At 43.4% G+C, this 288358-nt stretch overlaps 1 protein-coding gene, 1 long non-coding RNA gene and 2 pseudogenes across 6 annotated transcripts; 3 read left to right on the top strand and 1 right to left on the bottom strand.

Annotated features, from left to right (window-relative positions):
* Positions 1 to 54981: 54981 nt before the first annotated feature.
* LOC146763086 (uncharacterized) lies at positions 54982 to 65248 on the top strand. Its single transcript, XR_014952652.1, has 2 exons — positions 54982 to 55287; positions 62155 to 65248. It is a non-coding gene; the product is annotated as an uncharacterized LOC146763086 (long non-coding RNA).
* Positions 65249 to 71668: 6420 nt separating this feature from the next.
* On the top strand, positions 71669 to 223345 carry LOC146763083 (SMAD family member 2-like). 5 transcript variants are annotated; one of them, XM_085571252.1, is made up of 13 exons: positions 71669 to 71722; positions 75124 to 75168; positions 79618 to 79862; positions 83042 to 83336; positions 127082 to 127171; positions 128311 to 128504; positions 128998 to 129132; positions 132162 to 132236; positions 133919 to 133972; positions 141658 to 141870; positions 143991 to 144128; positions 144289 to 144433; positions 221472 to 223345. In XM_085571252.1, exons 4-13 carry the CDS (start codon positions 83101 to 83103, stop codon positions 221593 to 221595), a joined length of 1404 nt encoding a protein of 467 aa, XP_085427378.1. In that variant the 5' UTR covers positions 71669 to 71722; positions 75124 to 75168; positions 79618 to 79862; positions 83042 to 83100; the 3' UTR covers positions 221596 to 223345. The 5 variants fall into 5 exon arrangements, with proteins under 5 accessions (XP_085427378.1, XP_085427377.1, XP_085427376.1 ...); XM_085571251.1 differs by lacking the exon at positions 79618 to 79862; XM_085571250.1 differs by lacking the exons at positions 75124 to 75168; positions 79618 to 79862.
* On the top strand, positions 105293 to 107643 carry LOC146763085 (uncharacterized; annotated as a pseudogene).
* LOC146763084 (uncharacterized) lies at positions 138928 to 140901 on the bottom strand (annotated as a pseudogene).
* Positions 223346 to 288358: the final 65013 nt, after the last annotated feature.

Here is a 288358-nt window from a genome sequence, read left to right as displayed (position 1 = left end):
AGGGAATAAGGAAGGCTGTCCCTCGTGGACAGAATGTACAAAAGGCATTCAAGGAACAACAAAAGAAGGATGAAGATCCAACTGAGTGGTTAGAGAGGCTGAGAAAAGCCTTTCAGTTATATTCAGGAGTGGACCCTAACACTCCTGAAGGAGAGACACTGTTGAAAGTTCATTTTGTGGTAAACTCATGGGTGGATATTCGAAAGAAGTTGGAAAAGTTAGAAGGGTGGCAAGCAAGGGAGCTGGATGAGTTACTGCAGGAGGCTCAGAAGGTTTATGTTAGGAGGGAGGATGAGAACTACAAGAAGCAGTCTAAGATTATGTTAGCAGCTGTAAGGGAAGGACAGAGGCAATCTCCCCAAAGAAGGGGTGGTGGTCACCCAGGAGGTTTGAGGGGAGCTGGTCGACAGGTGCATGAAGGAAGACAAGATGGAGGAGATAGGATTGTTTGCTTTTACTGTGGGAAAAAGGGACATATGAAGAGGGAATGCCGACAAAGGATGGTTGATGAAGAGCAGTTTAAGGAAGATTAGGGGTGTCAGGGGCTCTATCTACTAGGGACAAGAGAAAAAACAGAGCCCCTGGTAAAATTAAATATAGGTCCCCAGCATCAAGAATATGAGTTCCTTGTGGACTCAGGGGTGGAAAGATTGACTGTCCGGACCCTTCCCCAAGGGTGCAAGATTTCATCTGAAATAATACAGGTAATCGGGGCCAAAGGGAAACCCTTTGGAGTAACTGTAATCAAGGATGTACTCTTAGAAAGTAACTCCAAATTAGGAATTGGGTCGTTTTTATTAGTACCAGAAGCAGATTATAATTTACTGGGAAGGGATTTAATGACTGAATTAGAAATAGGGATAGAGATTAATAAGGGAGAACTGACAGTAAAATTGTGTCCTCTCCGGGCTGAGGATGAGAAAAAGATTAATCCAGAGGTTTGGTACACCCCTGATAGTGTAGGAAAATTAAGTATTGAACCCTTTGAAGTAACTATTAGGAACCCGGAGATACCTGTCAGAATTAGGCAATATCCTATATCTAAGGAGGGGAGGCAAGGACTGAAACCAGAAATAGAAAGGCTTTAAAAAAAAAAAAAAAAAAAAAAGACTTTTAGAACCATGTATGTCCCCTTTAAATACCCCCATTTTACAATGGATCGAAAATTTTAGTAGAAAAGTTAAATTTTTATATGAAAAATTAACTAATGATTGGTTATTGAAATGGAGCACCAATGATGAAGATCAATTAGAAGCATTAAAAACTGAACTAGTCAATGCTCCAGTCCTTAGCATTGCAGATTTGAAGAGATCATTTTACTTATTTATTAATGTAAATGAGGGAGTAGCATATAGTGTATTAGCTCAGGATTGGGCTGGAAAAAACAAACAAACAAAAAAAACCAAAACCAAAAACCTGTGGCATACCTCTCTCCAAACTCCTAGATCCTGTTAGCTGGGGGTGGCCCACATGCTTACAGGCAATAGTGGCCGCTGCTCTCCTCGTAGAGGAAGCTGGGAAGATAACTGTCCTGGGTTGTAAGATAAGCTTGTATTCTATTTGCCATCTGTTGAAGGCAAACCTGTTGAACAGGTTTTGCTATCTCTCCCAAAGACAATGTTTTGCCCCGTAGAGGCAATGGTTTGTTTATACACTATTGACTGACTCACTGCCAGGCTGGTAAATGTAACACCATCCTATTGTGAGGGGTCCCACCCAGAGGGGGAAGCCAAGCACTCTATTATTGTATAAAGGGGTAGCTTTTGGGGAGAGAGGCAGCTGGCTCTCTCTCTTCGCGGGATTCCCAGAGAAGCAGCTCTCTTCGGCGGCACTCGCAGCGAAGCAGCCGGAGCGCGCTGAGGCGACGGCGGCGGAGCTCGGAGGCAACCCCGGCGCAGAGGAAGATCGGCCCCACTGCCACCAGATCTTCAGAGGAAAACTATACCCTTTTAAAGATCACCACTGCATCTGCAATTCATCAACTACTGCAAGGGGAGCAATTGTCCCAGCAGGACTGCTACTGGCACCCCGAATTCTCAGGTTCTGGACTTTTTCACTGGTTTTGTTTGTACCGATTGCATTTGCCTTTTTAAATTGTTGTCTAGTTTTCTCCTAGTAAAGAATTGTTACTCCCATTCCCATATCTTTGCCTGAGAGCCTTTTGATTTAAAACTCCTAGTAATTCAGAGGGAGGGGGTTTACCTTCTCCATTGCACAGGAGGCTTTAGCCCTCCTTCGCAGATTCCTGTCTCGAACCTAGACAATAACCTTTGGAAGTGAGCTAAAAATCTTATCTCCCTATAACATTCATGGAGTTGTGCAACAGAAGGCCGACAAATAGATAACGGATTCCAGATTCCTAAAGTATGAAGGCGTCCTAGTCTCCTCTCCTAAGTTAAGAAACAATGGGCCTGAAAAACCCAGCCCAGTTTTTTTTTATATAAAGAACCAATTACAGAACTAACACATGATTACCTCCAACAGATAAAGGAACAAACAAAAATAAGGCCAGATCTTGAGGAAGAAAAACTAAAAGATGGGACTCAATTATATGTAGACAAGTTCTCTCAAGTTCTGAAAAAAAAAAAAAAAAAAAAAAAAAAGAGAAAAAATCTGGGTATGCTATAATAGATGAGAAAACATTTAAGACAGTAGAATCTAGTCCCCTTAGCCCCAGCTGGTCAGCCCAAGCATGCAAATTATATGCTGTGCTTAAAGCTCTAAATTTATTGAAAGGAAAAAGTAGGACTATTTTTACTAATTCTAAATATGCCTATGAAGTAGTTCATACTTTTAGTAAAATCTAAGAAGAAAGAAGACCACAAGAACTGCGATACGGACAGCCGAGAAAGAGTGGACGCATGCCAGTCGAGTTAAAAGTCCGGCCACCATGGATGACCAGTAAAAAGTAGACAGCCAGCCTAGGAATTTGAAGGTTACCATTAAGAAAAATCGATGAACTCTGTGTGCATCATTTAAGTCGATTGCAAAGGACAACAAAAAGGGATATAATTACCTACTTATTAGTAATTATTTAGTAGTTTATAATAAGGTAGATTATAATTATTATCCTTTCGTATGTGTTAGTAATTATTTTAATGATTATTTGATAATTTGTAATAATGTAGATTGTGATTGTTGTCCTTTTAAGTGCTTTGCATGTAAAATTTGCCAAGAACGGTGGCAGGTCCTTTGCCAAGGGGGGAGGCTGACAACTGGGGTCTGAACAGAAATTGTGTTAAAATCAAGAAAATTGAAAAATCAGTAGATTTGTTTGGAGTCTGAGGACTGGTAAAAATATACACCAAAGGAGTGCATCAGAAACCTTTTGTTTCCATATTAACAAAGCCACTCCAGTTGTTGCCCAAATTCTAAAAAAGTGTTGTCAGAGGGAACTAAAGGGGGTCCTGTGCGACCCACCCCCGGTCAAAGATAAAAATTGGAAACAGTACAAGGTTAGGCAGGAGCAGGGGAAAGGACGCCCAGGCGAGTACCGCTGCTGCTGAGAAGATAATTTACCTTGCGTCTCGAAGCACCCGAGTCAGCGAGCGAGGCAGAGGGGAAAAAGCCAGGTCCCCGCCCAGATAGAATAATGCTGAAATGCTCCAACTATTGCCAACCGAGTACTAGGCTCCCCCAGATGACCGGTCTGATTGCCTCTGAAACACCAGAAAGGCTACAAACCCAAGAGGGGAAAACAAGATATTATGCAATAAAAACAAGGTCAGGACCCCACCCTTATTGGCAAATTATTAATATGTTAATGCTTTGTACTGTGTACCAAAGAGAGGGTTCCCCAGCTTTTCACCAACCCTTTAAGTAGACAATAACTGGAGTAAATAGCAGAGTAATTCAGAGTCAGATAACATCCAGACCCCCTAGTTTTACCCACGGTTATGCAAACTAGCCCTTGTAGAGCCCTGTTTTAATAATGTAGGATTTTATATGTGTCCAGCATCAAACCCAGGGAAAGGGTATTGCAATTACCCTGGAGAATATTTCTGTAGGTACTGAGAGTGTAAAACAATAGCCTCAGACTGGCAAACAGCAGGAGATAAAAGTAGAATAGTAAAAAGAAAATTAAAGGCAGCACACCTGATGCTAATCAAAGCCAAATATGAAACTCTCCCTAGAAATCCTGAAGTAGGAGAGATTTTGATTCTAGCCCACCAAGAAGTAAAACGATTTGATGAACAAAATGATAAAAGAGAAAATGGGCAAATGTGAAAAACTGCATTGACTTGTTTGTTCATCAAGAGTGTAAAATTAGGGTAGAGGAAAAGGGTGGGGGTCGGGGCATAGAATTTGCAGGCTTCAGCAAGGCTGGTAACCGCAAACAAAGATTCTGAAAGATCTTGCAGGACTTGCTGGAACTGATAACCGCAGCGGAAGGAGACCCATCACCCCCACTTGTGAAAACCAATTGTTGCTGGATATAAAGGGACTGAAGAGAAGGAAGGTTGTCAGCTTTTGGCGGAACACAGACTCCCCAGCTGCACCCAGCGCTGTTTGCTTGCTATCGGTTGCTGTAATTAATAAAATTATTAATTGATCTTAAAAGGCTGAATCAAATTATTCGCCTCAATTTATAACACTGCCAAGCCTTACTCTTGAACTCCGGCCAAGCTCCTCTTGCCTGATTCTCCTACTAGGCCTAGGAAGCTTTCTGACAAAAACTGAGTACAAATGTAACTAGCTGTAAATGTAATGTGAAATCAGCATAATTAATATTCATGAACCTATTGTGAAATTCTATGCATATGGAAATTAGTCAGGGTAATAAAAAAGGACTGGGAGTTCTCAGGGGTGCGCATGTCCATTGAAGGGCAATGAGTCCCCACATGCGTCCACAGCGCTGTGAATAAACATACCATTTCCTACAAATCTTTATTGGAATTCTGGAGTTTTGATTTTTCTCCACGTTTCAAAGTCCCCAGCAGCAGCTGTCCCCTCTCATTTCCTCATGGTAATACCAGGAAAATCTGCTTCTTGGTTCCTGCTTCTCATAGCCAACTCCAGTCTAGTCTTCCGTAGGTGATGGTGACAGGTCAAATGTCGATCAGGAATGTTTTTCCTTCTTCCTCAGCCAGTGCAGCTGTCCAGCCCCCTCTACTGTGTTTAGTTCTCCATTTAGGGGTGTCTTTATCCCCGAAAACACGCTCCCATAGTTCCACGGGTTCCCCTATTTTCATCTTAGTCCTAGAATGGCAGTGTGGGTGGAGGGGGGCAGGTGATCTCCAGGTAGTTTAGAGAAAACAAACAGAGCAATTAGCTAATTAACATTTCAATATCAGTACTTAGCAAGAGCCAGCAATGTCCCAGTGTTGCCATGGGGACCAGGAAGGCTCTTTTGTTCATTACAATGGTGTAGTCTATAAGTATGGAATCACAAATAGTTCTCATACAAACACAGCATATATAAGTACAGTTTCAGGACTTTCATTACCATGTATTTTAAAATGATAAACATTCTGCTTAGTGTCAAGTCAAATATCTTGGGTCTTGATAGTGCCATTTTCACAAATAAATCCCCGTAATTCTAACATAATACATGAATCAACAGTTTGCCATTTGTTCCAGATTACTGTTCAAGTTTCAATGGGCAATGTATTTTCATAGCCCTGCCTTAAAATTGCTGCTATATTGGTGTTGCCAATATTGAGGACGGGACGTGCCTTGGCTTGTCTGGCCCCTGCGGCTGAGCCAAATAGTGGTAACTGTTGGTTTAACCCCAGAGACACTTTTGGCTAGCTGGATGTTACATCTGAGTGTGTGGAGACAAGTCCAGACATGCTGGGGCTCTGGTGTCAGCGGGATGGAGCTTCCTCTCACAGAGGGTCTGCTCCTCAGGTTTCCTTCTGCCGGAGAAGCTTTTAAGGAGGCAGTGAAGGAAAAGAGTCAACTCTGATGGAGGGTTTTAATCCAGAGCTTTTGTTCTGACCCACAGGCATCTGCATGTAGCAACAGCTCCAACCAGAACTGCTGGACCATGTGGTTGCTCTCTCTTTTACCTGGGGGAGTTTCTGTTATATAATGTTTATAACATCCCACTGAGGGGCAGAGCCCTACATGCTGTCCTGCAAGACAGACCTGCCGCAGGTCAGACAGAACATATTATAGATAAGCAAGAATAAACAACCTTGAAAACCAGCACAGACAAATTACGACTTCTTTGGCAGCGGGGCTGAAAGACAGAGACTTTCTACAATCTTAGGATCATTTAAATATCACAGATTCTGACAGTTGGAGGTTATGTTTTGTATATTATGGTGAAATTTCCCTCTGCCAAATTCATGTTATTAGGTGGAATTCTTAAATTGGTACTATTATAGCCTACTTCATTAGCAATTGTCATTGAAATGCATTCAGGCTTAAGTGTGGGTACAACTGTTACCATAGTGACTACTACAGACAGGGAAAGTGAGGGTCTTCTTTCAAGGAGTTGGGCTTGGTGTGCCTGTATCCAGTTGGGTTTATTCTGATACTGATTGATCTCATCTGTGAGGAGAAGAATTTCATCTTCAGTAGAGATGTGCTGGCATCAGTCTCAGTATTATTCCCTGAAAAATAAGAATAAAACAGGTCTGAGGGGGAAGGAGGGTTGCCCAGACAGGTTACCCAATTAAAAAGAAGGAAAAATCCATTGTGCACTGATTCTGTGTTTTGCACTACTACGGTCAGTAGCTTCCTGGTATAAATGATAATATAATATTGGCTTTTGCATTTTTAGATTAGCTTTTTGCATCACAAGTATTTTGATATAGTACAATTTATGCTTACATTTAACTGCTTTTACATAGTATAATCTGTTAGCTTATGTATGCACTGTATAATTCATATGAATATTAGTGTGATAAATATATCGTAGGCTTTAGCAAAATGTTAAAATAGAGACTAAAATACTTCTATGTAACTAACTCAGAAAATGGTGTAAAACAATTAATTTATTTCTTACATCTGTGGACTGGCCTCTCTAATGATAACAGTGACATAAAACAGAGCATAAGCATCTGGGAAGGATTTATCAACTCTTTGCTATCAGGGAGAGTGAAACAACAGGATAGAACTACAGGAAGAAATAAACAATATGGACCTAATCTACAGAATGTCCTGCAGACAAGTCAGAGGTTAAAATCAAGAGAGTTCCTGGAACATCAAAAACTCAAAGAAATGTTTGAATAAAGTATAAACTAATGAATATGCATGTAACCCGAGCAATGTAACTGTATAGAGAGAACATGGTTTTCAGCTACCTCTGTGCTCTTTGGCCATTTTCCAAAAGCACCCCAGCGCTGGAAATTTGTCCTTCTTTTATCCATTATTAAACTTTAAAAATTTCTGGTTTTCATGCTTCCCAAACAAGGGGACCATGACGTTTAGTCAGTCATAGGCACAGTTCCAATTTATGGTAATTTTACCATAAGAGGTTGTCCTGGTTGTTGTGCTGTCAGATGTTTCCCCTTAATGGGAGGTGGAGCACCTGATTCAAGTTTTGTAAAGAATTCTCTGCTCACAAGACTCCCAGTAGGCCCATAAAAATTATTTCGTTGCTGTAGTATTCTGGTGTCATGGTTTGACACGGAAAAAGAATTTTTCTTGGAAGGAAGAGGTTAATTTGGATATTGACCAATTGAAGGTGGATACACCTCTGAGAACACAGAGGGGTTAAAAGCAGAATTCCCTGGAGAGCTCGCTGTCTTTGGTTCCAGTCAGCATGCAGTGCAGACTGTCCCCGGCCTGTCCAGGTGGCTGGGTGGGGGAGGGGAAGGCCCGTGGCCTGATTGAGGTAGGCCAAAGGGTGGAGGGGTTGGAACCGGGCCTGGCCCCCTGCAGATGGAAGGGTGGAAAAATCTGGGATGTCTCCATTCCCCCCCCCAGAGTCTCTCTCGAGAGAGAGAGAGAGAGAAAGAGACAGCAGCAATTTTGTCAGCAGTTCACCGCAGGGAAGGAGAAGAGCGGGGGGGGGGACCGCAAGGTTCCCAGCTGCCTGTGGGAGCTGGATCCTGGGCATCGAGCCATCTTTGGGAGTCAGGACTTTTAAGCCTTCCTTGAGAAATGAAAGCTTTGTGAAATTTTTCTCCTCCTCGGTTTGAAAGAGAGGAAGAGAGACAGCCTGGACCCTGGGATGTTAGAAGGAGAAATTCTATGTGGGAGGGGATGATGGAGTGGTTTTTGGCTCTCTCGAAAGAGACAGCAGCAGTTTTGTCAGCAGTTCACCGCGGGGAAGGAGAAGAGCGGCGTGGGACCGCAAGGTGCCCAGCTGCCCGTGGGAGTCAGAAAATCTGGGCATCGAGCCATCCTGGGGAGTCTGGACTTTTAACCCTTCCTGAGAAATGAAAGCTTTGTGAAATTTTTCTCCTCCTCGGTTTGAAAGAGAGGAAGAGAGACAGCTTGGACCCTGGGATGTTAGAAGGAGAAATTCTAGATGTGAGGGGATGATGGAGTGGCTTTTGGCTGGACTTTTTCTTAGTAGCCATAGACTGAATCGATCTTCTCCTCCAAGAGAGACTGTATTTTAGGAGGATGCCAGTGAGCCAAGAGACCTGCTTCAGCTGGGAAAAGACAGAAGTGGAGCAAACAGAGAAAAGGTAGGGGGTTTGTGGTGGTGCCCCCCATCCTCAAAGAAGAAGAAGAGAAGAAGATCTCTGTTCTTGGACCCTCGGCCCCAGGAGAAAATGGGGGGGGGGACTGTGGTCCCAAAAAATTAAAAACTGGACTGTTGTTTTTTCCCCTCTTGGCAGGGCATCCTTGAAAGGAAAATTCCTAAAAGCAGTCTGTCCATCCATGCATTGGTGGTGAGAGCACTGTGCATGGAAAGGAGAAGGGTCACCATGTCAAACTTTTTCTCCGGGCGGTGCCATGTGTGACATGGAAACACATGATGTGGCAGCTCTGTTTCTTGGGGGGTCTGTGGCACAGGAGAGACTCCTCTTTCCCTCGATGGCTTGAGTATCGATTGTCTGGAGGGTGGAAACCTGATTGGGGTCCAGATTGTGTCTCACTGTGGTTTGTTGGAGTTGGGTGGTGGGAGGAGGAATACTTTGCAAGGTTTTCATTTTGATATTTGTATGGTTTTTTTTCCTCTTTTTTTTTTCCTTTTATAGTAGTAACTTAATAAAGTTTTTTCCCTGTTATTAAGCTTAGGCCTGCTTTGCTCTGTTCTCGATTTCATTTCACAGCATTCAATTGAGAGATTGCATTTTCATGGGGCACTGGCATTGTGCCAGTGTCAAACCATGACAACGGGGCTTAATACAAATGAGCATAATCTAACAAGTATGTAATATTATACATTTCATACAAGGAATGGCGCAAATTATGTTTTGCCGCGCTCCCGCCCCAAATCCCTTTTCTCTCAGCCCCGGCTAGCTCTTGTGGGGCGAGGGCGGGCGATGGAGGCACCCTCCGCCGCTCCCAGCTGGGGTTTGGAGAGTGCCTTTGTGGGTTCCAGGCAGCGCTAGCAAGCCTCGCGGTGGTAAATGAAGAGCGGATCCTGCTGGGGGCTAAGTCCGAGTTTATTGTAGCCCAACGGGGCCAAATATCCTAGAACGGTGTCAGCCAACAGGAACAAGCACAAGGTGCTTGCACTGGCTTATAAACTGTAAGGGAGGGGTATCCAATGACCAATGGGGATAGGGATAGGGGGTGGCTCCGGGATGGGGGGATATGGTGGGGTCCAATGGGGGAAGGATATGGGGGGAGTCCCAGGTCCTCGCCCAATCACCCGGTGCCCTGAGTAGAAGCTTCTGGATGGATGGGAAGGGGCACTGAGTGATAGACAAGGCACCCAGGGGGGGTAAAATGCCTCTTTCAGGGTGACGGATAGATATTGGGAAGGCGGGAAGGGAGGACAAGGTGGGAAAACTGGGGATAAACCAAGTTGCACACGGGGGTACAAAGGAATAAACCAATACATAATACAAGGATAATAAAACATACAAATAACGCAACTCCACAATGTTTACTACACATAACACCCGGAACTCCCTGAGTTATAGGCTTTACTCGTGAGATGAGTTTTCCCTGTTTCATATGCTTCCCCCGTGACCGACCACCTCCCTTGCAGGATAGTGGAAATGTGATCTTGGGGTCTACTCTCACCCTGTGACAATGTCACGTTTCACACATGTGCTCAATCACCCCTCACTCAACCACGCAATACTTACGGTCCTTTTCCTGCGTGGATTCTTCGTGCACGTAATTTTTATGAGTGAAAAATTAACCGCGGTCTCGGAGATTCTGCTCTGATTTCTCGAGAGCTTTGGGCCCATTTTATCTCCTTTTTGATAGTGGTTCTGGCTCTGAATTCGAAATCTGATTGGTTCTACGGGACTCCCCAATCCTGTCCAGCTGCCAAAATCGACAGGGCTCCACCCAGACAAGAAATGGTTCCCCGGACCCCCAAATCAGATGCCCATATTCTCCACCAAGATTGTTATAAATGAATGCTCCAATTTATTAGTTAAAGAAAATTTATTAAATGGTCCAAGTATAAATTTAGAGAATAACAACGAAAAGACATTATCAAAAAAAAAGGGTCAGTGCCGAGCCCGGGATTGGCACTGGGTGAGACACAGATTTGACTGCTGCAGCAGAGGGTCCCCTATGTTCACACTGACCATCCTGCTCAAGCAGTGTTTATACAGTTTATTTTGCTCGAGGTAGGGATTTCTCTGATCGGGCTTTTCTTTCCATTTAAAGTCTCACATATTCATAGAGTCTTTTCTCTGCGCTGAGTTGAACAAAACTGTGTCTGTGTCTGGGAAGTGGATGCCGGTTAGAGGGTTACTGGAACTCAACATTGAGATGCATCTTCTTGATGGCTCTGGCTATCTCAGTCTGAGATATTTATCAAGTATTCATCACCTGGGTGTTCCTCGGATTACCTTGGAGAAGCACTCATCTCTTAGCCAGCCACGTCCATTCATTTTCAAATTAGGTTCTTTTCTCCCTGATGCCAGCTGCAGTTTCAAAATACTGTGAAGAAATCTTCCTGTCCCTGGCTTGAGTGCTTAAGAAAACTTACCAGAATATTTATTACCAATATAACATATTTCATACATCTATTTCTCACAAACACGAATTATCTAAAATACACATAGCAGGTTTGACCACTACAGCATAGGGTCCCCTATGTTCACACCGACCATCCTGTACAGGCGATTTTTATACAGTTTATTTAGCCCGAGGCAGAGGCCCTTTTCTTCCTTTTCAGACTGCACATATTCATGTGGAGTTCTTTCTCTGTGGCAGGCTGAACAATACATGTCGGGAGAGTGATGAACACCCATGATTAAGTTCCTGGAATTCGGTATTGAGATGTATCTCCCTGATGGCTCTGGCTATCTCAATCCCTGCTTCCTTGGACCACCTTGATGGATGATCCATCTCCGGGATGGCCATGTTAATTTGATTGTAAATGAAGTCCTCCCTCCCTTGTCCAGGTGGTTTCGACATTGTGTTGCAATCTCTGTCACTGCCTTGTGCGGTTTAAAAACTTCTTATAAGAGTCGACATTGTATTGCAATCTCTGTCACTGGCTTGTGCGGTTTAAAAACTTCTTATAAGAGTATATCTTAACTTTACATAACTATAAAATATATGACAATTTTATTTGCATGAATTATCATATACACATATAACAATAGTGAAATAGTTATGCTTGTGTTAAAATGCCTGCTTGGATGGGATAACATCCAATGAACACAGGATGAGGACACTTGCTGCAGATATGCCAACTATCAGCACTCACCATCTGAAAGCATGGACCAAGGCCCAAACTGGAAGCGATAAGGAGAAGGAGCCAAAACCACAGCCAAGAAACACGCATGCTCTAAAAAGGCAGACCCAAGGAGGGACCATGTAAAATAGTTCTTGGGAAATGTAAACTAGTTTATGGATATGCATAAGGGTCGATGAATAAGCAAGATGCTGAAGTAAGGGAAAAGGTATTTAAGGGGCATCCCCAAATTTGACTGTGTGGTCTTGGCTCAGTGCTAAGATGCACCCGGCTCTAGTAACCTTTGCTTTATGGTACTTGTCTCCTATTGTCCTTTAATATTTTTTTTAAAATTTTCACAGGAGAGTAAACCTGTTTTTCACACATAAGATCTCTGAAATGATTGGTGGTTGTTTTTTATCCTAAGTTCTCACTGCACCACCCTCTTTTTTTTCCACACTGGTTGAGGCAATCGGAAAGTACAGACTTCCTGAATCGTCTACTCTATGCTTCACTCTAATATGCACTCCCACTTTTGTCATATGAAAGAAAAAAAACTCTTCTGAATTCTATTAAGTCTTACTTCTTGTTATGGTTTGACACTGGCACAATGCCAGTGCCTTCATGAAAATGTAATCTCTCTATTTGAATGCTGTGAAGTGGAATTTAGAACAGAGCAAAGCAGGCCTAAGTTTAATAATAGGAAAAAAAAAACTTTATTAAGCTACTATTATAAAAGAAAAAAAAAGGAAAAAGGGAAAAAAAAAAAAAAGACATACAAATATCAAAATGAAAACCTTGTAAAGCATTCCTCCTCCCACCACCCAACTCTAAGAAACTACAGTGAGACACAATCTGGACCCCAATCAGGTTTCCACCCTCCAGATAATTGATACTCAACCCTTTGAGGGAACAGAGTCTCTCCCATGCCATAGACCTCTCAAGAAACACAGCTGCTACATCCTGTGTTTCCATGTCACACATGGCACCGCCCGGAGAAAAATTTACCATGGTGACTTTTCTCCTTTCTATGCACAGTGCTCTCACCACTAATGCATGGATGGACAGACTGCTTTTAGGATTTTTTTCCTTTTAAGGATGCCCTGCCAAGAGGGGAGAAAACAACAGTTTAGTTTTTCATTTTTTGGGACCACAGTCCCCCCTATTTTCCCATTTTTCCCCTGGGGCCTGGGGTCCAAGAACAGAGATCTTCTCTTCTCTTTCTTTTGAGGACAGGGGCACTACCACAAACCCCCTAACTTTTTTTCTGTTTACTCTACTTTTGTCTTTTCATAGCTGAAGCAGGTCTCTTGACTTTGCTCTGGCATCCTCCTAAAATACAGTCTCTCTTGGAGGAGAAGATTGGTTCAGTCTGTGGCCAACATGGAAAAAGTTTAGCCAGAAGCTACTCCTTGTCCCCCTCCCATCTAGAATTCCTCCTTCTAACATCCCAGGGTCTAAGGTGTCTCTCTTCCTCTCTTTCAAACTGAGGAGGGGAAAGGAAAATTCACAAAGCTTTCATTTCTTAAGGAAGGGTTAAAAGTCCAAACTCTCCAGGATGGCTCGATGCCCAGACTCTGGCAACTCCCACAGCAGCTGGGCACCTTGCGGCCCTCCCCCGCTCCTTCTTCCCCAGGGTGTATTGCTGACAAAAACTGCTGCTGTCTCTCTCTCTCTCGGGAGAGAAACTCTGGGGGGGGGGGGGGGAACAGAAACATTTTAGATTTCTTCCACCCTTCCATCTGCAAGGGGCCAGCCCGGTTCCATTCCCTCTACCCTTGGGCCTACCTCAGTCAGGCCATGGGCCTTCCCCTCCCCACCCAGCCACGGGCCGGGCAGGGGAGGTCTGCACTCTTCGCTGACCGGAACTAAAGAGAGCGAGTTCTCCTGGGAATTCTGCTTTTAACCCTTCTGTGTTCTCAGAAGCGTGTCTACCTTCAATTGGTCAATATCCAAATTGACCTCTTCCTTCCAGAAAAAATTCTTTTTCCGTGTCAAACCACGACACTTCTCTTTCTCCATGTTCAGGAATGTAACACAGCCTTGGCAGAGTAACCATCCATGCTGCTTATTAACAGTTTCTAGAACTAAGAGTTTCTTCTGTTATTTCACTGTCTATAAGTTCCTGGCCTTGTCTACAAGCAGATTCACATGGTCTGTTTGTAAAGACACATTAATCTTATTATTTTCAATCCCTCCTCTTTTTATTTTCTCTGTATTTGCTTTTACAGACCTTAATTACCATTGATTTAAGTTTTTCTTCCCGGGCCATCTTTGGTTTTGCAAGTATTTGCAGTGACATCATTTTCCATCCTTTTGTAATCATTTCTGCATCAGTAGGTGTAGCTACTACCTGCATCCCCTTGATCACCTGCTGAAAGAGTTGCAGTCAACAAGGTGTCATGCACTGGAAAAAGATTAGAGTTGCTAGAGCACATAAGAAGAGAAATAGTATTCATTTAACCCATAGGTTGCCAGGGAACAATGAAAACATGTCTCATTCCCATCTTTTCCATGTTTGGACGGGTACATGAGCTTACTTTATTTCCTTTGTTATTTGCTTGACCACTTTTCTGTTGCCATCTCTTTGCAAACAGCAACCTGAATACTTTTATTTTCCACTAACTCCTCCTTCTTCTGCTAATAGATAATGTAATTCTATCCAATGATAAAATATTGCATTCCTTATTTGAGTGGATTGGTCAGCAAGAATGTCAAGAGCTGTAGCTGTTTGGTTAGTTATTGTTTCAACAACAGCTTGTAAGCTAATTATCCCATTCAAAATATAAATGGGTTCTCTGGCACTTGATATTAATTCATAAGTATTCCAAGTGACTGGTCTGGAGAGCAGTATAAGTTTTTCTGGTGGTCATTCATCTTTTCCCCATTTTGGCGTACTCTCTCCAGCCAGTGCTGCATTCATTGATTGCTTTTCTCTAATTAAATCATAATAGATTTTCATTCTTAAGTGATTTCCCTGAACATGAGGTAAGTAAATGAGCAGCAGTCTAATATGTCCCATATAACATATGCCTGAGCAGTTTGGAGGTAACCTGCAATAAGCATGCCTGGCACAAATCCAATAACGTCCCTTCAAAGCCCATGTTCCATTAGCAAAGGTGCCTTCCTACCCTTTGTCATCAATTGGTGAGTCAAAATACAACTTGTTTCCTGGCCTTAACCATCATCCAACAATAGTTGCCCCACTGTAAGAGTCACAATATTTGCATTTCCAAGCTTCCACATGGGATTCCCATCTACATTTACATCTACAAGCTGTTTGGTTGGATTTGGAGCAGAACTCAATAAAAAGGGTTCAAGTTCCGTTCTGGTGTTGCCATTTCCACTGATATTCACAAACAACATATGTTCTACTTGTGGAATTTTCTCAGAGGCAGCTTAAAAAAAGGTGGTCAAAAAACCCCTTGTCCCTCCCCACTCCTTTACAGCCTTCAAAATCTTTTCATCAAATATGGTAGGAACACCTTACCCAACTAGCACTAGTGAGCTAAACAGGCATTTGATTGCATTTGCCTTGATATTTGGAACAATTGTAAGGAGGGTAATTGGGAATCCAAACTCAATTGTTTAAACCCAAAAATAAGTCAATTCACAAATGCTTTTTCTACATAGATCCTCCCATCTTATTTAGGCTATAAGTGCCTCTTTCAGAAGAATGAAGATGCCTGGGTCTTTCTTCTTTGTTCCCAAATCCCATCCTGTTATGGACCTCACTTAGGGTGTTGACCCACCATTTAGGTTCAACTGGGCTAGGCACCCATGGCCACTCTTCAGATCCTCCTGGCTCTCCCCAGACCCAACAATTGCTAAGGTTAAAAACTCTTGCTACTTCTTCTCCTAAAGCTGCAAATTGATTCTACCACCCCTGTCCTAAACTTAGCTGACAATATAAATGTAGAATCAGTAAGGAAAATATATAATAATATATTCATAGTATTCTAATCTCCTAGTATAATTTTCACCTTTTCTTCTGCACCACCTGTGGTGAGTGAAGGCACAGAAACCACTTAAGATAGAGAAAACAATGGCAGCAAGTAGTAGCCTCCCAATGAGGGGAGGGATGCCCGTACAGACTATTTCAGCAGACAGTCTGTGGCTAGGCACACAGGGCTTTCACCAATGTTGACACACCATCTGCTGCTCCAGACCACTCCTGTGGAGTGTCAGTCACGGCCTCTTGTCCCTCTCTTCCAGCTGAGATGTCCAAATCTCTGGGGCCTTAGAGATCTTGACCAGAGTGTGATGGGTCCACCTGTGTTCAGCTGTCTTGACAGCAGTTTCTGTGGTCAGTAACACTTGGAACAGTCCATGCCACTTTGCCACCAGTGGTGCTTCTTTCCAATCCTTAACCAAGATTAAATCCCCTGGTTGGATGCTATGAACAGCAAAGTACAAAGGCAGGGGCTGTGCAGGCTGAGTTGCCTGTTGAAGGAGATTTCACAAGAGAGAGTATGTTGGAAACATATTGTTTTTAATATACATCACTTATCTCCACCTCCCACTAGGCTTAGAATTATCTGAGTAAGAATTCAAAAAAATATTCAAAGGAAGATAATTCATCTCCTAGGTCTGGCCTTCATTCTTGCCAAAGTCAATGGCAAAAGCCCTACCGGTGGCATCTTGGTTTCTATTACCAGCTTTAAAAAGTGTTTCTTGTTTTCTTTGTTAATTTCTTTTCTACCCAATACAAGCTCTGGCAGTGCCAGGGGTATGGAGAATCCATTGTTTTCCTAAAGTAGCCATAACCCCTTGAAGGATCTTTCCTGTAAAATGAGTTCCCTTATCTGAGTCTATTGCTTCTACAATCCTGTGTCTTGGAATTATTTGCTCCAAAAAGACCTTAATAACTGATGCTGTTGTTGCTGAAGCAGTTGGAAATGCTTCTGGCCGCCTTGTTAGATGATATACTAGTACCAGAAGATATTTAAGCTTTCTCACTTGGGGCATCACAGTAAAATCCACTTGGCATCTTTGCAAGGGATATACAGCCCAAGGCCTTCCTCCCTTGGCAGTTTTCTTGGTAACCCTCTGTCCTAGTTTAGAGCAAATTTGAGAGAAAACCTCCAAAACGTCCCCGTCCCCCCCCCCAAAGCAAACTCACACGGCCCCTCCCCCCAACCACTTCTGTAAAAATTTCCTCAGAGACAAGTGGAAAAAACCTGTTTCTTTAAAAGGTAAACCACTCCCCAGCACAAAAAAATGAACAATACCAGATGACAAAACTCATTCACCACTCTGAAGAGATGACAAATTCAGAAAGTTTCTCCTGTGGGTGGTCACTCTGTTATCAGTCCCTCCAGTACTGGGAAAGGCTGCTGCCCAGAGTAGGCCCCAGTAGGCCACAAAGTGCAAGCTCTCGGTGCTCCCCCCAGGTCCCAGTCCGGAGCAGGTTTGGACAGTTCCAAGAAAAGGAAAAGAAAAAAAAACAGTCCAGGGAAAACTTCTCTGCCTCAGCTAGCTAAGCTAACTAAAAAGTAAAGGAGCACTCTGTTCTGCTCCATCCGTGCCCAGACAACACAGCCCAGCAGAATGTGGAGGAGTGTTGCTTTTAGAGGAGTGAGTGCAGCCTCTGATAACAAACTCTGTGCTGCTTCTTCTCCCTGCCTTCACTCTCAGAACCAGTCTTGAAGGCACAGAATATAATATCCAGCATAAACAGAACAGACGATTGGGAATATAAGCATCATAAAGTCATCCTAGGATACCCTGTTATTTGCTTTAGCACAGATCAAGCAACCTTCAACAGCTGTTTTTGCCACACTAAAAAGACCCACAGCAACATACATCTTGAAGAAGGCTTCTGCCAGTCCTTGAGAACTCAAATTACTCACTTCATGGAGTTGTTCTACTACTTGTTGGGCCAAAGCTTCTGGTATCTATTCTTTGCCATCCCTTGTAAACCAGCTATCCCACCATTTTTAACTATCTTCAGCTCTTTTGGTGGAAAAGACAGTTTCTCTGGCAGCGATTCAGTCACTGTGAGCAAGAGGATCTTGCAGAGTTCTGGTGAAAGTGTTGCTTTCTGGTTTGTTGGTTTTTTTTTTTTTTCATCTGCCAATCAATTACGTATTGCCTCCTCTGAGTACCTTGCCTGATGTCCCCTAATGTACATTATTGCCACCATTTTTGGTAAATTCACCACCTCTGATAGATAGGTAATTAAGCTTTCATGAGCTAATTTTTTTCCCCTGCAGGTTAATAAACCTCTTTCCTCCTACAGTTTTCTAAATGCGTGTATTACTCAACATGCATACTAAAAAATAGTAAGAATGTCAATTCACAGGCTCTTACAAGCACATACAGCTGTGCTGTCTGAGCTGGCCGTGTGGGTGGCAACATCCTCCCTTCTTCTAATTCCCTTCCCTTGATAATAGCGTATCCTGTAACTTGCTTCCCTTCTATTACTCCTGAAGACTCAGTAATAAACACATTTTTTCCCTTAGGCCAGGAAGTATCTTGGAAATGTTCCCTAGCCTGGGTCTGGAGATCTATCACTTAACTGTAGTCATGGTTTTCTTCCCAGCCCTCTCTCCAGGACTGTTTAAACAGAAAGCTGGGTTAAACCCTTCCACACTTTTCAATGCTAAATGTTTTTGTTCCATTAAATAAGTTTTAGACTGTAATAATTGGGTACTGGATATCCACTTAGAGGGTATTTTGCTTCACAAAATTTTAATTTGGTGTGAGACTTTCATAATAAAACATTCTCCTGTCATCAGTTTTCAGGCTTCAGCACATGGTTACCATGGTTGCACAATTCTGCAGACAATGAGGGCATCCTCCCGGCCACTGGGTCGAACATCTTAGAAAAGTAAGCAAGAGGTTGCAGTGTTCCCTTGTGTTCCCATACTAAAATCCTTTTAGTATGGTCCTGTTTAACAACCATATATAATTCAAATTATTTTTCCCTTTCTGGAAGGTCTATAGCAGGAGCTTCTGCCATTTGTTTTTTTCTATCTCTTTAAAATTCTGCTTTCCTTCTGTTGCCCATTCAGGCACTTTCTTAACTGGCAGGACAGGAGTTATATAGGGGGGCATGCATGGCTCCAAAAGACCTACCTTTAACAGGGACTCAGCAACAGGCTGCAAGTCTTTCTTTCCTTACCTTGAAAAGAGAGTATTGCTTTTTAGGCACCACTTGTCCTGATTGCTTCAAAGTAGTTTGGAGAGGCTCTATAGTTCATTTTCCAGATTTCCCTGAGACTGCCCACACTTGCAAGTTTAATGCAGCATAGACCTTCTCAGACATTTGACACAAAGTTCCAATAGCCTTAGTTTTTGAATCACATTTTGCAATGTAATTTTGCATTCCCAATGTAGCCAGCAAATCCCGTCCCAGTAACTTTTAATTACAAGTAGGAACAAACAGAAATTCATGCATTTCAAACCTAACCCCCACATATACTAATTGTGCTAGAATGAAACACATTCCCATCTCTTTTCCACTTACCTCCTGGATAATTAAAGAACTTCTTGACAATTTTTCCCTTTCGGGGGAAAAAAAGTGGATTGAGAGGCCCCTGTGTCTATCAGGAAACACCTCTTCCTGGTCCAGGCCCACCCTAAATGTTATCAAGGGCTCCAGTGTGGTGGGTCTCTGGTATAATGGGATGACCGGACACCTCTAACAATCCATATCCATTAATTGCTGGACTTGGTCCTTCTGAGGATCCAGTTGTTTCTGCAGACATTCTCGCTTCCAGTGTCCCTGCAGATAGTACACTGATTCCTTCCAAGACGCTGTTTGGGTCTGCTCTCCCCTGCTGAGGAGGGAATGCCTCTGCCACATCCTTGTGGCCAATCCTGTCCCTTCTGTCCTGGGGGCCCTCTTGGGCCCTGTGGTGTATCTCTCCATGGCAGTAGGAACTCTGCCATCACCTTCACCTTTTCCTCATCCCTTCTTATATACACTTGCTGTATCTTTCTAATCAGTCCATCCAGGGGCTTATTTTGCCCTTCCTCTAGCCCCCACCCCTGCTACTGCCTGTGGGTGCTCATTTTCACATCTCAAAATAATTTGTTTCTCCAGGGACCCAATCAAAATCCTTAAAAGAAAATCTTAATCCTTCCACATATAATCCTCATTTTCCAGATATTCCTTGCTCCTCCTCTTTGTGCTTACTCTTTTCACCATACATTGTATACTAGAGCCAGTCCCCATCCTGCCACAGTGCCCAAAGGCGGTCCCCTGCAGCTGGCCCTGGATCATCTGGAAAAATTTGAGGATAACTACTTTCTGCTGTTACTTGCCTTAACCATATTCCTACACATTCTACTTCAATCAATCCTATCCCAACATACAAACACCATGTGACCCCTGTTGCTGAGACCTCTTCTCAACTCCTCTTAGTGCCTCCCCAAGCATGGTTTGTCTTTAATTACCCCTGGGAGAGTGTGCAAAGTACTTCAACATTTTCCCAAGCGATTCTTTGGAAATATTTTGGGAATGTCATCCATTTTGCCAGGACCCAGTTTACTTGTGCTACCTTCCATGAGTGCCTATGGCAGCAGTTCTCTGGCCACAGAGAGCAACACATAAATTTCCCAGACCTTTCTGGGAAAGGCTGTAAGAAGATCAGAGAAAACAATGAGAAACAATTCTTATCTTCACTTGTTGCACCTGTTGTTGTGAACACGTGGAATGTGTTATGAAGATTTGTTTACCAAAGGGTAGCTTCTTAATTAGCCAATGGTGATGGTGTTTGGATTAGAGGACCAATTAGGTCCAGGTGTATCATAGCTCTCTATAAAAGCAAAGGGTTTCTTAATAACAATTTAATATATATTCTGAGTTTGTGGGCCCCACATTGGGCAACTCCCGGAGGGCTCCCCTGGCAGGGGGAAACCCTCCTGAAGCAGTTCTTTGTCAGGAAAAGCAGATGCACAAAACATTTTCAGTCTTCAGGTTCTTGTTTTATTGTTATCTTATCATGACTTCAGCACACTGTCTGCACCCAGACTCTGCGTGCAGGAAAAACAGCACAAAAATGGCTAACAAACTTGTGCTACAAGGTCTTTTTAAGTCTAATCAAAAACTAAACGACCCAATTGAGTGACATCTAGATTATTTCCCTTTCTAACCCAATAACAGACCCCTAAAGACCCTCAATGTGGATTTTTCTACCCAATTACAAGATACCACCCAAACCCAAGAAGAAGAAGAAGAAAGAAGAAAGGAACTTAAGACAACACCCTGTACCCTTCCATTTTGTATCTATCTACAGTATTCAAAAAAATCCTAAAATCTAAATTTCTTACCCATATGACATACTAAACTACTCTCTACAATTTCTACAATCTATTTCACATTTTTGTGGTCTTTAGTTTACTTTGAGGCTTAGGAGGCCTTCTCCATGAATGAGGGTCAAAGTCAGTGTTTTCCTGGGAGTCAGAGCACCCCAGGGCAGACAAGGGGATATTCCCCCTGCCCTGAGTTCCCACATCTCCCCCTCCTGTTTGAACCAAAACCACTCCTCTGACAGCCTCATTCATCATCCGTCAGATACACTGAAGTAGACATGGCACAAATATTAAAAGAACAATGATGCCAATCAAGACAAATATACCTATCTTCACAAGTTCTCTCCACACTGGAGCAAGATTAAACCAAAGATCCCATCCAACCATGATCCATTTTCTTCCCCAAGTTTGGCCACCTTATCCTCCAACTGCTGTATGCTTTCATGAATAGATTTTGAATGATTGGACAAATTCATGCAACACATTCCTTCAAATTCTTCTTATCCATGTCCATGCACTAACAAAAGATAATCAATTGCTGCTCTTTTTTTCAGAGTCACCTGTCTCACACCTTGAACATCATCTAACAGATTTCTCAGTGCGAGAGAGGTAACATGAGAATGTTTACTCAACCAACATCCCAACTGGTCCAATTGCTTCAAGCCCACTCCTGCAGCTGCTTGTGGTAGAAGCAGAGCTGTTATAAATCTTTGGCCTTTTTTCCAAGTGCTAAAACCATCATCACAATTGGAGTCATATTGACTGATAGACCTTTTCCCTTTGCATCTTTGTTCTTTTATCATTGTCATGTTGGGTGTTAGCAAAGAATGTTTCCCAATGGTGCACGGACCACCTTTGACATCGGAACAGATCGTAGGCCAAATTCTGTCTGTGCAAATGAAAAAGATTCCTTGTGGTAATTGCAATGGAACCTTGCTGGATGGTGTGACCATTGCCATTGTGAGATTGCACCAAGATGTTTCATTTTTGTATATGACATGATTTGGGGTTACATCTGTTATTTTATCCTTGCTTTGTTTCGACCCAGGAAGACTAAATATTATACAAAAATTAATCTTCACTGAGCCAAGAATTTCCAATTCTTGAGGTTCATGAAGAGCCTTGGGGAGAAATTTGGTCCAAACACCCCAACCATCCAGTGGATTCAAAATGAATTGTGACAATTTCAAAGGGATATTTTTTGGAATTGGCCATTTGTCTACCAGTAAACCGACTAAACATGTGGAGAATGTTTTTTTCAGCCTCGAGTGAGTCAAACAAATGGTATCCAGACCCGACGCATTGGCCAGAGTCTCCCAAACGTTTTCCCTTGTTTGACTCACTGGCAAGACCGTGTTGCTTAAAGCAACCAGCGAAGAGATAAAACAGAAGCATGATACCTGCTTGATCCTCATGCTTATCCCCTGAAAAAATCTGCAATTCCTGACACAACCCTCCCTCACAGGACCCCAGTCCACAAATTTTGCATGCGAGAGGAAAAGACGACTGATGTCTGTGACGTCAACCGCAATCTTGACACTGATTCACGTCTGCGTGCTTGCTTCTGTGCTCCGGGGGTCACCGCCTGCTTGTTTCTGGACTCAGTATGGTTTCACATGTTTTGCTGGAATCCACTTTGGTCCCACACCTGTGGAGACACAAGCATACCCTTTGCCCCAGGTTATTAGCTGGAATCGTCCTTCAATCCACCCTGTCTTTAGATTTCTGATCAAAACTAAAGTATTCTCCCTTAGTTTCTCCTGGATGCTGTTTGAAAAATGCCTTACAATTGGTGGAGCAGGTTCTGTGAAGGAGCTGTTCAGGAAGTTTAAAACATGTAATGCTTTGTTCGACCTCATCTGAGGTGTAGACTCCGCCTCCCCCCTTTTCTGTTTATCCAAAAGAGATTTTAAAGTGTGGTGTGTCCTCTCAATGATGTCCTGGCCCGTGGGAGAGTGAGGAATGCCGAAACTGTGATGAACACCCCAATTTTTTAAGAATGTATCAAGAGTTTGTCCTCTGTAAGTTAGGCCATTATCTGTTTTGACCTCTTGAGGAACACTCAATGAAGCAAAGGCTTGCAAAAAATGCTGACATGCATGCTTTGCTGTTTCACCTGTGTGGAGGGAAGCAAAGACTGCGCCTGAGAAAGTGTCTACTGACACATAAATAATTTTGAATCTCCCAAAGGATGGGTATTTTGTGACATCTGTCTGCCATAGTTGCAGACTCTGCAATCCTCTTTGATTGACTGATCCTGTAGAAAGAGGAGGTTGCATAAGCTGACAATCAGGGCAAGCGCTTATGATGGCTTTTGCTTGATCTTTGGAAATGCGAAATGTGCGCATGGATGCCTGTGCATTCTGATGAAAGACTGCGTGACTCAGTTTTGCCTGTTCAAAAATGTTTGGTAAGGTGTTTGAAACTGTCACGGTCAGCTCATCTGCTCGTGCATTCCCTTCTGCTAGAAATCCTGGAAGGGAAGAATGTGAGAGATGAAATATTTATGCTTTCTCTGTTGTAATACTCTTTGCATACTTAAAAGATAACAGTACAAATTCTCATTATCTACTTCTTTCAATAGTGACCCTTCTATTCTTTTGACTATGTTGGCCACATAAGCTGAATCTGTAATTAGATTGAGAAGTTCTTGAAACATTTGAAAAGTTCTGACCACTGCTGCTAATTCTACAATTTGAGGTGAACCCTGTATTGTTTGAATGTCCAATTCCCATTCTTTTGTGATTACATTCTGCCAAGTTATGACTGATTTATGTGTTTTGCCTGAACCATCGGTAAATAATGTTATTGCATCCAACAGCACTTCACTTATCATGGATTTTTCTCTGAAGCTTAATTTTGTTTGCAACAACTTATGACTTGGAAAATTAATTGAACAAGCACCCAAATAATTTAACAATGCAATTTGCAAGTCTTCTGATTTTTGCAATGCCCAATCAAAATAATATTTTTTCAAAGGCAGGTAAATTATTGAAAAATCTTTGCCCACCATTATTAGCAATATGGTTCTGGCCCTGATTATAATCTGGGATGTCATTTCTAATGTAGTGGAATTGTTTTGGGAGATCTGTAGGGTAAGAAAATTCATTCTATTATTAACAAAGGGTCGTTTCCTGATGAGTCCCATTGGAATATGAGATCATAGAGTTGTATCTTTTCCCCCAAAATTGCAAGAAAAAATGGCTGCATCATTACAAAGTGATGTGCTTGTCTCTGTTGAAGAGCTTCAGCAATCTTCTCAAGGGTATCTTGAGCCTCAGGCGTGAGAGTTCTGGGGGACTTGATGTTACAATCTCCTTTCAACAGATTGAAAAGCGATGAAAGTTCATTGCTTGTGATCCCCAGAATAGGTCTGATCCAATTGATTTCTCCCAAAAGTTGCTGTAAATCCTGTAAATTATTGACTCAAGTCCTGATTTGTATCTTCTGTGGTTTTATAATCTTTTCTGTGATTCTCCATCCCAAGTAGGTCCATGGTGAAACTTCCTGAATCTTTGAGATAGAAACTTCTAATCCTACATTCTGAACTTCTGTAATAACACTGCCATGAGCCTCCCGCAGCTCTTGATATGTTGGCGCTGCAATGAGCAGATCATCCATATAGTGAATGATCACCGCCTTTGGATGTTCCTTTTGCGCCGGAGACAAGGCTCGTGCCACAAACCATTGACAAATCGTCAGAGAATTTTTGAGACCTTGTGAAAGAATGACCCAATGGTATCTCTGCAAGGGTTCTTGTTTGTTGATGCTCAGGATGGAAAATGCAAACCGAGGAGCATCTTCTGGATGAAGTGGAATGTTGAAGAAACAGTCCTTGAGATCAATGATCACAAGTGGCCAATCTCTCGGAATAATTGAGAGAGATGGAAGTCCAAGCTGAAGTGGTCCCATTTCTTCAATGACCTCATTGATCTTTCCGAGGTCATGGAGCAATCTCCATGAAGCAGAAGATTTCTTGCAGATCACGAACACTGGAGAATTCCAGGGACTAGTTGTTGGTTTGATGTGACCTTTCTGCAATTGCTCCTTAATCAGTTTCTTGAGAGTACTCAATTTCTTCTGTTCAAGAGGCCACTGATCCACCCAAACAGGATCATCTGTCTTCCATGTCAATTTCAAGGTGGCAAGTGCCACAGTGACCCCTATTAAAAATCCATTTCTATTTTCATTCCAAATTGTGATAAAATGTCTCTTCCCCACACCGTGATGGGCTTCTGCACAACGAAGGGACGAATAATGGCTGTCTTCCCTTCTGGCCCTGAAACGACGATGGGGTTTTCACTTTGCAGGCATAGTGTGTTTCCCCAATGCCTGAGAGGGCACCCAAGGGTGTTCTCAAAGTCCATTCTCTTGGCCAAAAAAGGTATGAAATGACTGTGACATCTGCCCCTGTGTCCAACATGCCTCTGATTGAAATAATTTTGTTGCTACACATCAAATTGCAGGCGATCACTGGTCAATCGTGGCCTATCTGTTTCACCCAGGTGGCATGAATGTCCACATCTTCGTTGATAGGTAAAACTTGTTGACCTACCACTGGCATGATCTGTTTTGTCGCATGAGGTGGCAAAGCAATAGCTTTGTCTACTGGAGTATTTTCCGGAAGAATCAATGGAGGACGTAGAGCTCTAGCTAAGACTGTTAATTCTTCATTTTGATTTGCCGAAATAATTGATGGATAAACAATAAGCCCTAAAATGCTGCATCTGTCTTTACCTATAATTAAAAAGTCTTGCCTTTTCCATGTTGTTCCAGTGATACCTGTGAGGATTACTGTGTGATCTTCATTTAAAAAGCACACTAATTTGGAGGCTGCCAGTTCGCATTGTGTGCCTGGGGGTAGTGATTCTGGATCGCTGGGGAATTGGCAGAAAGTCCTGCTGATGGAATCTGATTGACATTCCCCAATGGTTGTGTTGCCACTGGGACTGGGAATCCCTGCGGAGTTCCTTGCAAAGGCACCATCATCACTTGTGTCATAGCGCATTGATGTCTTGTGCTCTTCTTTGAGTTTCCTGGAATGGGTAGAGGTTTTCCATCCACTTCTGTTTTGGAATAGCATTGATTTGCATGATGTTTTCCTCTTCTGCATCTGGGACAAAGACTTGACGCCTTCATGCCTTTTGTTAGTTCTGGACAATTCTTCCTCATGTGCCCATGTTTTCCACATTTGAAGCATGACCCCTCAACTGATGTTGCTATCACTTGTGTGGGACTGGCCGGCTGAAGAGCTGGATGAAGAGCCTCAAGTGTTTTTGAAAATTCTTCACGTTGCTCTTGAAGAATTTTTCCGACTTGTTCCATCCAAACTCCTGCTTGAATTGCTGCAATGTGCTGAGGCATGCCTACCTTGCTGCATGCTTCTATCATGTCTGTTACTGTTGGCTGGTCAGGCAGGGCACTGATGATCCATTTGCATTCTGTGTTGGCATTTGCAAATGCAAGGCTTCGAAGCAAGTGTGGCTTTACTGTTTCATAACTGACTTGTCGGGCCAATGCTTGTGTGAGACGATCGACGAAAGAACTGAAAGACTTGGAAGGACCTTGACTCACTTCTGTGTAGATACCTTCTGGAGTTCTGACTGGCTGAATTTGTAGAATTGCCTTTTGGGCTGCTTCCTTGATGTCTGCAAGCACATCTTGAGGCAATCCCACTGACTGGTCTTCAGGTCTATCATGTGGTACATCTCCTTCCAACTGACCCAATGTGAGACCTGCATGTGGTCCTCCTGCATATCTGTTTCTCAACTGAGTCAGACCTCTTTGCTATCTCACATTCCACAGCATGAGTTGTGAGTCTGTAAAAGTTGTCGAGGCAATGTATCTGCAGTCATAACGCACTAAGTCGTAATTGCTGAAGATTCCTCTCAAAAGCTGTTTGAAATATCGTAAACCAAGTCCTTAATTTTTTTGAGGCTTGTAATAAGTCTTTCAAGACGTCATGAGTCATGGGTTCCCCTCTGGTGTTTTCATTTCTTCTATCATACCTCACTGGCATTGCAATGCCTTAGAAAGCCACTACTTGCCTTGCCTTGCCCTTGAACCCCTCCCTTGCCTTGCATTCCCTTGCTCCCCCCTCCCCCACCTGGAATTCAAGACCCCTTTTTAGTGACATTTCCTGGCCTTGCCCTCCCCGTCTGCTCCTCCTACAACTGTCAAAGCTCTCATGTGTCCAGAGTATCTCAGGAACACATGAGAGAAAGCCTAGGGGAGGACACATACTGCCAGACTCATCTGTCTGGGCAACTTTTGTTTGGCACCAATCCAAGCATGTCTTGAATTTTAAACATGCAATTCACATTTTGCCCTTGGGCTCCAGGACCAGAAGGACAGTTCTTTTGAATATGAAGGAAAGCAGGTAGCCCAAGTGTTTTAGGTGCAGATTAGAGATGGCCCATGTGAGATCAAGGCTGGACAGAGCATTCTGTCCTGGCTGCTTTGAGTAACAGCAATCCTTGAATGTACTTCTCACCTGCCTTGCCTTGGCAACGCAACAGCTTCCTTGCCTTGCCCTTCTAACCCTCCCTAGCCTTGCATTCCCTTGCATGCCCAAGCCTCACCCTTGACCTGACTACTGTTTTCCTCCAGGGCCTTGCCTAACCCTTCCTGTTTCTATCTGGCGTTCCTATACCCAACCTTCCATAGAACGTCTGGGCCTTCTCTCACCTACCACTCTATTTGCTTTCCCCTCTCTGCTCTGGCCTTGCCAACCACTCCCTTGACTTGCCTACAACTGCCTACACATGGTTTGCATTGCCTTGCCTGCATGGAAGGCAAGACAAAGCGTGGCAGGCAAGGCAAAACAAAGGAAGGAAGTTGCAGGTAGTTTAGGGAATGCTGGGCTCCAGGACGGCTTTGATGAATGGAGACAAGAGATCTCTGAAGGCTGCTCTTAGAAGATAAGGTTTATTAGGGATGGTGAAAGGTCTTGCTTGGAGCTGCCAGACGCAGCACGTGGCAAGGCCTGAGGGGATGGGGGAGGGGAGACACAAGGGGTAGAGAGGATGCTCTAGGAGAGGGTGGAAATTCCAAGAGAGGGGAGTTCCAATAGAGCATCTGGCCCCTCAGAGACCCCTTATCAGGGGGCTTCAAGGTGGGCTGGAACAAGACTTAGGCCAATGGGGTCACAGACACCTGATACTTCAAGGGAGGGTTACAGGTGTGGGATGAACCATACATTTTGGGGGTTGAGATAGAACAGTACATTTGACTTTTGGACCTATCTATAAGTAAGGGCATTGTTCAACCAGTAGGGGGGATTGTTTTCATCCTGGCTGTACTATTGTGAATCTTTTGCCAGGCAATTATATTTATTCATCCTTCCCAACAGGTAAGGCCAGGCAAGGCAGACATAGGCAAGGCAAGCAAAGCAAGGCTAGGCTAGGAAAAAACTAGGAACACTACTGAAGGAAAGGCAAGGCCAAGAGACTTGTTGTGCCTTTTCTTGGGAATCAAAACATATAGTGCCACTGTTTTTGGAGAAGATGTTAAAGATACTGGGGTGAGGAGTAATCCAGCAAGATATTTCTGTCCTAGCCCCTTCTGTGTAGGCATATTTCTTGGATATATTCAACACTGGAGATGGATCAGTCCCTGAATGTTTTGTATTTTGGAGGATGGAATGACATTTCTCTTGAGGTGGGCTTCTAGTTCATGTCTTTGGCCAAGAAAGCAAGTTTGGATACGCACTTTGGGTGGTCTTAGCGAACTTAAAGGGTTTTCCTAATAGGCAGTTCTCTGGGTTAAAGTTGTTGAATTTTCAGTGGGAATGCAGATGCCAAGCTGTTGAGCTTTTAGTCCTTTAGTGTGTGAGCAGTCCCTGGTACTGTTCTGTTTGGGTCCTGATTCTGTGAAACTGAAAGCTTAGGACGATACTTAGAGCTGAGATGGAAGGAGCCCATAACAGGATGTGTGCTCGTAGTTTGATGGGTGCAGTTAAAATTGTAGGTAGCATGATCTTTCTTAGCTGGTGGCACTTTTTTGTACTTAATTTTTGCCAGATGTTTTCAAGTTTGTTAGTGGACTCAGAGAGAGTGAAAAGCTTTGTTAAAGCAAAGGAGTTTGTGTTTCCATTTGAGTGTGATGCAAAGAAGAGTATGCAGTTAGAAGGGGGAGATCAGGGAAATCTTTTTTGTGCTGGCACTGTAGATTTGAGAGCAGGGATGTTCCCAACTAGGCCCTACACTCGGGGCGGTTTAGACTTGGGCCGGGTGCGTTTCCTTCTTTTGCGACCCGACACCGCCATCGTGTGGATGTTTTGATGAGCTCTGCTAGCTTGGCTCGGCCCCATTCGTGTTGGGGACAGTTTGGGGAAGAGTTCCGCTGTGCTTCCTGGCTCTTAGAGACTGACAGAACGGGTTCCTGCATGTAGCGGGGAAGGAAGAGGAATCATTTCATTGCTGGTTGAGTAGTCTGTAAGCTGCAAAAAATAAAGCAAATGCAGCACAGCTTCTTCCTTTTAGAATTTTTTTGCATGATCAGCTGCTCAACATGTAACTCACACACACTGAACTGCATCCACCTCCCTGGAGACATGCACTTTCTCTTAAGCTCTATGTACCATCCCAGCCTCTCAGTCTCACAGATCCCAAACCCCTTCAAAACGTCCCAGCAGCTGCTTTGCAAAGAAACAGTCCTACAGCAAAAAGCCAGTGCTGATTTTCATAGTCCCTTTGTGGTCTGTAAACTACACAAAACACACTACTGAGTCGCACTTTCCTTCCCAACTATATATATAGCATCAACACGTTTTCTCAAAGTGGCAGAGTTCATTGTTACAACGAAGTGTTTACAACTACAGTTCAGACTGAGAGATGAGCCAGGACAGATGTTTGCTGCTCTGTCCTCTTCCCTGTGAAAACCGATATCCACAGCGCAATCAAGTTGACACCACTTTAATGTTGCTGAATCCAGGCAGCTAGAGATCACACAGATGGAAGTGCCAGGACATAAGACGTTCTTAATGCACCCGCTTCTCTTAACAGCACTGAAGTTGCACACATTGCACTGCTGCTGTGTACCTTCTTTTCCACATAGACCTGCTGTCACTTTTTTCACTCTCACCACTTGGTTGAAAATGTCCAGCAGCTTATAGATAAAGGCTATAGAAGGAAAAGCCTGTGCAGAGCTGCACCTTCCCCTTGCCCCACGTAAGCCACATCAAACTGACTTGTACTCTCTGTTTATTATTTTTCTGCCACATCTACCATTGTGTTGTTTGGATCTCAGTGCCTGAAGGTTCACGCAATTTTTTCCATGGAGGGTAGTAAGAGGGTTAAGTAGCAGCACAAGGAGCTCTCGTTGAACTGCCTCCTTACAACGGTCATCGTGAATTTGGCTGGCATGCCAGTGGCAGCCACGCTTGTCTTGCAGCCAGTACACTGCACACACCATCCCGGTGCCCTGGGGCTTCATTCTTCACCCTTAAAGACCTGTCATACTTTCATTCTCCTGGAGGCGAATTGTTGTCTACTTCTCGCACAGAACACTGCCGGCAGCGAAGCGCTTCTAAGCATTGCTTCTGCCAAAATACGCCTGGGCCATGCACTTTCCTTCTAAACACTACATACCAAACCTTTCTGCATTTCTTGTCGACTGAACCTAAACTGAATTCTTCTCAGTTACATCTCATGTAGAGGACTGCACCAAGCATCAATCTTGCTGGAGCTTGCCTTTGAAACTTCTATTTGCACCACATTCAAGGGGCAGCTTGCCGTGTCCCCGCCCCAGATCACTGTCCTCAGCTCTGGCTAGCTCTCCTGCGGGGCGAGTAGGGCGAGTGGAAGCACCCTCCACTGTACCCGGCTGGGCTTTGGAGAGTGCTTTGTGGGTCCTGAGGTTGCTGCTGATTCCAACGGCGAGGAAATGAGGAGAGGCACTTGTTGGGGGCGAAAATCCAATGTTTATTGAGGTCCTGCGGACCCAACAGCACCGGAGGGGGCCAGCCAACAAGTGCAACTCGGGGGTGCTGGCAACAGGTTACATAGGGAGAGGGAGGGGGCCGATCAGCCAGTGGGGAACAGACAGGAGTGACTCTGTGGGGATTGATATCTGGGGGATCCAGTGAGGGGGAGACAGGGTAGGGGTCCCAGGACCTCATCCAATCACTCGGTGCCCTGGATGGAAGTTTCTAGAGGTAGGGGAAGGGGCACCGAGTGACAGACAAGGCACTTGGGAGGGGGCAGGGAACTGACTCGGCATTTTCTAGGGAAACCGACACTTGGGGAAAGGCGGGAAAACTCAGGGAGAAACCAATACAGTATGGGGGTACACTGGAACCATCCATGACAGAATAAAGATGTAATAAAACCACAACTCCACATCTCCCTCTTTTTTTTTGTTTAAAAGGAAAGGGAAGAGAGAAGTAAAAATAACTTTATAATACTAAAGCTAATGACAAATGCAACAAAGGCTAACAAAAGTAAAAGTCCAGTTTGAACCAGGGATTGGATCTAACCAGAGTCCCCATCCTTCGAAAAGAGACCCTAGCCAGTCTGATGATTCTTTCTTGAGATGTGTTATCATATTTTGCATTTTGTCTATGGTGGCACGGGTGTCCTCTGCCTTAGAACTTAGATTCATACAGCATTTGGCCAACGTAGTCCACACGTTAGCCTGAGGCTGAGGAATAATCCATGCCTGCTGGGGTCTTACGTTGATCGTGATGGTGAGAAGGATGAGGCTCAGTGTGGGTGACATCCTGGGTTGGATCTAAACTGGGACAAAACCTGAAAAATAACTTGAAGATACACTAACAATCAGGGTAGGGGAAGTCTAGCTCAAAAGGGAACAAAGAACCAAGGGAACTGGAAAGGGAAGAGGTAGACCCAAAAAGGGAAGATTTTTTCCGCCTTCTGAAGGCAGCATGTCCCACCTGAGGACTCTCCGGTTTGGCTTGGACTTTGGGGACATACGGCCTGACAAATTTGGAGGGGATTCATCTCAGGCCTGAGGGCGTGGATACACAAGCATATCCCCGTCCCCAGGTGACTAAGTCATAGGGCCCCTCCTGCCGCCGGGTCTCAGGATCTTTAATGAGGACCGGCGGCTTTTCCCTGACCTTGCCCTGCTCGTAGTTGTTAAAGTGCCGAGTGATTGGCGGATTTAAACATTCAAAAGAGCAGTTAAGAAAGTTAATGGCAAAGAGGGCCCGCGCTAATTGAACCTGGGGGGACTCTACCTTCATTACTGGCTGTTGTTGTTTTAACATCCGTTTAAGACTCTGGTGAGTCCTCTCCACCACGGCCTGGCCTGATGGGGAATAGGCGATGCCAGTCTTGTGTTCTATTCTCCATTGCTGTAGGAAGCTGGCGAACTCCTTGGAGGTGTAACCTGGGACATTATCTGTTTTGATTAATTTGGGGATGCCCAGCATAGAGAAAGCCTGTATCAGATGTTTTTCGATATCTGAGGCTTTCTCCCCTGTGTGGGCAGAGGCGAAAACTGCCCCAGAGAAGGTGTCAACGGAGACATGGATGTACTTCATCCTCCCAAAGGAATGGATGTGAGTAATGTCCATCTGCCACACCTCACAGGACTTCAGACCCCTAGGGTTGGCCCCTGCGCTCACCGATGGTAGGGGGAGCGACTTACAGGACGGGCATGTGGCCACAATGGCCTGAGCCTGGTCTCGGGTAAGGTGGAACTGTCTTACCAGACCTGGCGCATTTTGATGGTAGAGCTGGTGGCTTATTTTAGCCTGTTGGAATTTATCAGGGAGCGGCGCCATTTGCACGGGGGCGGCAGCGAGGGAATCGACACGCCTATTGCCCTCGGCCAAGAACCCCGGCAGGTCAGTATGTGACCTGATGTGCATCACATAGAACGGTTGCTCCCGGTGGGAGACCAACTTAATTAATTTTGAGAGCAACCTATTCAAGGCATCGTTGGAAACACCTTGCAGGATTGCATCCTGTGCTCTAGACACTACACCTGCTACATAGGCCGAATCGGTGACCAAATTAAAGGGTTCAGAGAACCGCTCGAAAGCTCTAACGACGGCGGCCAACTCAGCTATCTGAGGGGAGCCTTCCACCTCAACAACATCTGCCTCCCACCGCTGAGTTTGAGGATCTTTCCAAGTCACCACAGACTTGTGGGACCCTCCGGATGCATCAGTAAAAACTGTTAGGGCTTTCAAGGGTTTCTTGCTCTGAATTCGCTTTGTTGATAGTGTGAATTGAATCTCTGAATTAAAAAATTTTGTGGGCCGGTCTCAAAACTGAAATTTTGCCTGTGTAGCTATCTAGAGCAAATTGTAATGATTCATTTTCCCGTAACAGGTGTTCCAACATAGCCTTTGTGAATTGGCCCGATTGTAATTTAATGGGAATGTGAATGCATTCAAAGTCACATCCCGACAACTCCCGAATCCGCGCTCTAGCCTTGCAGATTAGATCTGCCACCAGCTCTTGTGGTTGTGTCATTCTCTTGGACCGGTGGTGACTTAGGAAAACCCACTCTATGATGGAGAGTGGGTCCCTTCGGTCCTGGTTACCCTTCCCTAGGGTGTCTGTCCACTGAAAGATAACACCATGGAGGTGTGGCAGTCTGCCCAATATGATGAATTTGAAGGGCAGACCCGGATCGTACCGGTGGGCCTGCCTGGCAGATATTGTCTCCTGAACCCTCTGTAACGCAGCCCTGGCCTCTGGGGTGAGTTCCCTAGGAGAACTAGGCTCTTCCCCCCCTTTCAATAAATCAAAAAGGGGGGCTAGGTCTTCGTTGGTGATACCTAACCAGGGTCTCACCCAGTTCAAGGATCCACACAGCTGCTGAACATCAGCTAGGGTCTGAATGTTATTTTTGATTGCCAATTTTTGCGGAACAATGGTCCGCTTGTTTATTTCCAAACCAAGGTACCTCCAAGGTGGCATCCATTGAATTTTATCTGATTGCAGCTCGAACCCCACAGCAACCAACGCATCAGTTGTCAGGTTAAGCGCGTATGTAAGTAAATCGCTGTTGGGGGCACAAATGAGTATGTCATCCATGTAATGTTGTATTATCACACCCTCGGTGGCTGCACGCACAGGGGACAGCAATGAAGAAACGTACCACTGGCAGATAATAGGGCTATTTTTCATGCCTTGTGGTAGACATCTCCAGTGATATCTCTCCATTGGGGCTTCTCAGTTGGTGGAAGGAACCGAGAAGGCAAAACGTGGCGTGTCTTCAGGGTGTAGAGGAATTTGGAAAAAACAGTTTTTTATATCAATGACTGCCAATTCCCAGTTTTCAGGTAACATCGTGGGGGACGGCATCCCTGGTTGGAGAGGACCCACGTCTTTAATGACTTTATTTATTGCACGAAGGTCGTGGAGGAGGCGCCACTCGTCTTTGCCAGGTTTCTTGAGAACAAAGACGGGGGAATTCCAGGGACATGTTGTTTCCTAGATGTTCCCCTGAGCGAGCTGCTCATCCACAAGCTCCTGGAGCGCTTTTAATTTTTGTTTGTTGAGCAGCCACTGCTCTACCCAGATTGGTGTATCTGTAAGCCAATCCAACTTCTGAGTAGGACGCTCCTCAGTGGCCGCTACCTGAAAAACCTGGGGGATCAGTATGTCAATTGTGACCCCCCATTGGGCCATTAGGTCCCTCCCCCATAAGGGTTCCGTATAGTCCAATACATATGGATGCAAATAAGCTGATTGTCCGTTTGGCCCCTCAAATTTTACGATGCTCTTTGATTGTTTGGCCAATTGAGAACCCCCTACACCCTGAATCTGTCCTGCCACATCCTGCAATCCCCATCGTGATGGCCAGTCCCGCGAGGGGATGACTGTCACGTCTGCCCCTGTGTCGAGAAGTCCATTGAGATATTTGTGCTCCCCGCCTTTCCACATGTAGCACAAAATTTTAGGTCTTTCCTTCCCCAGTATGTGGGTCTGACACGCCTGGTAGATTTTGTCAGGTGTCTGCTTCCATATGTCTTCGGGGAAAACTGGAGGCCCAGATACAGGAATGGCTTGGGCGATGATTTGGCCCTTGGGGAGGAAGACTGGTGGGTGAGCACAGTTCAGCCACAAGACCCAGTGTTTATTATGTGCAGATGTCAGACTTGGTGCAATGGTGATGTCGAGTGGCGTGAACTTTGTGTCCCCAAGAACGATACACTTACTGTGGAGGTTCCTCCAGGCTCCGGGGTCCTTGGTGTCAACAGTAATAAAGTGCCAATAGGTATCCTTCAGATGTAAAGGTTTATTCAGGGCCAACCTATAGGGAGAGAAATTGGATTGAGTATTAAGAATGGGCCTGGGGTGGTCGGGATCCCGGCCAAGCCAGGCTTTTGAAATGAAATTCACATCCTCCCCCATATAGGCTGGTTTGTCAGCCGTAGTCAAATCCGATAGGGTGTAGTTTCTAGTGGTGATGTTTTTGTCCCTCCCCTCCTCGGATGTTGATTGTCCCGCCATATTTATTTCTGCGCACAGGGAGAGACTGCGCTGGTCTATTAGTTTTTTTGGTTCCCCCCTGGGTTGGGGGCACCTCGCCCTTGCTGCTGCTGTCAGAATTTTAAAAAGTCGTCCCTCAATGGGCATTGTGGAGCCCAATGGCCTCTTTTATTACAAAGATTGCAGGGTCTATCTGAATTAAATCCTCTGGGAGGTGTCCTTGGAAAGCAGCGTTTGGGAGCAGGAGTAGTTGATGGGGTAACGGCTTCAGCGAAGGAGACTCTCCTGGATGGTGCTCGGGGAGTCCCCTGTGAGTCTCTGGGTGGGATGGTCACCTTGCGGGAGCAGACGTCCAGCATGCTTTTTAATGTAGGCTCCGGATCGAGAGGGAGACTCAAGATGGCTTGCCTGCATGCCTCGTTGGCATTTTGCCTGGCAACTTCGGTGATGATGCCTCTCCTGAGGCCCTCGTCCGGAACCTGTGCCTTAATGGCTCGGCATAGATGATCCACAAAACTCACAAATGACTCTAATGGCTCCTGCTTTATAGATAGTTAATAGTTGGGCCGGCAGGCCTTAGTTTAAAAAAGGCCTTCTCCGCTGCCTTCACAGTGACTACTAAAGCCTCCCTGGGAATTTTTTCAGCCTGCTTTGGCCCAAATTCCCAATCCCCAGCCCCACACAGATAGTCAATTGATAACATTCCCCCATCCACATCCGTAGAGGTTTCTGCATTGGCCCAGAGGTCTGGCAAAAACTCCCTCACTTCCCGCCTCCATGCGGACTCCCAAACTAAAAACTCAGCCTGAGTTATTAAACATGAAAAGAGAGTTTGCATGTCTGTGGGAACATACTCTGCAGAGGCAAGTGTTGCCTTTAACATCCCTCTAAAAAACTCACTTTCACGGCCGAATTCCTTCTGGGCCTTGCAGAGGTCTTTGATGACTTGTTGTGGAATGGGGGACCACTGTGCGAGGGGCCTGCCCCCCTGCCGTGGGGTGAAGGTGACAGGTGCAGCAGAGAAGGCAGGCAGGGAATGGGGCAGGCCAGAGTTCCCACGCTCCCCCCCCCACCGCCCTCACGTGACCCCAAAGCGTGGGAACTGGGGGAGGAGGAGGAGGCAGAGTCAGGGCCAGGGGGAGTGGCTGATGGAAAGCTCCCCCCAGAGGTGGAGCTGGGGGACGAGATGTTAAATAATTCAACAGGGGAGATGACTGAGGTGGGTGGAGGAGAGAAGTGGGAGGGAAAATCTGGGGAGTGGAAGGGGTTGGCTGTTGAACTGAAGGGGTTTCGGGAAGAGGCTGGAAAGGGATTGTGGGAAGAAGTAGCACATGTGGAGGGAAAAGCCATGCAGTCCCTGCCATCTTGTGTCCTTCGAGAAGAGGGGAAACCATTTTGTGGACTGTGGGATAAGGGGTTAGGAACAGAATCAGGGAGACTAAAGCTTACAGAATGTCTACGGGATGGGACTGTACATTGCAGGGAAACAGGGGAACTGGGAGAGTCCAGAGCAGTGCCAGCATTGTCCTGGTAAGGGTTCAGAGGATTCTCAGAGGGGACAGAATCTGCCTGTGGACATAGCCAGGATGCCTGTCTAAGAATCCCCGGGTTTTGGAAAGAGGGAGAGGAGAGAGAGGTAGGATTTTTAGAACTGGGGTTTGGTTTGTCAGCCCATGGCTGTGACAGAGCTTCATAATTGTTTTTAATAATATCCCTAATATGCAGTGCCAAATAAGTAAATTTGGACAAGGAAGGATCCACCTGCTTGAGGATTTCCCTTCCCACCTGGTCCCAGAAGGGGACTTGGTATAATATGGTTGCAGAAATATCTGGGAAGCTCTGTGGCACCCACCGGACAAACCTTTTAACATCTGATTTTTTAAACTTTTTATCCCCCACAACTAGGATGCCCACAACCTGGGAATACATTCTCCTCTGTGTCAGGGTCAGCTTTGCACCCATGCTGACAGATTTTAAGGTGTGCCACAAAGTCTACAGCCAGGAGAATTACAACGAAAAAGAAAAGACCACCCTGAACAACTTAGACCACCTGCCCTTCAAGCTCCCTACACCCTGGGAAAGGGAGCTATAACAAAAGAATGTGGGGTCTTTCCCCTACACCCAGGGAGCAAGAAAACCCCCCCCCCCCCCGCAAAGAGGGAATCCCTCCCCCCAACCCTGGGGAGAAAAGGAAAACCCTTAAAAAAAGCAGGAGTCTAAGCCCCAAGGACCCCCTCACCAGCAAAAAGGGTCCGGCCACGTCCAGGCAGAAACAAAAAATCAAGGCTGCAGACACGCCGAAGGGGGCACCGACTCCGGTGGTGCTGGCCGGAGCTGCCGGTGCCTTCCCCGGGAGCGCCGCCCACTAAAACGTGGGTCTGCTCCCACCGAGGTAATTTGACGGCCGAAAGGATAAATCCACGGGTCTCCTGGACTCCGAGGGTCCTCTGCCGTGGGGTCAGGCTCTCTTCTGGCCCCCCGGTGGGCGCCAAATTGCCACGTCCCTGCCCCAGACCACTGTCCTCAGCCCCGGCTAGCTCTCCTGCGGGGCGAGTAGGGCGAGTGGAAGCACCCTCCACTGTACCCGGCTGGGCTTTGGAGAGTGCTTTGTGGGTCCTGAGGTTGCTGCTGATTCCAACGGTGAGGAAATGAGGAAAGACACTTGTTGGGGGCGAAAATCCGATGTTTATTGAGGTCCTGCGGACCCAACAGCACCGGAGGGGGCCAGCCAACAAATGCAACTTGGGGGTGCTGGCAACATGTTACATAGGGAGAGGGAGGGGGGCCGATCAGCCAGTGGGGAACAGACAGGAGTGACTCTTGTGGGGATTGACATCTGGGGGATCCAGTGAGGGGGAGACAGGGTAGGGGTCCCAGGACCTCATCCAATCACTCGGTGCCCTGGATGGAAGTTTCTAGAGGTAGGGGAAGGGGCACCGAGTGACAGACAAGGCACTTGGGAGGGGGCAGGGAACTGACTTGGCATTTTCTAGGGAAACCGACACTTGGGGAAAGGTGGGAAAACTCAGGGAAAAACCAATACAGTATGGGGGTACACTGGAACAAACCATGACAGAATAAAGATGTAATAAAACATATAAAACCGCAACTCCACAGCAGCTGTATTTGTTTTGCGACCTGCAAAGAGCCACCATATGGATGAGTTTTTTGCACGATTCTTCTCATCTTGAAGTACTTCTGTGTATATTACAGCCTTGCAAGGACTAAAGATCCAGAGAGATGCTTCGCACAGATAAACGTTTTACGTCTAAAACATATCTTTCGTGTCCCCTTCTGGTCGCCCAGATTGTGTTGGTGTGTTGAATGTCTTGGATGTAGAATCACTAATCTAGCAAGTCCTTCTCTCCTTGCACATTTCGCTGAGCTTGTGCTGCATGGATTGTTTGGATTGTGTGGAACTGAAAGAATATCCTTTTACCTTGACCTGAGGAAAGATAATATGCAGCACACTGTGGATGCGTGAAGCATACACAGGGAAAAGATGCAAAGCTCAATGCCATCGCTGGGCTTCATTTCTCTCCCAATCACATAAGGCAAAGAATGAAGCTGCAGAACACTGGGCTTGTGCGTGCAGTGCGCCACATAGCAAAAGTCCACAACAGCTCATTCTCAGTTGGAGTCAGACAGAGAATGCTCTTCGCTACTTGAAAAAGCAAAGTGCAAAGTTTGGACTTCAGCACAAAATATGGAAATAGCCCTTTTTTACACTTGCAGTGTTGTGGAGTTGATGGTCATGTGTGAGTTTGTATGCCCCACATCGGGCAACTCCCTGAGGGCTTCCCTGGCAGGGGAGACCCTCCTGGAGCAGTTCTGTGTCAGGAAAGAGAGATGCATTGGACTATTTTGGTCTTCAGCTTCTTGTTTTATTGTTATCTTATCAAAATTTCAGCACACTGTCTGCGCCCAGACTCTGAGTGCAGGAAAAACAGCACAAAAATGGCCAACAATCTCTTGTTACAAGGGTTTTAAGTCTAATCAAAAACTAAACGACCCAATTAAGAAGCGACACCTAAATTATTTTCCTTTCTAACCCAATAACTGACCCCTAAAGACCCACAATGAAGATTTTTCTACCCAATTACAAGATACCACCTAAACCCAGGAAGAAAGAGGAAGAAGAAAGAAGGAACTCGAGACAACACCCTATATCTTCCATCTTGAACTCATCTATAGCATACTAAAAATCCTAAAACCTAAATTTCTCACCCATGTGACATATTACACTACTATCTACAATCTCTACAATCTATTTCGCACTTTTGTGGTTTCTAGTTTACCTTGAGGCTTTGGAAGAAATGAGGGTCAAAGTCAGTGTTTCCCTGGGGGTCAGGACACCCCAGAGCAGATAGAGAAATATTCCCGGTGCCCTGGGTTTCCACAGTCACCCAGTCCATAGATCACCCAAAAGCACACACCGAAACAGAAAGCCCTCTTGAAGGACTCCTCCTCTGAGCAGCCTTGAAAATGTGCAAAACATACAGCCTCTCTGTACACTCCCTCTCAGATAAACGTGCCGTCACATTTTCACTCCCGCAGATCCACTGCCAAGTTCCAGCAGTTGCTCACTTAGAAAAAATTCTAGAAGTAAAAGCTACTTCAGGGCTACCCTATACGCTTGCCATGCGTAAAGACATGAAACTGGCCAGTGCACCCTGTCTTTCCTTCCTCCGCTGCATCTACAATACTGTTGTCTGTATCTCAGAGCCTACACGAAAGAGTAACTGTTCCCCCAGAGGGCTAGAGAAGAATAGGTATCAGCAAAAGAGCTGTCCTTAAACTTCTCACTTTAAGACTGCTAACGTAAATTCAGAAGCAAAACCTAAAAGTGCTTTGCTGCTAACACAGTGTTCTGTGCGAGAAGTAGACAACAATTTGCCTCCGGGAGACTGAAAGCGTGACAGGTCTTTAAAGGCGAAGAACAAAGTCCCAAGGCACTGGGATGGTGTGCACAGCGTACTGGCTGCAAGACAAGTGTGGCTGGCGCTGGCCTGTCAGCCGAATTCACAGTGGCAGGAGAAATGAGGCAGTTCAACGAGAGCTCCTTGTGCTGCTAACTAATCTTCTTCTAGCCTTCTGTAAGCACATGAGAATGAAGGTGTAAGAAAGAGCTTATCACCACCTTTTGAGATGAAGTTCAACAGCTGTGTGTTGCTTTTTCAAGCAGTAAGAGCATGCTCATCTGATGCCAATTGTGACTGAACTGTTGCTGGATCTTTGCAAATCGGTATGTTTCTCAATCAAGCCCTCTGCTCTGCTGCTACATTCTTTGCCTAATGTGAACCAAACAGAAGCAAGGCCCAGCAATGGCATGCAGTTTTGCTGCTTTTCAGTGCATATACTATATAGAACTACTGTGTTTTGTGCATGGGTTTTTTTTTAACTTTAGGTACACTCATAGCTTGGAGGCAAGTGAAATTGTTTCCACTGAAGGCTGGAAGTGGACTAGGTAGCAGCACAAGTAGGTCTGGTTGAAATTCTTCCTTACGACTTGCCACTCTGCATTCAGCAGTAAGGGCAGCTTGAAGGCAAATTGTCATCTACTGCACACACAGAACACTGTGCCAGCAGCAAAGCGCTCTTAGGTTTTGCTTCTGCCGAAAGACTTCTGGGCCATGTATTTAACATAGTTTAAAATATCTACCACCGTTATTCTGCCTCTCTTATTTTCTGAATCTCAATGGAAAGCTTTTTGTCTGCATCTAATGCAGAAAACTGCCAAAACGTCAAGGTTGCCTGGAACTTGTCACTAAAACTTGTTGAAATTAGTATTTGAATTCCATTCAAGGGGCAGTCCTCTTTCTTCTACGACTTGCAAAGCACCGCCAGATCGCCGGTCTCTCTGCACATGGCTCCTGAGCTTGAATTACCACTGTGCACATTACAATCTCGCATGCACTAAAGATCTGGGGAGATCTCACACAAAGAAAAATGTGCCAGCGTAAAAAGTATGTCCTGCATCTCCCTTTCTCATTGCACAGATTGTGTTGCTGTGTTGAACGTCTTGGATATGGAATGACTAATGAAGCAAGTGTTTCTTCCTTCCTGCCACATTTCACTGAATGAGAGCTCTGTGGACAGTTTGGAATCTGTGGAAGAGAAAGGATAGGAGTGCACCTAGAGCTGAGAAAAGACTGTGTGCAAAACACAGTAGTTCTGTATAGTATACTCGCTGAAAAGCAGAAAAGCTGAATGCCATTGCTATGCTTCAGTTTTGTCCAGGTCACATAAGGCAAAGAATGATGTGGCAGAAAACATGTTTTGTGTGGGCGGCTGTCCTGGCACAGTTCTTTGTGCAAGATGTAGCCGAGAACCTTTCTGTTTAGATTCAGATCACAGAAGAGGTGAAATATGGGGCCACACAGGTCTTAGACAGAAAATGTATGATATAGGAGTGTTTCGGCAGAAGCAAAACCTAGGAGCTCTGCTGGCACAGTGTTCTGTGAGAGAAGCAGACAATGATTCATCTCTGGGAGAATGAAAGGGCAACAGGATATAAAAGGTGGGAAGGAGGCTGCATAGCACCGGACTAGTGTGCATAGCATACTCACTAGTTGCAATACAAGTGTGGCCACCACTGCCCTTCCAGCCAAATGTAGAGTGGCAAGTTGTAAGGGATAATTTCAACCAGAGCTACTTGTGCTGCTACTTAACCCTCTTTCTACTCTCTGTGGAGACAATTGCGTGAACCTTCAGGCACTGAGATCCAAACAACACAATGGTAGATGCAGCTACCTATTCCACTACTAGTCTTCTGTGGAAACAATTTCTGTTCCCTATAGTCTCTGAGATATGAGTGAACCTAAAGCTAAAAAACACCCTGTGCACAAAATACAGTGGTTCTATGACATATACCCACTGAAATGCAGCAAAGCTGTAGGCCATTGCTGGGCTTCAGTTCTTTCCGGATCACATCAGGTGTAGAATGTAGCGGTAGAGTACAGGTCTTGTTTGAGAAGCATACCAATTTGCAAAGATACAGCAACAGTTCAGTCACAATCGTAATCAGATGAGAATGCTCTTGTTGCTAGTGAAAATAACACGCAGCTGTTGAACTTCATCAATTTCTTACACCTTCACTGCTGGAGAGTTCTGCAGAACAGAAGGCGTTCTTAAAGTAGCTGTTCTCCAAACAGCCTTGAAACAGCACAGAGCACACTGCCTCTTTGTACTTTCCTCCTCACATAAACATAGTGTCTATGTTTTTCACTCTCGTCACTCCCTTGCCAACTTTCAGAAGCCCCTCTCATTGGAAAAAAGCTCTAGAAGTAAAAGAAAGCACAGAGTTGCACCATCCACTTGCCACACGTAAGCTGTATCAAACTCCCCGATGCACCATATTCCTACACTTATCCATCTACCATTATGTTCACTGGGACTTGAGGTATAGAAAGCGTAATTGTTCTCACAGAAGGCTGGAAGATTAGTTAGCAGCACAAGGAGCTCTCGTTGAACTGCATATGGGGATCATTCCACTTCAAAAGACATGCGTGCCCCTGAGAACTCCCAATCCTTTTTTATTCTTCCTTCTAGTACATATGCATAGAGTTTCACAATAGGTTCATGCATTTTCATTTTACTGGTTTCGCATTACAACTTGCAATTAGTCCTTGTACAGAGAACAGTTCTTGTACAGAGAACTCTCTGGTCACTTTGTTCATCTCCTGCAGACTCAGCTTTGGATTTTTTTTTCTCTTCATTTCAAAGTTCAAGGGGCTTCTCTTATCTCTTCAGCTTGGAAATTCACATTCTTTCTCCTCGACTGAGGAAGTTTTTACAAGCGCAGTAGAGCTACCAGACTAAACAGCATATTTTACCTATTCTAGCAAGCTACTAATAATTCAAAGCAGCACATTTCACCTAAATCCAAATGTATTTCTACCCTGTTAAATTTCCACTCTGTTTCATTCCCCCCTTTTCTAAAAAATAAGTAAATTCTTTTACTTAAGGCAAATCCTTACGATAATAAGTGTCCCTTAATGCTTTACCATGTACATTTGATAAGGAGGTTAACACAGCCACTCACTGTAGTATTCTCCAATTCCAAATTAGCAATATAAAAGATAACCCTAAACTCATTCCAACTGAAATCAATAAAACTACAATGAGGTGATACAATGTATTAAAGATCCCATTTGCAGTTGGCAACCATCCAAAGATTACATCCCACCAGTGATGATCTGCATTCTGTTTTATTCTTTGCAGAATTCTGGTTATTTCTTTCGCATCATTGTCATGATCCACTCCTGCGGGGTGTTGTGATGATTTGTTAATTGATCCCAAAAGTGTAAAAAGGCTAAACGGCAGGGGACTATCAGTTTAATCACAACAAATGCACCTTTATTTTGGTACCAACAGCAAATGCGATAGACAGGACAGAAAAAGGAAAATAAAGAATAGAGAGAAAAGAGGGGAAGGGGAATATAGCTATCACCGTCTACAACGAGGTCCTCAATGGGCCAGTCACATGGATTCATTGTCGTCCGTGGGGGTTAACCAAAGTCTTCCCAGAAAGTTACAGTTTATATAGTCTTTAGCCAAAGTGAGTGGCATCTGGCCAGAAGGTGGGGAAGATTGATGGGCCATTGTGAAGAGCCCCATAGTCTGTGAAGCAGATGCAGGCATGCAGGGACAAGCCACTGCTTTTTCACAACCTGTTCGAATGCAACGTTCTGTAGAAGCACAGCAAGTGCACCTGCTAACAGTAACTTGGCAAGCATCCATGTCCACCTGGGCAAGGCCATAACTCCTGTCAGGAGTCTTCAGGGTCCTTGTGACAGTCGTGAGGTAAATGAAGGAAACTTCGGACTGTTTCTCACACCACCCCGTGACTAACGATCATCATAAGTGATTTATTGATAAAATATGGATATTGATCTAGTACCGATATCCAACTGTGATGGACAAAAACTCTCTAACAGTTTAAAGTTAGAAAGTGTATGTTTATTCAACACCGGGCAGCGTGCGGGATAGCTCCCAAATACACACTGCAGCTTCCAGGTGATTGCAGAGTCTTTTTATCCATACAAGTATTGAATACCCAAAATACATATTAATAATTTTGGTACATCCCATTCCCCGCTTCATATGCTAATTACTCCAAAAGCTATTAAGCATGCGTAGTTTGTTCCTTGAAATGGGTCAGTGGTCCCTTTCATGGGGAGGGGTCCCAAAATGAGGAAGTAAATGAAGTCTTCCTTGTTCTGACCTTTCTACCTTTTCAATGCAAATATGACAAATGAACTCTTGGTAGAACTCCCATTCCTTGTCTTCAATTGGTTTCAGAACAGAGGAGGCCCACAATTGTCTTATGTTCTCAAAAGCTATTTGTCAGTTTCCATATTCTTCATTATAAACCCAGCTAACTAAACATTGTGCTGACAAGCAATCAATTATTAGTTAACTACTAACTCCTTACTTCATCTAGGCTTACTCATTTGTTATTATTATTTTAATTAACTCTAGTAAGGCTTCTTTCTAACTAAAATCTTAGCTCCTCTAAAATCTCTAAATTCCTTAAAATTTATGTTTCATAAGAGAGAGAGCTCCATCCGTAGTGCTGTTCTGAAGTCTTCAGGCCTTGTCAAGGTGGTAGTAACATATTCCAGAAAACAGAGACAGAAAATTAGACAGAAAAGTAGGAAAAAAAATAAGGGAAAGAAATAAGATAAAAGGAAAACAAAAGAAAATAATCAGTTATCCAATTAAAAATATGCATTCAATTTCTTATTAAAAACAAATAATCAACTTTGATTAAAAAATTACAACACAATCAAAAATCTTATCACGAGGGCCAATTGCCTATTTTAATGCTCAAGTAATTCACCTTGTGTCAATAATCCTGGGAGTGTCTACAGTAAATGGGGTATTGACCAAATTGTGTGCATTCATTGTAGATGTCAATTGTGCCAACCCTTTCATCATTTTCCAATTCATGATGTATAGGATTGCTGATAAAATAAAACCAATAGAAACCAAAATAAAAAGAACAATGATGGGATGACACAATTTTTTCAGGCCACCTGTAGCAGTAGGTGACCACCTAAAAAGAGTATCCCACCACCTGTGTTCAGCATCTCTCTTTCCTCTTTCCAAAACCCAATGTATTTCCTTCACATTGTGATGAACAGTTACCAGGGTTTTCTGTCCATTTCTCTTGATTTTTCCTAAAATTTCAGTTAAATCCTGGTGAAGCAACAATTGCTTTACCAGAGTGAGGTTCATCCCAATGGGAATAAGCAATAGTTGATGAATCAGTGTGTAATTGGATTGTAAAAGGTAATGAGAAGTAACTGGGGCTTCAAAAGAAAAATCACATCCTGCAACTTTAGTAAAGTTGCAAACACAAAAATTTGAATAATTTTTAGTATTCACTACTACGTTTTCTACAAGTACTATATCACAAGCAGTTCTAAAGCATGCACAACCATTGCCAATATATACAAGGACTGTTTCAGAAGTCTCGTTAGGATAAATTTCAAAGTCGCAAATATTCTGTTCTGTGTCTAAACAAATGTCTTGGGCTATAATTGCATTACTTTCACAAATAAATCCCTGTTGTTCCCAGACAATACAAGATTCTAAATTAACAATTTGCCAATTCTCCCCAATTTGATGGGGATCCTCTGTGCTCGAAAGGATAGAGAATAGCTCCATCATGATTCATCCCTAATGCAATAATAGGAAAAATTGTGTACACCAAAGTATTCAGTATGGTTAATACAAAGGCTGTGTCTGTGTTTGTGTTAGGATCATAGGTGAAATTCACTAAATTCCACCAGGATTGGAATTGTCTTTCAAAATCAGTGGCACTGTCCCAAACTATTTTCTGAATTTTAGTAGGGAGAGTGCCTTCTTCATCTTCCCTTATAATTGAGGCAGCAACTGACTGCATCCATAATTGTGCCTGGCTACAGCTGAGACCCAAAGAGACGTTGTTTTGTGTAGCACTGAGTGCATCAATTACCAATTTGTGATCATTTACATTTACCTTTTCCCAATTTGGTAAAAGGTTTGATAGCAACCACTGATGTGTTCCCAAAGCCAATAAGGACAACTGCAGTGGTTGTTGTAATTTTGTCAAATGTCTAGTTGTGGCAGCCAATTTATTAATTAATACTTCTGAATCAATACTTTAACTTTTAAAAAAAAAAATCACTTCAGTATTTTTAGACCAAAGACAAACTACTTCTACAGTTTGTGTTAATGTGTAATTGTGCCAACAGTCCTGTATGCTTGGGTGCATACAAACCTTTTCATGCTTAAAGAGATCCTTTCACTTTTCTGCAGGCTACCACTATTATTTCAGACCATGACCACTTAGCTGGTTTCTGGCCATGGGGTTGTGGTAGGATGCAGAAAAGTATCACCAGTTTTATCACGGATTAGGTGGTCTTCATGTCCCTCGGAGTTCTTCTGAAAAAGTAAACACAACAGAATCCTGACACCGAGAGGCAGAAAATTAAAATGATGGAATTATCCAGCGGGTATTTATCTGATGTTCTTTCCCCAGAGCATCGGAGGCTAACCATGCATATTTATTCAGTGGGGTTTTCAGCACAAGTGGTTCTTCCCCTACAGTAGGGAGCTCCACCAAAACAGATTGTCCAGGGTCAGGTGCTGGACTTTTAGGATCATCAGGTCCCCATAAAGTGGGGATAATGCTAGGGGCTTTAGGGCAAAAAGCAATGACTTTGAGACAGCCCTTTACCACCCATTTCTTTCAATTATCCTGTTAGCTTGGGGGTAGTAAGGCGTGTGGTGTGAAAAGTCTATTTCATTCCTTCACCCTTTGCCCATTCTTGTAAAACTTTAGCAGTAAAGTGAGACCCATTATCAGACTGAATTTCCTGTGGTTTTGGGAAAGTTCCAAACCACCCCTGCGATGCTTTAGCAGTATTATCTCCTGTAGCTCTGTTAAAAGCTTCAGCTTGAACTAACCCAGATATAATCTCCACTCCTACTAGCACAAAACGTTTACCACCCAATTTTTTGAAGGGACCGATGTAATCTACCTGCCATACGTCCCATGAGCATTTACCTTTTCTTAAAGGCAGAGGGTCATCTTCTATTGGGTGTCTTTCTAATCGTCTGTGACACTGCTCGCAGGCTGATATGCATGTTTTACACGTTTCTCTGGTGACAGGCCAACCCTGAGAAAGAACTTCTTTGTACAAATCTTTTGCACCTGTGTGTTGTCTCTTTACATGCAGCCATTCTAATAGATGATCCCAGTCCTCTGTGATTTGTTCCTTTTATAGGGGACTTAGCCTTACTAACTCATCAGCTTTATTGTTCCATTCCCCTGCTGGATTCCCATCTCTCTGGTGAGAGGCTACCCACCCCACTGCAAAGTTCCCTTCACTTGCAATATTTAAAATTTCTTGACACTTTTCCTTTTGCCACACTGGAATCCTATTAACTTCTGTTATAGATAAAAATTGATCCAGCCAAATTAAAAATGAAAAATAAAAATTTTATTATAGCGATCAAATTCTCTCTGAGCCAGACACAAGGAAAAGGACATTGCCGAGCGCAGGATCGGCACTGGGTGCATCACAGAGCGGATAGCCTCAGCAGAAGTTCCCCCTATGCCCACACACCACCCTCTTGGTACAAACAGTTTTTATAGGAAATATTCTGCCCAAGGCCGGGATTTTGGCAATCAGTCTTTTCTTCCCATTCAAAGTCCCACATATTCATAAAGTCTCTTTTCTCTGTGTTGGGGTGGAACAATTTGGTGTCCAGTTGTGGGAACCCCAGGCTTGCTCTGAGGTCCCATATGGTGGTGAAATTTCTCCTCCAACCCGTGCTTCCAAAGAAAAACTGCGCAGGCTTTTGCTGTTCGGTCTCAAGGCAGTTTATTGTTAGTTATCTAAAAGATTGTCTTCTCGGGTTGCAGCTGCTTGGTCAGCAGCCCGGGAAGAGGCACACACACACCCTGACATCCTCTCTGTCTGTTGTCTTCTTCTTCTCTCCCCCCCGCCCAGGGCTGCTGCTATCTTTTATATGATATATTACGTATTACATGTTTATAGTTTTCCCCCAATACCTACTACCTATATTACAAAGTGTTTTCCTACTCTAAACCAATCTGTGAGTGCCAACATCACCAAGAACATGGAGGCAAGGAAGAAGAAGGAGGAAGAACAGGATCAGCCCACTTTCCTCCATCTTAGAACTTCTGACCCCCATGTACAAAGTAAAAACCCATCTGTACAAAGTCAAAACCCCCCTGTACAATACTAAAAAAAATTCCCCTCTGTTTTGCAACTACTTTTACTATACTATCTAACCTTTTGTGACTGCTTGTTCCACCTCCAAAGTTGGTAACTCATTCCATGGCTCAAACTCAAAATCAAAGCTGTTTCCAGCTGCCTGTCAGGGTCTAAAATGCTTCTGACCAAAGCCTGGAACCTCTAAAAATGTCTGAGAGACATTTTGAGTTCCAACATCTCCCCTCTGTTTGAACCAAAAAAACCTGCTTTGCCACGTTGTTCAAGGTCCTTTGAATGCACATGAAAATGTGTGGGAAGATTATGCTCCAGCACGGTGTGGGTGGAGGGAGGCAGAGATCTCTGAAGCTTGCTCTTGGGGAAAGAGGTTTATTGGGGGTGCAGGAAGGCCCGAGCCTCGTGCTCTCAGGCGTGGTACGTGGCTGGGCCTCAGAGGGTGGGGGAGGGGAGAGACAAACGGTAGGAGAGGGGAAGCCCCAGGGGGGGAGGAAGTCCAAGAGACCGCATGGCCCCTCGGAGCTCCCTTTTCAGAGGCTCCTAGATGGGCCGGTACAAGGCATGGGCCAATGGGGTTACAGACATTGATGTTTTAGGGGCAGGTACAGAGGTGTGGGATGAGCCATACAATCTTTTGGGGGGTGGGATGGAACAGTCCATTTCACTCCAGGATTCATCCAAGGGCAGAAGTGACATCCGTCTAGCTGAGGGAACAATTATATCTATCTATCATCTGTAACAATAATGCATGGCAGAACAAGTAGAACTAAAAGCCCTATAAGAATATGAAATACTATTTTTCAAAGTTCTTTCCACAATGGTGAAAGATCAAAAAGGCCAATGAAATAATCTCACCAGAATCCTGTAACTTTTTTCAATTTGCTGATACTACTTTGTATCTGTTGTATATTTTCATGAATAGATTTTGAATGATCAAACAAGTTCATGCAGCACATCCCCTCAAATTTTTCACATCTGTGCTCATGTGACAGCAGCAAATAATCAGCTGCCGCCCTGTTCTGAAGCACTGCTTGTCTTGCACTGCTGATATCTGTTAACATGTCACTCAGTGCAGACGAAATGATACAACTATGTTTGCTCAATCCAGCATGCTATGTGGTCCAATTGTGTCAAGGCCACCCCTAACACTGTTTGGGGTGAGAAAATTGCTACTGCAATTCTGTGAGCCTTGTCCCAGGTATAAACATCATCATCACAATTGGGCTATATTGTTCGAAGGATCTTTTTTCTTTCCTGTGTGTCTGCTCCTTTAAAGTCCTCAAATCAGGTGTTATCAATGAGAGTTCCCCAATGCTGCATGGACTGCTTTTGACTTTTGCAGGGATAGCAGGCCAAATTCTGTCCCCGCAAATCAAAAACACTCCCTTCGGCAAAGTGGCTGGGTGTTGAAGGGATAGTTTGCTCGTCACTTTTTGTGCAATTGCACCAGGATGACGCATTTCTATAAAAGAGCTGATTTGGAATGATATCTACTATATGATTATCTGTCTTTGCCACTCTAAATGGATTGAATTTGATACAAAACTTCATTCTTGTTGACCTAAAAATGTCCAACTCTGGAGGTTCAAAGTGAGCCACAGGAAGGAACTGTGTCCAAACATGCCATCTCTCCACAGGATCCAAAAAAGACTTCAGAACCTTTTGGAGGGATGTCCTTTGGAATTGGTAATTCCTTCACTGGCACACCTACCAAGCATGTTGAAAATTGTTTCCCCAGTTCTGAATGGGTCAGGCAAATGCTGTCCAGACCCGCTGCTTTTGCCAAAGTCTCCCACACATTTTCCCTTGGTTGTTTCATGGGAAAGCTTGTCCCATTGCTCAAGGCAAGAAGCAAGAGAATGAAGCACATGAACACTATCTGTCTGAACCCCATGTCCATGTCTCCAACCTCTGTGAGAAACCCCACAATGCAGCAACACCCAAACAACACTTGATTACCCAGAAAAACCCCAAGTCTCTGAGTTGCCAATTGTTGTCCGATGAGATGTCTGCAGCGTTGCTGTCCATCTTTGCATGCTTGCTTCTCTGCTTCTCTGGTCCACGTTCACTGGCATCTGCACCTGATAAGGTTTCACGTACCTTGCCGACACCCACTTCGGTCCTTGTTCTATAGAAACACAAACAAAACCCTTGCCCCAAGTTATTAATGCAAATGGACCTTCAATTTGTCCTGACTCTGGGTTTCTGATCAAAACTAAAGAATTTTCCCTTAGTTTTGCTCGTGCACTGTTTGTAAAATGTCTGACAATTGGTGGAGTGGACTCTGAAAAATAACCATTTAAAAAATTCAACACATACAAAGCTTTGTTCAACTGCATATGAGATGTTGCGCCTGCCTCCCCCTTTTCCAAATGGATTTCAGGGTGTGATGTGTTCTTTCAATGCTTGCTTGACCTGAGGGAGAATGAGGAATACCAAAAACATGTTTGACTCTCCATTTTTCAGAAATTCACCAAGCACCTTGCCTTTGTAAATTGGACTATTATCTGTTTCTATTTCTTGTGACACTCCTAATGATGCAAATGCTTGTAAAAAATATCTGCAGGCATGTTCTGTGGTTTCCCTTGTATGTCATGATCCAAAAATTGCTCTTGGAAATGTGTGAACTGAAACATAAATGTGAAAATATATAAACTGCAACACAAATGTTTTCAAGACTCTCAAAAGATGCATATTTTGTGACATCAGTTTGCCACAGCTGAAGACTTTTTCAAACCTCTCAAACTGACCACTCCTGTAGATACAGGACGCTGTACAAACTGACACTCTGACAAGCACTGATGATTTCCTTTGCCTGACTTTTAGAAAAGCTAAAGGATTCCATCAATGTTTGTACATTTTTGTGAAAAAAATGCATGGCTCAATTTTGTTTGCTCAAAAATGTCTGGCAGTGTCTGTGAGATGGGCATTGTGAGTCTATCTACATGAGCATTCACTTTTACTAAAAACCTCGGAAGTGAAGAATGCATTCTGATGTGCATAACAAAATATTTATGTTCTCTGTTTTCTAGGGTTATTTTCATGCATAATAGATATGAATATAAAACTTCATTGTCCGTATGTTTTAAAAGTGATTCCTCTAATTGTTTGGCCACATTTGCAATATACACTGAATCTGTGATCAGATTGATGGTTCCTGAAATAACTGAAAAACTCTGACTATTGCTACTAATTTTACAATTTGTGGTGAACCTTGTACCATTTTTTACATCTGATTCCCATTTGTCTGTCTTTGGAATTTTCCATGTAATTTGTGAGTTTTCCTTGAACTATCAGTGAACACTGTCATCTTTTCCATCGATTCCTAACTTATTTTTGATTTTTCTCTAAAACTTATTTTTACATTTAATGTTCTGTGAGCTAAAAAATGAACTGTGCAAACTTCTGGGTACTCTAACAACGTGATTGAAAAATCTTGTGATTTTGGATTGTCTGCTCAAAATATTTTTTCTTTAAATGTAAATGAATGATTAAGAAATCTTTGCCTGACATTGTCAGCAATCTGGTCTTTGCCTTAACAATGATCTGAGCCATTATCTCTAAATCTGTAAGAATTGTTTTTGAGGGCCTGTAAGCCAAAAAATAAAAACCCACTTTAAACTTCTGTGAAAACATTAACACAATCCTTGCTCAAAGTTATCAACTTGACTGATTTTTTCAATTTGATCTGTCCAGTGTCTGGCAATCTCCTCATATTTTCCTTGACGATCAGCGAAATCAAGTCTACAAAAGAATTATCTCAAAAGATTAAAATATACAAAATCTTCATTGCTCATTCCAGCCTTATTTCAGGCACTTCTTCACATCTTTTCTTTTTTCTCTTTTCTCCTTTTTTCTTTTTTCTCCCTTTCTCTTCTTCTCTTTTGAAACAAGAAGGTTGAAATATAAAACATAATATAGAATAAGACAAAATATCTCAATAATAAAATGCAGAAAACCTATCAAAATCAATAACAATTCAAGAAAGTTCAACAGAAAGATTCTAAATAACATATATAAAATTGAACAAAGCATGATCATTAGAAAGATTGTGCCAGCGGTTCAGAGTCTGCAAACAGCTGAAACATTTGTTTCCAGTGAAAATTGGCATTCCCTCCCGGGCAGGGCTGACAAGTTTCACCCCAAAGCTGTGTCAGCTGTCACATTTGTAGGATCAAATTGGTGGATCAAAATGATCTATATAACATTAATTTTTGTGCAAAAACCTCTGGATTTTGCTGGCAAACTCATCCATCCAAGTTAAAATCAGGGCCTGGCCAAAACCCAGACTTTAAATTGGAGTGATGTCCTTTAACATATTATCTTAAAGTTTATACCAACAATACATATATGATACCTAAAACATAACAACTTATTATAACATTTTCATATAAAATAAACACTCGAAGTCCAAACTGATAAATTGATCAAATGACACAAGGATTCATTCTTCTTGAAACTTCTTTGAAGGAAAAAAATGTCAACTGGAAGAAATCATAAGATTAACATTGACAAAAGGTTGTCAGAATGCTTCAGGCACCTCTCTCTGAGATCTTCTGAAAAACATTTGAGAATGATAAAAAATAGAAATGCAATGATTCCACTCACAAGAGATATAAAAACAAACCAGAAAGTTTACCTAGAAAAATGCACGATATATTTAAAATCCAAAATGAGACTTCAGAATGACATGCAACCTGGATGAGATTACATAAACAACAATAAAACATACAAAAATTCACTATGAAAAAACAAAGCACAGAGCTTCACCTGATAACATGATAAAATTTCTTAACAGTAACATTTATAGAACACTTAAATAGTTAAATGTAAAAGAAAGGATTTGGAAACAAACACCCTTTGTATCATTACACAAAGAAATAACAGACTATACAACTGATCATTAAACAATGAAATCAATCTCAGAAAAACTCAAAATAAATTCCTTCAAGACTCTTATACACTGATAAACTTATAATAAAACAGAAAAGACTAAAATAAAACCAAGGATACAGTAGATTGTGTCTTCCCTTTAAATCAATGTTCATTATCATTTCATAAACTCTTTCAGTCAAAACCTTCTCATCCTTAAAGAAAAACAACTAAACTTTGTTAATTAAATAAACTTGACCTTTGAAAAAATTAAAATAATTTTTGAAACAAACATTACTTAAACTCAATATATAAAAATCTTGGTAAAAAAATCCCTAAATTATATTAACTTTATGAAGTCTATATGTATCAAATTAATAATATATAAATCTATTATCAATTAAACTCTTATAAACTTAACTTTTTCAGGGCCCAAACTAAGATAAACTTAAAGTTATATACTCTAATTAAACAATACTTAACTTAAACTCAAACAAAACTATATAAAAATTAATAGAATGTTAAAATGCAACCTAACTTAAATCTTATTATAATAAATTACTAAAATTTCATGCTATTTAATTTTCTATCTCAGTTTTCATTATGATATCTTATTTTCATATTGTGTTCCACAATCAGTACTCTTCATCACATCGGCTGGGTGTATCTGCTGATCAATTCTTTCACCTAACTAAAAAATCTGGGGTTAGTGTTTAGAAACATTGGAGAAGTTTGGAGAAGACCTTTATGATTTCAAGTGGTGACTTAACTGTATCTTATTTTTTTGGGGTGAATGTTGGAGTCCCATCTCTCAGCATTGCTGTGGGATATTTGGTGCAATGGACGTGCTTGTAAAAAGTTGTTTGCTTTGGCTGCTGTGGTTTCTGGGCTGTGCCGTGTATTTGTTGTTAATGTTTGGATGTACACTGCAGTGGAAAAAACCTCGGCATCTCTTGCAGCTGCCACAACGCAGCTCTGCTGTGGAGAGGCAGCGACCAAGGAAATCCCTGCCTTGGCTCTGCCCAGCCCCTGCCTGCATGAGCATGAGTGGTGCAGAGGGGAGTACTTCTGGCACAGTCACACCCCGCTTCTGCCTGCGTTAAGGTGAATGTATCTCTCTCTCTTGCTCTCAGCCTCCGCTCACGCCCAGTGTTGGCTGTGCTGAACCCATGCCTGAAATCCCCCCCTCTCAGCCACTTCCGCGTTCGCCCTGACTTCCGCAAACTCATGTGCAGCCTGGATTCACCCATCTCTGTCTGTGTCGCCATGGGAACAAGGGAAGAAACGCCGGCCCCGAGTGCGCCCCGCCGCGCCGGCCCTGGCCACAGCCGTGGGCTCGGGAATGCTTCCTCCCTTCTCCCGATCGGACCTGGCACCGCTGCTGTCCCGCTCTGGGTCATCCCACCGGGTCCCGGTGGCCGTCCCTGGTCTCAGCGTGGTTCGGCGCTCTGCTGACGTCATCAGTGCGCGCTCGCTGCTTTCTGCCGCTGCCGCGTCCCCGCGCCGCGTCCCACCTGGCCCCACGCCGCTAGGGTTTCCCCCCACGGCCACCGCGCAGACTGTGGATGGCTGGCTGGCGCCATCAGTGCCCGTGCCATGCTCGAAATGTGAGACCCCACTCTACCGTTCCACGCATGCGCGCTGCCATCGCCGCAGCGAGAATGTAGCTCTGCTCTCTCTCTCAGCTGCCCGCTCGGCCAGCGCCGCTGCTGCGGACCGGGAGTCATTCCCCCGCGCCTGCCTGGCAGTCGCATCCGCCTGACCAGTTGAGGTTAGAACCGCACTCTGTTCTCCAATTTGCACTTCCGATAACATTTGAGCATTTCTTCTGACAATTGATTTACATTTGCAAACCCTGCACTAATTCCTGATAAATTTTTGAACATTTCTCCTAACAAATGATTCATGTGTAACTGACTCTTGTTGCAATAACTATTCTATTTTGGCCATGTCTGAAGCTGGCAGAGATTGGCCGTGGGTTTGTGCTGGCTGTTGCCATGGGAACTGCAACGGAACTGTGCCCTGAGGAATGTTCACATCCTGGCCATGCCCCGTCCCTGCTGCGTCATCACGGGGGTGTGGACACTTCTGCTCTGGTCCCGGCCATGCTTTCGCCTTGCTCCGGCTCGCACCGCCTATGATTGAGAGCCACTGTCATCCCCCCCGAGACTGATGTAACCACCTTCCTGTTCCCATTCCGGCCCCGATGTCTCCCATCTCGCTTTGCCCCTCTCCTGGCTCTGTGCCAGCGCCCACAGCCCGCGCATGCCGGCTCTGCCCCGCCTGCACCCGTGCCGTGCGTTCGAGATGCAAAAAATCCCCTCCACCCGTGGCTTTTCGGGTTCCACTCGACCTTCATGCGCATGTCCACCGCCTGAGCTGCAGCGAGGGGCACCTTCTCGCTGTCCGTCTGCTGCTTTCTCAGCAGATCTGGCTGCCGCGATTAGGGAGCTGTCTTCCCGCACCTTTTGGGTGGCCGCTTCTGTGGCCTCACGGATTCTCGACATCGAACGCGTCACGGGACGCTCGGGACGCCTGACCGCTGCACCCGCGCCCCCGCCGCCCTGTGTCTGCACTGTTCCCGCTGCCCCCCTCTCGTCTGCACCGCGGGCTGTTTTGAATTCCCCGCCCGCGGAGCTACGAAAGCTCTCTCCTCTCCCTCTTCCCTCTCTGCTCCGCACTCTCGTCTGCACCCTCCCCCACCGGAGACGCCGCCAACGCTGCCCCTCTCGCCGCGGGTTCGGACTCGAGCAGTGCCTGGTCCTTTTCCCCACCGAGGGCTGCAGCCGTGCTTGGTTTATGTCTCTGTCTTGGGAGTTTCTGCATCGGAGGAGCTCAGGGATTGAGGTTCAAGGGAAACAGAGGAACAGTGGGAATCCAGAGACACAGGGCATGATGACAGACCATCCCCTTGATTCTCCATGGGAGGCAATCCTGCTTCCTCTGGATCTGTGGTGAGGAAAACTGCCCCAAGCTGCTGGCTGGGCAATCTTCCCCCTTTGTGCTCCAATAGGAGCCCCAGCTGTCTGGACAGACGTGCCACGCCGTGAAGCTGACTGTATTATTGTCCTTGCTGAAAGCAAAAGTTTTGTGGCAGTCTTATCTTTTTTTTTTTGTGTCTCGGTAATACAGTTGCTTATTGATCCCTTGCCAAAAATTCAATTCCAAGAAAAGATGTGCATCTGTGTGCGGGTGACTACACCGCACCTACAATAACAAAGCTTTCATTTCATTTGGGGCTATCTCTAACTGATGGGTAGAAATCTTGCCCTATAGGGCTAAAAGAAAAATCTTTAGTGTGTCCTTGGGAGCATGCATTCCCTCCCCATGTTCTTAATTTCGACCATTCTCACCAAAAGCTGAGTCATCATGAGGTCAGTCCGGAGATGGCACTTTTCATCGTCCAGCAGGTCACAGGTGAGAAATCCCAGGCGCGCTTCTGGTTTCTCTCCTCCTGGCCGTCCTCCAGACGAGCTATTTTGGTGAAGGTCAGGTTCTTATCTTGAGCATTCTGCTCCCTCTCTTCTTGGAATTTGTGGAGAGTGTGTACTGCTCTTCTTTTTTTTATCTTCTTTCTTTTTCTGCCGATGAAGGTTGGAGGTTGTTTGATGTTTCTTTTTGTTCTTTTTTTTGATGCCCGACCAGGGGTGTCATTTGTGGGAAACCAAGGCTTGCTCTGAGGTTCCATATGGTGGTGAAATTTCTCCTCCAACCCGTGCTTCCAAAGAAAAACTGCGCAGGCTTTTGCTGTTCGGTCTCAAGGCAGTTTATTTTTAGTTATCTAAAAGATTGTCTTCTTGGGCTGCGGTTGCTTGGTCAGCGGCCTGGGCAGAGGCACACACACACCCTGACATCCTCTCTGTCTGCTGTCTTCTTCTCTCCCCCCCGCCCAGGGCTGCTGCTATCTTTTATATGATATATTATGTATTACATGTTTATAGTTTTCCCCCAATACCTACTGAGATAAGTAGAAGATAATTTGTTCACTGTAATATGCTTGCTTGTCTTAGTTTGCATAAGAATGTACTGTGGTATGTTAACCTAATTTGTTTTGCATAAGATAGTGGCTAAGAATGTACTGGTGTGTCTTTGAAATGCTTATTTGCTTACAAGGTGATAAGGAGGTTGAGATTAAAGTCCTGGGCGTGTGTGTATCTGGTCTGCTTGCTGTATCTCAAAAGAAGAGACTTAGAAGCTATCACAACGACCAGACTCAGACTACATTTGGAGAGTCACGTCTGCAAAGAGAAAAGGGGGGATAAAAGGAAGGTTGGGACAGAACATTTTTGCGCGCCATTGGTGGAGCAGGAGACTCCCCGGCCGCCCAGTGCTGAATTTTTGCCTGCCTTACTTGCTTGCTAATTTTAAATAAAATTGCTTTATTGAATTAAGACACTTCAAATTGCCGTGTCACAATTTATAACAATTTGGTGCCGTGACTCGGATGGAGAAGTAGATCAGTCGCTACGGGACGATCGGGAGGCGCCCCGCCCTTATGGCGGCCCGGCTGCCCCAGGCTTTCTGATCACTCTCCACCGACGAACCTAAATTGAGTAACGGGCAAAAGAGAACCGGTTACCCCTGTAATCTTTGTGCACGAAGAACCAGCGAAGGCGTAGGACGCGTGAGTATAGGCCGGTTTTCCGCTCGGTTTGGGGTGGTTTTCCCGGAGTGCTGTGTGTGAGAGGTCTCGTAGAGACCAAGTGAGTGCGGACTCTGTATTAGTGCGTTTTCCATTCCCCGCGAGGGGCTGGGCCACGAACCAGGGGAGCATGTGTGTGAGAAACTGAGTGCACTCCGGAAGATGGGACAGAGGAAAGGCAAGCCCTCTGGTCCCATGGGAGAGGGGACCCATGCTAAGCTTCCCCAGATTCCCAAGCCCCTTGGGTTTGATGATAATTAATTGGGATGCTTTCCCATCTAGAAAAGGGAAAGGCAAAGTTAAAATGATACATTATTGTATGGAAGTGTGCGGGAAGGGCCTAACCCTAATTCCCATGCAAGGAATGTAGATAGTAGATGAGAAGGCCTTTAAGGAAGATTAGGGGTGTGAGGCCCCAGGCCAGCAGAGAAGCAGCAAGGTCCCTTCACTGCCAGCCCCAGAGGTGGCAGTGGGGTTAGAAATGTCAACCTGATGGAGCTTATGGTGTAAACCACCCTTATTTGGACAGCTGCACTCTTGCATTACTCTCCAGTGCCAAAATTTCTGCTTCCACCCACACTGCAGTGTAGCTGCTCAGCCTTTTCAAGATTTTAGGACATGCAGTGGAGCCTATATGGGGTGAGACGCTGGCAGTGCTTTTACTTACTTTTTAGAATGGACCACATTATCTTGCCCTCCTTAAGAAGTCTTTTGCTTCTGCAGCTTCAATTCTTAAATGCAAATGTATTGTTATTGTCATTTAATTGTACAGTTGTCACATAACTTACTGTTCAAACATGGTCCTACCTCCACCCTTTCAGGACACTTCCCACACTGCTGCTGCTACTGTCTGGGGGAACAGAAATTAAGGTTGGGAAGCCGCTTTTTGAAGTTCTTAGATTAGTCAATTCATTCTGAGCTCTGCTTAACTTGTTTTCTTAGGTACACAGTGAAGTAAGTATTGAGGTAAGTCTCCCTAGCAGGGAGCATGGTCCAGGGAAGTGTACTATAGAAAGAGCTCCCTTTCAATAACCAGTACTTTGATATCATCACTGGAAATCACTGTCTGCTAATGACAGATGATGGGGTTTTGTGCCTAGAGACATTGTAAACAACTGTTAGTTACAGCACAAATAACTTCTTCTAAGCAGTTCTTCCTTATTACTTTCAAAATACTGAAATTGCTATCAGCCAGAGCATTATGTCTATTTTAAGTAAGTCTGAGATTCAGAGAAACAATGTGTGCAAGAATAGTTTTCACAAGTAATTGCAGACATTGTCAGAACTGCATGTGTTGAAGCCTTGGTGCCTGCACTGGTAAAATCAGCCGGAGTGCAAAACATGACCTGAGAATTCAGCTCATTTGCTTCTGAAAGGCAAAAAGCCCTTTCCTTTCAGATGTAAACACAGTTAATGAGCTTGTAACAACTTCTTAGTAAGGCTGTTCATTCGTTTGATACTTATTTTCTGCATTTAAGGGAAGACACTAAAAAAAAAAAAAAAAAAAAAAAAAGTGTTTTTAAGCAGAAACTGGTTGATCCTTTGTATGATCTTCAAATGCGGTCTCTGCTTTCCTGCTGTATGCTGTGAAACCTCGTGCATTTAAAAATGACAGCAGCCACATCAATGATGTTGTGGACTCCATCCTCTCCCCCTAAGCTGGAATAATGCCAGGACAATCTAAACTTAGAAGAGTAAATTCCTGCCTCAGCTTATACAAATTCAGCTTAGTGTGCAGTCATTTTATGAAATGTCTACTACAAAAACTATTCTTCCCCCTTGCATTTCTGTGGAAGTAATTTGAAATCATTGTGTACACACTATTATTTAAGCTATGATACTTTAAAATAGGTGAGTTATTTACGTATGTAAAGAAACATCATAAGGAGCCCTTGGTAAAGCTTAAAGTGAGACCCCAACAACAAGAGATAGAATTTTTAGTGGATACCGGGGCTGAAAGATCCACAGTGCAAGCCTTGCCGCTTAGATGTAAAAAGTCATCTGACACTGTACATGTAATTGGGGCAAAAGGAGAGCCCTTTAAGGTATCTGTTATCAAGGATGTGATGGTAGAAACTAATTCCAAATGTGGTATAGGTTCTTTACTACTAGTACCTAAAGCAGATTACAATTTATTAGGAAGAGATCTGATAATAGAATTGGGTATTAATTTAAGAAGTTGTAAATAAAGAATTACAGATAAAGCTCTGCCCTTTAAGGGTAGAAGATGAAAAGAAAATTAATCCTGAAGTGTGGTATACCCCAGAAACGGTGAGGAAATTGCAGATTAAACCTTTCTCAGTAGAAATAAGTAATCCTGGCAAACCCATAAGAATTAAACAATACCCTATCCCTAGGGAGGAAAAATTAAGACTAAAACCTGAAATAGATAGGCTATTGGAAAAAGGGCTTTTTAGAGCCCTGTATGTCTCCCTTCAATACTCCCATCCTGCCTGTAAAGAAGTCAGATGGGTCCTACAGATTGGTGCACAATTTAAGAGAAATAAATAAGAGGACTTTGGCCCGGTTTCCAGTAGTTACAAATCCATAAAAAGATTTAAAAGTAATTGAATCCGGACCACTAAGTAACTCCTGGTCTGCACAAGCTTGTGAATTATATGCAGTACTCAGGGCTTTAAGGTTATTAAAAGAAAAAATTGGAACAATATACACAGACTCTAAATATGCATATGGGGTAGTGCACGCATTTGGAAAAATTTGGGAAGAAAGGGGACTTATAAACTCACAGGGAAAAGATCTAATTCATCAAGAGCTAATTGTCCAAGTTTTAAATGCCTTAAGGGGCCCGGCTCAAATTGCTGTGGTCCACTTAAGGGGACACCAGAGAGGACTGGACTTTAGAAACAGAGGAAATAATTTAGCTGACCAAGAAGCCAAAAAAGCAGCCCTACGAACTCAGGGGAACATGGGGCAGAGCGACACTGTATCTGTGAACTCCCCCAAAGAAAAATGGCAAATATATAGTTTTACCACTCAAGAAAAGGAAAAATTACAAAAAAATTGGAATTAAGGAGGAGTCTGATGGACAATGGAAGCTCCCAGATAAGAGAACTGTTTTACCTAAAAGCAAGGCCTCAGAAATTTTGCAAAGATTGCATGACCAGACTCATTGGGGAACTCAAGCATTAGTAGATCAATTTGCCACTAAATATATGAGTATTAGAATCTATGATTTGGCTAAAAGAGTAGTGGGAGATTGTCTGATCTGTCAAAAAGTAAACAGAAAACATCTTAGAGAAAGACCCATGGGAGGAAGGGAATTAGCTCACAGGCCTTTTGCCAAAATACAAATAGACTTCACTGAATTGCCTAAAGTGGGTAGATATAAATATTTGTTAGTAATAGTAGATCATCTCACCCATTTTGTAGAAGCTTACCCCACTACTCGGACTACTGCTCAGACAGTAGTCAGAATATTATTAGAAGAAATAATCCCTAGATATGGGATAGTAGAAACAATAGATTCTGATAGGGAACCTCACTTTGTGTCCAAAATAACTGAGGATATCTCACATGCTCTGGGAATTAAGTGGGAATACCATACCCCATGGCATCCCCAGAGTTCGGGAAGAGTAAAAAGAATGAATGGGGAACTAAAAAAGCAATTAACCAAATTAATAATAGAAACAAAATTGACATGGGTCAAGTGTCTCCCTTTAGCCCTATTGTACATAAGAACAAGACCCAGAGCAGATGTTGGGATTTCCTCTTTTGAAATACTATACGGGATGCCATATGATTTGGAGGAACCCCGAGACCACCCCCAGTTAAAAGACTATAAAATAACCTCATATATTATTGCTTTAATAAAACGCCGCAATGAACTTTAGAAAAAAGGAATCATTACGCAAAGACCCCCTTTAGATTTAAAAATACATAAAATACACCCAGGAGACTATGTGTTAATAAAATCCTGGAAAGAATCTACACTAACCCCACAATGGGAAGGTCCTTATCTTGTGTTACTCACTACAGAAACTACAATTCGGACTGCAGAAAGAAGATGGACACATGCCAGTCGAGTAAAAGGACCAGTTAACAACACTGTGTAGCAAGTAACCAGTCCTCCCGGGAACCTGAAATTGAAGTTACAGAGAAACTAATGGACTCTTATCAGATTGAATACACATCAGACTTATATTACTTAGATAGTGGGCTAATTAGTAATTCAAGTGTTAAAGTGTAAAAATCAAAATTGTAATTGCTATCCTTTTGTATGCTATATCTGTAAGGTGTGTGGAGAACAGTGGTGGTCACATTGCAACAGAGGGTATCCTCCACGAGGAACTTGCAATTCCTGTTGGAACGTACAAAGAGAGATTACAGCTTGGATACTGACTTGTAAAGTGACTAGAGGGGAAATCCAATTGGAATCTAAAGAGTGGTGGGAAATTTTCTCAAATTACTGCTACCATACAAACGAGCCGAGCCCATTTGTAGCAGAGATCATAAAAGGCCTTTATAAGAAAGACCTAAAAGGGGTCAGTTGTACCGCACCAGAGGTAAAAGATCAGAATTGGCGTTCTTATTGCATGCGGCAAGGCACCAGAGGGCATAAATCCCCTCCTGAAGAATACTCTTGCTGCCAAGAAGATAGTACAACCTGTGGCTCGAAGCACCCGAGTCGACAGGCGAGGCAGAGGAGTAAACAGCTGTGGAGGAAGGAGCCCTCAGGATGGAATACGCAAGCAATATTTGCGGAACTACCCCGGGACTGGGAGTAACAAAGGCAGAAATAGTTTTTGGGCTCAAAGGTATAATTGTTGCAGTGTGAGAAACCAGACCCCACATGCCATTTGCTTACTGCTTGTGATTTTCCTTTGTATATATTGTAATACTGCGGAAGTAACTACTCATAAACCTTTCAAGTAAACTTTAGGAAGATGGGAGGATTCACGAGTTATAAGGAGCAATACTACAGCTGGAGCTCCCACTTTCCAGTTACCTGTGGCATCCTTAGGTACTGGTTGGGGTTCCCATTGGGTTTCATCGTTTTATATGTGTCCTGCTTCAAATCCTGGTAAAGGGTATTGCAATAGTCCTGGACAATATTACTGTGCATATTGGGGTTGTGAAACAATAGCTGGTACATGGGACCCCCCCACTCCTGATCCATACATTAAGGTGGTCTGGAAGCCAGATGGTTGTATTCCTCCCGGCTACTGGACAGGTCATAAACCCCCAGAAAATATTTGCAAGAATATACAAATTACTGCATTAAGGCCAGAGGATAGTATATGGTTAATTGGAAAAACTTGGGGCGTTCGCTTATATTCGGCTGATTTTGGCAATTTTAGTAGCTTAATATTTATAAAGAAGGAACTTGTGCCCCCTGATCCTGAACCTGTAGAGCCAAACCCAGTGTTATTAGAAAAGAAGGTTGTTTTAGCCAACCAAACAAAAGAAAGGGATCAGACCCAGAATAAAATTCAGAATGAAAACACTCCAGGAGACGAACAAGAAAAAACCCAGGAAGGTAATATACTCTGGAAGGTTATAAAAGCAAGTTATGGTGTCCTAAATAGAACCAACCCAAAACTGACGGAAGACTGTTGGCTGTGCTATAATTTAAGACCCCCATTTTATGAAGCCATAGGGGTCACTGCAAAGCCCAGGAGAGTAAATGGAACTAATCCGAATCAGTGTTTTTGGAAAAAGGGTAAAGAGACAACACCGGGGCTTACCTTGGCTCAGGTAACAGGGAAAGGGAGATGCATAGGAAAAATCCCAACACAAAGAGAATACCTTTGTGGAGTAATAGAAACAGGTGGAAAGAAACCGGCTGACTGGCTATTGCCAGCAGCTAACACTAAGTGGGTATGTAACACTCTGGGTGTCACACCGTACATCTCACTGAAACTGTTTAATCCAAGCCAAGACTACTGCATCCAAGTAATGATTATGCCCAGAATTACCTACCATACAAGTGACTACATATATGAACAACAAACTGTGCCAGAACACCATCTAATAAAAAGGGAACCCCTCACTGCCCTAACTATTGCAACTCTCCTTACCATCGGGGGAATAGGAGCTGGAACTGGGGTGGCATCCCTAGTAAATCAACAAAAGGAATTTAAAGCATTAAGAATTTCAGTAGATGAAGATCTGAGTAAAATTGAGCAGGCCATCGATGGATTGGTAAAATCATTAAGGTCCCTATCTGAGGTAGTGTTGCAGAACAGAAGGGGTTTAGACTTGCTATTATTACAACAAGGGGGATTATGTGTAGCCCTAAAGGAGGAATGCTGTGCATACGCTGATCATACTAGAATTGTTACAGACACCATGGCAGAATTAAGGAGAAGATTAGAGCAGAGAAAGAGGGAAAGAGAGGCACAGCAAAGTTAGTATGAATCATGGTTCAATCAATCTCCTTGGTTAACTACCTTGCTATCCACCCTTGCAGGACCTCTGATACTGATAATATTGGGACTGACCTTTGGGCCATGCATCTTCAATAAGGCAATAAAAATAGTAAAAGGACGATTAGAGGCAGCACATTTAATGCTCATTAGGGCAAAATATGAACCCATACACAATGTGGATGAGACCCTAATACTAAGTCACCAGGAGTTACAAAGATTCAGTGAACAAAATAAAGATAAACAAGAAAAGGGGGAAATTGAGATAAGTAGAAGATAATTTGTTCACTGTAATATGCTTGCTTGTCTTAGTTTGCATAAGAATGTACTGTGGTATGTTAACCTAATTTGTTTTGCATAAGATAGTGGCTAAGAATGTACTGGTGTGTCTTTGAAATGCTTATTTGCTTACAAGGTGATAAGGAGGCTGAGATTAAAGTCCTGGGCGTGTGTGTATCTGGTCTGCTTGCTGTATCTCAAAAGAAGAGACTTAGAAGCTATCACAACGACCAGACTCAGACTACATTTGGAGAGTCACGTCTGCAAAGAGAAAAGGGGGGATAAAAGGAAGGTTGGGACAGAACATTTTTGCGCGCCATTGGTGGAGCAGGAGACTCCCCGGCCGCCCAGCGCTGAATTTTTGCCTGCCTTACTTGCTTGCTAATTTTAAATAAAATTGCTTTATTGAATTAAGACACTTCAAATTGCCGTGTCACAATTTATAACACCTACTACCTATATTACAAAGTGTTTTCCTACTCTAAACCAATCTGTGAGTGCCAACATCACCAAGAACATGGAGGCAAGGAAGAAGAAGGAGGAAGAACAGGATCAGCCCACTTTCCTCCATCTTAGAACTTCTGACCCCCATGTACAAAGTAAAAACCCATCTGTACAAAGTCAAAACCCCCCTGTACAATACTAAAAAAAATTCCCCTCTGTTTTGCAACTACTTTTACTATACTATCTAACCTTTTGTGACTGCTTGTTCCACCTCCAAAGTTGGTAACTCATTCCATGGCTCAAACTCAAAATCACAGCTGTTTCCAGCTGTCTGTCAGGGTCTAAAATGCTTCTGACCAAAGCCTGGAACCTCTAAAAATGTCTGAGAGACATTTTGAGTTCCAACAAGGGAGGAGATGAGGAAGGTTAATGCGACACCTGTGCGAGTCACAGGCTCCAAAGTCAGAGCCCAGCATTCCCCAGGCTAGAGAGAGAGGGTACACCCCAAGGGCTAATCTGAGGTTCTTCCTGTGTGACCATGGGGAAGACATGGGAAGGTGGGATGGGAAACCCACTTCTGTCCTGGCAGCACAGGTGCGTCAACTCAAGGAGGGAAACTCTAACCGGGGGAGTTCCACCAAGGTGAAGGTAGCCTCAACCTCCCATGACCAAGCTTTTGAGTACGATCTGTCAGATCCCCTTGAAGGGACCTCTAGTATGTATGCCCAGGAAAGGAATAATAACCAGTGTTAGAGGGGCCCTGTCTCTAGCCAGGGAGAATCATGGGAAAACCGGATCTTGTGGACAGTGTGGATCCGGTGGCCTAGCACATCAGAACCACAAAAATATGATGCTTTAGTTGATACTGGTGCACAGTGTACTCTGATACCATCGGGACATGTGGGGGCAGAGCCTGTTTCCATTGCTGGTGTGACAGGGGGATCACAACAATTGACTCTGGTGGAAGCCGAGGTGAGCCTGACTGGGAAGGAGTGGAAGAAACATCCTATAGTGACTGGCCCAGATGCTCCGTGTATCCTAGGCATAGACTTCCTCCGGAACGGCTATTACAAAGACCCAAAGGGACTCAGGTGGGCTTTTGCAATAGCTGCTGTAGAGGCAGAGGACATTAAGGAATTAAACACCGTGCCTGAACTGTCAGAAAACTCGTCTGCAGTAGGCCTCCTAAGGGTGGAAGAGCAACGCGTGCCAATTGCGACCTCGACAGTGCACCGCCGTGTTGCAGAATTGATGAGAGAGAGAGGGCATGATTTATGTCTAGAGCGAGAATTGAGCTACCCCTCAGACTAGGCCCCTGATAAGCAGCCTTGGTGGGGCCTGAAAGCCTTGACGCATTAAGAAACTAGTTGTGGCGCAGTTAGAAATTATGTTAAGGTAACCACCAAGTAATGAGCTTTCTGAGTGTGAATTAGGGTAGAGCTGCAGTGTGAAAAGCCTGACCACCTTAAGGCAAAGGTAAACAATGTTTACTGACCAATGATAGCATGTTCACAACTTGTAAACTATATTGAAGTGTATATAAACTGCCATCTTTTAGACAATAAACGGAGCACGTAGCTTTAACCATATTGGCTCAATCTGCATCTTGTCCAGTCTAACATTCCCTATTTTATAAGAAGTCCCTTGCTTCTACATCCTGTTGGTCTTACCTGAGAAATATCAGCATTTGGACAAGGAGGCTGCCAATTTTCAGGCTGAAGATGAGAAATTGGCAAAATTGTTAGATGTTGAAAAGAGTCCTGAAGGATAGTGGATTACACCGAGCAAAGAGGTAATAATTCCCCAACACCTTATGAGGAAAATTGCAGGGGAACAACATAAGGTAACTAATGGGGGAATAGAGTCTATAGTAGTAATATTGAAGACTCAAGTTTTGAGCATGTGAATGACTGGTGTAATTGAAAGAAATTATCCTGAGGTTTGGAGTGCCAGTGGGAATGTCATCAGTCAGAGGTTCACACATCACTGCTGAAATAGGGCAAAGCCCAGCTGAAATGTTAGGGGTGAAATGGGACTTGTACACCCCATGGAGATCTCAGTTGAGCAGGAAAGTAGAAATAGTGAATCAATCTAACAGAGTATGTTATATCCCTAGGGAAGGTGGTGTCTTCTCTCCACAGATACATAGTACTGGCAGCACCCATGATGCTGGACATCACTGCCCATCCCTACCAACCGAGAGACTGGGTGTACCTCAGAACCTCAATTGAAGAACTTCTTTGAGAAAGGTGGAAAGGACCATATCAAGTGATCAAGTAGAAGATGTGTTTAATTGAATAGCATAATGAATCCCAAATTTAAGTGCAATAGCAAGAAAACTGATTGGCATAATTATAATAGTTTTGATATTAATTGTTGGTTTATGTATTTGATTCCAAAATTGCAAAATAGGATGTAATAGAATGTATAGATCCAACAAAAACTATCTTTCCTAAAACTGAAAAAGATCTCAAAAAGATGTCTGGCTACTCTGGATAATGGATTTTTTTTGAAAAATAAGGGGTTTTTTAATCTAGTGTTAAGAATCTTGATTAGTATTGTTAAGGTACTAGATAATTTAAATGTTTTATCTAAAGTTTTATTAATAGTGATTATTGCATTTTAGTGTCTTATGTCTTGCTAAACACTCAATGATTTAAATGGAAGTAATATTTAAAAAAGTAATTAAGATCACTTACAAAGGAGGAAATTGTTGGAAATGATAGACGTTTCCTAACTAATTTTTAATTAGTTGTTTTAATTAATTGTAAGCAGCATCCACTTTTAGCCAGCACTAGTTAAGTTTCTTCACAGACTCTTATTGTTACTTTGATCATTAAATCACTGAAACCTCGAGTTTTTTAAAACTAACCCTGACAAGCTTCAATAAACAAGGCCAAAAAGATTTCAATACTGGGCATCTGGGATCTTAAATGTATGGCACTTTAAGGACGTTGGAGTAACCAGATGAAGTACTAAGGCCTGAACAACAGGCCTTGAGCCAACGTTGACCTCTGGATGAACCATCCAACCAAATGTTATATGTATCATTAGTGAACCATGTATTTACCTTTTCATATTTAGAAGCCAGATAAGGCCATGAAATCAGACATTTGCCTTTGTTTGGAGGTGTATGATCAAAAACAACTCCCTTGTTTCATCCTTGAGCCCTGGCCAGGCTTTGGGAGAAACCCAAGGGGAGGATGAAACCAGATGTTCCCATGGTAGAAGTTATGTCAGCTTGTTTATTCGACAATATAAAAGCTGGGCCTTCTCACAGCAAAGTTGGAAGCCTTGTCTGTGGGTGGATGAACTACGTGGGATTTCCCAGTTGCTGGGAGTGGCTCTCCAGTCCTTCACTGTGACAGGAGCTTCCCCAGCTGTTGCACAGACCTGGATGTAGGAGTTAAGTATTAGGGTAACTGGTGATGTATCTTTCTTAATCACTATAGCCAATGTTTTGTAGTAATGATTATGTGCATTGCTTAGCTTATCCTTTTGTAATTCTTTGCAGTTTTGCATTATAGTAAATTACACTTGTTCCTTAAGTTTGTGTATGCATCTTTGGTGCAGACTCTGCCTACTGGCAAAACACCAGAAGATACAGAGGAGATTAAGGCTTGGAAAACTGGAGACTCCCCACCTGAGCAAAAGATAGCAAAAGGATTAAAGAATGTGGACCAGATTAACATGAATAGGGGGAAATCAATAACCAATAGAGGATAGAATACTAATTAATGAAAAGAATTATGTAACTTAGAACCAATGAATATTAATGTATTTGTTTGCTGAAAATGCATAAATAAGTGAAAAAGTATTGTATAGGCATCTGTGTGGAGGCCAGAACTTTGTCAGCCCCCCACACACCTCTTGGCCAAGAATAAAGTAATATCTTACTCACCAACATCAAAAAGACAGTGTTAATGAGTCTCATTTATCCCAACTATTTCAGTGACACTGTCACTTGTTACATGGGAGAGAAGACCAACCCCTACCTGGCTATAACCTCCTTTCAGGCAGTTATAGAGAGAGGTCTCCCCTCAGCCTCCTCTTCTCGAGATTAAACACCCCTGTTATAAATGAGAATTTATTCAGCCAGATTAAAAATAAAAATAATTTTATTAGCGGTCAAATTCTATCTAGCCAGCCACAAGGAAAGAACAGAGCCGAGCCCGGGGTCAGCCCTGGGTGTGCAACAAGGAGTCAGCCTCAGGAGAGGTTTTCCCCTATGCCCACACCTCCATCCTGGCACAAGCAGTTTTTATAGGGAAAATTCCGCCTGAGGCCAAGATTTCAGCAATCAATCTTTTCTTCTATTCAGAGTCCATAGGTTAATAAGATTTTCTTTTTTGGTGATGAGGAGAAATAATTCAATGTCCGGGTAGGTGAATTCCTGATGAGATTTTACAGGAAGGCTGCATTCACATGGATCTGTCTGAGGATTTCCATGATATCCATCCCGGGCCATTCATGCGATGATCAGCACTGATGATCAACACCTGGAGCCCAGACATGGCCCATCTCCTGGCCGAGCCACATCCTTTTACTTGTAAATCAGTTTCCAATATACACCCAGTCTCGCCTGCATATGGGGGGGGGGGGGGGAGGGGGGAGGGACTAATACAACGGGCATGATTTAACAAGTATCTAATATTACATATTTCATACAAGGAATGGCGAGAATTATATTTACTACACATAACACCCCCATCTTCCTCAGCTGTTCCTCATAGGACTTTTTCAGCTGAAATAAGAGATTTTCCAGAGATCACTTGAGCTAACAAAATGAACGTATCAAAAATGAATGTATCAAAATGAATGCATCATGTTTGTAGAATCATGTGTTGAATTTTAAGAAACCTCTGCCATGGCGCAAAAGACAAAGAAAAAAAAAAATTCTTTAAAGCTTCTTGCAAAAAGACAAATACCAGAGAAGACCAGGAATGCAATGAACTCAGATAAGGAGGCCCCTCTGTCAAGGATGATGGACTTATCCAGATAACAGAGCAGAAGGCCAAAAGCGCATGCGCAGAGGAGAAGAGTTCAAAAGTTCAATGCAGAAGAAGACTATGGTTTCAGCCTCAAAAGACCACCAGCGACCCCTGTAAAGACCACCAGAGAAAACCACGCATGCCCAGAAGGGCGTGGACCTATTTAGCATGAGAGGCGAAGACAGGCGGGGCCAGGGGTTGAATATGCATAGAAAAGTTGTGTAATGTATTGCATATGGAACACCTTTGTGAATAAAATTGTGGGACAAACTCCAGCTCGGGGCACAAGATTTTGGAGAGCTATCTCACTTGTGCCGGGCGCTGGCATACATACCCACTTCATAACTACATTGAGTTGTGGAGTCTATTTATTTATTCCGCGTATCGCTTCACAGCCCCTTTCCCAAGCTCCATTGCCCTTAATGTCCCAGCACCTTAATGTCTTTCTTGGAGTGAGGGGCCCAAAACTGAACACAGTACTCCAGGTGCAGCCCCACCAGTACAGGGGCACGATCACTGCCCTCGTCTTGTTGGCCACACTATTGCTGATACAAGCTAAGATGCCCTTGGCTTTCTTGGCGACCTGGGCACATGCTGGCTCATATTCGGCTGCTGTCGACCAAAAGATTCAGGATGTTGATCAGGGAAAAGGGGCCTGGTGAGGGCTGGGGTGCAGGTCATTTTGTCCTCACCATAGCTGCGGGGACTGTGCAGTATTGTGCCCCTGAGGGGTCACCGTGGTTCCCATCCGTACCCGGACTCTGAGGGAAGAGATTTTACCCTCCCTTATCCAAGGAACATTTAAACCTCGATTTAGTTACGGCTTTATTGGCCGCTTGAGGGCAGGAGGTCCGGATGAACGGAGCGGGGTGTCACCGTGCCGGGTCCGCCGCGGTTCCTGAGGTAATTTCTGTCGGGAAACAGCGCATTGCTTTTTGCAGGTCCCACCTGCGCCCGGCACGGAACGTTAAGGCAGCGGCACGCGCGCGTCCATCCTCAGTGCGGCCACGCGCCTGCGGGTAGCTCAAACTTCCGCTCCGATCGTCCTTTCTTGATCAACCATTCTTAATGGACGCGTGGAACGAGGAGTGATCAATAAGCGCCGCCCCGCCCCCGCCGCGCGGAGCACACCACCCCACCCCAGCCAGATCCATCTTCGTCTTCGTCTCGTGTTTGGTTTTTTGTTTTTTTTTTTTTTTTTTTTTTTTTTTTTTTTTTTCCGGGTCGCGTGCACTCGATTGGCGGCTAAATGCGCCAATCGGCGGCTGGGGTCGGGCCTTGGCAACTGTTGCCCAATCCTCGCCCACTCTTTCTCAAGTGACGAATGGCCGAACCAATGCGCCGCCTCCCCGCCCACTGCTGGGGGCGGGTCTGAGCGGGAGCCAATGGGTGTGGGGAGGGCGGGCGCCTAGGGGAGAGCAACGCTGAGGGAGCAGGGCGGCACGGTTGCTTGCTGAGGTGGAGGTTGGTTTTGGGGTGGTTTCGACGAGCGCTGTGGGAAGGAGTGCCTCGTCGGTGGTGTATGGGCTGATTAGGTCCGGCCCGGTCCCGGCGGGTGACGGGGACTCCTCTCCACGCACTTCTTCACTCTTTGTTGTGGGGCGCTGCTGGCGCTGAGGGCGGCAAACAGGCGCAGTGGGCCCCCAGTGGCGGCGGCGTCTCGGGAGGCTGCCTCTTCTGGCGGAAGGAAACTGCCGCGGGGCGGGGGGGGGGCGGGGCTGGCTGGCTCGCTCTTGCTGGCTGCTCACAGGATCTGCTCCCAGGAAGTAGGGCCGGGGCGGGGGGTGTCGCTGTCACCTCCGCCTTTCGCACGCCGGAATAGCCCTCGACGCGGGGTGTTGAAAGGTGGGAAGGGTTGGCCTGCGCCCTCGTTGTGTGTATGAGAGGTGTGGAAGAAGGGGGAAAAAGAATATATGCTTTTCTTTTCTCTCCTCCCTCTCTTGCCTGGACTTTTTTTCTTTCAGAGGTTAGGTGTGCAAGGCTTTGTGCTGGGGTGGTGGAGAAAGCTAGAAGCAAGTTGGAAAGAAGTGTTTAGGATTGTAAGGTTTCACTGGAGCCAGTGCTCTTTTGTGTATTCCAGAGCCGTGGATGTGAAATATACACAGTCCACATGAGACATGTATATGCGGATTGATTAGTGGTTTTCTTCATGGTATTAGTTTTAATGCTGTGGCTATCCATGCGTTGTAAGATGTAAACATACATCATCTGTTAAGCATGTCATCTACCTAGATAAGCACATGGGAGAAGTTGTGATAAATGCAAGTACTTGGTGTTACTGCAGAGTTCCTTTTTGTAGTTTTGTGGAGTTCCTATTTGTAATTTTTTTGTAGGGGCTGGAGGGGAAGAGAAAAAGTGTAACACTAGTATTTTAGTCTTCATTCTGGGGAAATAAAAGAAGGCTAAAAAGTGGGTGAATTAAGAGCTCTTGTGATAGCCTTGGAGAGCTGTTGAATTGAACAGCTGGAATTCACGCTGCACCCTAGTCCCATGTATTTTTGTTTGTCTGTCACAGTTTTTGACTAAAAAAAACCCAATGGGGGTGTTGTGCTCTTTTCAAATCCTTTACAAACAAGTGGATAGCATTAAAAAACAGTTTTGCTTACTGGGTTTACCATCAAACTATTTCTGAAAATAGTGCTAGTAAATGCTGCAACCTGTGTAGGGCTTATGTTATCACAGTTCATGGTTATAAATGAGTCAGATTCCATATGTAACAAAAACTTTATAATAACAGCTTATTAGGAAACTGCGCGTAACAGCAGGTTTGTCTTTTCTTAAGTGTTCCTCTTAGCCTGGAGAACTGTACTTTCAGATTGATTTGTGACATTATTTCTGTGGAGACTGGACTCTCTAGTGAGTGACTGATTAGTTTTTGCTCTCTTCTCCAAACTGGAAAAAAACCTCAAACCAACAAAACCTCCTCTTGTTAAAGTGAAAGGCTTCCCTTAGTCTATACAGCAACATTGTTCTTCTTTCCTATGCTTCACTGCAGTGTTGGAGCTTGCATTGTGTGAGTAGATTGACTGTGTGTTTGTTCTGAGGTATAGCTTTAAAACTTTAATGTTTACAAACTAGTGAATTAGAGGAGAATGAGAATGTAAGTAAACAGGAGGTTTGTGAAGTCCCTTTCCCTGTTTGCTTAGCACTATCATAACGAAAGATAGCATTATTTACAAATGCCTTTAAAAAGAGAAAGGGGAGGATCTCATTTAAAGTGGCTTAAATTTAACTCAAAGTTAAGGCTAAGCACATACTTAAGACCATATTGTGATTTTAATAGAGTAACCTGGTAGTTGATTGTTGTTCTTGGTTGTGTGGGTCAGACTCACACTACACTGACAGTCACCAAAAGGAATGAGAGTCTTTGAAGATCCAGTTTTCTTTATGGAAGAAGCTGGGTTTGTGTAATATAATCTTGGAGAAGAATTTGTCAACTTTCCTGAGGTTCTGCTTAATGAATAAAAAGAGCACCACAATTGGAAAAATGAGGTTAAAATCATTGGTCTCTTAATAGATCTCTTCTTTTATTCCAAACAGAAAAAAAATCAAATAATTACAGTGAATCTCCAAATGAAAGCCCCTTCTGGGTCCTCTATTTTCCTGTTCTACTTGAGCTTTCAGAAGTGTTGAGCACCAGTTGATATAATTGAGTTTCTTTGAGCTCCAAAAAATTCTCTGCTACTAAACAGAACTTAAACTTCTTTCCACCTCTGTAATCCTTTTCCCACAAAAGTACTCTGAGAACAGGCCTGGATAATGACTGATCTCTGCTTGAAACTGAAATGAATTCCTAAGTTTTGTTTGTATAAAGAACAGCACACAAAAGTTTTAATTATTATCAAAAGTGTTTTTGAGCTTTCAAATATATTCAATGCTTCCTTAATGATTGTGCATATAAATGCCCTGTAATTGAAAGCATCCATTTATGGGCCTGACTTGCTCAGTGAGCCGTAAATTCTGCTTTTCAGATTGGATTTAATTACTTTTATCATAAAGCCATTAACTGATTGTGAAGTGTGCTGAGAGGCAAACAATACCTAAGCTTACTTTTGCCGATATATTTATAATTGCTGATTTGTTAAACTGAATTACTGCAGGTCATGGGATGGGATTAGTTTTTTTTTTTTTGTAATAGAATGGAGAGTACAGGCAGCCCTGTGTTCAGTACTCTGGGCTACTGCAGAAAACCTTCCTAAACGTTCCTTTCCACTTTCAATAGAGAAACTGTTACAAACAGTAAGGCTTCATTCCATATGACTTTTTATTATTATGATGGGTGACAGCCATAAGTGGTCAAGTAACACCAAAAAGAGACTGAGAGAGCAGTTCCTGGGTGTCCTATCAGTTTAGTCTGGAACTCAAGCTAAATTTAATTACACTGGAGCAATATGAGCTGATGCAAAGTGAACTCTGCTTAACAAGGGGGATTGTTTGAGAAATGTTTATGTTTGGCCTGTATTTAAAGTGATCTTGCATTAACTAATTGTTAAATGCAATTGTTTGGGGTTTAGTGAAGTGGTATAAACTGCTAAGCTATAGAGTTAAAACTGAAACAGGTACCTAGGTACCTGATAATCAGTTCTGTGAATATGCCTGTCAAATTTAGCCCAGGAGTATTTCCTAAAATAATTGACACTTTGTTACACATGAAAAATTTTAGTCAAAATTAATGAGGTAGGGGCTTAAACTGCTGTGGTTTGGAGTGCTTCTTTGGTGCTTTTGTGGGGCTATTATGGCCTTCTAGTTTTAAGGAGCAATACTGCTAGACTGTTCATAACACTAAGTGGAAGAAGTTTGCTGCTTTGCAGAAACAGGTGAATTGGCTCACCACAGTTGTAATTTTCCTCATTTCCTCATTCTAGGGGAGTTGCTGAAATACCTCAATCCTATTAGTAATTTCATCAAAGGTTAGTAAAATTAACATCTTTCTTGTGTCTCAAGTTGCATGCAATTTTAGTATACCATGAATGAATGTGTTACATAGAGTGCAATTTTCTGTTTTCAGTGAGCTAAAGGTACTACAGTTATGCAGTGTTTCAAGATGCATTGCAATACTAGAGCATAGTATACTTAAAAATTGAGTATGTTGAGTCTCTGTAGGCATGTTTGAAATTCTCATTCTAAAGCTGACCCAGAGCAAGAATTTTCGTTGCTCCTGTCCCCCCGGATCACAAGCAGCCTGCCTCATTGACTCATGTCAAAGCTCAACCAGGACCATGGCTTTTTACTCCTGGAACCTAGGGCTGCGAGCTGGCCAGACGGATCCCCTTGGGAGAGAGCTCTTCAGAGCCACTCCCCACTGCTGGGCTAATTGGCTGAAAAGCTGAACTGGGAGTTAGATTTGAGGGCATTGCTCAGTAGGGCTGCATTCCCTTTCCTCCTAAGAAAAAAACCCTAAAACCCTAACACCCAAAACCTAGTAAGGGAATGCTCAAATCTGTCCTACTATGACTGAAATATGAGGAGAGAAGATGAGCACCATCTCATTTTCTTGTGTGGTTGTTTTTCAGAAAAGTATGTATGTGGCAGTAGGCCTGAGCTTCTCCAGTATGACAAAACCAGGTGTCTAATATTCATTTATAGAGAAAGAATTAGCCCTTATGGAATTGCAAAAGACAGTTTTTAGAGGGATTGTGGCTGCAATAGAAGTGAAATGCCTTCTCTTGTCTGTTACACTATGTAATTTAACTAGAGTGTATTCTATCTGAAAGGGAAAAAACTGGCTTTGATTTTAGTTTGAAGTTCATGCAAAATTCAGGTTTCCTGCAAGCTGAGATCATTAACAGAGAACTTTCTCAGATTCCACAGAGAATAAACTGTGTCCTTGGATGCAATAACACAGCCTGAAGGATCGAGAAGCAGACAATAAATTAGTTTTTTTTTTCTTCTGTTCAATGCAAGATGAAATATTTGTTTTATTGTCTTTCTGAATCTTAATGACTTTGAGTTCATATAGGAGACATGCAAGTACTGCATAAACAATGCCTTTTAAAACTTCAACTCCCACTATTGTTTAACCTAAGGTCTTGATTCTGCCTTAAATAGACTATGCTTCAATTAATGTCACTTTATTGTGAAACCAGTAATATCAGTTGGGCATATGTGAAGGGAAAGGGTGGATATACCCTTGTCTTCTGAAAGATCTGAAACATTGTGCAATTGGTGAAATTGATAATCTTGTCCAAATTCCAAGAGTAATGAAAAAAAATTGCCTTAAAAAAATCTCAGAAATGGGACTAAAATTGTGAGGAAATGAGCTCTCTCAAATATCACTAATCATTTTCCTTGATCTTCTTTCCTTAGGAGCTTAATTTATGTACTCTTTATTCCAGAACAGCTCTTGCAAATGAAATTCCTCTAAGACAGAATGCTTCTAGTAAAACTAAGAGAGATCAGATTTCTTTGTTTTCAAGTTTAAGAAGAATAAGCAGACTGATACGAAATATGTTGCATAAGGTTTTAGAATAAATTAGCCAGAAAGCACTTGATCCTTTTGGTAGCACCAGTATGTTTATAGTATGTTCCAGTTACTCAGGAAAGGAAAATTTCTCTTGAAGATGTTAGCCTGATAGCATGCTGTCTTTAAGGTTTACTTAGTATTTTATGCTTGGTTATTGCTGGGATAATGGGCTTAATACTTGTTCCAGAGGACCACAGCAGAATGGAATAAATAGCAGACATGACTCAAGCTGTGACTTTAGAAGCTGCCAACTATGACACTGTTTGACACACTATAGAAATGTGTGTGTCAAGAAGCAGAGATACTATGGGGACAGAGATTAAATAAATATCACCAGAGTTAGGCAGTTTGTAGCTTTTCCAGTATTAATCTAATGGGACTAACAGCATATGTTCCATCAATCTAAAGAAACTCTTGTACCTCTCTGGGCAACAGTGAGTGCACCTTGAGTATTCAATGCTGCAGTTTTAAGGCACAATCCAGAGAATGTGGAAAGGGATAAAATAGTGGAAGTTTTCTGCTATATATTGCACTGCTGCCTTGATAATAATAGTTCACCTATAGTTGAGCTCAGGAAGGGATCTTAAAAATCTCTCTGCAGTTATTCAGAGTCCCTGTATGTTGGTGTCTTGTAGTGGAAATTGAAAAGAGTACATGGGAATTAAAAATCAGATTTGGGCTGTGGTGTTGGGCCTCAGTAGAAGAGAGTGAGCAAAGAAAGAGGAAGTAAAAAGAATAAATGATTGTGAAGCACACTTAAAATCCTTAGAAGCAAAGGCTGTAAATGTGTGCTCATTTTTTTGAGATGGTTGGTGGTAGACTACAAGGAAATCACAAAAAATATATGGCAAGGGAGAGGGAATATTACATATTTAGCATGTATTTAATTTGCAGCCAATTTAGCAACGTGGAAATGTTTCTTGCATTGTTGGCAAAGATTGCTTTCTGGGTGCCTTTTTTTTTTTTTTTTTGTGAATGAAGAAAATGTACAAGGCAAAAGAACTAGAGGAATGTGTTTAGCAAGAGGCTCATATCAACAGTGCCAGTGTATAAGAGGATGATTCTTTAATAACAAAGATCAAAACCTATATTACTGTATCAATTTGAAGGGAAAAGTTAGTTGATTAATTGAAATGGTATTTACTGGTCAAAAATAAGCTGCAACAGTGAGTCCTAAACCTGTTACCATAAACATAGTGTCTGGGACTGGGTAGATATTTAGAACCCAGCACAGGTGTAGGGCTCCTCATTTTTATTTGTGTTCCTGCCAGATATTCAGCATCACATATGCACTCTGCCTTCTATGTTCAGTTCCTCATGAGGTATAGATTTCTGTCTTTGTACTTTTTATTTAAATTATAATGTTGAGAGCTTTAGGATAATATGACCAAAAAGATAAGTGAGAAGATAACCATAGATTGATACAATTTTTCTGTGGTCTTTAGGTCAGTCCTTAGGCAATGTCTTTGAGTATTTGTAATTTAATTGAAGTAGTAAAGCTTTCAGGCTTGGCATCTCTCCAGAGGAGCATCCCAAACTGTATGAGCTGTGTTCAGATACTTTCTTTGTGACAAAAGGCTGATGAAAGCCCTCCATTTGAGGGAGGGATGTGATTAAAATGTATGGAATCATGAAGCTTGCAGGCAAGATGAATAAAAACAGGTCTTCAGCAAAGCTTGCAGTGGTAGTGTTGTCCTCAAAAATCAGATTCATTACCTGGCATGCAACAAGCCAATAATTACACGCTCGAGAGAGACATTGATTATTTATTTCAGAGTTGCACAAGCCTGGGTGCTCAGTGGTATTCCACAAATCAAGCAGACCAAGTATTAAAACTTTTTACTATTTATACATTTTAGCAAACAAAGGAATTAGTGTTCATTGGCTGCAAGTTACATAGTTCTCTTATTAATTAATATTCTATCTTCTATTGGTTAATGATTTCCTTGCTTCTAATGCTAATTATTTTGCATGCTTAGTCTTTCTCTTGAGTCAGTGGGTTTCTTGGGTCAGTGGTTCGTAAGTCTTTGGTTGTGATCTCCTCCTGCCAGAATTATCTTTTACCCAGTTGGAGCTGATTCAGCACAGTTGCTGAGTTTGCTTTATTAGTTTCTCTATCTTGGGAGGTCTGCCAAACATCCTTGTGGCCTGTAAATTCTTAATTCTTTGTGTCCACTATTAGTGGTGCATCTTTCTTGCCAAGCTTTGTTAACCTCCCCCTGAGATCATTGAAACATGTGGAGCTCTAAGCCTTAACAAGGCAATTCTACCAAGAAGTAGTTTGTCTTTGTAACACCTGGACATCACTTAGAGCTTGTTAGCTGCTCTTTATTTCATGGATTAAATTTCCCTTCTTGTTGATTAGGCTTGAAAGTATATAAAGATCAAAGAACATTCCTTCTTAAGAAAATTTTACATATTCCACATTTTGCAACAGTAGAACAAGAGGCACTTTTTGAAACTAAGATGATAAAGAAAATAGCTAAAAGTAGTTCTTTGAACAGTGAGCAGTTAAATTCTGGTGCAGTCTGCCACAAGGTGGTGGAGACAGGTTCAAAAAGTGGTTAGATGAATTTTTGGGCAGGAGGTCCATAAACGTCTGCTAAAGGGAATGGGTAGGTATGTAGTCTTTAATTTACTGCTGTAACAGTTTAAGATGCTGAAGAATTATGAGAACAGGCTCAGAAAAGAGCCAGGTTCTTGTGCTTTCCTTGAGTAGCATATCCTTTTGCCACCTTTGGAAATGGAGTGCTAGGCTGGATGTACCACTCCTGGCAGAGTAGGGTATTTTTTATTAATTTCTTTATTACTACTTTTTCCTTGCATAATTTGCATTTACCTAAATTGCTCATAATTCAACCTAACCATGCCTTGCACTTTGTACTGTCTCTTCTAGGCTTGGAGCAGAGTGCTGCTCTCCTGTGAGTAGTCATCACAACTGGCTGAAGTATTAAGATGAATGAAGTCCTGTCCTACTTGTGTCATATTTTCTCTGCTTACCCTTTGAAAGATACAGGGCCACTACTAGAATAACTTAGTGAAATTCTTTTTGATACTCCTGGCAAATCCCTGACATGGCAAAACAATAGCTAGAAAGAAGAAGCTAGTTTAAACCTCCCAGACTTAGTCTGCAGCTGTGGTGTAAGTTGTGGGTTTTTTGTGTCTTTTTTTTTTTAATAGCTGCTAAGCTGTCATTGTAATAAAGGGCTCTTTAAATGTATCTGTTTGTGGTTTATATTTTTTTTAAAGCTACTTTTCACTGGGGTAGCAGATCAAACACTGAGAGCTTCTAGAGAAGCTGGGTGAGTACATATCTATAAGGGAACTGGTTAAAACTAAGTATCGTGTCTGGAAATTTCCAATTAGTTAGGTCTGAGCTTAGAGTCTTTTGGAAGTGGGAAAAGAATGATTTATATTTTTTCCCCCTCTGAATATGTCAAAATAGTGTGGGAGTTCAAATATACAGAAAAACTGAAATGTATGGGACTTCTAAATTCTTTCCTGCTGCAAGGCTTAAATTATTCAAATGTGCATTTGAAGCATAAAGGCAAATCTTGGTTAAAAAAAAGAATACCAGGGAATACAGAAAATGATACATAGATCAGTCTTAAGAGAGAGAATATTGCCAAATTGGACACCTCATCACAAGGAGTATTGTAAAGGTGAAAAATTGGATAAAAGCATTGAGAATGTTTAGAGGGCCTGGGAGAATAGGCAATTTACCTTGGTGGTAAATGAGACTTTACTGAAGTGTGTGTTTTATAAGACTGACAATCAAAGGAGTATTCTGGGGCAATGAAAGGTAAAAGATTTGAAGCTAAACAGGAAATATGTGTATTATATCTCAGTGAGCTCCATAGATGGGAAGAAGAAATGGTGTGTGGATAAGCAGTGATAGTGGTACTTGGTTGCCCACACCTTTCGACACTGAATTTAATGTTCAAGTATTACACCATCAATTGCTAGTATTTAAAATGGGATCCTTAAAGCAAAAGAGGTTATCGTCTTCAATTTGGTATTTTACAATTTCTTGCATATGCCTCTGAAGCATCTAATGTTGGCCTTGCTCAAATATTGAAGTCTTTTTATAACACTCAGAGTGACTGCTATTCCCTGTTTCAGAAACATAGTGTGAGAGTTTGTTAAAACAGAGGCCATTCAAGCTTCCTGTTTCATCTCTGGAGTTACTCCATGTACTGCATTAGAGGACTAACTTGTTTCACTTTGAGGCTTGTGAACAGTTCAGAACATGCGAAAAAGGGAGTGTAAGACTGCCTATTTGGCTTTGCCACCAAAATAAATGATTTAAGTGAAAAGTACATGCCCAGATTTGCATTTTCAGCAAAGCAGTCAATGCTACAATGGCTGCTGAAGGCTGGGACTGGAGTCCTCCATACATACTCCTGTAACTGCCCTGACATCAGCTGGAGTACTTACAGTACTCTGTGTGAGCTGCTGCAACTTGTTAACCTGAAAGGAAACTAACTCAGCAAAAAAGAAAATAAAAGCCACCCCTAAATGAATCAGTTTTTACTTGGTTATCTAGCTGAGTCTTTATGGATAAGTATTAGCACAGATGCAGAGGTGGTAGTGGTGGTGGTGCCACAGGGAAATAAAGGAGGGCTGTGCTTCCTGTGGCAGGAAGCTGTTGGGTTGGCTTGCCTCCCTATGAAACTGTACCCTGAGTGTCCTAGTCAGTGTTTAATTTTAAAATTTCTGTGATTCACTTATTTAGGATATATTATTTTGAATGACTTGCATAAAGTTCCCAGTGTGAATCTTGAGACCCTGTTAATTGGAACCTCTGTCTCCAAGATCCGAGAAAACTACATTTCTTGCTTCACCTGTGTTTTGAGGTGCTCTCAGAAGCTGGTTTATGGAGGTATAATTTAGTTGAAACTGAAATGTCATGCCAACTAAATGTTCTGTTTTGCAGAAGTTGAAAAGTTATGGTTTAAAGTTACTTGTAGAATATAATATAGTGTCTGTTGATTTGGTTCTCAGTGAAACTGCAAAGATGTGGCAAGGCATAAATTAGCCATAAATACTGTAGCCTGAAATATCCCACATCAACCATGCTGTTTTGCAGATGGGAAACTTCAGTAAGATTAAGTTGGTGTATTCTGGATAGAAGTGAGGAATGTACCTGTACAGGATGTAGAGACATGTAAGCTGCCTTGAGAGCTCAAATTGAGTAGACTGAATCTAGTGTTAAGTTTTAGCTAAAACAAGGTTTTTTCAGCTGACTGAACTAATTTATACAGCTTGGAAATAAGGGAACTTTTTGGAGTTTGTTGCCTGGAAATAAGATTGCTCAAGTACATAATGGTCTTATGGATAGAAGTATGGCATTGAAGTCAAAAACAATTTCTAACAGCTGTCTGCCTGAAATAATGTGGTTGGTTTGGGGCTTATATTTTAATACATAAAACTAGTGTCATAGAAGCTCCAAAACCAAGATTTTTTTTCTAAATGGCTATAATTTTTCTTTTAAATTACTTGAAGTGCAAGTTGTAGTGAATGTTAAATATAGCCCAACTTTCAGCATATCTTCTAATATTTCATTTCATATAAACATCCTGATTAGGTAGTTGATACTGAAAGGCTATCAAAATTGAAAATGGACAGTTCTACTACCCATATATCTGCAAACTAAGATTTTAACTATCCTTTAATAAATTTTGAAAGACTTGATGATTTTGAGCATTGCCAGTTGAGAAGATTAATTATCTGTAATCCATTGAACTCTAGATTGAAAGATGGGAATAAGCTTATTACCAGATTTATAGGTGAATTTCAAATTGGTGTCCCCAGTGTACCAAAAATTGGTAGTTATTTAAAGCATGACAAACAAGGAGATAAAGCTTGTGAAACAACTGGCTGTTGGAAGACTTCTGTCAAGCTGTCATGACTAAATAACATTTCAAACACAATTTTGCTTACTAAATTAATTTGGAGATGGGCAGAATGTGCGTATCACTTGCAGAACATTTTAATAAATTAATAGATCCAGCCAGCCTAGGTGCAAAACTAGACTAAATTTAACTTGTTTTTTTTTTTCTGGATTTAGCCAGGAAAGACTTGAGGAAAAATTATATGTCTAATCCAACAGTAACCTTAGTAGGTGCTAACTGCTGAAGAGTCTGCAGCAAACTTGCATTTGAATTTTATTGGTGAAGTACCTAACCTTTATTCAGACTTATCTGACTTATTCTGGGATGCAGGGTCCTATGGCATTTGGTAATAAAAAGTCCAAAGCAAGGTATTTGTTTCATGTGAAACGTCAGTGCTAATGTGTCTGTTTTGGTTTGTGTTTTTAGGGATCAGACGGGAATCTCTTTAATTTATTGCTTGCTGAGTGTTCTGTCTGGTGAAAGTCATGTCATCCATTTTGCCATTCACTCCACCAGTTGTGAAGAGACTTCTGGGGTGGAAAAAATCTGCTGGTGGCTCTGGAGGGGCTGCTGGTAGTGAGCAGAATGGTCAGGATGAAAAGTGGTGTGAAAAAGCAGTGAAAAGCTTGGTCAAGAAGCTAAAGAAAACAGGACAGCTGGATGAGCTTGAGAAGGCAATTACCACTCAGAATTGCAGTACAAAATGTGTGACAATTCCAAGGTAAGTGCTGTCGTGCTTAAAATTGTTACAATCACTTAGGAAATAAGTAAATGGATGTTTAGGCTAGCTGAACAAATGACTAAAAAAATCAGTTGCATGCTTTGATTCTTTACAAATTCTCTAAAACTTATTTTGGTTTTATATAGTGCTTGCTCATAACTGAATTGCATGCTTTGTAAAATTACAGTTTCTAATAATATCTTTGTTTCAATTTTCATTGCTACTTAGATTCAAATTCTGTGTGTTCTGGTGGTACCTAGCACAGTTCTTAGTTTGTAGCACTGCCTTATGGTTTTATTTAATAACCCTGTCTATAATCAGAGGAGCATACTTGAACTTCCATTTTAAAAATAAGACTAGTGTTTCCTTGGTCAACACTTCAGTCATCTATTTATTTTTTGTTGTGTCTGGTAGTTTCAGTTAAATTGTACAAGCTGTATCCATTCTCCCTTTTGAAGTTTTGTCTTTGGAGGCACACTGTCTGAAGACCATGTTAATTCTTTGTTATTGGTTAATGTAAATGCTTTTTTATTGAATAACTTGAAATATTTCTAGAACTGTTCTTCCACTCTTGATATGTATATACATTTAGGTAAATAACTTGCATTATACCACTTTGTCTTTCTCAACTTAATTCATAGCAACTGCTGTGCGAGGGGCAAGGGTTATGTTTGTAAGTATAATGTGGTCAGTTTTCCATTCATGTTGTACAGAAATACCACTAAGGTGCCTGTGCAAGCTCATTGTGTGCAACACAAGTATCAAATCACTTCACAGGTGTGTTTTTCTATGAAAAAGAGGATCTGGTGACACGGGAATATTTTGGGCATTTAGCACCTTGACACTTAAAATAATTTTTAGGGGAAAGAAACTGCATCTGGTTTATGACCCTAATTTCTGTATTAGCACGTTCATCCCAACTACTTTTAAACTTTGTATTAATCATAGCACAAACTAGGTTTGACTGGTGTCACTAATGATTTCCATATATCAAATGTATTATAGCTCTTATAATGGTTCTAGTGTTCTTTTAGATTTGACACAGCTGTTTGGGAAAATCATGAGTATGCTCTGAATAAATGACTACTTTAATTGTGTTTTTTCTATCCACCTTTTGTTTCTAATGCTGCCCTCTGCTTATATTTTCTTCCCTAGAGGAGTTCCAAAATTCTCTGGGTTTCCTTTCTGCTTTCTTCCTTTTGCTGGCTGGAAAACAATCAGAAATAAAATATTAGCTCTTTCTTGTCTTGGTGTATATCAGTAGACTAAGATTGGAACCTGTAGGGGTATGTATTTCTTGACTTGACATAAGATGACTATGTATTTAGCAAGTCTTTACCATGATAAAGACAAAATGCTTTAATTGTGAGGTGTTTCATATGACAGAAGCTAAATATCCCATATAGAGATTCACTTGATATAAAATGTGTATCTGTCTTATAGAGCTCTCCTGCAAGGGTGCTGGGGCAGTAAATATTTGTATTTCAAAAGAACAGTTGTCTAATTTTTCTAGAGGATTTAAACAGTATGCTAATATATCACTCTTTTCCTAGTCTACATTGGGTATGTCCTTCTGCTTGCATGACCTTTTGTGTGACATACTAAATAATTCTTTAAAACTGAATACAAAGCTCTATGATACTCGGTATAGCCTCCATGTTGTGACCAGCAGTTCTTGCTGGGCTGTGATTTACTGCTCTCCTCTATCCTCCAGTAAGCTGTAAAAAGTACTGGACATAGGTTTTACTTTTCTTAACTGCCTTAGGAGTAAGCTAGTAGCTAGAGAGCTCTTGAAGTGATGTTGGCAATTGTACGAGGTTTAATTTTAAACTAAGAAATGGCTTTGGTATTAAGGGGTGAGATTATTTCAGGGTTTCAGAATTCTTGAGTTTCATAGTTAGGTTTTGGATTGTTGATATTATTTCACTTTGATAGCAGGAGTCTGGGTTCCCAGGAAATAACAAATGTCAGCTTAGTACTATAATGACTTCTGGAGATTCTTGTTCTTGGATTTAGTAAGTTAACGACACAGCTGATTGAGATCTATTTAATGAATGTCTTAACAATCTGCAGATCAGCCGGGATAAATAATGCTGAATTTGGAACTTTTTTCCTTCCTAGTCAACAGAAAGTTTGAGGTGCCAAGATGCTGTGATGTAGTTCTGATGTGGCAGCTGGGCTAACTTTTCAGACCTTGTTTTGCTTGAGGAAGGTTTTTGTGTTTGGTTTTCTGTGGGTTTTTTAAACTTCCTTTAGATTTACTTACTAATACTCAGTGTAGATATTGACAAATGTAGGATGTTTCTGTTTCCCACTGTTGCATTATTTCCTCGAAGTTTCATTTGTGGTTTCACAAATTTCTGGTCCACTTGGAGATTTCCAGAGAGTTTGATACAGTACTTTAGTATACTTTTTCATCATTAAAACCTAAAGCAACTAAACACATACAAGCTTTTCTCAAAACTGAAAGCAGCTTGGACAAAGGATGTATTAAATTGCCTCTTCAGAAATCTGTATATTATATATTACTGTATGTCATTAATAATCCTGTTGAATTAGGATTGCTATGCTGTTTGTCAAGAAGACTACATACTGAGTGAGGCTGTTACTGTGTGTGCTATGCAAAAGCTGCTCATGTTGTAATTAACAGAACTTCCTATGCAGACTAATAGAGGTTCTGAGAAAGCAGAAGCAAACAGATGGAGTGGGTGTTGGTATTGCACAGCAGGGATGCTTAGCTCTTCATAAGTGGGTCAGTAATCTAGAGCAGAGGCTAAATAAGTACAGAGGTCCTTTTGACACTAGCCCTCTAAGTAATTTGTAGTTATCTTGAGAATCCTCCCAGCAAGCCAGTGGGATTTTAATCACATAATCCCTGAATATCTTGAAACTAAATGTTGGCATGTGAGTTCACCATTTATATGAGTTTTCTAATGGAGCAGTATCTTCCTTATTATCATGGATTGCTCTGTTGAAATAGAATCACAGAATCATAGAATGGTTTGAGTTGGAAGGGACCTTAAAGATCACCTAGTTTGAACCTCCCTGCCATGGGCAGGGATACCTTCCACTAACTAAGCAAGGTTGCTCAAAGCCCTGTTCATAAATACTTTGTAATTAGTGGTAGCTAAAATCCAAGCCTTTAACAAACCAAACCATGCCACATAGTGAATAGTCAGATGGCATATTCATAGTTTATCTTCATTATTTTAAAAGTTCTTTCAGTGATGACAGTACAGAGTATTGGAATCCAAAGCAGGGAAACAATTAGTTTCATCATCTCAGTATTTTGGTGTGATCAGCTGTGTGGCTTTTCTGTTGTTAAAAGAGTATAGATATGCTTCATGCCTTCTTCTTGCTTCTTTTAAATAGACTTGCTAAATGCACTTGCTTTTGTAAAATGCCTGATAATGTACAAGTAATAAGAGTTTAGTTGGGGCAGGTTTGGGATAATGTTGACTTGGAACGTTGTAGCTGCTATGTTTTTAAAACTGAAAAAAAGCCAGTCAAAGGGAAGCATTGAGTTTAGACTCCTTCGTGATGTCCTGTGTTCCTCTAGAGCATATGTCTGAAACCTAGTGCAGAACTGACTGTATCCTTCCTGAGGTGTAACTGAGTACATCCATACCACAAGTTGAGTTCTGCTTCCATGCAAACATTTGTATAATGGGATGACTGTATTAGGGATTTATTTTATATGAAGTATTGCTACTAAAACTGCAGAATCTGGTGAAAGTTCATCAAACATGTGAAAGCAAGACCATTTTACATGGTCAAAATTCTCTAAAGAAATTATTAATTTCTCTAATATACTAATGTTATTCCTTTGCTTGCTTGTCCTGCAGCCCTTTTTTCATTCCCTGCAGTGAGTTGGCACTAAGGATAAGCAGCCTAGGCATAGCTTAAGGTACATGTTAAAATTGTTTTCTGAAGGCTTACTCCCTTTATTACTTAATATGAGCCTCCATACATGGAACTTTAAAATTATGACATTTTGAGGCCTTTTCTTCTCATAACTGAATAAAAAATGATTTCTAATTTAGGTGTAAAGGGCACAGTTTTTCTTGAATATAACCTGTGCTACTTCTTAGCATGTTTTCTTTAATTCCTTGGGAAGATTTGTCAGGAAAGTGATCACATAGCTGCATGCAATAACCTAGTTTTAGGGATGCTTTTGATCACCAGTAGGGCAGAGGTGTCAAGCTAATGTGGCTTTTAGAATAGTTTGTGTTGTGGTTTGACATGGAAGAGAATTTTCTCAGGAAGTTGGGGTCAAACCAATCGGTGGTCAGGTTTGGATATTGGCACCTGGAGTGGCCACTGAAGGCTGTGAGATTCCCTGCATCTGTTTGCAAACTACTCTTATGCATTTCTTTTAACTAAAAAACTATCTTAAAAATAAATGTAGTTCATGTTTCATTACCAAATTAAACTTAAAAATGAGAACTGGTGGTCACTCACAAATTTCTCAAATTCTTTTGAGCTGGTGAAAAAAAAAAGTCTGTTCAGACAAACTAACCACATGGAAATATCACCTTTTCTGGCAGTAGTATTCCCAATTGGTTATTTTTTTAAAATGTTTATTCAGGGAAGGAGTTGGATAACTGTATGATGTCTGGTGCTTATCTTCAGAAAATGACTTGAAAAAAAAAAGCTTTTTTGAAGCCTTATGTGAAAACAGCAATTTCTTAGTAAAAAGCATTTTTTAGTAAAATTTTTTGTGAACTGGTCAACAGTCTTGAGGTCCTTGTTCATTAAGAGGAGCCATCATAGATGTGTAACAGAGTGCAGTGAATGGTTAAAGCAGAATAAGCTAAGAAGTTAAATATTTTTGTTCCCTTAACCATTTCTACATAACTTCCACATTATAGCCTAAAGTTAAATGGTTTACTTTCTCCTATTTGTTTCATAGTTTCAGTGTATTTCATATGTAGTGCAGGATGCAGGATTTCTAATAGCATATTTTTCTTCTACCAAAACTTCCTGCTTGAATGGCTGATTAGCAGCAGGACCCTTCTGATATATTCTGATATATCTCCCTCTCTCTGGGGAGACATTATAACAACTTTCCAGTACCAAAAGGGGCTACAAGAGAGCTGGAGAGGGACTTTGGACAAGGGCATGGAGTGATAGAAGAAGGAGGAATGGCTTCAAATTGATAGAGGGCAGGGTTAGATTAGATATTGGGAAGAAATTCTTGACTGTGAGGGTGGTGAGGCACTGGCACAAGTTGTCCAGAGAAGTTGTGTCTGCACCCTCCCTGGAAGTGTTCAAGGCCAAGTCGGATGGGGCTTTGAGCAGCTTGGTCTAGTGGAAGGTGTCCCTGCCCATGGTGGGGGGGTTCAGGCTAGATGGTCTTAAGGTCCTTTTCGACCCAAATAATTTTGATATCTGTATACAGAAGAATGTATGTGCATCAGTAGGGCACTGCCCAGACACTGTGTATTACAGCAGTTAGGGCCTTGCAAATCAGTCATTCTTTGGAAGATTAATTTGAAGATTTAAATTTTCTAGCCTTCTAACAGTGTTGATTGAAGTTAAGAATAGCGATTCTGTTCAAGTGTAATTGAGTTTTAATTATAAGTACTAAAATATAGCTGATAACTTGGTTTCTTGCACAGCTGGTGATGAGGGCTGAATTGCTATAACTAAGGTTAAGCTTTAGTGTAGACATAGTTCAGGTTACAGCATCTTATAATGATGTCATCCTGAAAAAAGGAAGTCTTAGAGTATTAAAGATACTTAAGGCTACCAGTTTGAAACTTGCACGATTCAGGAAGCCATGTAACTTAAACACATAATTTGTTAGAGTTGCTGTGTCAAGCAGAAAGTATTGGCATGTCTTTTGAGGTAGATCAACATGTAAAAATATAAATGTACAAGATACTTAGCCAGTAGCAAAATTCCGTATACTTCAAAGGAGCTTGTCTCTCAAGGCAGGAGGAAAAAAACTTTGAATTTTGGGGACTATATTGTATACTAACTGGAGCACTGGATAAAGGCTCAGGGGATGTGAATTCTGGCTTTGGCTCTGCTGCTTTTTCTCAGGTAACCTTACAAGTTTTTAATTTGCTGTCATTTTTCAGTCTATAAATTTAGATGATTTTTTATAAGGTGTAGGATAATGTAATTTCTTCACCTCAGTGGTATAAGCTGTATTATTTGTTTAGGGAGTAAGTTTAAGGTATTGTTCCCATTGGAGTATCAGTGATGTGGAAAGCAAGTTTATGGGTGAAAAAATGTTGGAATTTGTGCAAGTTTAAGTTAATATTGCTCCTCATTAGGATTGTCTTAATAGTAAGCAGGAAGAATCAGAATCAAAAATAAGTGTTAAAGCTTGCTTGATTTTTATATGCCATTTATTGTTTGTCAGGTTAACAACTGATGCTAGGACTGCTGAGTTTTAAGCAAATAAAAAAGAGCTACTTGTGATTACTTTAGTCACTTACCTGCTCAGTGAATCCTGGTATAAAGCTCTAACTAGTTAGAATAATATCTGTATCTGGCTCTTCATGCTGCCATTAAGAAGACATATTAGTCACTCAAGAAAAATGTTGACTGTGCTTTGTTGTCAATAATGAGTCCCAAATTATCTCATAAATAGTACTTATTTTCCTTCCAGTAATTAAATCAAGACTTTAGTTGGCTTCAGTCAATTCTAAACTATTCCCTGATTTACTGTGGTAATTTGCCTTTATATCAGGCCAGCTATTCAATGTAACAAAGATTCCTCTCCTCATTATATTTTTCTTTTGTAGAAGTTAGCCAATTTAGTTTTCTTGGTACTGTAACAAAACACTTGAGTGCTGTTTTTACTGATGTGAATGTTTTGTGACAACCAGAGCAACTTTACAGAAAAAAACCCTTCCTGGTTGTGTTGCTCAGGCAGTTAGCTTACAAGGAATGTTTAGGTTAAACAACATACCGCAGTTCTTTTACTGCTGCAACTTTGAACACAAATAGCTAGTTAATAGGCTCCCTACTGATTTAATCCTGCTTGTAATCTATGCAATCTATACCTGCTAATTTGATAAAGGTAACTTCCCATGTCTTGTTTACTACTTGTTTTTGTTTACTTACTCTGAGTTGCAGTGCTGATTGGTGGAAAATGAAAATTTACTGTATAAAATGCTGTAGTCTCATAATGAACAACTTTCTTTGGCTTCTGTCATGCTGCATTATTTGAAGCTGACCAGCAGGATACAACAGAACAATCGAGAGCTGAAGTAAGTTCGCATCTTGCTGCATATGCTTAAAAATTGGCAGAAGAACAATGAGGTTGGGAAAATCAACTTGAACAAATGCTGCACAGTAATCTGACTTGAGCATTTGTTCAGAAAAGATTCCCCAAATTGTGGCTTTTTATTCTGAAATGTACAAGCAAATTTTAGTAGGTCAGTGAATTACAGAATTAGGACTTGACAATGAAGATTGCAAAGCAGGTATGTTTTATTCCAGCTGGGACGCATGGGGGATATTTCCACCATACATGCATACCTGGTCAAGACAGGTTTCAGGTTTAAGTACACATTGATCCCTCAAGCCCACACCTCCCTGTCCAACCATTCCCCGCCCATTCTCTGCTTCCTTGCACTTCATATTATAATTAGTCTTCTGTGGTGCCATGCCTTCTGGGGCTTGTGGGCAGGGGTCTTTCAATGAAGTAAGAAGTCTTCCTCAGGTGTTCGCTACTTGACCTTTGTTTCTGGGCATGTGCTGTGGAGGTTTGGCCAACTCCTAGGTCAATGTGTCCTGGCCAAAACCAGGAGCCTGGTTCTTGCTGGTTTGGGTTCTGCTTTATGGGTTTGAACAATACCCAAGTCTTGCTTTACTGAGCTTAGACAATATACATTTTATTTTTATGGCTTTTACCTATTTGAATAAATCACATGGGACTCCATTTTCTTCATGGTGGAAAAAGCCGAGTTTATTAAAACCCACACACTTTTATAGACAGTTATGACACAAGTGGACCTGATTGGTCCTCAATCAATATCCCTCACACCATTGGCTAATTAGACACACCACCCTTCTTGCACCTCTTACAAGTAAGCAATGTGTTCAAAACACCATCTGCAAAGATTGTTTTAATTCTTTCTCTGAGCTTTCCCAAAACTTCCCAGGGCAATGCATAGGAAAGTTTATCTGACTGTCTTTTCAGTAACCACATTTACCTAGCAACTAAATTCCTATGTGTTCTGTTACAAATTGTTTCTACCTAACAAGTTACATTCCTGTTACAATCTGTGTTCTGTACTTTTGAAAACTTGCTAAATAAGCTACAGTTTTCTGTTTCCCTCTCCCCGTCTAAATATGTTCTGCTTCTAAAACTCTAAATTTTCATAAATTTATATGTTTCCCATATCAACTCCTCCCATTTCTTTTAAGTAATGCAAATTCTTTTGCTTCTAAAATTACTTATATTTTCTATTACTATTTTTGACTAGTTGATTAGATAATACAATAGACATTGTGGCCATTCTTTTTGACAATTTTTAATTCTAAAAAATCATAACCAAAGACAAAGCAAAACTTAATCCAACTAGAATTAACAAAATTACTATGGGATGTCCCAATTAGTTTAGAAACTGTGTTGCAGTAGGGGACCATCTAAAGAGTACATCCCACCAGTGGTGAGATGTATCTTCCCTTATCCTTCTAAAGACTCGTTATTGTCTCTGTGTCATGGTGTTTTGTTATCAAGGTCTTCCTCCCTACGTTTTTAATTTCTTTAAGAATTTCTTTAATGTCTTTGTGTTTTAATAACTGTTTGACCAAAGTAAGATTCATCCCTATGGGCATAGATGATATGTCTTGCACAGTAGTCAACTTTGCCTTTATATGTTGATGTGATATAACAGGTGCCTGATAGGAAAAATCACACCCTTCAATTTCGATAAAGTTAAAAATACACAAATTAGATTGTGTGTCATTCACAGGGAGTCTATCCACCACTATAGTGGAGCATGCTGTTCTGAGACATACACAACTCTGACCTATATACACAAGCAAAGTTGTCTGGTTGATTGAGTGAATTTCAAAGTGACAATTTCTTTGTTCTGTGTTTAGGCAAATATCTTGGTCATCATTTACATTTTCCTTACATATGAACCTTGGTTGTTTTCTCATGGCACATGACTCTATATTAATAGTATGACACTTCCCTTCAGTTTCTCATGCCCATGTTCTGTGTTCAGAAGGATGTAGCACAGCTCCTTCGTGGTTTAATCTTAAGGCAACTATTGAGTGAATCATACTCACTGATGCATTGTGTATAGTTAAAACAAAAGCAGTCACTACACTTGTTACAGGGTCATAGGTGAAATTGACTAAAACCTACCAGGACTGGAGTTCTCTCTAAGTCAGAAGCATTGTCCCAAATAATTTTCCGAGTCTTAGTGGGGAAGGTACCTTCTCCACCTTCCCTAATAATTGAGGCAGCCACTGATTGCATCCATAATTGTGCTTGTATGCAACCAAGGGCTAAAGAGATGTTTTTACTAGCTGTTCCCAGAGCATTGGTTATCAATTTGTGATCTCGTTCTTTTATGTTTTCCCACTCTGTTAATATCTTGGACAATTTCCACTGGCTAGTACCTAATGCTAATAAAGGTGATTGTAAGGGTTGTTGCAATTTAAATATATCATTATTGGTTGCAGTCAATTTATTCATTGATACCTCTGAATCTATTGTGTTCACGACCCCCAGTCCTGTCTCAATATTCCTGTAAGATCTGTTTTCCGTTTGATTGTATAAGGTGCACGCTTTTGCAGCCAAGTGGCTCATTCCATAAAAGAAGTTTTGAGTGATGGAGTATACTCTGACCAAATAGCAGAAGCATTTACTTGCATTGCCATCTCTACTCGCTTTAGGGACTACTCTGGATTGAGCAATAGCCTTTGGATCCCTGTCTTTTTAATAGCATAAGGTCCTATTTCAATGATTAAAGGTTGAATTGTTTCTTTTGGGGTTTGAATGGATGTGGCCTGGGTGACTATGGTTTCTCTTGGTGTCAGGGTTTGTGGAGTTGTTCTAGTTTCTCTATTTGATGTAATACAAATTTGGGTTATATTATAATCAACCTTGAATTCTGTATTTTTGCATCCCGATACTACAATCGGATCCAATTCTGGATTCAGAACAGTTGGTTAAGCATTTGTCACAGCATTCAGTACCAATTTGAATGGGTTTTATGGGTCTTTGGTGTATTCCATCCTGAACAAACTTTACCTTGCATCCTGAGACATTTCTCCGCCCAAATAGTTGAATTTGTGATTTGTAACACCTGCCACAGAGACTCATGAGAGTTAAAGTCATAAGCTTTCCCATAACAAACATACATGCCAGTTACATTATACACAGGTGGTCTTGCATTGACATCTGTGACAGCTATGTCTATGATCTCTACAGCCACAGCTTTCCAGGTTTTACTTGTTTGATTCTCCATGGTGACTGTGAAGCCTTTTTGATCCTAGTGTGATGTATCCATGCAGCTTGCTCTCTGATCTTGATTGGGGTGAAGGAGGTGATGAGCACTTGATATGGTTCCTCCCACTGTGGTTCCAAAGTCTTTTCTGCAAGAGACTTTACATAGACATAATCTCCAGGTTGCTCATTATGTACTGGCCCATCTAATCCCTTACACCAGGTTCCCAATACATGTTTCTTAATATTATTGAGTTGTTTCCCCAGGGATATCATGTATTCTGTTATGGTTTCTTCACTTGTGCTGATGTTCCTTTTTGCATCTCATAGGGTTGCCCATATAGGATCTTAAAGGGACTCAGTCTTTCCTTTGCCCTTGGCTTAGTTTGTATGCATAAGAGAGCTAAAGGAAGAGACTGATGCCAAGGCAGATTGACCTCTTGTCTTAATTTCACAATTTGCTACTTGATCAGATGGTTCATCTTTTCTATTTGTCCACTTGATTGGGGACGATATGAGGTATGTAATTGCCAATCTATACCCAGAGTGTTGCTAACCTGTTGTACCACCTTTGAAATAAAATGGGGTCCTCTGTCTGAGGAAATGACTGCCAGAACCCCAAATCCTGGTACTATTTCTTTGATTAATACCATGACCACCTCCCGAGCTTTAGCGATTCTAGTGGGAAAAGCCTTGGGCCATCCTGAAAAAGTATCAGTTAACACCAGTAAATAACTAAACCCCCCTTTTCTTGGGAGTTAAAAAAAATCAATTTCCTATTGTTGACCGGGTCCATTTCCTCTCTCAATTTGGCCCATTTCTGGTTTTGGAGTGTTTTTAGGATTAGTCTGGAGGCAGAGATCACACTGTCGGGTTACCTGCCTTACTGTAGTGTAAAAATTTCTAGCTATGATGTCCTGAGTCAAGTATTTATACAGGGCCTCTGCTCCCCAATGCTTCTTCCTATGCTCTTCCCTTGCTATAGACCATATTAAATGGCTAGGTATGATTACCCTTGCTTCTAGAGTGTAGGCCTACCCTTCTTCATTGTATGTCCCCTCTAAGTCTGTAATTAGCTTCAGATCCTCTTTGTTATAATTTGGCTTATCCTCAAGGGAAATTTTTCTGTCTGGAATGAAAGCTCTTTCCATTTTATCTCTCTCCTTGCTGCTTATTTTGCCTCTCTGTCAGCCAGCTCATTTCCTTTCTCTAATTCTGAGTTTGCTTTTTGATGTGCTCTGATGTGCATGATTGCTATTTTCTTTGGGAGCCGTACTGCCTCTAACAACTTCAGAATTTCTTCTGCATGTCTAATGTATTTCCCTTGGGAGTTCAATAGCCCCCTTTCCTTCCAGATTGCTCCATGGGCATGCATGACTCCAAAAGCATACTTTGAATCCATATATATGTTCACGTTCTTACCTTGGGCCAATTCTAAGGCTCGGATCAAGGCGATTATCTCCACCTTTTGTGCAGAGGTATTAACAGGCAATGGCTCTGACTCTATTACCTCATGGCAAGTGGTAATGGCATATCCTGCATGCCTTTTGCCATTTAGGACATAGCTGCTTCCATCAGTGAACCAATTCTCCGCATCTTCTATAGGAGTATCCTTCAGATCCAGGCGGCTTGAGTACGTTGCTTTGATGGTTTTCAGGCAGTCATGGTGCACTGGTTCCCCTGTGTTTCCACTGAGGAAAGAAGCTGGATTGACAATATTATCGACCACAATCCTGACACGCGGATGAAAAATCAAAACCCCACAATTTCAATAAAGATTTTTAGGGAATGGTATTTTTATTTCAGAGCTGGATGCACACCGGGATTTCCCTTGCAGCAGGGATTTCCCTTCAAAGGGCATGCGCACCCCTTGGGGATTCCCTATCCTTTTTGTTATCCCGTACTAATTTAAATATACATAGACTCTCACAATATGTTCATGCATATTCATTTGGTTGATTTTGAGTTACAATTTACAGTTGGCCCTTTGTACAGAGAACTCTAATCCCTTTGTCCATTTTTGCAGACTTCTTCTTTTCTCAGTTTTAGAGTTGAAGGGGCCCCTCTTATCTCTTCACCTTGGAGATTGCATTCTTTTCTCCTTGGCTGGGACAGTTTTACAAGCACAGCAGAGTTAACAGACTAAACAGCATATTTCACTCATGTTAGCAGGCCACTATGCAGTACACTTCACCTAAATCCAGATGGATTTTCTACCCTGTTAAATGTTACTCTGTTTCAATCTCCACATCATCCTGTTCTACCATTATGGCTTGGTACTTCAGGAATCTCTGTGGAGAAAGCTAGTGCCTGCTCTTTACTTCTAATACTGCAAGTGCTGTATAGGACACCAACACAGTAATTTTCTGTCCCAAGGTGAATTTTAGTGCTTCCTGGATGTTGAGTACTGAAACCAGGGTCCTCATAAAACAGGAAAGCTGGACAGGACAGAACGCACGTCGAATCAATATGGTTAATGCAACATTCTCCATTTATTAGTGAGAAGATGGCAGCTTATATACACTTCAATATAGTTTACAGTTTACAAAGGCTCTCTCATTGCCAAGCTAACATTGTTTGTCTTTGTCTTAAGGTGGCCTAAACCTCACACTCTAAACCTATGCTACTTCACACCCAGACAGCCCAGTGCTTCCCATCACACCTTAACATAATTTCTAACTGCGTCACAGGCTGAGAAGGCCTCACAAGGCCCAGATCTGAGGCCTAGACTGGAATAGCTCAAATCTCATTCCAAACATAAATCATGCCCTCTCTCAGAAATGCTGCAACAGAGTACCATGGCTGCTACCACATGCAAGTACCCTGGCCATCCTTTTGCAGTCGTGTCTAGTTGCTTAGAAATGTAGGTGACTGCCCTACGGTATGGACCCAGATCTTGTGCCATTATTCCTAGGGTGATTCCCTGTTTCTCAAGAGAAAACAAAAAGAAAGGCTTATTCACATCAGGGAGCCCCAGAGCTGGAGCTGACATCAGGGTCTTTTTCAATTGTACAAAGGCCCGTGTGGCTTGTTTATCACATTGAAGATACTTCTTCTCAGTGTTGATTAGTGCATACAGGGGCTTAACAAGTAGTCCATAATTACAGATCCAGAGGCGATACCACCCGGTCATCCCGAGAAAAGTTTTCAGGTCTTTTACAATCTGTGGCTTTGGTGTTTGGCATATAGCCTCCTTCTGGGCTTCTCCGAAGGTCCTTTGCCCAGCACTAATCTTATAGCCCGAATAAATGATTTCTTGCTGCATTACCTGGGCTTTCTTCTTAGACACTTGGTACTCTTGGAGCCCTGAAAAGTTTAAGAGACTCATCATCCAAGCCAAGTCTTCCATCTCAGTGGCAATCAGGATGTCATCTACGTATTGTAGCAATCTCCCCTTCTCAAATGGGGTTTCCCAAGATTCAACATCCTTGGCAAGATGATTGCTGAATATGGCGGGGGAATTTTTGAATCCTTGAGGCAGTACAGTCCAGGTGAGTTGTTCTTCGTCTACTTTATGATTTTCCCATTCAAAGGCAAGTATATTTTGGCTGGTTTCATGGAGAGGGAGGCAAAAGAAAATATCCTTCAAATCTAAAACAGTAAACCAAGTTAGTTCTGGTGTTAATACTGTTAACAAAGTATATGGATTTGCTACTATGGGGTATAAATCCTCTATTTTATTGACAGCTTTTAAATCTTGGACCACTCTATACGTTCCATCAGGTTTCTGGACTAGTCATACGGGGATGTTGAAATCAAATTCACATTCTCTTAACAAGTCTCATTGCAAAAATTTTTGTATTACTGGCTGGATTTTTTCTCTATCTTCTTTCTTTAAAGGATATTGTTTTATTCTTACTGGTCATTGTCCCTCTTTAAGCTTTACCTCTACCAGTGATGCATTTTTAGCTCTTCCTGGCTTCTCAGTGGCCCACACTCTAGGGTGCACTTGGGCTATGATGTCTTCACTGATTTTTCCTTCTATGGAAACATCAACTAAAAGTAAACTCATTATTTGAATGTATTTCTGAGCATCTACCTCCAGAGCAATCTCCCCTTTTTTAAAATTTCATTATCTCATTTAATTGTTCAAGTAGATCCCTTCCCAGTAGTGCCTGTGGTGAGTTAGGCATATGTCGCCGCAGGCCCCCAGCTGGGGAATAATTAGCATTGACTCCATGATTGCAGAAGGGTGATCAATTGCTTTATTATATTATCCTATACTATATGATACTATACTTATTAAGAAACCCAGTAACCCTTACAGCCAGTCCAATACAGCTTTGACCTAATTGGTCAATCCATCCAAACACCATCCACTGTCCAATTAAGAAATCACCCTTTGGTAAACAAATCTCCATGACACATTCCACATGTGCACAACAGCAGGTGCAACAAGTGGAAATAAGAATTGTTTATCATTCTTTGATCTTATCACAGCCTTCCCTAGGAAAATGCCTGGGAAAGTCTGTGCCTGCTCTCTGTGGCGAGAGAGCTGCTGCCACAGGCATATACCACAATTTGTGTATACCTATTTGCTTTCTCATTCTATATTTTAGTGGTTCACAAAAATAAGGCTTTTCAGCTTAGCCAGTGGCTCTTTTAACCATTATATAATCTTCTCCCATAGGGGTTAGAGCTTTATTTAAGACCAAATATGTTGCCCCCATATCAACTAGAATTTTCACCTGGTTTTACTCCTTTCCCTCCCCTAGCTCCATTATAACCAGAGGATCTGCTAGGGAAGATCCCTCTGGTTCCCGTCAGTTTTCATTCACATTTGCCACCACCTGTACCCCTTTATTTCCTTTCCCCCAGCACTCTGGACACTCGTTTTTCCAATGTCCTAATTTTTACATATAGCACATTGGTCTTTGCCCAGGCGGGGAGGTGATGGCCCCTTTTTAGAACCTTTGTTCTCCTTTTTAAGCTACTGCGATCACCTTTCCTTGTTTTCCTTTATTCCCTTCTTAACAGTTACTGAACACTCTCCAGGCCTCATGCAGTAATATTTCCAAGTTTCTTCCTTCCGTGTGTCTTAATTTCTGAAGCTTGTGTCTTATATCACTGGTAGATTGCCCTAAAAATGACGACACCAACTGTTTTATTCCTATATCTGATTCTGGGTCTAAGGGTGTACTGCAACACATTGTGTCTTTTAACCTATCTAAAAACTCAGATGGAGACTCAGAGGAACCTTGTTTGACAGCATACAAAGCTGACCAGTTAATGGATTTGGGGATGGCGCTCTCTATTCCCTTTGCAATCCATTCCTGATATTCTAGCAATTTCTATCTTTGCTGTTCTATTCACATCTCACCTTGGATGCTGGAGGGGAAAGAATTCTTTCACATCCCTTCCTAGTGTTTTGTAGTGCTCCTTGGCAAATCCCCTGTTACCTTTAAGATCAGCTGTTTCTCTTTTTCTGTCATTGCATGTAATAGTAACTGTATATCATTCCAATCAGGATTGTGTTGTTTTATTATTAACTGGGAATGTCCAGCTATACTTATAGGATCCTTTTGGTAGTTTTTACATTTTTTTTCTGTATTTCCAAATCATTGGTATTGAAAGGAACCTTTAGTAACATCATTGTTCCATCTGGTCCTACTGCTTCTCAAAGGGGTGCTTGCAAAATTGTTGGTTGTTCCCTAGTTCTTGTCCTTGTATGGGAGGATACTGGACTTCCCAGGGGTGTCGGTGCCCTCTCTGAGTTCCCGCCCAACTCCAGTGATTGAGGGGGTCTATATAGATCATCCAAATGAGAATCTTCTTCCTTATATATCGTAGTTTCTAGTGCACCGCTGGCCAATACTACAGGCAGAACAGCATAGTTTTAATTTATGTGGAACCCCTCTGTTTTCCTTTTCCAATGCTAAAGCTATAGGATTTTGCGGTGGGTTAATACCACAATCCCTTTGCCATTCTGGATGATTTTGCAAGGTGAAAAACATATCTGCATATGATGCCTCATCCGATTTTCCTTCCTGCTTCAAAAATAACATTAACTGTGATGCCTTGTGAAGGCTGACCTAGAATAGAGAGTAGACAGAGTTAAAGAATAAAGTAGATATTTATTAGAAGGCCTCAATGGATACACCTTGGGCAGTACAAGAGCTCAGCCAGAGCTACACCCAAGATGAAGCCAAAATGGTCACAAAATGGACAACTGGTCACAGGGTCCCACACTTTTATAAGTTCTAGTCCATTAGCATATTGGAGTTAATTGTCCAATTATAGCTTTAGGTTATGAAGTCCCATCCTTCTTGTTTTTCTCTTTTCAGTCCACTGTTGTTTATGTTCTTGGGCCTTAGATTTGGATCAGTTGTCCTTGGTCCCCAGCTAGGGAAGGAATTGTTTTGTCTACCTACTCAGTGAAGAGAGCTTACTATTCCCTAATATGAAGTTCAGAAGTACACATTAAAGCAGTACAGAATCTGAAAAATATAAAAGCTAAAACCTGAGGCATCAACTGCAATATGGTATTATATATTATAGTCCCCTTTGACAGCCACTTTGCCCCATCTTCTAATTTATACAGAGGCTACCACTGATTACAATATTTAATCAAAACCTTTTTACTGTCCCTTCTGTCCCCACAGTCTCCTTCCAATAGGCTAGTATACATCCTGAAGGATTCCTTTTGGGGACTTCCTTACTCTGCTGGCTTCCCATTGTCTCTCGCTTTCCCAGATTGAAAGGCAAGATGTATTCCATTTGCCATCTGTATGGCAGTTGTCTTTTGTTAAGTGGGCAGTTTTGTTTATCTCTTTCACAACCAATTCTCCCTCTGGGGAGACATCTGCTGATAATGGGCTATTGAATGTCACTGCATGACTGATAAGAACTTTAACATCCGGTTGTGAGATGCTTTGCCCAGAGAGAGGAGCCAAGCATTCCTAACTGGATATAATCTGGGTTTCTGGGGCACCAGACTCAGGCTTTTCCGCTGGATTTGCAGGAGGACTGCAGCCATTCCAATTTGGATGGCTACCAACACCCTGACCAAAAAGGGTATCAGGTTGTATTCTGACTCTGTCAGTGTTTTTTTTTTTTTTGTATTATTGCATGTGTTTTGTTTTCTTTTTCACTTTTTCTAATAAATTGTATTTCTGACTTGGAGTCTCTCTCTGGTTTTGTTTTCAAACCAGAACACTTGCCTTATTTATGTTTCTTTCTTTCTTCTTTAATTTCCACTCGAACCTCTGCTTACACTGATCTTTCACCTTTTCCCAGTCATCTTCGAAAACATCCCAAATTTCAGGGACTAAATTACTCTTTCCACAGATCAAGTTAACTCTCTCACATTCGGCACAAGCCACTTCCCAATTATAATATCACCACTCTGGGGTACACCTGGAGCATGTGGGCTTTTGCCTGTGAGATATGCTATACCACTTCCTTTTACACTGTTTGCACCAGAGGAGAACCCAGGCTGAATGCTACCATGATTCCCAATGAAAGATTAAGAGCCCACATGCAAAACAGGGAACTGCTCCTCTTTGTCTCTGTCTGCTGGGATTTCTAAGCTCTCTCTCAACTGTAGATTGTTCCCAATCAAAAGCCAGGTACTGACCTGCTGAGTCTAAGTATATTCCTCCTAAGTATACCCATCCCACTGTTCTGTCCTCTCGCCTTACAAAGGTCCAACCCCCCCCCCCCCCCCCCCCCATAATTTAGAAACTCGCCCAGTTTGAGCTGAAGCCATCTAAAAAGCGCCTGCTTGGATGGTCGGGACCTTTGGGCTTGAGCTTGGGCTTCAGCCACTTTTAATAACTCAGAAAACTACTGAACTGTTGCAATTGTATCTTTTGACACAAAGAGGGCAGTGTTACCACAAAAATAAATACAATGATTGCCAAAGATTACACTTTCAAGAGACATAATTTCACGAGACACTATATAAGAAAATAACAAACTTAAATTACCCAGCCACCACTAAGAATTGAAGCGATGAAGTTACAAAACACCATTTATCCCAACAAACACAGTTTATACAGGAGCAGTAAGGATTATAGCAGCAAAATTATAGAAAATGCTGATAATACCTTAGGTTCTGCTCGACCTACCCCAAAGCTTGCTAGCAGCCACAGACTAGTCAGCAGGAACCCCCTCTTGCCGACTTTCCAGTACCCTTACCCAAAGGTCAACGCTGTATGTCAGACATCTCTTACACGCTGCCTTCGCCAAGCACGGCCATCCCCAGCGTTCTATAGGCATATCTTGGGCCCCCCTTAATCCCAGTAAAACATACCTTATCAGCTGTATCGAAGGGGTTCTTGTTCACCCCCGCAGCAAGCCCAGGGAGTGGAGGTCTTCCAGAAAGACCCCGGGCGCACCTAGGATGTCCACTTCCCAGGGTTCCTGCAGCCAGACAAAGGGATCCTCCTGCCTGGCTCGTCAAAACTGAGTTGCAGAATTAGGACTTGACAATGAAGATTGCAAAGCAGGTATGTTTTATTCCAGCTGGGACACATGGGGGATATTTCCGCTATACATGCATACCTGGTCAAGACAGGTTTCAGGTTTAAGTACACATTGATCCCTCAAGCCCACACCTCCCTGTCCAACCATTCCCTGCCCATTCTCTGCTTCCTTGCACTTCATATTATAATTAGTCTTCTGTGGTGCCATGCCTTCTGGGGCTTGTGGGCAGGGGTCTTTCAATGAAGTAAGAAGTCTTCCTCAGGTGTTCGCTACTTGACCTTTGTTTCTGGGCATGTGCCGTGGAGGTTTGGCCAACTCCTAGGTCAGTGTGTCCTGGCCAAAACCAGGAGCCTGGTTCTTGCTGGTTTGGGTTCTGCTTTATGGGTTTGAACAATACCCAAGTCTTGCTTTACTGAGCTTAGACAATATATATTTTATTTTTATGGCTTTTACTTAGCAACTAAATTCCTATGTGTTCTGTTACAAATTGTTTATATCTAACAAGTTACATTCCTGTTACAAGCTGTGTTCTGTACTTTTGCAAACTTGCTAAATAAGCTATATTTTTGTTTCCCTCCACCCATCTAAATATGTTATGGTTCTAAAACTCTGAATTGTCATAAACATATATGTTTCCCATATAAGACAGGAATTGAAAGTTTTCACTTAGAATCTGCCTGTAATTGTAGATAAGCTGACCATTTCTTTGGGTGCTTGGTTTGCCTTTTCTTGGGTATTGGATGGAGAAAAGGCTGATGCAAAAGAAGCATACTCTAGGTTTTGCTTAAATGTGCAATTTAAAAGTTAATTTCTAGTTGAATTGGCAAGTTACATTCCAGAGCTGGTCTTTGCTTCCTCTTAGTTTTGTGGGAGGGTACAAATCATGTTCCTTTGATATTTGAAATAATTGTACCTCATCCTGTAGTTTTGCAATTTTGAACATGAAGAGAGGTTGACAACTGGCATGGAATCTTGCAGCTTTGTGCTGTAGAAAGTTGTGTTTGAAACAATGTTTAACTCTCAGGTGTTTGTTGAATTCTTTTCTGTTTAATAGATAACTCAAGTGTTGATTTCATGGACTCCAACTACATTTTCCAAGATTGGCTTCTCAACCTTGCTGTGTTAGTATAAGCCTACAGCAGTGCAGCCTCTAATCACCAAAGCTTATTGATAGTTCTTTACTCTCTTTCTGTGATAAATCTCCTTTTCTGTTGGGGGAGGGGGGGGAACTTGAATATAAACTTAACAGCCATACAGGGAAAGAATTAAAGTGTGTCCATACTGATGAATTCCACAAAGTTAAAAATGAAAATACCTTTTTAGTTCCTTTGTGTCGCTGTTGAGGCAGGGTGGGAATGAGAAGACTGACTCAGAAGGCTGCTGAGAGTAAAACTCCGATTTATTCAAAATACACTGCTCTTTTATACAGAGCTCTGCAAGGATCAAATCCATTGGTTCTGAAGTGAAAACAACCCACACCATTGGTGCAGAGTGCTTGACGCACAGTGATAGAACTTAACTATAAACAATGTCAAAAACAAGAGAGATAAAGAATTATTTACGTTCTTTCCCATCTCTTTCCCAGGCTTTTGCCTGTCTAGAAACTCTCAGTTTCTTTCTTTGACTGAATCTGAGACCTACATCTTTGTATTTTACGTTTGAGTGTCTAATGTTCTGCTTGTCCCATGTACCTCTCTTGCAGACTGATGCCTTGTCTAAGCACAATTAGTAACAAAAAATCAATGTTTTGCTGTTACCTATGCATCTCAAATTAGGTGAATGTAGTAAGAGAACAGAAGGCCTTGTACCTGTTGCAGGCTGCATTGGTGGCAACCATTTAAAAAATGCTATAATAGTCTGTCTTGAGCCTAATGTCAGTGTGTCTTTCATCATGTGGGAAGCCTTCAATGTTTTGGCCAACAACCACAGACATTCCAATAAGGATTTAAACAGCTCTCTTTCCAGCAAGAAGACATATAACTGTTTATTTGAATGCTAATGTTCCTCAAGCCTTTGAAACTCCCATCTTTTTGACTGCAATAGGACAGAGAGAGAGCAGGGTAACTGCCACCTCAGCAGAGGGCAAATGATGGTAGAGCATGGTTGACTCCTGCTAGGTGGAGTGAGGAAAAAAAAGTGTTGGATGTCCTGGGAAACTGCTTTAACTATTAAGCACTTGCATGTGAGGCAAGAGCGCTTGTGGGTATCATCTTCAGATGCATGTTCTGGGTGTGTATTGTGAGCAAGATTCTTGAAGGCTTCAGGACTTGTCTGTGATGTTAATACTTCCTTTCTGTTTGCCTCTAGGCAGTGAAACTCGGGAAATAGATGTTCTTGTTCTATGGGTTTCCCCTGAATACTCAACTTTCTGTCAACAGTATCAAATATGGGGTCCTGTGTTCTGTTCTGGACCTGAGGAGAGCTGGGGCCTGTAGTTAGACACCTTGGCTACTAAGTTGTTTTCTTGATTTTGGCTTTAGCAAAAACATATAAGATAATATAGTACAATATGTCAGCAAACATGTTTAGTTAATTTTAAAAATAAAATGCTGACCCAAATTGACCAAAGGGATATTCTGTATCATATGATGTCAGGTCAAATATAAAAGCTGAGGAAGCAGGGGACATTTGTTATTTGCGTTTGTCTTCCAAAACATCTGCTACATGTGCTGAAACCCTGCTTCCTGGGAAGTGGCTAGGCATAACTTGCTGATGAGAAGTAGAGAAATTTTTTTGTTTTTGTTTTTGCTTGCACATGTGCAAGCTTTTGCTTTTGCTTTAGTAAACTGCTTAATCTAAACCTATGAGTTGTTTTCCATCTTATTTTGTCTCCCCTGTCCAGCTGGGAAGGGGATTGATAGAGTGGCTTAGTGGGCACGTGGTGTCCAGTTGAGGTTAGCCCACCACAGTCCTTTTTGGCACCCAATTTATATATTTATATATTGCATGCTATAGTAATAGAAGTTACCAAGTACAAGCTCTTGTGTGGGACACGGAGTTTGTCAGCTGCACAGCTTATCTTTTGCTGAGTTTGGGAACATGTTAATACAAGCAATGGTTCTGTGCTTTGTCTTTATGTTGACGGCCTTGTTGTGCTGGGGGAGCTATCTTGTGTGGACAATGAGGGATTATACCTCCTTCTGCCTGCCCAAGATTAATGTGAATGGTTTTATAATGCAGACTCCTGTGGTCCATGTTCATCCTTATGTGATCTGTGTATTACTATTAATTAATACGGTTAACATATCATGTGGTTTGTGGAATCTGATGTCATTCTGGTGTAAGAGAAAACACTTTAGGTGAGGAGCTATTGAAATCTGCCCTGAGCCATCCAGTTCCTGGGTGGCAGGATGTGTGGAAAGATTTGGGAAGCTTCCTAGGGTGATTATCACCTGCCATTGCCTGGGACTTGACTCCTGAACAGGTAAATAACCCTAAGAAATGGACCCGTCAACTGCTAGAAGGGTGCCTTGCCTACCCCAATGAAAACCAGAAGCTTCTCACCCTGTACTGGGGCCTGGTCTGTGCCTACAGAGCCACTCTTCAGTACTCTCAGAGGACTGTAGTTGAGGCAGGAACCCAAACTGCATTTGAGGACACTATGTCTGAGAAAGGGACTCAAACCACAGCAACTACAGTAATTGCTCAAGTAGTGAAAAAGAAATATGGATAAGGAGAACTACAGGTCCATATCATCAATTAAAAAGGGAGAATCACACACAGAATCACTAGGTTGGAAGAGACCTTTAAGATGATTGAGTCCAACCCATGCCCTAACACCTCAACTAAACCATGGCACTGAGTGCCACATCCAGTCTTGTTTTAAACATATCCAGGGATGGTGACTCCACCACCTCCCTGGGCAGACAATTCTAGTACTTTATCACTCCTTCTGTAAAAAAACTTTTTCCTAATATCCAACCTAAATTTCCTTTGGTGCAGCTTAAGACTGTGTCCTCTTGTTCTGTCAGTTGCTGCTTGGAAAAAGAGACCAACCCCCACCTGACTACAACCACCTTTCAGGAAGTTGTAGAGAGTGCTAAGGTCACCTCTGAGTCTCCTTTTCTCCAGGCTAAACACCCCCAGCTCCCTCAGTCATTCCTCATAGAGCTTGTGTTCCAAACCCCTCACCAGCCTTGTTGCCTTCCTCTGGGCACGTTCAAGTGTCTCAAGGTCCTTGCTAAACTGAGGGGCCCAGAATTGGACACAGTACTTAAGGTGTGGCCTCACCAATGCCAAATGCAGGGGAAGAATGACCTCCCTGGTCCTGCTGGCCACACTATTCCTGATACAGGCCATGATGCCATTGGCCTTCTTGGCCACCAGGGCACATTGCTGGCTCATGTTCAGCCAGCTGTCAACCAGTACTCCCAGGTCCCTTTCTGCCTGGCCACTGTCCAGCCACACTGTCCCCAGCTTATAGCGTTGCAGGGGGTTACTGTGACCAAAATGCAGGCCTTGGCACTCGGACTTGTTAAACTTCATTTTACTGGACTCTGCCCATCTATCCAACCAAGGAGGAAGAAGGAGAATCAGCAAAGGAGGGGTTAGATCAAGAAGCTGCTCCTTCAACACAAAAATTGAAAGGAGTGAGGCAAATCAAACTGGAAACTGAAGTTACTCAGTCCTTGATCTCATCAGAACTTCGAGGCTCGCATAAAGATTACAGCTGCCAACCAGGTGAGCAGATTTCTGCATGGCTGCTGTGATGCTGGGATAATGGGGCCGACAGTCAGTAGTTAGAAGGTCACGAAGCTCAACAGCTGGGATCCCTTGCTAAGGATCAGGAAATTGAAAGGAGAATTGGGAAGGAAGGAGCAATTTGCAGCCTTTGGAAATGGGTTCTCTCAAGTGTGAGGCAAGATATCCATTTAAGAAAATCTTGTGAAATCCCCAAGGAAGTGGACCACTACAGATGAAGGTATCCAGTTCTTGAGAGAATTAGCAGTACTGGAAGTTGTCTATAGTGATCTAAAAAATAATGTCCCTAAAGATCCAGAGGATGTCTCTTGCTCAATGGCCCTGTGGAGGAAGGTGGTTCAAAGTTCCCCTGCGTCATATTCCAGCAACTTGGTAGCAATGTATTACCTGAAAATGGATATGCCAACTGTAGAGATGGACCCAGGAAGACGCTGAAACTTAAAAGAAACTCTGGGTACTTCCACATCCCTACAGGCCAGCACCTCAGCTTTTACGGGCAGCCCAAGAGATCAGTTCTCTCCTGCCCCAGTCAGAGGGAAGCCCCAAGCACAGGCCACATAAAAAACTCTGGTTCTTTGTGACCAGAAGGAGGACATGAGGAAGTTGGATGGTGAACCCACCTCTAAGCTGGAAGCCCATGTTGGTGAACTGAGAGGGAAGAGAGTTGTTAAGAAGGGGCCGCTTGAGAAGGTTGTCAGTGTAGTTGCTGCAGAGAGGCAAGAAGACAATCAGCGATCTCCCAGACACAAGTGAAATCACTTCCTTTGACCCTGGTGAGGGGACATCTGGTGTGGCATTGCAAAGGTCAGACAGTGAGTACTCTGACTAGAAACAGGAATAGAGGGTCCCTGCCTTTGGCCAGGAGGAGGAAAGGGATGACTGGGTATACTGGACTGTGTGGGTTCGATAGCCTGGCACATCAGATCCACAGAAGTATAAAGTTTTAGTAGATACCGGTGCACAGTGTACACTGATGCCATCAGGGTACAGGGGCACAGAACCCATCTGGATCTCTGGAGTGATAGGAGGATACCAAGAATTGTCTGTATTGGAGGCTTAGGTGAGCTTAGCAGGGGGCAGATGGCAAAATCACCCCATTGTGACTGGCCCAGAGGCCCCCTGTCTCCTTGGCATGGACTACCTCAGGAGAGGATACTTCAAGGATCCAAAAGGGTATTGATAGGCTTTTGGTGTAGCTACAATGGATACAGAGAAGGTCAAACAATTATCCACCCTGCAAGGCCTCTCAGAAGATCCCTTCATCTTGGGATTGCTGCAGGTTGAAGACCAGCATGAGCCAATTGCCAGGACATTGCACTGGAAGCAATATTGCACAAACTGAGACTCCCTAGCTGTCATCCGTGAGCTGATTCATCAACTGGAAAGCCAAGGAGTGATCAGCAAGACTCACTTGCATTTTAATAGTCCATATGGCTAGTGCCAAAGTCTGATGCAGGGTGTAGGTTAACAGTAGGCTATCGTGGCCTAAATGAAGTAACGCCACCATTGAGTGCTGCTGTAACAGACATTAGAGTTCAAATATGAACTGGAGTCAAAGACAGCCAGGTGGTGTGCTACAATTGACATTGCCAATGCATTTTTCTCAATTCCTTTGGATGCAGAGTGCAGGCCACAGTTTACTTTCATTTGGAGAGGTGTCCAATACACCTGGAATTGACTGTCCCAAGTGTATGAGCCATAACGAGAGATGCCGGACTTCACGTGGCTCTTCAAAATGCAGTTTATTGTATCCAAGATGTTACAATAGTCCAGGGTCGTGGGTGACAGAGCCTGCACCTACAGCTGTCATCTCCAGCTTCAGAGAAGCCTGAAGACACTTTCGTTTTGGTTACAATGCATTATATACTTTTCTTTGCTGAGCATCTTAATAGATAAGAACCTTTACTTTTACCTATAGCCTATCATAGCTACTATCATTACCATATTATGGTTAATACTATCCAGTCACATGAGTTAGTATGTTATAGTTTAAGCTTAAAGTTGTTTTTCAGTTTTCTTGCGGTGGAAAATTTTTAGATTTTTTTTCTACTTGCCACATCGACATGTCTTATTTGCCTGTGCTATCTTTCTGCTTGGTAAGAAGCATCCTGTTGTTTGTGGTCAGCTTATCCTTTGCTCTAAGTCATAAAACCTCTTTCCAACTCGACATAACCTTTGCCTTCTTAGTTGCCCAGCAAGACTGGCTCAGCAAACCTCAGTCTACACATTTATTTTTCTTCTATGTCAAAACTTGCTTCCATCTCTATTTCGTTCTCAGATTCTATATTCAAAGTTCTTTCTTCCAAGCATACATATCTGTTAAACTTTCTTGTCAAACTTTCATCCTTCCCAACATCTCCTCCGTTCTGATGAATAACAAATATGCTAGAAAGTGTCTTATTCATCATTCTCTGCACACACTGAAGTGTCTAGCCAAGATGTTTCATCTGTTGTAATTTGGTTAGCTAAATCTCTTAAGTTTTACAGCTGTTTATGAATAGAAGCAGAATGATCAGACAAGTTAATACAACACAATCCTTCAAAATCTTCACAGCCATACCCATGTGCTAGTAAAAGAAAGTCAGTAGCAGCTCTATTTTGTAAAGTAATGTCTAGCTGCCTCTTCATCAGTTAGCAAATCACTAATCATAGCAGAGGTGGCATTTACTTCTTTACTGAGCGAACACCCTAATTTGTTTAGCTGTTTCAATGCAATTGAAGAACTTAGCTGAGGCAAAAAAATGCTTGTAACAATTGATTTTCCAGAGTTCCAAGGGTGAAAATCACTATTGCAGCAGCCCTCATAATGATGCCCCAAGGAAGATCTTATTTTTATATTTTTGGTTTTTTTTGCTTTTCTGACACTGGGAGCAATTATTGTAAGTTGTCCCAGGGCACAAGAGCCACTGTCTAGTTTTGAGGGAATACCTTGCCAAGCCCTGTCTCCACAGATGAGCCAAATTCCTTTAGGAAATCAAATTGGAAGTTTGTTAAAACGATCTGTGTGAGGTTCATCATATGTAAGAAGCTTAATTTGATGACACCAAGAAGTCATATTACAATAAACTGGATGATAAGGAGTAACATTTAGATGAGGACCGTTTTTTTCCCACAAAATGAAACAAATAACAAGTGTCCATAGTTAATGAGCCTAAAATTTCTAATTCTTGAAGGTCAGATTTATCAACTTTAAAATTATCAATATAAGTTTGGTGTCTTGGACTGGGAGTTGGGGAAATGTGGTGATCATCATATGGCCAATATTTATCAAAAGTGACATTATCAAAACCTTCTGGGAAAGGCACTCCAACTAAACAAGTTGAAAAAGGTTCATCAGGGCTAGTGTTGGATAAGCAGATGGTGTCGGAGCCTGCAGACTTGGCTAAAGAAACCCAAACATTTGTCTTTGCTTGAGTTACAGGTAAAGCTTCACTGCAAAAATAAAAACAAAAGGGTAAAAGTAGCATGCACCCGCACAAATAATAATACAACTCCATTCTTTTCTTGAACTGTTTCTGGCAGACAGTTTTCTCTGGGGGATTCTGTGTAGTTCACGTTTGGGTGCTTGTTTCTCGACTTCCACTCGCAGGGTCACTGGCTGATGTGGAAGTGTCACTGGGCTTTGGTGGGTGGTACGGTTTCACGTTTTTTTGCTGGCAGCCACTTGAGTCCTTTATCTGTAGAAATACATGCAAACCCCTTCCCCCCTGTTATAAGATCATATGGTCCTTCTATTTGTCCTGATTCTAGATTTTTAATTAAAACTGGGGGGTGCTCTTTCAGTTTTGCTTTTTTGTTGTCCATGAAAAGTCTGTAAATAGGAGGATCAGGCTCTTCTGCAGAACTGTTCAAAAAATTATAAACATACAAAGCCTTATTCAACCTCCTTTGAGGTGTGTCCTGGGCTCCTCCCCCTTTCTGCTGATCTAAAATGCATTTTAGAGTTTGATGTGTTCTTTCTACCATTCCCTGACTCGTGGGAGAGTAAGGAATACCAAATGTATGGTGAACATCCCCATCACTTAAAAATGTGGCCAATTCTTGTAAAGCATATGAAGGACCATTATCAGTTTTGATTTCTTGAGGGACACCCAATGAGGAAATTGCTTGTGAAAAATGCTGGCAAACATACTTAGCTGTTTCTCCTGTATGTACAGAAACAAAAACTGCATTTGAAAATGTGTAAATAGAGACATGGATATTTTTAAAATTCCCAGAAGAAGGGTACTTTGTGACATCTGTTTGCCATTTTGCAAACTTTCCAACCCCCGTGGATTGGTTGCTCCTGTAGAAGGGATAGGTTGGACAAGCTGGCAGTCAGGGCAAGCCTGTACAATGGCTTGTGTGTTGTGGCGCGGCATGCGCTCCTCGCCGCGGCACTCCGAGCCGTGCCAGGCTGGGCGGTGAGGGAAGAGAACGGGCGGCCGCTTTCCCCCTTGCAAGCTTTGCAGTCTCAGTTCGTGGCGCGCGGGGACAGACGAAGGCGACACGGGACTTGGGGGGGGAACGAGATGGTTTTATTCCATGAGCCCCAAGACCCCGGCGGGCGGGGGGGCAAAGGTTTTATACAGAACTCAGGAGGACGGGTGTAGGAACAGTAACCAATGAGGGAATAGCAGGGGAGGAGTTTAGGGCAGAACTAACATCTGGAAGCTGAGGAGGGGGCTAGAATGAATGACAGGGAAGGTTCTAGGGAAAGGGGCAGGGAAAGGGGGGTTGGGGGGGGGGAAACAGATATTAAACAAATATCAAATGAAAGAAAAACACACCACCGCATCTCCCTCTTTTCCTTTACAAAAAGAAGGAGAATTTTGTGGTTTAAGCAAATTAATAAAACATGCAAATAATATAAAATCATATGATAACATTGTAAATTACTTAAAGGACATGAAAGACACATTATTGCATTTATAGGGTAGGAAGAGTAGTAATATTCTAAATTAGACATAAGACTGTATAAAACTTGCCGTTTTGCTGCTCTGAGTAACAATTTAGAATAATGTAAATAATTGAAATAATTGAAATAGAATGAAATAATTGACAGAAATTAAACTAAAAAAAATTTAATTAGAATGATTAAAATTACAACTATCTAATTTGAATAAAATAATTAAATGGAATTATTGGAATTAAATATAATAAAAGATCAACTAAATATAACTAATAAATTTTTAAATTTCGCAGCAATGCAGCAAGCCTGAAGCGATATAGTAGCTGAGTGATTCCTGTAGCAATAATGGTTAAACACAGCCTTTAAGTTAAAAAATATCAGAAAAGACTGAATTAATTATAATTACAACAAAACAACTTAATATAAAATCAAATTGTAACATTACATATTATTAAAAAAACATAAATTGAAAGACATTAAAAAAATGATAAACTAATTGTGATTACAACATATGAAACATATAAAAACTTTATCTGGAATATATAAAATTGTCCTAAATGAAAGTCCAAATTAAGGGTACAAAGTACAGCAGGATTTGTGACTTCATCTGATTTAGAATTTGCTTCGTCGCGGCGCTTGCGATGTTTAGCTTCTCAAATTCTTAAAGCAGAGTCAGCGGATAACGGCGCTTGTCTTAAAGCAGAGTCAGCGGACAGCGATGTGGTTTGTTCAATTTGAATGTTTGTTTGCGAGGTGGGCATAATATCTTAAGTATTAATTAACTGGGATGATCTTTTTTCCTATAAAATATAACTCAACAAACAGATTATTCAAAAATAATCAAAAGCAAAAAGAGGAATTTGTAGTTAAATAAAAAGGAATATTGGGTAGGGTACATTAAGGAATAGGATAGGGGAATCAGACAATCACTTAATTAGTGATTGCCATGATTAACAGGGGGTATCGGTAAGGGGTGGACTGGGGCGCCGCCATTTTAGGGGGAAGACAAAATGACGGATCCTCAATCCCGGGTTTCGGCTCCATTTCCTCGGGAGAAGATCCCTCCCGACCCTCCCCCCGGAGGACGAGCCCGAAGAAGGATGGGGGAATATCCAACCCCGCCTCCCCACAATAGGGACTAGCCTCGTGCAGGGACGGTGCAGGGCTATTGGGAGAGAGATGGGACTGGCGGGAAGCCAGGGGCGGAAAAGAAGGGTCAAGGCGGGAAATGGGTCCCGAGCGGCGTGGCCAGCGCTATCTTGGGAGGGGGTGCCAGATACACTGCACTTGGCCTGAGCAGTGTCCGGCAGGGCACTTGGGGCGGCTCGGCCACAGCAATCCCCAAGGGAGGATAGGAAAGGGTTTTAGGAAAGTCCGAGGGGATGGGGGCATAGGGAGCTTCACAGAAGCAAAAAGGGGAAATTTATAGGAGGGGGGGGGGGGCGCCCGACGCAGCTGGATGTCGGCGCAATGTGTGGGTGTAAAGGGCCCCTTTTAACAACTCTCCTATAGCTAACGTGTCGCCCTCTTAGCTGATCCCTACTGGTGTCTTTTCTACCCCCTCCGTCCAGCCCAGAATGGGGAGGGGAGGATAGAGAAGACAACTTTTTCGAGGAGAAGAAAAAGCGATCTAATCTAGGTCCCCACAGAAGACTAGGCGAAGGATAGCACTCAGTGCTAGCTTCCCCCAGAAAAAGAAAACCCACCCGCTTGCCAGGGACATGCACGGCTACAGCCCCAGTCTGGGCGCAGACGGGGGTTAAAACGCGAGAAAAAAAAAAAAGTGGCAGACCCAGCCGCCCGTCGGGGCGATCCCCACCCCGTGTAGCCTACCTTACCTTGCAGGCTCGGACGGAGATGGCTTGGATCTTCTCCTCGACTCGATGGAAAAGTCGCGCTAAAAACTGGGGATGTTCCTTCTCTTTCGGTTTGGCCCTTCCGGAAGCCTGGGTGTTCCCGTTAAACCAAGACTCGTCCCCGAAGCCTTGGTTTCGGCCACTATCAGCCTCCGGTGGTCTCGCTGCAGATGCTGACCGAGGAACCTCTTCTTCTCGGTCAGTCCCTCTTCAGGCTCTCCTGAGCCGCTGCCAAAACCGCTCTCTCTGTTCTTCGGGTAAGTCTGCCCGCCAAAAAGCTCTGCAGCCCGGCTGCCCGTGCAGCACGGCTGCTCCCGGGCAGGAAGATGGCGAGAACAAAGAGGGTCCCGGAGCGTCAGTTTTTCGCTCGGCGCTCAGCTCCTCTTAGCATCCGGCAGAGCTTTTACGGCCGTAGATGTTCCTCTTCCCTCCTTCTTCTTCTGTGAGGCGGGCGCCCCCATGAATTTGCCCGTTTTTTTTACAAGACGAAGGAGGGAACCATCCTCTGCTACCATATGTTGTGGCGTGGCATGCGCTCCTCTCGCCGCGGCACTCCGAGCCGTGCCAGGCTGGGCGGTGAGGGAAGAGAACGGGCGGCCGCTTTCCCCCTTGCAAGCTTTGCAGTCTCAGTTCGTGGCGCGCGGGGACAGACGAAGGCGACACGGGACTTGGGGGGGGGAACGAGATGGTTTTATTCCATGAGCCCCAAGACCCCGGCGGGCGGGGGGGCAAAGGTTTTATACAGAACTCAGGAGGACGGGTGTAGGAACAGTAACCAATGAGGGAATAGCAGGGGAGGAGTTTAGGGCAGAACTAACATCTGGAAGCTGAGGAGGGGGCTAGAATGAATGACAGGGAAGGTTCTAGGGAAAGGGGCAGGGAAAGGGGGGTTGGGGGGGGGGAAACAGATATTAAACAAATATCAAATGAAAGAAAAACACACCACCGCAGCTTGTGCTTGCTCTAGGGAGATGTGAAAATCTCGTTTGAGTGCCTGTGCATTTTGGTGAAAAAATGCATGACTCAATCTAGCTAGTTCAGTAATGTTAGGCAAGGTAGCTGCAGGAAACACTGAAGTGGAATCTTCCAATGTCTGCTGCAACCCTTTCCCCAGACTCTGCTGATGCCAATGCATCAGCATGTGCATTCCCTTCTGCCATAAATCCTGGGAAACCAGAATGAGCTCTGATGTGAGAAACAAAATAAGGATTAGTTCTGTATAACAAAATTTGATAAAGACAGGTAAGCCAAAAACACAACTTGTCATTGTTAACATCCTTTAAAACAGACCCTTCAATTCTCTTAACATTAGCAACATATGCTCAGTCAGTGACTAGGTTAAAAGGTTCTGGAAAGAGCTGAAATGCTCTTATAACTGCTGCCAAATCAACAATCTGAGGAGAACCTTTAACTTTTTTAACATCTTGTTCCCAGGCTTTAGTATCTTTATTTTTGCCATGTAGCTATTGCCTTGTGTGTTTGTCCTGACCCATCAGTGAAAAGAGTAACTGCATCTAAAGGTTCTTCACTGATAAGGGGTTTCTCTTTGTAGCATAATTTAGCTTTTATCAATTTGTGTGCTGGATAATGAATGGAGCAAACACTTGGAAAATCTAACAAGGCATACAGCAAATCTTCTGACTTTTGCATTGCCCATTCAAAGTAGGTTTTAATCCTAGGTAAATAGATGATTGCAAATTCACGACCTGCTATAGAAAGAAGCCTAGCTCTGCCATTGATAATAATCCGAGATATCTCTGAAGATGTGAAGATTGTCTTTGGTGGCCTGTAAGAAAGAAAAATACATTTGATTATTAACAAAAGATCTTTTTGAAAGGAGTCCCATTGGAAAATGAGGCCATACAGTCTCAGCGTTTCTCCTAAAAGTGCAAGGAAAAAAGGTTTATCTGGAATATAGCAATGTGCTTGTCTATTTTGCAGAGCATCGGTAATTGTATCTAAAGCCTTGCAGGCTTCATGAGTAAGAGATCTGGAGGATGATTTTTTGGCTCCCTTGGGTTGTTCTTGCTACCGGTGATGACTTGCCTGGCAATGAGATGCAGGTCCTGCTGCCCCTGCGGAGTCAACTTCCAACCCCCATGCACCTTGGCCATGGAGCCCACGCCGGCCCCACCACACACCCAAGGGTGGAACCACAACTCTACTATTTGTCATGGACTGATCCAAACTGAACTGGAAAAACGTGATGCCCCTGAACATCTACAATATATTGATAATGACATTGTGTGGGGCAATAAGGCAGAAGAAGTGCTTTAGAAAGGGAAGAAAATAATTAAAATTCTTTGGAAAACTGAGTTTGCCAAAAAGAAAAGGAAGGTCAAGGGACCTTGGGAATAAAATGGCAGGGTGGATGCTGTCATGTGCCTACAGAGGTGGTTAACAAAATTGCAACGTTTTCCACCAGCTAACAAGAAGGAAACAGAAGCTTTTCTAGCCCTTGTAGAGTTCTGGCAAATGGATGTTCTAGATTTATAGCCAGCTTCTGAGCCCCCTCTATCAAATGACCTGAAAGAAGAACCTCTTCAAGTGAGGCCTTGAGCAACAAAAGGTCTTTCATGAGAGGGAAAGAAAGGGAGAGAGAGAAAGGACAGACAGAGAGACAGGACAGAGAGAAAGGGGGAGAGAGAAGGGAGGGAGTGAGAGAGAAAGGAGGAGAGAGAGGGAGAAAGGAGGAGAGAGGGAGTGGGAGAGAAGGGAAGAGAGAGAAAGGAGGAGAGAGAGAAAAGAGAGACAAAGAGGGATGCATGAGGAGAGGGAGAGAAAAGTGGAAGTAGAAAGAGGGAGAGAAAAGAGGAGAGAGCAGAAGACAGTCACCACCTGTGGATCTAACAGCATCCTCTGAGTTCTCCTTCACCCTGGACTTTATTGTGGGGGTCCCAGAGTCATTCTTCTGGGGGTACCAACTTTACACAGTCCAAGTTTTGGGTATCTATGGGGTGATCACAATGGCATTCCTAAAACTTGGGGTGATATGTGTATGAGCAGTTGCTTCCTTTACCATGATGCTGTTGAGTCAGGGATGGGATGGAATGACTTCAATGATCAGAAGGTAAAAAAGAGAGAGCGTTTATTAAGAAGTAGCAAGTCCTTTTATAATCTGACTCGCTAAGGTGAAACCTGATTGGTCTCAAAGTAGAAACCTTTTACACTATTGGTGAACTAAGAATAGCACACTCTGGAGAATCATATCTATAAACATGAACAGGAAGAGAGATAATAATTGTTTTCATTCTTTCTCTCTAAGTTTCCCAGGCCTGAAGCCTGGGAGAATATCTTTGACTGAACTGAGAGTCTCGACATTACCACAGTTTGCCATGGTTGGATTTTCTGTCCAGTTGCATTAACCAGCATATGCTAGCCAGATCTCACCTCTGCCCAGCCTGGAATTAGCACCTTCCTGTCACAAATTCCTCCCCTCTGTGCTTATCTTAAGTTCCTGTTCCTGTGGCTTTTGGCAAGTTCTTTCTGTGGTCTTGACAGTGTTTGAGATGGGCAACTGTGCCTTTCAAGTCCTTACACCACCCAGCACCATCAATGTTACCCCTAAGCTATATCTCCCAGTGCCAGATCTAGATGCCTCTTGAACACCTCCAGGGATGGTGACTCTTCCACTTCCCCTGGGCAACCTATTCCAATGCCTGACCACCCTAACAGTGAAAATTTTTTTCTAATATCTAATCTGAATCTCCCCTGTCTCACCTTAAGGCCATTTCCTCTGGTCCTCTCACTGCAGGTATGGCAGAAGAGACTGGTCCCCACCTCACTACAACCTCCTTTCATATAATTGTAGAGAGAGATGAAGTCCCCCTGAGCCTCCTCTTCTCTAGACTAAACAACCCCAGCTCCCTCAGCCATTCCTCATAAGACATGTTTTCTAGACCCTTCATGAGCATTGTTGCCCTTCTCTGGACATGTTCCAGCACCCCAATGTCCTTTTTGAAGTGAGGGGCCCAAAACTGAATGCAGTAATCAAGGTGCGGCCTCACCAGTGCTGAGTACAGGGGGATGATCACTGCCTTGATGCTTACGCTATTTCTGATACAGGCCAGGATGCCATTGGCTTTCTTGTCCACACTGCTGGTTCATATTGAGCCAAGTGTCAACCAGCACCCCCTGGTTCCTTTTTGCCAAACAGCTCTCAAGCCACTCTTCCTCCAGCCTGTAGCACTGCATGGGGTTCCTGTGACTCAAGTGCAGGACCCAGCACTTTGCCTTATTGAACCTCATGCAGTTGTCCTCAGACCATTGATTGAGTCTATCCAGATGTCTCTGCAGAGCCTTCTTACCCTTGAGCAGATCAGCATTCACACCCAACTTGGTATTGTCTGCAAATTTACTGAGGATTCACTTAACCCCTTTATCCAGATCATCAATAAAGATGTTAAACAGGACCAGCCCCAAAACTGAGCCTTGGGGAACACAGCTAGTGACCGGCCACCAACTGGATTTAGCTCCATATACCATAACTTTCTGGGCCTGTCCATCAAGCTGGTTTTTTACCCATCTAAGGGTCCACCCATGCAAGCCACAAGCAGCCAGCTTTTCTAAGAGGATGCTGTGGGAGATGGTGTCAGATGCTTTACTGAACTCTAGATAGACTACATCCACAGCCTTTTCCTCATCTACTAAGTGGGTCACTTTGTCATAGAAGGTGTCTTGGTTTAGGACAATTTAAGGTGGGCGCAAATGAGTTACCTCTTTAGTTTTAATTAATCCCTTCCCACCAATAAGAAGAAACTAATAAAAGTAGATATAAGTGAAAAAATAAGTTTACTAAAAAATGAAACAGCAACAGACAAAAAATAAGTTATAGACACTAGTTACAAAGTTGCTGAAATCCCACAGACTCCCTGTGAATAGAGAAACCCAAAATGGCAAAGTGTCTCCTTCCCCAAGAGGGTGCTCGCCACATGTGTAGAGAGAAAGGGAAAAGACAGTGGCAGCCCTCCCTTCAAGATGGCATGCTCTTCAGGTGCCTGTGTGGTCTGTGAGACAAAAGGGAGATGGCAGACTAACCCCGCTCGGTGCACCCTTGCCCCTGGAAGAAAAAAAACAGGAAGGTAGGAGCTTATGAAGCAGTTTAGTGGCAGATGGGAATTGCTGATGTTTGTGAGGGTCAGTGCTACTGCTTGCTGCTGCCTGCCACCCACTGGACTTTGCCAGTGGTGGCACTGCTGTCTTGGATCCCCCCTTTCATGGGTGGGAAGAAAATGGACTTTCAGGGCCTGATGCATGGCAGCCCAAACCCAGACTGGCTTAGACTTCGCACTGCTGACAGGTGTTGCAAATTTTACTTTCAAACACTTTTTGATCATGAAATGCAGCTTCTTGAGTTGCTACTTTTGTGAGTCCAGAAACCTGCCTGAAACAACCCCCTCCAGAGGCCAGAGAGAAACAGAAAATAAACCACAAAAGGGAGCCTCTGCCTTGGGCAAGAGCTACAAGGCGAAAGAGAGAGAGAGAGCACCAAAATGGCAAGAAAGGGAGGGCTCCCTGCATACTCCAACTTTTAAAAGCCCCGGCCACCCCTTTCCCCACTGTTGCATTGCAGGGTCTTAAAGAGACAGTAATAATTTTTGGCAAATATAGATATGAAATACAATAACATTTTGGGTTACCCGGGACAAAAGAGATCAGGTTGTTCACGCAGGACCTTCCTTTTGTAAATCCATGTTGGCCAGGGCCTGATCCACTCATTGCCCTGCATGTGCCATGTAGTGGCACTCAGGATCATCTCTTCCATAACCTTGCCTGGCACTGAAGTAAGGCTGACAGGCCTGTAGTTCCCTGGATCATCCCTCCAACCCTTCTTGTAGATGGGCATTACATTTACTAATTTCCAACTAGTTGGAACTTCTCTGGTTAACCAGGACTGCTGGTATATGATTGAGAGTGGTTTGGCAAGTTCTTTTGCCAGTTTCCTCATTACTCTGGGGTGGATCCCCTCTGGGCCTATAGACCTGTGGGTATCTAATTGGCATAGCAGGTCACTAACCATCTCCTCCTGGATTATGGGGGCTTCACCTAGCTCCCAGTCCCTACCTTCCAGCTCAGGGAGCTGGTTATCCTGCGGACAACTTGTCTTGATATTAAAGACTCAGTCAAAGAAGGCATCAAATACCTCTGCCTTTTCTTCTTACCCTGACACTACACTACCCTCTGCATTCAATAAATGGAGACTCTCCTTGACCCTCCTTTTGCTGCAAATGTATTTATAGAAACTTTTTCTTGTCTTTAACTGCAGTGGCCAAATCAAGTTCTAGTTGGGCTTTCGTCCTTCTACCTTCTCCCTATATATGTCCCTTGTGACATCCTTATGGTCCTTCCAAGTTATCTGTCTCTCCTTCCAGAGATGATAGATTCTTTTTTTTTCCCCTAAGTTCCAGCTTACATTTTCTGTTTAACCAGTCTGGTCTTTCCCTGACAACTTGTCTTTCTACACATGGGGAGAGCCTGCTCCTGAATATTTAACAATTCCTTTTTAAAGCACATCTAGCCTTCCTGAACACCTTTGCCCTTCAGGACTGACTCCCCAGGTACTCTGTCAATAAATATCTTAAACAGGCCAAAGACTGCCATCCAGAAGTCCAAGGTGGAATTTGGCAAACTTGGTAGGAACTGTCTGTGCTGAATACAATATTGTATGTAAGCCAATGAACTTTTTTAATAGCTTTGTTTCATCTATATTATACCTAAGCTTGTCAAATCAGGTTTTCCTATTACTGTTGTCTTTGCGACCCTCTCTGAACTAGTTCCAATGTTTGGTATGTTTCTCTCCCAGCTGTTCTTGAACCTTAGGTGTATCAGGAAGAAGATAACTCGTATGAGAAGAAGGATTCTGTTCTTTCATCCATCAATTCATTGATCCTTTTCTCAAAGTTAGTATCAGTGGAGTGTAATGGGGCAGTGTCTTCACAGGAGCTTCACCAGTGATGCACAAAAAAACCCCCACAAAAAACCCCAACCACACAAACAAAAACTAATAAAACTAATTAGTATACAAGGTACAGATCTTCAATCTGCAGACTTTAACCTGTTTTCTCAGGCAAATTTTACACAAGCAGCCATGAGCAACATTAATGCATTGGCATTTGCCCATTTGTTGTGAGAAAATGAGATTCTATAAATCTAGTGGTCATTTCTTACTGCTCTAACTCTTGTTTTGATAGCTTGGTGTAGCTCTCAAAGCAAATTCTGCACCTCTTTTCTACCCCCCGACAAAGTTAGTAAGTCAAGGTAGTAAGTCCTGTAAATGTTAGGCTGGTATAAAGGGGTTTGTGTCCCTGTGCTAAGTAACTTCTCCAGTTCAAGTGAAAACCTGATCATATTTTTTGTTGCATTTTTCTTGTTTAGTCTTTCAGTGAAAATGTGAGTAAAAACAAGTGTCAGGCTCACATCTGTAGGGAAGATTTTGCATAACAATTCTAGAATTTGAAAAGTTTCATCTCCTACTTTAAAACAAATAAATGGGGTACTGTCATGGTTTACTAAAATTATTTTTTTGTTTTAGTCACAGCTCCAGCACTACAAATGCCTCAGAAAATGTAGGGGTAGACAGATTAAACTGAATAAATGCTTGTGATTATAGGATGCAGGAAAAAAAACCAAATGGAGATGATTGCCTTGAATGTAGACTTGACAAACTTCTTAGTGGCTGTAAATTCTAAAAGATATGAAAGTTTCAGTAGAAATTTTAGTGGCTCAATGTAATATTTCACAAATAAGCAAGTTGAATATCCAAGACCATTCTGTAATGATTTCTGTATAATGCGGGCTTTGACAAGTGTGATGCTATTTGCATTTCAAGTTTTATTTGCCATTTCTCTAGTGCTACCACTTCAGGTAAAGAGGAGGCTGTCAACTGAACTTGGTGCCTTTTAAGCTCCTTTACAGCTCTTTTTTCTGAGACTGAAGAAGAAGAAAATTATATTTAGCAACTTCTATATAGAGTTTCTGGTACTTCATATGTAAATATCCTTGAAGTGGTTCTAATGATGTGCCATTCACAAACCTGGGAATTGTGTGGAAGAACAGCAATTGGCATGGCCCGGTGCTGGGGAATGTCCTAGCTGCTTTCTAGCATAAATGATCACATTCCAGGGCATGGGAATATTTCCAGACAAGACTTAACTTATGAGTATAGATGTTAATCCTTGATTCTCCTAAATTCTTTATGGAATAAGGAATAGAAAGGACTCTTCACAAGGGGTTTTGGATGCTTCAGAATGGTAGATTTAGGAGAGAATACATCCTATTTATTTTGGGACAGTAATTCTGTACTCCTGTTTCCCTTTCAGAAGGTTTTAGTGGTTGTTTACAGTGGTTGTTTAAACATCTTTCAGAATCCAGTCACCTTTCCAGCACCACCTTTCTGGGATGAATAGATGTGTCTGCCCTCTGTCAGGCTATTGCTTCCATGTGAATGAACATATTGTAGTTTTTCATGGAAGTGCTGTGCATGAAGTATGCTTTTTAGGATTGCGAGGAATTTCATTCTGATTTAGTGTGTATGTGTGTGAATATTAAGAGGCCTTGTTTACTGTCTGGGTGATGTAGTGGGGAGACAGTCTTGCATTTCAGGTAATGGGCCTTTAATGTAAGCAGGAGAGTGGAGAGAACACTATTTCCTTAGATGTTTCTTCCAGTGAACAGTAAAAGCTATTTTGAGCTAATGTCATGGTTTGACACTGGCACAATGCCAGTGCCCCCATGAAATTGCAACCTCTCAATTGAATGCTGTGAAATGCGATAAAGAACAGAGAAAAGCAGGCCAAAGCTTAATAACAAGGAAAAAAAAAACTTTATTAAGCTACTAGTAAGAAAGGAAAAAGAAAGAAAAACACACACAAAATCCAAAATGAAAACCTTTCAAAGCATTCCTCCTCCTACCACCCAACTCCAACAAACCACAGTGAGACACGACTTAGACCCTTAATCAAGTATTCACCCTTCAATATAATCAATACTAAGTCCATCAGGAGAGAGAGGAGTCTCCCTTGCACCATAGACCCCCAGGAAACACAGCTGCCACTTCTTGTGTTTCCATGTCACACATGGCACTGCCTGGAGAAAAAGTTTGCCATGGTAACACTCTCCTTTCCATGTACAGTGCTCTCACCACCAATGCATGGATGGACAGACTGCTTTTAGGATTTTTCCTTTCAAGGATGCTTTACCAAGAGGGGAAAAAACAACAGTTCAGTTTTTCGGTTTTTGGGACCACAGTCCCCCCTATTTTCTTCCTCCCCTGGGGCCGAGGGTCTCAGGAACAGAGATCTTCTTCTCTTCTTCTTCTCTGAAGACAGAGGGCACCACCACCAACCTCCCCAACTTTTCTCTGTTTGCTCCAATCCTGTCTTTTCTCAGCTGCTGAAGCAGGTCTCTTGGCTGACCGGCATCCTCCTAAAGTACAGTCTCTCTTGGAGGAGAAAATCGGTTCAGTCTATGGCTAACAAGAAAAAGTCCAGCCAAAAGCCACTCCATCATCTTCCCCCCCAATCTTCTTTCCTTAACATCCCAGGTCCAGGCTGTCTCTCTTCCTCTCTTTCAAACTGAGGAGGAATAATGTTTTCACAAAGCTTTCATTTCTCAAGGAAGGGTTAAAAGTCCTGACTCCCTGGATGGCTTGCTGCCCAGATCTCCAGCTCCCACAGCTGGTCATCTTGCGGCCTTGCAGGCCCCCCATTCTTCTCCTTCCCTGCGGTGTACTGCTGACAAACCTTTGCTGTCTCTTTCTCTCTCTCTCTCTCTCTCTCTCTCTCTCTCTCTCTCTCTCTCTCTCTCTCTCTCTCTCTCGACTTTGGGGGGGAACGCAGACATCCCTTCCATCTGCAAGGGGCCAGCCCGGTTCCAGTCCCTTCACCCTTTGGCCTACCTCAAGCTTGGCCGCATGGCTTCCCCTCCCCCACCCAGCCACAGGCTAGGCAGGAGAGAGTCCTGGACTGCACCCTGACTGGAACCAGAGAGAGAGAGTTCTCCTGGGAATTCTGCTTTTAACCCCTCTGTGTTCTCAGAGGCGTATCCGCCTTCAATTGGTCACTCCAGGTGTCAATATCCAACCCTGACCCCTGACTGGATTGACCTCTTCCTTCCGAGAAAATTCTTTTTCCATGTCAAACCATAACTGCTAACTTTATTGATTGTATGGGTTGATTTCCTGCAGGCTCTTCTGTGTTTGATTGTGGATTATTGGAATTGAGTATAGTCATAGTGTAGATGAACCAGTAAAAGATTTCTATTAATCCTAACTTTAAGCAGACACATTCTGGAAGATAGCATGTCATGTAAGCTGCTGTATGCTAGAACAGTTTTGCTCTAACTTCTAACTGTTCACTTTTTCTGTACCTCCTGGCCTGCCTTCCTTCCATATTGTCCTGAGCTTCATTGTAACCTATGACTGTTGCAGTCACTTCAGGATACTGTTTGTCTTTCTGTAGGTTATAAAATATGCTGTCAGCTTTGATAGTTTGAATATTTATAGAGAGAAGAGGTTAGCAATATAAAATACTGTTGTCCTAGGTTGACTGTATGATGCCTTTATCCCCAATCGTCTGCCCTGTTTATGTTAAATAATAAGTTCTACACCTTTAAGACTTGTTCCAGGAGTGAAGGGGGGGTGAAGAAGCGCGGAGTTTGTTTTCAAGAACTGCACTCGCTCCTCCACATTCCTGCTCCTGCACTGTGTTGTCTGCGGACGGACAGACAGCGAGACAGAGCTCTCCTTTGCTTTTTCCTAGTTAGTTTTAGCTAGCTGAGGCAAAGAAGTTCCCTGGACTGTGCTTTTTTCCTATTCTTTGGACCTGCTCTGGACTGAACACCAGGAGAGACCAGCAGCAGCAGCACCTGTGGCCCATCGGGCCAGGCCTGGGCTGTGGCATTTCCAGCGCCGGAGGGACTGATCAGAGACTGAGTGAGCCCAGCTGCAGCCCGGGGGATTTTTCTGACTTTGTCTCTCTCTTGGAGTGGCAAGAAGTTTTATTGTTTAATATTGTTTAAGTTTGCTTGTTTAATAAACAGGGTTTTTCCACTTTTTCTCCAAAGAGGTATCTTTCCTGAACTGGTTGGGGGGAGGGGCCAATTGAATCTTCTTTCCTAAAATAACCCTTTTGGGGTTCTTTCCCCAAATTTGCTCTGAACCAGGACAACTGTTCCTATTCATCATGCTTTGTCAGGAACTGTGAAATTTCACTTTTGCATGTGCTATCTTAAGTCTTGTGCAGCAAATGTGTGGCATGTCATGCTTTCACCAGTGATGCACCCCACAATTTTGGGAATGTGTAATCTGTAACAGTGTCAGCTTTGGAGCACTGCTTTGTATAAAAGATCCATTGCTCAAAGGTAATGAGCTGACTGTGTCAATTAATATGCAGCAGGCTTTGTGTCTGCTGATTGTTCTTCTGATTTAATCTATATGATGGTCTGTCTTACAAGCAGCAGTGGTGAATATTTAAGGACACAGTACAATGTTGGAATGCTCCCTGGCATCCCACAGGCGCCTTATGTGTCTTCAGGGCAACTATTTCAATCATTATGCAGCTTTTGGCAGTCTACCATCCTAGAGACATCTTAGGAATGTGAAAAAGAGAGGCTGTATGCTCTGCTGATATAAGTGCTTCTCAGGATCCCTCTTTGTCCGCTTTCTAGAGATCTGTGATGCTGCCTGTGTCTGAGATATATGTAACTTGTTCAGGAGAGCTGGCTCTTTTGAAGAGCTGGATCTAAATCAGAGAATGGTCCTTCTCGTCTGACACTCTGCTCCTCTCTACTAGACAAATGTTCTCTACTACAAGATTTTACTTGTGTCCATAATCAGTAAAATGTCAAAGGCCATATTTATCTAACAATTTTATTTGTGATAAATGCAGGTTGCTGTCCACAATTATAGTCTTATTCCTGATTTGTAGTGCTCATGTAGCTCTACAGTGAATAGAAGTGATCTAGATTAAAAGTAGCTCTCAAAAGTTAAATTTTCTGCCATGTATGTTCTGTGGTCAGATAGCCAGTTTATTGATTTGGGTTGCTGCTGAATTACATGAACATTTCAGCCTCCCTGGAATGGCACTAAAAGTGAGGTGTTTGGGACAGGCAAGAAGGGGACAAGAACCATTAATTCCCTTCATCAGTAGCCCACACCTATGTTTATGTCTTCTTGTTTCATAGCACTACTGAATTTTCCCTGTGTAGGGAGGGGAAATAAAAATACCTACTTCACTTCTCTTCCCTTAAGCACTCAATCCAGACTTGTGACTGTATCAGCTAAGTTTAGTAGTTTAAATCACAACACCTATACTTAAAACCAGGAGTTTGGTGAACTTGGATTCTTTTCTTTCTGTTGCAACTTTTCAGAGGCTATTTATTTTAAAGGGACTGTAGCAGACAGTCAAACTTCAGGCTCTGTAATTAGGAAATAGAGATGTAAGTTGCTTGTGAACCAAATTCTCATAATTTCTGAGGTGCGAAATCTAGTTGTACGCCACTTATATAAAAACAAACTGTCCACTTTTAGTGATCGCAGAGCAAGTCTGTGATAGAGCTGAGCTGGATTTATGCTTCTGAGTCTGCTTTCTGTTTACAAACCCATGCTGTTTCCTTGCTTTGTTTAAATCTGATGCTGCTTTTAGTTTGTGCCTCTGACTGAAGGCTTATTTTTCTTTGCTGTTGTGATCTTGTCCTTGAACGTTTGGTAAAAAATTAGTTGTCTCTCTTTTCCTCCTTCTTGATTTAGCAATTAAAGGTTTGTTATCCTGTAGTTGAATCCTAAAACGCTATACTGTAAAACTGTGTTAAGCATTCTGTGTTTTGTATACTGTGGAAAAAAATATTTAGTTCTTTAATCAAGGAGAGTACAGAAAACAGTGAGAAGTATTGGCTATGATGTGCTTTTCTTTAAAGTCTGAATTTTCCTCTTTTGGGGAAAGCAGCAAATTAGTATGTGCATGGAGAATGAGATTAGTGCTTAAGTGGTGGTATCTGAAAGTTAGATTGTGATGTTCAGTTTCAGATATACATGGCATTTGTGTGAAGTCTTAGGGAAACTTATGTTTAAAAACAAACAAAAAAACCCCAAGAAACAATCCCAGAAACTACCCTTTAAAACTGAATTTTTTAAGAGCTAGGCTGAAGAAGTTTAGCCTGTTTTAAGTAATGTTACAACTGTACTGACTACTTAAAAGCAAAGAACTTGTTCAACTTTTAAAAACATTTATCATTTACCTTGAATCACTTGTTCCATTTTGATAGCCTCCTTCATATAGAAAATACAGCATGAGATGTCAGTCTAAATGCAAGTCTAACAATGCTCTATCTTCTATGTGAAAGGAAGTATTCTGTATGTTTTTCCATGTTTGACACCATAGTGTTTTGAATAACCATGTTCCATATTCATATCAATTTTTTGTTTTTGTTTTCAATTTATTATGCACAGCACTTGTTCTGAAATTTGGGGACTGAGTACACCAAACACGATAGATCAGTGGGATACAACAGGCCTTTACAGCTTCTCTGAACAAACCAGGTGAATATTCTGCCCTCTTGCATCATAGAAATCTTGTGGGAGGGATTGGCTTTGGAGGGTCTGTAATGGGATGCTTTAGCTGTAAAATAGACTAAATTACTTCCTAGGCCTCTCGTGGTACAGCATTTTAAGATATTTGCTTGCCAGTGTAGAAATCCAAGTGTTTTCAGCTGATGGTTTGACCAATAAAATTCTAATTCTGCAATATTGATTTTTCATGACAGTGCTATTGAAAGAATGGGAAGACTTGTTAAATGCAAGCTCTAATATGATTTGGTATTTATATTAATAACGTTGGGAAGCTTGATTCTTTAGGCCTAATCTTACAAAGTATTTAAACTGCTTTGTATGTCACAAGCTTTCAGTTAAATCTTGCTAATTGGCTCAGATATGAGCTACTAAAGAATTGTTTGTAAATTCTTCAGTAGTTAATGGCAGGCAGATTCTAAACAGGGTCTTTATTTTTTCATGTCACATTACTTGATTTGTGTATTGAGGTTTGTCTCCCATCCCATAACAATCATAAACATCTGCATTTGTGTAAGTATATGCAGTCTGTCTTAAAATTAGCAAAATTATTTCAGCTGGTAGTAAGGCAGATGAAGTCAAGAAGATAAACTGTACAGTCTTTAAAAGATGTGCATTCATGCTTTTTGCATTGCAGTTATACTGCCATGTGGATCACTTGGGCAGCTGACTGCTTATAGGCTTTTTTACAGTCCTCTGGGAATTCTTAAACTTAAAGCCATAAAGCATCTATGCCACAGCAAAGCTTTGAGATTTAGTAGTGGAAGGGACCATTAAGTGTGTGATTTTTTTTTTTTAACAACTCTCTTCTGCATTTAAAAAAATATATGAAGAACTCATCCTAAATATTTGGTTGGAGGTAAAGTGGCTTTTAATGAATTCTAAATTTAACTGCCACTGATTAGAGCAACTCAAATACAAGTTAAGAGATTACTGATATGATCATTTTTATCATATTTGAAGCCTTTCAACAAGAGTATAAATGTCACTAGCAGTATCAATCCACTGAATTCTGAGAATGAATAAACTACCCATCCCATGTGTGTACACTCTTGCTTAAGTAGCTAAGAGCATGCAGTCTGTAAAAACTTTTTAACATCTTTTCCCTCCAGATCTCTCGATGGCCGTCTACAGGTATCTCATCGTAAAGGACTGCCACATGTTATTTACTGTCGTTTGTGGCGCTGGCCAGATCTTCACAGTCACCATGAACTTAAAGCAATTGAAAACTGTGAATATGCTTTTAATCTTAAAAAGGATGAAGTATGTGTAAACCCTTACCACTACCAGAGGGTGGAGACACCAGGTAGGAAGACTACTTCTGACTTTGTATAGCATCTGTACATACTTGATCAGCATGTTATAAGTGAAAATGAGAAAAATGCTTTCTCTTGACAAAAGTACAAGATTCTTAGAGATACAGCTTTTGAGAAAACCACCCCGATAATTTTTAATAGTAAAATTACTGAAAAATCTTTATGAATATGAAGATACCTTTACCCCGATAAACATTTCCAGGACCACTAGTAGTTTCCAGATGGCTAAATATGACCCAGACTTAAAATTAGAACAGAGATGATTCACCTTTGCTAATGTGGAATAGTCTTACTCAAGAGGCACTTCAGGAATCTGTTTCTACCACTAGCAGTACAATTGTAATAGTAGCAGTACTGAGATTCAGAAAATTTCAAAACATCTGAAGAAATTGTTAGATGGTTTAGATAGATATTTTTTCCTTTTAGCTCACAGAAGCGTGCATTTTGAGGGTGTTACCAATGCTTCGAATTTTGCTTTTCCAGTCTTGCCTCCTGTACTAGTGCCACGGCACACTGAGATTCTAACAGAACTGCCGCCTCTCGATGACTATACCCATTCCATTCCTGAAAACACTAACTTTCCAGCTGGAATTGAACCACAGAGCAATTACATACCAGGTATTTTCTTAACTTTCACTGTAAACAGTATGTTTGACATTATGACGCTGAAACAAAGATGGTAATTTTATGCTCCTAAGTGATCAAATTAATTGCACAATGTGCCAATAAGTTAGATCTAGTTGATTTTATGTATTAGTTCCAATGAAAATGCCTGAACATTGCTGTTTGCAGAACACGATCCTGTGTGAAACTATATTGCTTACTTGGTTTCAGTAGCTTATTTAAGATTCAGAATGCTAATGAGTGAAAAATAGACCTTTGTACTATGTTTTCAATCTGTTTTACACGCATATAGGGGTTGCCAAATGCTGTGTGTTGGAGATTGAGCAGCAGTTTACTACTCAATCTCACCACATGTAGTTTGTGGAGAAACTTTAAGTTGCAAATCAGTGACTTAGTATTTTGATCTGTAGTCCACAATTGATCAAGGTCTGCTTTGTGTGTTTGTTACTATTGTGTGCACAGTTTTGTCTTTTTAGTATGAAAGAGCAACCTAACAATATTGAAATCAAAGAATTCCTTCTTTCTCTTCTTTGCCCCTTCCCTACCCCAAGACTAACCTGCTACAGTGCACCCAAAACCTGGTACTATTACTGAAACATAAAATCAGTGAACTTTGTTTCCTGCCCCAACTTTGTGTTTCCTATCCCTTCAGGAAGTTGCCTGGAGTGTAAAACCAAGTAAAGCTGAACTTCTCTCATGAATGTTTAATGCAGCTATATTATAAACAAGCTGAAAATTCAGATCTAGACTCTCTTGAAGAATAACAGTACTTGAAACTCAAATATGTGCAATATAGAAATTGTATTGATGTGTCTTAAACAGGTCATTGCTTGTGTTTTCTTTAAATGTATCCAAGAATTGAAATGGCATTTAAAAATGCAGTAAATTTGTTCTCATCTGTTTAATCTGGGCCATGTTTGTTGCCACCTAGGGACAGCAGATCGTTAAAGAGCAATTTAAGGGGATAGAAATTGGTGCTGCTTTCCTAACTGATGTATGCCTTTTTTGACTCAATCTGAGGGCTTTTGATACCATTTCCTATCAATTTACTGGAAAGCTACCATTTGCAAATCCAGTGCTATGGAAATGAGCTAAAGTAGCTAGGTAGTTATTTGCAGGAAGTTTGTTCAAGGTGATTGTGGGTATTCACATGATTTTCAAATGTTTATGCAGCTAACCACACCTTGCCTCCTTATCTTTGTCACTGACACCCTCCTGTTGTATTCATGGCATCTTACTTTATTTGACCTTGCTGACTTAATCTTGAACACTTAGCTAGGTTCTGATAAGTCTTCTGTGTCTTGACAGCCTGCTTCAGAGGACCATTTTCTTTAGGGGTAGGCCAAACTAAGACCGTGGTAGCTTTGCACCGCAATACTGTCTCAGTAAGTGGTCTACAGAGAGGTTGGTTTCACTTACAACTGGGAAGATGGCAGTCGTGAAGGTGCAGGATGGCTGTTGGGGCTGTATGTTCAATTAATACTACTACGTGGAGGAAATCTCTTTTCAGACAGAGATTAGTTATGGAAAATAATCTGTGCCAAAGACTCTAGATTAGCAACTGGAAACAGGAGGCGTGGGTTGGATTTGAAATGGTTATTGACCTACAACCATGGTTGTGGCCTTAACTATAATGAATAATTTGGAGAAGGGTGGAGTCCATTTTATCACAATGAATTCAATAAAAATGTTCAAAATTAGTATGATTTTTTGTTATCATAATTCTTGATAGTGAAGATTTCCTTTAATCGTCCTTTTAAGTTTTCATTTGAATTTTGTCACATCTATAACTCATTAGTTTTACAGTGAACCAATGATAATTATTTTGCTTAATTTTTTAAAATCAGCTGACTTAATCTAGTTTCCTGTCACTGACTTTCTTCTGGCCTTAATATATTGCTGTAAATCTCAGACATGATATTTGATATAATTTGATTTTAATTCTTAGGCAAAAAGCTTTAAATTTCTGCTATTTTATAATAATGTAATTAAATGTACTTAATCCCTCAGATGTCTCAGAGACAATTCTAAGGCAATTGTAGACATAGTTAGCTTCAAACACGTTCACTAAAGCAATACAGGTTTTGCCTTTAATATATAGAATCATAGAATATCCTGAGTTGGAAGGGACCCACAAGGATCATCGAAGTCCAACTCCATATAGGAAAAGACATTTGCCCAGTTCAAAGAAAATTATTTCCTGAAAGGCAATTGGTTAATTTATCCAGATTACAAAGTACCTTTTGAATGGAGAAAATAAATATGCATACTCTTATGGGTTTTGAAGATAATTCTGTTGAATTAGGCAAAGTTTCTAGTATCAAAATGCTTCAAACTTGTTTCTGAGTTTACTTTGGTTACTGAAACTCCATCTTTAAAGAAAGCTAGTTAAAAGAATAGATGATTGTTTTAATAGAGCTTGGAAGTAATAATGATAATAAAGCTTGTGCAGTGTAACTAGTTAAATAATATGGTTATTATTGAGTGAAATTTTTAGATAATGAAGGAAAATGGATTTGGGAATTGAACTGAAAAGTAGCCTTCAAATCTATAAGGCATGGGAGGGTATCTGATCTGATGGTTTTAGTACATTATAGTACATTAAGACAGCTCACATGATAATTTTTTTTTTGTGCAAGTCACCAGATATGGTATGGGTTTTTTTTCATTTGTAATTCTACTAAATGTGAAAGCTGTTGATCACAATTACAAAACTGTTACTTATTCTAGTAAAGTATCTTGTCTTAAATGGAAATGACAAATATTATCTGTTAATTATATAACACATTTGAACAGTTGACTGGCATAAAAGAGATTATACATTTTGCATAGGCAATTAAGGCAAGTAATGTGTTTGAAGACCTACTGGAAGGAGAAATAGATGGCAAAATGATATTCTAATAAAGTATTTAAGTATTGAATGGAGCTCATGAGGACTTTATTAGAAAAACTCCAAATGCTAAATCGTACAAATTTCCTCAGTCATTGAACCATTAGTTGCTTAGTTGTTTTTTTTTTGACAGAAACACCACCTCCAGGATACATCAGTGAAGATGGAGAAACAAATGACCAGCAGTTGAACCAAAGCATGGATACAGGTAACTACTTTCAAAACTTGGGCTCACTAGCTGTGATCCCTCTGCATAGCAGCATGAATTCAGCCTGAAAGATGATGGCAGTTTTCCACTGTACAACCTGGTGTTTTCTGCTTAAAATATCACTTTCAGTCTTTAGTGAACAAATTAATATTTTTTTAAGGGAATGCTTCAAAAACATTCTGTGCCATATTAAGTACATTACATTTGTTTTGTAATAAAAACATACAAGTCTAATTAAGTCTTCATCAGATTTTAATAGTTGATTTGTTTTAACCATCCCAAACTTTACCTTTTGGAAACAGGTTTGTTGAAGCAAATGTGTCTGTTAGCCGAAACAAGTTACAGACTCTGAATTTTGAGAACCTGTCTCTTACCTCTGGCACCTTATCACTTCTGCCATGTTTCAAAATAGTTCTTGTATAGAAGGGTCAATGGAAAGAGTAGTAGAAATATGAGGCATCTGTGCCTTTGTATGAAAGAGTTTCTAGATAATGTGGTTGGCTTTAGACTGTCAAAGAACAATTAATATGCTGAATAAGAACATCCTGCTTTCTGCTGGCAGACTTGAAGGTATTTGGTTAGCTAACGTTAGCAATCTTTTTCACTTAACTAAGTGAAATCAACTGCACCAGTTTCCAAAAGAACTGCAATATTTTCCCACTATGTGATAATGGCTACCTTAATTTTAAAAGCCTGATATCAGCAATCATTGTAGGAATGATTCTGTGCAAAGCCTCTTTGTATTTTGCCTACAAGTGCACAAATTGTGTTGGAGAGTTCATGTTTTTCTAAATTTTTTCCTTCCTTCTTCCAGGAAATAATAACCTCAAATGAGGAAATCCAGGTTGTTCTTCTAGAGATAAACACTCTCCATTAAGAATAGAGGCAATATCTTGCTTGTTTCATCCACTTTTTCTTAGCTTTTTTTCCACTGAATTTGGGAAGAAGTCACTACCTTCTCACTGGGCTGAAGCACCTCTCTTATGAAGACAGGCTGAGAGAGTTGGGGTTGTCCAGCCTGGAGAAGAGAAGGCTCCAGGGAGATCTTAGGGCACCTTCCAGTACCTAAAGGGGCTACAGGAGAGCTGGAGAGGGACTTTGGACAAGGGCATGGAGTGATAGGACAAGGGGGAATGGCTTCAGACTGATAGAGAGTAGGGTTAGATGGGATATTGGGAAGAAATTCTTTCCTGTGAAGGTGGTAAGGTACTGACACAGGTTGTCCAGAAAAGCTGTGTCTGCCCCATCCCTGGAAGTGTTCAAGGCCAGGTTGGATGGGGCTTTAAGTAACCTGGTCTAGTGGAAGGTGTCCCTGCCCATGGCAGGGGGATTGGAACTAGATGATCTTGAAGGTCCCTTCCAATCCAAACCATTCTATGATTCTGTGAGAAGCACATAAAGTTGTGTTCACAGAGTGTGCATGAAGTGAAAGCTCTGCCAAATACAACATTAAGATGTTAATTAGGTTTATGAGGAGGGGTAAGGTCCCATGAGTCTGGAAAATTAAATGCAGTCTTAATTCACAATAAGTGTGTGATATGCTGGAAAAGTGGTGTTAGTATTTCTGAGGTTTCTTATTCCAAAGAATTTAAATGTAAAACTATATCTAGATAATGGTTATTCCTACTTATCTGAGCTAATGAGAGTAATTTGCTCTGAAACAATCTGTATTGCTTCAACAGGATCTCCAGCAGAGCTGTCTCCTAGTAGTCTTTCTCCAGTTAATCATAGCCTGGGTAAGCTGGAAATTCTTGTAATTGTTTCTGTGTGATGACTCTTCTTTATGTATATATTACATTAAAACTGAAAACATACTTTAAAAAAATTAAGAACTGTATTAGGAGGAGACTATTGGGTTGGCTTCCTGATGATAAATATAATAGGGCTGGGTAAATAACTTCTTAACTACTACTCTATTTCTGTAACTGTTGAGTTCCTAGCAAAGAAAAAGAATAATATGGTTGTGTGTGCAGGACTAGCATTTATAAAATAAATAGTTTAAAGGATGTTATCCAATGCATAGTGCTGCCCAGACTTGCTGACTCCCTTGTATATATGTTCTGCTACTCTTCTCTTGTACTGTTTCACCTGTAACCGCAACACAATCATTGCTTCCACATTAGTTGCCCACCTGCTTTGATCAGGTGCCATTGCTGTGTATTTGTATAAATGCCTCAGGAAGATCCGATTCCCCTGGGTTTGTTTAAGGAATGATGATAGAAAAATGCTGTTCAGAACGCTTAGTAAGTAATGAGGGTAGGTAAAAAGGGGAAGCAGCTCAGGGAAAGCTGAAGATGCACAGGGAAGATATTGAGCTTTCATAGGGACCTTAGAACTGCTTTTAGATAGACATGGTATAATATCTAGTGTAATATAAGAAAATATAATTTTCATATTAATATTTTTTCTTTGTGTGGTTCAGTGTTTGATAGTTTAATCTTTTTTTTAACATTGCCAAAATGTAAGTTATAGAAAAGCAACAGAAATGTCTCAACATCTGGCACTCACAGCAGCATTAGTTTAATAATTTTGCCAAACAAAATGCAAGTACTGAACTAAATGAGCTGTGGTCAGATTAGATCACCCCCTCTTCCCCTCCTTCCCTTCCTTCTTCCTTTGTGTGAAAATCTAAATTCCATTATGTTTACTGGAGTAGGTAAAAATGACAGCAAGTAAACTATAATTTGTGGAGACTAACACCTGTTGTTTCTGGAGAGACAAGTAGCAGGGCAGATAGATTTCTTTTCAGCCTTGTCCTGGTTCAGGGCAAATTTGGGGAAAGAACCCCAAAAGGGTTCCTTTAGGAAAGAAGATTCAATTGGCCCCTTCCCCCAACCAGTTCAGGAAAGATACCTCTTTGGAGAAAAAGTGGAAAAACCCTGTTTATTAAACAAGCAAACTTAAACAATATTAAACACTAAAAATTCTTGCCACTCCAAGAGAGAGACAAAGTCAGAAAAATCCCCCGGGCTGCAGCTGGGCTCACTCAGTCTCTGATCAGTCCCTCCGGCGCTGGAAATGCCACAGCCCAGGCCCGGCATGCTGGGCCACAGGTGCGAGCTGCTGCGTCTCTCCTGGTGTTCAGTCCAGAGCAGGTCCAGAGAAAGGGAAAAAAACACAGTCCAGGGAACTTCTTTGCCTCAGCTAGCTAAAACTAACTAGGAAAAAGCAAAGGAGAGCTCTGTCTCGCTGTCTGTCCGTCCGCAGACAACACAGTGCAGGAGCAGGAATGTGGAGGAGGGAGTGCAGTTCTTGAAAACAAACTCCGCGCTTCTTCCCCCCCCTTTCACTACTGGAACAAGTCTTAAAGGTGTAGAATTTATTATTCAACATAAACAGGGCAGATGATTGGGGATAAAGGCATCATACAGTCAACCTAGGACATTCCACCCCTTATCCCCATATCGTCAGCTTACTACTAAAACTAATATATATATTCAAACCCTACAAACACATACATTATGCATCCAATATACAGCTATACACAGACAATGGCAGTAATATTCAGCAAACAGTGATATTTACACATAGTTCTCACCCAACAATCAGATTTCCCTGAGGTGCACATCGTGTTTTTCCATCTTTCTGCATTATCCACCATGTACAACCTGGTCCCACAAATGGGTTTGTCTGTACTTGAGGCAGAATTGATCCACACTGTCTTCCCTAACAAACCTCTGACATGCACTACTGGGACTTTGTCTCCATCTACTATATGCAAAAGCTGAGGTTGGGCAGGGCCCAGACGACTGGTAGAGCCTCGGGTGTTAAATAACCAGGTGGCTTTTGCCAGATTCTGCTCCCAATTCTTGAAAGATCCCCCACCCAATGCTTTCAAGGTGGTTTTTAACAGTCTATTGTACCTCTCCACTTTTCCTGCAGCTGGTGCATGGTAGGGAATATGGTACACCCACTCAATACCATGTTCCCTAGCCCAGGTGTTGATAAGACTGTTCTTGAAATGAGTCCCATTGTCTGACTCAATCCTCTCAGGGGTACCGTGCCGCCAAAGGATCTGCTTCTCAAGGCCCAGAATGGTGTTACGGGCTGTAGCATGAGACACAGGGTAGTTTTCCAACCATCCAGTGGTGGCTTCTACCATGGTGAGCACGTAACGCTTGCCATGGCGTGTCTGGAGCAGTGTGATGTAGTCAATCTGCCAGGCCTCCCCATAGCTGTACTTGAACCATCGCCCACCATACCACAGGGGCTTCACCCGCTTGGCCTGTTTGATGGTAGCACACGTCTCACAGTCATGGATAACCTGGGAAACACTGTCCATGGTTAAATCCACCCCTCGGTCTCATGCCCACTTAAAAGTGGCATCTCTACCCTGATGGCCTGAGGCATCATGGGCCCATAATGCTAAGAGCAATTCCCCCTTGTGTTGCCAATCCAAGTCTATGTTTGACACCCCTATCTTTGCAGCCTGATCTACCTGCTGGTTGTTTTGGTACTCCTTATTGGCTCTGCTCTTGGGAACATGGGCATCTACATGGCGAACTTTCACAGGTAGCTTCTCTACCCAGGTAGCAATGTCTTTCCACTCATCAGCAGCCCAAATTGGTTTTCCTCTACGCTGCCAATTAGCTTTTTTCCACCTCTCCAGCCAGCCCCACAGAGCATTGGCTACCATCCATGAATCAGTGTAGAGGTAGAGCTTCAGCCACTTCTCTCTTTCAGCAATGTCCAGGGCCAGTTGAACGGCCTTGAGTTCAGCGAGTTGACTTGATCCACCCTCCCCTTCAGTAGCTTGTGCAACTTGGTGTGTGGGACTCCATACGGCTGCTTTCCATTTCCGTTTCATTCCCACAATGCAGCAAGAACCATCAGTGAGAAGAGCGTAGCATGTTTCCTCTGCTGGTAGTTGGTTATATGGTGGCGCTTCTTCAGTATGTGTCAATTCCTCTTCATCAGCGAGACCAAAGTTTTCACCTTCAGGCCAGTTTGTAATTATCTCCAAAATCCCAGGGCGATTCAGTTTTCCAATCCGGGTGTGCTGCGTGATAAAGGCAATCCACTTGCTCCATGTGGCATTGGTGGCATGGTGGGTAGAGGTAACCTTTGCTTTGAACATCCACCCCAGCAACGGTAGTCGGAGTGCCAGGAGGAGTTGTGCTTCTGTGCCAATTACCTCCGAGGCGGCTTGGGCTCCTTCATAGGCTGCTAAAATTTCCTTCTCTGTTGGCGTATAGTTGGCTTCAGACCCTCTATAGCTCCGACTCCAAAATCCCAGTGGTTGGCCTCGAGTCTCATCAGGCACCTTCTGCCAAAGGCTCCAGGACAAACCATGGCTCCCGGCTGCAGAGTAGAGAACGTTCTTCACATCTGGTCCTGTCCTGACTTGGCCAAGGGCTACCGCATGGGCGATCTCCTGCTTGATCTGGGTGAAGGCTTGCTGCTGTTCAGGGCCCCATTGGAAAGTGCTCTTCTTGCGGGTGACCAAGTAGAGAGGGCTCACGATCTGGCTATACTCGGGAATGTGCATTCTCCAAAAACCTATGGCACCTAGGAAAGCTTGTGTTTCCTTCTTGCTGGTTGGTGGAGACATCGCTGTGATCTTGTTGATGATATCTGTAGGAATCTGACGCCGTCCATCTTGCCACTTCACTCCCAGGAACTGGATCTCTCGAGCAGGTCCCTTGACTTTGCTCTTCTTGATGGCAAAACCAGCTTTCAGGAGAATCTGGATGATTTTCTCTCCTTTCTCAAACACCTCTGCTGCTGTCTTCCCCCACACAATTATATCATTAATATACTGTAGATGTTCTGGAGCCTCACCCTTTTCTAGTGCAGTCTGAATCAGGCCATGGCAGATGGTGGGGCTGTGTTTCCACCCCTGGGGCAGTCGGTTCCAGGTGTACTGCACGCCCCTCCAGGTGAAAGCAAACTGAGGCCTGCATTCTGCTGCCAGAGGAATGGAGAAAAATGCATTAGCAATATCAATAGTGGCATACCACTTCGCTGCCTTGGACTCCAGCTCGTACTGGAGTTCCAGCATGTCCAGCACAGCAGCACTCAGTGGTGGAGTCACTTCATTCAATGCACGGTAGTCCACTGTCAATCTCCATTCTCCTTCAGATTTATGCACAGGCCAGATGGGGCTGTTGAAAGGTGAGTGAGTTTTGCTGACCACCCCTTGGCTCTCTAGCTCATGGATCATTTTGTGGATGGGGATCACGGCATCTCGATTCGTTCGGTACTGCCGGCGGTGCACTGTTGAGGTGGCAATTGGTACTCGTTGCTCTTCTACCTTCAAGAGTCCTACTGTGGATGGGTTTTATGATAGTCCAGGTAAGCTGTTCAATTGCGTGATGCCCTCTGTCTCTACAGCTGCTATCCCAAATGCCCACCTGAGTCCCTTTGGGTCTTTGAAATGCCCACTTTGGAGGAAGTCTATGCCTAAAATACATGGGGCCTCTGGGCCAGTCACAATGGACTGTTTCTTCCACTCATTTCCAGTCAGGCTGATCTCAGCTTCCACTGAAGTAAAGTACTGTGATCCCCCTGTCACACCAGCAATAGAAGCATGTTCTGCCCCCACATATTTTGATGGGATTAATGTACACTGTGCACCAGTGTCGACCAAAGCTTTATATACTTGTGGTTCTGATGTGCCAGGCCAACAAATCCACACAGTCCAAAAAATACGGTTTTCCCAAGCCTCTACCTGGCTAGAGGCAGGGCCCCTCTAAGCCTGGTTATCCTTCTTTCCTGGGGCATATGTCTTGGAGGTTCCTTCAAGGGGATCGAAAATATCGTCATCATCATCATATATGGCAGTTTGATTATGGGTCACTGGAGCTGCTTCCCTTTTGGTGAAACTTCCTTTCGGAGTCTTGCCTCCCTTCAATTCACACACCCGTTGTGCCAGAGCACCAGTTGGTTTCCCATCCCATTTCCTCATGTTTTCTCCACAATCGCACAGGAAGAACCACAGCTCAGCTTGTGAGATGTACCTTCTTTCCCCATCTGGGGAACGTCTGCGTTGGGTACCAGGACCTCTGATCTGTATTGCTGAGTCTTGGAGAAAACCCCCTTTCATCTTCTCCCTGAGTTTCTTATGATTCTCCTCTATCTTGTCTTCTAGTTTCTGCAGACATGTTTCCACTGCTGCAATTCTGGCATGGGTTGGGCCATGTATGGCATCTGCATATGCTTGGAGCTTCTTTGCCATATTGAGCATAGTCTCCTCACCCTCATCTTGCTTCATTATTGCTACAGCAGAAGCGTATTCATGTGGCCCAAGTCTTACAAGTTTTCGCCACATCACAGATGTACACGGTACCAAGTCTGGGTTTACAGTATCTACATCATCCAAAAAGACAATCTCTGCCACTGCCATTTCCCTCAAGCGTTGAATTCCTTGTTCTATAGTCTTCCACTGGGTTTGCTGCATGTAAAGATCATCTGCACACAGGTATCTTTGTGCTACACTTTCCAGAACCCGTGCCCAGAGGCTGTGAGGGTTAGCCCCCCTCATCATTCCTTGGTCAATGACAGGATCATGTGACAGGGATCCCAAATGTCTCGCTTCACTACCATCCAGATTTGTAGCCTCGCCTGCAGCATCCCAAAGACAGACCAACCAACTAATTATAGACTCATCAGGTCATCGAGTGTAATCCTTTCTTAGGCCACAAAAGTCCTTCAAGGAATAGGACTCAGAAGGGCTTCTGATCCTGCCTCAGTTGCCCTACTCCAGCTTTTGTGTCGGTAATTAGTTTTAAGGGTCCTTCTCGTGGATCATCATCATCAGTCCCTGGCTGGTCAGTTTTGCTTTTCTTCTTTCCCGCAGCGACTGTCAGTGGCTTAGGGTTACTGTCTGACTTAGCTACAGCCTGAGTAACTGGTGTGTTGTCTGCAGCCTGAGTGACTGGGATAGCTGCTGGTTTATCTCCCTGCCCCCCTGCCTCTGTCTGCCAGCCTACAGTATCTAGCAGTGTGCAATAAGCATAAGCCAAGGCCCAGCTTATTGCAATGATCCTTTCCTCATTAGAGTCATCATGGCACTTCTCTTTCATGTATTTCCCCCTCAGCTGGGTTCTGAATTTGTTCATGTGGAAAATCCCACTCTACAGGATCAGAAAATTCCTTCAGGGTCTGGCCCATATTTTCCCATTCTCCACACCACTCAGGATTTTCCACACCTGGGTGAGGGGTTTCATCAGCTCTTCTGGACATCTCAGCCTTCACTCTAGAGAAGCTGCAGGATGTATAAAGGAAGTTTACCAGAATAGATACCAGAAAGATGGTCTCTTTAACATTCAGGCGAAACTGAACATTCTGAAAAAGTGACATAACAGATTCAAAAGAGAAGAAGGAAAGGAGGGGCTGGAAAACCTCATGCCCTGCTCCTCTAACAAACCGGATGCAATTGCTAATAAACTCCAAGAACATACTACTGGAACTAGGATGCAGGGTAGGACAAAAAAACCATAAACTATGCATATCTTGAACAGACTCCAGTATCTTTACAAGCACCTTATAAATCACTATCACCAAGCCCAGCCCAATAGCTATTTTAATCCGTGCTCTTCTACTGTAAAAACTACGTGTAAGGGACAAGAATCCTAGTGAAAAGTACTAAAACCTCAAAAAAGCTTGGAGACCAGAACCACATGAAGGCCTCCACCCCAAGAGACATTATGAATGTAAGCAACATGGCTACTGACTGCTTTAACCCACTACAAAATAAGCACAACCAACATCCAATCTGTAAAGGAATAAAGTTTTTTTCCACTTTTTTTGAGCCCCGGTAGTTGGGCGCCAATAAATGTATTTGTCCTGGTTCAGGGCAAATTTGGGGAAAGAACCCCAAAAGGGTTCCTTTAGGAAAGAAGATTCAATTGGCTCCTCCCCCCAACCAGTTTGGGAAAGATACTTCTTTGGAGAAAAGTGGAAAAAACCTGTTTATTAAACAAGCAGACTTAAACAGTATTAAACAATAAAACTTCTTGCCACTCCGAGAGAGACAAACTCAGAAAAATCCCCCGGGCTTCAGCTGGGCTCACTCAGTCTCTGATCAGTCCTTCCGGCACTGGAAATGCCACGGCCCAGGCCTGGCCCGCTGGGCAGAGGTACGAGCTGCTGCTGCTCTTCTGGTGTTCAGTCCAGAGCAGGTCCAAAGAATAGGAAAAAAACACAGTCCAGGGAACTTCTTTGCCTCAGCTAGCTAAAACTAGCTAGGAAAAAGCAAAACACAGTCCAGGAGCAGGAATGTGGAGGAGCGAGTGCAGTTCTTGAAAACAAACTCCGCGCTTCTTCACCCCCCCTTTTACTCCTGGAACAAATCTTAAAGGTGTATAACTTATTATTCAACATAAACAGGGCAGACGATTGGGGATAAAGGTGTCATACAGTCAACCTAGGACAAGCCTCGAATTCTGTGTTAAGCTTGTTTTAAATTTTTTTTTTATAGACTTGCAACCAGTTACTTACTCGGAGCCTGCGTTTTGGTGTTCAATAGCATATTATGAATTGAATCAGAGAGTGGGAGAAACCTTCCATGCATCCCAGCCTTCCCTGACTGTAGATGGCTTTACAGATCCATCAAATTCAGAACGATTTTGTCTAGGTTTGCTTTCCAACGTAAACAGAAATGCTACAGTGGAAATGACAAGGCGACACATAGGTAAATATCTCTTATCTTTAATTTCATTTTAGACATTAAATTATCTAGAATGATCCAGGTAGGATGAGCAGATCTGTGTTTTGGGTTCCTTTCCCCCTTGTGCAGCCAGCCATAGAACTTGGGGCTTGCCAAGAGGAACTTGATCTCTCTTGCTAAGGACAGAAGTGGAAAGATAAAGAGGTCACTGCTTCTGAAATTGAGGAGAAATATAGCTGCTTCTGTTACCACAGCCTGTTTCAATTGGGAAGAGATGTAGTGATAGCTACAGCTGAAAGGATCTCCCTTTCCTCAATTAGTAGTCACTAAGCTGATGGCAGCAGCAGTCACACAACTGTCAAGATGCAAGTGGCACAGGGGAAAGCCACTCAACTGTAGGGGATTTCTGTTGCTTATGTTGCTGTTCTCTGCCTTCTGGAAAAAGATGACACATCAAAGTATCCCAAGGGGCAGGTTTTTGGCTTTCAGGCTCTTCATTGGACTTGCTCTGCCCTAGGTAGCATTTATATTCAGAGTTGCTTATAATTGAAATTTAAGCTTTAATTGCAACATATTAGCATGTTGCTTAGTTTATTCTAATTTATAAAATGCAGAATGAGCATTGATAGCACTCTAATGCTTTTCTGAAATGGGAAAAGCTACAGTTGAGATAACATGCTGTTTTGACATTATTAAGATTTTCTTTGTAATGGTTAGTAAAGAATATTGTTTTCTACAATGTTTCGGCAATGAAGAGAGACGGGGAAGACTGATTCGGTGATCAGAATCCGATATATTGTGGTATACAAATGCTTATATACTATTTTAGGGAGACTAGTAATGTGTAATACAATGATTTTGTTAAAATCACATGCACAAACTTATGCATATTACAGCATCTCTTACTTGCAGAGTTTAATGAGATTTTCTTTTTCTGGTAAACCTGTCTGATTTAATCTTCTTGCAATCTAGATCTAATTTTCAAAGTTCTGTTTGCTTTTGCCAAGGTATTTTGTTTATCAAATCTCTTATATTAATAAGGTCCAAAGTCTATCATCTGTCTTGTGTCCCCCAACATCCCAACAACAATGCAATGTCTTGGCTTTAGGTTCTTCAATAAACTAGACTTTTTTTTCTGGATTCTTTTATTTAGCAACATTTATGAGGTTTTTTGGTTTGATTTTTAGTAAAAATTTCAACTTCTTTAATAGAACCTTCTGATTGCCTGTATGCCAAATCCAAATGCTTGTCTAATAAAAATTTAGATTTGCAGAAGCCTAGGCTATACCTGTGCTAACTAATCAAAATTATCAATTATGAGGAAAAGCAAAAATGTAAGGAACTCTCACTTTTTTTTAATGGACCAATTCACATTTTGTTTGAAAAATTGTTTTAAAGAAAAGGGGAAATAGAAACTATGGCCTTTAAAGAACCTGTTAATTATAAACAGCTTTCTTTGAGAGCTCAATTGTACATTACTTATCTTCTGCTAGAAATAAGCCATACAAGTTTTTTTCCACTCAGAGAGAGAGAACTAAACCACAATTTAAAAGTGAACAATAATATTTCTTATAGGGTTTTTTTCATAATAGGGCTGAATGAAGTCCTGTTGATTTTGTTCAAGTACTACAGAGAAAGGGGTATGTAGTGGGTTATGAAATAGTATGGGTGGATGTAAGCAAAGAGTGTTGAAGTGGTACACTGTGTTTTCCTTTTTAGCCATAGTGGCCTGTGCTGCTTCATATACAACACTTTAATACTAGCACAAGTTTTAACTCTGTTGAACCTAATATTTTTATTTTGATTCTGGCATTTCTTTAAGTAAAACATTATTTGGTAATGAACACGGCTTTATAATCTTGATTTGGTTATAAGCCATTTCATGGCTAGAAAATTCTATCTCACTCTTGACCAAAAGTTATTCTGCTTCTCTTTCAAATATTTTGAGATTTTTGGAGGAAAAATACAAGTTAATTGTGTTCTGCTCCTGCTACAGCTGTCAGCCCAGCAGTGTTGTTCTGTAGATAACTGATTTCTGTTTATGTTATAAAGAAAAACCTTGGCCCTCTCTGAAACAAAATCCTCTCGTTTGTTAATTTTCTTGGGTCATATAATAACTAGAGTTCTTTTGAATTTTGCTACAGGAAGGGGAGTACGTCTCTATTACATTGGTGGAGAAGTTTTTGCTGAGTGCTTAAGTGATAGCGCAATTTTTGTTCAGAGCCCCAACTGTAATCAAAGATATGGCTGGCATCCTGCAACTGTGTGCAAAATTCCACCAGGTTAGTAGCTTACTAAAGGTCTTGTGTAAAAATATTCAGTGAATGTATTCACTGGACGTTTGCTTTCCTTTTAATAGTTTCTTCATAGTTTTGGGTTTCTGTGTAGCAAACACAAATATTCATTGATTGATTGTACTCCTTGGACTTTTTTTCTTTATAGGATGCAACCTAAAAATCTTTAATAACCAAGAATTTGCTGCTCTTCTGGCTCAATCTGTGAATCAAGGTTTTGAAGCAGTTTATCAGCTTACTAGAATGTGTACCATAAGAATGAGTTTTGTTAAAGGATGGGGAGCTGAATACAGGTAAAAAAACTTTTCTTTTTCATTTTAAAGTTAATTTTTCTTCTTTCACTAATGCACTATTTCTGTCTGGTTTGAAAGCTGTACCTACAGTCTTCTTAGTGCTACCGTAGACATGCTGTCAGCAAGTTGAACACCATATTTTCCTTTTTCTCCCTCTCCAGCTATTGAGTTTTTAAGGTATAAAGACCAGAAATTGATTTTAGTATTACAGTCAGCTGTTGAGCAAGGAATGTTGTCAAAGTTATTTCTTCACTTGGTTCTGCTTGCTTGCTTATTATGGCAAAATCACTGACAATATCTAGAAGTTTCACAGTTTGTGCTGTGAGATGTTTTGCTGTTTGTTAGATGTACAGCAATTTTGGTCTCTGTCCTGGTCTGTGTGGAGCATAATGAGTTCATTAGCTTGTGGTAAGGGATGCAGTTGATAGTATCTGACAGAAAGAACTGAAGTCATTTGGAGTGCATTCTGCAGAATGAAACAGCTGGAGAACATGCATTTAAGGGTTGACAAATATTTCAGAACTTGTAATGGAGAAACTTTGTGGGAGTAAGATGATTGTGTTTATGTAGTAAAACTGCTAAATTTTTTTGAGTGAAAAAAATAGCCTTTTATCTGCTTTTTTAATATATTCCAATTGTATTCTTTATTTAAACAAAATCTTTAAACGTCTCTAGAAATTGTCCCCTGAAAGAATGAAGTCTGACATATCAATACCCTATTGTAATACATAGTGAACTTTTAAAAAATCCATATAATTTCTGAAGTTCAATAATGGTGTGTAGGTTCCACTGTGAATCTTGGGGGTTTGTTTCTTTTATCTGCTCTTGAAATATACACATGTAAATAGCAGCATCAGTATGTGGGGGAGGCTTCTCAGATAAATGAAGCCAATTTTGTAGAAGTCTAATTAGAGGAAATGAGAAATTTGAGTACTGGAATAAATTGTTACCTCTTTGTTAGTAAGAGATACACAAAAATAACATAGCTCAAGTTTAAAGAATTATTGGATTTGTCAGGAAAATTAATCCACAAACATCAGAGATTTACATCCAAAAAGGAGACAGAGGAGTCCTTTTACTTTATTTGAATAAAGGGAGAGGCCATAGGGCATTCCCCTGGGGTCTCTCAAATTTTTGGAGGATGCAGCCTCCTTTTTATCCTAATTTCCTGTTCGCATTTCCCTTCTCTTTCCCCATTAGCTCAAGTACTTGAGAAGTACAGACTTCCCAAAACACCTGATACCGAAGATTTCCCTCTAATGTATAACCTTCCTTTTAAAATTTTTAATTCTTATGGAATTTAGGGGTTTTCCCCATTGTTTCTTTCATCTTTCAATATCTTATTTCATTTATCAGCAAACATACAGTTTGTAAAGGCAAATATCTTTTTCCATTCATCAATCAGTGGAATCCTTCCTATTGTTTGTTTTATCTCTCAGTGCTAGTTTTATCTACCAGCAGACACACAGTTTGTTTGTAAAGACAAATCCCTCATTCCTCTCAATCCCTTGTCTTTTATTTTTTTAAAATGTCTTTACAAACTTTAGTTATCATTGACTTAATTTCCTGTTCCTGGGTCTTTTTTGGTTTTGCAATTATTTGCAGTGACATCAATTTCTGTCCTTTTGTAGCCATCTCTGTATCAGTAGGCATGGCTACTACCTTCATCCCTTTGATCACATGTTGAATAAGTTGTACTAAGCAAGGGATCATGCATGGTAAAAAGATTAGAGTTGCTACAGCATATAAGAGGAAGAAAAGCATTTGTTTAACCCATAGTCCACCTCTCGGGGTCTGGGAGTTGGGATGACCCCAAAATTGTAAAAGTCCTTGTTTCCCAGCCCGTGCAGCCAAAGAAGGAGTCTGAATGCATAGGATCGGCTTCTCAAGGTTGTTTATTTTTCCTTATCTATAACATTCTTTCTCTGATCTGCTGAGTTTTGTCTAGCAGGTCGGCCATGGTATTCTGTCCCCAGTCTCAAGCGGCGTTTACGTTTTAGACTCAAAACTACGTGTACTATGTTTACAATAGTGTGCCAATATCTATCACTTGTTAGACAGTGTGTCTCTACCTTAAACCAATAGAAGTGTCACCATCACAGCAAGACATGGAGGACCAGGAGAAGGAGAAGAGGGCCAGGACACGCCCAAATCCCTCCATCTTGTCCCTTTGAACCCCATTCTAAAAACCCCAAAATTCTACTTTTTCACCCTGTGTTAATTTAACTATCACAATACTCAAACCCTTGTGGCTTGTAATTCCTCATACAAAGTTGGCAGTTTTTTCCATGGGCTAAAATCGAAGCCACAGGTGTTTTTGACTTCGTGACAATGTCTCCAAGCCCCCTGCCAGGGTCTCGAGACAGCCAGGGCAGCCAGAAGGATGTCCTGGACTCCGACATCCACGACGTAACCATGAAAACATGTCCCATTCCCATCCTTTCCATGTTTGGACCCGATACATGAGCTTTCTTATTCTTTTTGTTATTTGTTTCACCACCTTTCCATTGTCATCCATTTGTAAACAGCAGTTTGAGTAATTTAATTTGCCACACACTCCCCCTTCTTCTGCTAATAAATAGTCTAATACCATCCAATGTTGAAATAGTGCATTTCTCATCTGAGTAGATTGGTCAGCAAGGAGGTCGATAGCTGCACGTCTGGTTCATTATTGCTTCAAAGACAGCTTGTAACCTAATTATCCAATTTAAATTATAAATTAGTTCTCTGGCACCTGATATTAATTCATTAGGATTCCATGTGGCTGGTCCATAGTGTTGTATAATTTGTTCAAGTGGCCATTCATCTTCACCCCACTTTTGGGTGCTCCCTCCAGCCAAGGATACAGCAATTGACCACTTTTCTCTAATTAGATTATGATATACCTTGATTCTTAACTGATTCCCCTAAACTTGTGGTGGCAGAAAGAACAATGGTCTAATATACCCTACATAACATATCCATGACCAGTTTGGGGGTAACCTGCAGTAAGCATATTGGCCACAAATCCAGTAATCCCCTTTTAAAGCCCAGGTCCTATTGGCAAAGGGACCTTTCCAATTTTCATCATCAATTGGTGGGTCAAAATATAGCTTGCTTCCTGGGCCTAGTGGTCCCCTGACTATGGTTGCCCTGCCATAAAAATCACAGTATTTGCATGTCCAAGCTCCCACATGAGGTTTCCACCTGCAGTTACATCCCAGATCTGTTTTGTTAGATCTGGACCAGAACCTATTAAAAAGGGTTTGAGTTCCGTTCTGGTGTTGCCACTTCCACTGATAGTCACGGACAACATGTGTCTTACTTGTGGAATTATCTTGGGGGCAGCTTAAAAATAAGGGGTTAAAAAACTTATCCTTCCCCACTGCTTTGCAGCCTTCAAAATATTTTTTGTAATTATGGAAGGAACACCTTACCCAGCTAGCATTAGTGAGGTTAACATGCATTTGATTCCATCTGCCTTGATATCTGGAACAATCATAAGGAGAGCAGTTGGGGGTCCAACAATCTAAACCCAAAGATAAAGTCCAGTCACAAATGCTTTTTCCCATATATGTTTCCTGTTCTATTTAGACAATAAATGCCTCTTTCAGAAGAATGAAGCTGCTATGGACTTCCTTCTTCATCCCAAAATCCTGTTCCATTATGGACGTCACTCAGGATGCTAACCCACCATTTAGGCTCGACTGGGCTGGCCATGAGTGGCCAGCTTTCAGATCCCCCTGGCCCTCCACAGACCCAACAATTGCTAAGGTTAAAGGTTTTTGCTGCTTCTCCCAAGGTTAAAAAATTATTTTCCCATTTTTGGCCCCAACCTAACTGACAATATAAGGGTAAGATTATTAAGAGAAACATTCTAACAGTGTAATCTAATCTCCTAACCTAATTTTCACTTTCACGTTGTCTTCCACACCACCTGTGGTAAGAGAAGGCACAGAAACAGCTTAACATAAAGAAAACAATGCCAGCGAGGATTGGCCCCCCAATGACTGGAGATCCGAGAGGAGGGATGCCCACACAGACTATTTCAGCAGACAGCCTGTGGGTAGGCACACAAGGCTTCCCCCAATGTCAACACACTGGCTGCTGCTCCAGTCCACTCCTGCGGAGGGTCAGTTGCAGCTTCCCATCCTTCTCCTCCAGCTGAGATCTCCAAATCTCCGGGGCCTCAGAGACCTTGACCCGAGTGTGATGGGTCCACCCGTGTTCAACTGTCTTGACAGCTGTTTTTTGTGGTCAGCAACACTTGGAAAGGTCCATGTTACTTGGTCACCAGTGGTGCTTCTTTTCAATCCTTAACTAGGACCCAGTCTCCTGACTGGATGTTATGAACAGCAAAGTCCAAAGGCTGGGTCTGTGCCAGCAGAACTTCTTGTTGAAGAGATTTCACAAGAGGCAGTATCCAGGCCACATATTGTTTCAGATATACATCACTTATCTCTACCCCCCCCCATTAGGCTGAGAATTACAAGGGTAAGGAATTTCAAACATCAATTCAAAGGGAGATAATTTCATATCTCCCCTGGGTCTGGCCCTTATTCTTGCCAAAGCCAGTGTCAAGAGCCGTACCCATGGCATCTTAGTTTCTATCACCAGCTTCAGGAGGTATTTATTTCTCTATTAATCTTTTCAACCCAGCCTGAACTCTGGGGGTGTCAGGGCGTATGGAGGTTCCATTGTATCCCTAAAGCAGTCACAACTTGTCGCTGTTGTATTAGGGACGGATGAATGAAGTGACATAGACTCCTATGTTCTCAGAAGGCAAATGCGGAGTTTATTAGCCATCACATTCTTTTATAGACAGTTCCAACAAAGCTGGACCTGATTGGTCCTCAATCAACACCCCTCACATCATTGGCTAATTAGGAACAACACCCTTCTTGTAAACATCTTACAAGTAAATAACACCAGCTGCAAAGATTAAGGATTGTTTTAATTCTTTCTCTGAGCTTTCTCAGAATTCCCCCAGAGTAAAAATGGGGGAGTAGGATGGTGGGTGCTGCTGCCTATTATCTGTTCCCAACAAACCTCTCCTGTAGAAAAGCAGGTTGGGTTAACATTCAGGCAATGCAGTCAGATCCACACATAACACTCATCACAGGTGGCTCAGCAAGAGAGGCAGAAGGCTCTTTGCAGGATTTTATTCCAGCAAGGTTAATTACATGTGGTGGCTGAAGGAAACCCAAACGAAAGAGCGAGAGCATGTACTCTGGTACGCTTAAGAAGGGGAAGGAATGGCAGGGGAGGGGCAGAGCTAAGGGCAGGGCAAAAGGGATTGGTCTCCAGAGGAGAGGGGGCAGCCACCAGGGGTACTCAACCAATGAGGAAACAGGGAAAGGAGAAACCAGGGTAGGTTGCAAAATATAGGGATCAGTGAGACTGAGGTCCATGGGAGAATCTTGCCTTTTCCCACAGGAGGAATGAAATCTATGGTAAGTCTTTCCAAGGCAATGAGCTTGGGAATTGGCTGAGGGGAGAGAGTTCATGGGATGCTACAACTCCCCTGTTTTTTCTTACTAAGAAGACCTCCCCAATGGACTTCTGCATGCACTTAACTAGACAGGGAAACATGACTAAAACGATAAAAACAACTATCACAATCCAAAAAATTCCTTTAACAAAAGATGCAACCCATCCTGTGAAATCCCACTTTCCAAAAAGTTCATTGATCCGATCTGGGTATTTTTCCATCTTTAAGTCCTTTCTTTGCTCCCTCAGCTTCTGGATGCTTGTGTGGATGGATTCTGAGTGTGAAGAGATGTTGAGGCAGCACATCCTTTCAAAGTCGTGGCAGCCATGTCCATGGGCAAGCAGTAAAAAGTCTGTGGCGGCTCTGTTTTGCAATGTTGCATGCCTGGTAGCCTGTGTCACTAAGCAGGTCACTGAGTGGCAGTGGAGGTAGCATTTGCCTGCTTACTAACCCAACACTCCAGGTGAGAAAGCTCACTGAGAGCCTTAGCTGCAGCCACCCAAGGTAAGAAAAGTGAAACCGCGACTCTCTTTACTTTGTTCCAGTTATAAACTTGGCTATTGCAATTTTCATCAAATTCAGAATAGGATCTCTTTTGGTGTGCCAATTTGCTTTTTTGTTTCCAATTATGTAATAATGTAATGTTTGGAGTGAGGGTAGAAAGCCTGCCAAGGCTACAGGGACCCCCCCCCTGGAGACGTGAGGGGATCCCCAGCCCGCACTCGGTCACCACAGATAAAAAACATTCCCCAGGGCAACACTTTGGGGTGGAGTGAGGACACAGAGAGTATGTTACTGGTGTAATTACACCAATTTAGATTATTATAGGCTTTGTTAATTGGTGATATGTCTTTTCTGTATGTGTTTTTTGCTGGGTCAATTTCTGGCCAATGTTGACTTGATCATCTAAAATAAAATTTGACACAGTAAGTTGCTTTGGAGGACCCCAGCAAGTCCACTTCTTGGGGTTCCTCTATAGCATTTGGCAGAATCTTTGTCCACTCATCCCAAGTGTCTACCAGATTGGGCCTCTTGCCTGTGGTGCGGAGGAGATCTGAGTTAGCGATAGGCCACTCATCTGCTACCAAGGGAATCCCTACCAGACACGTGGACAACAGGTTGCCCACGCTGCCCATAGACAGGCACAGATTGTCTTGCTGTAAAGTCTTGGCTAGTGTGACCCAGATGTTCTGACTGGGCTGAGGGACCATCCACGCACAAACTGATGGAAAGGTGAGGAGCATCCAAAATCCTATCTGGAACAGTTGGAGGTTCCCTGCTGCCAGAGACAGCAGGATGCTTGGGGGTGATGAGTTGATCAGTGAGTTTGAGAAAATGGATTTCTTTTTAGATTTGTATAACCTTTACAGCCCCTCCTACCTTCCCTTTTTATCCCCTCAGTTTTTACTAAGCAGAAAAGGGGTGGGAAAACAAGGGGGGATAACAGTGTAGCAAACTCAAGATAGGTAAAACCAACTAAACAGGGGTAATAGTTCAAACAATGAGTGAATAAAATTCAACAGAGTCTTTTGTCTTCAGGAGCAGTGGAGGATCATCTTCTTCTGTAAGGGACCTTTGTGTTTACAATCTTTTTCCTTCTCCTCCTCCATGCTGCCCAAGTTTAGTGTCTTTCCTGTCTCTGAGGTTCCAGGGAAGTGTCTCTGGGAGCTGCACTTGGCGATTCAATGAACGGCTTGACGTTACCAGGGATCCACCAGATTCTGTAGACACGCAAGCATAGCCTCTGCCCCAACTAATGGAAATAGACCCATTATTTGATTGGATTCTGGGTGTTTGATCAGTGCAGGGGGTTTCTCAGTGAGTTGAGCTCTGCTAGTGTTGGAGAAGTGCCTGATAATAGGGGGGTTTGGCTTTGTGAATGAATTATTAAGAAAGTTGATAATATAGAGAGCCTTACATAATCTTTCTACATTTGGTAGTGTTTCAGCTCCCCCGCACTGCTGATCAAGGACTGTCTTGAGTGTACGGTGAGCCCTCTGTACAATAGGTTGCCCTGTTGGAGAGTGAGGAATGCCAGTGGTGTGTTTCAACCCCCATTGATCTAGGAACTGTTTGAAATTTTTGGAGATGTAAGCAGGACCATTATCTATTTTGATGGCTTGGGGGATGCCTAGTGTGGAAAAGGCTAGAAAAAAATATTTGGCGACGTCTTTGGCCTTTTCTCCTGAGTGGGCAGATACGAATACAGCCCCAGAGAATGTATCTATGGACACATTAATGTATTTTTGTCTCCCAAAAGGTGCATAGTGTGTGACATCTCTTTGCCACAGCTGTAAACTTTTGAGGCCTCAGGGATTAACCCCGGCCCCCATGGAGGTGTTATGGTTTGATGTTTAGTTTATGGCTATACAAGAAAATTTTAGCTAAAGGCCACTTTATAATTTCTTCTTACTTAGGATTTCTTTTCTATCTTCTTTTGATATTTCAGGTCTTAGACTGTTTCTCTTCTTAAATCGAGGAGGAGGAGTGTTTTGCAAAGCTTTCTTTGCCTAAGACAGGGTTAAAAGTCTCGGGCTCCCAGGACTCAAATGTCTGGGGACCTTTCCCCCCCTCTCCTTCTTTCTCTGCTGGCTATTGCTGGCATGTGATACAGGCTTTCTGTCTCTCTCTCTCCCTCTGGGGGGGAACAAAGACATGTCAGTTTTTCTCTACCCTTCTGTCTTGAAGGGGCCATCTAGGTTCTATTCTCTTCACCCCCTTCACTGTCTGGGGCTCCTGGCTTACTTTAGTTTAGGCCACATGGCTTCCCCTCCCCCACCTAGCTTGTGGTTGGGTAGGGGAGGTCTGAACTCTTCACTGACTGGAACAAAAGGGGAGCATTCCTCTGGCAGTTCTCTGCTTTTAACTCCTGTGTTCTCAGAGGTGTGTCTAGGTCTTCAGTGGTTACACCAGGTGTCAATATTTAAAGCTGACTACTGATTGTTGACAACTTCCCAAGAAAACTCACCTCCCTGTCAACCTATGACACTACCCTTTGCCTCTGAGAACACACATTTCTAAAATTATCAAAATTACATTTAACATAATTCTACTTAATAACTTACACTAAACCTCTACCCCTGGATTTTCACTATTAATCTACCTTAACTTTATAACTTAATACATGCTTTGTTCTTATACTTCTTTGATCTTATGTCACAGTTTTCACCTTATTACTTGCTTAAGGTTTGATTCCCAGTCAGGTAACCAAAAATGTCATGGTTTGATGTTGGCATAATGACAGTGTACCTATGAAAATATATTTTTCTCAAATGAGTGTTGTGAGATGTGATTAGAAACAGAGCAAAGTAGGTTGAAGCTTAGAAATAAAGGAAAAACAACTTTATTAACTTACAACTATAATAAAAGGAACACACAGAATTTACAATGAAAACTTTCTGAAACATTCCTCCTCCCTCTACTCAATTTCTACTAAAACACAGTGAGACAAAACTTTGGATTCTTTATTAAGTTACTACTACTTAAATAATTAATTTTTAGTTTATTAAGGGAGACAGGAGTCTCTCTTGTACTATAGTTTTTTGCAGGAAACAGTTGAAACTTTCTAATGTTTTTATGTTACACATAGTTACTATTTGGAGAAAATTTGTTATTGTGATATCTTTTTTCTATGTACAGTTCTCTTACTACTGTTTATGGACTGAAACTGCTTATAGGGTTCTTTTAAGGATGCTTTGCTAAGTACTAAAGAATAACGGTTTCTTATTTTATGACAACAGCCCCCTCTATTTTCTTCTAGGGTTGAGGGTTTCGAGAATAGAGATCTTCTTTAAAGAGAGAGAGTACTACTATACCTTCTTTAACTTTTCTCTGTTTATTTTTGTACATGATGTCACTCACTAAAGCAGGCTACTTTTACTCTTGTACTTTTTAGTTTGTCATTACATTCTCTTAAATGTAGTCTCTGTGTTGAGGAGAATTAGTTTATAGTTATACAAAAAAAGTTTAACTAAAAGATACTTTATCATTTCCTACTTAAAATTTCTTTTCTATCTTTTAATATTTCAAGTCTTAAACTATTTATCTTCTTTTTTAAATCAAAGAAAAACAATATTTCACAAAACTTTCTTTACCTAAAACAAAATTAAAAATCTCAAACTCCCAAAACAACTAAAATCTCAACTACCCAAAACTCCCACAACTAAACACCTTCCCCGCCCTTCTTTTTCTCCTCTACCAACATATTACTAACACATAATATCAAATTTTTAAGTAATACAAACTTTCTATCTCTCTCCCTCTAAAAAAAAACCCAAAAACATTTCAATTTTTCTCTACCTTTCCATCCTATAAAAACCAACTCAATTCTATTCTCTTCACCCCCTTCTCTATCTAAAACTCCTAACTTACTTTAATTTAAACCACATAACTTCCCCTCCCCCACCTAACATAATTAAATTTTAAAAATCTAAACTCTTCACTAACTAAAAAAAACCAACAAATTCCTCTAAAAATGTTCTACTTTTAACTCCGTATATTCTCAAAGGCATATCTAAGTCTTTAATAGTTACACCAAATATCAATATTTAAAACTAACTACTAATTAGTTTAACCACAACTTCCCAAAAAAACTCACCTCCCTATCAACCTATAACAGGAGGGTAAAGCAAAATCCTGGCAATTGGGGCAGGAGCCTACAATTGCTCTTGCCTGTTCCTTTGTGATTTTAAACATCCGGATAAGGGCTGGCACATTTTGGTGGAAAAACTAATGGCTCAATTTGGCCTGATTGAAAATGTCTGGTAGGGTGGTCTGAACTGCCATGGCTAGGAGATCTGCTCTCCAGTTGCCTTCTGTAATTGGTCCTGGGAGGTCAGTGTGTGACCTCACATGCATAATGTGATATGGTTGCTCTCAGTGGAAGAGGAGGTACATTAACTTCGAAAGCAAACTGTATAGATCTGGATTTGGGACTTCCTTTAACAAAGAATGTTCTGCTCTTTCAGCTATCCCAGCAACATAGGCTGAATCAGTAACCAGATTCAAGGGTGGTTTGAACTTCTCAAAGGCTCTGACAATGGCTGCTAATTCTGCGATTTGTGAGGACCCCTGAACAATTTGAACATCAAACTCCCACTCCTGAGTATCAGGATTTTTCCATGTCATAACTGACTTGTGGAATTTTCCAGAGCCATCAGTAAAAACAGTTAGTGCCTTTATAGGAGTTCTACTTTTCAATGATTTTGGGACCAAAATAAAATACTCATTAAATAGTTTATGTTTCTGTAGGTGGATAGGGATTTGACCTGGGTAGATGTCAAGAGCAAACTAGAGGTTTTCATTGGTCTGGAGCAGAGCTTCCAGCTCGCCTGATTTCACTGGGAGGTAAATGCATGTGAACTCACACCCTACTAAGGTTTTGAGGTGTGATCTGGCTTTTATGATGAGCTGAGCCATCAGCTCCTGGGGTGTAATGATAGTCTTATGTGGTTGATGTGATTGGAACATCCACTCTATAATTAACAGCTGATCTTTCAGAGTGGGGTCCCACTGGAAAATGAGACTATGAAACTTTGGTGCCTCACCTAAAATGACAAATTGGAAGGGTAGGGTGGGATCAGCGCAGTGGGCTTGTCTCGTGGGCAGTGCTTCTGATACCTTTTGGATCGCTACCCGGGCTTCTGGCGTGATTGTCCATGGTTAATTGAGGTCATCGCAGCCTCACAGGAGGTTGAAGAGGGGCACGAGGTCCTCGGTTGTGATTCCCAGCAGTGAATGAACCTAGTTGATGCTCCCACATAGCTGATGTAGGTCCCTCAGAGTTCTCGGGTTGTCCTCGATGGTGAGCTGCTGGGGTACGATGGTCCTTTCGCTGATCCGGAGTCCTAGGTAGGTCCACGGGCAAGTCCGTTGAATCTTCTTGGTGGCAATTTCAAATCCTGCTCCTTCGATGGCCTGAATGCTCTTTTTAAGAACAGTCTCTAAATAATAGTCAGTCTCAGTGCAAATTAGAATATCATCCATGTAGTGAAAAATTATTGCATCAGGGAATTTCTCTTGAATGGGTGAGAGAACGTGAGCAACAAACATTTGGCAGATAGCCAGGAAATTTTTCATGCCTTGAGGAAGAGTTCTCCATTGATACCTTTTGAGAGGAGCTTGTCTATTGATGGTACAGAAAATACAAACCTCGGGGCATCTCTGGGATGAAGCGGGATGTTAAAAAAGCAGTCTCTGATATCAATGACTGTTAATTTCCAATCTTGGGGGAGCATTGAGGGTGAGGGTAGGCCAGACTGCAGAGAGCCTATGTCCTCAATGACCTCATTGCTCTTTCTGATATCTTGTAAGGGCCTCCACTTGTTTTTGCCTGGTTTATGAATGACAAAGACAGGGGTATTCCAAGGGCTAACGGATGGTACTGTGTGGCCCTTGGACAACTGCTCTTGCACTAGGGATTCGAGCACCCTTAACTTTTCATCTGAGAGGGGCCACTGATCAACCCACACTGGTTCATCAGTTTTCCAGGTGAGCGGTGTGGTTGGGTGCTCTACATCTACAGTGGCCCCGATTAAAAATCCTGTGGTGGTGAGGGAATTTCTAGCCTTGCTCCCCATTGAGACAATAGGTCTCTGCCCCATAAGGTGATGGGTGCCCTTACCATGAAAGGTCTTACTGTGGCTACCTGACCTTCAGGTCCTTGGATAAGGATTGTTCATTTACTTCGCATAGAGGTGGCAGCTCCTCCAATCCCAGAGATGACTCCATTGGCTGGCACTAGTTCCCAGCCCTGTGGCCACTCAGAGCGGGAAATGATAGTCATGTCTGCTCCAGTGTCTGCTACACCTGGAAGATAAAACTTTGTCCCCTTTGTTAAACAAACCACACTCTAAAATAGGTCTGTCTGAGCCCACAGTCTCTGCCGACAAGACTGTAGGGTTTTCTGGCAAAATGTCAGTCCAGGTGGGCATGAGGAAGGCTTGGGCAATCGTTGTACCCTTAGACAAATACCAAGGTGGGTGTACACATGAGACAGTCACAGTAATTTCATCCCTTGGTCCCAAAGTTTGGACTTCTGGTAATACTTGCAAACTATCTGGTCCAATACTAGAGTCCCCTATGATTAAAATGTCCCTTGGTCCATTAGAGGGTCCAAATTTACCAGTTGGAATTTGGTAGATCTCCTTATCCTCAAGCAGGATGGAAAGGGTGCTTACCAGCGTGCGTCGTGTTCCTGCCTGAACGTATTGGTAGACCTCAGAGAACTGGAGCTCTTCCTCATCATCACAAACGGTCTGTCGGTGCTCTGGCTTTCCAGGATGGTGGGGAAAGGGGTACAGAACAGCTTGGCATTCGGTGTCATCACGCAGGGTCGTCCTGCGGTTCACGGAAGTTTCCCTGGTGCTGCTGTTGAGAGGGCTTATGCTGGATATGCTGGTGATACTGAAATTTGGGACAGTGTTTAAAATGTTATTTACAGTCTAAGCATGCAGAAGAACAACCAGTGGAGGGGTGTCTCTGCACAAAGTCCTTATCACATTCCACCTTGAGGTGACCAAGTTCATTACACTTGTAGCATCGCATATTTTGTTTGTTTTGTGCTACAAAGGCTTCAGCTACTCCTTTGCTGACTGCCATGGCTACTATATGTTCAGCAGTTGTGAGATAGGAACAGGCTTCCACCATTTGATGAATGGTGGGTTCAGGGTCTGGAGGGAGTGCCCTTATAATTTTTTTGCAATTTTCATTTGCGTTGGACACTGCTAGTTTATTGAGCAGCTCTTCTCTGGCCCTTGGGCAATTGACCTGCTTATCAATAGTGTCTTTAATCTGACATTTAATATATGTTTCATAAGTGCTCTGATGAATGTCAGCAAAACTTTGTTGTGGGGTGATACCATCAGGTGTTTGGAATAAAGCATTCTGGGCAGCATTTTTAATGTCCTCTAAAATAGCTTTGGATAGATTTCGGGCTTGTGCATTTTCATATTCTCCTTCCCCGCTCAGGTGGTCTACAGTGAGATAAGCTCAGCTGGCCTCCGATTGGTAATTTTGTACCAATGTTTTTAATTGTTTTTTCCAAATTGATTCCCACAGAAGTAGCTCTGTGGGTGATAGGAGAAACATAACATGTTGGAGATCATGGGGGACAAGCACATGAGTTGAGAAGGTTACTTGTACAAGATTTTTAAAATATGGAGAATAGTGGCCAAAATGTTTGGAGGCTCTGCAAAGCCCTCTGAGCTCACTATAAGGAATGGCTTTCCATTTGGGGGGGAACCCCCTTTGTGTCTAACTGGGGCAGCAAGGACTTTTAATTTTTCAGTGAACTCCCAGTTCTTATCCAGAGCTGCTTCTCTGATTTAAACCCAGAGATCCTCAAATTCACCGTCTGAATCTGAGGAATCACTGTCATCTAAGGTAGAGGCAGATGTCCTAGAATCTGCACCAGAACTCCAGCCGGGGTACACTTCATGCTTGGAGCTTTTGGTGTGTAAACAGGAGAGGTTTTTCTGATTAGCTTCCCTACCAGAAAGGGGGGGGGGGGGGGGGGGGAAGGCCGGACCCGGGGGAGCAACCGCGGAACCCAGCGGAGGGGGAGCGAAAGCCAGAGGGAGGAGGAGAAGAAACCGGGGGGGGGGGGGGGGGGGGGTCCCTCAGGGGACGTGGGGGGAAGGGAATCTCCGCTTCTGGGACAGCTGGTGCGAGCGAGTAGACAGGGGCGGAGGCTGCTCCCACCGGGGGGACACTCGGAGCTGGGGTAGGGGGGAGACCCGAAGCCGCAGGGAGGAGACCCGGGGCCACGGGGGGGGGGGGGGGGGGGGGGGGGGTTGGTGCCGGCGGAGCCGCCGCCGCAGGGGGAAGTGCCACTGCTGGCAGGAGCAGGAGGGGTGCAAGGGTACCCCGTAGGACGGGCGTGGCCGCCGCCAGCGCAGCAACGGTGGGCACGGCCGGTCCTGCGGGCAGCGGGGGATGTTTGGGTTACTGTGGAAACCGCAGCCGGAAGGAAGGGAGGGAACAACGGGACCGCGGAAAGCGCGGGGGGTGGGGGCACAGGGACCGCGGAAACTGCTGCCGAAAGGGAGGGTGGAAGCACATGGACCGTGGGAGGCGCAGCCGCAGGGAAGGGGGGAGGGGGGGCTGAACCATGGAAACTACCGCCGAGAACGGGGTGCCCGGCACGGAAACTGAATCAGGCGCGGACAGGGCAGGGTAGGGAGAGGTGATGGGAAAGCCGGATGTAGGAGCAGGGACGCAAGGAGGGGCAGCCGCAGGGGGAGGAGCGACCGTGGGGACGGGGAAACCTGACACGGGGGCGGGGAGCTCAGGGATTGGGGCGGTGACGGTAGGAGGGGTCGCCGCAGCGGGAGGGGGAATCGTGGGGGCGGGGAAACTCGGCACGGGGTCGGTGTCTGCTCTGGGGGGAGCACCCAGCGTGGGAGTGGCACTTGCTGCGGGGATGGGACTCCGAGGTGGGGTGGGGGAAGGGAAGGGAGGAGGAGGATCCCAGACACCATCCTGAGTGCCCCGGGCAGGAAATTTTAAAATGGAGGAATCGGCCATGTGGCTGGTTCCATATTGTTCCATAGCAGTAAATGGGAGTCAAGCCTAGAGGCATTTAGGAGAAAGGGTCTGGAAAGAGCCCAGACTAGTGTTATATGTTATAAATTGTGACACGGCAATTTGAAGTGTCTTAATTCAATAAAACAATTTTATTTAAAATTAGCAAGCGAGTAAGGCAGGCAAAATCCAGCGCTGGGCGGCCGGGGAGTCTCCTGCTCCACTAACGGCGCGCAAAAATGTTCTGTCCTAATCTTCCTTTTATCCCCCCGCTTCTTCTTGCAGACGTGACTCTCTAAATGTAGTCTGAGTCTGGTCGTTGTGATAGCTTCTAAGTCTCTTCTTTTGAGATACAGCAAGCAGACTAGATACACACACACCCAGGACTGTAATCTTAACTTCCTTATCACCTTGTAAGCAAATAAGCATTTCAAAGACACACCAGTACATTCTTAGCCACTATCTTATGCAAAACAAATTAGGTTAACATACTACAGTATATTCTTATGCAAACCAAAGTAAGCAAGCATATTACAGTGAACAAATTATCTTTTACTTATCTCAATTTCCCCCTTTTCTTGTTCATCTTCATTTTGTTCACTGAATTTTTGTAACTCTTGGTGACTTAGTATTAGGGTCTCATCCACATTGTGTATGGGTTCATATTTTGCTCTAATGAGCATTAAATGTGCTGCGTCTAATCGTTCCTTTACTATTTTTATTGCTTTATTGAAGATGCATGGCTCAAAGGTCAGTCCCAATATTATCAGTATTAGAGGTCCTGCAAGGGTGGATAGCAAGGTAGTTAACCAAGGAGATTGATTGAATCATGATTCATACTAATTTTGCTGTGCCTCTCTTTCCTTCTTTTTCTGCTCTAATTTTCTCCTTAATTTTGCCATGGTGTCTGTAACAATTTTAGTATGATCAGCGTATGCACAGCATTCCTCCTTCAGGGCTACACACAATCTCCCTTGTTGTAATAATAGCAAGTCTAAACCCCTTCTGTTCTGCAACACTACCTTAGATAGGGACCTTAATGATTTTACCAATCCATCGATGGCCTGCTCAATTTTACTCAGATCTTCATTTACTGAAATTCTTAATGCTTTAAATTCCTTTTGTTGATTTACTAGGGATGCCACCCTAGTTCTAGCTCCTATTCTCCTGATGGTAAGGAGAGTTGCAATAGTTAAGGTAGTGAGGGGTTCCCTTTTCATTAGATGGTGTTCTGGTACAGTTTGTTGTTCATATATGTAGTCACTTGTATGGTAGGTAATTCTGGGCATAATCGTTACCTGGATGCAGTAGTCTTGGCTTGGATTAAACAGTTTCAGTGAGATGCACGGTGTGACACCCAGAGTGTTACATACCCACTTAGTGTTAGCTGCTGGCAATAGCCAGTCAGCCGGTTTCTTTCCACCTGTTTCAATTACTCCACAAAGGTATTCTCTTTGTGTTGGGATTTTTCCTATGTATCTCCCTTTCCCTGTTACCTGAGCCAAGGTAAGCCCCGGTGTTGTCTCTTTACCCTTTTTCTACAAACACTGATTCGGATTAGTTCCATTCACTCTTCTGGGCTTTGCAGTGACCCCTATGGCTTCATAAAATGGGGGTCTTAAATTATAGCACAGCCAATAGTTTTCTGTCAGTTTTGGGTTGGTTCTATTTAGGACACTATAACTTGCTTTCATAACCTTCCAGAGTATATTACCCTCTTGGGTTTTTTTCCTGTTCGTCTCCTGAAGTGTTTTCATTCTGAATTTTATTCTGGGTCTGATCCCTTTCCTTTGTTTGGTTGGCTAAAACAACCTTCTTTTTAATAACACTGGGTTTGGCCCTACAGGTTCAGGATCAGGGGGCACAAGTTCCTTCTTTATAAATATTAAGCTACCAAAATTGCCAAAATCAGCCGAATATAAGCGAACGCCCTAAGTTTTTCTAATTAACCATATACTATCTTCTGGCCTTAATGCAGTAATTTGTATATTTCTGCAAATATTTTCTGGGGGTTTATGACCTGTCCAGTAGCTGGGAGGAATACAACCATCTGGCTTCCAGACCACTTTAATGTATGGATCAGGAGTGGGGGGGTCCCATGTACCAGCTATTGTTTTATAACCCCAATATGCACAGTAATATTGTCTAGGACTATTGCAATACCCTTTACTAGGATTTGAAGTAGGACACATATAAAATGATGAAACTTAATGGGAACCCTAACCAGTATCTAAGGATGCCACAGGTAACTGGAAAGTGGGAGCTCCAGCTGTAGTATTGCTCCTTATAACTCGTGAATCCTCCCATCTTCCTAAAGTCCACTTGAAAGGTTCATGAGTTGTTACTTCCGCAGTATTACAATATATACAAAGGAAAATTACAAGCAGTAAGCAAATGGCATGTGGGGTCTTGGTTTCTCACACTGCAACAATTATATTCTTGAGCCCAAAAACTATTTCTGCCTTTGTTACTCCCAGTCCCGGGGTAGTTCCGCAAATATTGCTTGCGTATTCTATCCCGAGGGCTCCTTTCTCCACAGCTGTTTACTCCTCTGCCTCGCCTGTCGACTCGGGTGCTTCGAGCCACAGGGTGTACTATTTTCTTGGCAGCAAGAGTATTCTTCAGGAGGGGATTTATGCCCTCTGGTGCCTTGCCGCATGCAATAAGAACGCTAATTCTGATCTTTTACCTCTGATGCGGTACAACTGACCCCTTTTAGGTTTTTCTTACAAAGGCCTTTTATGATCTCTGCTACAAATGGGCTCGGCTCGTTTGTATGGTAGCAGTAATTTGAGAAAATTTTTCACCACTCTTTAGATTCTAATCGGATTTCCCCTCTAGTTACTTTACAGGTCAGTACCCAAGCTGTAATCTCTCTTTGTACGTTCCAACAGGAATTGCAAGTTCCTAGTGGAGGATACCCTCTGTTGCAATGTGACTACCACCGTTCCCCACACACCTTACAGATATAGCATATAAAAGGATAGCAATTACAATTTTGATTTTTACACTTTACTCTAACACTTGAATTACTAATTAGCCCACTATCTAAGTAATATAAGTTTGATGTGTATTCAATCTGATAAGAGTCCATTAGTTTCTCTGTAACTTCAATTTCAGGTTCCCGGGAGGACTGGTTACTTGCCACACAGTGTTGTTAACTGGTCCTTTTACTCGACTGGCATGTGTCCATCCTCTTTCTGCAGTCCGAATTGCAGTTTCTGTAGTGTGTAACACAAGATAAGGACCTTCCCATTGTGGGGTTAGTGTAGATTTTTTTCCAGGATTTTATTAACACATAGTCTCTTGGGTATATTTTATGTATTTTTAAATCTAAAGGGGTTCTTTGCGTAATGATTCTTTTTTCCTAAAGTTCATTGCGGCGTTTCATTAAGGCAATGATATATGAGGTTATTTTATAGTCCTTCAACTGGGGGTGGTCTCGGGGTTCCTCCAAATCATATGGCATGTCGGGTCTCCTATCAGAATCTATTGTTTTTACTATCCCATATCTAGGGATTATTTCTTCTAATAATATTCTGAACACTGTCTGAGCAGTAGTCCGAGTAGTGGGGTAAGCCTCTACAAAATGGGTGAGATGATCTACTATTACTAACAAATATTTATATCTACCCACTTTAGGCAATTCAGTGAAGTCTATTTTTATTTTGGCAAAAGGCCTGTGAGCTAATTCCCTTCCTCCCATGGGCCTTTCCCTAAGATGTTTTCTGTTTACTTTTTGACAGATCAGACAATCTCCCACTACTCTTTTAGCCAAATCATAGATTCCAATACTCATATATTTAGTGGCAAATTGATCTACTAATGCCTGAGTTCCCCAATGAGTCTGGTCATGCAATCTTTGCAAAATTTCTGAGGCCTTGCTTTTAGGTAAAACAGTTCTCCCATCTGGGAGCTTCCATTGCCCTTCAGACCCCTCCTTAATTCCCATCTTTTGTAATTTTTACTTTCCTTGAGTGGTAAAACTATATATTTGCCCTTTTTCTTTGGGGGAGTCCACAGATACAGTGTCGCTCTGCCCCATGTCCCCCCGAGTTCGTAGGGCTGCTTTCTTGGCTTCTTGGTCAGCTAAATTATTTCCCCTGTTTCTAAAGTCTAATCTTCTCTGGTGTCCCCTTAAGTGGACCACAGCAATTTGAGCCGGGCCCTTTAAGGCGTTTAAAACTTGGACAATTAGCTCTTGATAAATTAGATCTTTTCCCTGTGAGTTTATAAGTCCCCTTTCTTCCTAAATTTTCTAAATGTGTGCACTATCCCATATGCATATTTAGAGTCTGTGTATATTGTTCTAATTTTTCTTTTTAATAACCTTAAAGCCCTGAGTACTGCATATAATTTACAAGCTTGTGCAGACCAGGAGTTACTTAGTGGTCCGGATTCAATTACCTTTAAATCTTTTTATGGATTTGCAATTACTGGAAACCGGGCTAAAGTCCTCTTATTTATTTCTCTTAAATCGTGCACTTAGCTGTAGGACCTATCTGACTTCTTTACAGGCAGGATGGGAGTATTGAAGGGAGACATACAGGGCTCTAAAAGCCCTTTTTCCAATAACTTATCTATTTCAGGTTTTAGTCCTAATTTTCCCTCCCTAGGGATAGGGTATTGTTTTATTCTTACGGGTTTGCCAGAATCACCCATTTCTACTGAGAAAGGCTTAATCTGCAATTTCCCCACCGTTTCTGGGGTATACCACACCTCAGGATTAATTTTCTTTTCATCCTCTACCCTTAAAGGGCAGAGCTTTATCTGTAATTCTTTATTTACAACTTCTAAATTAATACCCAATTTTATTATCAGATCTCTCCCTAATAAATTGTAATCTGCTTCAGGTACTAGTAGTAAAGAACTTATACCAAATTTGGAATCAGTTTCTACTATCACATCTTTGATAACAGATACCTCAAAGGGCTCTCCTTTTGCCCTAATTATATGTACAGTGTTAGATGACTTTTTACATCCAAGCGGCAAGGCTTGCACCATGGATCTTTCAGCCCTGGTATCTACTAAAAATTTCATTTCTTGTTGTTGGTGTCCCACTTTTAAGCTTTACCAAGGGCTCCTTATGATGTTTCTTTACATACGTAAATAACTTACTTATTTAAAATATCATAGCTTAAATAATAGTGTGTACACAATGATTTTAAATTACTTCCACAGAAGTGCAAGGGGGAAGAATAGTTTTTGTAGTAGACATTTCATAAAATGACTGCACACTAAGCTGAATTTGTATAAGCTGAGGCAGGAATTCACTCTTCTGAGTTTAGATTGTCCTGGCATTATTCCAGCTTAGGGGGAGAGGATGGAGTCCACAACATCATTGATGTGGCTGCTGTCATTTTTAAATGCACGAGGTTTCACAGCATACAGCAGGAAAGCAGAGACTGCATTTGAAGATCATACAAAGGATCAACTAGTTTCTGATTAAGAACACTTTTTTTTTTTTTTTTTTTTTTAGTGTCTTCCCTTAAATGCAGAAAATAAGTATCAAACGAATGAACAGCCTTACTAAGAAGTTGTTACAAGCTCATTAACTGTGTTTACATCCAAAATGCATTGAAAGGAAAGGGCTTTTTGCCTTTCAGAAGCAAATGAGCTGAATTACTCAGGTCATGTTTTGCACTCCGGCTGATTTTATCAGTGCAGGCACTAAGGCTTCAACACATGCAGTTCTGACAATGTCTGCAATTACTTGTGAAAACTATTCTTGCACACATTGTTTCCCTGAATCTCAGACCTACTTAAAATAGACATAATGTTCTGGCTGATAGCAATTTCAGTATTTTGAAAGTAATAAGGAAGAACTGCTTAGAAGAAGTTATTTGTGCTGTAACTAACAGTTGTTTACAATGTCTCTAGGCACAAAACCCCATCATCTGTCATTAGCAGACAGTGATTTCCAGTGATGATATCAAAGTACTGGTTATTGAAAGGGAGCTCTTTCTATAGTACACTTCCCTGGACCATGCTCCCTGCTAGGGAGACTTACCTTAATACTTACTTCACTGTGTACCTAAGAAAACAAGTTAAGCAGAGCTCAGAATGAATTGACTAATCTAAAAACTTCAAAAAGCGGCTTCCCAACCTCAATTTCTGTTCCCCCAGACAGTAGCAGCAGCAGTGTGGGAAGTGTCCTGAAAGGGTGGAGGTAGGACCATGTTTGAACAGTAAGTTATGTGACAACTGTACAATTAAATGACAATAACAATACATTAATACTTTTGCATTTAAGAATTGAAGCTGCAGAAGCAAAAGGCTTCTTAAGGAGGGCAAGATAATGTGGTCCATTATAAAAAGCAAGTAAAAGCACTGCCAGCATCTCACCCCATATAGGCTCTACAGCATGTCCCAAAATCTTGAAAAGGCTGAGCAGCTACACTGCAGTGTGGGTGGAAGCAGAAATTTTGGCACTGGAGAATAATGCAAGAGTGCAGCTGTCTAAACAAGGGTGGTTTACACCATAAGCTCTATCAGGCTGACATTTCCAACTCTACTGCCACCTCTGGGGCTGGCAGTGAAGGGACCTTGCTGCTTCTCTGCTGGCTTGGGGCTTCACACTCTTAATCTTCTTTAAAGGCATTCTCATCTACTATCTGTTGTCTGCATCCCCTCTTCATATGTCCCTTCTTTCCACAGTAGAAGCAGACAATTTCACGACCTCTTTCTTTTCTTTCCCTAGAAATATAACTTTGCTCCCGATTCTCCCTTTGTTCTACATTCCTTGTATGGGAATTAGGGTTAGGCCCTTCCCGCACACTTCCATACAATAATGTATCATTTTAACTTTGTTTTTCCCTTTTCTAGATGGGAAAGCATCCCAATTAATTATCATCAAACCTAAGGGGCTTGGGAATCTGGGGAAGCTTAGCATGGGTCCCCTCTCCCATGGGACCAGAGGGCTTGCTTTTCCTCTGTCCCATCTTCTGGAGTGCACTCAGTTTCTCACACACGTGCTCCCCTGGTTCGTGGCCCAGCCCCTCGCGGGGAATGGAAAACGCACTAATACAGAGTCCGCACTCACTTGGTCTCCACGAGACTTCTCACACAAAGCACTCCGGGAAAACCACCCTAAACCGAGCGGGAAACCGGCCTATACTCACGCGTCCTGCGTCTTCGCTGGTTCTTTGTGCACAAAGATTACAGGGGTAACCGGTTCTCTTTTGCCCGTTACTCAATTTAGGTTCGTCGGTGGAGAGTGATCAGAAAGTCTGGGGCAGCCGGGCCGCCATAAGGGCGGGGCGCCTCCCGATCGTCCCGTAGCGACTGATCTACTTCTCCATCCGAGTCACGGCACCAAATTGTTATAAATTGTGACACGGCAATTTGAAGTGTCTTAATTCAATAAAGCAATTTTATTTAAAATTAGCAAGCGAGTAAGGCAGGCAAAATCCAGCGCTGGGCGGCCGGGGAGTCTCCTGCTCCACTAACGGCGCGCAAAAATGTTCTGTCCTAATCTTCCTTTTATCCCCCCGCTTCTTCTTGCAGACGTGACTCTCTAAATGTAGTCTGAGTCTGGTCGTTGTGATAGCTTCTAAGTCTCTTCTTTTGAGATACAGCAAGCAGACCAGATACACACACACCCAGGACTGTAATCTTAACTTCCTTATCACCTTGTAAGCAAATAAGCATTTCAAAGACACACCAGTACATTCTTAGCCACTATCTTATGCAAAACAAATTAGGTTAACATACTACAGTATATTCTTATGCAAACCAAAGTAAGCAAGCATATTACAGTGAACAAATTATCTTTTACTTATCTCATTATAAATGAGAATTTATTCAGCCAGATTAAAAATAAAAAATAATTTTATTAGCGGTCAAATTCTATCTAGCCAGCCACGGAAAAAGACAGTGCTGAGCCCGCGAATCGGCCCTGGGTGTGCCACAAGGAGTCAGCCTCAAGAGAGGTTTCCCCTATGCCCACACACCTCCATCCTGGCCCAAGCGGTTTTTATAGGGAAAATTCCGCCTGAGGCCAAGATTTCAGCAATCAGTCTTTTCTTCTATTCAGAGTCCATAGGGTAATAAGATTTTCCTTTTTGGTATTGAGGAGAAATAATTCAATGTCCGGGTAGGTGAATTCCTGATGAGATTTTATTGGAAGGTTGCATTCACATGTATCTGTCTGATGATTTCCATGATATCGATCTTGGGCCCTTTACGCGATGGTCAGCACCTGGAGTCCGGACATAGCCCATCTCCTGACCAAGCCACATCCTTTTACTTGTAAATCAGTTTCCAATATACACCCAGTCTTGCCTGCAGAGGTGGAGGGGAACTAATACAACGGGCATAATCTAACAAGTATCCAATATTACATATTTCATACAAGGAATGGCACAAATTATATTTACTACACATAACAATCCCCCACCTTCTACATTAACCCATTAATTCGCACCCTAATTTCTACCTCTATTGACTCTCAAGGTAGTGTATTGACTACCTTGAGACTGGCTTCTAGTCTACATATGGAATATCTTGGTAAATTTTGTAGTTTTGTTCTTTTCCCTTTATTCGCCCTTCAAATTTTGCTAGAGCCTTAGCCGCCCTGCTGTGAAGAATTTCTTCTCCCAGTGTCATTATTTTTGGTACCTGATTTGTTTTTCCAAGGGCAGCTTCTGGGTCTGTGGGTAAAGCTGCTATTTGCATCCCCTGTACAACCAAATGGATGAGTTTTATAAAACAGGGGATGAGACGGTAGGAATATGACTCCTGCTATTGAACATAAAATGAAGAAAATTATTTTATTCCACCAAGCCCCATCAAACAAATGATCCCACCACAATGCCTGGAGAAGTGAGTTCCACTTTTGTACTGGAACATGGGCTACCCGTTTAATTTCTGTGGCCAGATTTCTAATGGTTTCTCCATAATCATCTATTTCTACACAGCACTGAGATTCGTTAAATTTTCCACTCACACCTCCTTCTCCAGCTAGTAAATAATCAAGGGCTATCCTATTTTGATACACAAAAGCCCTCATTTGAGAGTGTTGCTGGGATAATAATTCAAGAGCACCTGAAGTGTGATTGGATACAATCTCCACTACAGTCTGCAACCTTATTAAGCGATTCAGTAAATAGATGGGGGTTCAGTATCCCCACGACCCATCCTGAGCCCACGTGGCAGGACCATAATATTCAATGATCTTTTCAGCAGGCCATTCATCCTCTCCCCACGTTTGTTCCTCTCCAATGAGAGGGAATTTTTCCTTTAAGCTCCTTTTTCCTTGGTTCAGGGATACATTCAAGGGGGCTCCTAGTGAACTACTCTCTGACCTGGGTAGGGTGAAGAAAACAGGTCTGATTAGTCCTACCGTGCAGGATCCCTTCCAGCGTGGAGGTAATTCACTGTAGGCTTTTTTCCCACAGATCCAGTGTAATCCATTAGGTGCTTTCCATCTGATTGTTATGCTCTCAGGCTCATCCCAATACTTTCTTAGTTCACTTATTGACCAATAGGGGTTAGCTCCGGGGTTTTTGTACCAGCAGAGCCCAATTTTGTCACTCCATTCACAGTTATCCTTTTTCTCCTGGCTCCAGTACCCAGTAGGGCTTTCCGGCTGCCAGACCTTGATGTGGCTGGTGGAATTTATAGATAGGGTGGAAACACATGGAGTGTATCCTACGATTTCTGAATATAACCCTCCCTCTCTGCTAAGGCAGAATGTTCCAATTACTCGTTGGTCTAGTATCCACCCCTCCAGTCTCTGAATTATTTTGGGGGTCCCACCAGTTTCCCATTTTAGTAGTTGCTCAGGAGTCAAACCCTCACCCCTCCAAGGCCATTTTTCTGCGGATTTTAGCCGCCCACAGATCCAGCAATTAGACAACTTTAGCTCTGTGGAAATTTCCTGCATCAGATCCACAAAAAGATTTTGATCTGAGGCAGGCAATCCCCATTTTGAGTATTGTTTTTCCAATTGATCATACTGTTCGCTTAGGGATTTTAGCCTTTCTTGTTCTATTCTCTTTTTCCTCATCTCAGCTTCTTGTCTTTTTACCTCTTGCATTACCTGTTTCATCTTATTTTCCGGATCTACCCCTTCTTTATCCTTGGTGAAACAAAACATTTTGTCATACTGCAGACAGACTCTGTCATCCTGATCCCCTAAGAGGTCCAGAATGATTGGCTCAGCTTCTAGAGGTATCTTATTTTCATATTTCAGGTTATTCCCCACCCAGTAGGTTTTTCTCCCGATTACACACATACTAATTTTATTCTAATTGTAACACACTGGGTTAGCTTGGAAATAAGCAACAAAGATAGACTCCTGCCTTCCCCCAACCCATATAGTACGGTTACATTCGTTACAAATCGAAATTGACATTTCCCCTGTGCTCCTTCGATGCAGTTGATGAGCTGACTGTCCGTTTTCATGGTATCTTTTTGATTTCCCCTTTAATTTGTATACCTCCTGTTGAGTGTTTGTTTCAAGACAGGGTTTATTAGTCTTACCCCTGCTGCAGTTCCATGAGGTGAGGGATGTTATAAACGAGCACAATAGGCTGTCAAATCCAATTAAAAGGATTTATTAATAGCGGAAAGCGAAAGCAAACCAGCGCGCGCTGGGCAGCAGTCGTTTCAACTACCGCGCCTAGTTCCCCGTTTCCCCCCCACTTATTGGGTTGTCTCTTCCGGATGTGTGACGTTCTGGTGACGCTCTGGTGTCTCTTCTGCGCAGGCGCACCCTGTTGTTAGGTGGTCGTTCTCTGCCTCTTGGTGGCGCCAGTGGTCTTCTTTAAGGTTGTTTCTGCGACCTGGAAATTCCCTCAAAAACAAGAAATGTTATCTCTAGGCACGTCTACATGTTTTGCTAAGTCTGTAACGGAACTGTCCTTGAAACATATCTATTCGCTTAGGTGTTTGGGTGCCTAGCAGCAGCTTTCTCAAAACAGTTTTAACTCCCTAAAAAGTTTGTAACGAAGTCGTCCTTGAGAGATAGTCACTGGAATGCCTGGCAAAATGAGAACATGTTCAGACAAGTAAAAACTCTAATTAAAACTCTATTCTGTGAATATGAGAGACTCTATATTATGAACAAAAAGGCCTTATTTTCCTAACAATATCCCCCCTTTTTATTTTAACCTCCTTTTTGTTCATTAAAGCGCTCTAATTCCCTTTTGCTCAATTCTAAATACTCTTCAGTCTCTACTTCGCTAAGTGGCTCATACTTTGGCCTTACTATCATTAAATGTGCAGCTTCTAACCTATTTTTCACTAGTGTAATAAGTTTGCTAAGAATGCATGGCCCAAAAGTAAGTATTAGAATTAGTAAAATTACTGGTCCTGCAAGGGTGGATAATAGAGTGGTCAGCCAGGGAGAATATGTGAACCAGGATTCATACCAACTCTGCTGGGATTCTCTTTCTCTTTTTCGTTGTTCTATTTGTTTGCGTAACTCAGCCATCGTGTCTTTTACAATACCTGTGTGATCTACATAAGCGCAACATTCTTCTTGCAAAGCAACACATAGTCCCCCTTGCTGTAAGAATAACAAATCTAATCCCCTTCGGTTTTGGAGGACTACTTCAGAAAGGGATTTTATTGATTTAACTAGTTCACTTATGGCTTTATCTATTCTACTCAGATCTTCATCTACAGATGTGCGCAGAGCTTTCATACCTTGGGTTTGACTTACTAGGGAGGCGACCCCTGTTCCTACTCCTGCTCCTCCTATGCTGAGCAAGATTGCTACCGTTAGTGCTGTAAGTGGTTCCCTTTTAACCAGGTAGTGTTCAGGGGTCTTCTGATGTTCTAACACGTATTCTTTTGGGTGGTATACGATTCTGGGGATTATTAGAACTTGAATGCAGAAGTCTGAATTATTAAAGGCTCTTACCGATAGGCAGGGTGTAACTCCAAGTTGTTGACATACCCATTTAGTATTGACTGCTGGCATAAGCCAATCAAAAGGCTTGTCTATTCTGCTAATGTTCATTGTCGTGTTGCAGAGGTGTCGCATATCTGCTGGAACTTCTCCTACACATCTTCCTTGCCCACTAACCTGGGACAAGGTAATGCCTGGAACATTATCTCCTTCTTTTTTCCAGAGACACTCTTTTGGATTTGTACCATTTATTTCCCTTGCCTCAGATGTAATCCCAATAGCTTCATAAAAGGGTGGATTTATCATATAGCAAAGCCAACATCCTTTAGTTAGGTTAGGATGGGTATGATTCAAAACTCCAAAGGTAGCTTGCATGATTTTCCATAAAGTTGTATACCTCTGCACTAATAACTGAGGTTCTTGATTACTTTTGTTTATAACATTATCTCTGGTTTTATTACTCTCTTTTAAGTCATTGCTTATTACTGGATTTGGGCCTATAGGGCTAGGGTCATGTGGCGCTACTTCCTTTTTTATTTGAATCAGATTTCCCGGATCATGTCCTTCTATCCAATGCCTAACCCCCCATGTTTTGCCTATTAACCATCCAGAATCGCTTGGTTGAGTGACATTTAGGTAAAGAAAGGTGCAGTTCCCAAGTAAGTTTTTCCCAGTCCAAGGCCACTCTCGTGGTCGTTTACATCCTGCTGGTCCATGTCCTACTTTTAAATATTTGTCTAATCCCCCACCCGGAGCCCACGCTGATGCTATTGTTTCACAGCCCCAATAGGCACAGTAATAATGTTTGGGGTAATTACAGTATTGCTTCCCTGGGTTTGAAGCGGGGCACATATAGAAGCTTGTTAAGTTTAACAGTCGCCCGCATTTTAAATTCCGAGTTAGATCACAGATCCCAACTTTGAAGCTTGGTGCTCCAGGTCCCGTTATTGTTTGTAAAATATGACGGGTATCGTGATCCTCCCATCTGCTTAAGGTCCATTTAAAGGGTTCATGTATATTAACTGTAGCACTCTGAAGGGGAAACCATACAAACATAAAAACCCATAGGATTGAGTGATACGCACTGCAGGGGAGGATGTTACTTATCATGCTCAGTTTTACATTCCCATTTTCCCCCATTCCGTTGTCACCATTCTCATACTCATGATGATTTACGTTCTCTTTCAAGGTTTGGGAGGGCCCCTCATCCCCACTATCTACCTCTCTGTCTCGCCTGTCAACTTGGTTGCTACAAGTTACAGGGCAAGCCATCTTCCCGACAGCAGAGATATTCTTCAGGGGTGGGATCGTTCCCTCTTTCCCACTTTGATCTCCGGGAGATCCAATTTTTCGTATTCAACTGTGGGGTGTCGCACCTGAGTCTTTTAACTAATTTGCGACACTTGACCTGGACTATATCCGTGAGGAACGGACCCAGGGGTTCATTGGAATGGTAACAGTGGAATTCAGGGTTTATTCCCTTTATGAAAACCTCCCACCACTCAGGGGATCCTTTAGTCAATTCCCGAGTGGCAACCTTGTAATTTAGTACTTCAGATGTCAATTTGCGCTGCTCCAGCCAGCAGCGTTGACATACACTTCTTGGAGCTCTCCCCTTTCTGCAGTGAGCCCACCACAATCCTTTACAGATTTTGCAGGAAAAACAGGCAAAAGGGTAACAATGACAATCTAACCAGCTACACCTTACTCTAATACTTTGATGTTCAGCGTGGCCCTCCCCTTCCCAAGGTCTCTGTTCTTTTTCAAGTCGGATGAACCGATAGAAGGGCTGCTGGGCTGAATCCTCTAGACGTTTACAGTATCCTGGGGGCTTTGTTTCTCCAACTAGTTGTATTTGCAGTCCCCAGTTATCTCCAACCCAAATGTCTCTAGAGCTGATAGAGTTCATGAAAATTATTTGTAAGTCCTTTTTACTGTTAGCTTTAAATCCCCCGGCTTCCCGTCAATTTTCCAGCTCGTTTCTTTGGAAGCTGTATGAAATCGAGTTGGATCCACCGGCCCCTTTATTCTGCTAGCATGAGTCCATCCCTTCTCTGCTGTGCGGACTGCGGAGTCAGTGGTGATTAAAACCAGGTATGGTCCGTCCCACTTTGGGGTGATTGAATCTTCCTTCCAGCTCCGGATGAGGACCCAGTCGCTGGGTTGTACCTGGTGTAACACAAGATCTAGGGGTGGTCTTTGGGCCCACATCCCTTTTTCCCATAACTGTTTTTTATATTTCATTAAAATGGTTAAGTATTTATTAATACTTTGATCAGTAATGTTAGGATTGGTTTGAACTTTTTCTAGGGAATAGGGCATCCCATACAGCATTTCAAATGGGGACAGTCCTATATCAGCTCGTGGCTGAGTTCGAACATTTAATAATGCTAACGGCAAACATTTTATCCAGGATAATTTAGTTTCTAGTACTAATTTGGTGAGTTGTTTCTTAATTTCCCCATTCATTCTTTCTACCTTTCCCGAACTCTGTGGATGCCAGGGAGTATGTTGTTCCCATTTTATGCCCAGAGCTTCTGCTAGCATCTGTGTTATTTTTGAAGTGAAATGGGGGCCTTTATCAGAGTCTATCGTCTCTGGGACCCCATATCTAGGTATTATTTCTTCCAGCAAGGCTTTTGTTACTGTCCGAGCTGTTTCTCTGGCAGTGGGGATTACTTCTACATAATGTGTTAAATGATCCACTATAACCAAAAGATATTTTAGTCTCCCTATCTTGGGGAGCTCAGTAAAGTCTACTTGCAGATTTGAAAAGGGCCTCTTTGCCACTGGCCTCCCACCCAGGGGTAGTTTTCTTAGGTTTCTCCTGTTTACCCGTAGACAGGTTGGACAACTTCTAGTAATCCCTTTCGCTAAGTCATGTAGGCCCACCGTCATATAATGGGTGGCAAAGTGATCCACCAGTCCTTGAGCGCCCCAGTGTGTTCTCTGGTGTAATTTACTGAGCATCCGCTGGGCTACGGCTCTAGGTAGAACTTCCCTCCCATCCTTTAACAGCCATTTCCCTGATTCCTCTTTTATTCCTAATTTTGTAAGCTTCTCCTGTTCTTCTATTGTAAATATAAGCTTATCCTGGGTAGTCGACTCAGAGTCCTTTGGGGTATCCACAAGGTCCTTCCTAATTCCCTCACTTAAAGTTAATGTTTTAATAATTGCAGCTTTCTTTGCCTCATAGTCTGCCGCATTGTTACCCCTATTCCGGTAATCCATTCCCCGTTGATGCCCTTTTAAATGAACCACTGCTATCCTAGTAGGGCCTCTCAAAGCCCTCAGGAGGGCTATTATTAGTTTCTGATGGATTAAGTCCTTTCCCTGTGAATTCACGAGGCCTCTCTCTTCCCATAACTTCCCAAAAGTGTGCACCACCCCGTATCCATATTTAGAATCTGTATAGATGGTCCCCTCTTTTCCTTCTAATAGTTCCAAGGCTCTTAGGATAGCGTATATCTCGCAGGCTTGGGCTGACCATGTTTTGTCTAGGGGTCCAGATTCGATTACCTTTAAATCAGGCCCCCCCACTATGGCATATCCTGATCTCCTTTGACCCTCAACTACTCTGGATGATCCATCAACAAACAATTTTTCCCCAGTCTCTAATTCCTCTTCCTCCAGGTCAGGTCTAATTTTGGTTTGTTCTTCTATAGTAATTACACAGTCATGTATCAGTGATTCAGTTTCGGGCTCCCCGAAGAGGAAGGAGGCTGGATTTTGTAATGAGGTGGTTTCTAAAGTGAAATTAGGGGTTTCTAATAGAATCCCCTCATATTTAAGGAGCCTGGCATCAGAGATCCATTTGTCTGCTTTTTGCTGCATCACACTCCGTATGTTATGTGGAGTTAACACCTTCAGAGTGGCATTAAAGGTGATCTTCCTTGCTTCTTCTACTAACTCCGCACAGCCTGCAATTATTTGTAAACAGCCCGGCCATCCCCTGCTTACAGGGTCTAAAATTTTAGACAGATATGCAATAGGTTTCTTTTTCCCCGCCCAGTCCTGGGTAAGTACTCCATAAGTTACTCCATCTGTGATATTAACAAATAAAAAGAAGGGCCTCTTTAAATCTGGGAGGCTTAGGACTGGAGCATGGACCAGAGTTTCTTTTAATTCTTGGAATTTAGATTTTTCCTCCTCTGTCCACTTGAGGTGCCCATCTTGGGTAAGTTTTTGATACAGAAATCTTGCCTTCCCGCTATAGTTCTCAATCCACTGCCTACAATATCCTGTAAGTCCTAATACCTGACGAATTTGTCGCTTATTTTGCGGTAGAGGCAGAGATAGGATTGCTTGTACTCTATCTGGATCAATTCTCTTTTCTCCCTTTTTCAAATAATGTCCCAGGTACCTAACTTCCTCTTCCACAAATTGTAGTTTTGCTTTAGAGACTTTTAATCCTTTCAGTCCCAGGAAATTCAATAGTTTAATACTTTCCTTCCGGACTTTGTCTTCTTCTTTACCTGCTATTAACAAATCATCCACATACTGAACTAGCTTTACCTCTGGGTCTGTTTTATAGTCTTGCAAAATTTGTTCCAGGGCTTGCCCGAATAAATTGGGTGATTCCGTAAAGCCTTGTGGAAGTACCGCCCACCTGAGTTGCTGTCGCCTCCCCGTGTCAGGGTCCTCCCATTCAAAGGCAAAATAATCTCGACTGGCAGAGGGCAGGCCCAAAAGGCATCCTTCAAGTCTATTACACTATACCATTCGTTCTCAGGTCCCAGTTTGCTCAAAAGAGTATAGGGATTTGCAACTACTGGGAATCGGGCTACAGTTCGCTTATTAATTTCCCTAAGGTCGTGCACCAGCCGATAGGATCCATCTGCCTTTTTTACCGGGAGTATAGGGGTGTTAAAAGGCGACATGCAAGGCTCTAGCAGTCCTTGGTTTAACAGCCTTTCAACCTCAGGTTTTAACCCTCTCCTCCCTTCTAGTGAAATTGGATACTGTTTTATTCTTACCGGGATTTCGGGATTTCTGATTTTTACTGTAAATGGGGTTATATTTAATTTGCCCACGGTCCCTGGATTATACCACACTTCGGGGTTTATTTTCTCTTCATCTTCTAAATGGAGGGAACAAAGTCTGATCTTTAATTCCTTTTCTACCACCTCAATTTGAACTCCCAATTCAACAATCAAGTCTCTCCCTAACAAATTGTAATCTGCTTCAGGAACTAATAGGAAGTCACCCATCTCCACTTTAGTTCCCGATTCTACCACCACCCCTTTAATAATTTGTACTTCAAAAGGTTCCCCCTTAGCCCCTATTACCGTGGCTGTCTGTTTTGACAAATTACAGCCCTGAGGCAGAAATTGAATAGTAGATCTTTCTGCCCCTGTATCGACCAAGAAATCTATTTCCTGGCCCTGGGGACCCACCTTCAATTTTATCAAGGGCTCTTTTTGATGTTTCCTGGTCCCCATAAAATAGAGCCCCTGACTCCCCTATTCGATTTTGAACTCCTCCTCGTCCCTTAGCCTCCTCCTGCACTCCCTCTTGAAATGTCCCTTCTTACCGCAATAATAGCATACCCTTTCTCCTACCTTTCCCTTGTCACCCCCCCCCTTCCGAGTGACTCTCTTTTGTTCTTCCTCCACCCGCCTGCTTTCCCTCACTGCAGCAACCATCATTTTCACCTGTCTCTTCTGACTTTCATCCTCTCTTCGGACATAAACCTTCTGCGCCTCTCGCAATAATTCTGCTAAATCCCTATCCTGCCAATCATCCATTTTCTGTATCTTCCTCCTAATATCATCCCAGGATTTAGAGACAAACTGGACTTTAAGAATTGCCTGTCCCATTGGGTTATTCGGGTCTAACCCCGAATACAGCTGAAAACTTTTCCTTAACCTCTCTAACCATTCAGTGGGGGTTTCATCCTTCTTTTGTCTGTCGTTAAATGCTTTATTTATATTCTGGCCCCTAGGAACGGACTCTCTTATGCCATCAATTAATATGGTCCGAAAGTCCTGCATGTTAGCTCTATGGGCCGCATCCTGGTTATTCCAATTAGGATTCTGGAGAGGCCATTTGGTGTCGGCTGGCTGCTGGGCATGTGCGGGTTGGGCATCCCAGGCCCGCATTCCAGCAGTTCTTATCATGTTCTTTTCCTCGGCCGTGAATAAAATGTTAAGTATAGATTGTAATTCCTCCCAAGTGTATATATTAGGACCTAAAAATTGATCCACCCGCTCTGCCACGCCCAGGGGGTCTTCTAGCAAATTTCCCATCTCCTTCTTAAAGTCTCTAACATCCCCCGAACTTAAGGGCACCGAAATAAATCCAATCCCCGGCTGTGGTCCCCCCAGCGGCATTTCCCTTAAAGGAAATAGTTTGCCTTGCGTCTTACTTCGGGTAAGAGGACCACGCGAGCCTGAGGGTTGATCAGAGTCTGAGTCTTATTCTTCCTCATCCGATTGTGGAGGAGGAGGGGGTGCATTTGGCGCAGGGGGAATGTAGGGCGGGGGTGCAATAATTACTTCTTCCGCTCGCCCCTTCTTTTTCTTTCCCCCTGAAACCTCCGAGAGTTTAAACACGAGCACCTCCGGCTTTTCTATCCAGACTCGGGCATAGGCACTCTCCTCAGGGTTAGAAGGTTGTTTAGCGTGTACCCAACCATTCAACAGTTGCTTTACCCAGTCCTCTGAGGACCCAAAGATGGGCCAAAACACACCTTTAGAAATCTCTTGTCCTCCCCATACTTCTATGCAATAGTGTATCATCTTTGCCTTATCCTTCCCAGGTGCCCCTGGAAAGTGCTCCCAATTTGTCAGCATAAACCCTAAGGGACTCTCCTTAGGAATTGGGGGAAGTTTTACCCCCACCGGGGAGGGGGATTTATCCTTGCTTCTCCCCTGCCCCATGTCCTCCGGAGTACCTTCAATCACTCACGATAGCACAATCACTTCCCCTGGTTCATGGCCCAGGCCCTCGCGGGCTCTGGAAAACGCACTACTGAGGGTCCACACTCGGTTGGAGAATCCGGCTGCCAGTCCTCCTCTCATACACACACACACTCGCCGTACTCCGGGATCCCGAACCCCGCCCGAACGGATCCCCTTTATACTCACGCGTCCTGCGTCTTCGTCCGGACTTTTGTGCACAAAAATTACGGGGTACCCTGGGCCCGCTTCCCTTTCTTTGCTTTCGCTCTCTAGGCTTTTAGGTTCGTCGGTCGGGATGAGGGTAAAAACCCCGGTCTGAGTCCGCTCAAAGGAGCGGAATCGTGGCGCCCCTCTCAGAGAGAGGTTCCCCAGATCCCGATCCGAGTCACGGCACCAAATTGTTATAAACGAGCACAATAGGCTGTCAAATCCAATTAAAAGGATTTATTAATAGCGGAAAGCGAAAGCAAACCAGCGCGCGCTGGGCGGCAGTCGTTTCAACTACCGCGCCTAGTTCCCCGTTTCCCCCCCACTTATTGGGTTGTCTCTTCCGGATGTGTGACGTTCTGGTGACGCTCTGGTGTCTCTTCTGCGCAGGCGCACCCTGTTGTTAGGTGGTCGTTCTCTGCCTCTTGGTGGCGCCAGTGGTCTTCTTTAAGGTTGTTTCTGCGACCTGGAAATTCCCTCAAAAACAAGAAATGTTATCTCTAGGCACGTCTACATGTTTTGCTAAGTCTGTAACGGAACTGTCCTTGAAACATATCTATTCGCTTAGGTGTTTGGGTGCCTAGCAGCAGCTTTCTCAAAACAGTTTTAACTCCCTAAAAAGTTTGTAACGAAGTCATCCTTGAGAAATAGTCACTGGAATGCCTGGCAAAATGAGAACATGTTCAGACAAGTAAAAACTCTAATTAAAACTCTATTCTGTGAATATGAGAGACTCTATATTATGAACAAAAAGGCCTTATTTTCCTAACAAGGGATAACTCCTCTGGGTATCTGCCCCCAAGTTCCCCCTTGAGGCACGTGGCTAGGCTTAGGCTCACCAGGATTACTCCCACTGCTAGGATCCCTCTGCCGTTCCCAGCGCCCACTGGGGTGCCTCCAGTGGCGGGGCAAACCATCTTCTTGGCAGCAGGAATCTTTGTGGTTTCATGCTCAGGCTGAGCTCCATACCTGTTTAAAAATGCCTCCCTGGTGTAGTTCAGCAGAGCCTGCGCGTTGTTCAACCTATGACACTCAACAATAATAATTTTAGTTTTGCAAGTAATTTCTCCCTTAATCCGTTCTAATATGGGAAAACACCAGATTATTGAATCTAATTGAAACAATCTCAGCCTTGTGGCTATTACCAGAAAACGGTTAGTCAGATCTAACTCCTGCTCAAAGCAATCCCACATAACCTACTTAGTCTGAACAGTCTAAACTTTACAACAGTATTCATAAGGGAAACATACAAAAGGACAATAGTTACACTCTGGCAAAGAAAGTTTGATTGAGATATTTTCAGTCATTTACTTTGCTGGTGCAGGGTTATCTTCATATCTCCAGGGCGGGAGGTGATTTTCCACTCTGGTGCCTGATCCTGGAGTTCGACTTTCTTTATCCTTGATGCGTGTGTCCACCCCTTTTCTGCAGTTCGTATAGCAGTATCTGTGGTCAAAAGAACAATTAAAGGTCCCTCCCATTGAGGCGTTTATGGGGATTCCCTCCACACTTTTACAAGCACTCTGTCCACAGGTTGTATTTAATGTATCGAGAAGCCAAGAGGACTGTGCTGCATGATCACCCTCTGCTTTTGCAGTTCTTCAAGATTCTTATTTAATGCTATTAGGTATGGTTGTATTTATCTATCCTCTAATCTCGGATGCCCTACAGGCATACTGTGGGTATAAGGCATCCCATATAACATTTTAAAAGGTGAAAGTCCCCTTTCGGAATGAGGCATAGTTCCTATATTTAATAAGGTCAACGGGAGGCATTTTATCCATTATAATCTTGTTTCTAACATCAATTTGGCTAATTGGGCTTTTAATGTTTGATTCATTTTCTTAACTTGTCCTGAGCTTTGAGGGTGCCACGAGGTGTGGTATTCCCATCGAATGCCTAAAGCATCTGCCAATAGCTTAATGATTTTTGATGTGAAATGTGTTCCCTGGTCTGAATCAATGCAGCTTACTAACCCATATCGAGGTATAATTTTTTCCAATAAGATTCTTGATTCTGTTTGGGCTGTTGCCCAGGAGGTTGGGAAAGCTTCCACCCAGTGGATTAGTTTGTCCATTATGACTAATAAGAATTTGTATCTCTGGACCTTGGGTAGATCAGTGAAATCTACCTGGAACTTTTCAAAAGGCCGGTAAGTTGCTGGGCGACTCCCCATTGTTAACTTTTGGGAGTTTGCAGGATTTATGTTTTTCCAAATTATTCACTCCTGCTCCTCCTGTTTAGCCAATTCATATATACCTTTGCAGCCAAAGAATCTCAGGAATTGTTCTGCCAGAGCTCGGGCCCCCCAGTGTGTTTGTTGATGTTATCTTTTTAAAATCTTCCTAGTGTATTCCTTTGACAACAATTCCCTCCCGTCTGTCTGGTAACTTCTACTTATCTTCTTCCAACCGTCTCCTGATTTCCCAATAAGCCTCTATCTCTTTTTCAGAGGGGTGGGGGGGGGGGAATTCCTGAGCTTCTCTTTTTTCAACCTCTGGGGTACTTACTTTAACAAAGCAGCGCTTTTTGCCTCTTTGTCTGCTAAATTGTTTCCCGGAGTCCTGAACTGCCTCCTGGTTTGGTGTCCTTTTACATGGACCACAGCAATACCTTCTGGCCCTCTAATGGCTTTTAGGATTTGTTTAATTATTTCTTCAGGAATTAATCTTTTTCCCCGTGTGTTTAGCAGACCTCTTTCTTCCCAGATTTTCCCAAAGGTGTGCACTATCCTAAATGCATATTTGGAGTCAGTGAAAATTGTCCCCTTTTTCCCTTCAAGTCCCAGCAGAGCCCTGTATACTGCATACAGCTCACAGGCCGGAGACGACCACCCTGCACTCAGGGGCTGGGATTCTACCACCCCTCCCATCTTCCCATCTATGACTGCATATCCCGACTTTCTTTTGCCTTTTATCACCCTTGCAGGACCATCCACAAACTATTTCTCCCCTTCCTTGAGTTCTTCCTCTTCCAAATCTGGTCGTATTTTGGTCTGTAATTCTACTATCTCAGCACAGTCATGGAGGGGATCCCCTGGGACTGCCCCAAACAGGAACTGGGCAGGATTTTGTGCTGAGGTAGTTTTTAGCTCCAGGTCCCGGGAGTGGATTAGAATGGCTTCATATTTCAGAAGCTTGACACCTGTCAGCCACTTGTCAGCTTCTTGCTGCAAGATGCTTCTCACATTGTGAGGGGAGTAGATGGTTAATGAAGCCCCGAATGTTACCTTTTTGGCTTTTTCTACTAATATTGCCACTACCACAATTGCTTGTAAGCAGGTGGGCCATCCCCTGCTGACAGGGTCCAGGAGCTTGGATAGATATCCGATTGGTTTCTTGGCCCCTGCCCAGTCCTGAGTCAGAACCCTGTGGGCAGTGTGGTTACTCACATCCACAAAGAGCTGAAAGGGCTTTTTTACGTCAGGGAGACTTAATACTGGAGCTGCCATGAGTGTTTCTTTTAATCTTCTGTAACTCTCTTCATCTTTTTCAGTCCACTTAAGTCTGTCCATGGTAGGTTTGTCATATAAAAACCTTACCTTTTCACTGTATCGTTCGATCCATTGTCTGCAAAAGCCCAAAAGTCCCAGTAATTGCCTGATTTCTCTTTTTGTCTTAGGGGAGGGTAATGCAATTATTCCTGCCACCCGGTCTGGGTCTAGTTTCTTTTTTCCTTTTGTCAGCCAGTGCCCCAAATATTTTACTTCAGGTTCAGTGAATTGTAATTTAGACTTTGAAACTTTCAACTCTCATCCTCCCAGGAAGTTTAACAGAGCTATAGTTCCAGTCCTCACTTATTCTTCCTTAGAGATAGCTACCAATAAGTCGTCTACATATTGCTATATTTTGGTGCCAGGGACTGGCACAAATTCGCTAAGCACCTTTTCAAGGGCCTGACCAAAAAGATTTGGTGAGTCTACAAACGCTTGAGGGAGGGAAGTCTATCTTAGTTGTTGTTTTCTCTGTGTGTCCAGGTCCTCCCATTGGAAGGCAAAATAATCACAGCTTCCCTCAGCTAGAGGACAAGTCCAGAAGGCATCTTTCAGGTCGATCACACTATACCATTTCTCATCCGGGGACATGTTGTTTAGCAAAGTATATGGATTAGAGACCGTGGAAAATAGGGTTTTTGTTCTTTGATTTACTGCTCTTAAGTCCTGTACCAGCTGATAATTACCATCTGATTTTTGAACTGCTAAGATGGGTGTATTATGTCTTGATATGCAGGGCTCTAAGATGCCCCTTTTTATTAAATCCTCGATTATTGGTTTCAATCCCTTCCTTCCTTCCTTCTAGAGGGATGGGATACTGCTTTACCCTTATGGGGTCTTCTGTTCTCTCAATTTCCATGTGAATTGGTTCCATGTCTAATTTTCCAGCTTCCCCCGGAGTGTGCCAGACTCTAGGATCAATTTTCGTTTCATCCTCAGTAGTTAGGTCTTATAAACTTACCATGAGTTGTGAGTCCTTTGCAATTATACTTATTCCTAATATTACCATTAAATCCCTCCCCAATAAATTGTATTCTGTTTCTTCCACTAATAAAATATCCCCAACACAGATTTTATTATCAGATTTTATTTCTACATTTTTTAGGACAGGGACCTGAAAGGGTTCTCCTTTATCCCAAATAACAGTCATAAAATCCTTACCTTTGATACATCCAGGAGGCACTTGTTGAACTGTGTTTTTTTCTGCTCCAGAATCAACTAAAAAGACCAGCTCCTGTTTTTGGAGTCCAACCTTTAATTTTATCAAGGGCTTTCTAGATGTCCGTAACCCCAAATTATAAAGCCCCTGACACCTCTATTCTTTTTGAAAGAATTTTTCATCCTTTATTAGTTTCTTACAATCCCTCTTGAGGTGTCCTTTCTCTTTACACTAAAAACATTTAGGGGTACTTACCTGTTTGTTTGTCTTTTGTGTGTGTGGCTTTCCCTGGGGCTTCTTGGCTGGAGCTGATGTCCCAGACATTTGTGCTTGTGCTTCCCTTAACTGCTGCCACCAACACCCTGGCCTGTGTCTTTTGTTTCTCCTCATCTCTCCTCATATACACCTTCTGTGCTTCCCTCAGTAGTTCCTGTAAACTCTTCTCTTGCCAATTATCTATTTTTTCTAACTTCCTTCGAATGTCCTTCTATGATTTAACAAGGAATTATGTTTTTAAAAGGACCGCCCCCACAGGGGATTCAGGGTCGGTACCGGAATACATTTGAAGACTTTTCCTGAGCCTCTCCAGCCACTTGGTAGGAGTTTCATCCTTCCCCTGGCATTCCCCCAACACCTTGCTAATATTTTGTCTTTTTGGGACCACTCCCCAAATACCTTGTATTACCATGTTCCTCAGTCTGATCATTTTTGCCCGGTCCACCTCCATCTGAGCCTTTCATGATGATCTTTGTTCCGGCCACTTTTCCACCCCACTCCCGCCCTGGGGGTTCCTGAATTCCCAATCCTTTATGGCAGCCTGCCTTATCATATCTCGTTCTTCAGCATTAAACAAGGATCTTAATATAGCCGAGATATCATCATATGAATATATACTATTTTCCAAAAATTCGTCCAGCCTCTCCGCCACACCGAACGGATCATCCATCAATTTTCCCATTTCTTTTTTGAAAGCCCTTACATTCCCTGTGTTGATGGGAACATTTACAAACTTGATGATTCCGGGAGCTGTGTGGACTTCCCTTAAAGGGTATAAATTAGGTCTGTCCCTTTCATCATCGCTATCTCCCGTGTTTTCTTTCCTCGTTTTCTGCTGAGTTCTACTGGCAGGAGATGTGTTTTCCCCGGTGTGGTATGCGTGTGCGTGTGTCTCCCCATGCTGTGTGGAAGGGGGAGGCTGAGACGGTTCCGGAGCACCTGCATCAGAAACTTGTGCGTTAGATGGCGATGCAGACTGAGCCGGGGGCGCTGATGGAGAGGCTGCCAGGACCAGTGTTTGAGCTGGGGGAACCTGGTATGGCGGGGGGGGGGGGGGGGAGCAGGTTTTCTAGGGGTTCCCAAGTTTTTTCTGAGCTTATCTTGTTGCCAGAGGTTTTAATAGGGAACAGCCGTGCGCTGGCATATTCCCATAGCCTGGCATAGTCCAATTCCTCATCGTCCCACTCCTCTTCCTCGTACAAGTGATCCGAAAGTTCTTGGCAGAGCTTACTTTCGAAGGTACCAAAAACGGGCCAGTATTGGTATTTTCCAATTTCCATATTTCCCCATACTTCTACACCATAGTGTATCACTTTTCTTTGGACCTTTTCCGTCCCACAGAACGGTCCTCCCAGTGTTCTAACATCCAGCCCAGGGGACTTTCCCTCGGAATCTCAGGGAATCCGTCTTTTTTCCCCTTTCTTTTTCTTGAATGCTTACTTTTTCTTGCTTCTAGGTGTTCAGCCTTTCCCGGCTTAGGATTTTTTCCTTGCGGTCCCCCCTGCACCTTACTGGTTTTTTGTCCCATATTAAAGGTTTTCCTTACTGTATTCCAAGTCAGTGTTCGCAAGTCGTTCCAAGAAGTCAGTTACCCGTGTGCTAAAATGTGTATTTCAGTCCTGTCCTGGACCGAGTTTTACCAAGTGTTTAAACCGGTCTGTTCTCGACTGAACCTTGCCAACTTAGTAACTGCACAGCGAAGTGGTCCATGGGTTTTCAGCTGGAAGATGAGTGAGCTCTCTTTTACCTGTTTTCCTGGGCTCCCCGAGCCCAGAGTTGGTGAGGTTTACCAATTTCTCGAGTCCACAAGAACTTACCTTCCCTCCCCCCGACATGTCCATGGATGGACCCCTGTAACTCCCCGAGTTTCAGGTCGTATGCATGTTGTGAGTACACCAGAGTTCTTTCGCTTCCCCCGTAGTCGACCACCTCCCTCTCGGTCTAGTGGAACTGTGGTTTGTAGGGGTCCTCGCGCCGTGACTATGTCACGTCTCACACACGCATTCACCCACGCGCCACCCAACCACACAGTACTTATGGCTCCTTTTCCCGCGTGGATTCTTTGTGCATATCGATTTTACGAGTGAAAAATTGCTGCTGCAGCCTTGGAGATTTAGCTCCGAATTCTGAGAGCTCAGGGCCCGTGGTTTTTTTGGGTTTTTTTCCTTCCTTAATGTGGCTTTCTGGAATCTGGTTGGTTCTGAGAAGCTCCTCCATCCCGTCCGGCTGCTGAACTCAGCGGGGCGCCGCCCGGATCAAGTATAGGGGAACCCCCTGGATACCCCCAAACCGGATCATGTCGGGGTCACAAAGTTTGTTATAAATGAGAATTTATTCAGCCAAATTAAAAATAAAAATAGTTTTATTAGCGGTCAAATTCTATCTACTCAGCCACGGAAAAAGAAACACAGTGCCGAGCCCGGGGATTGACCCTGGGTGTGCAACAAGGAGTCAGCCTCAGCAGAGGTTTTCCCCTATGCCCACACACCTCCATCCTGGCACAGGTGGTTTTTATAGGGAAAATTCCGCCTGGAGCCTAGATTTCAGCAATCAGTCTTTTCTTCTATTCAGAGTCCATATGTTAATAAGATTTTCTTTTTTTTTTTTTTTTGGTGATGAGGGAGAACAATTCAGTGTCAGGAGTTGTTGAATCCCTTGATGAAATTTACGGGAATGCTGCATTCACATGTATCTGTCTGAGGATTTCTATGATATCCATCCCGGGTCATTCACACGATGATCAGAGCCTGGGGTCCACGCATCTCTCCAGACATGGCTCATCTCCTGGTGAGCTGCACCTTCTTACTTGTAAATCAGTTTCCAATATACACCCGGTCTCGCCTGCAGGGAGGGGGGGGCTAGTACAAACGAGCATAATCTAACAAGTATTCAATATTATATATTTCATACAATGAATGGGGCGAATTATGTTTACTACCCATAACACCACCAAAGCCTCGGGTGCCTGTAACACCTCCCAAAGTGGGAAATGGAGCGGGGAAATCAGTGGAGAACAGCGTGGTCTCTCAAGCCTTCTCTCTTCCACCTCAGGGACATGCACAGGTGTAAGGAATTAGGAAAAGGATATATTATCTTCCTCTTCTTCACCGAGGAGTAACTTGGGAACTGGTCCCCTCTCGGAGTCTGCTTGAGCTGCAGTCTCCCGATCGTCCTCCTCCTCCCTGGAGTCCCTGTCCACTTCCCTCTCCTCCCCGGGAATATCCCCTTGTTCCTCAAAGGGTGTGGTTGCATTTGTGGTTGCATTTGTTGTTGCATTTTATTAGAATTGGATGGGGCAATACAAGAGGTGGCCAGATGTGGCGCTGCAGCAGGAGATTGACCATCTTGTTGGTCGCAAAATGGCGTCGGCGGAAATACATAGCATTGTTCACAGAAGCGCCGGGGTTGCCGCCATTTTGCTGTACGGAAGATGTGTGCAAGGCGCCGCCATTTTGTTGTACGGACAGATCCTGCATACAATCTGAGCTGAAAACAAAGGTCTGTGAGGAATTCCCGCGGTACTGTGGCATGGTATGTGACGGACTGTGCAAAGGGAAAGGCCATCGGTGCTGACAAGATGCATGAGGGCATCTAAGTGTTATAGATAAAAATTGGTCCAGTCAAATTAAAAATGAAAAAATAAAAAATTTATTTTATATCAAATTTTCTCTGAGCCAGCCACAAGGAAAAGGGCAGTGCCGAGCCCGGGATCGGCACTGGGTGGGTCACAGGTTTGACTCCTCCTGCAGAGAGTCTCCCTATGCCACACACTACCCTCTTGGAACAAGCAGTTCTTATAGGAAATTTTCTGCCCGAGGCCGGGATTTCGTCAATCCATCTTCCCATTCAAAGTTCCAGATATTCTTAAAGTTTCTTTTCTCTGTGCGGTGGTTGAACAATCCGGGTCCAGGTGTGGACGATTTTCCTTGATGGAGTTATGGGAGCCTTGGCTTTCAGCTGTATCAGTCTGGAGGATTCCAGCGATCCCAATCTAGGGTCGTTGCCGGGATGATCAATGCCTAGGCGTTCCTGTATAACCTCGAGGAACAACCCATCTCCGGGCGAGCTACATGTATTAGATTGCAAATGACTTTTTGTCAGAAACCGGTTTCGGATATGTGGGGGCAGCTCTCAGTGCTGGCGTGTGTGCTTGCAACAGTATAAAATATTACACATATCATACCATATTTTCTTGAATCAAATATAACAATATTATATTGGCGCGAATTACAATCATCACATATAACACAAGGATCCGGGAAGACTGTGGCTGTTGCTGTGCGGTCTGTCGGCGTTTGAGAGAAAGGCAGGGAAGGGAGACTCCGTACCGCTGCTATGAGCATTAGTGAATCACCGATTGTGATTTCTGGGTTTGCATTTGCAACCCCCAGTCCGGAACCCGGACCATGTTCCTGTTTGCTCGTTTCGAGCGGTCCCTGTTCTCCCACAATCTCCATCGGCCCCTGGCTCGTCCCTGCCGGGCTCTGTGAACCTGCTAAAGGCAAAGCTGCATTTGTTGCGTTTAAAAATTGCCACGGAGCCGCTGAGCCTGCCCCACTAGCATTGGGTACCATCCCACCGGCACCGGACTGCGCTATTTCTTTATTTTTCGCTGTTTGCGGTGGCTGCGCACTTTGCGTAGCCTGATCTGTCTATGCAGATCCTGGCTGCGCAGTTTGCGTAACTTGCGAGCTTTTCGCGGTCTTAAACTGTTGCACGCCGGGGAGCAATCCACCCGCTCTTGGGCTGGTCCCCAGTAATTCAGGGGGTCCCCTGTCTTTAGGGAGCACTTCCGCAGGGTTAAAATGTCCCCTGTCCCCTGGGTGAGCTGTGGTGAGCGATTTCTCAGGCTCTGTAGGCGCTGCTGGAGGAGGAGCAAGGGGGTATCCCCCTCTCGCCGCTTTTGGCTGCACGGGCTGCAGGGGACGGGCAGCCCCGTGCAGGCTTGGAGGCTGCACAGTTAGGGGGGCGGGGTTGGTCCAGGCCGTGGAATAACGTCCGACCTACTGGACCTGGGTTCCGCCCTTTGTGCTGTGACCTGGGGTTCGGAGGCGGGAGGGAGCGGGACAAGGCTGATGTCCTTGGGTACAGAGCCGTCCCTCTTGACCAAGGGGGGGGGGGGGGTGGGGTGGAGAGACCCTTCCGACGTCGGTTTTGGGACATGGACATGGGCAGGAGCTATGGGTGGACCACCAGGTAACAGGGGCGTTGCCACCCAAGCTCCAGAGGCTGGCTCAGCCGTTTGGAACTGCCCCCAAGGTGTGGCGAAGGGTGGGGAAAACAGCAGATTCCTAAGGCCCACCCCACCCCCCCACCCCCCCACCGTTGTCTTCAAGACAGATAAAACGAATTTTTAAAATGCCATGTCTGCTTCCTCCACGCCGCCCACCAACAGTTTCATCCTTGGAAATCCCCCTGGGTCCCTTTCGGACTTTTCCTGGGCTGCATCACCCCCACTGTGCACCTCCCCCGGACCAGGGGATGACTCCACGCCATCATTTACAGAGATAAGACCTGTAACAGGCTCCATTTCCCAGATTTTTTCTTAATTACAAAGACAGGAGTATTCCAGGGACTAGTGGAAGACTCAGTGTGTCCCTGTTGCAATCGTTCCTGAATTAATTCACAAAGGGCAACCAACTTTTCTTTTGTCAGGGGCCACTGGTTTTGCCAGATGGGTGTGTTTACTAGCCACCATAAAGGCAGCATGGGATACTGTGCACCCTTCAGCACAGTGGCCTCCATAAAAAATGTGTCCCAATCTGTACCCCTCAGGCTGTTAATACATCCTGTCTCCAGAGGTTGATTGGAGCTGCAGTGACATAGGGCCGAACTGTAGCCGTCTGCCCCTCTGTGTTTTTGACCAGCACAGACCATTGGCTTACAAAGGTCTGTGTAGTTCTTCCCAACCCTTCAATGGCCGAACCCATGGAAGCCAAAGGCCACGTAGGAGGGCACGTAGAGGAGATGATTGTTACGTCAGTCCCTGTGTCGATCAAACCTCAAAGCTGGATCTGAGGTGGGCTAGCATCCAGTAGAATCAGGGTACACATCATCTGTGGTCACTGAGTAGAAATATCTGCAGTCCAGAAAACTTGTGGCAGTCCTGTAGATCCAAAGCTGCCATCTCCATGACTCCACTGGTCAGTCCTGAGGACACATGACTGAAAAGGCACAAGTTGAGCAATGCGAGTCCCTGCAGGGATAGTGATGCGGAGGTGGGTGTGGAAACCATGGCAGAAATTTGGCCCATAAAGTCAGCATCAATGACTCCTGGATGCACAAAGAGTCCTTGAAGGGTCACACTAGATCTCCCCACAAGCAGTGCACTCAGTCCTTGACCCAAAGGTCCAAATTCATCCAGATGAACCTTATATACATGACAAGATTCTAAGATGACTGTTGCTGTGGTGTATACATCCACCCGGCTGCTCCTTGAGTACTACCCCTAAGCTGTTTGACTAAGCCTATGCCAGTACCACGCCCTGGGGGAATCACTTGTGTCAGAGCGCAGCTCTCCTTTGTGCTCTTCCTCCTGTTTCCCAAGCCTGGCAAAAGATGGCTATTGGCATGGTATTTAGACTTACATTGGTTTGCATAATGACCTAGCCTCGTGCATCTAGCTCACAAGAAATGACCCTTATTTCCTTTCTGCTTCTGTGTTACATGTTTTTGCTTGCACTCATTATTCACCTCTCTCTGTTGTCCACACCTGCCGGATGCCTGGGCTGGCTGTATAGTAGCAGCTGAAACCGACATTTTGTAGTCTACAGAGCCCACTTTAGAGCATGCTTGGACCATATCTGTAAATGTTGTGTTGCCTGGAAGAGCCTCTATGATCTTTCTGCAATCTTTGTTGGCGTTATCCTTTGCTAATTGCTTACATAAAATCTGTCTCAAGTTGTCATCTTCAACCCACTTTTTTAAGGCCGCTGCAATTTTCTCAACAAATGTCAGAAATAGTTCCTTTATTCCTTGAGTTATTTTCACATATCATGGCTGGGGAGCAGCCGTTTCTATAGATTTTAACAGTGCCCCAATGCCTATATTTTGACCCTACTCAAGAATCCAAGGGTCCCAGGTAGCCTGAACACCAGGATTAGAAAAGATACCCTCCCCCATAAGAGCATCTACTCCAGCTGCATATCTGGGATCAGCCTGGGGCAATCACATGTTATCTGCTGCAGTCTTATCAGGCACCTGCCTCCAGTTGTACTCAAAAACTCTAAATTGTACAGGTTGGAACAATACTTGACCCAGATGTTTAATATCAAATGGAGCAAGCAGATCAGTGTTTAACACCCTGATAACTTGCATAACTTCTGAAAAACCAAGCCCATATTTTGCTACTTTATCTTGCAAATCCTGTACAACTTTCCATGTGATGACATCATGCCTGTCGACTTGTCCCATATTTGGAATAGCCTTAAACACAGGAAAGGCTTGGACACCCCCTTGTGGGGCTACACTGCCTCACTGATTCACTTGCATACCTTCTTTAGATGCTGGAACAACTCCTTCATGTCTCCCTGTCGTCCCCCCGTCCCCCCCCCCCCCCCCAATCTACAGTCTTGATAATGCCACTCCTGGGCATCCCCATCTTCTCTAGCAAGTCCTAATTCCTCATTTCCAGAGCTCACAATTTGACCAATTCCCAAAAACATCCCGGGTGCTTTGGTCACATGGTCACCTTGAAATGAACAGGTCTATGCCTTTATTAGTGTTCAGCTCTTTATTTAAATGTCAGCTCGGCAGGGGGGTGGTGTAGCTTCTTCCGGTAGCCAAAGGGTGAGAAGGCTGCAGAGTCTGTCCCTGGAGTCTCCATGGCACGCTGGTAGCCGGAGGTGAAGAGGTGTCCAGTCTGTATCTGAAGTCCCAATCAGCAGACCATCCTCTCCTTTCCTCCTGGCACACTGGTAGCCGCAGGGTGGGGGGATGTGCAGAGCCTGCTGCTGAGGTCCAGCAGCAGCTATCCCTCTCCTTCCCTCCTGGTAACACCAGGTAGAGTGTCTGATTCCTTGTGCCTGCTTCCCACAGCCCAGTCCAATCTGGTCCTCTGCAGGTTATAGTGACAGGTCAAACACAGACTAGGGATGGGGTTCCCTTTTCCCCAACCTGCACACCCATCCAGCCCCCTCCACTGTGCCCCTCTTTTTCATTTTGGGGTGTTTTTCATCCCCAAAACCCCCTCCCATGATTCCACTGGATTATTTTGCATCCCAGTCGTAGTTTGGGTGGAGGTGTAGGTGATTCCTAGGAGCAATTGGGTAATTAACATTTCAATGTCAGTACTTAGTTCGAGCCAAGTGTTCCAGCCAAGGCAGATGGTGCGGGGCGGTGGCACCAATACAGCAGAAGCAGAAGACTCACAGTTCCGCATGAGGCTGGGGGAGAGGTGGTGCAGACACTTGTGTCGACCCTGCAGATGAGAACGGAGGGGCCGAAGGGACAATGGCTCCGGCTGCATCACCTGTCTGCAGTGGAGGCACTCTGCGATTGGTTTTAGTACAAATCAAACAACCCTCAATAGCTCGCTTAGCCAGAATAAAAAAAAACAACACAGCAGCATATGTTTTGAGGAAGGCTTCTGCCAGTCCTCAGGAGCCCTGATGACTCCCTTCATGAAGCTGTAACAATTGTAAGGCCAGAGCTTTTGGTATCCACTGTTTACCATCTCTTGTAAACCAATTATCCCCTCTTTCCTCTGCCCCACTCTTTTTAATTATCTCAAGTTCCTCTGGTGGAAAACAGTTTCTCTGGCATCCGGGCAGTTATTGGGAGCAAAGGGAGGATCTTAAGAGATTTCTGGCAGCAATGCAGCTTTCTGAGCTTTATCAGCCAATCAGTTTCCTATTACCTCCTCCAAGCACCCTGTGTGGTGCGCGTTGATGTGCATTATCGATAACTTCTTTTGGTAAGCTCACCAGCTCCAATAGGTGAGAGATTAAGTTCTCATGAGCTAATGTCTTTCCTCTGAAGGTTAATAAACCTCTTTCTTCCCATAGTTTCCCAAATGCATGTATCACCCCATATGCATATTTATAAGCAGTAAAAACATTCACTGTCTTGTCCTGGTGTTATAAATGAGAATTTATTCAGCCAGATTAAAAATAAAAATCATTTTATTTGCAGTCAAACTCTTTCTAGTCAGCCACACGGAAAGGACAGAGCTGAGCCCGAGGTCGACCCTGGGTGTGCAACAAGGAGTCAGCCTCAGCAGAGGTTTTCTCCTATGCCCACACACTTCCATCCTGGCACAAGCGGTTTTTATAGGGAAAATTCCGCCTGAGGCCAAGATTTGAGCAGTTAGTCTTTTCTTCTATTCAGAGTCTATAGGTTAATAAGATTTTCTTTTTTTCAATGTCCGGAGTAGTTGAAATCTTGATGAGAGTTTAAGGGAAGGCTGCATTCACATGGATCTGTCTGAGGATTTCCATGATATCCATCTTGGACGATCAGCATTGATGATAGTGATGATCAACACCTGGAGCCCAGACATGGCCCATCTCCTGGCCAAGCCACATCCTTTTACTTGTAAATCAGTTCCTAATATACATCCAGTCTCACCTGTAAGGGGGGGGAACTAATACGACGGGCATGATTTAACAAATATCCAATATTACATATTTCATACGAGGAATGGTGCAAATTATATTTATTGCACATAACACTGGTATAATTCACAGGCTTTCACAAGCGCATACAGCTCCGCTGTCTGAGCTTGTTAGTGTTCAGGAACACATAATCATGGAATATGATTACATGCAGGTGCTTTTATTTGAAGAGCTCTGGGAATCAGGGGTAGAGACCCAAATCTGACTCTGACATGGTTTTGAGCTGAACATGTTTTATATTCTATAGTTATAGAACTGCATATTAATTATTAAACTTATATTGTTCTATTAATTATTAAACTTGTATTGTTCTCTTGTATACATTGATCTCATACAAGCATGCATTTCTTGTGATCCCCCCCCAAACCCCTGAACATAGTTTCTCATGATTCTTGTTACGATTAAACAGTAATTATACCTACTTACTAAGCAATCATCACATCTAACAGTCATTTATCATATAATGATTACACAGTCGCAGTTTCACATTATCTAGCAAAGACAAGGCCTAACATTTTCCCAGGGCCTACCCTTAACATTTTCCCAGGGCCTACCAAGCCCCACTTTCTTTCCACCTCCCTGAATTCCCCATTATTTTAGAAACCTTTTACTATCAAGCTGACCATGTGGGCGGTAACTTCCCCCCTTCCTTTAATTGCTTTCCATTCACTATAGAGTATCCTGTGAATAGTTTCCCTTCTACCACACATCAATAAACATATTTTCTCCCTCAGGCCAGGGAGTATCTTGTAAATCTTCCCTAGCCTGTGTCTGTTCATCTATCACTTGAATATAGTAATGGATTTCTTTCTGCCCTGCCCTCACCCCGCTCCCACCCCCACCACCCACTTCAGGGCCCTTCAAACAGAAGGCTGGGTTGGACCCTTTCCCACTTTTAAATTCTGTGAAAAATGCCAATCATTTGTTTAAAAATTTTAAAAGTTTGATGGTAATAAAATAATTATTTAAAAAAGTAATAAAAATTAGACCAATAAGAATTTGGACAATCAGAGTTAGGACAATAAAGGACAATGAAAAGCAAAGAATTACAGATGTCCGGATGCTTTGCTCAAGAAAGCATGGCTCGCTAACAAAGGATTACCCCTTAAAAGAACTAGCCTGATGCATATTCATATATCTCAGACATTATGCAAGCATTCTTTTCAAACAAAGTATGTCTTCTGCTTAGTTTCTGCCCCTCCCTTCATCTTGTAAATCAATTTCTTGGTTCCTAGAAGTCTGGAAGAAGTCTGAACAGTCCTGATAAGGAGGTCGGAATTCTTCTCTTGGAATTTTTGGTGTCAGTATGGGAAGAATTTCTTGGTTATCTTGTCCATTTCTTGAGCTAGTTACAAAAAGTATCTTACATCACATAGTTTCTATTTTAATATTATGCTATAGCTTAAAAACTATAATTACCACACTACTTAAAAGAGATTAATACAGCATAACTTTCCAACATAACACATATAGTATTCATTTTAATATTTGCGAAAATCCAATCATATAATATGCATCTATAACAATTCTAAATCCTCTTGTTCCATTAAACAAGATTCATACTGTAATAACTGAGTGCTGGTCATCCACTTAGAGGCTCTCTCAGTTAACAAAGCTTTTTGTTGTGAAATTTTCACTCTCAGATACCCTTCCCTTGTCAGCTTTCGGGCCTCAGCCACCATCAGAGCTGTGGCTGCACAGTTCTGCAGACAATGAGGCCAGCCTCTGGCCACTGGGTCTAACATTTTAGAAAAATAAGCAATAGGCCCTGTGTTCTCCCATGCTCCCATTCTGTGTCGTGGTTTGACATGGAAAAAGAATTTTCTCGGAAGGAAGAGGTCAATCCAGTCAGGGGTCAGGGTTGGATATTGACACCTGGAGTGACCAATTGAAGGCAGATACGCCTCTGAGAACACAGAGGGGTTAAAAGCAGAATTCCCAGGAGAACTCTCTCTTTTGGTTCCGGTTAGGGTGCAGTGCAGGACTCTCCCCTGTCCATCCCGTTGCTGGGTGGGGGAGGGGAGCAATGCGGCCCAGATTGAGGTAGACCGAAGGGTGGAGAGACTGAACTGGGCTGGCCCCCTGCAGATGGAAGGGTGGAGAAATCTGGGATGTCTGTGTTCCTCCCCGCAGAGTCGAGAGAGAGAGAGAGAGAGAGAAAGAGAGAGAGAGAAAGAGACAGCAAAGGTTTGTCAGCAGTACACCGCGGGGAAGGAGAAGAGTGGGGGGGCTGCATGGCCGCAAGATGCCCAGCCGTGGGAGCTGGAGAATTCGGGCAGCAAGCCATCCAGGGAGTCAGGACTTTTAACCCTTCCTTGAGAAATGAAAGCTTTGTGAAATTTTACTCCTCCTTGGTTTGAAAGAGAGGAAGAGAGACAGCCTGGGACCTGAGATGTTAGAAGGAGAAATTCTGGGTGGGAGGAGATGATGGAGTGGCTTTTGGTTGGACTTTTTCTTGTTAGCCATAGACTGAACCGATTTTCTCCTCCAAGAGAGACTGTACTTTAGGAGGATGCCGGTCAGCCAAGAGACCTGCTTCAGCAGCTGAGAAAAGACAGGATTGGAGCAAACAGAGAAAAGTTGGGGAGGTTGGTGGTGGTGCCCTCTGTCTTCAGAGAAGAAGAAGAGAAGAAGATCTCTGTTCCTGAGACCCTCGGCCCCAGGGGAGGAAGAAAATAGGGGGGACTGTGGTCCCAAAAACCGAAAAACTGAACTGTTGTTTTTTCCCCTCTTGGTAAAGCATCCTTGAAAGGAAAAATCCTAAAAGCAGTCTGTCCATCCATGCATTGGTGGTGAGAGCACCATGCATTGGAAAGGAGAGTGTTACCATGGCAAACTTTTATCTCTGGGCGGTGCCATGCATGATATGGAAACACAAGAAGTGACAGCTGTGTTTCCTGGGGGTCTATGGTGCAAGGGAGACTCCTCTCTCCCCTGATGGACTTAGGATTGATTATCTGGAGGGTGGGAACCTGATTGGGGTCCAGGGTGTGTCTCACTGTGATTTGTTGGAAATTGGAGGGGCTGGGGGGTGGGGGGAGGAGGAATATTTTGGAAGGTTTTCATTTGGGTTTTGGTGTGTGCTTTTCTTTCTTTTTTTTTTTTTTTATAGTAGTATAGTAGTAGTAGCTTAATAAAGTTTTTTTTTTCATTTTTATTATTAAGTTTGGCCTGCTTTGCTCTCTTCTCAATAGCATTTCACAGAATTCAAGTGAGAGGTTGCATTTTCATGAGGGTGCTGGCATTGTGCCAGTGTCAAACCATGACATTCACCAAAATTCTTTTAGCATAACCCTTTTTAACATCCACATATAGTTCAAATTCTTTTTCTGAGTCTGGAAGAGGTAAGACTGGGGCATTAATCAATTTGTCTTTTAATTTTTTTAAAGTTTTGCCCTCCTTCTTGTGTCTATACCATGACATTAGGGCTATCTTGGGTTAAAAAGTCATATAAAGGTCTGGCCACAACAGAAAAATCCTCAGTCCATGCTCTGCAGTATCCCACCAACCCTAAAAACTGCCGTAACTCCTTTTTTTTTTCTGGGGTAATGGTACTTATAAAATCTCTTGTATTCTTTCTGGATCAATTCACTGTAACCTAGTCAGAATGTGTCCCAAATATTTGACCTCTTTTTTTTTTTTTTTTTTCCTACTAACTGCGTATTCTTTTTGGACACTCTAAGTCCTTTTTTTCAATCCTCTTATATCCTGGGTAGTAAGTGGTACAATTACAAACCCAAACTCTCCCCCTTGACTCCCCAAAAGAACCTGGCAGAGTGGCATCTGGTGTACCCCAGTCTCTTCGGTTAGGACATCTCTGAGGTCCTAAATTGAGTTCCTCTTCTAGTTGTAGGGGGAGATACGATATGCTGCTCCCCTCCCCCTACACTATCATTATTCTCAGGTGGGGCTGTAGGAACATCATTTCCCTGATCCCCTTGCTCTGGGAGTTGAGGATACAGGGGACCTGCAGCTGGCCCTGGGTCATCTGGCAACACTGAAGGAGAAGATGGGAGAAGGTGCTGAAAAACATCCCAATCTTCACCACTTTCCTTCCCATTTTCTTCTTCTCCCGATTTTTCATAACACATAGATTTCTCCTGTTCCTTGTCTAATCCATATCAATCCACATTCCCTTTCAATCCATCCTTTCCAATTGTCCTCTAAAAACCTCCACAAAACTCCATACAAATTAATTTTATCTGTTCCATAAGGTGGCCATATAACCCCCTTTGGCAACTTATACTCTGGCCACACAAAATAACAATATTTTACCATGATTTCCATAGTTACCTCTGGGTGAATGTATAATCTGTTCCAAGACCTCAGCATTCTCCCCAAGGGACTCTGGGGCCCCTTCTCAGCTTAACCCTTGCAACCCTCAATGGGTGCCTTGTTTCACCTGTGCTACCCTCCATGGGTGCCCTCCCAGGTTTGCTCCCCAAAAGTCCCATTTTACTCACTGGTGAGATTTTCAGTGGTCCTTCCCTTTGGACTCTTCACGGACCCCCCTACTCTGCCACTCGTCTGTCTCCTGGACAGTCTCAGGAATCCAAAAAATTGCCCGGAGCCAGCCACCACCAAAGGGAGATAGATGATCACCGAAACTGGGTGAGGCACACCTTCAGCTCTGCTCGCTGCCCACCACCCACAATGGTGGAAAGATCCCAGCCAAGCCCCCAGTTGTCAGGAAAATTAATCCACAAACATCAGAGGTTTATGTCCAAAAAGGAGACAGAGGAGTTCTTTTTACTTAATTTGAATAAAGGGAGAGGCCATGGGGCATTCCCCTGGGGTCTCTCAAAGTTTTGGAGGACGCAGCCTCCTTTTTATCCTAATTTCCCGGCCGCATTTCCCTTCTCTCTTTCCCAACTCAGGTACTTGAGAGGTACAGACTGACCAGAATGCCTAGATACCCAAGATTTCCCTCTAATGTATAGCCCTCCTTTTTTCCCCCATTTTTTATTTTATATTTCAATATCAAATTTCATTTATCAGCAAACCTATAGTTTGTTTGTAAAGGTAAATATCTTTTTCCATTCATCAATCAGTGGAATCCTTCCCATTGTTTCTTCTATCTCTCAGTGCTAGTTTTATCTACCAGCAGACCCACAGCTTGTTTGTAAAGACAAATCCCTCATTCCTCCCAGATTTGCCTCAAAAGAAGTATGTATACATTTACACATACTTAAATACAATATTCAAATCAGAACAGAAGAGGCTTAACCAGTCAGATTATATGGAGACAACTTGAAGTGAATGGAGTGTAAGTGCTGAATTAAAACAGTGAGAAGCCTTTTGGTAAATTTGTTTCTAAGAAGGAAGAATGTTGGTTGTTAGTAATCTTTAAACTGTTGAGAGATCATAGGATTAAAAAAGCTGCAGTGCAAACACTGCCAGAACACTACAGAAATTGATTACTGGCATAATGCTGAACTAGTTTCTTTGCATCTCTATTTAAAATGATGCTAATAAAGTATTGATGCTGTTATAAATGAAAATTGATCCAGCCAAATTAAAAATAAAAACAAATTTTAAATTTTAGCAATCGAATTCTATCTGAGCCAGCCACAAGGAAAGGGCAGTGCCGAGCCTGGGATCAGCACTGGGTGTGTCACTGTCCTGGTTTGACGAGACAGGAGTCTGTGAAGGAGGGCAAAAGCCTCCTGTGCAATGGAGAAGGTAAACCCCCTCCCTCCGAATTACCAGGATTTTTAAATTAAAAGGCTCTCAGGCAAAGATATGGGAATGGGAGTAACAATTCTTTACTAGGAGAAAACTAGATAACAATTTAAAAAGGCAAATGCAATCGGTACAAACAAAACTAGTGATAAAGTCCACAACCTGAGGATTCGGGGGGTTGGTAGCAGTCCGGTTGAAATGATAGCTGCTCCTCTTGCAGTGGCTGATGAATTGCAGCTGAAGTGGTGATCTTTAGAAGGGTATAGTTATCTCTGAAGATCTGGTGGCAGTGGGGCCGGTCTTCCTCTGCGCCGGGGCTGCCTCTGAGCTCCGCCGACGCCGCCTCACCACGCTCCGGCCGCTTCTCTGGGAAATCCCGCCGAAGGAGCTGCTTCTCTGGGAAATCCCACCGAAGGAGCCGCTTCTCTCGGGGGTCCTGCTGAAGGAGCTGCTTCTCCGGGAAATCCCGCAAAGAGAGAGCTTCTCTGTCCCCCAAAAGGTACCCCTTTCTACAATAAAAGAGTGCTTGGCTTCCCCCTCTGGGTGGAGCATCTCACAATGGGATGATGTTACCTTACCAGGCCTGCAGTGAGTCAGTCAATGGCCCATTAACAAACCATTACCTCTTTGGAGCAAACCATTGTTCTTGGAAGAGATAACAAACCTGCCCAACCTCCAACAGATGGCAAATAGAATACAAGCTTATCTTACAAACCAGGACAGTCACAAAGTAGACAGCTTCAGTAGAGGGTCCTTCTATGCCCACACACCACCCTCCTGGTAGGAATGGTTTTTATAGGGTAAATTCCGCCTGAGGCCAGGATTTTGGCAATCAGTCCTTTCTTTCCATTCAGAGTCCCACATATTGATAAAATCTCTTTTCTTGGAACAATTCAGTGTCTGGTAGTGATGAATCTCTATGATGTAGTTACTGGAATCCGGCATTCAAATGTAACAGCCTGGAGGATTTCTGTTATATCAGTCTTGGGTTGTTGATGTGATGATCAGCACCTGGGAGTCCCCATATTGCTTCAAGATATGGCCTATCTCCGGAGGAGCCACATACATTCACTTGTAAATAAGGTTTCAACACAGACTGAGTTTCACCTATGTGGGGGTGGCTCCTAATAATGTGTTTTCCAAAAATACGAAATATTGCATATACCATATTAAAACTGGTGCGAATTACATTCACTACACATAACAATCCCCCACCTCTTATATTAACCCATTAATTTGTGCCTTAATTTTTACCTCTACTGACTCCTATCCTTTAACTTATTTTTGGTCTAAAAGAAAACAAAACCAAAAAACCCCAATTTTATTTCCTCCTTAGTTCTCATCATGTCAATCTTTGCTTGGCATTTCATTATAAAACTTATAAGTCTTTTCCTCCCCTTTTATTTGTCTTTCAAATCTTGTTAGGGCTTCAGCTGTTCTGCTGTGTGGTTTGTTTTTACCTAATTTCATTATTTTGGATACCTGGTTTTTCTTAATGCGGACTCTGGGTCTGTAGGCAAGGCTGTTACTTGTATCTCCTGTACCACTGAGTGTATTAATCTTATAAAACAGGGTATGAGGCAGGGCCGGAATATTACTCTAGCTACTGAACATATGAGCTTGTCATTTTTCTATTTCAGCAACTGTTCAGGAGTTAAACTTTCACTCTTCTAAGGCTATTTTTCAGCAGACTTGAGCCCCCCCACAGATCCAGCAACTGGACAGAATTAGTTCTGTTGCAATTTCCTGTATTAAATCTACAAATAAATTTTTATCTGAGGCAGGTAAACTCCAGCATTCCTTCTATGTATCTTGTGTACTGACTGCCCATCTTTAGGGGTCGCCTTCAGTAAATGATCTTTCTTGTTTCTTTCTCTAATTTGTATGCCCCCTGTTGAGTGCTGTTTGTGGAGCAATGCTCGTTTGTTCTACCCTTGCTGCAGTTTCTTGGGGCTGGGAATGTCGGAGCCTCCGATTCCCCTTGTTCCCTCCAGGCAGTCTGTACGCATGGTTTGTCCTTGCCGCCGGGGCCTCATACATTTGTGCTGGTTAAGCAACCTGAATGTGTACTGATTTTGAGGCACATTGCTAGACTCAGGATCATCAGGACCCCCACTATGAAAACTCCTCTGCGTCTGCCTTCGCCCAATCTGGATTGCAACCAGAGCAACGGCAGGGTAAACCATCTTCTCAGCAGCAGTAGTTGTCTGTGGTGTCGTACCTGGCCTGAGCTGCATATCTCTGTTTAAAGATGCCCCACTTTGATAGTTTAACTGAGTCTGTTCTGCAGGGTACTTTGTTTAATCTCTGGCACTAAACAGTAATGATCTGAGCTTTTGACTCTGATTTTTCCCTCACCCAATTTTGGAATAGGCAAAACTACACTAAGGAATCTACTTCAATTATACTCAGACAAGTGGCGAGCCCTAAAACACGGTTAGTCAGGCACTGTTCTTGTTCTAAACACTTATGACCTAATCCTTTCAGCCAAACCCCCTCCTTGCAGTGTGTAACCCAAACCTTGTTACAGTATACATAAATGAGATGTACAAATGGATAATATTCACAGACTGGTACAGAGCACCTGATCAAGTCACTGTCAGTCATTTACTTGGCTGATACTGGGATAATTTCTGGTCTCCAGGGGGGTGACTCTCCACTCCAGTGTCCTTTCTCACAGCTTAACTTTCTTCACTCTTGATGTGTGCGTCCACCCCTTCTCTGCAGTTTGAATTGCTGTGTCCGTATTGCTGTGTTTTTGGTCAAAAGGACAAGATGGGGGTGGGGGGGCCCTCCCTCCAAGTTTTAATGGGTACCTTGCCCCAGGCTATACCTCCTGTTTTGCCAGTTTAGAAATGTCTTTACACCTAAAAAATCTCAGGAATTGCTCTGTAAGTGCCTGGGCCCCCCAGTGTGTCTGTTGGTGTAACCTCCCTAGAATTTTTCTGGTGTATTCTTTGGATAATAATTCCCTCCCATCTGGTAATCTCTACTTACCTTCTCCCAGTCGACTTCCAATTTTCTTGTAGCTTTTAATCTCCCTTTGAGAAGGGTGGGAGGGATATTCCCGGACATCCCCTTTTCCCATTTTTGGGATACTTACCTTTAGCAAAGCTGTTCTTTTGCCTCTTTGTCTGCTAAGTTGTTCCCTCAGGTCCTGAACTGCATTCCAGTTTGGTGTCCTTTCACGTGGATTATGGCAATTGCCTCTGGTCCTCTGATGGCTTTTCGAATTTGCCTGATTATCTCTTTATGCACTAGTCCCCTTTAAGCAGTTTCTTCTCTTCCTAGATTTCCCAAAAGTGTGTATCACCCTAAATGCATATTTTGAATCTGCGAAGATTGTTCCCCTTTTCACTTTTATTTCTGTAACTATCTGGCATTCAGGGGTCTTGATTCTCTTCCCCTGTTTACAAGTTTGTAAAATGTGGGGGAAGAACCATAAACTCACTGGGAAAGGTGTTATCTCTTAAAGTGTCTACTTTTCTCAATACAACACAGCATCTAGCTAAGGTTAAAATGTGTACAGTCTACACAAATTACCACTTTTAAACGCAATAAAAGTCTTCCCCAAGTTTCTCCACTTGTTCCATGTCTCCACGGGGTACCCCCTTTATACACCATGTACTCACACAATTAAGAATACATTACCTCCACAATGTCCGGACTCAAGCATACAAACTCATTTACTACTGCATGTCCTAACTTCTTTTTCCTATCTATGACCCTCACCGACCCATCTACAAACCATTTTTCTCCTTCCTCAAGTTCTTCTTCTAAATCAGGTCTTATCTTGGTTTGTCCATTTGAGCCTGTCTGTGGTAAGCTTTTCATAAAGAAACCTTACCTTCTCACTGTAACCTTCAATCTATTGCCTACAATAGCTCAAGCTGTCTGACCTCTCTTTTCATTTGGGGGGGGGGGGGGGGGGGGAAGGTGTTTATACCTGATACCTGGTCTGGGTCTAATTTCTTCTTGCCTTTTGTCAGCCAATGCCCCAGGTATTTCACCTTGAGTTCTGTGAACTGCAATTTGGATTCTAAAACCTTCAACATTTTCCTTAGAAAGTTTAACAAGGCTATAGTTCTACTCTTTACATCTTCTTCCTTGGGATCGGCTACCAGTAAGTCATCCATCCTTAGTGGTTAGTTTGTATAGGCTTACCATGAGCTATGAATCTCTTGCAATTAGGCTTATGCCTAGTACCACCATCAAATCTCTCCCTAGCAAGTTGTAATCAGTTTCTTCTACTAAAAAAATGTCCCCTATACAAATTTTATTTTCAGATTCTATCTCTACATTCTTTAAAATGGGGACCTGAAAAGGTTCCCCCTTTGCCCCAATTGTTATAAATTGTGACACGACAATTTGAAGTGTCTTAATTCAATAAAGCAATTTTATTTAAAATAGCAAGCGAGTAAGGCAGGCAAAGCACAGCGCTGGGCGGCCGGGGAGTCTCCTGCTCCACCAACGGCGCGCAAAAATGTTCTGTCCCAACCTTCCTTTTATCCCCCCCCTTCTCCTTGCAGGCGTGACTCTCCAGATGTAGTCTGAGTCTGGTCGTTGTGATAGCTTCTAAGTCTCTTCTTTTGAGATACAGCAAGCAGACCAGATACACACACCCAGGACTCTAATCTCAACCTCCTTATCACCTTGTAAGCAAATAAGCATTTCAAAGACACACCAGTACATTCTTATGCAAACCAAGGTAAGCGAGCATATCACAGTGAACAAATGATCTTCCACTTATCTCAATTCCCCCCTTTTCTTGTTCATCTTTATTTTGTTCACTGAATCTTTGTAACTCTTGGTGACTTAGTATTAGGGTCTCATCTACATTGTGTATGGGTTCATATTTTGCCCTAATGAGCATTAAATGTGCTGCCTCTAAGCGTCCCTTCACTATTTTTATTGCCTTATTGAAGATGCATGGCCCAAAGGTCAGTCCCAATATTATCAGTATCAGAGGTCCTGCAAGGGTGGATAACAAGGTAGTTAACCAAGGAGATTGAGTGAACCATGATTCATACCAACTTTGCTGTGCCTCTCTTTCCCTCTTTCTCTGCTCTAATCTTCTCCTTAATTCTGCCATGGTGTCTGTAACAACTCCAGTATGATCAGCGTATGCACAGCATTCCTCCTTCAGGGTTACACACAATCCCCCTTGTTGTAATAATAGCAAGTCTAAACCCCTTCTGTTCTGCAACACCACCTCAGATAGGGACCTTAATGATTTTACCAATCCATCGATGGCCTGCTCAATTTTACTCAGATCTTCATCTACTGAAATTCTTAATGCTTTAAATTCCTTTTGTTGATTTACTAGGAATGCCACCCCAGTTCCAGCTCCTTATAACTCGTGAATCCTCCCATCTTCCTAAAGTCCACTTGAAAGGTTCATGAGTTGTTACTTCCGCAGTATTACAATATATACAAAGGAAAATCACAAGCAGTAAGCAAATGGCATGTGGGGTCTGGTTTCTCACACTGCAACAATTATACCCTTGTGACTTCTTTCCCTCTATTAGCTGGTTATCACCAAAATACCCTTGAGCCCAAAAACTATTTCTGCCTTTGTTACTCCCAGTCCCGGGGTAGTTCCGCAAATATTGCTTGCGTATTCCATCCTGAGGGCTCCTTCCTCCACAGCTGTTTACTCCTCTGCCTCGTCCGTCGACTCGGGTGCTTCGAGCCATAGGGTGTACCATCTTCTCGGCAGCAAGAGTATTCTTCAGGAGGGGATTTATGCCCTCTAGTGCCTTGCCGCATGCAATAAGAACGCCAATTCTGATCTTTTACCTCCGGTGCGGTACAACTGACCCCTTTTAGGTCTTTCCTACAAAGGCCTTCTATGATCTCTGCCACAAATGGGCTCGGCTCGTTTGTATGGTAGCAGTAATAGTCTGGGTGAATGCCCTTTGAGAAAATTTCCCACCACTCTTTAGATTCCAATCGGATTTCCCCTCTAGTCACTTTACAGGTCAGTACCCAAGCTGTAATCTCTCTTTGTACGTTCCAACAGGAATTGCAAGTTCCTCGTGGAGGATACCCTATGTTGCAACGTGACCACCACCGTTCCCCACACACCTTACAGATATAGCATACAAAAGGATAGCAATTACAATTTTGATTTTTACACTTTACTCTAACACTTGAATTACTAATTAGTCCACTATCTAAGTAATATAAGTCTGATGTGTATTCAATCTGATAAGAGTCCATTAGTTTCTCTGTAACTTCAATTTCAGGTTCCCGAGAGGACTGGTTACTTGCCACACAGTGTTGTTAACTGGTCCTTTTACTCGACTGGCATGTGTCCATCCTCTTTCTGCAGTCTGAATTGCAGTTTCTGTAGTGAGTAACACAAGATAAGGACCTTCCCATTGTGGGGTTAGTGTAGATTCTTTCCAGGATTTTATTAACACATAGTCTCCTGGATGTATTTTATGTATTTTTAAATCTAAAGGGGGTCTTTGCGTAATGATTCCTTTTTCCCAAAGTTCATTGCGGCGTTTCATTAAGGCAATAATATATGAGGTTATTTTATAGTCCTTCAACCAGGGGTGGTCTCGGGGTTCCTCCAAATCATATGGCATCCCGTATAGCATTTCAGAAAAGGAAATCCCAACATCTGCTCTGGGTCTTGTTCTTATGTACAACAGGGCTAAAGGGAGACACTTGACCAATGTCAATTTTGTTTCTATTATTAATTTGGTTAATTGCTTTTTTAGTTCCCCATTCATTCTTTCCACTCTTCCCGAACTTTGGGGATGCCATCGGGTATGGTATTCCCACTTAATTCCCAGAGCATGTGAGATATCCTCAGTTATTTTGGACACAAAGTGGGGTCCCCTATCAGAATCTATTGTTTCTACTATCCCATATCTAGGGATTATTTCTTCTAATAATATTCTGACCACTGTCTGAGCAGTAGTCCGAGTAGTGGGGTAAGCTTCTACAAAATGGGTGAGATGATCTACTATTACTAACAAATATTTATATCTACCCACTTTAGGCAATTCAGTGAAGTCTATTTGTATTTTGGCAAAAGGCCTGTGAGCTAATTCCCTTTCTCCCATGGGCCTTTCCCTAAGATGTTTTCTGTTTACTTTTTGACAGATCAGACAATCTCCCACTACTCTTTTAGCCAAATCATAGATTCCAATACTCATATATTTAGTGGCAAATTGATCTACTAATGCCTGAGTTCCCCAATGAGTCTGGTCATGCAATCTTTGCAAAATTTCTGAGGCCTTGCTTTTAGGTAAAACAGTTCTCCCATCTGGGAGCTTCCATTGCCCTTCAGACCCGTCCTCAATTCCCATCTTTTGTAATTTTTCCTTTTCTTGAGTGGTAAAACTATATATTTGCCATTTTTCTTTGGGGGAGTCCACAGATACAGTGTCGCTCTGCCCCATGTCCCCCCGAGTTCGTAGGGCTGCTTTCTTGGCTTCTTGGTCAGCTAAATTATTTCCCCTGTTTCTAAAGTCCAATCCTCTCTGGTGTCCCCTTAAGTGGACCACAGCAATTTGAGCCAGGCCCCTTAAGGCATTTAAAACTTGGACAATTAGCTCTTGATGAATTAGATCTTTTCCCTGTGAGTTTATAAGTCCCCTCTCTTTCCAAATTTTCCAAATGTGTGCACTATCCCATATGCATATTTAGAGTCTGTGTATATTGTTCCAATTTTTCCTTTTAATAACCTTAAAGCCCTGAGTACTGCATATAATTCACAAGCTTGTGCAGACCAGGAATTACTTAGTGGTCCGGATTCAATTACCTTTAAATCTTTTTATGGATTTGCAACTACTGGAAACCGGGCCAAAGTCCTCTTATTTATTTCTCTTAAATCGTGCACCAATCTGTAGGACCCATCTGACTTCTTTACAGGCAGGATGGGAGTATTGAAGGGAGACATACAGAGCTCTAAAAGCCCTTTTTCCAATAACCTATCTATTTCAGGTTTTAGTCCTAATTTTCCCTCCCTAGGGATAGGGTATTGTTTTATTCTTACGGGTTTGCCAGGATCACTTATTTCCACTGAGAAAGGCTTAATCTGCAATTTCCCCACCGTTTCTGGGGTATACCACACCTCAGGATTAATTTTCTTTTCATCCTCCACCCTTAAAGGGCAGAGCTTTATCTGTAATTCTTTATTTACAACTTCTAAATTAATACCCAATTCTATTATCAGATCTCTCCCTAATAAATTGTAATCTGCTTCAGGTACCAGTAGTAAAGAACCTATACCACATTTGGAATCAGTTTCTACCATCACATCCTTGATAACGGATACCTCAAAGGGCTCTCCTTTTGCCCCAATTACATGTACAGTGTCAGATGACTTTTTACATCCAAGCGGCAAGGCTTGCACCGTGGATCTTTCAGCCCCGGTATCCACTAAAAATTCCATCTCTTGTTGTTGGGGTCCCACTTTAAGCTTTACCAAGGGCTCCTTATGATGTTTCTTCCCCAACAAATAGAGCTCTTGACACCCCTAATCTCCCTTAAAGGCCTTCTCATCCGCTATCCGTTGTCTGCATCCCCTCTTCATATGTCCCTTCTTTCCACAGTAGAATCAGACAATTTCACGACTTCTTCCTTTTCCTTCCCTAGAAATATAACTCTGCTCCCGATTCTCCCTTTGTTCTACATTCCTTGCACGGGAATTAGGGTTAGGCCCTTCCCGCACAACTGCAGCCATAATCCTCCTCCCTTCTCACAAAAAACCTTCTGCGCTTCCCTCAAGAGCTCCTCTAATCCTCTAGTCTGCCGTGAACAAAATCCTTAGTATTGACTGTAACTCCTCCCATGTGTACACATTGGGCCCCAAAAATTGGTCCAACCGTTCTGCCACTCCTAGAGGATCGTCCAACAAATGTCCCATTTCCTTCTTAAAGTCCCTGACTTGCCCAGAGTCTAAAGGCACAGTTACATAGGCAACCCCTGCTATTTGGGGTGGCTGACCTTCCTGTCCCGCTTGGGGATTTGGGATCATACCAATGCTTTGTTCTCTTAGGGGAAACATCCCCAATTCCTGTTCCTTTTTCCTAGTCTGACTTCTAGTTACCCTACGATTGTTTTCCCTTGTTCCTCCGCTCTCTGCCTCATCATCAGAGTCTGAAGGAGCCGTGGGGACCCCGGGGCCAACCGGGTCCGCAGGCAGCTGGGGATATATATTTTGACTAGCAGGGGGTGGGAGTGGAGGAATATATGGAGGAGGAACGTAGGGGGGCATATTATCTTCCTCCTTGTTTTTCTTGTTCTTTTCCCTGGCTGATAAGGCAAATAGTTTTGTCCTTGTCTCCCCAACTGTCCACAGGGAAGCATATTCGCTCTCTTCTGAATCAAAGGCTTCCTTTGAGTTAACATATATATTTAGAGCCTGACAAATCCAATCCTCAAAGGACCCGAATACCGGCCAATACAAATGGTCTCCCCTAATTTGTTTCCCCCCCCACACTTCCATACAATAATGTATCATTTTAACTTTGTCTTTCCCTTTTCGAGATGGGAAAGCATCCCAATTAATTATCATCAAACCCAAGGGGCTATCCCTGGGAATCTGGGGAAGCTTAGCATGGGTCCCCTCTCCCATGGGACCAGAGGGCTTGCTTTTCCTCTGTCCCATCTTCCGGAGTGCACTCAATTTCTCACACACGTGCTCCCCTGGTTCGTGGCCCAGCCCCTCGCGGGGAATGGAAAACGCACTAATACAGAGTCCGCACTCACTTGGTCTCCACGAGACCTCTCACACACAGCACTCCGGGAAAACCACCCCAAACCGAGCGGGAAACCGGCCTATACTCACGCGTCCTGCGTCTCCGCTGGTTCTTTGTGCACAAAGTTTACAGGGGTAACCGGTTCTCCTTTGCCCGTTACTCAATTTAAGTTCGTCGGTGGAGAGTGATCAGAAAGCCTGGGGCAGCCGGGCCGCCATAAGGGCAGGGCGCCTCCCGATCGTCCCGTAGCGACTGATCTACTTCTCCATCCGAGTCACGGCACCAAATTGTTATAAATTGTGACACGGCAATTTGAAGTGTCTTAATTCAATAAAGCAATTTTATTTAAAATAGCAAGCGAGTAAGGCAGGCAAAGCACAGCGCTGGGCGGCCGGGGAGTCTCCTGCTCCACCAACGGCGCGCAAAAATGTTCTGTCCCAACCTTCCTTTTATCCCCCCCCTTCTCCTTGCAGGCGTGACTCTCCAGATGTAGTCTGAGTCTGGTCGTTGTGATAGCTTCTAAGTCTCTTCTTTTGAGATACAGCAAGCAGACCAGATACACACACCCAGGACTCTAATCTCAACCTCCTTATCACCTTGTAAGCAAATAAGCATTTCAAAGACACACCAGTACATTCTTATGCAAACCAAGGTAAGCGAGCATATCACAGTGAACAAATGATCTTCCACTTATCTCACCAATCACTGTCATTGAATCCCTTATCCTCTTTTTATGATCCCTTTTAAGGTGTCTTTTCTTTTTGCAGTAAAAGCACTCAGGGGCACTTACCTGTTTGTCTTTCTTCTGTGAAGGTCCCGGCTTTCCCTGGGGTTTCTGAGCCTGTGCTGCTTTTCCAGTTGTTTGTGCTTGTTCCTGTTTGTGTGCTTCCCTAACTGCTGCCAACACCCTTGTCTGTGTCTTTTGTTTCTCCTCATCCCTCTTCATGTACACCCTTTGTGCCTCCCTTAATAACTCTTCTAAGTTCTTTTCTTGCCAATTCTCTGTCTTTTCTAATTTCCTCCGAATGTCTTCCTACGATTTTTCAACAGTGTTTTTAGAAGAATCCTTCCCACAGGAGAATCAGGGTCTGTACCGGAGTACATTTGGAGGCTTTTCTTGAGTCTCTCTAACTATTTGGTGGGGGTGTCATCCCTCTCTTGTCATTCCCCCAATGCTTTACTAATAGTTTGCCCTTTGGCACTGCCCCCCTCCCCCTTTTTAGACATAAAATGCCCAGCACAACCAAAACCAAAATAAATTTGCTACTGATTTCCAAAAACCATGGTTGAAAAGTTAAAGCACTTAGATTTTAGCCCTGCAGAGCAGCAGCAGCCTGTGCTGCTTTTAAAACTGCCGCCTGCAGCAACAGGTACTCCTCCTCACCACATGGCTGAACGGTGGATCAGCACTGCCCGCGCGTGGCAGGAAAGCCCGAGCCACGGCTCCCCCCACTTCCCGCACCGTCCCACTGCTCTTGGGAGCTGCTGCCGCCGCCCGCCGCACTAACAGGGCAGGTAGAAGGCCCCTCCCACTTGCGCCGCGGGGAAAACCAAAGCCGCGCTGCACCACTGTGAAGGGGAGGGGTTAGGCAGACCCCCCCCCCCCCCCCTCCCGTTCCCTCTGAGCCAGTGCCACCGCTCCTGCCGCTGCCGCGCGGGTTCTAAAAACAGCAAAGCCATGCTGCCTGTGGCTGCACTCAACTTTGCAGGGCTGCGCAGCCTTCCCATGCTCTAACAGGAGTGCAAAAGAACAAGTCTCCCTGCCACCACTCCACGCCGAGCTTCACTGGGGTGAGGAAGGACACACGGCCTCCCCAGTGGGAAGTGCTGTGGCCGTGTCTGCCCGCTGCACTGGGAGGGAGGGGAGGGACTGGGCACGTCCTGGTGTGTCTGGCATTGCCGCAGCCAATGGCTGCGTGCCAAGCAGTGGTGCCCACATCTGTGGAGACCAAGCTGGGGAGCCGCTGGGGCAACTGCAGGGACCCGCACCCGGGGAGGAGGGACCCGGCACGGGGGAGGCAGACTCCCCAGCGGATCCCAAGCTCCGCTTGGACTCACCCTGCTGCCAAAGGTCTTAAATAGGGAACAGTCGCGCACTAGCATATTCCCACAATCTGGCATAGTCTAATTCTTCATTGTCCAGCCCCCCCTTTCCTCATATAAATGATCCGATAATGCTTGGCAAAGTTTAGTTTCAAAAAGTACTAAATATGGCCCATTACTGGTATTTTCCAATTTCCATATTTCCCCATACCTCTAAACAATAATATATCATCTTTTCTTTCTACTTTCCCCGCCTCGTGGAGCAATCTTCCCAGTGTTCTAACATCCATCCCAAGGGGCTTTCCCTCGGAATCTTGGTCAATCCGTCCTTTTCCCTTTTTTCTGATTTTAAATTCTTACCTTTTCTGATTTTAGGTTTTTACCTTTTCCTAATTTTGAACTATTCCCTTGAGTTATTTACTGAACCTTACTGTTCTTTTGTCCCATGTTTAAAGTTTCCTTACTGTATTTTCCAAGTCAGTGTCTGCAAGCCGTTCCAAGAAGTCAGTTGCCTGCGTGCTAAATGTATATTTCGGTCCTGTCCCAGACCAAGTCTTACCAAGTGTTTAAACTGGTCTATCCCCGACCGACCGTTGCCAACCTAATAACCGCACAGTGAACCGGTCCATAGGTTTTCATTTGGAAGTACAGTGAGCTCTCTTTTACCTGTTTTCCTGGACTCCCCGAGTCCAGAGTCAGTGAGGTTTACCAATTTCTCAAATCTACGAGAATGTACCTTCCCCCCCCCCCGACCCGTCCATGATTGAATCCCTGTAACTTCCAGGGTTTCAGGTGGTATGCGTGTTGTGAGCGTACCCGACCTTGTTCACTTCCCCCACAACCAACCACTTCCCTTGCAGGATAGTGAAACTGTGATTTTGGGGTCTGCTCTCATCTCGTGACAGCGTCACGTCTCACACACACACTCAATCACGCCCCACTGAACCACGCGATACTTATGGCTCCTTTTCCCGCATGGATTCTTCGTGCACGTTGATTTTATGAGTGAAAAATTGCTGCTGCAGCCTCAGAGGTTCGACTCTGAGTTTCTGAGAGCTCTGGGCCCGTTTTATTCTTTCCTTAATGTGGCTTTTTCGGCTGTTTTCGGAATCTGGTTGGTTCTGTGGAGTTCCTCAGTCCTGTCCGGCCACTGAAATCAGCGGAGCACTGCCTGGATCGAGAATAGGGAACTCCCTGGATACCCCCAAACCAGATCACGTCAGGGCCATTAAGATTGTTATAAATAAAAATGGATCCAGCAAAATTTAAAATAAAAATAAATTTTTAATTTTTAGCAATCGAGTTCAATCTGAGTCAGCCACAAATGAAAGGGCAGTGCCAAGCCTGGGATCAGCATTGGGTGTGTCACAAAGTAGACAGCCTCAGCAGAACGTCCCTCTATGCCCACACACCACCCTCCTGGTAGGAATGGTTTTTATAGGGTAAATTCTGCCCAAGGCCGGGATTTCGGCAATCAGTCCTTTCTTTCCATTCAGAGTCCCACATATTGATAAAATCTCTTTTCTTGGAACAATTCAGTGTCAGGTAGTGATGAATCTCTATGATGTAGTTACTGGAATCCGGCATTCAAATGTAACAGCCTGGAGGATTTCTGTGATATCAGTCTTGGGTTGTTGATGTGATGATCAGCACCTGGGAGTCCCCATATTGCTTCAAGATATGGCCTATCTCCGGAGGAGCCACATACATTCACTTGTAAATAAGGTTTCAACACAGACTGAGTTTCACTTATGTGGGGGTGGCTCCTAATACAGACGTGTGTTTTCCAAAAATACGAAATATTGCATATACCATATTAAAACTGGTGAGAATTACATTCACTACACATAACAATGCACAAAACCTGTAACATGCTGTTATAAATTGAGGCGAATAATTTGATTCAGCCTTTTAAGATCAATTAATAATTTTATTAATTACAGCAAGCGATAGCAAGCAAACAGCGCTGGGTGCAGCTTGGGAGCCTGGCTCTGCCAAAAGCGAACAACCTTCCCTTCTCTTCAGTCCCTTTTTATCCAGCACAAGTGGGGGTGATGGGTTTCCTTCCGCTGTGGTTATCAGTTCCAGCAGAGATTGGTTTCACAAGTGGGGGTGATTGGTCTCCTTCCACTGCAGTTATCAGTTCCAGCCAGTCCTGCAAGATCTTTCACAATCTTTGTTTGTGGTTACCAGCCTTGCCCAAGCCTGCAAATTCCATGCCCCGACCCCCCAACCCTTTTATCCTAATTTCATACTTTTGATGAACAAACAAGTCAATGCAGTTTTTCACAGTTCCCCATTTCATCTTTTATCATTTTGTTCATCAAATCGTTTTATTTCTTGGTGGGCTAGAATCAAAGTCTCTTCTACTTCAGGATCTCCAGGGAGAGTTTCATATTTGGCTTTGATTAGCATCAGGTGTGCTGCTTCCAATCTTCTTTTTACTATTTCAATTACCTTGTTGAATATACATGGGCCAAATGTTAATCCTAACACTAATAATATTAAAGGACCTGCAGTTGTAGATAGCAAGGTAGTTAACCAAGGGGAGTGATTAAACCAGGTCTCATACCAGCTCTGCTGGGCCTCTCTTTCCCTTTTCCTTTTCTCAAGTCCTGCTTTTAGTTTTGTCATGGTGTCTCGTACCACCCCAGTGTGATCTGCATAGACACAACATTCTTCCCGGAGAGCCGCACACAGTCCTCCCTGTTGTAAGAATAGTAGATCTAGTCCTCTTCTATTCTGCAGAACTACTTCCGATAAGGACCTTACTGATTTTTCCAATGCTGATATTGATTGTTCTATACGTTCCATATCTTCGTCTACAGCAATCCTCAGGGAATTAAACTCCTTTGTTTGTTTTACTAGGGAGGCTTCTCCTGTACTGACACCTGCTCCCCCTGCAAGCATTAAAACTGCCACTGTAAGTGCGGTGAAAGGCTCTCGTTTTTGTATGTGGTGTTCTGGGATGTTTTGTACATTCTACATATATTTGTTGGGGTGATAGATTATTTTGGGAATCACAGCTACTTGTATACAATAGTCAGAGGTTTCATTAAATATTTCTAAGGAAATACAGGGGGTGAATCTTCCTTTTGAGCAGATCCACTTGGTGTTTTTAGCGGGAACTAGCCATTTAGCTGGAGTATCTTCCCATTTAGCTTTAGTAACAGTCTCACATAAATATTCCAGGTGTGTGGGTACTCTGCCAATACATCGTCCCCTTCCTGTTATTGAAGCCAAAGTCATTCCTTTACCCCGGGAATCTTTCCAATTACATTGCAGGGGATTGCTACCATTAAGACGTCTTGCCTTTTCAGATATCTCTACAGCTTTGTAAAATGGAGGCCTAATATCAAAGCAGAGCCAACAGTGTTCTGTTAATTCTGGCTGAGTAGCATTTAAGGCTTTATATACTCCTTCAACTAACTTCCAGAGAGTGTTAAACCGGGAATCCCCACTTGGCAGTGTTGTAGGAGTTGTAGTTTGGTTATCCATTATCAGGTTCCTAGCTCTTAAATCCCCAACTATTACAGGATTAGGGCCTACTGCCTGTGTGTCTGCTGGTACAGGCCCTTTCTTTATGGTAAATACGCTCCCTCTGTCTTTTCTAGGTTCCCAATATCGAAAGCCCCATGATCTTCCCACCATGCATCTTGGGTCTATGGGCTCAGTTATGTTTAAATGCACAAATTGGCAACTCCTTTTCCACCCGCCCAAGAAGGCACCACTAGAGTCCTTTTGTGGAGGCGTACACCCATAGGGTCCCCATGATACTTTAAGAAATTTATCTCCTGCTGCTTGCCAGTCTGAGGCTATTGTTTCAAACCCCCAGTACACACAGAAATATTCTCCAGGGTAATTGCAATACCCTTTCCCTGGGTTTGATGCTGGACACATATAAAATCCTACGTTATTAAAACAGGGCTCTACAGGGGCTAGTTTGCATAACCGTGGGTAAAACTAGGGGGTCTGGATGTTATCTGACTCTGAATTACTCTACTATTTACTCCCGTTTATTGTCTACTTAAAGGGTTGGTGCAAAGCTGGGGAACCCTCTCTTTGGTACACAGTACAAAGCATTAACATATTAATAATTTGCCAATAAGAGTGGGGTCCTGACCTTGTTTTTATTGCATAATATCTTGTTTTCCCCTCTTGGGTTTGTTGCCTTTCTGGTGTTTCAGAGGCAATCGGACCGGTCGTCTGGGGGAGCCTAGTACTCGGTTGGCAATAGTTGGAGCATTTCAGCATTATTCTATCTCTGGGGGGGGGACCTGGCTTTTTCCCCTCTGCCTTGCTCGCCGACTCCGGTGCTTGGAGCCGCGAGGTGAATTATCTTCTCGGCAGCAGCGGTACTTGCCTAGGCGTCCTTTCCCCTGCTCCCGCCTAACCTCGTATTGTTCCCTATTTTTATCTTTGACCGGGGGTGGGTCACACGGGACCCCCTTTAGTTCTCTCTGACAAAACTTTTTTAGAATTTGGGCAACAAATGGAGTGGCTTTGTTTATATGGAAACAAAAGGCTCCTGATGCACTCCTTTGGTGTATATTTTTACCAGTCCTAAGACTCCAAACAAATCTACTGATTTTTCAATTTTCTTGATTTTAACACAATTTCTGTTCAGACCCCAGTTGGCAGCTTCCCCCCTTGGCAATGGACCTGCCACCGTTTTTGGCAAATTTTACATGCAAAGCACCTAAAAGGACAACAATCACAATCTACTTTATTACAAATTATCAAATAATCATTAAAATAATTACTAACACATATGAAACAATAATAATTATAATCTACCTTATTATAAACTACTAAATAATTACTAATAAATAGGTAATTATATCCCTTTTTGTTCTCCTTTGCAATCGACTTAAATGATGCACACAGAGTTCATCGATTTTTCTTAATGGTAACCTTCAAATTCCTAGGCTGGCTGTCTACTTTCCACTGGTCATCCGTGGTGGCCGGACTTTTAACTCGACTGGCATGTGTCCACTCTTTCTTGACTGTCCGTATCGCAGTTCTTGTGGTCTTCTTTCTTCTCAGATTTTACTAAAAGTATGAACTACTTCATAGGCATAAGCACAGCATATAATTTACATGCTTGGGCTGACCAGCTGGGGCTAAGGGGACTAGATTCTACTGTCTTAAATGTTTTCTCATCTATTATAGCATACCCAGATTTTTTTTTTCTTTTTTTTTTTTTTTCAGAACTTGAGAGAACTTATTTACATATAATTGAGCCCCATCTTTTAGTTTTTCTTCCTCATGATCTGGCCTTATTTTTGTTTGTTCCTCTATCTGTTGGAGATAATAATGTGTTAGTTCTGTAATTGTTTCTTTATATTAAAAAAAAAAAAAATACTGGGCTGGGTTTTTCAGGCCCATTGTTTCTTAACTTAGGAGAGGAGACTAGGATGCCTTCATACTTTAGGAATCTGGCATCCGTTATCTATTTGTTGGCCTTTTGTTGCAAAACTCCATGAATGTTATAGGGAGATAAGATTTTTAGCTCACTTCTAAAGGTTATCTTCCTAGCTTCCTCTACCAGGAGAGCAGCGGCCACTATTGCCTGTATGCTTGGTTTTTTTTTTGGTTTTTTTTTTTGGGTTTTTTTTTCGTTTTTTTTTGTTTTGTGTTTTTTTTTTTTTTTTTTTTTTTTTGTTTGTTTGGTTTTTTTTTGCCCAATCCTGAGCTAATACACTATATGCTATATGCTACTCCCTCATTTACATTAATAAATAAGTAAAATGATATCTTCAAATTTGGAATGCTAAGGACTGGAGCATTGACTAGTTCAGTTTTTAATGCCTCTAATTGATCTTCATCATTGGTGCTCCATTTCAATAACCCATCATTAGTTAATTTTCCATATAAAAATTTAACTTTTCTACTAAAATTTTCGATCCATTGTAAAATGGGGGTATTAAAAGGGAACATACATGGGTCTAAAAGTCTCTTTTTTTTTTTTTTTTTTTTTTAAAAAAAGCCTTTCTATTTCTTGTTTCAGTCCTTGTCTCCCCTCCTTAGATATTAGGATATTGCCTAATTCTGACAGGTATCTCCAGGTTCTTAATAGTTACTTCAAAGGGTTCAATACTTAATTTTCCTACACTATCAGGGGTGCACCAAACCTTTGGATTAATCTTTTTCTCATCCTCAGCCCGGAGAGGACACAATTTTACTGTCAGTTCTCCCTTATTAATCTCTATCTCTATTTCTAATTCAATTATTAAATCCTTTCCCAGTAAATTATAATCTTCTTCTGGTACTAATAAAAATGACCCAATTCCTAATTTGGAGTTACTTTCTAAGAGTACATCCTTGATTATAGGTACTCCAAAGGGTTCCCCTTTGGCTCCAATCACCTGTATTATTTCAGATGAAATCTTGCACCCTTGGGGAAGGGTCTGGACAGTCAATCTTTCCGCCCCTGAGTCCACAAGGAACTCATATTCCTGCTGCTGGGGACCTATTTTTAATTTTACCAGGGGCTCTGTTCTTTCTCTTGTCCCTAGTAGATAGAGCCCCTGACACCCCTAATCTTTTTTAAACTGCTCTTCATTAACTATCTTTTGTCGGCATTCTCGCTTCATATGTCCCTTTTTCCTACAGTAAAAGTAAACAATCTTATTTCCTCCACCTTGTCTTCCTTCATGCACCTGTCGACCAGCTCCCCTCAATCCTCCTGGGTGACCACCACCCCTTCTTTGGGGAGATTGCCTCTGTCCTTCCCTTACAGCTGCTAACATAATCTTAGACTGCTTCTTGTAGTTCTCATCCTCCCTCCTAACATAAACCTTCTGAGCCTCCTGCAGTAACTCATCCAGCTCCCTTGCTTTCCACCCTTCTAACTTTTCTAACTTTTCAATATCCACCCACGAGTTTACCACAAAATGAACTTTCAACAGTGTCTCTCTTTTAGGAGTGTTAGGGTCTACTCCTGAATATAACTGAAAGGCTTTTCTCAGCTTCTTCAACCACTCAGTTGGATCTTCATCCTTCTTTTGTTGTTCCTTGAATACCTTTTGTACATTCTGTCCACGAGGGACAGCCTTCCTTATTCCCTGTATTATTCTCCTCTTATTTGTTTCCCCCCTCCAAACTTCCATGCAGTAATGAGCCATTTTTACATTATCTTTTCCCTTCTTAGAAGGAAAGGTGTTCCAATATTTAATCATTAAGCCTAATGGACTATCCTCTGAAATATGGGGAAGTTTTACAGGGATTCCCCCACCCATGGGTTCAGCAGGCTTGCTTTTCCTCTGACCCATCTTCTGGAGTGCCTTCTAACACACACACACTTGCTTCCCTCAATTTGTGGCCCAGTCCGTCGCCGGATATGGGAACCGCACTACTATGAGGTCCGCACTTGCTTGGGGAGTCTGAGCTGCTGGCTCCCCTCTCATACACCACACTCGTCACACTCCAGGATCCCCGACCCCCGACCGGGCGGTCCCATTCTCCCAGAACAGGCCTCCTCCGGACACCAGGTCCTTCGGAAAATACTTACACCATCCGGTGTCTTCACCCGGGGCTTTGTGCACAAAGATTAAGGGGGTAGCCGGCAGTTTTTTGCTTGCTATCGGATTTTAGGTTCGTCGGTCAGAGTCCGGGGAGGAGTGTCCCCGTAAGGGAACTGTTAAAGCAAAGGCAGTGGGGCGCCTCCTTAGGAGACCTCCTTTCCGGGTGTTCCGATCCGAGTCACGGCACCAAATTTGTTATAAATTGAGGCAAATAATTTGATTCAGCCTTTTAAGATCAATTAATAATTTTATTAATTACAGCAAGCGATAGCAAGCAAACAGCGCTGGGTGCAGCTTGGGAGCCTGGCTCCGCCAAAAGCTGACAACCTTTCCTTCTCTTCAGTCCCTTTTTATCCAGCACAAGTGGGGGTGATGGGTTTCCTTCCACTGTGGTTATCAGTTCCAGCAGAGATTGGTTTCACAAGTGGGGGTGATGGGTCTCCTTCCGTTGCGGTTATCAGTTCCAGCAGAGATTGGTTTCACAAGTGGGGGTGATTGGTCTCCTTCCACTGCGGTTATCAGTTCCAGCCAGTCCTGCAAGATCTTTCACAATCTTTGTTTGTGGTTACCAGCCTTGCCCAAGCCTGCAAATTCCATGCCCCGACCCCCCAACCCTTTTATCCTAATTTCATACTTTTGATGAACAAACAAGTCAATGCAGTTTTTCACAATGCTGCAGTTGCGATTAAAGCAAGATGAGGTTGCTCCTGCAAACACAACCTTGTATTTAAATGAATGTTGTCTGAATTGTCAAAATGTTGGGGGTTGGGTTTTCTTTCCTTTTCTTTCCTTGTTACTTCTGTAATTTTTTCCCATTGAGTTGCTAAGAAACACTGATGACTGGGTGCTTGAGATGGCGGGAGTGGAACTCCTCTAGTTTTTGGGAGTTTTCTCTGGGGGAAGGGGGTGACGGGACATGACGGAATGGGGATGGGACGGGGATGAGATGGGACAGCAAAGATACTATGAGAATAGAGGCAGGTAAAAGATAAGGGCTGGGGAGTTGGGGACTCTCTCTCTTGCTCTTTGGCATCATAGGAGGACAGCCAGGCTGTTGCTTACTCTGGGGAGAATTCACCGGCACTCCTGGAGCTTAGCCCTCAGGGACCTATCACCATCTGCTTGTGTGCCCTGGGAAATCCTGAACTTCGCCTCTCCCTGCTCTTCTCAGAGCCAGGCTGTCACTGCCCCGTCCCCGCTGTTTCTTTGGTACTGCTCTGGGTTTCTCCACTCTGTAGCCAGCTCCGTCCCGGAGTTCCAGCTACCACTGTGGACTTTCTGATATATCTCATCCACCACCCTGGGATTTTTGCTCATTCCTGCCGGCTGTGTCAGCAACTGCACCAAAGGGGAAAGTGCCAGCTGCTGAGAAGGCTGTTTCTGGGTCCCTGGTTCTGTTTGTTGTTTTTGCCATAGTTATTGTTGTTTTGTTGGTTTTTTGTTTTCTTTTTTTTTAAATACTAGTAAAGAACTGTTATCCCTATCCTCATATCTTTGCCTGAGAGCCCCTTAATTTCAAAATTATAATAATTTTGAGGGAAGGGGTTTACACTCTCCATTCCAAGGGAGGTTCCTGCCTTCCTTAGCAGACACCCGTCTTTCAAACCAAGACACAAAATAGACCAGAAGGCACTGTAAAATCCATCATTCTTGTTAAAATTTCTGTGCTTCATCATTATGTCAAAAAGGTTTCTTATACAACAGGCTTGGGCAAAGCCAGAGCATTACTTACATTTTATGCTATGCGGGTAAATGCACAGGTATGGTAAAGTGGTACATTTTGTTTATTTACCAAGCTTATAAGCTTGGTAGACAAAATAGTTTGCAACTTTTTGCTCAACACATGTTGGCTAGAATTGAGGATGGTGGTAGAAGTTCAGATCAGCAGTCAAGTGTTCGCATTATCACAAGAACTATCCAGGTCTAGGATCATCTTCTGAAGAGAGTTCAGTAGAGATATAATTACAGCAAACAGTGATATGTGAGCTGGAAATCTGTGGGTAGAAGAGGCTGAGTTTTAGTTTTGATACAGCTGCAAAGCAACTGTTGCTATTTTATCAACTTCTGCCAGTGTGGTGCAAAGCTAGGATTGTTGAACAGAACCAGTTATAAAATTCTGAGGAAGTGTGTTGTGGAACACATTGTAGAGGAGTTAACAGCATTGGAATAATGAACTTCCTTCTTTGGGAAAGGATTCAAGATTAAATGGAATTCTATTTCCTGTGATTTAGGTTGTTCTATTGGATCACTTTATTTTAACATAGGCATTTGGGGCTAAGATAAACAATGTTTTTCAGAGTACTGAGAGTACACAGACCCCAGCTGCTTTCTTTTCCTAGAAAATGTGAAATCACCAACAACTTTGGAAATTAATATTCTCTCTGGCTTAATTTTTTTGCCTTAAAGCAAAGGGTTGCAGTGCCAACAGTAAAAATGAAGGGGCTGGGTTTGTGTCTAACTAATCTGCTGCCTTTGAATCTTAATGCCTTCTTGGTTTGACTTGGGGATAGCTACAATTACTAGGAAAAACTGGCTTAGCAACAGTAGTCTTGGCAGTCAAGTTTACCTGCCTGAAGCAGGTATAGTGAAAAAAAACAGGACTTTTCAGTCACAGTATGTCTGATACTGAGTTTTTTACTTTGGAGATTAAAAGGAAAATTTTTGAACAACAGGTCTCTGAAACAACAATATATGGGAGAGTGAATGAAACTTTTTTGATTGTCAGCCCTTCAGCTTTACTGAGACTTGCGATATGGTGTTTAATTAAGGGCTTCTATTGTGAAAAATTATAGGTAAGTTTATATTGAAGACAATGGAAACACAATTTTTACTTTGGTTGTTTTTGTGAGGATGTTGCAGTGCAAAACATGTAGAAATGTAAGATTACAGAAAATTTGAGATAAAAGCTTAGTGTTCCTTTTAGATAGCATCAGTTAGCACAGTATAACCACACACTGTGTTTTGACAATGTTTCTGACATCTAGCAGTTTCCTTATACATTTATCTTGTCATTTGCTCCAAAAAAAGCCAGACCTTATGATCATCATAGCATTGTGCTGTTTGACCATGCTAATAATGCAGAATCAAGGGTTTCTAGCTTGTATTTCTCAGTAATTGTCTACAAAATTCAAACCCAGTTATGCATGCAGACTCTTTGAAGGTTGCGATGTAGCTGCACACAGCTATCTGTGACATGAACACCACATTGGTTGGACAATCTTCAGTTTTGAATTTATTTTTAGATGTAAAGCTCTTGGTGTGGTACTTGAAGCATACTTGAAGCAAATGCTGGAACTCTTATTCTCCAGAGCAGAATATTCTCAATGTATTATGGACAAGCATCTAATTATTGATGTGTTTTACAGATGTGGAGTGTTTTGGAGTTTTTGTTGGTTTTTTTTCCTTCAAAGACTGTCTGAAAAAAGTTTAGTAGCAGTTACGGTAATGGTTGTGGATTTTTATCTTTCTGTGTATGAGATATAGATGGAAACAGATTTGATAATGTTATGGAGAACTTTATGGTAGCTAAAGCTGCTTTCTGACTTCCCTATTATTTATTTTCTAGGCGGCAAACAGTAACAAGCACTCCTTGCTGGATTGAGCTTCATCTGAATGGACCTCTACAATGGTTGGACAAAGTATTGACTCAGATGGGCTCCCCTTCAGTACGCTGCTCCAGCATGTCGTAAAACTCCTTCCTCTGTTACCAGTGGGCTAAATATCAAGGCTAATCAACAGACTTAATATAACACCTTGTCTGTCATAGTATTTGTGTGTGGTCCCCATGAACTGTTTACTATCTAAAAAGGTTTTTTTTTAAAAAAAAGAAAGAAAAACAGCACTTGAGGTCTTATCAATTAAAGCACCTTGTGGATTCTGTTTCCTATACTCTGCTACTAGATTAAAATTTAGTGTATAGAAATGCCTTCTTCAGAAAGAAGATGGGACTGTTCTCAAGACTCTTAATGGTGTTTTTATTTGGTATATAATTGAGTGTCCTAATGGTTTATCAATAACATGAATAACTAAGTATATGTACAGGTAATGCATCATGATCTCAAATATCGCAGTATTCTGCTGTTCTACATTTTAGTTCCCATAAATAGTTGCTTGGGTTTTTTTGATTTGAGTAAATCTCTTATAAAATTCCAAGACTCTACTCCCTTATTCTTTTATACTTTTTTATATAATCAGATTTTTGAGTTGTCCTAAACATAAAAAGCTCAACTTTTTGCTGCCTTCTTAAAGAAAAAGAAAATCCCTCAATTGGAAGAGAAAGAAATGTCTTGAGATTCATCTGTGAAATTTTAAGACACTATATACTTGACAGGACCTAAATCAATTAATATTATAAATTCCAAGTATCCATCACACTGAGAATCTACTTTTCCCTACCCATCTGAGTTGATGAATCTGGTGCCAGCATTATTGCTGGCAATGGTGTAATTTCAGACTTTTTTGTTTACCTTGAATCATTGAAGTCAGTGTTTTTTTTCTCATGGAATGAGAATTAATCATAGCATTGGATACTGGATTAAGTACACGAGGTTATTGACTTACCCCTTACATCTGCATTTTTCATTGAACAGATGTCACTAAAAATCATGGGTTTTAGTTTTTAGAGCTAAATACCTTGAAAAACTCTTCCCCAATGTAAACTACTCTTTTATATAGGTTTTAAATAGATGCAACTTCTTTATATGTTTCAGTAACAGATTTTAAATTTCTGATCTGTGTGGCTTTGTATAGCTTACTTGCATACCAGATCATACACATTCATTATGTCCTGATGGGTCTTGTTATTAAAAGTAATTGCTTTTGCAAAACCTCTAGTGGTTGCTGAGGTATGACCAGCAAAGGAGGACTTCTAGGTTCTTTGTGACAGTGCATGTTATTGTGAACCCTTGGACACTACAGCTGCACCATAATAAAAATATTCTGAAATATATTCTACAAATAAGTCTGGGTTGGGAAACTATATAGAAGGGTTATTCTGACTTGAAAAATATATATCTTACTAATGAGCTTTGTGATCTAATTGTCTGTCATTCTTTTGTTATTGTGGCAGTAGCAGGATTGTCTTTGTCTCTTTCCCATTGTTTCATCCATTACACTAGTACTGTACTTTGTAAGTACAGCTAGTGATAGCTTTTAGAACAAAAATGGGGCCAGTGTTACAGCTTTTAATCTGTTAACTGAATTGACAATAGTGATGGATATTTTTATGCCAAAATGACTAGGGCATAGAAGCAATACCAAAAATCAAGCCTTGAAAAAGTAAGATTGACACCTTTCAAAAATTGGCAAAGAAGTTACCAATTTATGCTAGTTTTACCACTAGACTAATGTATTGGTAGAACTTGTGAACCTAAGAAATAATCTTCATGTGTGTTACATTTGTCTAACATGTGAATACACTAATAAAACTTTTAATTCTCATGATGGTTGGGTTTTTATTAATTGCTGTCTATATTTTCTGTTGAAGGTTAGGAGTCATTCTAACCCACCCAAATAAATGGCACAATTGTCCTGCATGTTGTGGCTGGAAAGGTATAGTTTAGATGTTAAAATCACTTCTCATACTGCTGTTGTGCAGGTTCTGGATCTATAGGTGTTTAGTGATACAGATTTCTACTCTCGATCAAATGTATTAAACCGGTTGCTTTTTCCTACCACAATCAAATTGCATCCTACTAGCTCAGATGATTACTTTCACCTGTGAAACAGATAAGAGCGACATGTCTGGGTGAAAGACTCCCATTGCATTTATGAGCAGTTTGCAACTCGAATCAGTTGGATGGCCTAATTCTGTAGTCCCCTTACTGTGGATTTCTGTATATGTTCTTTCAGTTATGTCAATATTACTTGCTTTGCCTTGAATATTGTAATTAATAACCTTGACTGTACACTTTTTTTGGTGGGCACTTCCAAGTAGACAAGGACACCACAGACATTATCTGTGGACCTGTGGTGCTGCTTGCATGCAAGGCCATCTCAGTCTATGTAGGTTGTTTTTTTTAACTTCTGTTACTACCACTAAGATATTGTCTCCTGCAATTGCTGTTTCAGCCACAGCATAGTGGCACAAGGGAATTTATCTGCATTTGAAACATTTGCTTGCCTGTATTTCATTTAAATTCTTTTGTCAGTTTTTGAGTAACTTTACCTACTCCTGTTTCTTAATCCAGTGCCTTTCTGACTTATCCCACTGCTGTTCTGCTCTTCAAAATCTGACCAGTGCCTGCTCAAGCATCTTAATGTGGAATGCCTGTGGTACGTAAGGAATGCAACTTCATCCCTCTTCTCTTCTGCCAAAGTACTGATGTCCAAAGTACATATGAAAAGTGAATTTTTTTTTCAGTGAGGCTGTTTTGTAAAACAAAATAGTTACCAAGCCAGAAGTACTCAAATGGAGATGCTTAAAGTATGGGTAGCCATCTGCTTATCTGTATTGTCAAGCTGGAAAAACTATGCATGCAATTGGTACCTTAAGTTTGGACTGTGATTCTGTAATGCTGGGTTCTGATCTGTCTCTTGTCACTAGCCCTGTCTGAGCTTGATTTTCATAGTATTGCCAAAGCCAAGTAATCAAAAATCAGATAGCTGATGTAAAAATCCAGGCTTAAAATTTGCTTTTGAGTTGCCTTTTGGCAACTTGGGTACACTGAGCTAACATTTAAGTACCTTTTTCCCTCCAAAGAAAAACCTGATTTCATTTTGATGTTGTTTCAGGGCTGAAGCTTTGAGAACAATGTCAAATGCCTGGACTCTCGTGGCTTTAAATTGTGAGAACTGATAGTAGAGCATTTTATCTGTGTATTTCCCCCTTACTCTAGTGCATGTTTCCTATCTAGGTGGTAAGCTCTCTGCAACAGGAATTCTCCACTGTTACTTTAGCATCTTGCAGAGTACTTTGGCTTTCAGGTGCTGTTATATAAATCTAGGGCAGTGAGAGCTGTGGTGTTTTCTTGCTCATATTCAGGACATTAATTGTGCTTAATCAGAACTTAACCTCCTTGAGACTGATTGCAGGCAAGCAGCATAAATAGTTTAATTTCAGACTACCTGTATAATCAGAACAGAGAGGTAAAGTCTGAATTTGGGGCTCTGAATTGCTCTCTGGTAGAGAACCTAGGCTGTTGGCTGAGGTGCCTGATTTAAATGCATAAAGTAAGTAAGAATATCTGCCTGTCCTGGTTCTGGCCAGGACAGGGTTAATTTTGCACTAGCTAGGACAGGGCAAAGCTAGCACACAGAAGTTATTCTTTACAACCTCATGTCATTTTCTGGGAACAGGGGAAGGGGTCCTTTTGGGGTCATGTAGCATGATGGGTGGGTAGGTATTGCCAGGCTCTGTGTGGTGAACAAATCCTGTGTGAATCGTTCATCTCCCTCATACACTTCAGTTATTAATATTGCTGCTATTACTGTTTGTTTCCTTATTTCACTATTTCCAGTAAATTGTTCTTATCTCAACCCGTGATCTTTACCTTTTGTGCTTCCAATTCTCCTCTCCAGCCTGTCACAGGGGAAAGCGGGGAGTGAGTGAGCAGTGCATGGTTTGGAGTGTTTCAGTGGGAACACTAAATTGGAGAATATCATCCCTAAACCATGACAGCCTTATTTGGTGCCTAATTTGGGGCTCAAAGGATTGAGATAACAACAGATATTACCAGAGTGGGTTGGAACCAAATTTGATCTAAGCATTTGTTGTATTAGGTTCAGAGCCACTGGTCACAATGTTGCTTGGTCTGTTCATGTGGTTGTGGCACCTAACCCTGTATATATTCCTGTATATGCAACATGTGATCCTCATGATGATTTTCAGAACAGGGAGAGGGATCAGGAGTGTTTTGTTGATGTACTGTGTGATATTGGTTTATGACAGAACATCAAGGGCAATGAGGGTCATTTGGGATGTGTCTTCAGTGCTTTCCTTCTGCCCTTACCTTGCATGCTACTTCTAGGAGTCCTTTAATAATCGTACCCAGCCTGTGGGGGGGACAGGGGAGGATGAATTTCCCCATCTTTTCATCCCCTTTTCCTCCTTTAGGCCTGTTACAACAGGTTTTGAGAATTTTGAATTCCTTTTGGGTGTTAAGGAAAGCATGTTCTTCTTGCTATGTCTGCCAGGTCTCCTCAGTGAAGTCCATACCATGTTTAGAGTTACAAGAGATTTTTAGGAGGGTCTTTCAGAGATCTACCCTGAGGGTGGATAATCATGAGTGGCATGGAAGGTGGGAGAAAATCAGCCAGCTTTTGAAGAACAATTCTGCTCCAATGGTTTGGAAGTTCGCCCCTGAACAACTACAGGACCCTGATAGTGGTGCAGTATATTGGAAATAAAAATGCTGTGGCAGTTCTAGAGAGGCACGAAGTTATGCAAGGTGCTAGGCCCTGGCTACTATTTATTGGACACTGCCCATTACTAGACAGCACCCTCAGGGGGAGGAGGAGGAGGAAAGCAGACCAACAGGCACTATGGCCACTCAAACTGCAGCTGAACCAAAGGTACAACCTGTGCTGGTAGCAGTTGCCCCTGTACAGAAGAAGAAAGCCAATACAAAATCAGTTCTTTTAGGGATGAAGAAGTAGGGCACTCACAGCAGGAGGAAGAGGCAGGGCCAGAGATAATAATCCAATCCCTATTCCTGGGTAAGCTGCGAGGTATGCAAAAAGATTTCAACTGCCAGTTGGGTGATCCCATGGTGACCTGGTTGCTCTGATGCTGGGATATCATGGCCCACAATATGAAACTAGATGGTAGTGAAGCCAAGCAACTGGGATCCCTGTCCCAGGATGTGGGCATTGACCAGGAGATTGTGAAAAGAATAGAAACTCAGCCTCTGGAGGCAACTCCTGTATATCTTGAGGGAAAGATACCTTTTCAAGGATGATCTAGTAGTGAACCAAGACAAGTAGAACACCATGGAGCAAGGTATCCAGCACCTGAGAGAATTAGCTGTGCTGGAGGTACTCTTTAAGGATTCAAATAATGAGCAATCCCCTATAAATCCAGATATGGTCAAGTGTACACAAACCATGCAGCGAAAATTCCTATGGAGAGTACCATTGTCATGCAATCAACTCATTGACATTGATGTCAATGAAAGAAAGAGAACAAAGAGTGGATAATTTGATTACCAAACTCCAGCAATATGAATAAAGTATCTCTTACCCTATATGGGCCTGTGTCTCGTCTGTGTAAAGACTGTCCAAGGACCTCCATGAATTTAAAGAGGACTACCAGCAATTTAAAGAAGTGTCCCATGCCCTACTAGTACAAAGAGTTTCTGCTATTGGGAGAAAGTGCCCCCCTGCTCAAGAGAAAGGGTACACACCACAAGGTCACTTGTGGTCTTACCTACATGGACACGGAGAGAACATGAGGAAGTGGAATGGAAAACCCACCTCTGCCCTAACAGCATGGGGATGTGAGCTGAGAGGAAGAACAAGCACTGCAAGAAATCCTTCAAGGATAAATGCTGCTCCAGTTTCCAATGGGCAAGTCCTCAGACAGAAGAGAAGGATGTAGTGGTTTGACCATGGCCAGGTGCCCACTAAGCTGCTCTATCATTCCCTTTCCCAGTGGGACAGGGGAGGGAGAATAAGATGGAAAACAGCTAGGAGGTTTAGATAAGGCGGTTTACAAAAGCAAAGAAATAAACAAGCAAAAGTTTGCATGCACATCAGCAAAGGGAAAAGTTAATCTCTACTTCCCATCAGTGAGCCAGTGTTCAGCCACTTCCCAGGAAGCAGGGCTTCAACACATACAACAGTTGCTCTGGAAGGCAAACATTGTAGAATCACAAATACACCCCCACCCCCCCACCCACCCCGTTCCTCCTCCCTCCCTACCTCCCTCCCTCCCTCCCTTAGCTTTTATATCTGAGCTGACATCATATGGTACAGAATATCCCTTTGGTTAATTTGGGTCAGCTGACCTGGTTCTGTCCCCTCCCAGAATCTTGCCCACTTGTTTCTGCAGGGTGTCCCCAGCCAAGTAATAATTAGCATTTGACTCCATGATTCACAGAAGGCTGATCAATCTATTATATATTATCATTATTAAGAAACCCATTGCTTTTATAGACAGTTACGATACACCTGGACCTAATTCGTCCTTGAATCAGACAACTGAATACCTTTCCTGGTCTCTCAGAGGACCCTTCTGCTGTGGGACTGCTGAGGGTCAGATAACAACTGTCATGGTTTGACACTGGCACAATGCCAGTGCCTCTATGAAAATGTGATTTTTCTCTTGAATGCTGTGAAGTGGAATCTAGAACAGAGCAAAGCAGGCTTAAGCTTAATAACAGGGAAAAAAACTTTCTTAAGCTACTTTTACAAAAAGGAAAAAGAAAGGAAAAAAGAAAAAAAAACCGACACAAAGATTAAATGAAAACCTTGCAAAGTATTCTTCCCCTCACTACCTAACTCTAACAAACTACAGTGAGACACAATTTGGACTCTAATCAGGTTTCTACCTTTTAGACAATCGATACTCAGTCTATCGAGGGAACAGAGTCTTTCTTGTGCCACAGACCCCCTAAGAAAACACAGCTTTACATCCTGTGTTTTTATGTCACACATGGCACCGCCCGGAGAAAAAGTTTGCCATGGTGACCCTTTTCTTTTTTATGCGCAGTGCTCTCACTACTAATGCATGGATGGACAGACTGCTTTTAGGATTTTTCTTTTTAAGGGTGCCTTGCCAAGAGGGGAGAAAATAACAGTTCAGTTTTTCATTGTTTGGGACTACAGTCCCCCTTATTTTTCCATTTCCCCTGGGGCCGAGGGTTTAAGAACAGAGATCTTTTTCTCTTCTCTTCTCTTTCCTTTGAGGACAAGGGGGCGCTACTACAAACTTCCTCACTTTTTCTCTGTTCACTTTACTTTTGTCTTTTCTCAGCTGAAGCAGGTCTCTTGACTCACTGGCATCCTCCCAAAACACAGTCTCTCTTGGAGGAGAAGATTGGTTCAGGTTGTGGCTAATATGGAAAAGTCTAGCTAAAAGCCACTCCTTGTTCCCCTCCCATCTAGAATTCCTCTTTCTAACATCTTAGGGTCTAAGGTGTCCCTCTTCCTCTCTTTCAAACCAAGGAGGGGAAGGAAAAATTTGCAAAGCTTTCATTTCTCATGGAAGGGTTAAAAGTCCGAACTCACAGGGATGGTTTGATGCTCAGACATTCAGCAATTCCCACGCATTGGGCACTTTGCAGTCCCCCCCCCCCCCCCCCCCGCTCCTCCTTCCCCATGGTGGAATTGCTGACAAAACTGCTGCTGTCTCTTTCTCTCTCTCTCGGGAGAGAAACTCTGGGAGGGGGGGGAATTGAGACATCTTAGATTTCTTCTACCTTTCTATCTGCAGGAGCCAGCCCGGTTCCAGTCTTTCCACTACCCTTGGGCCTACCTTTGTCAGGCCATGGGCCTTCCCCTCCCCCACCCAGCTCGTCACTGGGCAGGGGAGATCCCGCACTGCTCACTGACCAGAACTAAAAAAAGCAAGTTCCCCTGAAAATTCTGGTTTTAACCCCTCTGTGTTCTCAGAGGTGTGTCCACCTTCAATTAGTTAATATCTAAATTGACCTTTTCCTTCTGGAAAAAATTTTCTTTCCGTATTAAACTACGACAACAAGTACCAATTGCTACCACAACGGTACACTGTTGACAATATCACACCAACCAGGACTTTGTGACCCCCATCCATGAGATGATTCATGGACTGGAGAGCCAGGGAGTGGTTAGCAAGAGTCACTCACCCTTCAATAGCCCTGTATGACCAGTGTATAAGTCCAGTGAAGAATGGAGACTGACAGTGGAATACTGTGGCCTGAACAAAGTCACACCACCACTGAGAGCTGCTGTGCCAGACATGCTGGAAATTCAGTATGAACTTGAATCCAAGGCAGCAAAGTGGTGCCACCACTGACATTGCCAATGCGTTTTTCTCCATTCCTTTAGCAGCAGAGTGCAGGCCACAGTTTGCTTTTACCTGGAGGGGCATCCAGTACACCTGGAACCCCCTGCACCAGGGGTGGAAACACAGCCCCATGATTTGCCATGGACTGATCCAGACTGTACTAAAAAAAGGTCATGCTCCAGAACACTTGCAGTACATTGATGACATCATCATGTGAGGAACACAGCAGAGGAAGTCTTCGAGAAAGGGGAGAAGATAATCCAGATTGTCCTGAAAGCCATTTTTTCCATAAAGCAAAGTATGGTCAAGGGACCTGCCCAGTAAATTCAGTTTTTAGAAGTAAAATGGCAAGATGGACATATTCAGATCCCAATAAATATGGTCAACAAAATAGCAGCTATGTCCCCACTGACCAGCAAGAAGGAAACACAGGCTTTCCTAGACACTGTGGGTTTTCAGAGGATGCATATTCCAGACTACAGTCAGATTATAAAACCTCTCTTTCACCTGATCCAGAAGAAGAACAGTTTTAGATGGGATCCTGAACAACAAGCCTTTGAACAGATTAAGCAGGAGATGGTTCATGCAGTAGCCCTTGGGCCATTCAGGACAGGACAAGATGAGAAAAACACTCTATACCACAGCTGGGGAGAATGGTCTTTCCTGAAGCCTCTAGCAGAAGGTACCTGGAGACACTTGAGGACAACCCCTGGGGCTCTGGAGTTGGGGATACAAAGGATCTGAGGCCTGTTACACCCTAACTAAAAAGGAGATCCTAGCAGTTTATAAAGGGGTTTGAGGTGTTTCATAAGTGATTGGCACTGAAGCACAGCTGACTTCAAGTGCTGGGCTGAATGTTCAAAGGGAAAGTCCCTTTTATACACCATGTCATTGATGCTACATGGAGTAAGTGGATTGCTCTGATCACAGAGCGAATTTGAATAGGTAACCCAAATTACCCAGGGATCTTGGAAGTCATCATTAACTGGTCTGAAGAAAATTTCAGACTATCGGAGGAGAAGGAAAAGCTTACTCATGCTGAGGAAGCCACACCATATAATCAGCTACCAAAAAATGAAAAGTGATACACTCTCTTTACTGATGGTTCCTGCCATATTGTAGGGATACATAGAAAATGGAAAGCTGCCGTATGGAGTGGTATATAGCAAGTCGCAGAATCTATTGAAGGACAAGGAGGATTGAGTCAGGTTGCAGAGCTGAAAGTCGTCCAACCGGCTTTAGATATCACTGAATTTAAAAAATGGCCAGCGCTTTACCTCTACACTGACTTGTGGATGGTAGAAAATGCTCTGTGGGAGTGGCTAGACTGATGGAAAAAGACCAATTGGCAGTGCCAAGGGAAACCCATCTAGGCTGTCGAATTATGGCAAGACATTGCTGCGCAGTTAGAGAAGCTGGTATTAAAAGTATGTAATGTAGATGCACATGTACCCAAGGGTCAGGCTACTGAAGAACATTAAAACAATGGACAGGTGGATCATGCTGCCAAGATGTATTGTTTTTGCATTACCTGGTTTTTGGTAGCAGGGAGGCTACAGGGCTGGCTCCTGTGACAAGCTGCTAGAAGCTTCTTCCATGTCCAGCAGAGCCAATCCCTGATGGGTCCTAAGATGGAAGTGCCACTGGTCAAGGCTGGACCAATTAGAAATAGTGATAATGCCACTGTGATAGCATATTTGAGAAGAAAGATAAACAAAAGTGGTGCCCCAGTTTTAATTCCAACCAGAGAAGAGTGGAGTGAGAACATGTGAGAAAAACAACTTGCAAACACCAAGGTCAGTGAAGAAGGAGGGGGAGGAGGTGCTCTAGGCACAGGAGCCAAGATTTTTCTGCAGCTCATGGTGAAGCAGGCTGTCCCCCTGCAGCCCATGGAGGTCCATGGACGATGCAAAGATCCACCTGCAGCCCATGGAGGAGCCCCACACTGGAGTCTAGAGTAGGCTGTAAGCCCAGGGGAGACCCATGGCGAGAGGGGCCCTGCTCCCATGCTGGAACAGTGTCTTGGGTTGATTTTGTGATGATTAGTCTATTCCCTGATAGTCTTTTATGCCCAAAAATTATTACTGTAGCTTTAAGGTAGGTCGGGGGGGCGGGGGGGGGGGGGGGGGGGGGGGAGCCTCAGGGCTCTCTCTTCAGCACTCTTTTTCAAAGCCTCATTCCCCCAGCATCTGGTGTGCTGTGCAGTCTAGGTTTTTTGCTTGGTTAGCTTGGGGTTTTTTGTTAGTCTAGCCAGGAGTTTCTTTTCTTTCCCTGGCCTTGGAGAGGCTGCAGGTTCAATCCTTCATCGGCTTTTCAAAGTGACCTGAACAAATTGGTTTTGGTCCGAGATCAGAGAGAGCAACTGACAGGAAAGGTGAGGGGCCACTCCATTTTGGCCCCTCTTCTCCAAAAAAGCTGAGTCAGCAAGAGAAAGCACACCAAACCCACCTGCTTCATCTGCTGTGAAGAGGGGACCAACACCAGAGATTCACCAGGTTCCCATCTGTTTGCCAGAGCTGTTGCATCAACCTTTTGGTTATTTTCCCTGAGACAGGAGCTGGCACCATCTCTTCCCCTCTCTCCCCTCCACGTGGCAAGGGTTTTTTTTTTTTTTTTTTTGTTTTTTTTTGTTTTTTTTCCCTGGCATTTTGGGGTTTTGTTCCAATGGGGTAGGGGGGTGAGGGAGGGGAAGGTCTGACAATTCAATATCAAGCATTTATTTACTTTTTACTGCGTTGTGTGCACACTCTGTTGGTCAATAAATAGATGGGGGGGTTCACTTTCATCCACTAGTATTCACTTCTTATTGATGTAAAGGGGTTGTCAGAACCCTTTTTTTTTAGAGGAAACACTTATTCCAGAGTGTTTTCTAAACTTGTCTCTAAACTGAGACAAGCAGCCAGTCCTTCAAGGACTGTATCCTGTGGAAGAGTGACCTATGCTGCAGCAGTTTGATGGGTACTGTTGCCTGTGGGATGGACTCATGCTGCAACAGTGTGCAGACAGCTGTTGCTCATGAGATGGACTCGTGTTGGAGAAATTCACAGTGCAGCAAGGAAAGCAACTTCTCTCCACAAGCATCAGGAGAAACCACGAGTGATGAACTGACCATAACCCCCATTCCCTGTCTGGGGAAGGAGGGAGAGGTAGAGCTGGGAAGGAGGGAGGGGTGGGGGGAAGGTGTTTTTAAGGGCTTATTTTACTTCTCCTTATCCTGCTCTGATTTTGTTAGTAATAAATTAATTTCATATCTCTAATTTGAGTCTGTTTTGCCCATTAAGGTATTTGATGAGTGATCTCTCCTAGTCCTTATCTCAACCTATGAACCCTTCATTAATTTTCTCTCCCCTGTCCAGCTGCACAGGGTTGTGAGTGCATGGCCTTTGTGGGTGCCTGGCATCTGGCCAGCATCAACCCACAACACAAGATTAAAGTGTCTCAGGTGAATCTGGACTGGCAACATAAGCATGAGTTATTTCTGATTCAGTGCTCCTGTGACTCCTCAGGTCATCAGGGAAGAGATGCAACAGATGGGCTCATGGTCAAGGAGGAGAACTTAATAATGGAGACTATCTCCCAGGCTATCCATAACTGTGAATTATGCACTGCAATCAAGCAGGCCAAGTGGGTAAAGACTGTGTATGGTGGATGATGGCTGAAATATAAGTATGGGGAGGCCTGGCAGATCGATTACATCACACTCCTGCAAACTCACCAAGGCAAGCACTACATGCTTACAATGGTAGAAACAACCCCTGGGTGGATGGAGATGTTCCCTATGCCTCACACCACTGCCCATGATGCCTTAAGCAGCTAGAACAGAGGCTAGACAGAGTTAAGGGGAATAAAGAGGATATTTATTGAAGAGCCTTCATAGGCCACACCCTGGCAGTACCAGAGCCACAGTCGTGGCTCTGCCTGGATGGCTCTAAGATGGAAGCAAAAGAGGGCTTGGTCACAAGATCTCACATTTTTATAAGTTTTCATCCATTAGCATATTGGAGCTAATTGTCCAATTACAGCCCCAGCCCATGAAGTCCCATCCTTCTTGTTTTTCTCACTTCAGTTCACCATTTTTTATACTCTTGTGCCTGAGATCCAGATCGGCTGTCCTTGGGTCCCCAGCTAGAGAAGGAATTGTGTCTACCTACTCTGTGAAGAGAGCTTACTATCCCCTTATATGAAACCCAGACCCAAACACCAAAGCAGCAGAGAATTGAAAAAAAATAAAAAGCTAAAACTCGAAGTATCATTTTTCCCTCCTTTAGAGGTTTGATAAGGCCTTTACCTTGTTGAGTCTCTACTGTAAATATTTACTAATAATAGGTATTTAATAACATATAAGTATCTAACAATAATAAACAACTACAATATAACCATACTACAATATAACCATCAAATAATAAACATCTAATAACAGATAAATATCTAATAGTAGATAAAGCTCTAATACTGGATAAATATCTGACAGTAAATATCTAATAATAGATAAGTATCTAGTGATATTAATAATAAACAATAATAAACAGTGATAAACATCCAACAACAGTAATATCTTGCATAGTCCAATATGCAAAGAAGAATTATGATTGTTGTGAGCAGTTCTTTGGGCACAGAAGAGGAATAATTTAAAATAGGTTTTCATCTGCATTAGTCTCTGTTTTTACAGTTGTTTCAGGAGCATAAGCTTTCTTAACTCTGGAGTAGTGAATCCAGGGTCCTTTGCCAGTGAATTTGACTGTGGTGAGGGTGGTCAGTAGAACTTGGAATGGTCCTCTCCACTTGTTTTGTCCCATCACTGTCCCATCGCTTAACATAGACCCATTCTCCAGGTTGGAAGGGATGTGCAGATGTGTCCAGTCCTATGGGTCTGGATAGCACAATGTAATTCTGGAGCTTCTGCAAAGTGGAACCTAAAGCCATTAGATATTTCTGCAAATCAAGTCTCCCCTTCATGTGAATTTCACCTGGAATATGTGGAAACTGATATGGCCTGCCATACAGTATTTCATAGGGACTGATGTTATCCCTTCGCTTTGGTTGTATGCAGATTCTCAGTAAAGCTATAGGCAAAGCCAGAACCCATGTAATGGATGTTTCTTGACAAATTTTGCTAATTTGTGTTTTAAGAGTCTCATTAATATGTTCAACTTTACCATTCGCTTCATGTCTATAAGGTGCATGCAGATCACAAGTAATTCCCAAAATCCGGCTAACTTCTTTAACCACTTGCAACAAAGTGTGGTCCCCTATTTGATGACATTCCCAAGGGAACTCTGAACCTCAAAATTATATAGTTGAACAAAACTTTCACTACTTCCTTGGCTGTGTTAGTGCGACAGGGGTAAGCTTCTGGCCATCCACTGAAGGTGTCAACTAGTACCAGTATGTACCGGTATCCTCTTTGTGTGGTAACTCCACAAAATCTATCTGCCTGTAATCCCCAGGAACATCCCCTGCTTTTGTTACTCCTAACAGATCTCTTTTCCTCGTTGTCATGGTTTGACACTGGCACAATGCCAGTGCCCCCATGAAAATGCAACCTGTCAGTTGAATGCTGTGAAATGCTATCGGAACAGAGCAAAGCAGGCCAAGGTTAATAACAAGGGAAAAACTTAATTACACTACTACTACTATACTACTATAAAAGGAAAAAAAAGAAGAAAAACACACACAAAATTCAAAATGAAAACCTTTCAAAACATTCCTCCTCCTACCATCCAACTCCAACAAACCACAGTGAGATACATTTGGACCCTTAATCAAGTATTCACCCTTCAATAGAATCAATACTGAGTCCATCAGGGGAGAGTGGAATCTCCCTTGCACCATAGACCCCCAGGAAACACAGCTGCCACCTCTTGTGTTTCCTTATCACACATGGCACCGCCCAGACACACTGGCCAGTGTGACACTCTCCTCTCCATGTCACAGTGCTCTCACCACCGTGCATGGGCAGAGACTGCTTATAGGGCTCCTTTAAGGATGCTTAGCCGAGGACCAACAGGAACAACAGTCCAGTGTCTCATTTTGGGACTACAGTCCCCCCCATTTTCCTCTGGGGCCAAGGGTTCAAGAACAGAGATCTTCTCTTCTTCTCTGAAGAGAGAGGTCATCATCACACCCTTCTCAGCTTTCCTCTGTTCATTCCTGAACTGGTAGTTGCTGAAGGAGGTCTCTTGGCTCACCATTGCATCCCCCTAAAATGCAGTCTCACTTGGAGGAAAAATTGGTTCAGTCTATGGCTGACAAGAAGAGTCCAGCCAAAAGCCACTCCATCATCTCCCCCAAACCTTCTTTCCCTAACATCTCAGGTCCCAGGCTGTCTCTCTTTCCTTCAAATTGAGGAGGAGTAATATTTCACAAAGCCTTCATTTCCCAGGAAAGGGTTAAAAGTCCCAGACTCCCCAGATGGCTGAAATCTCAGCCCAGGACTCTGTCTCCCGTCTCCCACGCTGGGCATCTTCCCCCCCCGCCCCTTCTCCTTCTCCTCTGCCGGCAAACTTCCAGGTGTCTGGAGGCTCTCTATCTCTTTCCCTCTAGGTTGGGGGTGGGGGGGGGAACAAAGACATCTCAGACATTCTGCACCCTTCCGTGCGCAGGAGCTGGCCCAGCTCGGTTCCTGACCCTTCACCCCCTGGCCTACCTCCCCAGGCCACATGGCTCCCCTCCCCCACCCAGCTTGTTGCTGGGCAGGGGAGGTCTGCACTCTCTGATGACCGGAACCAAAGAGAGCGAGTTCTCTTGGGAATTCTGCTTTTAACCCCTCTGTGTTCTCAGAGGCGTATCCACCTTCAATTGGTCACCCCAAGTGTCAGTATCCAAACCTGACCCCTGACTGGATTGACCTCTTCCTTCCGAGAAAATTCTTTTTCCATGTCAAACCACGACACTCGTGTCAGGGTTGTTGTCCGAGATTGAGAGGCAAGATGTTTTCTATTGCCATCTGTGCAGCAGTTGTCTTCTGGGCAGTTTTCCTTATCTCCTGTTAATGGGCCCATCAGTGTCTCCCCACATGACTCAGAGACAACTCCCTCCAGGAGCCAGTTCTGTTTAACAGGTGATCAAGGACCCACTGCATGACTCAGAATGACATCAGCCTATTGTGAGATACTCTGCCCAGGGGGGAGGAGCTAAGCATTCCCACCTAGATATATTCTGGGATTTTTAGACAGAGAGGCAGCCTTCCCACAGGTTTCCAATAGGACACAGCTGGGGTTTTCGACTGGACTGACTACACCTTTTCTACCGGACCACTGCTCAAACAGAAACCACATCTGCCACTCCAAGAGGACTGCAGCCACTCCAATTTGGACTGCTACCAACACATTGGCCAAAGGGGTGTCAGGTTGTATTCTGACTTTGTTGGTAGTCTTCCTTTTGTATTATTGCATGTGTTTTGTTTCTTTTCCCTTTTCCCAGTAAATTGTATTTCTGACTTGGAGTCTCACACTGGTTTGGCTTTCAAACCAGAACACATGTTTTTTTGCCTTCACCAGGATGGAATGTGACCGCTGCTAAAACGAGCTGGGCAGGCATGCCCAGAAAGCACAGCGATCTGACAGCAGTGGGCAAGTTGCCTAGGAAAGAGCAGTGTCCTTGGAATGTGCAGCAAATCAAAGTTTCAGGGCATTATTGGGATAAGTGAGCAGTGCTGGTCCACTTTCTCCCTCCGATATGTAGTGCACAAGTTTTCACTAAGATATGGAAGACTAGAGATGCAGAATACGGAGCTCCAGAACTGTCCAAAGGTAAGTACCGGTCCCAGGCATCTTTCGGCAGAAGTAGTGCACCGGATGGTACAGCTGCCACTCCAGTGATCTGTGCACAAAGTAGCAACTTCTTCGCCTCTGAGAGCCCAACAGTGCAATAGCTTGCAAGAGGCGAAGAACGAAGCTTCATAGAAATGGGCTTTTGTACGCAGCATTCAGAGTGCTAGAGGATGGTGGCTGCCACACAGGCCTGCCAGTTGAATTCATGCTTAATATGTGTATGGAAGGCTGCTAAAAAAAACTTTCCTGTGTTTCTACTTAGCCCTGTTGCAGCCCTCCTTGGAAATTCTTGCTCTTTCCCTGAGGCTCCGAGATGCAGAGAACTCGATGGGAGCTGCAGGAAAGAAGGGCACCGGTGAGTATTTTAAGAAGCAAGAGCACAGACAGCTGTGCTTGTGAATGAGCAGGTGCTGTATTTTTGCAAATGCCTTCACTGCGCACAGAAGCCCAGTGCTTTCTGCTGCTTTGTCTTTCACCTGTGAATTGCACACTACTGAAGCTGAGTGAGGCTATTCACCTCTGCCACTTTTCAGCATCTGTGCTCCACCTATGCACTGTGACATCTCTTGGGGTTTTTTTACCTTTGCTAGTCTGGAATGCACCCACTGGTAGAACAAGCTTTGCAGGAGCATGCAGAGAGCACGGTCATCTAACAGTAGTTTGCAGGTTGCCTAGAAAAGAGCAGTGTCCTTGGAATGTGTTGCAAATCAAAGTTCCAGGGCAAGATCAGGATAAGTACACAGTGCTGTTGCACTTTCTCCTTGCGGGACATAGTGGAATAGCTGTTATCTAAGATTTAGACATCTAGACACGCAGTATACAGGGCTCCGGATCTGTCCTAAGATAAGTACCGGTCCCGGGTGTCTTTTGGCAGAAGTAGCGCACCAGATGATACAGCTGCGGCTCCAGTAATCTGTGCACAAAGTAGCCGCTTCTTCACCTCCGGGAGCCAGACATCGCAGTAGCTTGTAAGAGGCAAAGAACAGAGCCACATAGCAATGGGCTTTTGTGCGCAGTGTTCAGACTGCTAGAGGGAGGTGGCTGCCACACTCCTGCCATTTGAATTCATACTTAACATGCGTATGGAAGGCTGTTAAAAAAAATTTTCTGTGTTTTTACTTAGTCATGATACAGCCCTCCATGGAAATTCTTGCTCTTTCCCTGAGGCTCCGAGATGCAGAGAACTCGATGACAGCTGCAGGAAAGAAGGGCAGCGGTGAATTTATCAAGAAGCAAGAACATAGACAGCTGACTGTGCTTGTGAATGAGCAGCTGATGGATTTTTGCAATTGCCTTCACTGCGCAAAAAAGCCTGGTGCTCTGCTGCTTTGTTTTCTGCCTTCTGTGAATTGCACACTACTGAAGCTGAGTGAGGCTATTCAGCTTTGCCAATTTTCAGCATCTGTGCTCCACCTATGCACGGTGACATCTCAAAGTTTTTTACCTTCGCCGGGCTGGAATGTGCCTTGTGCTACAATGAGCTTGGCAGGAGCTAGTAGAGAGCATGGCCATTTGACAGCAGTTTACAGGTTGCCTAGGAAAGAGCAGTGGGCTTTTGCTTTTGCATAGCTAGCTCTTCACCTGGTAAAATTATTCCATTGCAATAGTGTCCTAGTTTGTAAGATAAGCTTGTATTCTATTTGCCATCTGTTGGAGGTTGGGCAGGTTTGTTATCTCTTCCAAGAACAATGGTTTGCTCCAAAGAGGTAATGGTTTGTTAATGGGCCATTGACTGACTCACTGCAGGCCTGGTAAGGTAACATCATCCCATTGTGAGATGCTCCACCCAGAGGGGGAAGCCAAGCACTCTTTTATTGTAGAAAGGGGTACGTTTTGGGGGACAGAGCAGCTCTCTTTTTGCGGGATTTCCCAGAGAAGCAGCTCCTTCGGCAGGACTCCCAAGAGAAGCGGCCGGAGCGCGGTGAGGCGGCGGCGGCGGAGCTCAGAGGCGGCCCTGGCGCAGAGGAAGACCGGCCCAACTGTCACCAGATCTTCAGAGAAAACTATACCCTTCTAAAGATCACCACTTCAGCTGCAATTCATCAGCCACTGCAAGAGGAGCAGCTATCATTTCAACCGGACTGCTACCAACCCCCCGAATCCTCAGGTTGTGGACTTTATCACTAGTTTTGTTTGTACCGATTGCATTTGCCTTTTTAAATTGTTATCTAGTTTTCTCCTAGTAAAGAATTGTTACTCCCATTCCCATATCTTTGCCTGAGAGCCTTTTAATTTAAAAATCCTGGTAATTCGGAGGGAGGGGGTTTACCTTCTCCATTGCACAGGAGGCTTTTGCCCTCCTTCACAGACTCCTGTCTTGTCAAACCAAGACAAATAGTTTGGGGAGTATCTTCAACGGCTCTGTTTAAATCATTAAATTATCTTTATGATTCAGGTATTCAGTAGCAATGCGAAAGTTTAAAAGAAGATAGTGCTATGCATTGATTTTCATATATGACACTTATTTCTACAACACAGAAGGCTGACCTAATGCTTTAATACATATATGTGAAGTGGCATCCTGTTGCCACTTTTTTCTGGTTTTCTGTTTCTTTTTAACTGCTTTCTTACCAGATTAATGAGCTGAATTAGCTCAAAAAGAAATCAGATAAGTGCCAGAGCTTTCAAACAAACAAACAAACAAAAAAACCCAAACCAGATGCAAAATGGTGATCTGTAAGTGCATTTGAAAAGTTTTTTGTACTTTTCATAGATACATGGCATTCTCTAGAATAATATTGATCCAGTGTTTTGTTTTGGTTTTTTAGAATTCTAAATGTTATGTATTCTTTTTGGCCATTTTAGTTATGAGATTTTCTGATATGTTCTTTCAAGCTGAAATTGGTTCTAGTAGATATAAGCACACTGGTAGGTAAAAGACGACTAGAAAAGATAACATTCATGTCTTCCCATGCAAGCAAGTGAAGAAAGCAGACAGGAGATCTTCAGATAACATGCTATGGGAATTGAAAAGAATCTGTCCTTATTTGAAGCAACTGAGAAACTCACACAAGGAAATACAGGTCAGACAGATGAAAGGGTCACATATGATGTCAAATCTATAATTTTAATGTTTGAATGAAACAAGATTTCTTGAAGTACAATCCTATAAAAGAAAGGTGAATTTGCAGAAGCAATTGAACTCGGTCTGTTTTATAAACACATTTTCTAATTCATCTGAGGATTCAGGAAGGCAACCTTGTCATTAAAAAGATTTAGAAACATACAAATACCAAGACTGGCAGTTCATTAGCTTGAACAGTCTCTTTACAATAACATTGATTTGGAACTTCTACTTGTAGTGGGTCTGAAGCCATTAGGAATGCTGCAGTATTAAAAAAAAACCCAAAACAAACAACTTTCTCAAAAAGCTTTGAGAAAACAGACAAATTATGTTTTGTAACGGTTAAGTAGTCCTTTAAAATTGTCTCTGGGAAAATAGATAAAAAACCTCTAATGACTGTGGAGTATATTACAAAACTGCAATGAAGCATGTAAGGGGGAAGAGCCTGTAATAAAAATACTATGCTGAGTTCATCTGTTGAAAGCATTCCAGAATGGTCAAAATGACAATTTACATGTTGTTGGGAGAAAAAAAAAAAAAGAAAACTGAGGAAAAAAGATTTTGAACATATTTTCCCATTCCAAGATGGTATAATGGCTTTATTTCATTTTGTTACTAAGACTATGTAATATCTTATGAAGTGCTTTACAGTAGAGAATGAGACTGTTCACACTAACCATACAATTTGGGTGGATCTCTTTTACTTTATACAGCAGCACATATGGTTTAGCACTCCACACTCAGTCCCTAAAAGTGAATGAGTGTGGCAGATTTAACCAAACTGCCCAGTCCACCAGAATGCTTAATTATCTTTAAAAATGCTTTTCTATAGTTCGTTATCTGGGCATGTCTCCCTATCTCTACGTTGAGCTTCTAAATCTTTCATCTACAGGATGAGATCCAATTTAGCCTAGCAAGGATGTAGCCTTTCAAAACCACATCTTTTATCTTCTCTATTCTTACAAGTGCATTTATGTGGATGTGACAGCCTGGTCAGAGAGCAAGAAAACAAGATAAGTTTTCTCACGGGGAACTTGTGAGACTTTTGGGGAGTTGTAGAGAAACAATGATAGCTCATTATTGTAAACAACCTGCAGGTGGTGTTTTTCTACTCTTTGTTTTTCTGTTCTTCTCAAGGATTGTTGGTGAGAAAAGTGTTTTTGTTAATTATCCAATCAGGTAGAATGCATTGCAACAGTCTATAAAGAGAAGAGCTTTTCGCATTAAAGTTGTGGTTGTGCAAAGCAGGCTTCTTGGGAGTCCGTGCCACTTTCTTACTCGATAGCGACACCTGTATACTGCAGGGAACTGTTTGGAAGAGCCTAGGTTTTTGTTTCTCAGATATGTTGCTGCATAAAATAGCTTTTCTTTTAATTTTTTCCCTGCTAAAATGTAGAAAATATGAGGCTCCAGCACCGTGTGGATGAATGGAGGCAGAGATCTCTGAAGTTTGCTTTTGGGGAAAGAGGTTTATTGGGGGTGCAGAAGGTTCTGCCTCGTGCTCCCAGGCGCAGCACGTGGCCGGGCCTGAGAGGGTGGGGGAGGGGAAAGACAAAAGGAGGGAGAAGGTTCCAAGGGTGGAGGAAGTTCTAAGAGAGGGGAAGTTCCAAGAGACCGCGTGGCCCCTCGAAGCCTCCTTATAAAGGGGCTTCAAGGTGGGTTGGAACAAGGCATGGCCAGTGGGGTTACAGGCACTTGATGTTTTAAGGGAGGGGTAGAGGTGTGGGATGAACCATACATCTTTTGGGGGGTGGGATGGAACAGTCCATTTCACCCCAGGACCCATCCAAAGGCAGGGGTGTCATTCGGCTAGCTGGGAGAACTGTTCTCATGCCGGCTGTATTATTTATGAACAATCATATTTATCTATCTTCCGCAACACTAAAGTATAGGGTCTGTTCTTAAATGAATGTGATGATAACTCATGATCAAAACTCATGCTAACTCATAACTTCTGTAGTCTTACAGAGTATGCAGCAAAGTTTTCTCTTCTTCTGTGGACATTTTCCTCTTTTGATGAGAAATGCTGAAGGTCTGAATTTAGTTGCAAAGGTCACTGATTCACAGATTGCAAAATGGTTAAGTCTAGTAACAGTAGGGAAAGTGTTCTGTTGATGTGTGTGTAAATGTCATGTCAGTTGCTGTTGGGATAAAAAACATGAACATAAGCAAAGATATCTGCACGGCTATAAAAGAAACAAATAAGAAGACATTTATTGTGATTTCTGCACTAAGGAACAAGAAGTATGGAGCCCTCATTTCAGTGGCTAGATGTAGTATCTCATATGGAGGAAGGAGGGGCAGGAATGCCTTGGGAGGATACAACAGTTTAGGTTAGAGTGACAACTAGGGTTTTTTTCCCATGGTTCTTTGTTCTTGATGTTAATAACTTTTGTGACATCACTTCTAGTCCCTTCCCCAGTTTCAGAATGTTCACTGTTTCATACTTTCCCATTGGTCCTTGTTATATGTTACTCCCCCTCTGTCTACCCATTGGTTACTGTTCCTTTAGCCCGCCTTTGTGCCTGCCCTTATCCCTCCTCCCATTGGCCTTCGAGTTGTTTCACCCCACCTAGCCCTGGTGTCACGATACACTTATAGCGGGGTGTTGTGATGGTTCGTTAGCCGATCCCAAAGTGCAAAAGACAAACAGCAGGGGACTATCAATTTAATCACAACAAATGCACCTTTATTAGGGGCCAAAACAATAAATGTGATAGTGGGGCCAGAAAAGAAATAAAAAGGATAGAGAGAGAGAAGAGGGGGATAGGAATAGCTACCAACACAGGCGAGATCCTCACTGGTCCGGACGATGGGGGTCTGTCTTGTTGTGTTGGAGAGTGTCTCCAAAGTCCTACCCAACCGAGGGGTCCAGTTATAGTCCACCAAGGAGAAAAGGGGGGAACATATAGAACAATAAGAGTCTATTGAAATTGCTCCAGGGGGAACATGTGAGTCACCAAAGCAGGATGAACACAATGAAGAATACATCTATTGGAGTTACTGAAGAAGAATGGGTCGTGTCAATTGTGGTTACACCACCATTCCCCCCCCCCCCCACACTCCCTGTGGTAAGGGTCTCAGTCTTAGTCCTTGGGGAGAGGGTTCTTGATCTCTGTGTGTCACGGTGGTAATGAGGCAGATGAGAGGCCTTCAGTGAGAGACCACCAGGGTCAACCCCAACAGTTCATTCAGCTTAAAGGTGGAGAGTGAAGTAGGCATTGTAGCAGGCCACCCTGTGCTGGGTCCATGCTGGGTCTTTGCCAAGTTCTTGCCAACTCCTTGCCAAGTTCTTGCCAGGCCTCGTTCGGAACAGCTAACGTAACGGTACAGCGGCTGCACCTGCACTGTTGCCTTCTCCAAGCTGGAACTGCAGCGGGGGGGGGTCCTTCTCATGGCAATTGGCAGGCAAATGAGTGATAGTCTTCAGACGGCCTCTTACACCTGGTCAGTTAAATACCTTGGACCCTCCCCTGTTGGAGACTCTGACTTCTGGGCTCTTAGCCCTGCTCCTTGCTGTCCCTTCAGCCCTCCTGTTAATAAACAATGTTTGGAAGCCTACACAGAGAGCCTCTCCTGTCTTCTCTGGTCGGCCTTCTATACACCATCTGCCTACGTGAGCGTCTGGTGCTTGTTTGGGCTATCCGCCTTGGTCATGGGAGACGCTTTCAGAAGGTGGCCGCCTTGGCGACATCTGCTGAGTGGCTGCAGCTAGATAGTGTCATCCTTGGGCCAGTTCTCTTCAATATCTTTTTAACAACCTGGACACGGGACATGAAGGAATATTAAGTAAGCTTGCCAAAGACACTAAATTGGGAGGAGCTGTGAACTAACTCCCTTGAGGGCAGAGAGGCCCTGCAGAGAGATCTTGACAAATAAGAGAGATGGGCAATCACCAACCAGATGAAGTTGAACAAGGGCAAGTGCTGGCCAATGACAAGCTGAATGTGAGCCAGCAGTGCCCTGGCAGCCAGGAGGGCCAATCCTGTCCTGGGGTGCATCAGGCACAGCATCGCCAGCTGGACAAGGGAGGCAATTGTTCTGCTCTGCTCTGCTCTGGGGCAACCTCACCTTGAGTGCTGGGGGCAGTTTTGGGTGCCACAATGAAAAAAGACATGACGGTATTAGAAAGTATTCAAATGCTGTCTACAAGGATAGGACTTGAGGAAATGGCATGTAGCTGAGTCAGGAGAGGTTTAGGTGGGATAGCAGGAAAAAGTTTTTTAACTAGAGGATGGCTGGACACTAGAAGGGTCTCTCCAGGGAGTGGTCATAGCATCACGCCTGTCTGAGTTCAAGAAGCTTTTGGACATTGCTGTCAGGCATATGGTGTGATTCTTGAGGATGGTCCTATGAAGGGCTGGGAGTTGGACTTGATGATCCTGATGGGCCCCTTCCAATTCAGCTGATTCTATGACTCCATAGTTCTGTCCTGGCCACTCAAGGTCTATTGCTTGCTCTCACCAGATTTTGATCTGGTCTTGTTGCTCAGAATTTGTCACTAGTGAGATTCTGCATCATCTACTCGGTCATTATATTTATTACAAAAGACAAAGTGCCTTTTCTCAACAGAAATTTGAACACGCACCCTATAATCCTAAACAAATCTTTTCCTTGAAACATCACTGTTTTATGCCCAGTATTCTTTCCAGATCTTAAGGAGAAAGAAGGCAAAATGAGGGGACATATTCCAATGAAGCATTGTCAATTTTCTGGTTCTTTAGCAGTATATTTGTACTTCCACTATGCTTTTCTATAAAAGCATGGTTTTGTATAGCATGTCATTTTCTAGCAAGAGACATTTTTGCAACTGAGCCCATCTATCTCTGTGAAAAGATATTGTAAAAAGTGAAAAACACATTAATAGGCAGTGACAAATGAGATAAAAAAAGAGTATGAGAAGCAGCTCTGTGATACTAAGGTGAGACAAGAAGGAGGAGGAGGTGCTCCAGTTGACAGAGCAGAGAATCCCCGCAGTCCCTGGAGGACATCATAGTGGAGCAGGTTGTCTCCCAGTAGTCCCTGGAGAACCTTGGAGTAACACATACCTACACTGCAGCCTCTGGAGGGCTCCATGCCACAGCAGGTGGATGTGCCTTGAAGGAAGGGGCAGCTTGTGGAGCAGAAAGCCATCCTTGAGCTCTTCTTTGGTGGAAGAGTATGTGCAAATGTCCAACTGCTGCTAACTTGAATCTATTCTCTTTCCACTTATTGTCATAGGTAAGAAGACAATCTAAGAATTAGAAGCCTAAATTCTTTTGCTTGAGGCTCCCATTCTCTCTGCCACTTTTTTAAAATTTCCTTTTCTAGGAAATAAAATCCAATAGAAAGTTCTTAAGACGATGTTCAGGCTTTTCAGAAAATAGGGAGCGCAAATAACTTGTCACTGTAATTTTTTTTTTAATAGAACTAAAAAAAGTTAAATTCCTGTTTTCTAAGGACTTATGGAAATCAATTGGTAGAAGTGATGAGATTGAAGAGTATCATTAATCTGAGAAGAGACTATCATTTAGGTACCTCAGTTGTGCACAAGTTTTTTCCCAGGAACTTTAGACTTTTAAACAGACTTTGGACACAATAGTTATCTCTGGGAATATTTTAGGATGTATAGTACATTCATTTTTAAATAGCGCTATCTGGTTTATAGTTATGAATTTCATTTTAAATTTGATTTTAAAAGAAAGATTTGTGATTCAGATAATTTAAAATTCTGAAGCATTTCAGTTGTTGACAGTTTTTGCTGTCGCTTGAGGGCAGGAAAATAGTCTTTGTACCAATATTGAAACAAACTAGTTGGAAAAAATCGTTTTCCACATTCTTTTCTATCTATTCTAACAGGCACAACAGCAAAACCACTGCCATGAGTCTGAGTTGCCCTACTACTCATGGATGTGTTATGTGTAGTAGATATAATTCGTGCCATTTCTAGTATGATATATGTGATATTGAATATTTGTTGGAGCATACACGTTTGTATTAGGAGTTCCCCCCACCCTGGCAGGCAAAAACTGGTGCTTGTTGAAACCAAATTTACACTTAAAAGGATGTGTCTCGGCCAGGAGATGGGCCATGTCTGGAGAGATACGGGGACCCCAGGCGCTGATCATTGTGTGAACGACCCGAGATGGATATCATGGAAATCCTTGGGCAGATACATGTGAATGCATCGTTCCGTAAATTTCATCAAGGGATTCAACAACTCCAGACACTGAATTGTTCTTCTTCATCACTGTCTAGGTTCGAGACAGGAATCTGCGAAGGAGGGCTAAAGCCTCCTGTGCAATGGAGAAGGTAAACCCCCTCCCTCTGAATTACTAGGAGTTTTAAATCAAAAGGCTCTCAGGCAAAGATATGGGAATGGGAGTAACAATTCTTTACTAGGAGAAAACTAGACAACAATTTAAAAAGGCAAATGCAATCGGTACAAACAAAACCAGTGAAAAAGTCCAGAACCTGAGAATTCGGGGTGCCAGTAGCAGTCCTGCTGGGACGATTGATCCCCTTGCAGTGGTTGATGAATTGCAGATGCAGTGGTGATCTTTAAAAGGGTATAGTTTTCCTCTGAAGATCTGGTGGCAGTGGGGCTGATCTTCCTCTGCGCCGGGGTTGCCTCCGAGCTCCGCCGCCGTCACCTCAGCGCGCTCCGGCTGCTTCGCTGCGAGTGCCGCCGAAGAGAGCTGCTTCCCTGGGAATCCCGCGAAGAGAGAGAGCCAGCTGCCTCTCTCCCCAAACAGCTACCCCTTTATACAATAATAGAGTGCTTGGCTTCCTCCTCTGGGTGGGACCCCTCACAATAGGATGGTGTTACATTTACCAGCCTGGCAGTGAGTCAGTCAATAGTGTATAAACAAACCATTGCCTCTACGGGGCAAAACATTGTCTTTGAGAGAGATAACAAAACCTACCCAACAGGTTTGCCTTCAACAGATGGCAAATAGAATACAAGCTTATCTTACAACCCAGGACAATCACCAAAAAAGAAAATCTTATTAACTTATGGACTTTGAATGGAAGAAAAGACTGACTGCCGAAATCTTGGCCTCAGGCAGAATTTTTCCTATAAAAACCGCTTGTGCCAGGATGGAGGTGTGTGGGCATAGAGGAAAACCTCTGCTGAGGCTGACCTCTTTGTTGCACACCCAGGGCCGACCCCGGGCTCGGCTCTGTTCTTTCCTTGTGGCTGGCTAGATAGAATTTGATTGTAAAAATAATTTTTTTTTTTTTTCATTTTAAGTTGGCTGGACAAATTTTTATTTATAACAGATGGCAAACTTGTAGTGGCTAGTATTTTATTTGCACACATTTCTGATGCTGGTTGTTAACTGTTGTGCAGAAGGATCTGTAACCTACTTTCACAGGAGGACATTCTTGAATTGCTTCACTTGTCTCTGAACCAGAGAACTAAGCTGGCCCTCAGTTTCTGAGATCTTTCAGTGCTAGCCCCCAAACTAATTTCCTTAAAATGCATTTTGCTTTCAAGCAAAGCACTTCATTACTTCATGATGTAATCTGTTTTTCTTAATGTTCAGGGTATTGTTTTATAACCATAACATTTCCCAGTAAGCAGGTAGAACATCTGTCTTAAGTAGTATACATCACTTGGCTTTGGTTCATGGATCATAACATCTGCAAGGAATGTAATTTACAATCAATATATCAGCTGGAGTAACTGGCCACAGATTTAGGAATCTTTCTCCAATTCATTTGGCTTTAAAATTTAGCTCTCATCATTTCAAATGTGTCTTTATTAAAGCAATCAACTATTTATTACCTGTACCACAATGAAGAACAATAAACATTGGCTGAGTATCACACAACAATTCTAATAAGAAGAATGGTCTGAGTCCCCAGTGTAGCACAGCGGGTGTGTAATTAGGCCAGAGTCCTCCAGGCATCTTCTCAGTCAGAAGAGCAAACTTTGGAAAATGCTATCACAGCCCTCCAGTATCTGAAGGCAGCCTAGCAGAAGGAGGGAGATGAGCTACACAAGCGCACGTAGAGATAGGAAAAGTGTTGATGGATTTAAAACCTGAAGAGTATATGATTGGTTTGGATATTGGGAAGAAATTCCTTGCCATAAGGCTTGTGAGACATTGGAAGATGTTGTGGGTGACACATTCCTGGAAGTGTTCAAGGCAAGACTGAATAGCTCTCTGAGTTTAACAAGGTCTAGTGGAAGGCGTCCCTGCCAATGACATGGGGGGTGAATTTAGGTGAATTTTAAGGTCCCTTCCAACCCAAACCATTCTATTACTCTATGATAATATTCACACTGTTCAGCAGCAGTAAGTCATTTAAGACAGAAATAGCAGACTCTCGATTCGGAAAAACAATCGTCCAATGAGTTTAACTGGTTTGGTCTCACATATATGTTCAATTTAGCATTACTATAGCTAGTAAGAGTCCTGGCACTTCCTTCCTTATTTCTTTCTTTCTTCCTTCTTTCTTTCTTCCTTCCTTGTTTCTTTCTTTCTGTCTTTTTTTCTTTCTTTCTTCCTTTCTTCCTTCCTCCCTTCCTTCCTTCCTTTCTTTCCTTCTTTCTTTCTTTCTTTCTTTCTTTCTTTCTTTCTTTCTTTCTTTCTTTCTTTCTTTCTTTCTTTCTTTCTTTCTTTTTTCTTTCTTTCTTTCTTTCTTCCTTCCTTCCTTTCTTCCTTCCTTCCTTCCTTCCTTCCTTCCTTCCTTCCTTCCTTCCTTCCTTCCTTCCTTCCTTCCTTCCTTGCTACGTTCCTCGCTTCTTCCCTTCCCTGTGGAAACCCATGGCAAGGGGAATATCCCCTTGTCTGCCCTGGGGTGATCTGATTCCTAGGAGAACACTGACTTTGACCCTCATTCATGGTGAAGGCCTCCTAAGCCTCAAAGTAAATTAATGACCACAAAAATGTGAAATAGATTGCAGAAATTGTAGAGAGTAGTTTAGTATGTCTCATGGTGAGAAATTTAGGTTTTAGGATGTTTTAATATGTTATAGATGGGTTCAATATGGAGGATATAGGGTGTTTTCTCTTGTTCCTTTCTTCTCTATTCTTCCTCTCTTGGCTTTAGGTGGTATCTTGTAATTGGGTAGAAAAATATGCATTGCTGATCTTTAGGGGTCAGTTATTGGGTTAGAAAGGAAAATAATTTAGGTTCCACTGCTTAATTGGGTAGTTTATTTTTTGATTAGACTTAAAAAGACCTTGCAGCACGAATTTGTTGGCCATTTTTGTGCTGTTTTCACTCATGCAAGGTCTGGGCGCAGACAGCGTGATGAAGATTTGATAAGGTAACACTAAACAGAAGCGGAAGATGGAAAAAGTCCAATGTGTCTCTCGTTCCCGACACAGAACTGCTCCAGGAGGGTCTCCCCTGCCAGGGGAGCCACCAGGGAGTTGCCAAACTTGGGGCCCTCAAACTCACACTTCCTTCCTTCCTTCCTTCCTTCCTTCCTTCCTTCCTTCCTTCCTTCCTTCCTTCCTTCCTTCCTTCCTTCCTTCCTCGCTTCTTCCCTTCCCTGTGGAAACCCAGGGCAAGGGGAATATCCCCTTGTCTGCCCTGGGGTGATCTGATTCCTAGGAGAACACTGATTTTGACCCTCATTCATGGTGAAGGCCTCCTAAGCCTCAAAGTAAATTAATGACCACAAAAATGTGAAATAGATTGCAGAAATTGTAGAGAGTAGTTTAGTATGTCTCATGGTGAGAAATTTAGGTTTTAGGATGTTTTAATATGTTATAGATGGGTTCAATATGGAGGATATAGGGTGTTTTCTCTTGTTCCTTTCTTCTCTATTCTTCCTCTCTTGGCTTTAGGTGGTATCTTGTAATTGGGTAGAAAAATATGCATTGCTGATCTTTAGGGGTCAGTTATTGGGTTAGAAAGGAAAATAATTTAGGTTCCACTGCTTAATTGGGTAGTTTATTTTTTGATTAGACTTAAAAAGACATTGCAGCACGAATTTGTTGGCCATTTTTGTGCTGTTTTCACTCATGCAAGGTCTGGGCGCAGACAGCGTGATGAAGATTTGATAAGGTAACACTAAACAGAAGCGGAAGATGGAAAAAGTCCAATGTGTCTCTCGTTCCCGACACAGAACTGCTCCAGGAGGGTCTCCCCTGCCAGGGGAGCCACCAGGGAGTTGCCAAACTTGGGGCCCTCAAACTCACACTTCCTTCCTTCCTTCCTTCCTTCCTTCCTTCCTTCCTTCCTTCCTTCCTTCCTTCCTTCCTTCCTTCCTTCCTTCCTTCCTTCCTTCCTTCCTTCCTCGCTTCTTCCCTTCCCTGTGGAAACCCAGGGCAAGGGGAATATCCCCTTGTCTGCCCTGGGGTGATCTGATTCCTAGGAGAACACTGATTTTGACCCTCATTCATGGTGAAGGCCTCCTAAGCCTCAAAGTAAATTAATGACCACAAAAATGTGAAATAGATTGCAGAAATTGTAGAGAGTAGTTTAGTATGTCTCATGGTGAGAAATTTAGGTTTTAGGATGTTTTAATATGTTATAGATGGGTTCAATATGGAGGATATAGGGTGTTTTCTCTTGTTCCTTTCTTCTCTATTCTTCCTCTCTTGGCTTTAGGTGGTATCTTGTAATTGGGTAGAAAAATCTGCATTGCTGGTCTTTAGGGGTCAGTTATTGGGTTAGAAAGGAAAATAATTTAGGTTCCACTGCTTAATTGGGTAGTTTACTTTTTGATTAGACTTAAAAAGACCTTGCAGCACGAATTTGTTGGCCATTTTTGTGCTGTTTTCACTCATGCAAGGTCTGGGCGCAGACAGTGTGATGAAGATTTGATAAGGTAACACTAAACAGAAGCGGAAGATGGAAAAAGTCCAATGTGTCTCTCGTTCCCGACACAGAACTGCTCCAGGAGGGTCTCCCCTGCCAGGGGAGGCACCAGGGAGTTGCCAAACTTGGGGCCCTCAAACTCACACTGTTGCAGAGGATAGATAGATATGATTGTTATGTTAGCTAGCCGAATGTCACTTCTACCCTTGGATGAATCCTGGAGTGAAATGGACTGTTCCATCCCACCCCGCAAGAGATTGTGGTTCATCCCATACCCCTGTACCTGCCCCTAAAACAGAGTCTGTAACCCCATTGGCCCATGCCTTGTCCCAGCCCACCTGGGAGCCCCTGATAAGGGGGCTCTGAGCGGCCATTTGGTCTCTTGGATTTCCTCCCCTCTAGAACTCCCTCCCTGCCTGGGGCTTCCCCTCTCCCGTCCTCCTAAGCCCAGCCACGTGCTATGCCTGAGAGCACGAGGCTTGGGCATTCCTGAATTCTCCAATAAATCTCTTCCCCCAAGAGCAAGCTTCAGAGATCTCTGCCTCCCTACACCCCCACCGTGCGGAGGAGAATACTCATCCCACAACTGGCGCCCGACGTGAAAGAAAAAGGAATCCACGAATCTCGACACCTCCATGCACGGTAATTACCTGTGATAGCCTCCTCTTCGCTCTGAGCACAGGCTGTCGTTGCTAAGCAACGTAGAAGCCTTATCTCTTTAAAGTTTGCCGAGGCAATTTACCCTCGAGCACCATCGCCTGTGAATAGCCGGCTTTTGGAGCTCTTGGGACTGCCCGAGCAAGGAACCGCTGCGGAGCTGCAGCAAACCCGAGCTGTGAGCTGGTGGCACGTGGCCACGTTAAGAGAGCACACCGAGCACTGCCTAGCACTGCCTGCGCTGGAAGCCCCGAGGGGGGAGGTCTGAAGGTCCCGAGCACGGAAAAGCCATCCGGAGAGACGCCCGGAGCTCTGAGGGGACCTGTGCAGAGTCCTGAGGAGAGGATCTCTGCTTTTGTGAATTCGAGGTGAGCTACACAGGTCTAAAATATGGGACAATCCCACTCTACCCAAGATAGAGATCTCTACAAACAATTGAACCATCTTTTATGTAGTCACAACAGTAGTTTGCCTAAGAAAGAGTTAAAATCCCTTTTGGAATGGGTCCTGCCCCACTTCCCTCATGCGGATCGATCAGCCGCCTTTACCAAAGAATTCTGGGACTCAGTAGGTGATAAGCTTTTTATTGAGATTTACAGGAGAGACGCCGTTGCTTGCAAGTTACTCCCAGCTTTTAGAGCTGTGGCCGAATTGTTCATTCCACGAAAGCCGGCCCCGGCCATGTGGCCGGCCCACGCGGCTGCTGACGACCGCGCTGCGATCCCCATCTGCCCCGCCCCTCCCCCACCCGCCATGGCTCCAGCTGCAGCCGCCCCCCTGAGTGACGCGGTTCCCGCAGCCCCCGCCCCGGCCCCTGCGACCCCCCACCCAACCCCCGCGCCGCGCCGCCTGCCGCCGGCCCCCGCGGCCGCTTCCACCCCTGCCGCTTCCGCCGCGACCGCGAGCCCACCCCCAACCGCCGCGGCTGCGCTGGCCCCCGTGGCCGCTTCCACCGCGACCACGACCCCGTTCCCAACCGACGCGGCCGCCCCCGCCCCTCCCGACTCCACCGTGACCCCACCCCCGGCCCCCGCGCCCCCCCCACTGGCCGCAGGGCTCGTGCCCGCCCTGGCTCCCCCCGAAAACCCTCTAATAGCAGCGGCTGTTGCTACTTTCGCTGGCTCCTTACAAAGCGCCTTCGCCGCGCTTCTACAAATGCTTAATCCAGCGCTCGCCGCCGCCGCTGCCTTGCCGCCGCTGCCCGCGCCAGGAGAGCGCGTGGCCACGCCCCCAATCCCGGACGTGCGACAGGAAGCACCGGGAAGCCCGGTGCGCCCACGCCAGCCCGAGCCCCGGCCGTGGGGGGACACCCCGGGTCCCCGCGCCGCGACCCCGTCACCCCCCACCCCCCGGCAACCCCCCCGCGGAACGTGCCCATCGTCAGCATGCTCCGGCGGGGCGGCAGACGCGGCCGCCATCTTGGTTCGGCCGGCGGACCACGTGGTGCGCCCCGCGCATGCGCAGTTCGCAGTGCCCCCGGTCCGGCCGGTCCCTGTCGCCTCTGCCGCGCCGCCTGCCACTCCCGCCGCGCCCCGTGCCGAGACCCCACCACCCCCCGCCTCCCGGCAAACCCCCCGCGGTGCGGCCCCAACCCCAGAGAGCTCCGGCGGGGCGGCAGACGCGGCCGACATCTTGGTTCGGCCGGCGGACCACGTGACGCCCTCCCCGCATGCGCGGTTCGCGGTGTCCCCGGTCCGGCCAGTTCCTGCCGCCTCTGCCCCGCCGCCGATGGAGCTTGCTGATCCCCACGCCGCCCGTGCCGCGGTCTGCGATCAGCCAGAACCCCCGAGCTCAGCGGCGGCGCCGGCAGGACCCCCGGAGCCGCCAGAAGGAGTTCTACTGCCGCTGCCGGGGAATTTCGTGTCGCTTCCGGGTTTGCCGCTAAAGCCCTCCGTGCCGGGTGCCCGCCCGGAACTCCGGCCAGCCGCGCAACAAGTAGTTCTCGTCACCCCACCGCCGCCCCTGCAGCCCCTGGATGCCCCCGCTTCCTCTCCTAGGCTGCATCCACATTCCTCAGCTGCAGCCTCAGCTTGGAGAGATCCCTCCGCATCCTCAGGTTTTTCCCATGAGCCTTTGCTGACAGTCTCCACTCCTGCCCCTCTGCCCCAGCTGTTGGCAGCTGCAGCTGACTCACAGCTTAGCATGCAGCCAGGGGAAGAGAAACAGCACCTGGCAGCTGGTTTGACGAGTACAGGATCCACGGAGATCTGTGCTACCCCTACCAATACCACCCCTGCTGCCTCAGTTTCCCAGGATGCTCAGGGGATCATTGATGGCCTCCAACTGATGGACAGGCATATATCCAAGCCTCATGGTCCCAGAGAGTGGACGGCTGTCCCATCTCTGGACAAGAGAGAATTCCTAGTAGCGGCAGGAGATAGTTGCTTCCGTTTCTCCTATGGTTACCAGCTGTTGGGGGGTACCATAGAAAAGACATCTAAAGCCCTAGAAAGCAGCTTATTAAAACAGAAAAGGGGAATATATAAGGCCACACCCCAAAATTGGTTCAGCAAAGCCCCATACGCATACAATCTTTCAAATTACTGTATAGGACAGCCTGACATGCCCATTTACAGACACTTTCTGAACAACAAAAAAGTAAAAATAAAAGTCTTGATCAAAACCTCAGTCACAAGAGAAATAGAAAGCCCATGTAACCTTGTAACATGGGAGAGAGGGTTTGCTTGTGTCTCTACAGGCGAAGGACTCAGATGGATCCCGGCAAAGAATGTAAGGCCTTACCATACACCGAAATCTAGCAGTGCCCTCACAAATGGCAGTGACTTTGCAGGTGCAAACCAAGAAGCAAGCGCTCAGATTTGAACTGTGCTAAGACGAGATGAAAACTACCTGCCAGAAACAATTCAAGATTATGGACATTTGTTTTCACATGCATGTTACTTTTATACCCTTGTTGTTACATTTGTTCTCTTATTTCAAATTTTTGTATTGAAGTTCCACCTATAGGTTAACCAAAGACAAATGCCTGGGTTACTCTGGCCAAGACTGCAAGCTCTGATACCATATCTCTAACTGATACAAAGCTCTAATAGACTTTTTCAACCTAGTCAATTATAGAACCTTCCCCAAAAGGTTTTAATAACACTACCTCAGTTAAATTCTTCCATTAGACTAAAGTATTCAAAAGGTTAAAATGCTCAATCAGTAAAGAAATAAACGCCACCTTGATTACAATTAAAAATCTAGCTAAACAGTTTATCTGAAGGTTTGAGCTCTGCATCTTGGCTGAAGGAACTCTGTAAAGTAAGCTTGATTGTTTTTAGAGTAATAAGTATAGTTTCATTAGCAATATGTTATGTACCCCAAGTTGTGCAAGAATAGTAATTAAGTCTGTATTTACCTTTTCAAAAGTTTAACGAAAAAGGGCAATTGTTGCAGAGGATAGATAGATATGATTGTTATCTTAGCTAGCCGAATGTCACTTCTACCCTTGGATGAATCCTGGAGTGAAATGGACTGTTCCATCCCACCCCGCAAGAGATTGTGGTTCATCCCATACCCCTGTACCTGCCCCTAAAACAGAGTCTGTAACCCCATTGGCCCATGCCTTGTCCCAGCCCACCTGGGAGCCCCTGATAAGGGGGCTCTGAGCGGCCATTTGGTCTCTTGGATTTCCTCCCCTCCAGGACTCCCTCCCTGCCTGGGGCTTCCCCTCTCCTAAACCCTCCGTTTCTCTCTCCCCTCCCCCGTCCTCCTAAGCCCAGCCACGTGCTATGCCTGAGAGCACGAGGCTTGGGCATTCCTGAATTCTCCAATAAATCTCTTCCCCCAAGAGCAAGCTTCAGAGATCTCTGCCTCCCTACACCCCCACCGTGCGGAGGAGAATACTCATCCCACATCACACTTCCTTCCTTCCTTCCTTCCTTCCTTCCTTCCTTCCTTCCTTCCTTCCTTCCTTCCTTCCTTCCTTCCTTCCTTCCTCCGTTCCTCGCTTCTTCCCTTCCCTGTGGAAACCCAGGGCAAGGGGAATATCCCCTTGTCTGCCCTGGGGTGATCTGATTCCTAGGAGAACACTGATTTTGACCCTCATTCATGGTGAAGGCCTCCTAAGCCTCAAAGTAAATTAATGACCACAAAAATGTGAAATAGATTGCAGAAATTGTAGAGAGTAGTTTAGTATGTCTCATGGTGAGAAATTTAGGTTTTAGGATGTTTTAATATGTTATAGATGGGTTCAATATGGAGGATATAGGGTGTTTTCACTTGTTCCTTTCTTCTCTATTCTTCCTCTCTTGGCTTTAGGTGGTATCTTGTAATTGGGTAGAAAAATATGCATTGCTGATCTTTAGGGGTCAGTTATTGGGTTAGAAAGGAAAATAATTTAGGTTCCACTGCTTAATTGGGTAGTTTATTTTTTGATTAGACTTAAAAAGACCTTGCAGCACGAATTTGTTGGCCATTTTTGTGCTGTTTTCACTCATGCAAGGTCTGGGCGCAGACAGCGTGATGAAGATTTGATAAGGTAACACTAAACAGAAGCGGAAGATGGAAAAAGTCCAATGTGTCTCTCGTTCCCGACACAGAACTGCTCCAGGAGGGTCTCCCCTGCCAGGGGAGCCACCAGGGAGTTGCCAAACTTGGGGCCCTCAAACTCACACTTCCTTCCTTCCTTCCTTCCTTCCTTCCTTCCTTCCTTCCTTCCTTCCTTCCTTCCTTCCTTCCTTCCTTCCTTCCTCCGTTCCTCGCTTCTTCCCTTCCCTGTGGAAACCCAGGGCAAGGGGAATATCCCCTTGTCTGCCCTGGGGTGATCTGATTCCTAGGAGAACACTGATTTTGACCCTCATTCATGGTGAAGGCCTCCTAAGCCTCAAAGTAAATTAATGACCACAAAAATGTGAAATAGATTGCAGAAATTGTAGAGAGTAGTTTAGTATGTCTCATGGTGAGAAATTTAGGTTTTAGGATGTTTTAATATGTTATAGATGGGTTCAATATGGAGGATATAGGGTGTTTTCTCTTGTTCCTTTCTTCTCTATTCTTCCTCTCTTGGCTTTAGGTGATATCTTGTAATTGGGTAGAAAAATATGCATTGCTGATCTTTAGGGGTCAGTTATTGGGTTAGAAAGGAAAATAATTTAGGTTCCACTGCTTAATTGGGTAGTTTATTTTTTGATTAGACTTAAAAAGACATTGCAGCACGAATTTGTTGGCCATTTTTGTGCTGTTTTCACTCATGCAAGGTCTGGGCGCAGACAGCGTGATGAAGATTTGATAAGGTAACACTAAACAGAAGCGGAAGATGGAAAAAGTCCAATGTGTCTCTCGTTCCCGACACAGAACTGCTCCAGGAGGGTCTCCCCTGCCAGGGGAGCCACCAGGGAGTTGCCAAACTTGGGGCCCTCAAACTCACACTTCCTTCCTTCCTTCCTTCCTTCCTTCCTTCCTTCCTTCCTTCCTTCCTTCCTTCCTTCCTTCCTTCCTTCCTTCCTTCCTCGCTTCTTCCCTTCCCTGTGGAAACCCAGGGCAAGGGGAATATCCTCTTGTCTGCCCTGGGGTGATCTGATTCCTAGGAGAACACTGATTTTGACCTTCATTCATGGTGAAGGCCTCCTGAGCCTCAAAGTAAATTAATGACCACAAAAATGTGAAATAGATTGCAGAAATTGTAGAGAGTAGTTTAGTATGTCTCATGGTGAGAAATTTAGGTTTTAGGATGTTTTAATATGTTATAGATGGGTTCAATATGGAGGATATAGGGTGTTTTCTCTTGTTCCTTTCTTCTCTATTCTTCCTCTCTTGGCTTTAGGTGATATCTTGTAATTGGGTAGAAAAATATGCATTGCTGATCTTTAGGGGTCAGTTATTGGGTTAGAAAGGAAAATAATTTAGGTTCCACTGCTTAATTGGGTAGTTTATTTTTTGATTAGACTTAAAAAGACCTTGCAGCACGAATTTGTTGGCCATTTTTGTGCTGTTTTCACTCATGCAAGGTCTGGGCGCAGACAGCGTGATGAAGATTTGATAAGGTAACACTAAACAGAAGCGGAAGATGGAAAAAGTCCAATGTGTCTCTCGTTCCCGACACAGAACTGCTCCAGGAGGGTCTCCCCTGCCAGGGGAGCCACCAGGGAGTTGCCAAACTTGGGGCCCTCAAACTCACACTTCCTTCCTTCCTTCCTTCCTTCCTTCCTTCCTTCCTTCCTTCCTTCCTCCGTTCCTCGCTTCTTCCCTTCCCTGTGGAAACCCAGGGCAAGGGGAATATCCCCTTGTCTGCCCTGGGGTGATCTGATTCCTAGGAGAACACTGATTTTGACCCTCATTCATGGTGAAGGCCTCCTAAGCCTCAAAGTAAATTAATGACCACAAAAATGTGAAATAGATTGCAGAAATTGTAGAGAGTAGTTTGGTATGTCTCATGGTGAGAAATTTAGGTTTTAGGATGTTTTAATATGTTATAGATGGGTTCAATATGGAGGATATAGGGTGTTTTCTCTTGTTCCTTTCTTCTCTATTCTTCCTCTCTTGGCTTTAGGTGGTATCTTGTAATTGGGTAGAAAAATATGCATTGCTGATCTTTAGGGGTCAGTTATTGGGTTAGAAAGGAAAATAATTTAGGTTCCACTGCTTAATTGGGTAGTTTATTTTTTGATTAGACTTAAAAAGACCTTGCAGCACGAATTTGTTGGCCATTTTTGTGCTGTTTTCACTCATGCAAGGTCTGGGCGCAGACAGCGTGATGAAGATTTGATAAGGTAACACTAAACAGAAGCGGAAGATGGAAAAAGTCCAATGTGTCTCTCGTTCCCGACACAGAACTGCTCCAGGAGGGTCTCCCCTGCCAGGGGAGCCACCAGGGAGTTGCCAAACTTGGGGCCCTCAAACTCACACTTCCTTCCTTCCTTCCTTCCTTCCTTCCTTCCTTCCTTCCTTCCTTCCTTCCTTCCTTCCTTCCTTCCTCCGTTCCTCGCTTCTTCCCTTCCCTGGGGAAACCCAGGGCAAGGGGAATATCCCCTTGTCTGCCCTGGGGTGATCTGATTCCTAGGAGAACACTGATTTTGACCCTCATTCATGGTGAAGGCCTCCTAAGCCTCAAAGTAAATTAATGACCACAAAAATGTGAAATAGATTGCAGAAATTGTAGAGAGTAGTTTAGTATGTCTCATGGTGAGAAATTTAGGTTTTAGGATGTTTTAATATGTTATAGATGGGTTCAATATGGAGGATATAGGGTGTTTTCTCTTGTTCCTTTCTTCTCTATTCTTCCTCTCTTGGCTTTAGGTGGTATCTTGTAATTGGGTAGAAAAATATGCATTGCTGATCTTTAGGGGTCAGTTATTGGGTTAGAAAGGAAAATAATTTAGGTTCCACTGCTTAATTGGGTAGTTTATTTTTTGATTAGACTTAAAAAGACATTGCAGCACGAATTTGTTGGCCATTTTTGTGCTGTTTTCACTCATGCAAGGTCTGGGCGCAGACAGCGTGATGAAGATTTGATAAGGTAACACTAAACAGAAGCGGAAGATGGAAAAAGTCCAATGTGTCTCTCGTTCCCGACACAGAACTGCTCCAGGAGGGTCTCCCCTGCCAGGGGAGCCACCAGGGAGTTGCCAAACTTGGGGCCCTCAAACTCACACTTCCTTCCTTCCTTCCTTCCTTCCTTCCTTCCTTCCTTCCTTCCTTCCTTCCTTCCTTCCTTCCTTCCTTCCTTCCTTCCTTCCTTCCTTCCTTCCTCGCTTCTTCCCTTCCCTGTGGAAACCCAGGGCAAGGGGAATATCCCCTTGTCTGCCCTGGGGTGATCTGATTCCTAGGAGAACACTGATTTTGACCCTCATTCATGGTGAAGGCCTCCTAAGCCTCAAAGTAAATTAATGACCACAAAAATGTGAAATAGATTGCAGAAATTGTAGAGAGTAGTTTAGTATGTCTCATGGTGAGAAATTTAGGTTTTAGGATGTTTTAATATGTTATAGATGGGTTCAATATGGAGGATATAGGGTGTTTTCTCTTGTTCCTTTCTTCTCTATTCTTCCTCTCTTGGCTTTAGGTGGTATCTTGTAATTGGGTAGAAAAATCTGCATTGCTGGTCTTTAGGGGTCAGTTATTGGGTTAGAAAGGAAAATAATTTAGGTTCCACTGCTTAATTGGGTAGTTTACTTTTTGATTAGACTTAAAAAGACCTTGCAGCACGAATTTGTTGGCCATTTTTGTGCTGTTTTCACTCATGCAAGGTCTGGGCGCAGACAGTGTGATGAAGATTTGATAAGGTAACACTAAACAGAAGCGGAAGATGGAAAAAGTCCAATGTGTCTCTCGTTCCCGACACAGAACTGCTCCAGGAGGGTCTCCCCTGCCAGGGGAGGCACCAGGGAGTTGCCAAACTTGGGGCCCTCAAACTCACACTGTTGCAGAGGATAGATAGATATGATTGTTATGTTAGCTAGCCGAATGTCACTTCTACCCTTGGATGAATCCTGGAGTGAAATGGACTGTTCCATCCCACCCCGCAAGAGATTGTGGTTCATCCCATACCCCTGTACCTGCCCCTAAAACAGAGTCTGTAACCCCATTGGCCCATGCCTTGTCCCAGCCCACCTGGGAGCCCCTGATAAGGGGGCTCTGAGCGGCCATTTGGTCTCTTGGATTTCCTCCCCTCTAGAACTCCCTCCCTGCCTGGGGCTTCCCCTCTCCCGTCCTCCTAAGCCCAGCCACGTGCTATGCCTGAGAGCACGAGGCTTGGGCATTCCTGAATTCTCCAATAAATCTCTTCCCCCAAGAGCAAGCTTCAGAGATCTCTGCCTCCCTACACCCCCACCGTGCGGAGGAGAATACTCATCCCACAACTGGCGCCCGACGTGAAAGAAAAAGGAATCCACGAATCTCGACACCTCCATGCACGGTAATTACCTGTGATAGCCTCCTCTTCGCTCTGAGCACAGGCTGTCGTTGCTAAGCAACGTAGAAGCCTTATCTCTTTAAAGTTTGCCGAGGCAATTTACCCTCGAGCACCATCGCCTGTGAATAGCCGGCTTTTGGAGCTCTTGGGACTGCCCGAGCAAGGAACCGCTGCGGAGCTGCAGCAAACCCGAGCTGTGAGCTGGTGGCACGTGGCCACGTTAAGAGAGCACACCGAGCACTGCCTAGCACTGCCTGCGCTGGAAGCCCCGAGGGGGGAGGTCTGAAGGTCCCGAGCACGGAAAAGCCATCCGGAGAGACGCCCGGAGCTCTGAGGGGACCTGTGCAGAGTCCTGAGGAGAGGATCTCTGCTTTTGTGAATTCGAGGTGAGCTACACAGGTCTAAAATATGGGACAATCCCACTCTACCCAAGATAGAGATCTCTACAAACAATTGAACCATCTTTTATGTAGTCACAACAGTAGTTTGCCTAAGAAAGAGTTAAAATCCCTTTTGGAATGGGTCCTGCCCCACTTCCCTCATGCGGATCGATCAGCCGCCTTTACCAAAGAATTCTGGGACTCAGTAGGTGATAAGCTTTTTATTGAGATTTACAGGAGAGACGCCGTTGCTTGCAAGTTACTCCCAGCTTTTAGAGCTGTGGCCGAATTGTTCATTCCACGAAAGCCGGCCCCGGCCATGTGGCCGGCCCACGCGGCTGCTGACGACCGCGCTGCGATCCCCATCTGCCCCGCCCCTCCCCCACCCGCCATGGCTCCAGCTGCAGCCGCCCCCCTGAGTGACGCGGTTCCCGCAGCCCCCGCCCCGGCCCCTGCGACCCCCCACCCAACCCCCGCGCCGCGCCGCCTGCCGCCGGCCCCCGCGGCCGCTTCCACCCCTGCCGCTTCCGCCGCGACCGCGAGCCCACCCCCAACCGCCGCGGCTGCGCTGGCCCCCGTGGCCGCTTCCACCGCGACCACGACCCCGTTCCCAACCGACGCGGCCGCCCCCGCCCCTCCCGACTCCACCGTGACCCCACCCCCGGCCCCCGCGCCCCCCCCACTGGCCGCAGGGCTCGTGCCCGCCCTGGCTCCCCCCGAAAACCCTCTAATAGCAGCGGCTGTTGCTACTTTCGCTGGCTCCTTACAAAGCGCCTTCGCCGCGCTTCTACAAATGCTTAATCCAGCGCTCGCCGCCGCCGCTGCCTTGCCGCCGCTGCCCGCGCCAGGAGAGCGCGTGGCCACGCCCCCAATCCCGGACGTGCGACAGGAAGCACCGGGAAGCCCGGTGCGCCCACGCCAGCCCGAGCCCCGGCCGTGGGGGGACACCCCGGGTCCCCGCGCCGCGACCCCGTCACCCCCCACCCCCCGGCAACCCCCCCGCGGAACGTGCCCATCGTCAGCATGCTCCGGCGGGGCGGCAGACGCGGCCGCCATCTTGGTTCGGCCGGCGGACCACGTGGTGCGCCCCGCGCATGCGCAGTTCGCAGTGCCCCCGGTCCGGCCGGTCCCTGTCGCCTCTGCCGCGCCGCCTGCCACTCCCGCCGCGCCCCGTGCCGAGACCCCACCACCCCCCGCCTCCCGGCAAACCCCCCGCGGTGCGGCCCCAACCCCAGAGAGCTCCGGCGGGGCGGCAGACGCGGCCGACATCTTGGTTCGGCCGGCGGACCACGTGACGCCCTCCCCGCATGCGCGGTTCGCGGTGTCCCCGGTCCGGCCAGTTCCTGCCGCCTCTGCCCCGCCGCCGATGGAGCTTGCTGATCCCCACGCCGCCCGTGCCGCGGTCTGCGATCAGCCAGAACCCCCGAGCTCAGCGGCGGCGCCGGCAGGACCCCCGGAGCCGCCAGAAGGAGTTCTACTGCCGCTGCCGGGGAATTTCGTGTCGCTTCCGGGTTTGCCGCTAAAGCCCTCCGTGCCGGGTGCCCGCCCGGAACTCCGGCCAGCCGCGCAACAAGTAGTTCTCGTCACCCCACCGCCGCCCCTGCAGCCCCTGGATGCCCCCGCTTCCTCTCCTAGGCTGCATCCACATTCCTCAGCTGCAGCCTCAGCTTGGAGAGATCCCTCCGCATCCTCAGGTTTTTCCCATGAGCCTTTGCTGACAGTCTCCACTCCTGCCCCTCTGCCCCAGCTGTTGGCAGCTGCAGCTGACTCACAGCTTAGCATGCAGCCAGGGGAAGAGAAACAGCACCTGGCAGCTGGTTTGACGAGTACAGGATCCACGGAGATCTGTGCTACCCCTACCAATACCACCCCTGCTGCCTCAGTTTCCCAGGATGCTCAGGGGATCATTGATGGCCTCCAACTGATGGACAGGCATATATCCAAGCCTCATGGTCCCAGAGAGTGGACGGCTGTCCCATCTCTGGACAAGAGAGAATTCCTAGTAGCGGCAGGAGATAGTTGCTTCCGTTTCTCCTATGGTTACCAGCTGTTGGGGGGTACCATAGAAAAGACATCTAAAGCCCTAGAAAGCAGCTTATTAAAACAGAAAAGGGGAATATATAAGGCCACACCCCAAAATTGGTTCAGCAAAGCCCCATACGCATACAATCTTTCAAATTACTGTATAGGACAGCCTGACATGCCCATTTACAGACACTTTCTGAACAACAAAAAAGTAAAAATAAAAGTCTTGATCAAAACCTCAGTCACAAGAGAAATAGAAAGCCCATGTAACCTTGTAACATGGGAGAGAGGGTTTGCTTGTGTCTCTACAGGCGAAGGACTCAGATGGATCCCGGCAAAGAATGTAAGGCCTTACCATACACCGAAATCTAGCAGTGCCCTCACAAATGGCAGTGACTTTGCAGGTGCAAACCAAGAAGCAAGCGCTCAGATTTGAACTGTGCTAAGACGAGATGAAAACTACCTGCCAGAAACAATTCAAGATTATGGACATTTGTTTTCACATGCATGTTACTTTTATACCCTTGTTGTTACATTTGTTCTCTTATTTCAAATTTTTGTATTGAAGTTCCACCTATAGGTTAACCAAAGACAAATGCCTGGGTTACTCTGGCCAAGACTGCAAGCTCTGATACCATATCTCTAACTGATACAAAGCTCTAATAGACTTTTTCAACCTAGTCAATTATAGAACCTTCCCCAAAAGGTTTTAATAACACTACCTCAGTTAAATTCTTCCATTAGACTAAAGTATTCAAAAGGTTAAAATGCTCAATCAGTAAAGAAATAAACGCCACCTTGATTACAATTAAAAATCTAGCTAAACAGTTTATCTGAAGGTTTGAGCTCTGCATCTTGGCTGAAGGAACTCTGTAAAGTAAGCTTGATTGTTTTTAGAGTAATAAGTATAGTTTCATTAGCAATATGTTATGTACCCCAAGTTGTGCAAGAATAGTAATTAAGTCTGTATTTACCTTTTCAAAAGTTTAACGAAAAAGGGCAATTGTTGCAGAGGATAGATAGATATGATTGTTATCTTAGCTAGCCGAATGTCACTTCTACCCTTGGATGAATCCTGGAGTGAAATGGACTGTTCCATCCCACCCCGCAAGAGATTGTGGTTCATCCCATACCCCTGTACCTGCCCCTAAAACAGAGTCTGTAACCCCATTGGCCCATGCCTTGTCCCAGCCCACCTGGGAGCCCCTGATAAGGGGGCTCTGAGCGGCCATTTGGTCTCTTGGATTTCCTCCCCTCCAGGACTCCCTCCCTGCCTGGGGCTTCCCCTCTCCTAAACCCTCCGTTTCTCTCTCCCCTCCCCCGTCCTCCTAAGCCCAGCCACGTGCTATGCCTGAGAGCACGAGGCTTGGGCATTCCTGAATTCTCCAATAAATCTCTTCCCCCAAGAGCAAGCTTCAGAGATCTCTGCCTCCCTACACCCCCACCGTGCGGAGGAGAATACTCATCCCACATCACACTTCCTTCCTTCCTTCCTTCCTTCCTTCCTTCCTTCCTTCCTTCCTTCCTTCCTTCCTTCCTTCCTCCGTTCCTCGCTTCTTCCCTTCCCTGTGGAAACCCAGGGCAAGGGGAATATCCCCTTGTCTGCCCTGGGGTGATCTGATTCCTAGGAGAACACTGATTTTGACCCTCATTCATGGTGAAGGCCTCCTAAGCCTCAAAGTAAATTAATGACCACAAAAATGTGAAATAGATTGCAGAAATTGTAGAGAGTAGTTTAGTATGTCTCATGGTGAGAAATTTAGGTTTTAGGATGTTTTAATATGTTATAGATGGGTTCAATATGGAGGATATAGGGTGTTTTCACTTGTTCCTTTCTTCTCTATTCTTCCTCTCTTGGCTTTAGGTGGTATCTTGTAATTGGGTAGAAAAATATGCATTGCTGATCTTTAGGGGTCAGTTATTGGGTTAGAAAGGAAAATAATTTAGGTTCCACTGCTTAATTGGGTAGTTTATTTTTTGATTAGACTTAAAAAGACCTTGCAGCACGAATTTGTTGGCCATTTTTGTGCTGTTTTCACTCATGCAAGGTCTGGGCGCAGACAGCGTGATGAAGATTTGATAAGGTAACACTAAACAGAAGCGGAAGATGGAAAAAGTCCAATGTGTCTCTCGTTCCCGACACAGAACTGCTCCAGGAGGGTCTCCCCTGCCAGGGGAGCCACCAGGGAGTTGCCAAACTTGGGGCCCTCAAACTCACACTTCCTTCCTTCCTTCCTTCCTTCCTTCCTTCCTTCCTTCCTTCCTTCCTTCCTTCCTTCCTTCCTTCCTTCCTTCCTTCCTCCGTTCCTCGCTTCTTCCCTTCCCTGTGGAAACCCAGGGCAAGGGGAATATCCCCTTGTCTGCCCTGGGGTGATCTGATTCCTAGGAGAACACTGATTTTGACCCTCATTCATGGTGAAGGCCTCCTAAGCCTCAAAGTAAATTAATGACCACAAAAATGTGAAATAGATTGCAGAAATTGTAGAGAGTAGTTTAGTATGTCTCATGGTGAGAAATTTAGGTTTTAGGATGTTTTAATATGTTATAGATGGGTTCAATATGGAGGATATAGGGTGTTTTCTCTTGTTCCTTTCTTCTCTATTCTTCCTCTCTTGGCTTTAGGTGATATCTTGTAATTGGGTAGAAAAATATGCATTGCTGATCTTTAGGGGTCAGTTATTGGGTTAGAAAGGAAAATAATTTAGGTTCCACTGCTTAATTGGGTAGTTTATTTTTTGATTAGACTTAAAAAGACATTGCAGCACGAATTTGTTGGCCATTTTTGTGCTGTTTTCACTCATGCAAGGTCTGGGCGCAGACAGCGTGATGAAGATTTGATAAGGTAACACTAAACAGAAGCGGAAGATGGAAAAAGTCCAATGTGTCTCTCGTTCCCGACACAGAACTGCTCCAGGAGGGTCTCCCCTGCCAGGGGAGCCACCAGGGAGTTGCCAAACTTGGGGCCCTCAAACTCACACTTCCTTCCTTCCTTCCTTCCTTCCTTCCTTCCTTCCTTCCTTCCTTCCTTCCTTCCTTCCTTCCTTCCTTCCTTCCTTCCTTCCTCGCTTCTTCCCTTCCCTGTGGAAACCCAGGGCAAGGGGAATATCCTCTTGTCTGCCCTGGGGTGATCTGATTCCTAGGAGAACACTGATTTTGACCTTCATTCATGGTGAAGGCCTCCTGAGCCTCAAAGTAAATTAATGACCACAAAAATGTGAAATAGATTGCAGAAATTGTAGAGAGTAGTTTAGTATGTCTCATGGTGAGAAATTTAGGTTTTAGGATGTTTTAATATGTTATAGATGGGTTCAATATGGAGGATATAGGGTGTTTTCTCTTGTTCCTTTCTTCTCTATTCTTCCTCTCTTGGCTTTAGGTGATATCTTGTAATTGGGTAGAAAAATATGCATTGCTGATCTTTAGGGGTCAGTTATTGGGTTAGAAAGGAAAATAATTTAGGTTCCACTGCTTAATTGGGTAGTTTATTTTTTGATTAGACTTAAAAAGACCTTGCAGCACGAATTTGTTGGCCATTTTTGTGCTGTTTTCACTCATGCAAGGTCTGGGCGCAGACAGCGTGATGAAGATTTGATAAGGTAACACTAAACAGAAGCGGAAGATGGAAAAAGTCCAATGTGTCTCTCGTTCCCGACACAGAACTGCTCCAGGAGGGTCTCCCCTGCCAGGGGAGCCACCAGGGAGTTGCCAAACTTGGGGCCCTCAAACTCACACTTCCTTCCTTCCTTCCTTCCTTCCTTCCTTCCTTCCTTCCTTCCTTCCTCCGTTCCTCGCTTCTTCCCTTCCCTGTGGAAACCCAGGGCAAGGGGAATATCCCCTTGTCTGCCCTGGGGTGATCTGATTCCTAGGAGAACACTGATTTTGACCCTCATTCATGGTGAAGGCCTCCTAAGCCTCAAAGTAAATTAATGACCACAAAAATGTGAAATAGATTGCAGAAATTGTAGAGAGTAGTTTGGTATGTCTCATGGTGAGAAATTTAGGTTTTAGGATGTTTTAATATGTTATAGATGGGTTCAATATGGAGGATATAGGGTGTTTTCTCTTGTTCCTTTCTTCTCTATTCTTCCTCTCTTGGCTTTAGGTGGTATCTTGTAATTGGGTAGAAAAATATGCATTGCTGATCTTTAGGGGTCAGTTATTGGGTTAGAAAGGAAAATAATTTAGGTTCCACTGCTTAATTGGGTAGTTTATTTTTTGATTAGACTTAAAAAGACCTTGCAGCACGAATTTGTTGGCCATTTTTGTGCTGTTTTCACTCATGCAAGGTCTGGGCGCAGACAGCGTGATGAAGATTTGATAAGGTAACACTAAACAGAAGCGGAAGATGGAAAAAGTCCAATGTGTCTCTCGTTCCCGACACAGAACTGCTCCAGGAGGGTCTCCCCTGCCAGGGGAGCCACCAGGGAGTTGCCAAACTTGGGGCCCTCAAACTCACACTTCCTTCCTTCCTTCCTTCCTTCCTTCCTTCCTTCCTTCCTTCCTTCCTTCCTTCCTTCCTTCCTTCCTTCCTTCCTTCCTCCGTTCCTCGCTTCTTCCCTTCCCTGGGGAAACCCAGGGCAAGGGGAATATCCCCTTGTCTGCCCTGGGGTGATCTGATTCCTAGGAGAACACTGATTTTGACCCTCATTCATGGTGAAGGCCTCCTAAGCCTCAAAGTAAATTAATGACCACAAAAATGTGAAATAGATTGCAGAAATTGTAGAGAGTAGTTTAGTATGTCTCATGGTGAGAAATTTAGGTTTTAGGATGTTTTAATATGTTATAGATGGGTTCAATATGGAGGATATAGGGTGTTTTCTCTTGTTCCTTTCTTCTCTATTCTTCCTCTCTTGGCTTTAGGTGGTATCTTGTAATTGGGTAGAAAAATATGCATTGCTGATCTTTAGGGGTCAGTTATTGGGTTAGAAAGGAAAATAATTTAGGTTCCACTGCTTAATTGGGTAGTTTATTTTTTGATTAGACTTAAAAAGACCTTGCAGCACGAATTTGTTGGCCATTTTTGTGCTGTTTTCACTCATACAAGGTCTGGGCGCAGACAGCGTGATGAAGATTTGATAAGGTAACACTAAACAGAAGCGGAAGATGGAAAAAGTCCAATGTGTCTCTCGTTCCCGACACAGAACTGCTCCAGGAGGGTCTCCCCTGCCAGGGGAGCCACCAGGGAGTTGCCAAACTTGGGGCCCTCAAACTCACACTTCCTTCCTTCCTTCCTTCCTTCCTTCCTTCCTTCCTTCCTTCCTTCCTTCCTTCCTTCCTTCCTTCCTTCCTTCCTTCCTTCCTTCCTTCCTCCGTTCCTCGCTTCTTCCCTTCCCTGTGGAAACCCAGGGCAAGGGGAATATCCCCTTGTCTGCCCTGGGGTGATCTGATTCCTAGGAGAACACTGATTTTGACCCTCATTCATGGTGAAGGCCTCCTAAGCCTCAAAGTAAATTAATGACCACAAAAATGTGAAATAGATTGCAGAAATTGTAGAGAGTAGTTTAGTATGTCTCATGGTGAGAAATTTAGGTTTTAGGATGTTTTAATATGTTATAGATGGGTTCAATATGGAGGATATAGGGTGTTTTCTCTTGTTCCTTTCTTCTCTATTCTTCCTCTCTTGGCTTTAGGTGATATCTTGTAATTGGGTAGAAAAATATGCATTGCTGATCTTTAGGGGTCAGTTATTGGGTTAGAAAGGAAAATAATTTAGGTTCCACTGCTTAATTGGGTAGTTTATTTTTTGATTAGACTTAAAAAGACATTGCAGCACGAATTTGTTGGCCATTTTTGTGCTGTTTTCACTCATGCAAGGTCTGGGCGCAGACAGCGTGATGAAGATTTGATAAGGTAACACTAAACAGAAGCGGAAGATGGAAAAAGTCCAATGTGTCTCTCGTTCCCGACACAGAACTGCTCCAGGAGGGTCTCCCCTGCCAGGGGAGCCACCAGGGAGTTGCCAAACTTGGGGCCCTCAAACTCACACTTCCTTCCTTCCTTCCTTCCTTCCTTCCTTCCTTCCTTCCTTCCTTCCTTCCTTCCTTCCTTCCTTCCTTCCTCGCTTCTTCCCTTCCCTGTGGAAACCCAGGGCAAGGGGAATATCCTCTTGTCTGCCCTGGGGTGATCTGATTCCTAGGAGAACACTGATTTTGACCTTCATTCATGGTGAAGGCCTCCTGAGCCTCAAAGTAAATTAATGACCACAAAAATGTGAAATAGATTGCAGAAATTGTAGAGAGTAGTTTAGTATGTCTCATGGTGAGAAATTTAGGTTTTAGGATGTTTTAATATGTTATAGATGGGTTCAATATGGAGGATATAGGGTGTTTTCTCTTGTTCCTTTCTTCTCTATTCTTCCTCTCTTGGCTTTAGGTGATATCTTGTAATTGGGTAGAAAAATATGCATTGCTGATCTTTAGGGGTCAGTTATTGGGTTAGAAAGGAAAATAATTTAGGTTCCACTGCTTAATTGGGTAGTTTATTTTTTGATTAGACTTAAAAAGACCTTGCAGCACGAATTTGTTGGCCATTTTTGTGCTGTTTTCACTCATGCAAGGTCTGGGCGCAGACAGCGTGATGAAGATTTGATAAGGTAACACTAAACAGAAGCGGAAGATGGAAAAAGTCCAATGTGTCTCTCGTTCCCGACACAGAACTGCTCCAGGAGGGTCTCCCCTGCCAGGGGAGCCACCAGGGAGTTGCCAAACTTGGGGCCCTCAAACTCACACTTCCTTCCTTCCTTCCTTCCTTCCTTCCTTCCTTCCTTCCTTCCTTCCTTCCTTCCTTCCTCCGTTCCTCGCTTCTTCCCTTCCCTGTGGAAACCCAGGGCAAGGGGAATATCCCCTTGTCTGCCCTGGGGTGATCTGATTCCTAGGAGAACACTGATTTTGACCCTCATTCATGGTGAAGGCCTCCTAAGCCTCAAAGTAAATTAATGACCACAAAAATGTGAAATAGATTGCAGAAATTGTAGAGAGTAGTTTGGTATGTCTCATGGTGAGAAATTTAGGTTTTAGGATGTTTTAATATGTTATAGATGGGTTCAATATGGAGGATATAGGGTGTTTTCTCTTGTTCCTTTCTTCTCTATTCTTCCTCTCTTGGCTTTAGGTGATATCTTGTAATTGGGTAGAAAAATATGCATTGCTGATCTTTAGGGGTCAGTTATTGGGTTAGAAAGGAAAATAATTTAGGTTCCACTGCTTAATTGGGTAGTTTATTTTTTGATTAGACTTAAAAAGACCTTGCAGCACGAATTTGTTGGCCATTTTTGTGCTGTTTTCACTCATGCAAGGTCTGGGCGCAGACAGCGTGATGAAGATTTGATAAGGTAACACTAAACAGAAGCGGAAGATGGAAAAAGTCCAATGTGTCTCTCGTTCCCGACACAGAACTGCTCCAGGAGGGTCTCCCCTGCCAGGGGAGCCACCAGGGAGTTGCCAAACTTGGGGCCCTCAAACTCACACTTCCTTCCTTCCTTCCTTCCTTCCTTCCTTCCTTCCTTCCTTCCTTCCTTCCTTCCTTCCTTCCTTCCTTCCTCGCTTCTTCCCTTCCCTGTGGAAACCCAGGGCAAGGGGAATATCCTCTTGTCTGCCCTGGGGTGATCTGATTCCTAGGAGAACACTGATTTTGACCTTCATTCATGGTGAAGGCCTCCTGAGCCTCAAAGTAAATTAATGACCACAAAAATGTGAAATAGATTGCAGAAATTGTAGAGAGTAGTTTAGTATGTCTCATGGTGAGAAATTTAGGTTTTAGGATGTTTTAATATGTTATAGATGGGTTCAATATGGAGGATATAGGGTGTTTTCTCTTGTTCCTTTCTTCTCTATTCTTCCTCTCTTGGCTTTAGGTGGTATCTTGTAATTGGGTAGAAAAATATGCATTGCTGATCTTTAGGGGTCAGTTATTGGGTTAGAAAGGAAAATAATTTAGGTTCCACTGCTTAATTGGGTAGTTTATTTTTTGATTAGACTTAAAAAGACCTTGCAGCACGAATTTGTTGGCCATTTTTGTGCTGTTTTCACTCATGCAAGGTCTGGGCGCAGACAGCGTGATGAAGATTTGATAAGGTAACACTAAACAGAAGCGGAAGATGGAAAAAGTCCAATGTGTCTCTCGTTCCCGACACAGAACTGCTCCAGGAGGGTCTCCCCTGCCAGGGGAGCCACCAGGGAGTTGCCAAACTTGGGGCCCTCAAACTCACACTTCCTTCCTTCCTTCCTTCCTTCCTTCCTTCCTTCCTTCCTTCCTTCCTTCCTTCCTTCCTTCCTTCCTTCCTTCCTTCCTTCCTCCGTTCCTCGCTTCTTCCCTTCCCTGTGGAAACCCAGGGCAAGGGGAATATCCCCTTGTCTGCCCTGGGGTGATCTGATTCCTAGGAGAACACTGATTTTGACCCTCATTCATGGTGAAGGCCTCCTAAGCCTCAAAGTAAATTAATGACCACAAAAATGTGAAATAGATTGCAGAAATTGTAGAGAGTAGTTTGGTATGTCTCATGGTGAGAAATTTAGGTTTTAGGATGTTTTAATATGTTATAGATGGGTTCAATATGGAGGATATAGGGTGTTTTCTCTTGTTCCTTTCTTCTCTATTCTTCCTCTCTTGGCTTTAGGTGGTATCTTGTAATTGGGTAGAAAAATATGCATTGCTGATCTTTAGGGGTCAGTTATTGGGTTAGAAAGGAAAATAATTTAGGTTCCACTGCTTAATTGGGTAGTTTATTTTTTGATTAGACTTAAAAAGACCTTGCAGCACGAATTTGTTGGCCATTTTTGTGCTGTTTTCACTCATGCAAGGTCTGGGCGCAGACAGCGTGATGAAGATTTGATAAGGTAACACTAAACAGAAGCGGAAGATGGAAAAAGTCCAATGTGTCTCTCGTTCCCGACACAGAACTGCTCCAGGAGGGTCTCCCCTGCCAGGGGAGCCACCAGGGAGTTGCCAAACTTGGGGCCCTCAAACTCACACTTCCTTCCTTCCTTCCTTCCTTCCTTCCTTCCTTCCTTCCTTCCTTCCTTCCTTCCTTCCTCCGTTCCTCGCTTCTTCCCTTCCCTGGGGAAACCCAGGGCAAGGGGAATATCCCCTTGTCTGCCCTGGGGTGATCTGATTCCTAGGAGAACACTGATTTTGACCCTCATTCATGGTGAAGGCCTCCTAAGCCTCAAAGTAAATTAATGACCACAAAAATGTGAAATAGATTGCAGAAATTGTAGAGAGTAGTTTAGTATGTCTCATGGTGAGAAATTTAGGTTTTAGGATGTTTTAATATGTTATAGATGGGTTCAATATGGAGGATATAGGGTGTTTTCTCTTGTTCCTTTCTTCTCTATTCTTCCTCTCTTGGCTTTAGGTGGTATCTTGTAATTGGGTAGAAAAATATGCATTGCTGATCTTTAGGGGTCAGTTATTGGGTTAGAAAGGAAAATAATTTAGGTTCCACTGCTTAATTGGGTAGTTTATTTTTTGATTAGACTTAAAAAGACCTTGCAGCACGAATTTGTTGGCCATTTTTGTGCTGTTTTCACTCATGCAAGGTCTGGGCGCAGACAGCGTGATGAAGATTTGATAAGGTAACACTAAACAGAAGCGGAAGATGGAAAAAGTCCAATGTGTCTCTCGTTCCCGACACAGAACTGCTCCAGGAGGGTCTCCCCTGCCAGGGGAGCCACCAGGGAGTTGCCAAACTTGGGGCCCTCAAACTCACACTTCCTTCCTTCCTTCCTTCCTTCCTTCCTTCCTTCCTTCCTTCCTTCCTTCCTTCCTTCCTTCCTCCGTTCCTCGCTTCTTCCCTTCCCTGTGGAAACCCAGGGCAAGGGGAATATCCCCTTGTCTGCCCTGGGGTGATCTGATTCCTAGGAGAACACTGATTTTGACCCTCATTCATGGTGAAGGCCTCCTAAGCCTCAAAGTAAATTAATGACCACAAAAATGTGAAATAGATTGCAGAAATTGTAGAGAGTAGTTTGGTATGTCTCATGGTGAGAAATTTAGGTTTTAGGATGTTTTAATATGTTATAGATGGGTTCAATATGGAGGATATAGGGTGTTTTCTCTTGTTCCTTTCTTCTCTATTCTTCCTCTCTTGGCTTTAGGTGGTATCTTGTAATTGGGTAGAAAAATATGCATTGCTGATCTTTAGGGGTCAGTTATTGGGTTAGAAAGGAAAATAATTTAGGTTCCACTGCTTAATTGGGTAGTTTATTTTTTGATTAGACTTAAAAAGACCTTGCAGCACGAATTTGTTGGCCATTTTTGTGCTGTTTTCACTCATGCAAGGTCTGGGCGCAGACAGCGTGATGAAGATTTGATAAGGTAACACTAAACAGAAGCGGAAGATGGAAAAAGTCCAATGTGTCTCTCGTTCCCGACACAGAACTGCTCCAGGAGGGTCTCCCCTGCCAGGGGAGCCACCAGGGAGTTGCCAAACTTGGGGCCCTCAAACTCACACTTCCTTCCTTCCTTCCTTCCTTCCTTCCTTCCTTCCTTCCTTCCTTCCTTCCTTCCTTCCTTCCTTCCTCCGTTCCTCGCTTCTTCCCTTCCCTGGGGAAACCCAGGGCAAGGGGAATATCCCCTTGTCTGCCCTGGGGTGATCTGATTCCTAGGAGAACACTGATTTTGACCCTCATTCATGGTGAAGGCCTCCTGAGCCTCAAAGTAAATTAATGACCACAAAAATGTGAAATAGATTGCAGAAATTGTAGAGAGTAGTTTAGTATGTCTCATGGTGAGAAATTTAGGTTTTAGGATGTTTTAATATGTTATAGATGGGTTCAATATGGAGGATATAGGGTGTTTTCTCTTGTTCCTTTCTTCTCTATTCTTCCTCTCTTGGCTTTAGGTGGTATCTTGTAATTGGGTAGAAAAATATGCATTGCTGATCTTTAGGGGTCAGTTATTGGGTTAGAAAGGAAAATAATTTAGGTTCCACTGCTTAATTGGGTAGTTTATTTTTTGATTAGACTTAAAAAGACCTTGCAGCACGAATTTGTTGGCCATTTTTGTGCTGTTTTCACTCATACAAGGTCTGGGCGCAGACAGCGTGATGAAGATTTGATAAGGTAACACTAAACAGAAGCGGAAGATGGAAAAAGTCCAATGTGTCTCTCGTTCCCGACACAGAACTGCTCCAGGAGGGTCTCCCCTGCCAGGGGAGCCACCAGGGAGTTGCCAAACTTGGGGCCCTCAAACTCACACTTCCTTCCTTCCTTCCTTCCTTCCTTCCTTCCTTCCTTCCTTCCTTCCTTCCTTCCTTCCTTCCTTCCTTCCTTCCTTCCTCCGTTCCTCGCTTCTTCCCTTCCCTGTGGAAACCCAGGGCAAGGGGAATATCCCCTTGTCTGCCCTGGGGTGATCTGATTCCTAGGAGAACACTGATTTTGACCCTCATTCATGGTGAAGGCCTCATAAGCCTCAAAGTAAATTAATGACCACAAAAATGTGAAATAGATTGCAGAAATTGTAGAGAGTAGTTTGGTATGTCTCATGGTGAGAAATTTAGGTTTTAGGATGTTTTAATATGTTATAGATGGGTTCAATATGGAGGATATAGGGTGTTTTCTCTTGTTCCTTTCTTCTCTATTCTTCCTCTCTTGGCTTTAGGTGGTATCTTGTAATTGGGTAGAAAAATATGCATTGCTGATCTTTAGGGGTCAGTTATTGGGTTAGAAAGGAAAATAATTTAGGTTCCACTGCTTAATTGGGTAGTTTATTTTTTGATTAGACTTAAAAAGACCTTGCAGCACGAATTTGTTGGCCATTTTTGTGCTGTTTTCACTCATGCAAGGTCTGGGCGCAGACAGCGTGATGAAGATTTGATAAGGTAACACTAAACAGAAGCGGAAGATGGAAAAAGTCCAATGTGTCTCTCGTTCCCGACACAGAACTGCTCCAGGAGGGTCTCCCCTGCCAGGGGAGCCACCAGGGAGTTGCCAAACTTGGGGCCCTCAAACTCACACTTCCTTCCTTCTTTCCTTCCTTCCTTCCTTCCTTCCTTCCTTCCTTCCTTCCTTCCTTCCTTCCTTCCTTCCTTCCTTCCTTCCTTCCTCCGTTCCTCGCTTCTTCCCTTCCCTGTGGAAACCCAGGGCAAGGGGAATATCCCCTTGTCTGCCCTGGGGTGATCTGATTCCTAGGAGAACACTGATTTTGACCCTCATTCATGGTGAAGGCCTCCTAAGCCTCAAAGTAAATTAATGACCACAAAAATGTGAAATAGATTGCAGAAATTGTAGAGAGTAGTTTAGTATGTCTCATGGTGAGAAATGTAGGTTTTAGGATGTTTTAATATGTTATAGATGGGTTCAATATGGAGGATATAGGGTGTTTTCACTTGTTCCTTTCTTCTCTATTCTTCCTCTCTTGGCTTTAGGTGGTATCTTGTAATTGGGTAGAAAAATATGCATTGCTGATCTTTAGGGGTCAGTTATTGGGTTAGAAAGGAAAATAATTTAGGTTCCACTGCTTAATTGGGTAGTTTATTTTTTGATTAGACTTAAAAAGACCTTGCAGCACGAATTTGTTGGCCATTTTTGTGCTGTTTTCACTCATGCAAGGTCTGGGCGCAGACAGCGTGATGAAGATTTGATAAGGTAACACTAAACAGAAGCGGAAGATGGAAAAAGTCCAATGTGTCTCTCGTTCCCGACACAGAACTGCTCCAGGAGGGTCTCCCCTGCCAGGGGAGCCACCAGGGAGTTGCCAAACTTGGGGCCCTCAAACTCACACTTCCTTCCTTCTTTCCTTCCTTCCTTCCTTCCTTCCTTCCTTCCTTCCTTCCTTCCTTCCTTCCTTCCTTCCTTCCTTCCTTCCTTCCTCCGTTCCTCGCTTCTTCCCTTCCCTGTGGAAACCCAGGGCAAGGGGAATATCCCCTTGTCTGCCCTGGGGTGATCTGATTCCTAGGAGAACACTGATTTTGACCCTCATTCATGGTGAAGGCCTCCTAAGCCTCAAAGTAAATTAATGACCACAAAAATGTGAAATAGATTGCAGAAATTGTAGAGAGTAGTTTAGTATGTCTCATGGTGAGAAATGTAGGTTTTAGGATGTTTTAATATGTTATAGATGGGTTCAATATGGAGGATATAGGGTGTTTTCACTTGTTCCTTTCTTCTCTATTCTTCCTCTCTTGGCTTTAGGTGGTATCTTGTAATTGGGTAGAAAAATATGCATTGCTGATCTTTAGGGGTCAGTTATTGGGTTAGAAAGGAAAATAATTTAGGTTCCACTGCTTAATTGGGTAGTTTATTTTTTGATTAGACTTAAAAAGACCTTGCAGCACGAATTTGTTGGCCATTTTTGTGCTGTTTTCACTCATGCAAGGTCTGGGCGCAGACAGCGTGATGAAGATTTGATAAGGTAACACTAAACAGAAGCGGAAGATGGAAAAAGTCCAATGTGTCTCTCGTTCCCGACACAGAACTGCTCCAGGAGGGTCTCCCCTGCCAGGGGAGCCACCAGGGAGTTGCCAAACTTGGGGCCCTCAAACTCACACTTCCTTCCTTCCTTCCTTCCTTCCTTCCTTCCTTCCTTCCTTCCTTCCTTCCTTCCTTCCTTCCTTCCTTCCTTCCTTCCTCCGTTCCTCGCTTCTTCCCTTCCCTGTGGAAACCCAGGGCAAGGGGAATATCCCCTTGTCTGCCCTGGGGTGATCTGATTCCTAGGAGAACACTGATTTTGACCCTCATTCATGGTGAAGTCCGCCTAAGCCTCAAAGTAAATTAATGACCACAAAAATGTGAAATAGATTGCAGAAATTGTAGAGAGTAGTTTAGTATGTCTCATGGTGAGAAATTTAGGTTTTAGGATGTTTTAATATGTTATAGATGGGTTCAATATGGAGGATATAGGGTGTTTTCTCTTGTTCCTTTCTTCTCTATTCTTCCTCTCTTGGCTTTAGGTGGTATCTTGTAATTGGGTAGAAAAATATGCATTGCTGATCTTTAGGGGTCAGTTATTGGGTTAGAAAGGAAAATAATTTAGGTTCCACTGCTTAATTGGGTAGTTTATTTTTTGATTAGACTTAAAAAGACCTTGCAGCACGAATTTGTTGGCCATTTTTGTGCTGTTTTCACTCATGCAAGGTCTGGGCGCAGACAGCGTGATGAAGATTTGATAAGGTAACACTAAACAGAAGCGGAAGATGGAAAAAGTCCAATGTGTCTCTCGTTCCCGACACAGAACTGCTCCAGGAGGGTCTCCCCTGCCAGGGGAGCCACCAGGGAGTTGCCAAACTTGGGGCCCTCAAACTCACACTTCCTTCCTTCCTTCCTTCCTTCCTTCCTTCCTTCCTTCCTTCCTTCCTTCCTTCCTTCCTTCCTTCCTTCCTTCCTTCCTCGCTTCTTCCCTTCCCTGTGGAAACCCAGGGCAAGGGGAATATCCCCTTGTCTGCCCTGGGGTGATCTGATTCCTAGGAGAACACTGATTTTGACCCTCATTCATGGTGAAGGCCTCCTAAGCCTCAAAGTAAATTAATGACCACAAAAATGTGAAATAGATTGCAGAAATTGTAGAGAGTAGTTTAGTATGTCTCATGGTGAGAAATTTAGGTTTTAGGATGTTTTAATATGTTATAGATGGGTTCAATATGGAGGATATAGGGTGTTTTCTCTTGTTCCTTTCTTCTCAATTCTTCCTCTCTTGGCTTTAGGTGGTATCTTGTAATTGGGTAGAAAAATATGCATTGCTGATCTTTAGGGGTCAGTTATTGGGTTAGAAAGGAAAATAATTTAGGTTCCACTGCTTAATTGGGTAGTTTATTTTTTGATTAGACTTAAAAAGACCTTGCAGCACGAATTTGTTGGCCATTTTTGTGCTGTTTTCACTCATGCAAGGTCTGGGCGCAGACAGCGTGATGAAGATTTGATAAGGTAACACTAAACAGAAGCAGAAGATGGAAAAAGTCCAATGTGTCTCTCGTTCCCGACACAGAACTGCTCCAGGAGGGTCTCCCCTGCCAGGGGAGCCACCAGGGAGTTGCCAAACTTGGGGCCCTCAAACTCACACTTCCTTCCTTCCTTCCTTCCTTCCTTCCTTCCTTCCTTCCTTCCTTCCTTCCTTCCTTCCTTCCTTCCTTCCTTCCTCGCTTCTTCCCTTCCCTGTGGAAACCCAGGGCAAGGGGAATATCCCCTTGTCTGCCCTGGGGTGATCTGATTCCTAGGAGAACACTGATTTTGACCTTCATTCATGGTGAAGGCCTCCTGAGCCTCAAAGTAAATTAATGACCACAAAAATGTGAAATAGATTGCAGAAATTGTAGAGAGTAGTTTAGTATGTCTCATGGTGAGAAATTTAGGTTTTAGGATGTTTTAATATGTTATAGATGGGTTCAATATGGAGGATATAGGGTGTTTTCTCTTGTTCCTTTCTTCTCTATTCTTCCTCTCTTGGCTTTAGGTGGTATCTTGTAATTGGGTAGAAAAATATGCATTGCTGATCTTTAGGGGTCAGTTATTGGGTTAGAAAGGAAAATAATTTAGGTTCCACTGCTTAATTGGGTAGTTTATTTTTTGATTAGACTTAAAAAGACCTTGCAGCACGAATTTGTTGGCCATTTTTGTGCTGTTTTCACTCATGCAAGGTCTGGGCGCAGACAGCGTGATGAAGATTTGATAAGGTAACACTAAACAGAAGCGGAAGATGGAAAAAGTCCAATGTGTCTCTCGTTCCCGACACAGAACTGCTCCAGGAGGGTCTCCCCTGCCAGGGGAGCCACCAGGGAGTTGCCAAACTTGGGGCCCTCAAACTCACACTTCCTTCCTTCCTTCCTTCCTTCCTTCCTTCCTTCCTTCCTTCCTTCCTTCCTTCCTTCCTTCCTTCCTCCGTTCCTCGCTTCTTCCCTTCCCTGTGGAAACCCAGGGCAAGGGGAATATCCCCTTGTCTGCCCTGGGGTGATCTGATTCCTAGGAGAACACTGATTTTGACCCTCATTCATGGTGAAGGCCTCCTAAGCCTCAAAGTAAATTAATGACCACAAAAATGTGAAATAGATTGCAGAAATTGTAGAGAGTAGTTTGGTATGTCTCATGGTGAGAAATTTAGGTTTTAGGATGTTTTAATATGTTATAGATGGGTTCAATATGGAGGATATAGGGTGTTTTCACTTGTTCCTTTCTTCTCTATTCTTCCTCTCTTGGCTTTAGGTGGTATCTTGTAATTGGGTAGAAAAATATGCATTGCTGATCTTTAGGGGTCAGTTATTGGGTTAGAAAGGAAAATAATTTAGGTTCCACTGCTTAATTGGGTAGTTTATTTTTTGATTAGACTTAAAAAGACCTTGCAGCACGAATTTGTTGGCCATTTTTGTGCTGTTTTCACTCATGCAAGGTCTGGGCGCAGACAGCGTGATGAAGATTTGATAAGGTAACACTAAACAGAATCGGAAGATGGAAAAAGTCCAATGTGTCTCTCGTTCCCGACACAGAACTGCTCCAGGAGGGTCTCCCCTGCCAGGGGAGCCACCAGAGAGTTGCCAAACTTGGGGCCCTCAAACTCACACTTCCTTCCTTCTTTCCTTCCTTCCTTCCTTCCTTCCTTCCTTCCTTCCTTCCTTCCTTCCTTCCTTCCTTCCTTCCTTCCTCGCTTCTTCCCTTCCCTGTGGAAACCCAGGGCAAGGGGAATATCCCCTTGTCTGCCCTGGGGTGATCTGATTCCTAGGAGAACACTGATTTTGACCCTCATTCATGGTGAAGGCCTCCTAAGCCTCAAAGTAAATTAATGACCACAAAAATGTGAAATAGATTGCAGAAATTGTAGAGAGTAGTTTAGTATGTCTCATGGTGAGAAATGTAGGTTTTAGGATGTTTTAATATGTTATAGATGGGTTCAATATGGAGGATATAGGGTGTTTTCACTTGTTCCTTTCTTCTCTATTCTTCCTCTCTTGGCTTTAGGTGGTATCTTGTAATTGGGTAGAAAAATATGCATTGCTGATCTTTAGGGGTCAGTTATTGGGTTAGAAAGGAAAATAATTTAGGTTCCACTGCTTAATTGGGTAGTTTATTTTTTGATTAGACTTAAAAAGACCTTGCAGCACGAATTTGTTGGCCATTTTTGTGCTGTTTTCACTCATGCAAGGTCTGGGCGCAGACAGCGTGATGAAGATTTGATAAGGTAACACTAAACAGAAGCGGAAGATGGAAAAAGTCCAATGTGTCTCTCGTTCCCGACACAGAACTGCTCCAGGAGGGTCTCCCCTGCCAGGGGAGCCACCAGGGAGTTGCCAAACTTGGGGCCCTCAAACTCACACTTCCTTCCTTCCTTCCTTCCTTCCTTCCTTCCTTCCTTCCTTCCTTCCTTCCTTCCTCCGTTCCTCGCTTCTTCCCTTCCCTGTGGAAACCCAGGGCAAGGGGAATATCCCCTTGTCTGCCCTGGGGTGATCTGATTCCTAGGAGAACACTGATTTTGACCCTCATTCATGGTGAAGGCCTCCTAAGCTTCAAAGTAAATTAATGACCACAAAAATGTGAAATAGATTGCAGAAATTGTAGAGAGTAGTTTAGTATGTCTCATGGTGAGAAATTTAGGTTTTAGGATGTTTTAATATGTTATAGATGGGTTCAATATGGAGGATATAGGGTGTTTTCTCTTGTTCCTTTCTTCTCTATTCTTCCTCTCTTGGCTTTAGGTGGTATCTTGTAATTGGGTAGAAAAATATGCATTGCTGATCTTTAGGGGTCAGTTATTGGGTTAGAAAGGAAAATAATTTAGGTTCCACTGCTTAATTGGGTAGTTTATTTTTTGATTAGACTTAAAAAGACCTTGCAGCACGAATTTGTTGGCCATTTTTGTGCTGTTTTCACTCATGCAAGGTCTGGGCGCAGACAGCGTGATGAAGATTTGATAAGGTAACACTAAACAGAAGCGGAAGATGGAAAAAGTCCAATGTGTCTCTCGTTCCCGACACAGAACTGCTCCAGGAGGGTCTCCCCTGCCAGGGGAGCCACCAGGGAGTTGCCAAACTTGGGGCCCTCAAACTCACACTTCCTTCCTTCCTTCCTTCCTTCCTTCCTTCCTTCCTTCCTTCCTTCCTTCCTTCCTCCGTTCCTCGCTTCTTCCCTTCCCTGTGGAAACCTAGGGCAAGGGGAATATCCCCTTGTCTGCCCTGGGGTGATCTGATTCCTAGGAGAACACTGATTTTGACCCTCATTCATGGTGAAGGCCTCCTAAGCCTCAAAGTAAATTAATGACCACAAAAATGTGAAATAGATTGCAGAAATTGTAGAGAGTAGTTTGGTATGTCTCATGGTGAGAAATTTAGGTTTTAGGATGTTTTAATATGTTATAGATGGGTTCAATATGGAGGATATAGGGTGTTTTCTCTTGTTCCTTTCTTCTCTATTCTTCCTCTCTTGGCTTTAGGTGGTATCTTGTAATTGGGTAGAAAAATATGCATTGCTGATCTTTAGGGGTCAGTTATTGGGTTAGAAAGGAAAATAATTTAGGTTCCACTGCTTAATTGGGTAGTTTATTTTTTGATTAGACTTAAAAAGACCTTGCAGCACGAATTTGTTGGCCATTTTTGTGCTGTTTTCACTCATGCAAGGTCTGGGCGCAGACAGCGTGATGAAGATTTGATAAGGTAACACTAAACAGAATCGGAAGATGGAAAAAGTCCAATGTGTCTCTCGTTCCCGACACAGAACTGCTCCAGGAGGGTCTCCCCTGCCAGGGGAGCCACCAGGGAGTTGCCAAACTTGGGGCCCTCAAACTCACACTTCCTTCCTTCTTTCCTTCCTTCCTTCTTTCCTTCCTTCCTTCCTTCCTTCCTTCCTTCCTTCCTTCCTTCCTTCCTTCCTCGCTTCTTCCCTTCCCTGTGGAAACCCAGGGCAAGGGGAATATCCCCTTGTCTGCCCTGGGGTGATCTGATTCCTAGGAGAACACTGATTTTGACCCTCATTCATGGTGAAGGCCTCCTAAGCCTCAAAGTAAATTAATGACCACAAAAATGTGAAATAGATTGCAGAAATTGTAGAGAGTAGTTTAGTATGTCTCATGGTGAGAAATGTAGGTTTTAGGATGTTTTAATATGTTATAGATGGGTTCAATATGGAGGATATAGGGTGTTTTCACTTGTTCCTTTCTTCTCTATTCTTCCTCTCTTGGCTTTAGGTGGTATCTTGTAATTGGGTAGAAAAATATGCATTGCTGATCTTTAGGGGTCAGTTATTGGGTTAGAAAGGAAAATAATTTAGGTTCCACTGCTTAATTGGGTAGTTTATTTTTTGATTAGACTTAAAAAGACCTTGCAGCACGAATTTGTTGGCCATTTTTGTGCTGTTTTCACTCATGCAAGGTCTGGGCGCAGACAGCGTGATGAAGATTTGATAAGGTAACACTAAACAGAAGCGGAAGATGGAAAAAGTCCAATGTGTCTCTCGTTCCCGACACAGAACTGCTCCAGGAGGGTCTCCCCTGCCAGGGGAGCCACCAGGGAGTTGCCAAACTTGGGGCCCTCAAACTCACACTTCCTTCCTTCCTTCCTTCCTTCCTTCCTTCCTTCCTTCCTTCCTTCCTTCCTTCCTTCCTTCCTTCCTTCCTTCCTCCGTTCCTCGCTTCTTCCCTTCCCTGTGGAAACCCAGGGCAAGGGGAATATCCCCTTGTCTGCCCTGGGGTGATCTGATTCCTAGGAGAACACTGATTTTGACCCTCATTCATGGTGAAGGCCTCCTAAGCTTCAAAGTAAATTAATGACCACAAAAATGTGAAATAGATTGCAGAAATTGTAGAGAGTAGTTTAGTATGTCTCATGGTGAGAAATTTAGGTTTTAGGATGTTTTAATATGTTATAGATGGGTTCAATATGGAGGATATAGGGTGTTTTCACTTGTTCCTTTCTTCTCTATTCTTCCTCTCTTGGCTTTAGGTGGTATCTTGTAATTGGGTAGAAAAATATGCATTGCTGATCTTTAGGGGTCAGTTATTGGGTTAGAAAGGAAAATAATTTAGGTTCCACTGCTTAATTGGGTAGTTTATTTTTTGATTAGACTTAAAAAGACCTTGCAGCACGAATTTGTTGGCCATTTTTGTGCTGTTTTCACTCATGCAAGGTCTGGGCGCAGACAGCGTGATGAAGATTTGATAAGGTAACACTAAACAGAAGCGGAAGATGGAAAAAGTCCAATGTGTCTCTCGTTCCCGACACAGAACTGCTCCAGGAGGGTCTCCCCTGCCAGGGGAGCCACCAGGGAGTTGCCAAACTTGGGGCCCTCAAACTCACACTTCCTTCCTTCCTTCCTTCCTTCCTTCCTTCCTTCCTTCCTTCCTTCCTTCCTTCCTCGCTTCTTCCCTTCCCTGTGGAAACCCAGGGCAAGGGGAATATCCCCTTGTCTGCCCTGGGGTGATCTGATTCCTAGGAGAACACTGATTTTGACCCTCATTCATGGTGAAGGCCTCCTGAGCCTCAAAGTAAATTAATGACCACAAAAATGTGAAATAGATTGCAGAAATTGTAGAGAGTAGTTTAGTATGTCTCATGGTGAGAAATTTAGGTTTTAGGATGTTTTAATATGTTATAGATGGGTTCAATATGGAGGATATAGGGTGTTTTCTCTTGTTCCTTTCTTCTCTATTCTTCCTCTCTTGGCTTTAGGTGGTATCTTGTAATTGGGTAGAAAAATATGCATTGCTGATCTTTAGGGGTCAGTTATTGGGTTAGAAAGGAAAATAATTTAGGTTCCACTGCTTAATTGGGTAGTTTATTTTTTGATTAGACTTAAAAAGACCTTGCAGCACGAATTTGTTGGCCATTTTTGTGCTGTTTTCACTCATGCAAGGTCTGGGCGCAGACAGCGTGATGAAGATTTGATAAGGTAACACTAAACAGAAGCGGAAGATGGAAAAAGTCCAATGTGTCTCTCGTTCCCGACACAGAACTGCTCCAGGAGGGTCTCCCCTGCCAGGGGAGCCACCAGGGAGTTGCCAAACTTGGGGCCCTCAAACTCACACTTCCTTCCTTCCTTCCTTCCTTCCTTCCTTCCTTCCTTCCTTCCTTCCTTCCTTCCTTCCTTCCTTCCTTCCTTCCTTCCTTCCTTCCTTCCTTCCTTCCTTCCTTCCTCCGTTCCTCGCTTCTTCCCTTCCCTGTGGAAACCCAGGGCAAGGGGAATATCCCCTTGTCTGGCCTGGGGTGATCTGATTCCTAGGAGAACACTGATTTTGACCCTCATTCATGGTGAAGGCCTCCTAAGCCTCAAAGTAAATTAATGACCACAAAAATGTGAAATAGATTGCAGAAATTGTAGAGAGTAGTTTAGTATGTCTCATGGTGAGAAATTTAGGTTTTAGGATGTTTTAATATGTTATAGATGGGTTCAATATGGAGGATATAGGGTGTTTTCACTTGTTCCTTTCTTCTCTATTCTTCCTCTATTGGCTTTAGGTGGTATCTTGTAATTGGGTAGAAAAATATGCATTGCTGATCTTTAGGGGTCAGTTATTGGGTTAGAAAGGAAAATAATTTAGGTTCCACTGCTTAATTGGGTAGTTTATTTTTTGATTAGACTTAAAAAGACCTTGCAGCACGAATTTGTTGGCCATTTTTGTGCTGTTTTCACTCATGCAAGGTCTGGGCGCAGACAGCGTGATGAAGATTTGATAAGGTAACACTAAACAGAAGCGGAAGATGGAAAAAGTCCAATGTGTCTCTCGTTCCCGACACAGAACTGCTCCAGGAGGGTCTCCCCTGCCAGGGGAGCCACCAGGGAGTTGCCAAACTTGGGGCCCTCAAACTCACACTTCCTTCCTTCCTTCCTTCCTTCCTTCCTTCCTTCCTTCCTTCCTTCCTTCCTTCCTTCCTTCCTTCCTTCCTTCCTTCCTTCCTTCCTTCCTTCCTTCCTCGCTTCTTCCCTTCCCTGTGGAAACCCAGGGCAAGGGGAATATCCCCTTGTCTGCCCTGGGGTGATCTGATTCCTAGGAGAACACTGATTTTGACCTTCATTCATGGTGAAGGCCTCCTGAGCCTCAAAGTAAATTAATGACCACAAAAATGTGAAATAGATTGCAGAAATTGTAGAGAGTAGTTTAGTATGTCTCATGGTGAGAAATTTAGGTTTTAGGATGTTTTAATATGTTATAGATGGGTTCAATATGGAGGATATAGGGTGTTTTCTCTTGTTCCTTTCTTCTCTATTCTTCCTCTCTTGGCTTTAGGTGGTATCTTGTAATTGGGTAGAAAAATATGCATTGCTGATCTTTAGGGGTCAGTTATTGGGTTAGAAAGGAAAATAATTTAGGTTCCACTGCTTAATTGGGTAGTTTATTTTTTGATTAGACTTAAAAAGACCTTGCAGCACGAATTTGTTGGCCATTTTTGTGCTGTTTTCACTCATGCAAGGTCTGGGCGCAGACAGCGTGATGAAGATTTGATAAGGTAACACTAAACAGAAGCGGAAGATGGAAAAAGTCCAATGTGTCTCTCGTTCCCGACACAGAACTGCTCCAGGAGGGTCTCCCCTGCCAGGGGAGCCACCAGGGAGTTGCCAAACTTGGGGCCCTCAAACTCACACTTCCTTCCTTCCTTCCTTCCTTCCTTCCTTCCTTCCTTCCTTCCTTCCTTCCTTCCTTCCTTCCTTCCTTCCTTCCTTCCTCGCTTCTTCCCTTCCCTGTGGAAACCCAGGGCAAGGGGAATATCCCCTTGTCTGCCCTGGGGTGATCTGATTCCTAGGAGAACACTGATTTTGACCTTCATTCATGGTGAAGGCCTCCTGAGCCTCAAAGTAAATTAATGACCACAAAAATGTGAAATAGATTGCAGAAATTGTAGAGAGTAGTTTAGTATGTCTCATGGTGAGAAATGTAGGTTTTAGGATGTTTTAATATGTTATAGATGGGTTCAATATGGAGGATATAGGGTGTTTTCACTTGTTCCTTTCTTCTCTATTCTTCCTCTCTTGGCTTTAGGTGATATCTTGTAATTGGGTAGAAAAATATGCATTGCTGATCTTTAGGGGTCAGTTATTGGGTTAGAAAGGAAAATAATTTAGGTTCCACTGCTTAATTGGGTAGTTTATTTTTTGATTAGACTTAAAAAGACCTTGCAGCACGAATTTGTTGGCCATTTTTGTGCTGTTTTCACTCATGCAAGGTCTGGGCGCAGACAGCGTGATGAAGATTTGATAAGGTAACACTAAACAGAAGCGGAAGATGGAAAAAGTCCAATGTGTCTCTCGTTCCCGACACAGAACTGCTCCAGGAGGGTCTCCCCTGCCAGGGGAGCCACCAGGGAGTTGCCAAACTTGGGGCCCTCAAACTCACACTTCCTTCCTTCCTTCCTTCCTTCCTTCCTTCCTTCCTTCCTTCCTTCCTTCCTTCCTTCCTTCCTTCCTTCCTTCCTTCCTTCCTTCCTCCGTTCCTCGCTTCTTCCCTTCCCTGTGGAAACCCAGGGCAAGGGGAATATCCCCTTGTCTGCCCTGGGGTGATCTGATTCCTAGGAGAACACTGATTTTGACCCTCATTCATGGTGAAGGCCTCCTAAGCCTCAAAGTAAATTAATGACCACAAAAATGTGAAATAGATTGCAGAAATTGTAGAGAGTAGTTTGGTATGTCTCATGGTGAGAAATGTAGGTTTTAGGATGTTTTAATATGTTATAGATGGGTTCAATATGGAGGATATAGGGTGTTTTCTCTTGTTCCTTTCTTCTCTATTCTTCCTCTCTTGGCTTTAGGTGGTATCTTGTAATTGGGTAGAAAAATATGCATTGCTGATCTTTAGGGGTCAGTTATTGGGTTAGAAAGGAAAATAATTTAGGTTCCACTGCTTAATTGGGTAGTTTATTTTTTGATTAGACTTAAAAAGACCTTGCAGCACGAATTTGTTGGCCATTTTTGTGCTGTTTTCACTCATGCAAGGTCTGGGCGCAGACAGCGTGATGAAGATTTGATAAGGTAACACTAAACAGAAGCGGAAGATGGAAAAAGTCCAATGTGTCTCTCGTTCCCGACACAGAACTGCTCCAGGAGGGTCTCCCCTGCCAGGGGAGCCACCAGGGAGTTGCCAAACTTGGGGCCCTCAAACTCACACTTCCTTCCTTCCTTCCTTCCTTCCTTCCTTCCTTCCTTCCTTCCTTCCTTCCTTCCTCCGTTCCTCGCTTCTTCCCTTCCCTGTGGAAACCCAGGGCAAGGGGAATATCCCCTTGTCTGCCCTGGGGTGATCTGATTCCTAGGAGAACACTGATTTTGACCCTCATTCATGGTGAAGGCCTCCTAAGCTTCAAAGTAAATTAATGACCACAAAAATGTGAAATAGATTGCAGAAATTGTAGAGAGTAGTTTAGTATGTCTCATGGTGAGAAATTTAGGTTTTAGGATGTTTTAATATGTTATAGATGGGTTCAATATGGAGGATATAGGGTGTTTTCTCTTGTTCCTTTCTTCTCTATTCTTCCTCTCTTGGCTTTAGGTGGTATCTTGTAATTGGGTAGAAAAATATGCATTGCTGATCTTTAGGGGTCAGTTATTGGGTTAGAAAGGAAAATAATTTAGGTTCCACTGCTTAATTGGGTAGTTTATTTTTTGATTAGACTTAAAAAGACCTTGCAGCACGAATTTGTTGGCCATTTTTGTGCTGTTTTCACTCATGCAAGGTCTGGGCGCAGACAGCGTGATGAAGATTTGATAAGGTAACACTAAACAGAAGCGGAAGATGGAAAAAGTCCAATGTGTCTCTCGTTCCCGACACAGAACTGCTCCAGGAGGGTCTCCCCTGCCAGGGGAGCCACCAGGGAGTTGCCAAACTTGGGGCCCTCAAACTCACACTTCCTTCCTTCCTTCCTTCCTTCCTTCCTTCCTTCCTTCCTTCCTTCCTTCCTTCCTTCCTTCCTTCCTCCGTTCCTCGCTTCTTCCCTTCCCTGTGGAAACCTAGGGCAAGGGGAATATCCCCTTGTCTGCCCTGGGGTGATCTGATTCCTAGGAGAACACTGATTTTGACCCTCATTCATGGTGAAGGCCTCCTAAGCCTCAAAGTAAATTAATGACCACAAAAATGTGAAATAGATTGCAGAAATTGTAGAGAGTAGTTTGGTATGTCTC

Source organism: Lonchura striata, chromosome W (genome assembly GCF_050655825.1).
Source record: "Lonchura striata isolate lonStrDom1 chromosome W, ASM5065582v1, whole genome shotgun sequence".
Classification (NCBI taxonomy): domain Eukaryota; kingdom Metazoa; phylum Chordata; class Aves; order Passeriformes; family Estrildidae; genus Lonchura; species Lonchura striata.
This window is presented reverse-complemented; position numbering and strand designations above follow the sequence as displayed.

What these genes read in the sequence shown, in the direction of transcription:
- LOC146763083 (XM_085571250.1), top strand. Translation starts at nt 83,101, where the DNA reads ATGTCATCCATTTTGCCATTCACTCCACCAGTTGTGAAGAGACTTCTG. An exon ending in ACAGAGCAATTACATACCAG is followed by an intron (nt 129,133 to 132,161) that starts GTATTTTCTTAA and finishes TTTTTTTGACAG; the next exon opens with AAACACCACCTCCAGGATAC. An exon ending in TCCAGTTAATCATAGCCTGG is followed by an intron (nt 133,973 to 141,657) that starts GTAAGCTGGAAA and finishes TTTTTTTTATAG; the next exon opens with ACTTGCAACCAGTTACTTAC.